We start from the raw sequence: 288358 nt of genomic DNA on the forward strand, positions 1-288358 counted from the left end.
TTATAACTCAAGGATCCTCAACTCCTCGCTGGCCCACAGGTGACCGATGTGGCGGCATGCACCATAGCACCAGTGACCACCTTCTGTGTCAGGCAAATCAGTATCTTCCCACCTTTTGACCCTTTTACAACACCAGCTGGCCTTGTACCAACCAAATGTGCTAGCAGTTGTCAAGGTTCCTCAAAAAAATAGCTTTGGAGGTGGTCCTCAGTTCTGAAAACGGTCTGGTCTTTGCCTCTCCAAGTAGCAGCGCCAATATTTTATGCTGTTGGCAGACTCTTGTCCTTTCTCCAGCCAGAAAATGGGAAAAATGGCTCGTCTGGCCTCTGCTCCTGGACTGCTCCACGCTGAAGTGAACCTGGTAAAGTCATAATTATCTCACACGTGGCCAAGCTGCTGGCACGCCACAGCGAGGGAGCAGCCCCAGAGGCAGACGCTGCCTCACCAGTCACCACCTAGAAGGGTGCTCAGCTGCTTGACAGAGAAATTAACTATGACAACAAAATTAATGTGAATTAAAATCAGCATGAATTGAAACAAATCTGAGCTAGGAGGGGAGGGATTCCTCTCTTGGCTCAGCACAGGAGCTCACAAAGGCCCAGGTACTTTGGTGTGGGGAAGTCAGCAAGAGCTGCATGTTGTCTATCAGTGTCCTGCACTGATTTATGATCACAATCATAAATAAAAGTGTTTTTCAAGAAAATACTTAGCTCTTGAAGAAAAAATATTTTCTGGTTTTGATGATTCTTTGTAATTGTTAATTTCTGGGTTGCCCAGAAAACCCTGAGAGGGGCCTTATTTACTTTCCATTGAAATATTTTCAAGATTTTTTCCTCAGCAAGAGGCAGGAAGCTCTTTTCCTCGTTGGTGAGTGGGGTGTCCAACCAAGAGGGGCAGCATTAAGAGCACAAGTGACCAACACTATGCCAAGAGGTTGCCTGCCCCAAATGTCCCTTCAGGGCTTGCACAAGGCTGCATTTGTTCCAATCTGCTGAAGATGAGGAGAGGTAAGTTTTGCCTCAATCCACAGCTGCAGAAAGGAATCAGGTTCTAAACATACCCAAAAGAAAGATTAAAACACAAACAAGGTTAAATGTTGGTATTCTAAGTGGTAATTCAAGTTTATTTTTTCATAAAAGAGGAGGGAAAGAGAGAAAATAGCAAGGTGGGAAAATGCCACAGGAGGCACAGGAAGGGGATTACCAGCACCATGGGCCCAGCATTGGCTCACAGAGTGCAGCAGGGAAGATCTGTGCTGGGTGTGATCCCAGGTAGCCAGAGCAGCAGGGTGAGGCAGGGCAGCAGCAGCACAGACAGCAAACACTCCAGCACTTTGTAGAGTTTGCAGCAGCCTCTGTGTCAGCTTGGGCACCTGTTTATGGAGGGTTTTGAGAGCGGAAACCTCACGTCCCCCTCACAGCAACAGCACATCAGTGGAGAAGTTCCTCGCTCCCTCAAAGTTCATTGGCTGCTCATTGGTATCCAGGCAAAGTTCACCTGATGTATCCAAGTGTTCCTTGTTTGTTTGCCTGAAGTATCAATTACAAGGCCTTTTAATGATCTCACACAGCCTCATTTCCTAAAATGAAGCAGTTCAAAGCTTTAACTTTCAAACCTCAATGTTCAAAGAGGCAATGGAGAAACACTGCTTGCTTTTTACTGGTTCACTACAGCACTTCTCCCTTTCCAGCACTTCCAAGGGTTGGGAAGCTCCTGACAAGGTCCCAGCAGACTCCATTGCTAAATCCAAACTGCCCTTCTGTGAACTGTGTGTTTTTCTGTCCATCCGTCCACCTGTGTGTTGCTCAGAGGTTTCTCCTCTTGTCTCACGTGTAAAACCTAAAAAAGGGAAGATATTGGTGAGATGCCTGGCTCACAGCTTAGTGCTGAAGGGGAGAACCCCAACTACACATTTTAATGTTTGCTTTAATAATATTTAATAATTGCTTCCCTCTTACTGGGCCTGTCACTGCAATACATTTCAATATACTAAACACTTCAGTTAAATCCTCTCTAACAGTTCCCTTATTAGGCTGAATAAAAGTCAGATTTCTTCAATATGTCCCACCAAGATCCCTAATCATCTCCATTGTTTTCCTCTTGGCTTCTTTAGTATTAACAGCATGCAGTTTAAACAGGAACTGCCAGCTTCCTCATCAACTTTAATAACAAGTGTTTAATAATTGCAGGTGTAATTATTCACAGCACTGACAAAATTTGCTATTCACCACTAATTTCTTCAAATTACTGAATGCATAAAGCAAAAATAGACTAGTTAGAAAGACATTCATTTTAAATCATTTTCATTATCGTTGTTTAATGAACAAAATCTGCAACTCAGCGTTCCAACAATATTTCAACACAATATAAAAAGAAAGCCAGCAGGATTCTGGGTTGCATTAACAAGGGCATCACCAACAAAGATAAATATGTCATTATCCCACTTGTCAAGCCACACCTGGAATACAATGTTCAGTTTTGGTCCCCACTACACAAAAATTATATGGACAGGCTGGAGAGGGTCCAGAGAAGGGTCAGAAAGGTGATCATAGAAGCCAGGCATAACAGAAAAGGCTGGGAGAACTGGGTTTGTACAGCCTTGGGAAAAGATGGCTTCGGTGAGACTTTATTGCCATGTCCCAGTATTTAAAGGGTGGCTACAAAGAAGATGGAGACTCCCTTTTTACAAAAAGTCACATGGAAAAGAGGGGAGGTAATAGGTACAAGTTACTCCTGGTGAGATTAGACAAAAGAGGAAATTTTTTTCACACAGAGAACAGTTAGTCATGGGGATAAACTCCCTAGACATGTGGGGTATCGCTGTTGAGGCAGGGACGGGAATGGAAATGACTCCAGGTTCAGAAGGCAAAGAATTATTTCTTTATTATAACTATACTATAATACATTAATATACTATTTAAAGGAGATATTAAAACTACATACCTACTTGCTCTAACTACCTCACAACTCGTGACCCTCTCCCTGAGTCCAGCCACAGGTGGATCGGGTTGGCCATCAGGCTCAAACAATCCTCACCAGAATCCAATCAAGCAATCAGCCCAGGTAAACAATTCTCCAAACACATTCCACATGGGAAAAACAAGGAGCAGAAATAGAAATTGAAAAATGAATATGAAAAATCCTGAAAGAGAGAAGAATGTGCCTGCCACAGTGGGGGACTCCCCAACACTTGACATTTTTAAGATTCAGCTGGACAGGGTGCTAGGCCATCTTATCTAGACTATAGCTGGCACTATACCATAAGAAGAATAAAGATAATGGTGACTTACATGCACATATGCTTTGGACTTGGCTAGAAACACTTATCCCAGACCTCTGTCAGGGTGTGTGCCCAGACCAAGATGGTGCAGTACCAGCCAACATTGTATTTCCTCACCTTGGTTTTATCCTATTTGTAAGTTTTGATTAATCCCACAACCAGAAATCAGGGAGACATGGCACAAAACCCCACACCAAGGACTGGCATAAACCCAGATCTCCCGTGCGCTGTCACTTCCGCCTGTCTCTGAGGTCAGTGCATCCCAGAGGACATTTCCCACATGTTCCCACCTGGCACAAAACCCTTTTCCAGAAGAAATCTGGCAGCAGGGGGCAGCTTTCCAAGTCACACCAGGCATGTCAGTGCTGGGTGGTCTCTCCCATGGGATCTTGGCTGCAGCACGAGATAGGAGCAACATAACTCAGTTTGGGGATGTGAGCTCCTGCCTGTCCAGGAACCAGCCAAAGCTGCACTGCCAAACACCACATGTGTCCCAGCAACAGCCTCAAACTCTTCCTGTGTGTTGAATCTAACCTAAATCAGACACAAAGTGTTTTCTATCCTAGTGAACTGCCTTGTGTCCTGGTCTGGCTTGCCATAATTTTGTCTGGGCATCACTGTGGCAGGGAATGGAGGACGAGGACACAAGCCCAGGACCACAAGGTATTTCCCAGCCTACAAACACAACACCTTACCCAAGGGATGTTTCAGATATTAAGGATCCAGCTTTGTGGATATTTGCAATTTCAGATGTGGAAGCCCAGAGGGATGACTGAGGAGGTTAGACTTAGTCTCACTCTTGTCCAGGATATCCAAGCATTGCAAGTCCAGCTGTAAAATCAGTGTGTAGGATAGATAAATACATAAACATTTGTTTTCAAAATAATGTCCAAAAAGCTTTTTCCAGGCATCCTAACAGATACAAAACAATACTAAAACCAATAAAATCCTATAAAATATCTAGGTAGCAATGTTGAGGTGTAACAAGAGTATATGCAGCTTTCCTGCCCATTTTTTATTGCAAACTCTTTCTACTTCCCTTGCATTTCCATGGAGCTGCTGTGCACACAACACAATTATTTCATTCATCTCTTCAGATGAGTAGGTACTGCCCTGCTGTGGCTCAGTGAAACCCCATTGCTGCCCAGGGAGTGGTAGGTTCACAGCAGATCCAGTCAACTGGGCAGCAGCCTTTTCCCTTGGCATCCCTGAACAGAGGGCAAACAACAGCCCTGCTTCCTCAGGGAAGGAGGGTCCACAATGAAGGCTCTGCCTGAATTCATGCCTGGAACCCTGGTGGCATTTATTAAATCCCCAGCCTCCAACACTGCTTGAATTGCTCATCTCTGCTTCCCTCTGAAAACAGCTTTGAGGGACAATTTGCAGCTCCCGCAGCTGGCTGTAGAAGTTTATGTAACTGGCTGATTTTTGCTGATCAAATAAAATTAATAATAAAAAATCAATTTTAGGGTCCAAGCACCTCCAGCTGGAAGTCCCCTTTCTTTCTGAATGATGTTGACAGTGGCTGAGCAGCACTTTGTTCCATGCAATGCTCTCTGCCTTCAGATATGAGAGGTGGGAGAAGACAAAAATAAAAGGAACGCCGATGGCAAGTCTAACAAACCGTCTCTACAGACAGAGAACCCTTGGAATGCCCAAAGCACTTCAAATATTTTTTAGGCAGAAGTGTCAGAAAATCAGCCTTTTGTGAGCATTTCTTCTAATTAGCTCTTTGCAATTCATGAGGCCTCGCGTTGAGCAGACAGCTCCTTCCCAGCGGAGTCCTGGCTGCTCCTGCAGCCCCGTGCTCAATTTGCTCAGCTAAGGGGAGTTAATGCTTCAATATGCAGCAGGCATTTTCTTAAATGTTGAAAGACTTAAACAAATTGTAGCCATCCTATAATTTGGCAGGGTAGAAAAGAAGCTTTTAAAGAGCCTTGTAAAACGAATGACTTAAACCTTCACCCCAGGCTATTTTTCAAATTCATTTGTCTGCACTCCAGCAAGAAGGAAGGCACAAATATATGCATGATCCATGTCTAAAATTTTGATTTCTGAATTAGTTAGAAATACACTTCAGTCTTTGTGGCAACTAATAAATTATTTGGGGAAATGGTGTTGTAATACTGATCATGGAAATAGCCACAGTTTCATACCTTTCCTCTGCTGAGCAAGGCTTGAAATTAGATTTGTGGAGGAATTTTTGGCAAAGGAAAGAAGCCATAGCACACCACCCCCTTTCAGCAGAGTTTTAATGACTAACTTTTGTGTTCCTTTCCACTGCAATATATGTGTTTTTAATCACACTAATTATGAATTGCCCACTTGTGATGATGCTGCAAATCAAGATACGCAAAAAGAGTTACGCAGAAGTTTACATTAAAAAAATAATGCTGCTCTATCTATCCCATCCCATGAGGCACTAAGTGGGATAAACTACTGCTAGAGAAAGCAGAGGCCCTTCTCTTTCCCCAGGAAGCAAGAAGAATCCTTTACTATGTATGAATACATTTGATTTACTCCCTGTGAAAAAAGTTCCCAAATAAAGAATTAGAATGTGTTTAAAATTGACATCTGCAAGTGCTCATATAGACACACGTCTATGACCATTAATACCTTGACCTCTGTAACCTCTGCATGAAATCAGTATCCCTTGACCTGTTGTTTTCCTGTGTAAGACTTTTAATGCTAATATATTCTTCATTAAATGTGAGAAACAGGATTAGAAATAAGCAGTTCTCCATTCCCATTTCTAATGTATCTGCTTTTAACTGCTTACCTAAAACCTCAAGGTAACATCTACTATGGAAAATAAAAAATATACAAAGACTGAATCTACAATCTGTGGGTAGCAGAGTTACTGAGAGGGGGAAGTAAGGTCTTCAGGTTTACATTGCTCGTGGGCTTTACTGAGTGAAAGATGTGGCAACCAATCAAAATATTTGTGGAGTGGTCTTTGAGACCTCCATCTCATTCCTAACAAAACCAGTACATATCACCTCTGCATTCATCCTGCACCACTGACATGGGTGGGACCCCTCTCTGAAGGGACACGTCAGACTCTTGGACTGCATTTGGGCACAGAACCAACGACTCCTTGAGACAGAGATGGAAATCCTCTCCTCTCCTCTGGTGTTGGGGGTTAGGTTTCTTTCCTTTTGTTCCTTTTTACTTATGGAATGTTTTCCCATAAATTGCTGGGAAACACTAACAACTGGGTACTTAAGAAAAACACAAGAAGTGGCCAAGCTCAGGGGAGGAGGGCATCTGGTTGCACTCCTCTTATTTGGAGTTTCTCTCCGAGGGGCAGCGATACCGTGAGGATAGGGCAGGTAAAAGACAGGGCTGGGGCAGCTGCTGGCTCGCTCTCTCTCCCTCGCTCTCTCGGCTTCGGAGGAGGACGGTCAGAGCTGCTGCCTGGGAAGGGAATTTGCTTCTGCTGCCCGAGCCCAGCCCGGAGCTGCTTCTTCTGCTGTGGGGTGAGCCTCTGCTCGTGAGAGCAGCCACTGAACTGGGGCCTCATTAACACCCACCCCACTGACAGAGGGACCCGTCCCCACCTGCTCGGGCGCCCGGGACCCTGAGCTCGCCTCTCTGCCCTGCTCAGGGCCGGGCCGCCGCTGTCCCGCCCCTGCTGTCTCTTCAGCACTGCTCCGAGCTTTTGCTGCGCACCCTGCCTGCTGAGGCGTCCTGCCAGCCCAGCTTGCTGCTCCCGAGAGTCCTGCGGGGGCACTGCCACCGGCTGCCCCGGGGTTTGTGGAGCAAAGCCTCTCTTCCCTCCCTTCCCCTCTCGGCCGAGCCGCCATTGCGCTCTCCGGGCCCGGGCCACAGCGCCCCCTGCAGGCGCGGGGGGATCAGCGCACCGGCCCTGCCCTGCCGGCCGTGCCCGGAACTGCGGCTGAAGGGCCCGGACTGGGCTCCTGGCTCGGCTTGGTGTTAATGCCAGAGCTGCTGTTCGTTTGCTTTGTTTTACATACTAGTAAATAACTTCTATTCCTATTTTCATGTCTTTGCCTGAGAGCCCCTTAATTTCAAAATTATAATAATTCAGAAGGAGGGGGTTTGCATTTTCCATTCCAAGGGAGGCTCTTGCCTTCCTTAGCAGACATCTATCTTTCAAACCAAGACAGATTTTGGTGCCCAACGTGAGGCATGAGGGCATCGAGAGAAAAAGGGTGAAAAAGGAATAGGTTCTTGCGTAACCTATTTTTTTGTGTGCTGGCTATAGAAACCTCGTTAGGTGGTGATGGCGGTGGCAGCAGTGGGAGGAAAGCCCCAGACCAGATATTCCTGTTTCTTTTACCTTCACAGAACTTTCAAAGATAAACTGTAGGAGGACTTAGGATTATACAAAGAATATGAAGCAGCTCTAAAGCATCTCATTGTTCACAGGCCCTAAGTCAACTGTAGAAACCACAATGAATTTGGTCTTTAGATGAAACACAAACAACCAAGCTGGATTTTACATCATCAGGCAATATTGACATAAAAAAAGATGAAGTATTTGGAGGTAAAACCATCCTCAGAAGCCCAAGTGCTCATCTGCATGCTCTTGACCCAGAGAACTGGATTTTCACAGAATATATGAAATTAGCATTCACTGCCAGTAAGTGTAGATCAGCCACTGGACCATGGTTCATACCCAGCTCCTCAGACCTGGTTTTCTATCTGGTTCATGTTTCATATCCACCCCTTCTGCTTTCCAAAACTGTGATACAAAATCAAACCCCAAGTGAGAACAGCTTTCTGCAGTTGCTGCATGCTTCATCCACCCAAAGTGCCAAATCTGGCTGCAAATCAGAGAGTAGATCCAATACTCCACCAGAAGCAGACCAAGGGCTTAACTGAAGCAGCAAGGACCCCCCATACCAACAGTCTCCTGTCCACACAGCCCTATGTTTAAAACATCTGACAGCTGTTGAACAGCAGATTATGTTATTGCATGATGGAGGTTGTCACTTTAATCCTGACTTGTAAAAAAAATCCACTATTACCAAATGTGGTGTAATAAGGCAAAGATAGTACAGCAGAAAGCAAAAAAGTTATAAGCTTATTTTAGGATAAAAGCAAAAGTGTAATGAAATAGCAAATTACTCACCAGCATTTGGAAAGGCAGCTACTCCATATGTGTACAATATAAAGAGTAAGAAAGAACAAAATACAATAAAAGCAACTAAGAGGCATAAGCCAAGACCTTCAGGAAACAGCATCTCTTTAGATTCTTTGGAGAAAAAGAATCAACTGAGCTTCATTGTGACTTCGAAACTACCCTGTGTCCAGTTCTCTCCTCAGCATTCCTCCTTGCCCTCTCTCCAGTGGCTGCTTCACATCCCGCAGGCAAAGGGACCCCCAGGGAGGTGGCCCAACACCTTCCCACCCTCTCCATTGATGCCTGGCACTGGCTACCAGGCTCCCCGCGCTCACAAGCCCACCTCTGCATCGCACCATTGCCCCTGCCCCAAGCAGGACTTCACCCTCACATCCCCACATCCCTCCTGCCCCAGGCAGTGCCTTTCTCCTTTGCCCCACACAACCCACACTGGTCCCAGCATCAGAAAAGTTTTGGCCTTCAGGATTATTTCCCCTCAGATAAATGACTCCAGCACAATGAAAAGAAGCACTTGTGATTGATCAATCCAATCATTTTATTTTCACCTGTTAAGAGAACCCTCTGCCTGCCAGCAGGGTTCAACATAGATGGGCAGACAGACTTGAATACAATTAAATACAGGAAAAATTGAAATATATACAACAAGACAGACATCTACTTAATATAAAGATTTTTTTCATTTTCTATGAGTTCTTGCCAATGTGAAATATTGCTGGAACTGAAATATATCAGACATTTTTTTCCCCCTTGAAGAAAAAAGCATGTAATGAATTTTCAATTTTTTTCCCATGTATTGAGACATATCCTTTTTGAGATGCACAAAATTTGTGGCACTTCACAGGGTACACAAAAGCTAAAAACTCTGTTATAGTTTATGATATCTAAATTTCAATTAGATCTATTTATTGAGACACTAACTCTAAAGTGGTATTTACATGGAGAAAGTTGTGCAAAATTACTTAGGCCATGGCTAATAGACTGTGAAAGATGCATGGTTAAGTGACTCACCCTCATCCTCAGCAGTAATCCCTTAAATCCTCTTCTGACTGTTCCTTTCACACAGCAGCCATCCCAGGAAAACCAGTCATAATTTTTTGTTTCTTTGTTAAGTTACCGGGACAAAGTAGCTTCCATGACCCCTGTGGGTCTCTACAGTTTTAAATGTTGGGCTGCTTCTCCTCACACAATTAATATTTTAAGCATTAACTCTCTGCTTCTGGGACACAACTGCAGCTATCACTGTCACCAGTGACAGCTGTAGTCCTTGCTTGTAGTTTATCTTACCCATGGGAGCGCACAGGAACCACCTGTAACTTTGTAGGAGTCACCCTATTGCCACAATACAGAAACTGCATATTCCTGCTAACAGCACTGAACCAAAGCCAGTCCAAACCAGGGTGGGGAAGGTACTGCATTTCTTCAGGCAGCCTTTATGTAACAAAACTCTCTATTACTATATACAGAAACATAGTAATTTAAAAAAAAAAGTCAACTTTGGGTTGCAAGGCAGCTTGAGACAGCTAATTTAGAAGAGCTTCTTTAATTAAAGGCTTCCTACAGATAAGGTCAGGTTTGCAAAGACACTTGTGATACCAACATTGACTAAACATACCCTTCAGTTGTGCTGCACCAGGGCACAGAATGGTTCTTATAATGGTTTCCATAAGCAACCAACTGCAGAGAGGTGGCCAAGTTTAATTCTGCAGTTTTTCATAGATGCACCTGCCACAGCTGTGGATCATAAACCACTGATTTCAATCATCTTGTCTACATCAACCTGTTTGTATCAGCTCACCCTGGATTCCAGATGAGCTTGGACATTTCAACTGTAAGTTTAAAACAGACATTTAGAACTTAGTCCTTCTAAGTGGAAAAAGTGACTGATAAGAGTGCATAAACTGGTGTATTCCTGCCTTCTCAGCTAGAGGAATTGTCTTTCCTAGGAGATACATCTGATTTCTTTTTTAAACTGCATAAAAAAAAACCAAACAACTGGACAACCCTCAGGGCAAAGGGGATTAAACTTTTCTCTAACTGGCTGTCAATATTGTTACTAAGCCCTTTTTAAAGCCTCCACTCCATAATGGCAGTACAGTTATTTAATTTTCAACCCTATTCACCAGGTTACATCCAGTTGGGTATCAGTGTAACAACTAGCAAGAACAGCAAAGAGAACATACTGAACTTAAAGCATTACACTGGGATCAGCTGATACAGAAAGAAGATCTGTAGGTAGTTTGGTATTCAGCATGCAGATGAATCTGCTTCTTGTTCTTCACTAGGAAGCCTAGAGAAGACTGTATTATTGACAGTTATTAGGAGAGAGTGTTACAGCACAAGTAAACTCAAGAGACCATCTCATCATGTGAGAAAATAAATTCAGTGTTGGGATTAAAATACAGGAATTCTTGGCAGCTGAAACAATCAGGAATTATTTTCACATTGTACATGCTGCAATGTGGCTGTGTACTTCGGATCTCATGGAGTTCATAAAAACATCTGCATGTTCAAATCTGCTCAAAACACTTGACTGCTGGTTAACAGCAGCTTACTTTATTGCATAACCTTTGTTGTCAATTTAAGACTGATTTATGAAAAAAACACCCTTCCGTACAGTACTCACTCTACTTGGGCAAAGATGATATGCAAGAAAGCAAGAGTCATGAGCTTCTTACAGGATGAAAAAAAGGCGTAATGAAATTGTGAACTGCTAATCTGTCTTCTGAAAGGAAACTATTTCATATCTGTATGTGAAGGTAGGAATAATTAATAGAGTAAGAAAAACCAAAATATTCATACTCCCTCATTTAAGCATTAAAAAAAAAGTAGAAGGAAATGGATTAACTGCTTCCTTCCTGGTCTAGGTTGCTGATCTAGTTTAGACACAGTCATCAATGTAGCATGATAACCAGGAACATAACAAGAAGCAACTTGGACCATAAAAAAAGCTGTCTAGATATGTTCAAGTTGGTCTCCAAAAAATCCAGTTTTATTTGGATTTGTGCACAACCTGCTGCTCTTTAAATCTTCAGAGCACTGAAAATATAACATTTCCTCCAAAATCCAGTTGAGTCTGTCCTGAGAAATAAAGGTACTCATATATAAATGGGATGATACTGTCTGTGAGTGAGTTTCTTCCTGCAGGTTGGGCAAGAGTTGGCATTCCTAAGGGAATCACGGAGGCATTGACTGCAGAAGACATGGCCACATTTTGTTGACACAATCAGTCGTCCACTTTGCACAATCTGGAAGAAAAAAAACCACAAAAGGTATTAGAAGTAAAGAATTCAACTTTGCTGGTCTACTGCCATCACACAAACAGGACTTAGAACATCTGGAATTGTCCTTTACTCTTAGAATAGTAAGGAACCTGAAGATCTTCCAGTGCCATCCTGCTACCCCCACCACCAAGAAGTGACTTAGACTGACAAGTTACATGAGCTTCAAAGCAAGCTCTGTGCTTCAAGCCAGCTCTCTGTAACATCCCACATCAGCCAAATGAGTTGTACACTCCCCCTCTGCCCCCTTCTTCCTCACACAGCATATAAATGATGACAACATGTGGATCCTTACCTCTGAGTAGACATCCATGCAAATTGGACAGCTAACAGTACCAGACGGCCTTGTGGTACAGAGAACAGAACAAGAAAGAACATGCAGCCATTAATTTCACTGCACATCAAGGGTTACCCACACACAAAATGTCACGTCATCATCTGAGTACACCATGAGGCATTTTTTTTCAAGGTTCCTGTGTACCTTTAACTCCTCAGTTTGTGGCGTGTAATAACAAGACTGGATCTCTCTGTCCTAAAGGAAAGGTTTTCCCTAGGGGGATGATGCACTCAGTCACCCAGGTCTAGCACAAGAACTCACAGCAGTCTCTTGTTCTGTTCAGCACTAATCTCCAACAGCTCATCAATGACAGCTCTGTAAAAAAAGCACCGAGCTGTGCCTTGGGAACAAGTCATTCTAGAAACGGAAGAGGCTGTCAGAAATTCCAAAATCCCCTGCTCTACATTAGCAACAGCCCAGTAACACAGGCAATCCAAGAACTCCTCCTTATAAAATGTAGGTCAGGAGCACATTAACACGAGGAAATACACAACCCCAAATTTCCAGTTCCAAGGCAGAAAGACCAACTCAGTGTCTGTTACCGAGCTGTGGTTACACACGAGCCTCTGCTGCCTTCAGCCTCCAGGACAGCAGTACTGCACACACACTTAGCAACAGACACAGCTCAGCTGCCTAGGGAACATGTCCCAGCCTAAGGGCTGAATAATATCAGCTAGCAGAAACAAAAAGAGCTTCCTGACACTTTTCTTTACAAACTGATCTCTAGTTTAAACCTTCAGAACTCTTTACCTAAACACTTGGCTTTCTTGGGTCACTGCCCATGCTGAACCACAGTTTGTAATTTATTAATCAAACAGCCAAAGAAAGCATGAGATGGCCTTTATCCCATTATCTTAAATTCAAGGAGGGAGCACTACTAACAACTACCCCTAGTTTCACCTACAGAATTTAACTCCACTAAATTCTCCCATTTTTACTCCTCAAATTCTTGAGGCACCAGCTATAACACTTCAGTAACAGATTTTAGTAACAATGATGACAATCTTAGAAGGATGAAGTGTCCAACACTACAGATGGCTCTGGCAATCCCCAGCACCAGGAAGGACTCTTTTGTCAATGTTAAACACTGCAGCACTGAGTTCTTTCAGCCTTACCTATACAGACCAGGAAGGTGCAATCTTTAACAGAGAAGGCTGAAGGAACAAACTATTACCTTTTTATATTATCCAATTAGTGGTATTTATTCTCTAAAGCACTTAACAACCAATATTTAAACATTTACAACTCCATTGGCAAAGCACATTATGGATTAGAATAACAATAGGACTTTTTGGTGTCATATTTATGACCTGGCACCAAAAGCTACATATACAAGTTCTCTCTTACACTGCTTTTCAGTAATCCAAAAGGCTCAAAGCACATCAGCTTCATTTAACCCTGTATTTCCCCTGCTCCTCACAAAAAAAATTAAAAGAAATTTATTCCACAATTCTTATGTCCTTCTGATGCCTTGGAGAGGCTACCTAGAGGAGAGGCTAGACAAAGTTGAAAGAACAAAGTAGGTATTTATTAAAAGGCCTTCAAAGGATATACCTTGGGCAGTACAAAGCCTCACAGAGGCCACACCCAAGATGGACAACAGTCACAAGTTTCTCAGCTGGATATAAGTTTGGTCTATTTGCATATCAGAGGTTAATTGTCCAATTATAGTTTCAGGTAATGAAGTCACATTCCCCTGGTTTGCTTCCCCCTGATTAATTTTTGTTTACACTTTTCGGGGCCCGAAGCAAATGGGGCAACCTTGGCTCCCAGGCCCAGAAGGATTGTTTAGTCTGACCAAAATGGGAAGAAAGCATTCTAACTAGCATTCTATATAGACTTCAAAGTTATACACTAATGCAGTACAGAATCTGAAAAATACAAAAGCTAAAAACTTAAGGCATCACTTCAACTTGCCTAGTCACATAGACACTGGATTTCCTCAGCCGAACACACTGAAGCAGGATTTACTCTTTCTCTGCAGTATGGGGTCTTTACTGATTCAAACAGCAAGATTCCCATCCCAGATGCAAACATATCAGGCCTCCATGACATCCATGGGAGAGAACAAGAATTGACCATAAGAGCATGACCTCCAGGATCACCTTGCAAGTATACCTTGGGAAGCACAGTGGCTTCTTTGAGAAAGGCAGCAATCAGCACAGTATGTAAAAAAAGCAGGGAAAGCATTAAGTGTTTTTACTGGAATTTGCCAGTCTGCTGCCTGCCAGTCTTGTGATACCAAACCTCATGGACACCAACAGAAGTATTTTATATCTAACATAACTACTGGAGCTTTGTAGGAAAATGAAATGCGACACATTATGAGCTCTGGCCTGTGACTAATTCCCACTTCCTTGCCATACCCCACACTCATCTTTAAGGCTGTATACAAAGCTGTAGATCTGTTTTGGGCTGGCTTTTCATCCTAAAGTGAAAATGGTATCATTTGACTATCATGTCACATGGGATGTCATACTCATTAAAAGAGGGAACTGAGAAAGTGAAGGCTTCAAAGGAAGTCAGGTGATAACATACAACTCAGTCCTGTCAGTCTCAAAAGAAGCACAACTCCATGTTTGGTAGCTCATGAGGCATACGTACTTTGAACTTGCAGTTTCCTCTTCCAGTGGTCCCAGCTCTCGAGATGCTTTGTCAGCCACATAGACATCATTATCTCTCGTTTCATCTTCATCATCACTACTCAGTACACAGCTGTCTGCCTGTCGCTGGCTTCTTAGTCTCAGATTTCTCCTTTGTCGTTGGTTCTCTGTAATTTAATTTTGTTAAGTTAGCTATACTATTATCTCTCTTCCTGGAACTATCATTGAAATGCAAGATTAGACCATATTCAGCTGGGTTAAAAGCAGTCTTAAACAAACTAGTTTCCAAATATTAAGGCTGAACATGTCCAGACACTGTGAATATTCTGCTACATACTGACACAAATAATTTGATCTCTTCACCCTACAAACAGCTGAAATTTAATCTTGAAGATCCTCAGTGTCACACTGAGGAATTCCATGTAATTACACTACCTGTGAATTAATCTCGCCTATAAAGGGAAGACACTTCTCCCAATCCTCACTGACAGAAACTGCTACGATCCTATGTTGAGGAACTGCAACAATTGCTGTGATTTGGAAGAGAGAGGACTGAACACAAGTTTATCTCTGCAACTCCAGTATCCACGTAGAAATAATCAAGCTACTAAACAATGACACGAAGTCACAAAATTGAAACCACTTCCTGCCTAAGTGTTCAGCTACAACTTTTATTGCAAGCATTTTTCACTTACTCTTTCTTCATTCAGAGCACAGAACAGATTACATTCTAGATAAGCAGCTGACAACATACAATACATCTCAATAATGCAATTAGAACTACATCTGAAAGATGTAAAAGATGAACTTCTTTAGACCTTGTAACTATTTTAACATCTAAAGTAGAAAAAGAAGTTAATATTTCTCACTGCAAAATTTGAGGCATGTAAGACTAGTGCATACCATGAGCACAAATCACTGTCTTTAGTTCCTTTACTGCAATACGGGTTAAACAAAACTTCTGACTTTTTTTTTCATTCACAACCAATATATTCCAGTGCTAATTAAAATTACCGTCAACTCGGGGCTTAAAGAAATTCTGTCTTTAGAAAATAAGAGAAAGTATTTAGAGCACCTTTTGATATATTTTATTTCAGATACTTTAAACAAGCTCTGATACTAACTAACAGAGACTGGATTCATTCTCCAAGGCACTGGCCAGATGCTTTAGCAATGTCCTTGGCCTTTTGCAGTTTCAATAAATGCTGCTCAAATTAACTGGAAAAGGCAGAAAAAAAATAATTATTACATTTAGGAGAATTCCGTTATCAATTTTAAAATGTCAACTCACCTTCAACAATCTTGCAGCAATACACATGGGAAGGGAGAGAAAAGAAAATACAATTAGACTTTGTTGTGCACCCCTGGTCTTACATACCAAGACCAGGTAGGCACAGCAGTTCCAACAAAACAAGCTAAGAATGACAGGCTATTACTCTTATTTTGATTATGACTATTAAAAGTAGTATATTAAATGCTTCACTGTAAACAACTATGTGGATGCTGATGGTTCTGCTCCCACAGCTCCAAAGGGGTAGCAATAGAAGCAACTTTTCAAACCACCTGAACCCACTCCTTCCTGCTCTCCCATTTCAGTTCCATGGTTTAGGGTTTCAGGTGATTCTTTCCCTCTTTCTCCTCAAACAGGCCAGTTCAGCACTGATATCCATAAACACTTCATATTACAGCAGCTGCTGAAGAAAAAGAAACCAAATCCCCGTTGCTTGTTTCTGTTTGGCACAGCAGCAGTGGCATCCCAAAACTGAGGGGATAAACAACACAGTCAGCTGGATCAAAGACTATTCTAGCTGTCAAAAGAGCAGAAAAAAAATAAGGTTTTTGTAAAGACTTCTGGGAGCATTAACCTGAACTTATCTTACTTACTCTTCTTTCCCTTGGCATTTTCTTTAAATCATTGGCCTATAGGAGTATTAGAAAAAAATCTTCACCAAGATTTGTCAAACACTGCAAGGGGCTGCCCAGGGCAGCCCAGTGGCATTGGCCTGAAATCACCCCTGGAGATATTTCTGAGACACGCAGATGTGGTGCTTATGGACGTGGCTTGGCTGTGGACTTGGTGGTGCTGGTGAATGGTTGGACTTGATCTTAGAGGTCCTTTCCAACCCAACAATTCTATGATTCTATCTTTGATATATCTAGAAAAGAGTCAACTATCAACTGCATCTCTATGTTACATTACTTATGACTAATCTATATAAACTCCAGATTCTGGAACAAAAACTCTATCACTAACTGCAAGTACACCTCCAGAGCAGCTTCTTTGTTAACTGTAACACAAGCCCTTCAGGCCCTGACAAGCCAAGTCTGAACTTAAAACTTACCCTTAAAGTCAGATTCTATCAGGCAATACATGAGAAAACTAATTTGACTTTATTTAGGCAAGTGTGCTATTCACTACTTACCACAATGGAATCATTGTGAGTTAGATCAACAACTACAGGATCAGAAGATTCACATGTGAGATCTACTACTTCTTCACCAGCTGAAAAACAAAGTTAGAATCGAGGTCAGAGATTGCAGAGGAGGAAAACTGCCTGCCACTGTGCAACAGCCTAAAATTCAACCATCTCCTGTCCATCTCTTCAGGAATGAGTCCAACATTTCACTCAAGCTTTGCCCTCAGCAATCCACAGAGAGCTTTACCAGCCCTGTCTTCAGCAAGCTGAAATGCAAAAGAGCAGCTAAGCTCCTCACACAGTTCTGTCAGATGACAACAGGAACAGACAATTCATCTGATGGGAGAATGTTTATCACACAGAAATATAGCATGAATCATATAGGATATAATAGTACTGTGCTGTGCATATTCCCTTGAGGGATTTGGCACAATTAATGATAAAAAGTTTTCCTTATCTTCTTTAAAACTGGGAGTTTCAAAATTTAGTTTGTCACTCTGCATAGCAGCAGCTGCTGTAACTCCCATCTCATCTGAATAGACATGCAGATGTTTGAGCAGCTCTTGAGGACTTTTTCTGTGCAACTGATCTATCACTAGTGGCAAATGCATTGTAGCTCAGTAACAAACCAAACCAGTTTTCAGTAGGCTTGTTGTTTAGCCATGCCATAGTGTGTGCCACTAGGCACTTCCTAAAATCATGTTTCCCTTCTTCTCCAGTAAACGGCCTAGAAACCGGCAAAAGCACATGTTCAGTTGGACCCAAACCCTCCAGAAGCACTTTCTGTTCTTATCACTTCAAAAGAAAGCTTACCACTTTCTTCAAGTTCTATTGGCTCTGCTTCTGAAGCCATTTCAGCAGTAGAAGCCATGAGCCTGCTTCTTTTTCGAGCTTGCCTAGAATTAACTGTTCCTCCACGGCGCTTCCGTTGAGTCTAAGAGAGAACAAAGACTTAGCATTTTCTGTGCAAGCAATATTAACATAGCCCTCAATTTTGCAACACCATTGAAAGCACACAAGGGTACAGAAAACACTCCTGTAATGGCTGTAGTAGTCATCAAAAGGTGGCATGGGTTATTCTTACCTGAATCAATTCCAGCAAAGGAAAAAACATCAGCTCAGATCCAGATCTCTTACCAGCTGCCTCACCAAGAAAAAGCCTATCATGATGGTTTGCAAATGAGAAACTAGTTCAGAGTTTATCAGGTTTTGCTGACCTGACATTGTAAGCATTTCTGTATTACTGCTAGCACCTAGAGTGATTAAAAATCTTTACTGAACTTACATGAAGATTCAATATACTTATGTTCCTGTGTATTAGCTACACAGGAATACTCTTATAACAGTTTGCAGAAATACAGTGGAAAATGTTTCAAGAATCAGGTTTGCACTGAGTAGCAAAATACTTACTGTGCTCATACTGTTTCTTGATCTAAAACCACTGAAAAAGAGGTACAAACACCAAAAAAGTAATGGCAAGGAAGCTACAGCTATAATTTCCTTAGATTCCTTTAAGCAGCTCACTGATAAAAACTCCAGGTTTCTGAAGATCAGAGGATGATGTTCTTCCAAATCTATCAAAGAGAAGAGAGAAGGTTACCTGTCTGCAGTGCCTGTACTCTCCAATACCCCCTGCTCCAAGATTCCCATTCCTGAGCCACCAGTTTCTGCCCAAAGCCAGAGGGGAGGGAAGTCTCCAAGTTGAGTATGTGAGCCTCAGACACCTGCAGCTGGGCCTGAAGCCTCAGTCATTCTCACCCATGAACTAAAAACCTGGAAAAGTGAGTTTGACAGCAAACTAGAATAATATTAAGGAATCCCAATGACAGTGAACTGAAAAGCAACTGAATGATACTCAAGGCAATGTCTGTGGGCAGGAATCAGTGGGAATTTTGTCATAAACAGCCATCTTCACAGAACCTAAACTCCAAATGAGTGGCTTTCTTCTGCAACCCATCTCCAGATTCCAACAGCTGGGAGCCAAACAGCTTGAGAGTAATTTAAAGCAAGTGAAGCAGACAAATTTCAGTTTCAAAATACTTGCTGACATGCAGGAGAATATGAGCTCCCTGTAGCTGCTCTGCTACCTGCACATGTGCACGCCCAGCTACCTCCAAGGAGGAAAGGTGAAAAGCATAAAGGCAGCTCTGAGTAACTGACAAGGTACTGAAGGTCCCATCTTGGAGCCTGCCTGTGGTACAGTTACCACCTGTCCAATGCACAGTGCGGAGCTGGGACTGGGCATGAGTGGACACAGTGGAGGGACCAGGAAAAGGACAGCTATGTCTTGAGGTGACTGCACACTCTGGTATCCCCTGTCATCTGCTCTATGCTCAGATATGAGTCCTGTAGCTTCAAGTTAGATCTGAGAGGTGGGGGGGAAGTAGTGGAATTATTTTGGCGCCCGTGTTCAAAAACACAGAGATAAGAGTCTTGGTTACTCCCAGCTCTCGGTTTTATTTCTCCAGAGACAGAGAGACAGAGGGAGAGATTTTCCTTGTTTTTTTAGCTAGCTTCTTGTTCCTTAGCTGAGGCAGTAAGCTTTTTCCTGGGTTCTTCTTCTGGAACTGTTCAGCTTTTCTCCTGTCCAAAACACTAGAACAACGCCCGAGGACCCCCAACTGCCGAGCCACACCTACAGAAAGGACTCTGAATCTACCATTTCTTCAGAGCAGCAAGAGGTTTTATTATTTAACATTATTCACTCATTTTTTCATGCCTGTGAGCTATCTGACTGTTAAATAAACAGGTTTTTTTCCCCCACTTTCTCCAAAAGAATTCCTTTTGAACCTGTGGGAACCTGTGGGGGAGGGGTTGCTAAAACCAGCCTTTTATTAGAGGAGACACCCTTTCAGGACGTTTCCTCCTAAATTTGTCCAAAACCAGGACACTGTGTTAAACAAGAACTGCTGAACTGTCTCCAGAGCTGACTGATTTTTGCCACAAAGATCAGCACACACTCTGTATCCTACTCCAGATGGGGAAGGAAACATGTGAACACACAGTGGGATGGAACAGCACTGGTAGTCAATCCTAGCCTTCAGTTAAAGGAAACCTGACTGATCTTTTTCTACTTCAACTTACTCCATTTCTTAAATCACTTTAAGAGACCCATTAACACTGAACTGTGACATTATTAAAACAAAACATGCTTGAGAAAAATGCTTACACTCAATTTGGTATTTATTACAAAGCCCAAAGGTATATTTATGTATAGTTTTAAGCAACACAACAGACCACTCATCAATTTTCTCACATTTTTTCACTTAAAAACCAGCACAAAAGCCAAAATGAAAGCCAATATGCCTTCCCCCCCCCCCCAGTTGAACTACATATGCCAGACTTAATGCTTAGTGAGCCCATGGGCACAACAGATCTCATTTTTGGAACTATTATGTGCAACACCCTCTCCCAAGTTTTTTTTAGAAATCTAAACTGACATGTTCAGCTTTTCTGGTAGATAAGAAATAGTCTTATGTTGTCACCTGGGATGTTGAAGACTCAGGCTACCAGAGAAGGCAGACTGACTTAGTCTCTTGTTTCCTCAATGCAGGACTCACCTATGCAATCATTTCCATAACATTTTGTGTCCAGGTAATGAGAATTCTCTTTTTAACACTTCATCCCAGTGTTCTTAAGGTCTAGATTTCATTTCACTTGTTAAGAAAGAAAGCTTCTCTGTGAGCCTTATCAACATTCTTGGGAAGATCCTATTTTACTCACTTTACTGAGTTTCTGGGATAGGAGACAAGAACTTTTAAAACCAGACCATAACTAATGCTGCAATTGTACAAAAACCCAACCAAAGAAAAATCAGAAGAACAGCAAGACTGTTCTGTGAACACATTTTCTAGGTGCTATACAAGTTCCTAGTTCCATATGACTATTATTCATGGATTTGGAGGTTTCAGGAGACCAGGGGAAGAGAGAGGGGAATGAGGAGACACAGCACAAGGGATGAGGGATGGAGGCAAGGGAGAGAACCATCCCTAAACCTTTCAATCTGCTCTTTCAAAAGAATTGCTTCAAGACAAGTTACCAACTTCATTAACCAGCTACAAATGAAATGAAAAATTACTTAGGTAAACCACCTTCCTGCACACAGCAAGAGGATGAACAAGAGTGAGCAACACATGAGGTATATTAAGAAGTTAGGCCATTAGATTATTTGTAAGTTTTATTTCATCAAGAAAGCCAATACATGTTTTCCTTGATTCTCCTCAGATATTGAACTGGAAAAAATACCTGGACATTAAAAAGCTGGGAAATGTTAGCCAGTGCACACACCTGAGAAATATAAAGAAATGAACTTTATATAAGCTTATTTTAAATTACAAGTTGTCAGAACTGTTTTTAAATAGAATCTTTCAGAACAACAACATTGACATATCTGCAGTGCTGAAAGACAGCAAAAAATAAGCATATTGTATTCATCAGGCAGCATGGGTTTGAATGTAAAATACCCAGAAAGTTTCACAAGACCTGTTGCTTTTCAGACTTAATACTGAATACAACCCAGTGCAATGATATAGTTAGAATTAAAAACCTTGTGGGGAACACTTGTGATGACTCCAAACAAAACTTGCACAGATTCTCTTTGGCTATGAGTGGCTTAAATGCCAAAGAAGAGCTGTAACAGAAGAAAAAATGAAGTCAACCAACCAACAAACTTAAATTTTAAAGTTATGGTGAAAATGGAAGTAACACACAATAGAAGACATGTTAAGGCCATCCTATCCACTTTAAATACTCAGACACTTCTTTATCCAGACACAAAAACCAGATTATTTACAGGATTACTGTAATGTTTGTGAACATAGGATTATTGTGAAATGTCTCAGAGGATCTTGTGTCAGCCCTCAATTGCAGTGGAGGACAGAACCACCTTTTGTCGTAAGTGACAGAGCACACTTGCTATTTAAATGGTTTAGTTTTCAGAATCTTAGAACACTGACAACTGGGTTTCTTTATAATTAATGCAGAGAGTACATAAAAGGCACAGATGTTCCAGCTGCCAATGGCTCAATGCCTCTTCAGAAGCTGCTTCTGAAGAAATAAGTTGAAAATAGACAGCCACAGGGAAGCTCATCACTGTAAAACTACCTCAAATCATCACCACCAGGTTCATCAATATCAACATAGCTCATGTCAGGAGAGTCCTGTTTACTAAGAAAATCAGACTGCTAGAATTTATTAAAACTATGGAAAGAGTCTTATGATCCAGTAACTTTTTTTTGTTGTTTTTTTAAGAATAAAGCTTTTCTGTGAGGATATAGATTTTCACATGTTATTGGCTTGGGAAACCTCACTGAACATCAACTGCCCAAACATTCTGAAAACAAAGCAGAATTCACTTTCTTAAATACACCATAGATCACATTTAGCACTGTACAGGAACAGGGTATACACATTGCACATTAAGAGATACACTCATCTGGAAGAATTCCTTAAAAAATCTTCAAAACTGCAAGACCACTTAATAACATTGTTACACAGGACTGGACAGCCCAAGTTAATGATAAAGCCTATAACACTCTTCTTTCAGCAGTCACTATGAAACCACCCAGCACCAAGACTCCCAGGAGCTGTTAATGCAAAGAATTACTGCAGCAACCTCCCCCCCTCAACCCATAGACATCCAGTGACCTCACTCACAGCTTTAGCTGCAGTTATCTGAGACTTCTGGCAAGATGCATGCAGACATCAATTTGATACTCTAAACTGATGACTTTTTAAGAAGTAAAAAGACTTTTCTTTGACTAAAAACTTAGCAAGCCAATAAATACTTTTAACTTTTACATACTTTCTACTGCTTCACTGCAGGACGGTACAGTACCAGAAAAGGCCACTCCCCTTCCTGTCCTATGCAGAGTTCTGCACATGCAGTTATTGTTCCTAAACAGTGCTGAACTCAGAACAAGCAACATTTCAAAGACTACAAGTACCAACTTTTCTCTGTACTTGAGAAAAAAAGGTCAAGCTATTTAAATTAAGAATGTTTACACTAGGAGTGATAACTGCTGCTATTCATCATTTAAGTCTCTTTTTTTAGCCTCTACAAAAAAGTCAACATTTTCACTGAGTTCAAGCTGAGCTAATTAAACATGTTGGAATTACCACTCAAAAACAATTCATTCTCTAGAATATTGAAAAAACTTTTCTTGCACCACTCTCAAAATGAAGTCTTGGTCTCCCACGTGAATGGAGGCAAATTCTCTGAAGCAAGAGATAGACATTTTCCCTGTCTCACTAACACAAACAAGACTTAAGTTCATATTTATCCGAAACATGACAAATACACTGAAGTAGCTACTTAAAGAAATCAATAATGCCAATCCAAACATTGGGAATGTGCAAGACACAGCTGACAACAGCATTGTATGTTGAATTTGTCAAAATGGGATATCTGAATGATGCCTTAAGTTTTAGTTTTATATTTTTCAGATCCCGTACTGGATTAGTATTTAACTCTGAACTTTCATATAGAATGTAAGCTCTCATCACAGTTTGGTCTGACAAAACAATCCTTCCAGGCCTGAAAACCAAGGTCACCATCACAGCCTCATGCCCAAAAAGTATAAACAGACGTCAACTGGGGGGAAGTAAACCGAGGGAATGTCACTTCATTACCTGAAGCTGTAATTGTACAATTAACCCCTGATATGCAAACAGACCAAACGTATATCTGCCCGAAAAACTCGGGACTGTTGTCCATCATGCTTGTAGCCTCTGCAAGGCTCCTGCACTGCCCAAGGTGTATCTGTTAAAAGCCTTTAATAAATACCCACTTTATTCTCTAACTCTGTCTAGCCTTTGCTCTAGGTAGCCAGTCCAAGGCATCACCATGCCTTTAAGACTTTGCTTCTCATTTCTACTCCAGATGTCCTTTTGTACCCCTAACAACAGGAAACACTGTATTAAAGATGCATCTGCATAATGACATTTTTGTCCTCAGAAAATACACATGCCAGGCACAAAGTGCTAGTCTCATTTTTTTTTTACCATGGAGAACACTAATTTTTCACTCTTTTAAACCTTCCTATCCTGTATTTCCAGTACTTTTAAAGATGCTCTCATTTTCTCAACCTTCAGTGAGTCTCTGTTACCCAAATTAGGTAAAACGTTCCCATGCTAAAAGACCTTGGTGAGAGGCACCAGAAAAAGAGTAAACATGAGAGATAACCAGCTTATAAACAGAAATACACCAGTCTGCCTGCTTTAAGCAGGCAGTTACACCTACAGACAAATATGACATATTCATGAATAACCTAAAAAACCCAAAACAGTTCCAAAAACAACCAAGAAATCCCCCAAACCCACCCACAGAACAAATCAACACACTGAACCTTTTCATCGGCCGTATGTCCTATTCCAGACACAGCAAAGAAAAATGGATACAGGCCAGAAGTAAAGCTCATTGCTCTTACTTGCACAAGTTTCTCCGAGAGACGCCACAACTCACTTTCAATCATCCCAAAAACAGAATAAAGCAAAAAAAAAAAAAAAAAAAAATTAGTTGAGTCTTTCCACATCCTGTAATGAAGTGCAGGTGCGGGCTGAGGTTGGCGAGGAACATTCCCCCCACTCCTACTGTCACACAAAATGGGAGGGCAGAGCGACAACTTCATGCAGCTACAGCCACCGAGCCCCGCTCGTTCCTCCGGAGAACAGACCCGTCTTCCCGGGAAGACGGGGCAGGACCGGCGATAGCCCGGCCGTGCCCGCACCTCGGCGCTGCGGCCGCCCGCCGGTCACGGCAGGGCAGGGCAGAAGCGGCGGGGCCGCCCCACGAACCGGGCGGCGGCGGAGCCGCCCCGGAGCACCCGGCCGGGCCGAGGAGGGCGGACCCGCCACGCGGCTCTCGGCAGGGGCTGCGGGGGAGCCCCTCGGACAGGGCCGCAGCCGGGGAAGGGGCTCGGGCACCGTCCTCAGGCCGGAGTGGGGCCGGCGCCGGCCCAGCCCCGCGCACCGGCAGGAACGGCCGCATCTCCTCCTCTCCCCGCACTGCGGCCGGGAACGGCTGCTTCCCCTTCCGCTTCCCCTTCCCCTCCCGTCCCCTCCCTCACCTGCCGCCCCGGACCGTCGGGCAAGCGGGAGGGACGGACCCAGTAGCGCCGCTCCCCCCCCCGGCCGAGCCCCCGGCCCGCCGCGCTCACCTCAGAGCCGGCCGGCAGCGGCCCACGGCAGCGCCCGCCCCCGCGCTCTTACCATTGGCTGAGCTGCGGCCTTGCGCTCGAGGAGTGGCCGACCCGTACGTCAATCAGACGGCGGTTAGACGGGCGGCCCCACCTCCTCTGCTGCCGCGGGGGGTGCTGGGAGCTGTAGTTCCGCGCGGGCGTGGGGCCTAAGCGGGGCTGTAGAGGCCCGCTGAGTTCTCTCGCCACCCCTCGGGAAAGGTCTCCTGGTCCTCGGGTTAGTTCGGCCCTGACAGACCCCGAAAGGGGAGGCCGAAGCTAGACCGGGCTTTTGCTGTGTTCTCCGGAGCTGTTATACCTGGAGGTGGAGTGTGTGTGAGCTTTGGGGTGGGGTTCCCTAACCCCCCCCCCTTCCCCCTCCTTTCCCTCTCCCCGTCTTCTGGAAACGTTTCGCAGAATCTCAGATTCGTGGAATCAGTTAGGTCGGGAAAGACCTTTGAGATCATCAAGTCCAACCGATGACTGAACACCACCATGTCACCGGAGTGTTATAAACTGCTCTTGTAGAAGGAACACTTAATGGAGCTGTGTGGTGGTTACTGCACCTTGTAACAAGCCAAGTCAGCCCAATCCAGTTCCTTCAGAAACATTGTGCAGCTTTTATACCAAGAGCAAAAATCAACACCATACGTGGCAGACCACCAGAGGTTCCTAAAGACCCTCAAGAGGCCCCTCTGAGGCTCACTGGGCAAACCCAGGCAACTTCATATCTAACACGTCTCTGATTAATATGTACACCACAATATAAGGAAGATATTAAACTAATAGAGGGCATCCAAAAGAGGGTGACAAATATGGTGAAGTGCCTTGAGGGGAAGCCATGTGAAGAACAGCTGAGGGCACTTGGTCTGTTCAGCCTGGAGAAGAGCAGCCTGCGAAGACAGAGACCTCATTGCAGTTACAACTTCCTCATGAGGGGAAGAAGAGGGACAGGCATTGATCTCTGCTCTTTGGTGAGTGACAGGACCCAAGGAATGGCCTGAAGTTCTGTCAGGGGTGGTTTAGGTTGAATATTAGAAAAAGGTTCTTCACCCAGGGGATGGTTGGCCAGTGGAACAGGCTTCCCAGGGAAGTGGTCATGGCACCAGCCTGACAGAGCTCAAGGAGTGTTTGGACAATGCTCTCAGGACAATCACATGATGTGATTCTTGGGGATGGTGCTGTGCAGGGCCAGGAAGTGGGCTCAATGATCCTTGTGCGTCCCTTCCAACTCAGCAGATTCTGTGATTCTGTGATCTCTGGCTAATAAACACACATATCATCTTCAGCCAGGTATGCACATTAGGCCAAGTTATCCCCTGTGCATCTGGTGTTGTACTAAAGTAATGCCTGCTTCTTAATACTGTATTGGTGTTAAGGAGTTTTAGTCTCGATTTTTGCTGACAAGACCATGGCCATGTCTAGTATTTCCTTAAACACAGTGGATGGTGACTCCACCACCTCCCTGGACAGTCCATTCCAATGTCAAATCACCCTTTCTGTGAAGAAATTATTTCTCTCAGTGTGTTTCCAAAAGACTGAGCAAAATTCATCAGAGCCATCAGTGTGGGAGATAGTTACCTCTTACCCATGGAATAATTACTCCAGAGCCAATGTCTAACTCATAAACACTTGCAGAGGTGTTTCAAGACCCTCACCTCACTATCAAAAAGGGTTTTTTCCAACAGTTTTACCTTAGCACAATAAGCACCTGTCCTTCTCTGGATTTACTGCCCTGTGCCTGGCAATTTGGCTGTTTATAGATGAACAAGCCACTAGCTTCCCCTAGTGACTTGTCTTCCCTTCTCCTCCTCTGGGAGAGGAGTACTGTAAATTTGTACTAGGTATTTTTTTTTCCCTGCCATCCCAACATAACCATCTCTGTGTCTTTAATTTCATTTAAATAATAAAACACCAATGTTCTCTAGGGCAGTTTGGATTACCTGGCATGGCAGTCACTGAGTGTGTGGAAGAGGGAGCCAAATGCCACCAGCAGTGACCATGTCACCTGAGTGGGGAGCGCCCCGTGTCCAGTGCCTGTCACATGGCAAAACCCCTTGGTCTTCCTCAGGTAATCTGGGCTTTGTTACACCTCCTTACACTGCAGTGGCATGTGAAGGCTTCTGTGGTCTGGCTGTTCGTGTTGAAATGAGAGATCTCTGAATGTGCAGCTTCCAGCACTACAAATGTTTCCTTATGAGTCTGTCACTACGATCAGACAGGTGCAACCTCTGATTTTGTTGCTCTGTTTTGATGGATGATTTCAGAGTCAGCCTTGTTCACTCAGGCTCCTCTTCTTGGCTGCGAATGGTGTTACAAATGTGTAAATGAATGAATCATGAATTATTCATCCACCTGTGCTTCCGTGAAGCAAGTGTAGAGGCATTGCTCCCTCAGTTATCTGTGTGTGGCTGCAGCAGGTGGTGGATGGACCCTGCCACAGGCACCAGATGAGGCAGCAAGTCTCAATGAGCTGAGTGCCTTCACAGCTCACCTGGCTCCAGTGCCATTGCAGCTGCTTTTGTAACACAAGGCTAACAAGTCCCACCAGACCTTTGATTGCTCTGCATTGCTCACCTCAGGTTTCCATGTACCACACAGGAATACTAGGGAATGTCCTCTAGAAGCCAAGGCAGAGTGGTTCTGGATAGGATCTGCTGTGTTCAGCATCAAGTTATAGACATTTGTCAGGAGCAAGGTGGTATTTTATGTTATTCTGTGTACTATGTTGCAAGACCTGCCATCACTGAAAAATCAATAGGCTATATTGATACAAAAATACCAATATAGGAATATATTGGTATTTTCTTCAAAACACATTGTTTTACATTCCTCAAAATGTTGATTCTGAAGATGACTTTATGCATCAGATCCCAAAGTATCAATAGGACTATTTGTGATCACTGAAGGCAAAAATTCCACAGCTGGATTATTGAGATTCCTCTATTCCTCAGTCCTTTCATTTGAGAGCAAAGAAAATATGGAGAAGGAAATAATTCTGAATCAGCTTGATTGCAATTCAATAAGAATTTTGAAAACTTGGTCCAAAATCACAGGGGAAGAAGCCTGCAGTGTGATGGGGATTTCCACAATCTCAGTATCTGCTTAATGATGCTTTTTCCATTTTTCTTTTTAAAATTCTTATGAAAAGGTTTGAGAACTGTTCAGCTGTGCAATATCCTAGACCATGAGTGTCAGCTGTTAATTGCTGGCTTCTGGAAAATCAAGGTGTTAAGAGTCACCAGTTAGCTTTGTTGCTCTGGAATGCAGTATAAAAGAATGCTGAACAACCACAAAGAAAGACAAACTCCCTGCCACCAAGGGTTTGTCATTTAAAGATATACAATACTGTACTAGACATAGTATCATAGTTCCCTTTTCTATGTAGTTCTACTTCTATGATTCCTTCTTTTCACTCTCCTGTGTTCCTTAATTCTTGCTCTGGAGCGTGAACCCTACCTGCATTGCCTTTCTGGACTATTAGAGCATTTACTTGGACTGAAAAATAAAGTATATTTAATCAGCTTGTGGGTTGTGGAAGTGATCTTCACAGCTAGATGGCAATAAAAGAATTCCATTAGACCTCCTTCAATAAAAAGTGAGAAATGCAATGTTGTGAGAGCATTAGAAGCAGTTGCCTGACTCTAATGTCAGTGACAGTCTCCTTCAATTTAAATATTTGCAATAGCCATAATTAAGCACTTTGTAACTGGCATTGAGTTAAAATAGAAATACATTACATAGTCTTACTGTTGGGCAGATTTTAATTTTGATTTATATCCTCCTTGGCTTTGTGCCTGGATAAGTTTTGTAATTTAAAGGCTGTTTTACACAGTATAGAAATTGTCAGAGGGCAAATTATCTTCTAGGTGAGTAACAGAATTTTTACTTCTTCTGGAAGCAGCTCCCTAAAGAGATCAATGTTATGTTCTCCTTGTACTGCTTAAAGACTGAAGAAATTTACATCTGCAAATAGAGAGATGGCCTGCCTGGGTCACTGAATCTAGACTCTGACTTCTGGATGCTTTCACATAATCTAAACCTTCTAAACAGTTTTCCCCTCATCCTCTAAAATAGTGTTGAAACTGGCAATCCTCTTACATAGTTACTGTCATGTAAGAAGGCATGTTAGGAACTTGGGCTGACCAACTTGGGCCTTCTGAAAAGTTTCATAATGTAAACGAATATGCCTTGGGGTTTGCCCTCATTTTTATTCTTTTGGAAAAATGAGTGTAGCAAACCATGGCATAGCATACAAAACCACAAATACAGGTCTCAACATTCTTACACAGATATTTGCTATTATGCTGTAGGACCTCTGATGATAAAGTTTCTTAAAGCTTTTGATTCTAGCAGAAAAAAATCATTATATAATTAATCATTTTATCATTATAAAAGAAAATTAAATTATATTAAAGCCCCCTGCACATTTTTATTCTACTGTGCCTGTAAGACCCACATTTTTCTAATCACACTGTAAAGGTGAAATAAAGAATACAATTCAACCTTTTTAGTAAATAGGTACACTGGGATATTTCCAGCAGGCCTGAATTTGTTCCAAATGTATCTTATTTCAGATCAGAGCGCAGTACACAGGCTTTGGCTCCACTTCTTGCTGCTGCAATGAGCTCCCTTTTCTGAGCTGCCTCTCTGTCCATGAAGCCATGCTGAAGGATTCTGAACTGTCTTTCCCGACTCTCTTCCAGTTCTTTCCAATGGTTCCATTGAAAAGAATCCTGCAGGAAAGACACAGAGATGATCAGACTGCAGGTGATACAGTGGCTCTCTTTAGTGAGTACACTAAACTTCTATTTGATAATCCTGCTGGCTGACAACACCGTTTGTTTGCTCACATGATTGGGAAACTTGTTAGCATCAAACTTGGCGTGATGAAGAGTCGGTTGCCCAGTTTGAGATGACTTAAACACTGCTGCAACTCTCCACAAAACCATGGGAATGATAAATTGAAACATGCCTTGGGTGGGAGAGGGGTGAGCATCCCAGTATGGTGTGATGGGATGTGTGTGATAGGAAGCTGGGAAAGACAAGAGTTGGAGATGGGGTAAGATGCTGTCTTGATGGGATGAGTGTGTGGTGGTAAGAGTGGGAAGGCAGGTGTTGAATGGATGAGTCCTGCTCTGTGACAGCAGAACGTGTGAAAAGAAGGTGAGGTCAAGGCCACGGCCGGAGAAATTGTGCCTAGGCAGGAGGCAGGGTGTTGTTATTGCCAGCCATGTATGGCACCATCTGCCTCTGCCCCCATGCCAGTGCTGGCAGGTGAGCAAAGGTCTGTGAACAGCAGGTCTATTACAGATCTTTTCTCCTTATGTAATAACCAGACCTTGCTTGACACGATTCTGGTTTTCTGGGGGCTAATCTTCAAGAGTCCTGCTTGCTTTTTACGCTCCATTGTTTTTTCTACAATCTTCTTCTGCAGGTTTAATATGCGTTCATCTTTCATGGGCCTTTCACCAGACTGGGACTTTTTCTTTTCTTCTTGCCTGAAAAGTCAAAAAGAAACAATGAGAAGGTAAAATATTATAATCCCACAGAATAAGTCCATCTGAGCACATATTACCTTGGTAATAATGAATTTGCTCTTGCTTCTGAAAACCAGATAGACTCAAAAGAGATTTAAATCATATAACTTGCATGTGGTACTCACAATTTGTCTCTTGTTGCTTACAAAACAACATTACTAAACCACATAGAATAATTTTTTCCCACAGGATGCCATGATGACGATATCTAGAGTATTTCAAGCCTGACATGACATTCTTTAGGAAAAAAACGTGCAAAACCTGGGATAATACTGCAGCTCTTTGCTTGTGTGAACTATGGAGTGTGCCTTATGTGATCATTAGTATTCATCTTGATTGCTGTATTCCTTGGCAAATAAAAGATATTTTTTTCTGTGTAATCCCAATGCCCAGATACAGAATCAATGGGATGATATTAAGTTAGTTGCTCTGTGTGAGCATAAATTGATAGCAGCATATGCACCCTGAAAGTAAGGCATACCAGAGACATTACTGAATAGTCTTCCTTTTCCCCCGTTCTGTTGTAGCCAATTTTCTGTCCCCTGGAATTTACATTTTACCTGGTTTTACATACTTTCACCCAGTTGGCCCAATTTACTCACAACTTCTCCATGTAGGTTATACCATGTTACAGAGTGACTCACTTAATATCCAACTTTCTCTTTTATTCAACATTGCCCTCAAATTTAGCTTAGTAAGATCAAATCATAGAGTTAATATTATGTCATGAGCAGCTGTGATTCTCTGGCTAAATTCAGAGCTAAAGGAAGTGTCAGATCTTCCAAGGAATGTATACAATTGTATAGCCATGTTAGATCTGCTAGGAGCAGCTGGCAAAGGACAGTTTTATAAAATGTCTTTTTATGTTGCAGTGGTGCAACATTATAATTGCTTTTACTGGAAACCCAATAAAGACTCCAAATGACCCAGAGCAGACTGCACCAGGGCACTGTCCACTAATTCTGTAGCTGTCATTCTGTCAGTGGCAGGACTAGTTTCACAGACAAGTTGCCTTTTGAAAAGCAATCTTTTACAATTGAACTCTTTTTTTATAGCTTGGGTGGTTTCAGTATAAGACACACTTCTCAAGAAGCTGGCAGATGGGGAAGAAGGAAGAAGCACTTTCTGATGCTAAACCCACCAATTTGCTTTTAAAAAGTGTCTGTATCAAGGATCCAAGGATCCAAACAGTTCTTTCATCGTGGGAGAGATGGCTTTTGCCTGCCTTGTTAGCTTTATCTCTTATAGGAAACTCTCTGTGATAACAAGTTTTCTTCAGTGCAGCCATTCCAGACTAGAGGTCCCCAAATCCTTAGGAACTGGATGAAGGGGAAATATGACCTGTGTCACATTCTGAAATGTGACTGTGAACTCTAAGTAAGGGACACAGTTAAGCTTGGCTTCTCATTTCCAGTTACCTTCCTGAGACACTCCCTGAACCCCTCTGCTCCGTGTGTCATGCTATCTGGTTAGGATAATGTTTCCTTATCCACTTTAAGACTGTGATATACTCTGCTACACTGAGATTAATTTTTAACACTATATTGTAATTCTAAAAATTGTCTAATATTACTTAACCTAATTGAGGACATGGTTTATTTCTATGTGCACTGTATGAAGGCATTGCATTCCAAAGGATATAGAAGAATATAACAGTACAGTTTTAAATAAATACTTGATGATTAAATCTTGTCCATGAGAATAAACAGCAAAATCTTTCCTTACATGCAAATCCAGATTCTTGTAAATACAATTAAAGGAAATATAGCAAGAGGTTTAAAATCAGGAAGCAGCAGCAGCTGCTTCTATATTAACATTGTAAATAATTGCTTATTTCCAGAGTAATATTCATTCCTCTTCTAAATGGAGTCTTGTGCCAGTCATCTACACTATTCCAAAAAGCTGCCAATCCCATAGATTTTCAGATGCCACACCATATCATAAGAGAAACTCCAGGAGAGGAAGGAATGAAAAAATAAATTTTAAAATTCTGGTTTTCTGTCATAATTTGAGAACTTTGAGGGCTCAGGATAGAAAAACCTCTTATGATCTCTGTCACCTCATATCACATATTTCCTAAGGAAGTAAGGTAACAGCCAGTCAGAATGGGCTAGTACACAGAAAAATCCTCTCCAGATCAATAGAAAATTATGTGATAATTTATGAAAATTCTTCTCAGCTATATTTAAAAAATGGGAAATTTGAAGATTTGCACAGAGGTTTCCTCCTATAATCTATATTTGGCTTTTCATTTACACTTTCAAACTCCAGCTTTGCATCAAAAGTATAAAGACATAGATGTATGTAAGAGCTGTAGTCAGCTCTTAACTGACTCAATACTTATAGGAGGTTGAGTAAAAATGACCACTTGACTATTCTAGGCACCAAAATATCAAGCAGCTAGGACTGTATTTATAAGCTCACATTACAAAATGGAGTCTTATGCAAAAACATAAATATTTTTTTAAAAGCAGAATTGCTTATAGGGCAAATAACGATATTTTTAAAAAATTCTCATAGCCTCAGTGAGTGGGGCTGTCTGTCTATACCTCCTAGTAGCTTGCCTTTTTCTGTCCTGCACCATAATTCTAAGTTACTGCAGTTAGCAAAGTAAATGTATCTAACTGTTAACAGTTCACTATTAAGGCAGTTACTATTTTGGCATTTAAGAACACTACACTATTAGACTGATTACTGTTTTGTACTAATATGAGTGATTTAAGCACTCAAAATCTGACTCTCTTCCAACAATTAATTTATTAAGCACCTAATTTTAGGTGGGGAAATGATTGTTATTCATAACAGTGTTTTCCTCATGTGAAGTAAAAATTTTGAAGTTGCATAATCAAAGTTCAGTCACTGAATCACAGAATGGCTGAGTCTAGAAGGAACCTCTGGGGGTCATCTTGACCACTCCGTCTGCTTAAGCAGAACCACCTTGAGCTGCGTGCCCTGGTCTGTGTCCAGATGAACACCTCCGAGGATGGAGACTCCACAGCCTCTCTGGAAAATCTGTGCCAATGCTTGGTCATCTTCACAGTAAAAAGTGTTTCCTGATACTCCTCTTGTCCCCTCAGTGGCCACCATTGAGAAAAAACTGGCTTTTTTTCACAGCTTCTCTTCACATCTTCATATTTCTGATCCATCATTACCGATAAATTTCCCCCTTTTGTTTCAATGATAATGAAGAACTCATTACCACCTCCTTCTCCTTCTCCTTCTCCTTCTCCTTCTCCTTCTCCTTCTCCTTCTCCTTCTCCTTCTCCTTCTCCTCCTTTTCCTGCTCTGGCTGCTTTGACACTATGCCCATCCTTCGCCACCTCAGGCCAAGAGAGCGGGGTTACCTTTCTCTCAGTGTGTGTGGTCAGTGCCCCTTGTCAGGGAGGGATTTGAGCACTGGCAGTGGCAGGGAGAGAAAGGATTGCTCTGCCATCTTGGCAAACACACCATCATTTGTAATGCAGTGCTGGAAGCCCAGTGTGCCACAGCATTACCACAGTGTGAAACGGGGATCTAGGGAACTTTTGACTTGGTGGGAGTCTGTACATCTTCCTCACATACAAGGAAGTCAGGGAGGATTAATGCTGCTCTCCTCTGACAGTTTTAAACCATGTGAATGGTGAGAGCTTGCAGTCCCAGGCTGAGTCCAACACAAAGTAACTCTCCCCCCAAACTGCAGATAATGTGGATGGAGGGAGCTTCAGACCAACTAGTTTGAACTGTTGTGTGATGCTCAGGACATTAGATTGCAGTAATACATGTCCCTCACTAGAATGAAAGGGAGTTGTATCTCAAGTACACAGGCATGTAACTTGAGTACATTAGCATGTATTCAAACACACACAAAGCTGCTGGTGCTTGACTTTGAAAGCTGAGAACAGAATTGCTTGTCCACTTCAAATGACAGTGCTGATTTTCAAACTGTGCGAAATTCTAGCAATTAAAGGGACGTCCAGCATATGTACCATCCTGCAAGCACTCACAAAGCCTCTGCTGTGATAGATGTCATGGCTTGCAGTCTATTAAAGGCCAATGTCTCTGTAATTTTTCATGTTCCATTTCCTACTTTGTTTAATATAGCTCATTATATACTTGCACAATGTGCTTCTCTTGTGTTGATGTATGACTGTGAATGTTATTGAAAGGAACCTGCTTGGTAGGGACCTGATTAAACTCCAGCTGTCACTAAAGCAGGTATTTAGCATAGTTTAGCTGCCATACTTTAGCTGATTAGTAGCAGCCTTCAACATAATGCAATTTTGGATGTAACACATAATTTTATATTGAGGCATAAAGCTAACTTATGAGGACCATTGGTAAGATTTGCTATTCTATCCCTATAATGATGAATCAATTCTGTAAACATAAAAATTAGCTTTTTACACCTTCTGTGCAACATATCAAGAATAGAACCCAAACAATTAATCACTCACACTGGTTTGAGAGGTATTTCAGGAATCAAGATCTAATAAGATTTAATACACAAAGATACAATAAGATTTAATACACAAAGCCCATAGTTTCTATAGAGAGAAATAAAAACTGCATGAAAGTGTCTAGCATTTGTAAATGCCATGGCCAGCACACCATATTTCTGTATTAACAAAAATAACACCAGAGATTTGGATTCTGTATGAAAATGCATGAAATACACTCCCAAAGAAAAACATTTTTTATATACTATGATGATGCCTTTTTATAGGAATTACTTCCAACATATACATAAATTGTATATATACATAAATTGCTTAGGAACCATGAAAGGAAAATGTCTTCTAAAATCTATAATGAAACATTGTATTTCTTTATTTAGAAAGCAGATAGGGCTTCATTAATATTACTGTATAACTTATCAAGAATCTGACCAGATTGACTGATTGAGTCAGATGCTTGAAATTTAGCGTATAGTTTAATTTGGATTCTACTATCTTTAGCATATTGGTCTGTTCTAAAAAGCATTTCAAATGACAGAACAAAAAGTGAATCAAAGCTTCTCATTCAAGCACAGCTTATTTCAGGATCAGAACAGTTTTAGTTCTGAATTAAGCCAAAGAGTCTAGTTTAAAGGAACCCAGCCCTATACAAAATTCACAGACTGCACATCTAGAAGAAAAGATGATTCTTTAAGCAGGTACCAGTGAAACAGGTTTTATGTAGTACACAAGTTCTTAATGCAAACTAATGCTTAGTTTGCATCTCTAGTGGAAAGCAGTGGCTTGAGTTATTCCCACAGGCTTTCACAATACTGAGTGTTTAGCAACGAGAGTATATTTGCAGCTCCAACTCCATTTCAGGTTCTTAAGTCTTAAAATCTTTTCTTGATACATGCCATAGAAAAGAAGGTCACTGCTGTGTGGAGTCAATCCACTGCAGCTGCAGTTATCGATTCATTAAATACATTAAACTATCTTCTCAATTACTAACATAGTAAAACCCCAGTCTTTGGAGATTGGTTATCAGCAACAAAACTAAATTAGAGCTGAGACAAGTGAAAACTAAAAGAATACATCAATACTGCCTTCTGTAACTGAGATGTAGAATTGGATGATAAATGATTAACATGAATTGAACTCTGAGAAGCTACCTTTGGCAATACACATGAATCTCAGACATGGCTAAAAACATGTGTTTGTTGCCTGATAGAATATGTCTTCTGAATGTCAGCCTGAACATCAGCTTGCAAAATAAATATGGCAAGACAAGGACTTATCTCTCAAAGCCACAAAAGGGAAATGAAAAAAGACAATTTGAAAGAAAAAAATGGCAAATATTTAAGATGCAGTAAAAATGGTATAAGATCAAGAGGTATGCCATGTTGTATACTTTTACACAGGCTTTCTTCCTGCTCAGCTTTATTTGTCAATAGCTTTAACTTCGATTTTAAAACCCTTGTGGAAGGGACCTGTCTTCTGCATATGTGAAGCGTCTGTGATGGTTATGTATCCTTTATGACAATGATTAATAAATTTGATAACAAATAATAAATATTAGTCATGAATGCAGAATTTGCTCAGCCTGTAAGCAAAGAACTTCCTTTTTGATCTAATGCTATAATGTATTTAATTTATAGCTCATTATTGCTATCACAAAATCTTCTTCCTAAAATATTTTTAACTTCTAGAATAAGACCTTCCTTTTAACATTACAGATGAAATTCAAGAAAGAAAACTACAGCTCTAATATTGGTTTAGATAAGAATGAGAAACGACTTTAAGTGTCAAGCTAGAATGATTCTAATAAAATCAAATTAGTTCTGATTAGCTGAAAAGGAATACAAGAGAGGCAAAACTTCTTTCTAAATTTGTATTAGGCTCTGAATCCTGGGGCAATACTGTCAACACGAGCTTATGGAGTGTCCTCAATCATAAATGATGAAAAAGATCTGTTAAATCTGATGAAAATTATTTTCAAGAATTAAAAGGAAATGTTGGCCCCAGTGTAATCCTTGAAAAAAGTCATACTGATTTACAGAAGGGCTGCATTTTGCTCTCTGCTTGTTCTTCTCCTCAAGGGTTGGCAAAATATTAACAAAGTTGCAATGTCTTAAATGTCACATGCTGTTGTATACTGACTTTAAAGCAGCTGCTCGTCCAAGTTCTGCTCTGAATTGGGAAATCTGGTCCAGTTTGTCTAGAATAAGTTGTTCCTTAGCTTGTTTTTCATGAATTATCTGATCTCTTTTCTCTTCCTCTGCTGCCTTCTGTTCTTCCTTGAGTAAGGCGAGGCGTTCACGTAGTTCCACTATTGACATTTCACCAAATAAACCATGGCCACCAGTCTAGAGAACACAAAATATAGGTTTAAATAACACTGTAAATACCAAGGGGAGAGTAAATGAGTAAGACCAGAATATTTTGATTGTGTTCCAATTCACGCTGAATATATTCTGATTTCTGAAATATAGGGATGGTCCTAAACTAACTGGTATTTAAAAACTGGTTTTAAAATCTAGAGCATATCTTTCACAAAACATTTAAAGAAAAAGCATTGAAAAATATATAGAAGATTAATCATAAATACAATATATTTGCTTTCAAAATATTCTACTTGACTTTTAGTTTTAATTAGACTTTTGAATTTTTGAAATATGTGAAACCAGAACAGACTTTACACTAAAAATATGCATTTTTTTATTTATCTATTTCCAAAATATGCATTTGATCTATAATGGTATCTACTGTTTTTATCTGAAATGATTAAGACTAAATAATGCTTTGTTCGCAGAAAATTCAGATAATAATGTCCAAATTTAAAATATTCAAACCTGAATGCTTAATGAAGGCTTTTTAATATCCATTTTGCAATGTGAATGATAATGAGATGCTATATTCTAGAGATTTCTGCACTTTAGTTTGCAAACAAAGATGGATCATTTCCAAACAGCTTTGTGAAGGCTTGAAATTTTAGGCCCCTGCTCTTATATATACTTTTCCTTTCTTTCAAATCCACCATTAAACTTGAAATGACCGTAGAGCTGTATTCACAGGAAGTGAAAGGGAAACGTTTTGCAAAAGGATATCTATATCTATAGATCTCTATACCTATATCTATATCTATATCTATATCTATCTATCTATCTATCTATCTATCTGTCTATCTCAGTGTTAGTGTTTGAGCATGACAAGCAGACATCAAACATGTCTAGGAAAGAGAATTTGCTCGAGGCATAGAGTGGTAGAAGCTGAATGTTTTTTGAGTGTCTGCATTTCAAAAATGCTCAGTGAAGCCAGTGAAGTAGTTCCTAAAAGAAGAAAAGTTCTACACTCATTCAGTAGATACTGCTGGTATTCAAGCAACTGAAGTACCATGAAGGGAAGAACTGGTACTTTAAAAATTAGGAGAATGAATGGGAATTTTATGGACAAATACTTAATTGCACTAAGCCTGAAAAAGCCTTTTGTAGAAAGAAAACCAGGGCAAGCTCTCACCAAGAGTGTGCCAATTCTACTAGAGTGCTACTGTAATAGTCATTATAATGGAACAGTGAAGTTGTGATATAAAGTCCCAGAACAATTTGAGTTGGAAAGGACCTTAAAGACCAGCTAGTCTAAATGCTCTGCCATGGCTGAGAGCATCCTCCTGACCAGGTTGCTTCAAGCCCCATCCACCCCAGCCTTGAACACTTCCAGGGATGGAGCATCCACAACTTCTGTGGGCAACCTGTGCCAGTGGTTCATCACACTCATTGTAAAAAATGTATTTCTTATGTCTAATTTACTAATCTTCTGATTAAGTTACCAAATAAAATAACAGATTTCTAGATGCTGCCTAAGTCTGGGCATTGCAGAGCCAATCACAGGCATGAGAGTTGTTGTGCATCAACAGCAAGTCCAAGAAGTTTGAGATACAGTTAATACAGTTACTATAAACTATAGACTTACACACACAAGTTATTTACACAGAATTGTAACAGCTCAGAAGGTTTTGGGTTCTCTTGACAATCTCTTTCATATACCTGAATGTTGACAGTTTTGAAAGCAAAGGAAATTAATCTTGCTAATTACCATGGCCATCAACACTGCAATATAACTAAGTATACATGAGTCCAAATTTGTGTTGATTCAGTTTTTACCCTGACTGACAAATCTTTGAATTTGTGAAGATGCACAGAACATCTTGTAATCACTGTCCAGACTCTTTTTGTAAGATATTGGCAAACCCAGATCCTATTGGCAAAATTCAAAGAAAGTTCAAGAGGATTAAGATTTCACTTGTCATCAGAATATTCTTCTTGATAAATTTTCATTTAATAGACTTTGTCAATGTTCCATTTCATATCTAACTTTTGTCATGCAATATGACAAAATACAACATGTATGGGGTCATTTTGTACTTCATCCATCCAGACTGTGATATATCTGCAGTACACAATCCCTCTGAATGTGTGAAACCAGTAGTTTTACCATTTATGTAAAACCAGTAGTTTTTCCTTTTGAGCTTACCTCTGTTAAATCAACAAACTTTTGTCTGATGCTAGGTGTAGACTCAATAGCTCGTATTTGTTGAATTAGTTCATATCTTTTCCTATTCTTCTCCTCCTTTTCTTCTAAAGCTTTCCGGAGAAGTTCTCCACTTTCTTCACAAACCCGCTGAACTGAAAGAAAAGAATTAATCTCAGTTAGCTGTTTGCCTATTTTAACAAGTAGTCCATCTGGAGGAAAATTCATATGCATTCATGAATAATGATAATAATACTGATCTAAAGGTACTTGAGGGAACAGTCTGGTATTGGTGGGAGGAATCATTAAAGAAACAAATGAGTACTTCCCACCTCCACCATCTATCCTTCTATTCAGCACACAAATGTACCATATACATACACAGACACTTTGAATTACTGCTTTGTAATTTCTATTCTCATTTGTACATACTGTTTCATTACTTAATAAAAGGATATTATAAAATAGAAAATATTCATAGTCTTCCAAGCTATGTATATCCTAGAAATGTCTGAATTGCAAAGGCTGGTAGGCTCTGCTAGTCCATTTTGGAGTGACTAATACTCTTTGCCTGCCTCAATCCTTATGAATACAAGTATGGAGATACACAAGCAGAGAAGCCTGCATTTGACCAAGAAGTAGAGTCATTATCATGTGCTACTTTTAGATGGAAGGGAAACTGGTTGCAGAACATTAATGATGTATTTCTCCTGTTTAAACTAAGAGTAATTCCCATGACCAGTAGCTTAGAATTTTTGATCTGCCCATTGCCAGCTGATTCCTGAATTCATATTCATACATTCATGGAAATGTATAGCCTGGATCTTTCCCTCAATTTCACTTTCCCTTCTGTAAAATTTGTAATTGGCCCACTAAAGAAAGATGAAGTAATTGGGGGATATTTAGCATCACCTTGCATTTTTCTGGCAATATATATACCTATCTGTTGTTTGTATTCCTGGATCTTTGCTTTCACTTGCTTTACATTCTTGTGTCCTTCCATGACCTGTTCCACCAGCTCTTTCATTTCTTTCTGTTCCTGTAGACGTTTCTCTGCATACAGGTGCATCAGCTCTGTTTTCTAAATCACAAATGAACATGTGAATACAACTCCTGATAAGTGGTGATCTGAGTGCCTCAAATCATTGAAACAGGATAAGGACAATTGGATTCAAACTATTACATCATCCACAAAAGTAGTAAAGGACAATGGCTGGGGACAAGAAAGAGTCCCAGATTTAAGCTCCCCCCTCTGTGTTTTATTTACATAAAGGTCATTCCCTGCATGACATTTGTACTGTTGTTTTCCATTATTCCCTCCTACATGTTTCCAAGAGCAGACAGAAAGAATCATTTTTGGATCTGGTTGTGAGATAGGAAGAAGTGTGCTAATCTAATATACTGCTAGTTGTGTGCCTGCAGGAACTTCTTGGGTCCAAGTCACAGCTCTGTAATGTCAAGTCCACTTTTGGGTACCATGTTCCTTTCTTTGTCAGAGGAAAGGAAGAAGAAGCAGGAAAATTGATTTTCTCAGATTAGATTCCTTGCTGCTCTTCCTGTTTTAGATGGAAGACCAGAGTTTTAAAAGAAGGAAGGGGATCAGCATAACAGCTGAACATTGGAGAATGTCTGGAGATGTGCATGTGGATGACATGCCCTGCTTGTTGATAAGCAAAGGGAGATATGTGGAATTGGTCGGGTTAGAGCAAGTCATCTTTGCACATCCCCAAATCCATTCATTTTGGGACATTTCTGCTAACAAATAAAACACATATGCTCTGAAGTTGAAGTGAATATAACAATTGGAATAATTTTGGAATGAGTATGAGCAATCATACTATGCTCAGTTGTACACACTGGGGTTCACTTTAAGTTCTTGCTATGGTCTTTCTAAACAAACATGAAGACTCAATGCCAAAAAAGATTGAAAGGTATTATAGGACAGAAAAGGAACTCTTTAAGCAAATTTTCATTTTGTAGCATGGTCTTTATGAAAATTTTGTACTTTTGTGGTCGCATTTTATGTTGCTGAGACATTGCACTGACATTTATGAGATGGTCAAGAGACACGTATTGGCCTACAGGACATAGCAACAAACTGGAGAAATAGAAAAGAATGTGATGGTGGCTGTGAAAAGTTTCAAATCTGTAGTATTTGGTGGTTCTTGATCACCTATTTAGTTTATAAGAAAAGCACTGGGAAAATGTAATGTGAGTTGTGAAAATAACAAAAAGATCTGGCAATGATTTTGAGAAACTGTGATTTGCCAGAATGAAAACAGTGTGAAAATATTTCCTGGCATAAATATGCAGTTTTCCATATAGATGGATCCGAAGAGGGTTGTCTGTCTGAATTTCCACCTAAGAGAAATCTAGGCATGTCAGATAGTATGAAGCAAATTGAATGATATCAGTTTAAGAAAACAAATACTTTCATATTTGTGGCTCTGATTTTAACAAGATAAAGAAATCAGTTATATATTGTTGATTTCAATGCTAATGGTGCTTAGTATCTCAGTATCTGTTCAAAAAGGATTTGCATAATGACAGAATATAGGGCAGCATTCTTTGATCTTCTGCTTTTATTCAATGTACTTCATAAGTGTTAATCAAATTTTAAAAAATTGTATAAAGTACTTTAATGTATAAGCATTGCTGTATCTGGAAGTTATAGCCCTCTTTTTCCTTTATTTGCAGACTCCAGTGAGTAAAGACACCACACAGAATTTTACACCTCTAATAGCAGGTATCATCTGTGCTATGATTTGCACAGATTGGAAATCAGCAAAATTTGAGCATCCCTGTATGTATTACCTCTTCTCTCAATAGATCAGCTTTCTTCTTGTTTTCTTGGATTACATTCTGATGGGCTAGAACTGCCTCTTCATAACTCAGTTTTCCTTGAAGCCTCCTACACTCTATTTCAGCCAGTTGTTCTTCCAAATCTTTTCCACGCATCTGTTTCTGCCATTCCAAGAATTCAGATGGGTCTCCAGCCCCTTGTTGCAAATTTTCAACTCTGCAAGAGAGAAAAAAAGAGTATACTATTTTAGGGATCTGGCTTCATAGCCCTTCCTTGGTTTGTAAAGCATTTCCAGTAGCCTTTGATAGAAAGTGTTTGGTCTCTGCCGAGGAAAAATGCACTCATCACAAAGTCGTTTGACAGATACATTTTAACTCCAATCTAAGAGGTGTTCCTACTATGTGTAGAGCCTGAGAAAGCCAGACTGGAAGAAAGTGCATGAGAGCATGGACCTGAAAGTTTTCAGTAAAACAAAGCCCCAAGAGAGGGCAAACTTTAGCTGTGTATGGATTCTTGTAAGGAGCAGAGAGAATCAGGTAAAGGGATGTACATTTTCTCAGAGGACTGCTTTGCTTAGAGGTAGAAAGAACAAACAACTTTTCTCTTTGACAGTCTTCTTGTCCACAGACTTTAACACAGAGAACAATAAACTTCTGCTTAACACTATTTCTGTTTTGTATTTTGTCAATTAAATAATATTGCTGAAATGAGGCAAAGAAGTATTCAGCTCTTAAGCAAAGCCACAATTTTTTGTGCTCAGCTGAGAGAGAAAAACATAGCAAAGCCCTGGGGCAGGCCCATGAAAGTCCTGCAGCAGAGAAGGGAATGAGCCAATAACTAGGGTAGAGACACAAACATGGAGTGAATTGCCTCTTACTGCTGCTCCCCAATGCATATACATATGATACATCAATCTCTCTTTCTCTCTCTCTCTCTATATATATTTATCTCTCTCTCTATATATATATATCTTTTTTGTGTTAAATGCAGCTGAAGATTAAAACTCATTAAGATAAAATAGTGTCAAGTTACAGGGAACTATTCCTTTGCTGAGTGGAACAAATTCTGCCAGCTAGAGTGAACAGTTGCATATGTAATATGGAAGAACCTCAATATATGTGAATAGCTGATAACAGAACCTGAATGATGTTTAATATCTACCTGCTAAAATCCTGATGCGTGAACCAAAACCTGTTAGGTCCAAAGATCAAATCCAAACTTACACAGTCTTCCCAGGACTTAAAATGCTATCAGTATTTAGTGCTTAGCCTGCTAAGACAGGATTAGAAGTAATACTAAAGCAGGATGACATGATATAAGTTTTATCTTTGTGAAGTTTTTTTGTGAAAATGTTATGTGATTCTAGCTGTAGAACACAACCTTCAGTAGCCACCCAGGAATCACCCTTTCCCTAGTGAACATCCTCTGAAAACCTGTGTTGCTGAATAAGGAAGAATCCTTATGTCAGGATTTCTTAGAGTGCTAAATGCACAACAGGACCTGCAACCTCTTATTAGCCCCCTTCCCCACCACCCTGGATTCAGTGCTTGTGTTCAAAGACAGCTCTGCTGCAGTGTGGCTGTCTAACACTGGATGGGACTGGAGTGAAAAGAAACATCTGAGGAAGAGCTATGAAAATCCTGGTTGGTGTGTGTGTAGTTTCTTCCCAGGAGACACATTTAAGCCCAGGTTAACAGCCTTGGTCCTTGCCTAAGCTACTCCATAGATCAGCCTGCAGCCAGCCTGGGGCCAAGTTGACTCTGCCTTCTTGACTTGGCTTCCTGGCTGGACCTTGGCCCAGACTCATCCCTTTGGACTCTCGTAGCACCCTTGGCTGACCCTGCTGTCTGTCCTTGAATCTGTCCTGCTGCTTGCCAGGGGGCCATGGAGCTGCTGTCAGTGAGGACACTGTCCCTACTTGTCCTCCTGTCACTCTCAGCTCTTGGCTTATCTTGCTTTAAAGAACAGCACATTCTTAGAGTGCTATATCTTACTGTGATAGAAATGGACAGGTATTTTTAAGTACATATAAACAAGTTCAAGTATCGAACTTGGCATGTAGTTGACCACAGCCATTGAAGAAAATGGAGATACATGAAATTATTTGGCTTAATATAGATGCATCTTGTACAAAGGACACAGAAATAGATGTGTATTCAGGTCATTATTTAGCCTGGAGAACTGGAATAAATATAAAAGTGATCCCTGTTGGACTTTGCAAGTGGACACTAGTCAGAGTGCTAAATCAGAACACAGTAACACTGTACAGCATCTACACAAAAAAATTACTTTACTGTAGACTTTTTCTTCAGTCCACTTCAATCCACTTCCCTCTTCCTTTGTCAATTGTTTTTATAGAATAGAATGCCCTACAACAGATCCATTAGTTTAGTTTACCTGGAATTTACTTAATTATTTTTGATGTGGTTCATATCCTGTATCCAGGGATGTGAAAAGCAATCTTAGGTGGATCGTGGTCCTACCTTTTGAGCTCCTCTTCCAATTTGCGCTGGTAGAGGGCGCCCTCCCTCAAAATAGCTGCTGTGTTTAATTTAATGGGTATATTGTCAATCTGTCAGGAAAGGGAATGTATATTCCATAGTTAGTAATGTAAACCATGAAACAGGGTATAAAAACATCTCAGTGGGTTAAATAAATTGACCCAAGACAGCATAAATTTTGCTTAAAGCATTCATCTAGCATTAATCTGACACTCACAATGAAATTGCATGCTGTTCATAAACCACTCAAACTGCTTAAGAAATCAGCAAAGTCCCCCAAGTGGATTATAAATTTGTAATCAGTTTTGGACCATGTCAAATCCCATAGAATGTCTTCACTTCCTTTCATATTTTCCAGTGCTCATATACACTGTGCAAAAGGATTTGATCTGTTTTAGACAAAGACAATAAACTGCCTCTCTGAAAGATGTTCAGTTAGCCAGAACAGTGAAGTAAAACAAAACTGGCACCTTTCATAGGAAGGTCTTGGAAGCATTTTATAAATAATCACTATTACAATGTAGAAGTATTTCCAAGAAAACTGGAATTACCCATTGCCATATCCATTTTCTAGATAGTAGAAATGAAGAACAGTTCTCAGTGACTTTCAGGCCTCAAGGTGTAACTTGGATCCTGTGGCTGCTTTGTTAACTCTTCAAAGTATGGTGTTAAGACTGACTCCCAGACAACTTCTAAATACTGAGGGAGAAAAGGATCAATTTCTCTGCCAGTTAAAATTGTTCCCTGCACAGGTAGGGTGTTCAGAGAAAATGGGTCACCTTTGCAGACACATGTAAGAGACTTAATCTGAACCAAGGCAAAGCAGTGCTGCTGAAATAAGAACTGGGATCATTCCTGAAGAAAACAAAGCTTAATCATAACACATTTGACTTAAATCCAGACAAGTTCTGTGTTCAGAATTCAAACTTGTATTTAAATTCCAAATGAAGAACTTAATGAGTAGCTGAGAAACACATGCACAGAATCACTCAAGCTACATACTGCAAATATTGTATGCAGAAATATGAACTAAAGTCTCCTGAAATACATAACTGGAAAAAGCATGTGTTATAAATTATATTAATTAGGTAGGTTGAGGATAGCAAACACATTCCATCACCTAGAATTCACTAATTATTCACCTAGAATTCACTAAAATTACTGTTTTTATGCAGATGGCATATTTTAATGCAAAAAAATTAATTACCTGTCAGTGTCTTGACAAAATGATGATAACTTGAAGAATTTAGGAAAAGAATCCAAACCAATGTATTTTATTTCTCTTGTTTGACTTACTATGACTTCTTAATGCACAATGATGTTCTACCTTTTGATCTGCATCTCAACACATCTCAAAGCCTTCTGCATTATATGAACAGTTTGTATTTTATGCCTGTACTGTGCATAAAATGTTTCCTTAGAAATTTTCTCTGACACATGTAGATGTTTCCATACTTTTGACAGTTTTCTGTGTATACAGATTTCATGTTCTGTATTTACCAACTACAATTTGGATAGAGAACTGAACTAAGAATTATTATGGCAATACCTTAAACTTCAGTTTCACAGTTTATTGACCAGAAATCTGACTGACAATGAAATAGAAATATGGCAATATAGTTAAAATAACTGGGACTTCCAAGACATGTGCAGGCAGGTATAAGTAAAATAACTGAATAAATTCTTCTATGTCATACAGTATCAAGGAAGTTATGAATTTTACTCATTCTCTTCCTGTCATGAGATATCTTCCCCTCTTTCAAGATGAGAAAATGGAAGCAAGTGGGAAAATTACAGAGCTCTAATTCTTGTGGGAAAATATCATATTCACTATTGCCACCTAATGAACATGCAACAACTCACCAAAAGAAATAAATATGTAAAGAGCAAATATGATATGAGCAAGAGGTAGACTGAGACAGAGTCATGATGCATTTGTACTGTCTCATTCTCCCAGTGAAAAGGATGAATAAATACTTTGGAACAACAAGAGAAATAATTGCTGCTGCCCATAATATATGTCTCTAAAAAAAAAAAAAAATCATATACTGTGGGTGTTCTAAAAAGAGGGAAGCAAAATAACATTATATAATTCCATTAATTTGAAGATAGATTAAAATTTTATATATATATCTTGGATAAGCTATCCTCTTAGGATTTGTCTACTCAGAGAGTGGCACAGGCAAGAAGGTGACAGGAATAAGAAAGTATTTTAAAAGTCAATAACAATATGCCTATCTCTGCTTGAAAGTTACAGCAGCATCTTGAATATCACCTAACCAACCTTAAGGCAAATGTGTTTAGACAAGATAAAACTGTTTATGCATCTAGAGGAGATACCAGCAAGTTTTAGAAGCGGCCCTAATCAATGCCAGAGGATGCCAGATCCATATTTTTCTTAATGTAATTTAGGCAGATGGCTTGACTCTTGTTAGTGTGCACTAAAGTTGTATTACTTTATATTATCAGAAAGGGCAATGGAATGTACAGAGTTTTGAACGGAGCCCATGTAATTACAGGTCACATGTGTTTGTTTTAACTATGGAAATTTTTCCTGGTTTGGGTTTTTTTTCTCTTTCTTTTTGTCCAAAATGAACTAGGGTCTTATTACCTTCCTGTAATTTAAATGCTGCTGGATTGTAAGCAAGAAGACTGAGTAGCTGATACTGTTACTAAAGATAACTTCAGTGTGTGATAAATGCCAGTCAGGCTTTAGAAATACTTGCCAGATGCCCAGTCCTCCAAGCAGAGAATCAATCTTTTCACAGTGTTTATGAGCTGTACCTAACTACGTAGTTTTAAAGAGCAGGCAGACCTGCTCACAAGATATTTGAGGCCACAATATGAGCACAGCTGAAATTATTCTGTATAAGAACTTGAAACAAATGAAAGGTGCCAGACTGAACAATATACGACTGAAGATAATCTGTAGTGCAGTTATTGCAGAAACAGCAATGTGAGTTTTCATGTGTTCCATTGTTAAGGCTGAACAGCTCTTTTCTCATGTTTACAATTCTCTGACCCTTGAAAATTCTACAAGAGAAGCAATCAGGATAGTGGATTTCATGACCTCAGTATGTGTCTGAAGGAAACAAGGCAAACATCCAACCTGATTGTATATTGTGTAGCAGAATGACTGCTCAGCATTCTTTAGGATCTCATTTTGAAGCAGTGATGTACTGATGCAAGATTCTTCTGTCCTTATGCCAAGTTCTTAAACCAAGGTTTCACAATTCTTTTTTTGCTGGGCACAATTCTAATTTCATACTATTTTACATAAAATCTTCTCCCTTTGTAACTGAAAACGCTGTTAAGGCAATATGGTTACATTGTGCAACTGCACACAATTTACCTCAGGGAATCAAAAGGTTTTGATGACCCTGACCAGTCTCACCCAGGACCTCCACTCACGCCATCTGCTCACTGGCCTGGGAGCCCCTGTTGGACTTAGAAATGGGTTTCAATTTCCATTATGCTGGGAATTCTTCTGCTCCTGGTTGTGTCTCCATTTCTGTCTCCTGCTGTCAGGGACCTCAGTTGCTTTTGCAGCTTTGTCTCCTGACTGGTCTTTTGGGTGGACCCCAGACCTGACTTGTTACCTTGTTTTTTCCAAGGGTGACTTGCTGTCAGCAGAACCCATCACTGCCACCAACCTCTTCACATTAAGATACTGTGTGCTGTTTGGTGAGGGCACTGCTTGTGCTTTCATCACCTTTGGCTCCTTATTTCTCTTCCATCATGGAGTAGCCCTGACCATGTCTTTGTGAATTATTAATGGTGCATAGGACAAAATCTATGAACCATAGACCCAACCCATCCCATGCTCCTGGCCAAAGATCTTAGTGTAAAAACATGAATTCAAGTCGAGTTTCCATCATTGGAAGATTTGCACGTGTCAGATTTTCAAGTACATTTGACAACAGTTCCTTAAAGGTTACTCACCTTGCTTTGGATCTTTTGAGCTTTGAACACTGGTTTACTCTCCATACTGTCATGTATGTTCTGCAGTTCAAAAATACATTATTTCATTTCAGAAACAAATTTTCAATTACTCAGCAGAAGATATTAGGTATTTACCAAAACTAACAGTTGAATATTAATCAAATATTTTTTGGAGAGTAACAAATTCCACATATTTTGGAATTGTAAGACACACAAAAACTTGCTATGTACACCCAACCTAGTGGGAATATGAACATACAAAGGTGGGTCCAAATATTGACTAAAATAATGCTAAGAAGTAACAGTGATTCTTTCTTTGACTATGAAATATTACTTACATATATATATTAATATATTCATCTTTCAAATGAAATAGATACTGAGAGGACAAAATAGGTTGTCAAACAGACTTCATGGAAGTACTAATTAGTGGTAGAATTCAACTGATGCTTATTAATTTAATGATGTTAGCTATAGATACTAATGTGAAACTGTCTGGTATCATGGGGATGAACCCAGTGAATAGAATATGCAGCACTGATGCTGAACTGAATATATTACATACATAGTTTGGTGACATAACTGTGAACTGGGAATCAACCAAAGCAAGGATTCTGTATGAACGGGACCATTATTCCCTCAGCTTGGCTGCTCTGTGGCATCAAAGTTAATGGGAAAATTATATGTGGATTTAGAGAAATATTGCCAGTTTGGAGATTTGTTGGAGCGGTTTCACAAAAAGGTTGCTTGTCTCAAAATTAGGAAAATAATAAAAGCAGCACCAGAAGTATAAGAAAAGGGGGTTGTGCATTATGCATACAAAGAGGCAAATGCTGGTTCAGGGATGTGAAATGACAGTATAGCTATAATTCATAGCACATAATTCTTAAGCCCAAATAAACATATTTTTAAAATACTCTAAGATATCTTTAAATACTCCAGTCATTTTTCATCTCCTTACTGGGGAATTTTTCAGCATGTATTTTGCACCATACCTCTCTCTTTTCAGGCTTGATGGTTGCACACCTGAACTGCTTAGTATTTGCTTCCAGGAGCAGATCCTAAAATTGAAACAATTATCTTAAAGAGTGTGTTACATTTAAATTCTCTAAGAATAATTTTATGTCTCAAAAAGTCTTGTAGCCCCAACCACTATATTCAGAGAATTATAGAATGGTTTGGGTTGGAAGGGACCTTAAAGATCATCTTGTTCCAAAGCCTCTGCCATAGACAGAGACACCTCCCACTAGACCAGGTTGCTCAGAGTTCCATTCCACCTGGCCTTAAACACTTTCAGGGATGGGGCATCCACATCTTTTCTAAGCGTCCTGTTTGAGTGCCTCACCATCCTCATAGTTAAGAATTTTTTCCTAATATCTAATCAAAACCTACCCTCCTTCAGTTTGAAGCCACCCCTCCTCTTCCTGTCACTCCCTGCTCTTGTAGAAAGTCTCCATCTTTCTTGTGGGCTCTCTTCTGGTACTGGAAGACCACAATTAGGTCAACCTGAAGCATTCTCTTGTCCAGGCTGAAGAATCCCAATTCTCTCAGCCTTTCCTCTTAGGAGAGGTGCTCCATCCCTCTTGGTGGCCTCCTCTGGACTTGCTCCAACAGGTCCATGTCCTTCCTGTGGTGGGGTCCCAGAGCTGAATGCAGTGCTGCAGGTGGGGTCTCACCTGAGTGGGGCAGAGGGGCAGAATCCCCTCCCTCACCTGCTGCCCACGGTGCTTTGGATGATCCCAGGACAGGGAGGTTTCTGGGCTGTGAGTGCCCATGGCTGGGTCATGTCCACAGCACCCCCAAGTCCTTCTCAGGGCTGCTCTGGATCTGTTCATCCCCAGCCTGTGTTGTCACTGGGAGCTGCCCTGGCCCAGGTGCAGCCCCAGCACTTGGTTTTGTTACAGCTCATGAGATTCCCATGGGCCACTTCTTGACCTGTCCAGGTCCCTGTGGATGGAGTCCTGTCCCTCATGTGTGTCAGCTGCACCACCCAGCTTGGTGTCACCTGCAGATGTGCTGAGGGTGCACTCAATCACTTTATCTGTGTCATTAATGAAGATGTGAAACAACACTGGTCCCAAGATGGATTCCAAAAGCTTGACTTCATATTTACATAATTTTTCACTCCTGATTAAAGACCTGAAGTAAATAAGTATTGATTTTCTACAGAGTTCTGCCTGGATGTATCCTTTGCACAGGACATCTGGCCTTTGATAGGCCTGCCCATATGAAACATGTTGCTTGTCCAGATATCAGCTTAAAAGTATCATAATTATCTGTGGCACATCAGTACCACTGGCAGTAACTGTTTCCAGACAGCTGACAAACAATGGCTTTGGTTTTGAGTTACATTAGAGAATGATCAGGAGATCACTCCACCAGTGATTCAATAGGCACACCCCTGGCACTAATGACCAAGTCATTATATAGGGAAATACAGGCAACCACATTTCTAGTGTTTTTGATAATTTTTTGGTTGTAAACCAAATCTCTAATCAAAGCTGTGAAATACAGACTAGATTTTCTAATAGCTTTCTGGGCAGCAGCTGATAACATCAGTGTTTCTATAACTGTGTGGCTTCCAGTGTTCTCATTCCTCACAGATGTGGTTCTTGCAGTTACAGCTACAGCTTCTCCAAAAATGCTATGAAACAAATGGCATTTTTCATACATATTTCTGCTAGGACCCATCATTTCAGCTCACTTAGCAAACAGTCTAGGGATTTGACCTTTGTGAATGCTTTGGATGCCTTTAATAGCATTCCAGAAGTGACAAAAACTGCTGTTATTGTAGCTATAATTTCTGTGGTAGTTCATCTTTGTTTCTTGTATTAATGCATTTTCTTTACTGAAGAATGTGGTTTGTTGTTAAGTGATTTTATAGTTGTCATAGATTTTTGATGGTATAAGCACTGTGATACTTGGCTTTTCTTTCCCAGTTTTTCTAGAAAGTTTTTAACATGCAAATAAGCACACAGACAAATAGATGTGCTTTCCTCACAATATGGAAACTATAAAATGATAAAAATAATGTATTGTTTTTTTAATGAAATATCAAGCATAGGTAATGTGACAGGCCAGCAAAAGGAATGCAAAGTTTCTCCCCTTAGAATCTGTCACACATTAAAGCTTTCACCATAGTTTAGGAACAGAATCCAATGTCCCTTTCACATGGACATGAGGACAGCTAGTAATGAATAGACTTGTACTGGCTACTAAAAACTAGAGTCAGGCATTTTCAGAATGGGGTGGGAGACTACTGATAAAAAGGAGCCACATGGCATACCTTTTATCAAGTTTATATTATTATTTAATTGGATATGGTGACTACAGTGTGGGAATGGAGAAATAAAGTGGAAATGGATGTTTAATTAATTCCTTTCCAAGGAGAAGACAACAACAATCTGCTTTAAATATGATCTACCTCCTTGAACAAGATTCATGTCAAAGTTTGGATCAAATAGCTAGACCTGTTTGCATTTTCCAGGCCCTCCCTTCTCCTACTGTCTTAACACACAGACCATGTACTCTGTTTCTTTACAAACCAGGAAGACTTCACACTCAGTCTGCTGAAGGGAATGTATGAAGAATATGTAAGAATATGAAGTCAGAATCTGCTGGTATTTTAAAACAGTGAATGAAATGTGGTTATTTTTCAGTTATTATAGAAAAAAACCTCAAAAATATTTAACTTATTTTGTAATTTGAAGCCTTAATAAATAAATGAATATCTTCTATATCCACATGTCCATGGGATTAGAAGAACCATTGTGAAGAAAAGAAAGTAATCGTGTTTCTGCTACTTTACATGGCTGCTTGCAAAATTTCATGTATGGTACTTTTATAGTGAGAAGAAGGTGGACCTTGTCCTGGACAATTAGTAATAAAATAAAGATGGTGGGAAAAGGGTGCTAAAAGAGAGCAGAGGATACAAACTCCATGACTCTAGAGAAAAAGCCATGAGCTATTTATTTGCAAAAGCAGATGTGTTTCAGATAAAGTTCTAAGATTTGTGAAGATAACACAATAAGGAAGAACCAGTTTAGAAGAAAGGAAAGGATAGAAGAACAAAATACACTTACTTTTGCTTTTTGAATATTTTTTGTTTTGATTTCCTCTAGTTGCTTTCTTTCCTTTGGAGGCTTATAGATGCTTGGAGGAACCTATATTAAAAGACAAATATCTCTAGAATATGGGATATAAAACATTCCAAGTGACACATTCTTGCAGGCAAAAAAAAAAAGCTCATCCACTTTTCCCGTAGAATAGCAGCAGTTAAGTTTTTAAAATATTGATTCTTTTCTATTAGTGCCACTCTAGAAGACAGGGACAGATTCCAATTAGTTGGAACTACCTAGCTTTTCAGTTCTGTTCAATATATCATAACCCCTGCTCAAAAGACCAGAAAGAAAGACAATATTGGAACTCGTACAAGAAAGGCTAAAGCAATAATAAATCCTATAGGCCCTATCAGAGGGAGAAAAATGTTTCCAGAATGGGAACAGTTCTGTTTGGCATTTCATAAGCTTGACTTTCACAGCAACAACAGCCAGATAGGGCAGCTGAATAAAGTTAAGCTGTGGCACCATGTGTGGTTGTAGGAACAAGTTACGGACTCCAAAGAAGTTCAGGGAAGAGAAATCCTTTGAAGTTTAATAAATACCCAGGACCTTCATTGTAACTGAGGAGGTCTTTGAGCTAAAATGGTGGGACCCGAAGAAGGAAGCTGGAGAAAAGCAGCAGATGTCCCATCCCTCTGATTTTCCCAGACTTCAGTGTTTAAGCACTGCTGGGAAAAATACACTGGGCAAAATGGGCCTTTGCTTTGGTTTACCATGGCTGTCCCAATGTCCTGGTAAGGGAAAACCATTGGAGGTGTGGATTAAATGTTTGGGAGGTAAAGGACTCAGAGAGTCCTTCTAGCATTAGTCAAAGACCTGGGAAAGCAATCACATGTCAGCTAAAATGACCAGGCCATGACTGGCTGTCAGTTGGATCGGCAGGACATTAGGGACTTCAGGTTGATTTCTGTATTTGCTTGAGCAATAAATTTATCCCAGAGTAAGCTCTGAAAAAAGATTGGATGTCTCCTTGAGAGGAGTGGGTGAGAGAGTCTGACAGTTTACTGGACATCTGCCTAAATATTTATCTTGCTAAAAATGTGCTAGATCAATTAGAAGTTACAGAATTAATGCAAGGATTAATGGGGAAAATATATATTCTATCTTGTACTGGAGGTCAGTTCAGGGAACATGGGAGTCCCATCTAGCTTTATTGGACTATATGATGAACTACACTTTCAAAAAATCATGAATCTGATGGACTTTACACTGTCTTTGCTATGTGACATCTTTATCTACAGGTAAAACACATGCACAAACACAAGAAGATAGCAATTAAATGAACTGGTGAGACTGCTCAAGTATTTTTGTGAGCTTTTAAAGTGAAGTAGCAGTGAAAGTATTTCCCAGAAGTATCTAAGAATTTTTATTATGCATTTATGGATTGAGAAATGAAAGCCCAGAAGATTTGCACAGGGTTCCACAGGCAGTGAGTATCAGTTTATTTCACTCTTCTTCCTACTCATGAGCTTTACCTGCAAACTGCATTCATCTGCCAGAGTAAGCTGAAAATGTCTCCTCAGAAACTGCTATGCTTATTCCAAGTAATTGAAGGAGGAGCCTTTTCCATCAGCTGTTTCAAAAACATTCTTTGCCTTGTGATTTAGCCCATAGGGATGAGTACAAGCAGATAGACAGACAGACAATACAGCAATTACCCAATTGTTGGAAGATGATAAAAAGTCACTATAAATAAATTGTAAATTACAGCAACAGAGAGATCAAAAAAGGCCAGACTGTACCTATTTAATCCAAATGTGAAAAAGGGGGTTAGGGATAAGAGACAGCAGCTTTGCTTTCCCTCCCCAGGCAGTGGTCAGCCTCACATAGCCTGTGTGACATCCCTTAACCAGAGGATTATTTAGGGAGTAGGTACCACAAGAAATTTAAGGAAGAAAAAATTGAATAATCACTTTGAACTTTGGTACTCATCACTCTTCTATTTTTTAAAGTTACTGTCATAAGATGGACAAGGGAAAGCTAATGCAATGCTATTGTATTATGTGTTTCTATTATTATAGATAAAATCACAAATATATTGGTGGGTTTGCATATTTGCAAACAAAATCCTCTGTGCTTGCTAAATGATTTCACCCATTTAATTATTTTAAACAAGCAGTAGCTTCACACATGAAGCACAGCTGAAATAATAGAAAAATATATTAAAAATGCATTAAATTTGGCTGAATGATGTTACAATAACATCCCAGTGCAGCCTTTTTTTTTTTAATATACAATTGGTTTACAGAAAATTTTAAAATAAAATAATTGCATAATCTTATCATTTTAGTGTAGTGCTGATATTAAAAGAATGGATTTTGTTACTCTAGGCCAAGATATCCAAGAAAGCTGAATGTGTCTAAATAATTTTGCATATTATCAGGTTTATGCACCTGTCTCCATTTGTTTCCTTTGCAAACCTCATTTTTCCTTGTAAAATTGTATTTATGAATGTGTGCATGCATATGGGCACTCTTGTGTCTGCATCCATGTGCATGTGTGCCAAGGCCAGTGGAGACATGAATTTATAACCTTTAGACCAAATATTTGGAGTGAATTGTTTTATTTTTAGATCTCAAAATTAAAATGTTTTTCCTTTTTACTTAGTGACCCCCATTTTTGATGAACATTTATGATGATGAATGATTATCCTAAGCTTCTAGGGCTATGTTACCCCAAGGCCAGTTACTTTCCAAGGCCAGTGGGGAATCCCATCTCATTATAGGACAACTGCCCTGCCCTCTGCAATAACCCACAGCCCAGCCCTCCCCTGGGAAGGGAGTGTGTGCTCAGCACACAGGATGGCAGTGCTATCCCAGCTCCTGACCCAGTGTACGTGACACATCTCATCTTACTCAGAAACAAATGCCTGGAATAAAATAATGCTAGAAAGCAATACTTAAAATAATAATCCTGTTAATCAGAATGAACTAATTGCAGCACAGGGATGCAATAACCTATTGCTCAAATTCCAGATGCCTCCATATAATTCTGTACAGCTGTTCCAATAGGGAGCAGTAACTGTGGGTCGTGGCTACAGTAGTCCCTGCTGATAAACCACGTGACAAGTTCTTTGACAGGTACATGAGAACCATGAGTAAAAAACTGATATCTCATAAAATGAACACTTTTGTGAGATAATGGATGAGAAAAGATTATGGGATGAAATGTGGAAGACCTTTTTTTCTTTGTGTTCCTCTGAATTACAGACAACCCTCCACCATACAGGAGCCACACTATGGCTCTCACCTTACTGACCCTCTCCTGCCATGTGAGCTGTGTTTTCAGTCTGTTCACTTCAGGATGTAAATTGGTGATACTGGCAACAATGTGGCAAAGTAAAGTGAAGCTTAATTTGCTGTGAGGTACAGAAATGAAGATATGTCACTACTACACTAATGGCTTTGGATTCACAAAAGCTTTAAATTTGCAAACCTGGCCAGAATGTAAACCAAATTTAGTATAATCCAAACAACACAAACGAACTTCACTAAATGCATCTGCATTAAAGCAAATTTATTCTAAGAGGGGCTGCACAGCATAAAGTTCTAAAATGACAGCAACATGACTAATTCCTATACTGATTAAGTAGTTATTAAATGCAGTTTTTCAGAGCCTGGTATTAAGCTGTTTCAATGTAAAATCCCATTAACTGTATAACACACTAACATTAAATTGCTCTGCCATCCTAAGATGTAAATGGTTTCTAAGGGCATTCAACACATGTATTATTTAAAACCTGAAGTGCTAATACAAGGTGGCAGATAATGCCCAAATCTATGATTTCTGAGCTCACTTCCCACTGCATTTAAATACAGATGATTTTGCAGGCTTTATTAAGTTAGTCATAGTAGCTTGATCCCAGATCCTGTTTGCTTTACCCCAGTGAGGTAACATCATCTGCGGGTCTCTGATTTGTACCAGTGTAACTAAATCACAATCTGAGACAATAAGTAAAATAACTTAGCATTTCAAAGACAAATCTAGTCTCATTTTTACATGAGCACTGAATTTAAACTGAAAGCCTTAATTTTAGAGATTCAGCATTAAGATAAAAATAAAATTCCACTTTCAAGGAGGAGCTGCAACCCTAGACTTCATCTCATTTCTAGTGAAACTGCTTCTCTATTTATTTTAATGAGAATTCATTTACAAAAAACCCTAAATTTAGATTATTAACTCCCCTACCAAGATTTTGTGCACAAGCATACATGAAATTTAGTGTCTTTCAAAAAATAAACCAACTTACAGGTTGTCTTTTTGGCAGTACTGGCAGAGATGCTGGTGTAGGTGGAGGAATGGCACGTGGCTTGGGTACAGTCAAATTAAATTCCTTTGGCCGAGTGACTCTCGAAGTCTTGACAGTGGTGGTACGATTACTTAATTTGTCTGTGAGTTTTTCAATCAGTTGCTGCACTTTCGGCTGCCACCTTCAAATAAACGCAGATTTTTCAATTTTATTTTGTTTGTCTCTTTCATACAGACCTACAAACAGTAGATGAGGTTGGCATTGGTGCAAATTCTATAATGCTTTCTGCCTCAATTTTAATAAAAATGACCTGTGAATATGTACTCAGGATTTAGCTACACTGTGTTATTTCACCTCTTGAGAGATGGTGTCCACCCAGATTACTAGTGGTGAAATAGCCACAGTTTTTATGGAATAAACAACTATCTGGCCAGTTGGTTTTGTGGCAGGACCAGATTAGGAGTCAGAAAAGCAGCTGTCACAGGCTAATTGCACACTTAACATACTTAGATGAAAAGACTATGAACAGTGGTCTGGGTGTTGCCACATGTACCAACAGAGCACATACAGATCAATCTTAAAGCACAGACAGTTCTAATAGAAAAAATAGAAAGATCCAAGGAGTTTGATGAATTATCAAATGAAGTCTTAGGGAGCCCGGTGGGCAGTCAAGAAGATTTTGGTTTCTGTAGCTTTGGGCTTTGTATCAAGGTTCAGACTTCTAAGGATTGACAGGAAAATGCAGATTAAAGGTAAAACACAAACGGTATCACAGTCTAATTACAGTGACAGCTTCAAGCCAGTTATTCTTCCTCTATATATGTTATATCCTTACATATTGCACATGCAATGGAGCTTCCCCAGGACTTGAAAAGCAGATGACAATGCAAACTTACTCTAAGTTGTTTATATGACTGTTATCTTAGGTAGTACTGTCATTACAGGGTAAGCCTTGCAAGTAACTTATGCAAGTAATGAAGCTCCATTAAAATAAATAAGACTCTTTATATTAACCTCATATTAATTTTCTATTTCTATTAATATTAGAAAGAGGAACACAAAGACACATTTAAAAGAATTTCAGCTACTGAACTGACTAAATTCATCGCTGCATCCTCAGACCCTTGAAGGATGTTTCAAACCAGTAACCAAATCTAGTCTTGAACATTCTTGTATAACTTACATTTGCCACTTCCAGGCAAAACATGGATTCATTACACTGAGTGTAACTGACTGTGAAGGACAGCTCCAATAAACTTGGTGCTAATGAAACAGTGGCCTAAGCCTCAGCCTGGATGAATGTGTATGTGCAAGAACCATGTGGGTATGGATATACATCTCAATATCTCTCTATCTGTATTTTTATACTATTCTAAGCTTTTGTTATAAATAGAATCACTACAATGGAATATTTTGAGTCAAATTCTGGCTTCAGATTTATCCCTGTGGTCCCTGTAGAACTCAGTGGAATTCAGAGTAGTGCAAGCCAAATCTATGTCATATATTTGCTAAAGTGCTATTAAACTACACAGTGTGAAAGGATTTTTCTAGGGACTTTGATATGACAGAACTGGATGCAAAACTCATTTTCAGCTGATATTGTTCATAGCATGTTTTTGTCTAACATTATTTGCCATCATCTGGGTTAATCTATATTGCCTTGAGAAGGATGTGTGACTACAGCCACACTGGTGTAATTTATCTGTTCTGGGTAAAAAATTAGAATAAAAAGTGACCCAGTAGGCTGCAGAGCTACTATTTCTCCACATGAAAATGGTCTCGTTTGGCAAGGGTACAGTTGCTACCATATCACCACCTAACCAATGAGTTGAAGCACCTCAGAGCCTTTAAGCTCTTAAATTGTGCTGCAACCGTGTAAATAAATAATAACTTTAAAAGACTTGCTTATATGCTTATCTGATTTGCTCAGAAGGGATTTTATGACCATCAGTATAAACAAGTCTGTGCATAAAGCCAAAATCAGGGAAGTCAAACATTTTTTCAAATACCTAATGTCATACAGATGTTGAAGTGAGTGATGAGGCATGACTCTAAGATAATTTGAACCTTCTGTTTTATTTTTCTCAGAGTACGATGTTTTATCTGTTCAGGGGCATCAGGAAGCAAATGAACAACAGCTGTGAAAGGACTTTTCTGAGAGAGAACCTTGCCTCTGGGGATTGCTAAAGACTTGTGTAGACAAGGAGGGTTCTGAGTGACTTCAATAGGAGAAACACTTTAGCAGAAATGTGAGCTTTCAGGGAAAGCTTTCCCCAGCTTTTAAACTTTGAGGTGGCCAGAGGCTACTTAAATACTACTTACCTTAGCAGTGGATCAATCCAGTTCTCTTTAACATACACTGAATCGTAGAAGTGACCCCATTCATCTTTTATCCATGTGTTCAGATACAAGTCATTGAAGAAGAACCTAAGAAACTAATAATAAGTGGCTTCTTTTAAATATGAATGTTGGAGACATGGTGTATATAAGACTACAAAAAGATAGCTGCTTTTACTACAAACACCACTGAAGAACTTGCTGGTATTTGACCTTGTAATTACAAACACAGATGCTTGGTGAAGATGAAGAGATATTTTTAGATTCTTATTAGCTGGTGGACAGTCTTATGTTTTTAGCTCTATTTTGTGAAACACTAATAGATACTAAATTTTTTTTTGTGGCAAAACAAAAAATAAATTACAGGCTACAACATAGAGATATGTTTATTCATCTTTAATTTGCTTCAAACATTGTGAAACAACGATTTCATTCAAAATTAATTACTACTGGAATACACTGATTTTAGTATAATTTTACAATAGAGTTTCAGAGTCTAGTATACCTAAGGTGGACTTCTGATTATCTATAACTGGAAGACCCATGAAGCCCAGAAATATGTCAGGCCAGACACTGCACTTGAGTGACTTAAATTCTTTTCAGCTCCCTGGGAACTGGGCAGAAGAGAATTGCTGAAAACTATTGTAAATGCTATACAATGTGGCTTTTTCTTTTATTGAAATATAATTAATTGGCATATTCCCATTAAAAGAAAAGATTGAAATTTGGCACACTTATGCATTGTAGGGGTCTACATGCTGGAGAAATAACAACTGACATTTGAACTTTTGTTTACCACTCCAGTTCACCAGAAGTCAAAAGCCTTTCCATTAAATCTTGAAGTATTCAAATGGCCTTTTGAAGCAATCTTGAAAAATGGCACTCAGATTCAGCCTGCATCATTTACAGCAATATAAATTCCAAACTTCAACCTTAGCTCTTCCATTAAAATTATTGGAAATGAAAGTACAAGTATGACACTGAAATAATCACAGTAAAAGCAAAAAGGTCCACTAAATAATTTTGACATTATGAGACATACTGAGAAGCAGTGCACTGCCACTTTGAGAAACTTCAAATGGAGACTTGCAGAGCTTATTAGATTAGACTTGGCATCAGCCCCACCTCAAGTTGTTTTATACATAGCCATAGAGTTCTTTGTATCGAGTTTTTAGTTCTGCAGAACTATGAGGGAGCTTCTTAATTCAAATGTGGTGTCAGGCCAAGGTGCCTCAGAATTTTGTGACTAATTCAGCTACAAACAACTGAGATTTGACTCAAGGTGTTTGCTGCAGATGTTCAACAGATCTAGAAAATCTGCTGCTTGAAATCCATAGTCTTGATGTGATCATTTCCAAGGAATTAACCTTTAAATTTAGCCATATTTTAATCTATTGTGCTTTTGGTGGTCAAAAGACTGATCAGTACTGCAGGACTAAATGAATATTACCCCTTTGGATTTCCATTCTTGTCTAGAAACTACTGCTGCTCCCTAAATTTGCAGGGGTAAGCTTAACAACATACCATCCAAAAGAAGTTCTTTCATCCCTAAAAACTTGATTATAAACTAAGTGTTGAATGTGAAGAAGTTGGGGGTTTTGATGCTTCCAGATTCCTAGGTGTTTAATAAGCATATGGTGAGGGATGCATTTAATCCCATAGTTCTAGAAAGTCATTCATTGTCCTTACAGAGGATGTTCCACTGTAGCATATTGGATTAAATTTGTCACCTAACACTGATTTGTACTTCTGCAATGTGTAAATACAATGTCAAAAGTCTAGACTGAATTCATACTTCCCACCAGAAAGGATGCACAGTGTAGACACGATTTCTACCAGTGATTGTAACAAAATTGTACACCCAGTTATCCCAGCAGTCGGTGAGATTACAGTGAACGTATCCCCTACCACAACACTGATCTTATGGGAAACCCTGACTATACATGAAGTTTATAAAAACCCATGTAGTCAAGTGTGTATACAGGGATTATAATACAGTATTGACCATGAGCTGATACACTTAAAATATGACAGACCCTGAGGTTTGAGCTGGTTTCAAATTTCTAGGTATTCAGAGAGCTCACAGAAATAGAAATACTGCAGGTGGTGATGTGTAAATATTCAATTTTTTTTTCACTAGCGTCCATTAACCTGAGCTTCTCCCTCTCTGTGTCCTCTTCTACAGCCTAGTCCATCCTCAAAGGCTTCAGTCAGTTGCCCACTACAGTGCCATGTGAAACTACACCTCTGGATTGCTGTTTCAGCTCTCACTGACTCTGTCACATTTGCTGTAACTATCTTTTACAAAGCAACTCAACTAATTCTTCAAGGCAGATTAAACTATAATAAAGTCACACAGTGATTTCTAGCTGCTGTATTTAACAGCTGGCTGTTACAGTTTGAGGCTTCCTGCAGCAGCACCAGTCCTGTACTGGTTACTAACATTTCCCCCTATATTAAAACAAATAGGTAATGACGTGATTGACAAATGCTATTATGTACTCCTGAGGTACAGAGAACTGTGTAATCAGATATCAACACTGTGATGTATATTTTTGTACTGTTTTAGTCACAGTCCCCAGAGAAATGCTACAGTAAGGATATGCCACAATATGCATCATACTAGAGAATTCTTGGAACACAGCCCTGGAATGGTCATTCAGGCACTGCAGGGATTGCAAATGGCAATGAAGGATGACTGGACATCATTTCTATCAGAGTGTGCCTGAACCAAAGTCCACAATCTTATGGATAATCCCTATCACAGATGGTGATAAGACAAAAGAAATTTTTCTGTTTTGTGAACTGAATTGTGAGGAAAAATTCCTGATATTTCTGTTTTGCCTTTTGCCACATATGACACAGGTGAAAAACCCAGTAACAGCAGTGATTGCTTTTACAGCAGCAGAATGAGGCTTCTCTCAGATTTCTGTTAGGATGTTACCAGACTCTGTCTCCTTAGCAAAGTCACTGGTAGCCATTTGGTAACAGCATTATTCTGCTTACTCCTCTGTCTTGAACATTCCAAAACTTTCACTACTCAGACAGCATGATAATGAAGAACCATTTCCCTTCTGGAAGTGATGGAATTACACCAACAATGAATTGTACCCATGTTTATATTTTAATGTATACTCTGGCAGTAGTAACACAAGTGTGTATAATTAAAGACTGTTTTGTAATGCACTTTTACAGGCGGGCTAAATTAATACCTTATTTTTGAGAATTTGAACTTAATATTCTCAACACACTTTTACACAGTGGGATCATACAGATTTCTAGAAAATAAATAAAAAATGGTAAATTTCCTCATCTAGTATTATCTTTACATCCATGGAGGCATTTGCAAAGCTGAAATGCTTACATTCAGAATATAAGATTTTGACTCTTGAATTAAGGAAGTAACTGCAGGAAACAGCATGTTCTGTTTCTCCATACTGATCAGCCACTGCCTGAAAACATTGACCCAGCTTGGACTGGTTTTACCCACCATCCACCATAAGTTTGATCATATCCTGCTATTCCTACCTCATCTTAAATTCTATTACAATGCCCAGTTCTTATGTAGTGATATTCCTTTGATTATCTCAGAAGTTCTGTAGAACTGCTGTTAGAAGCAATCAGAACATGAAGCAGAAAAAACAGGTTCTTAACTGCTAGAAAGAAAACAGTTTGTATTTTGTATATTTTACAAGACAATTCAGAAATTACAAAGCTGTTTACTTCAACTTTTTATTTCAATAGTGTATTTTCTCTAACACACAAACCTTTAAATTTTAAAATAAATGTAGAAGAATAGCATGTAGAATAATAGAATACAAAAATAGATTTGAGCCAGCAGTGCATGGATAATTTCTTAAAAGGATAATCACACTAAAGTTACAAGAATGGGTTTTATCCTATGGTTCTGTAATTATATCATCATAAAAAAAATTTACATGTATTCTTAATATTTCAGAATGAGAGCTTGTGATTTGCTGTTCAAGCAGATGAACATGTGTAAGTGAGGTAGCATTGTTATTCTGTCTAAATGAAAATATTTGAACATTCATCAAACATAGGGAAACATTGTGACTTTGAGTTGAATGGATTCCATCATACAGGTCTTTAAGAGAAACGTCTTAAATCTCCCATAGGTTGCCATCATTCACCTGAAGACTATTCATTTGAGTGAGGTTTATGTGCATGATGAAGAAAATTCCACTCATCCTGTGATGTGTGAATTTATTTTTTAATTGAAGTAAATCTGTCCTATGTAAATATATGTGAATATTTTTCAGTGTCTAAACTGAACTCGGACACAATACTCATCAGGCAAATTCTAGAGGTCAGCATCCTGAAGGAGGTTCCCAAATTTCTAATAACCTTTGTTGCTAAGGCTGCAGATCTGCCTTCTGCTCTTTTTTCTCTGTTGCTGGGGGGACAAAATGCTGCTTCTAAACCTTCTGCTGCAGGTGCATTAATTTCATCTAGCATCACTTTCGAGACAAAGAAACTGTTCTAAATACAAGAAAAGGAAATCTAGGTACCATGGTGATGAGGATCTGATAAGATACTTAAGCAAACCAAGTCACACCTGCTACAGTGATAGCAGGTGCACAACATTGGAATATGCAGTACTTCCCTATCAGACAAGAGTTATTCCAGAGAAGGAAGGAGGCATTATCTAAGCCAGAACATCAGGGCACTGATGCTTAAGCCACATAAAGCTAGATGAATGGAATCAACAGGAGATCATTGGCATGATGTGGGAAATTTGTGTTGCTAGCTGAATGAGCTCAAGATGCAACCAATCCAGTAGCTTGTGTCTAAGATGTTTACCAAAGAAGGGGCTGGGAGAGCATTTTAGACAGAGTGATTTGTCTGTCTACCAGATTATGATAATTCTTACAGCCACTCCTCTGTTCTTTCTAACTGTTAATGAAATATATAATTTTTGTCTCTGAATGGAATTAATAATAAGCATTCCATAGTAAGTCCATCTAAAACCAGACAACTTAACCTACTCTCTCCCTATTGCAAAGCAACTCTATTCATTAAAGAGACACTGGCATCCACATGAACATTCAAAGTAATCACTATAAGGATAAACCTTAGCCTTTTGAGTATTAATTATTAAAATTTGCCTATCTCTTTAATTCCATCTTTGTTATTCAAACAGCGTATTTGGACTATGCTTTGAAACATCTGGATAATCAAAGGTTACAGATGCTGTGTCACCAGTGATTTAATTTTTAGCCCATTTTCCTGAGAAAACAGGGCTTATGAGAAAGCACTGCTGCTCACTTTATCCCTCTGCTCGTCTGTACAACATAGCTTTTAAGATAATTAGCACTTTGATTTTGAAAGAGAAGAAGAAGATAATTATATTTCTACAGTTACAATGAAAAATAGCAAACAAATGGTGGAGCAACCCCCAAATTCATTACTTCAGAAAAGGACAGGGAAGCAGAATTTTGTTGTCCCACTTTTTATTCGGCAGCAGTGGTTTGGTCAGTTGCATGTTGTACTGGGACAATTGGTACATGCATAGGTCCCAGCCAGCCAGTGTTTTTGGGAAGGAGAAAAAGTGATGGAAGCACAATAGGTTTGATAATGAAAGTGGCAGTGGATTGTTCAGGAAAAGAAGAACACTAAACATCAGGAACTGCAAGTTTCAACAGGTTCATTGCATATGGAAAAAACATCTCCTGTCTAAAGTCAAAGAAACAATGTGAGCAGAGGCAAGAGTGGGTGTGCAACTTAAAGGGACAATTGTAAATGACATAAACTGTAAATTATGTGATTATCTGACCTTCTCAGATGATATAAAATATATTTAAATTGATCTCTGAATATAAGAATCATCCTCTAAGTAAAGAAATGGAAGGGGTTTTGGTAAAAAAATACTAATTAAATTTCTGAATTTAACCAGAAAATACCAGTAATTTCTCCATGTAATTTATTCTCAAAGTTCAGAAAAGTCATCTGATTAATCAAACACAATGAAAAGATACGTATTTTTTAAAATGTTTTGTACCTGTTGCATTTTTGCAGTGTCCAAGGATTTCACAATTCTACTGAAGTGCTGAAGACCAATCTCTTCTAGTTGAAAAGTAGCTAGATAACAGATAACTATCAAAAGATACATACATTTAAAATGCAGCAGGCAATTCTAATAAACTTATACTCAATATACTAAATAAACCTATACTCAATTCTAATAAACCTATACTATATCTAATAACCCTTTACTCAACATACTCTGTGATTTAGACTGTTACCTTAATTTTAAACAGTTTTGATAGTGAATTTTTCAATATACTCTGATTTTAATGTTTTGAGAGAGGATAGCTCTTACTCTTCTGTTACAAATTCATAGTTCATTATACATAACATTATAGACAACAAAAAAATCAAACATAAAATTTAATAGTTCCAGTATTTACTTTGCTTTTTTTCCTCAAGTGGCCATATTGCCTAAAATGTTGTAACCTTTGTTTTTATTCATTTTTTTTATTGAATTGGAATAAAATCAAGTTTTTAAATTGTGAAATTTCAAACCTGAATCTTGCACTCTCTATGGCAAGTACACCGTTCAATGATCTTAGAGGTCTTTTCCAACCTAAATGATTTATGATTCTATTCTATGATACAGGAAAAGGCACACTCAGTACTGTGAAATTTTAGTAGACCTGTAAAGTTCATGGGCTCCTGTATCAGCTTTCATTTGTCCTCACTCACATTGATCAATCAGGCTTCACTTACAGTGCAGTGTTTTAGCTGCCACCAAACTGTAATGTTAAAATCAGGAAATTCTGGCCAATGTGCTGCAGCCAACTCAGTGTATCTTTAGGCTTCAATCTCTTGTGCTTTAGTACAGCAACACATTTAATCAGTCTTAGCAGAATATACATTTATCTCCTACAAGCTTTATTAAATTCAAATCTGCTCACACATAGCAACAGCCTTTATAAGCAGCTTTGATCATTTAAGTGTCAATGCAGCTTGGCAAAGGGAATCACAAGCAGCTTAAAAAAATGTAAGCCAATGACCTTAGACTCTCAACTTGTTGATAAAGGAAAATTTTCTGTTCCTACCCTCTGCCTATGATTAATGGAAGCTTTTGAGTGGACCAGTCCTGACAATCCAATTATAGCATCACTCAGCTTAAAGGTATAATTTATGTGCCCTAGACAATGAAAAACATGGCTCTGGAGAAATGGAGACAATGAAGCATTACCATTTAGAAATAAACTCAATACACTAATAATTTCATCCTTGACAGTTTAGGCTCCCTTTTGTTTGTTGTTTGATTTATATTTCTGTACTTTCCCAGATTGTGACAGAAGCCACCAGAATTGTAATAAAAATTTACATTTAAACACATTTAATGTTTTTAAAACATTAAATGTAAATCTATTTATATTAGATAAGTTTCTTTGGAATTTTAAACCACTCTGAATTAAATGAACTTTTGAATATACTCACAAAGATTCAGAACGTAACTGACTTAGAGAACCAGTGACAGAGGTATTTGTGATTCCAACTTATTTAGGGACTTAACAGATCAACCTCAGCATGTGTGTATTAAATAAATAGCATAAAATATTTTTAAAATTAATTTTTTCATGTACTTCTCAATACTTGAAATAACTTTGGGAATAGTAACCACCCTAATTAACTGGGTAGATACTATCAGATATAGTTGTAGCAGAACTGATTCTAACCAAGTGACTAATAAAATTAAAATAATTGACCTCACTCCTGGAGATAGATACTATCTTACTCCTTAAGATAGTATCTTAAGTTACTTCTGTCATTGTGATGGTCAGTAATGAAGAAACCCACTCATGAATAAAGACAATTGTGTCTGTATACTGTGAGATGTGCTCTGGTCCTCAGCACACAGAGCTTTGTTACACATTTTTGTATCTGAATGGCAGAGGTACTGGGTTGCATAGAAGAGAATAAAGGAAAAACACTGAAGAACATTTTTTAAAGGGATGGTTAAACTTCCAAGATGCTTCTTCCAGCCACTGCTGCTATTTTCCAACTGCATCTTACCCTTCTTAGGTAAAATTCCTGTTAACACCTGAAAGATTTCAGACTAAATAACAATTTCAGATTTTGGACTTCACATTCATTATGACATTAGAAAAGGTCCTGTACTTCACACTACACTAGACACAATGACAGTGCTTCCAATGTAATACAATACCAAGACTTACACTAGTAAAATTATATTTTTTAAACTTTTGTGGTAAACACATTTGGTATTGTAAAGACAACTTACCTATATAAAGATTACGCTCAGAAATGGGGCAGTATCTCCCATCCTGAACATAAAAGGCATTGACCACCACATCCAATATGGATTTATATTCTGTGCATCCTGCTAGTGTATCCAGTACAAATTTTTCTTCTGTCACATTAAGAGTCTGTAGAGAAACAAATTTAATAATAATTAATGTATTCTGGAAAGAAAATTTTTGTGTACAAAAAGTACAATTATTTTGAAGTAACTGGAAAACATGAACAATGAACAGCAGTGCCTTTGGTAGGGCTGCTGCCCTTCTAATGCTATCAAATAAGGGCAGTCCTAGCAAACTAATGGCCCTTGTTAAGTAAAATGTAACTTTCTCCAGTGTTAAGTGTTCATTTTACCTGCTGACATAAGCATTGAGTTAAATGACCTTCATGTGTGAATGTCAGCAGTTGATGCAAAGAAAATCTGAAGTCTCTGAGCTATGAGCAATGATTAACTTAGTCAACAGTATAAGAAAGTTTCAGTACGATTTTGTTTTCCCTCAGGAAACCTCTTCTTTGTGGGTGAAGTCTGTGCTACTTAAGGAGACTAAACTGAGGGGAGAAGCCAGAGATTATGGAAAAGACTCTTAACTGCTACTGAAACCCAACATTGGAGAACGTGACTGATTTAAGCTAAACCAGTGAATGCCAGGATTCTCTTTAATGCAGACTGTTTCTTATCCAGCTAATGCTGCTGGTCACTTGTAATGTTCATGCAGTATCCCAACAGAAGAGGAGTGCAGGGCGCTCACTTCCTTCTGGATCCTACCCCATAATCCCTTTAAAAAGTCTGAACGCTCCTCAACTTCAAAGAGCGTTTCAATCACAATAACTAGCTATGCAATATCTGCTACCATATGAGATAAACTTCTAGGATGCACCACCTTTAAACATTGCAATAAAATCTGAGGCCCAGACCTTGTTATTACATGAATTGAAAATGGCCAGCTGAGCTATGACAAAATGACAAACAATAATGATCCTTTGATTTAAGGAGGTTAGGCAAGAAGCCAAGCAAAAAGGCTAAGTGCATCTTCTGAAAAACATGGACGTGTAGTCCATGTTTGATGTGTGATCTCTCCCAGAGCTCAGAGATGTGAGAGCAATGGAATGTATCAGATGAGAAGTTCACCCTGCCTGGTAGGCTGTCTGCTACCCTCTTGATTGCTTTGCTTCCTTAATGTGATTCATTTCTAGTTTATGGGTATTATTAGAGTCTGTTGAATGGAACTCTGTGAGTTTTCTCATGAGTGACACTATACAGAGCTTTGAGATCAAGCAAATATAAGGCAAAACTTTAAAATTACCATTCTAGTATTTAAATGTAAAAACTTATGCAGAAGAATTCAAAGTGTATTTTCTCAGGTTGCCATTCAGAGCAAGCATAATTTTTTTCACTACTCCTGTTCAAAACCCTGATTTCATTCCTTTTAATTTGTGCATCGTCACTGGGAAAAATGAGGAAAGAGACTGAAAAAAATCTTAAAATATAAAAAAAAAAAAAAAAAAAAATAAAAAGAAAACAAAAAGGAAAGTATGGACTCCATCTTGCTAAGCACTGAGGATTCTTGTGAGGCACACAGTTCATTCCAAATACACCTTTTATGGTTGAAGATTTATGTAAGTTCTTTCATGAAACTAACAAAGAAAACCGATAAATCTTACCCCCCGCTAAGTGATGAAATATATATATATACATACATATACACATATATATAATATTTGATATGACATCTCTAAGAATTTACTAAAAAAGGCAAAAGCAAACCTAAAAAACTGAATGGCAAAGTCAGAGAGGAGTAGTTCCAGTGAAAGCAGGATTGTGACATTTTGAATCTGAAACAATTGTTCCCTTGAGCAAATGGTGTTACTTATGAAGAAACTGCAAAAAATAGTAGCTCTGTTAATAAACAGAAAGTCCATCATAAAACTGGTCAAGCCTGTTGGAAACAAGCCCAGCAGAAACTCTCTCAACTATCTCTGCTAGAAAGCTAAAATTTCAGTTGTTTTCAAGATCTTTATTAGATTAGAATCTTTCCATTCATGTTCTGTGTAATTTGATATGAAGTGCTTTGGCAAACCTGTGCTTTTTAAATGTACTGTGCAGAGGTGGCCAAAAATAGACAAACAGGTTACAACAGGACACCACTTGTGCCCAACTCTCCTCCTATACAGTGGAGACTACAGCATAAAAATGCAATTGCCTGTCTACATTTACTCTACTTTACTGCTCTGAGTTAACAACTTAGTCAGTAGTATTAGGATGAACACAGAAGTTCTTACTCTTGCTAACACCTTGAGCAAGAATGTATAAAACCACTACATGGCCTTGAGACAAGCAACAGGGTGACAGGAGGTGCAGCCTGGGGACAGCTGTGCCCCACAACATCAGCACTGACTGGCAGTTCTGGGCACCACAGGACAAAACGTCGTCATGAAACACAATCAGCTGAATCTGCTTTCAGCCTCAGAAGGTACCACATGTTATGTTTCTACATGCAAAAATTGAGACTAGTTGAGCAGCCTGCAGCTGTGTCACCTAAGGAAGTGATCTCATCACTACTCAATCAACTAAACAAGACTGGGCAGGAGGAGTACTTGGATAGGAAATCCCAAAGGTGAGCCAGTTGTTGGTTAAGCCCTGCAGATAATCTAGTGAATCAAAATCTGAGCCAGTGCTTTAAACCAGTTAGGATGCTCCTTCAATAGAAAGTGCATTGTGTCCTCTACAAAGTTCATCCAGGATATTTACAGTTTATCTGTATATCTGAAATAATAATGGCTTTGGGAAAGTAATATGTTGGGTAGGCATAATTTCTAGCACTAATTCCTAAATGCATTCTTTCTGTGGGGCTTTGTGCTGTGCTTTATGTCAGTGGGATACATTTCAGAGAGGGCCAAGTGATCCTGAAATGGTACAGTATGACAGATTGTATGTTTATAGCACCTTTTGTATGAGGTTTTCAAAACACTTTACTAGCATTAATTGCATTTAATGAGATTGCCTTTGGCTAATATAATTTTGTACATGCAGGAACTATGGCACGGAGCAGGTAAGAGATTTGCCCCAAGCAGCACACTAAGTCATTGGTGCCAACAAGAATTAATAAACGCTAATTTGTGAGCATTTATTCTGCCCATCAGAGCAACTTTTTACCTTTTTAAGTACACTTTAATCACATATTTCTCTGAAACAATTAGCAGTTAGTTAAGTTTGGAACTATGTCTGAGCCCTTCAGCATAAGGAAGGCCAGATAATTTACAGGTGAAAGTAACACATGCAGTGATCATCTCCTGTTCATTGAATATTAAAAATATCAGAAGACAAAATAGATCTTGAACAGATACAAATATCTGATAGTATTCTCTCCATGGCATTGAATTCCAGCCTTTTCTGGTTACTAAGTGTTTAAGTTGCAAAAAAACCCTGATTCTGTCTGAATTTATCCTGAATGGTCCTGAGGAAAAAAAGTGATTCTTTTCTAATTATGTACTGATTGGTGTTACCTCCCCCTTTTGGGAAAACACTAATACCTGTAGCCTGCTTCCATGGATGTACTTTTCCTGCTTGTTGACACACAGCTGTAGCTGGCAATCAGTCAAGTTTCCTCAAGGAGAGAAGAGACTGGGTAAAAAGGGCTTTGAACACAAATAACTTCCAGCATGGGTTAATACAAGAAATAGCATGAATTAAATGGAGAAATATCTGCAAAAGGGAAGCTTCTCCACCATGGGTGTATCATAACAAGGCTGGTTACAGTGGGACTTGTTTGAAGGGGCCAGAGAGATCAGAAAAAGAGAGAAAGAAAAGCTCTTCTCTCTGGAGTGAAAAAGGGAAAGAAATATCAGCCATGCTCTGTTTGAGACTTTCAGGCTAAGGATATAATTTAGGTGAAACAAACATTTTAGAAAGAAGATAATATTTGATGAAAAGATAAAATAGCTTTCACCTCCTGAGAGAACTGTGCAATAGTATATAGTCTCTTCTTCTAGGAAGAACGTGCACATTTTGCAGATACAGTCTGATTAGTTTAGAGTGCTTCAGTTATCAGTGCTAGTCCTCTCCAAGGGTCTAATCAAAATGCTGTAAAAATGAAAGAAAATATTCCTACTGACGTCACCAGGGCTTGAATCAGTCACCAGAACCCCGTCTTCTTTCTCTCTGAAGTCAGTGGAAAAACCCCTGGGATCTTTGGATATAAGTAGGAAAATATCCTGCTTCTACTATTCACAATCTGTGTTGCAGTCACAAGCTAGTATTTTTCATCTAGAGCAGACAGTGCTGACCAATGCTGTATTAAAAGTACAGTGAACAGTATTTTCCCTTGTATTTAATATTAAATCCCAGAACACTGCAGAAAACTGATTCCATCATTTCCTTACAAAGATCCTAATCTGCATTTATGTAAGTAACTAAAAATACAAATTAGACTTCTATAATTTAGAAGGATTTTTTATTTCACCAAACCTATCATTCTTGCATTACTTTGTCTTCATATTTAAATCTATGACTTTTGACATTTGAGGATTTTACTCCCAATTGAGTAAAATCAGTTGAGTGGGCATGTGTGAGACACAGCTGAACCAGCACAAACGAGAACTATGAAGAATTGTGCCAAATCACACCATGTTCTTGTGAAATGGGAAGCTCATAAACATATCTTGCTATCAGCATGAGAGGGATAAAGGAGCAAAACAGTGAATTTGGGGTGGCAGTTCTGGTTTTACAGAAATAGGCTCTTCTGTAGCTGGGATGCATGTAGAAAGGTCAATATGATGGGTCTGGTCCTGCAACTCTGATTGAAGCAGATAATTCCACTGAAAATAAAGTGAGTTATGTGCATAGAGAAAGGCACAAACATTGCATGGTAACTCCTGTGTTAAAATCTGTCTCTTGTTATCATAGACAAAGCTTGATTCTGACAGTCACAAGGAGGAACAATACCTGGAACGCTTCAGTTAGGTACAAAATTTAATCTTTTTTCAAAATTAACAGATGCAGTCCATTCCTATAAAAGGCCAGATGAAATTATAGCCTTATGTACAACATGCACTAGATGAAAGATCACCTTTGGATATGGATCATTTTTGATAGATTTCAGTGAAGAATGCTTAATAAAAAGAAGGGGGTTTAGTACACAGGAATGAAATTCTTACCTGGATGGCATCAGTCTGATAAAAGGAGCATTAAAAAGCATTTAGGAAGATAAACAAGGAGAAGAAATCTGGCCATTCAAATGAAGAACAATGTAAACAGGAACGGATGTAAATTTGAATGTGAATATATAATAATTTAAAGATCTGAGATAGACTTAGAAATGATTTTAAGTTAATGTGTTATTCAGGATAATTCAAATTGAATTCTGTTTTAATAGCAACAAGGTCACAATATTGAAGCAAAAAGATTTAACTGGACTTATTTGTTTTAAGGAGGTTAGAGGGAATAATATGATTCTTCGTGACTGAAGGTGAGGTTTGTTTGTTGCAGTTAGGAATCATCCATCATATTGCTAATGAATTTGTGGTTTTATTGAAAATATTTGCAGTGAAAAACAAGTCCAATATTATGTCATAAACATTGTAAATTACAGTACAATAAACATGAAGACTGTGAATAACTAAATTACAACTCAAAGTTCCTGAAGAACATAAAGTCTGGTCACTCACTGAGAACAATAAACAGAAATTCCTTTTCTTATGTAAAGTTTACATGTAGCAGAAATAAAATATCTGGAGTTTCACACCTCTAGACTGATTTTGATCACAACAATCTAATTAGAGGAAACTGTGTTATTCATCTCCCATTACTCAATAATTTAAAATCCTTCCATATTTTATCTATTTTTCTCTAAAACAAGAGCCTAATAATCAGTGAGTTTTCCTAACTCCAATTTTATACAGAAGCCTGAACTAGGAGTTGGAAGATAGGAACTGAGATTTTGATGTATCTTTCTTGCTTCCTGAGTGGCCTTGTAGAGATCATGTTCTCTCTTCACACCCTTGGTTTTAAACACTGACAGCTCCCTGGCACTCAGCAGTTTGTTTATGCATTTCCATCACACCAAAAGAGCATTCTATCTTTATACATACAGTGGTTGAGTCAGACCTGAACTACTGTCCCAGTAATAGTTTACCTTTCTTTAACCTCACTTTCTTTTTTTTTTTTTTTGGCACTAATTTTCTGATTTCCTATTTGCATATTGAAACACTGTGTGGCTGCAAAGTGCAATGAGTGAAAAATGTATCCCAGCAGTTGTTTGATGTGGTATCTTCTTGATCTACCTCAATTACAAAAATGCAGGGAAAGATGGGTACTTTCTTCAAGCAGCATACAGGGATTAGGTGTGCAGCCATCGCTGCTGTAAATGGGCTGTGTAAAGCTAAATCCCACAGCTAGGAAAAAACCTCTGGAGAGCAGAATCTAATGCCATCATTTCCTACAAATAAACTACTTTTCTCATGTACACCAAGGTATGTACAGGGTAATGCTGCTAACTTTGGGCAGCCCCTCTGGAATATACTCAGAAGCAGACTGTGCAGCCAAATGTTTTCCCAAGGGATTTCTGTCTCAAAGCTTAAAATAAGATTTCCTGCACTGAGAGAATATGCTCAGGTGGAACAGCCATTTGAATAAAATTATAAAAATGCATTAAGAAGTTAAAATAATAATAATCAAGAGGTTGATTCTGCTTCTGCTGAAGTTAATGGATAATCTCCTGTGTTATTTGAGAGGAACAAGTGGAGAGCAGCTCACATGGCCTCATAAATGTAACTGAATTTTGACAGGAAGTTGTCAAATTTTCAGGTTTTTAGCTATTTGGAAATATTAGGTAGTTTCAAACCAAATGCAGGGAAACAGCTGGGGATGGATTTTCAAAGTGGCACACAGGGGTCAGCAGTGCCTTACAAATTTGGCCTTTTGGTTTTCTTATGGAAATCCATGCACATTTTGCCAAGTGAAAAATAGCCATTTGCATGTGTTTTGTGTGAATTTAAACTGTAGCAGTGAACTCCCCTGAGGACTGTGTGTGCCCTTACCATGCCCAGTCCAGGGCAAGCAGAGCTTTAACTACAATACAGGGTGAGCCTGGAACAAGCTCTGCTGGCTCAGTCTGGGAGCTCAAACTGATAGAAGAGATCCTGTCTCACCTATTTTCTCTGTGGCATCTGCCTCTTGTGGGCTTCAGTTTGAAAAGAGAGAGAGATTTCTCATTTGACTGAGGTACAGTAGAGATTTTTTGGAACTGAATGTGCAAGAACTTTGAGGTGAGCAGAACAATACCAAAGAGGTGAGCAGGACTTGCTGCACAGGGACAATAGTACTGGAACCAACCACTTGAAGAGATGGAACTGGACAGGTTAAATAAAGGGACCTCAGCAAGTAAACTTGAGGGCAAGAGAAAGGACAGGGATAGAAAAATGATGGAGCATAGAACAGAACTCAGTTTATCCATCTCTGCCATCCACTCAATATTTAGCTAGCAGAGTATTCCAAACCTCTACAGTACAGCCATTGTGCACTGTCAAAATATAAACATTTCTACACAGTTTTTATGAAAGACCAAAATATACTATTTCACATAATCATGTATTTTGACTTTTGTTTTAATTATTTACATAACCTTATGTGCATCTAGAAATTAAAAATAAAATCTTGCTGAAGATTGACTGTGCTTTGAACTGTTGTCACCTTTGCAGCAGCAGAGTGAAACAAAAAGAAACCTGTTGGATTTTGATCAGAATATTCAACAGTGACTGATTGTATACTTAGCAAAAGGTACAATATGAAAATCTATGAATTCCTTCTTACTATCATTTGCAAAGCAAGTATATTTTCAACCTGATGGCTTCAACCCAATTTATTTCTTGCCTCTTTCTTTTATATATTCATATTGTAAAGTCCTTAATTTTAAAATATAATTGTTTGCCCACTTTCACTTCTTTTCCTGTGCCTCAGTTCACCAGCTATTTTTATTGCTTTAATTATCAAGGATTCCCACAGGAATGGTCTCCTGCTGTTGGTAAATGGTTGACAGGGGTATTTGGATCAAGACAGATTGTGCCTTTCAGACTCCCTCCTGTAGCACTGCATCCAGCTTCCTTTCATAACATATTCCCATTTATCATATACACAAATAAGAACCCTAAACTTCAGTCTAGGATGCTAACCTCTGTCTGTGACATTTCCTTCTCATTTTTTAATTTTGACAGTGCAAAGACAAAGCTTCAGCACTCTCATGCTACTTCTTCCCTCAGTTATTGGTTCTATTTCCACCCTGCCTGTCAGTCAAACCCATAACTCCAGCGGTTATTTTTCATGCAAATTACTTCCCAGGATATCATCACCAGTTTATGTGCACATCTTCTTCACTCTTTTTGAACAGTCCATTTCAAATAGTATTTTCCTATCACTTCCTAGCTAAAAATCTAAGGTAGTGTCTCAGAATTTTCTGTTTTATTGAAATAAGTGTCTCTGTTGTGGGTTTAACCAACCCCATTTTAGTAAACCAGCCATCTGGAATGCTACTGCTAAGTTCATCCTGCTAGTCCATTGATTTGACCCACTTACTCCACCTACCATCTCACAGTTGATTCTAGCACATAAAACTAAAGCTGCCTGTCAAGATGCTTCACAACTCAGTTCCATTCTGCATTTCATTTCTTACTCTTTACTGATGTCTTCTCCATTTCTGATCAGCCAAGGATGCCCATCTCTTAATTTCCTCTATTAGATTTCCAAAGGAGTAATTTTGTTTAGTTTCAATCAGTTCTTACATATACTTACATTGCTCTTAAAATCTACTTTATTCTGACAGAGGTTTTGCTCTGCAAAATGTCCTTGGCTCCTGGCAGTTCAGGTGACTGTGTGGCTATCAGAGGTACTTATTTTGAGGAGCTGGCACTTGACAAGACTGGCATCACAGTTGCTCCTGCAGCCCCTGCCAGTGGGGTGCTGAACTCCTTGAACATGTTCTGGAATTACTTATGTGTACTGTGTTTTTATTTTGAGGGAAATAGTCTAGCCCAAAATTGTTGGTTTCACCAGGAACATCCCCAGACAGGCGAACAATACGTTAAACAGGATATTTTATGGAGGCCATCAACAAGTTATCAAAGAACTAAACAAGACACCTCAGATATCACATTAGAAGACATAAAGACTCTAAACCATCAAAATACAACAAAGATATACATCATGAATGAAACCTACAGTGTTAACTTCTGAATGCACTGTAAGGGAACGGAAAACTATTAAAGGAGTTTAAAAGAACAGAAGACTTGTAGAGAAGTCAAGTGTGATATACTGCACACCTAAGTCAGCAAATAAATAAATATAGAGCTGTGTCTTGTAATTACTTAGATTTGGTCTCTTGGAATCTAACTCTCCTGATTTTTTTCTGGTCAGTAGACAACCTGAGCCTTGCTATCTGTTATGCTGCTGGCATGAGACAAACAGGTATGAATCTAGTCTGTGATTTAGAGCCAGGCTATTAATCAGGACACAAACTGAAGGAAGTTTCTGCATGGATTACTTAATATTGGCTAATTGGTAAGTTACCAAGCCTGAAAATCATGTGCACAAAAATGCTACAATATGTTTAGGATTATCTGCCCCTTATGAAACAGAAAAGAAAGAATTAAGTGAATTTTTAATGATGAATTTTACTCACCCATTTGGTACTGAAACAAAGCTGAATTTTATATAAACACAGGTCTTACTTTTTACTTTCTTTGATAAATCCTATGAGACCTGAAACTAGCCCAGAGAAAGATTTTGGCCTTACCTTTGGCCTCAGCTATCCTCCCTGTCCTTCCCTTTCTGAAAGGGTTTATTACGAAACTTTAGATTCATATTTCACTAATGGAGTTACTCCTCCTTTTGTCTTTGTATCACCTTTCCTGGGTTGAGAAGAACAATGATCTGAAGACTTATTTTTATAAACATTTATTTTGGCAGTAGTGGTAACTGAATTTACCTGCTCTCTGCCCAGTGAAAAATGATTACTTTGAGACTGGATCAGTGCCCTGATGTAATTAGAATATGAATCACAAAGAGTTATGCCAGTACTACAAGGCAGTAGGGAAGGGTCAAAAAGAAGGGGCCTGAGTGGCAACTGTTGGAGAAGGGAGGCACCCAAGGGACGGGTGTGAAGCCACTGCTCAGCCCCTGGCTTTCTTATCACACCTCCACAGTTTTATATTCTTTTAGTTCATTTGTATTTATGCAAAATCAATGCAAAAGATGATCTGACTGGAATAGCAGTGGTTTATACCTTATTGTCAGAAGGGGAAATGAGCACTGGAGCCACATGGCAGTGTGGAATCAGGGCTCCAACAATGCCATTTGATAACACATGGCACACACAGACAATAGCAGTCTAAACAATATCACTGTCTTCCCTTAGTGATTTGCTAAAGCTGATTCACTCCACTAGCTGCCTCAGCACAAGTCAGGGTGACACTGAGGACAAAGAGATGGGAAGAGGTGACACACTATGGTGAGGAAAGGATGGGAACTGCTTCAGCCAGAACAGATACAAATGGGAAAATCATGGTCTGGTTACTTGCAGTATTAAATTAGAATCTGCCGGCTGATTTATTGTCACTGTCCTTCTGTCCCACTGTTCTGGTGGCCACTTATGTCCTCAAAGCAAGAATACCTGATCCTGTGACTCAGCTTCCGACCTGCATTTGTACATACAAATGGGTGGTGCTGTCAGAAACTTCTGCTTGGAAGGAAGAAAAGAATAAGAATCTTCAAAACAGCTTAGTCAGAAGTGGAACAGAAATTTTCCCTATGACTATCTCATCAATTTTAGAAGATTGTTGCTTTTTATTTTGTTTTCCCATCCTCTTGTTGCTATCCAAGCAGTTTTTCAACCCCTCTGATCTTTACTGCCTTGTTTTCTGGTGATAACCATAAGAAATTTGGACTTTACTAATGAATGAAAAATGTCACCGTAAGAGAAATCAATGAAAGTTACAACAACATTAGAAAACAGATACCTTTGCATTTAAAATCACACAGTAACATAGTAAACTGTGTAAGATCAACCAAAACTTAATATACCTGCAATATCATAGCTGATTCACTCAAGAAATCCTCCACGCTCTGACTTTCAGGGTTAAATTTGTTAAGCTGTTGCACAATTAGTGCAATAAGTTCTCTGTGGCTGACCATCTTCACCATGGAGAATCCTATAAATACAGAAAATCATTATTTTTTCGTGCCTCCTTCAGTTGTGGCATAATGCACGGTGATAGGCTCATACAGAAGTTACCCTGCAGTAATGTAGAAGAGAACATTTAGGTCAAACTTTCAAAATCACAGTTACTCAGAACAGCTGACAGGAGAAATGAAAATACAGTACAAACATCAAGAAAATAGAAGACAAAATGACATACTGTAAATATCTCAAAATATCTTAAGGATAAATGCTACTGCACCAGGTTATTTGACAAAATATAATTAAAGATAATATAGAAAAAAGCATGGATTTTTGCCTGTGTGCATACAGGTCCTACTTAACACACTGCTCTTCCCAGTGAGATGCATCAGGAAGCAAAATTCTAGTCTTAAATTTCATCACATATTGCTGTAAACAGCCTGTTTTTCAAAAGCAACAAAAGAACAGGAACAGAGAGGAATTATAAGGAAGCAGTGACTGTTGGTCAGCAGGCTGGGCCATGATCACAGCATTTCAGTGGTCTGGGCCACTGCCAAGGTTTCTGAAGGCACAGCAGTTGAGTATTTATGTTTGATGCTTTGCTTGTGAAATGACTGGATTTTGTCCATCTCAAATGAAGCCTTACCCATATGTCTGAGAATGTGTAGGACTTGTTACCTCGATTTTAATGTTCAGACGACAAGAACTATAATGCATTTTTTCCTCCACACACATGTTGTTGTGTATGAAAGACCAATCACAGCAATTATCAGGCCTGAAAGTCATTAAGCTGATTTAGCAATGGGAAAAAATGAGAACAAAAGCAACTTTCCATGGTGAAAATAAAAATGTAATTTTGAAAATAGTTCTTGTATTTTATATATCATAATATTTTGACGTCAGAAAAGAATGCCTGATCCAGATGATTCATTCCCAGTGTGGTAAACATAATTCATTTCTTGCTTTTAAATATTATGATAACATTTCCAGACACAGTGGTATTGTACTCTGCCTTTCAGCACCATCTTACTCAGTAATTGCCTAAATAGCATTTTTCATTACTAATCTCAAAGAACTGAAAAAAGGAGTTTGTCGGTGATTATGTTCAATATAGCCATTTAGGTACCTGTTATGATAAGACAAAATGTCCAAATAAAAAAAAAAAAAAGTCCAGCAAAACAGGGCTGGATCATGACAAGGATGGCAAATACAGAAAGAGGCACCACTGTGCAAGGGAATCACTGTTACTCCACTCCTCTGAGAATCATTTTTTTCTCAGGTAAGAACCTGCCAAGGTTCTTACACTCACAAGGGATTTTGGATAAGCAAGGGAGAAATATCTCTGTACTTCAGAGTGAATCATAATTCAGGCTCCAACAGCTCTGCCAGTAATAAATGCCTTTTGTTCTGGCATACCAGTAAGAAATTTGAGCTCTCATGCTCTGATATCCACACCTCCCCCCAAATAACAATCATTAAACCCCGAAACTGGAATGTGAAAACTAAAATGCCTTCAGATCTCTGAACATACAGGGGTTCTTAATAGAAAGGACCCCACTTCTAATTAAAGAAGCTGCTATTATTATTGTCAATGTTTACCTTGATATATACATCAGGAATAAAATGCTTTTTGTATGATATGCACCCTTATTTCCACACAATCGATTAGAAAACTACTCCAATTATTATGTATAAAAAGGATATAAATTTATACTGTGTATAAAATGGCAGAAATTTTCTTCCATTATCAGCTGTAGATTTCAGTTAAAGGAGGTGAGAACCTGACTTAACCTTATTTTATGGTGCCGCTTGGAGATATTTTGAAAGCAATTACAGAGGATAAGAGTGGCCACAATTGTAGGAATTGGTTTCAGTGACCTGAAAGGTTCTTTCAGATTTTACATCTGCCCCCAACGTTCCTGGCCTAGAAAGACTGTGATTGCATTTCCTCTAATGAAAGCTGTTCTTAAAAAGAGCTGAACTAAGCCTCCCTGCAAAATTCAGACAGATCAGATGGAAAAATGTTCACTTTGAGAATCTTAATTTTAATTTTTATGTATTTCAATGTTTTGCATACCTACTGCAAGTGTTTTCCTTAACATGACATGGTATTCTTTATCTCTTATCTTGTACAGCTTTACAAATCAATACTTATTGTACAAAACCTTCTGCAAATAAGTCGTACTGTGTTTATGAGGGGGATTAGCAAATGGACACCAAGGCTGGCTACTTGCCCAAAATTTCAGGGAGCAAAGCCCAGCAAACCTGTCCACAGTGTAACACACTTGTAAGATCCCTTGATGCTTTCTATTGTACTTAGAAGCACCTAATAAATAAGAACACTGAAAGAGAGCAGGTTTAGGTTAGATATTAAGGAGGAATTCTTCCCTGGGAGGGTGGTGAGGCTCTGGCCCAGGTTGCCCCGTCCCTGGCAGTGTTCCAGGCCCGGCTGGACGGGGCTTGGAGCAACCGGCTCCAGAGGGAGGTGTCCCTGCCCAGGGCGGGGGCGTTGGGAACGGATGAACTTTAAGGTTCCTTCCTACCCAACCCATTCTGTGATTCGAGGATTGTATGAAAATAAAGGAACGAAGGAGCCACGAGCCTGCCCGGGGCACGCGCCACTTTCACGGATCGGGAATTGCACCCGGCTCTTTCCGGACGTGTCACGTACGGCCACATCTGCCTTGCACCGCCGCTGCCGGTCCCGTCCCCGGCTGTCCCCGCCGCTCCCGCTCCCGTCCCTGGCTGTTCCCGGCGCTCCCCATCCCGTTCCCAGCGGTGCCGCCGGGCGCGGTGCCTCCAGGAGCAGGGACCCCGCGCGCGCCGTTGTCAAGGAGCGCGAGGGCTGCAGGGAGCTGTAGTCCTGCCGCGAGCCCGCCTCAGTGCTGCGAAACGGCGCGACCGGGGACCCGGAACTACACGAGCAGGGAAACAAGATGGCGGCGGTTGTTTGCTGCCGTTGCCACGGAGCTAATGCCTTGCCCCCCCCCGGGTGTTTCCGCTCATGGGCAGCCAGCGGTCGGTGACGCGCCGGTTGCCGGGGCACGGAGAGCGCTGGCGGGCGCAGCTAGAGCCTGCGATTCCCGAGCGGACGCGCGCAGAGCGGCCCGCGGAAAACTACAACTCCCGGCAGCCACTGCAACAAGGCGGTCGCCGGGGCGCGGCCTGCGCGGCACGCAGCCTCCCCACCCCCTTCACGTGTTATGCAAATGAGCAGTCTGGTGGGCGGGGCGACTGCGCGGGCCCGCCCCGGGCCGCCACCCGATTGGGTGGGGAGGGGAGGGCGCGGGGGCGGTGTCGCGCACGCGCGGTGGGGCGGCGCTGCCGCCGGCCGCGCAATGTTTTGGGGGCGGTCGGGGCGGCGCGGAGCCGCCGGACGGTCCCTGCGCTGACGGGAGCGCCCGGCCGCCGCTCCGCGGGAAGAGGCGGCGGAGCAGGAGGAGAACGCGACCCGGCGGAGCCTCCCAGCGCGGGGCACGGCTCGCCTCGGTCCTCTGAGCGGCGCGGGCGTGGAGCCGGCAGCTCCCGTGGCGGCGGCGGCGGCAGCGGGGTGTCAGCGGCCGCGGTGATGATGAACAGGTTCAGAAAGTGGCTGTACAAACCCAAGGCAAGTTGCGAGGAGCCGCCGCTGCCCGGGGTCACCGTCACCCCGCGGGTGGAAGTCGGGACGCGCTTCCCGGCGGTTCCCGGCGGATGCCGGCGCGCGGCCGGGAGGCGCCGTGCGGGGCGAGCGGAGCCCGCGGGCGCTCGCGCGGGTCCCGGCGGCCGCGGCCGGAGCGCGTCGCCCGCTGCGGCGGGGGATGACAAAGCAGAGCGGGAGCCGCGGGGCCGCTCCGGCCCGGGGCGGGCTCGGGGCTCTGCCGGCACCGCGGAGAGGCTGCGGAGCTGGCGGCGGCCGAGCAGCGCTCCCGGGCGGGCTGCGCCGAGCCCGGACCCGGGAGATGTTCGGGCGCTCCTGTTGTGCCACTAACGCTGCGTGTGTACACCTGGAAACTTCGTAAGTTAGGAGATTTATTGGAAGGTGCTCTGTAGATGAGTGTTTTGTGCCCTTCTCGCTTGGAAATTCTTGGAAGGAATCCAGGAATCGCAGTTTGCTTTGCAACGAAATTATCATCTTCTGGCTCGAGTTAAGTAACAACTGTCTGGAGAGTGATCTTGTCTGGCATGTGATGTTCGGCTCGTAAATCAAGGACATTACTGGTTTTGAAGATCTATAGCATCTTTTTTCTTGTCCAGCCGTTACAGCAGTCAGTGTAGTCATTCACTTTCTGAAGTATTTGATTTAATTTTGGTTTCTGTTGGTCACTATCAGTCGTTTTTTTTCTATGCTTTGCTATCACTGTTGGGTCTCAGTTCGTAAACCTTCCATGTACTCAGTTGTTTCGGCTGAATTATGGCCAGTGTGTTGCAGTGGAAAAAAAAAAAAAGCCGAGGTGATCCTGCAAAATAAAAGTTCATATTATGCTTGCTTTATGGATTTTACATGTAGTACTAACTCTTGAGTACTGCTGAAGAGCAACTAAATGTCAGCTATTGCTGCTAATAACTGCAAGGGAGATAATAGAGAGATTTAGTAACCAAAATACAGTAACAAGTTATAGATAACTTTAAGTGGATTTTCTTATTTTTATATGTTTTATACAAGGGAAGAATAGTTAATGAACAAAAAGGAAAACTCTTAAATGTGGAGGAAATCTTTGTGAATACAGCGTTTGTCACTGTGTTTTAAACAAAACTCACTAGACTTCACGTTGTTTTACTTTCTAATGGCAATTTTATCTTTTTGTGATAAAACTTGGTTTTTAATATACTATCCCTTTGTTGTAAGGTATGTGTTTGCCATTCAGGGTCTGTATCAAACAATGTATACTTAAAGTTCTGTGGGACTTCTCTGGGGTGAAGGAACTTTTCAAGCCTGTTGCATGACACTGGGCCTCATAAATCAGGAACACGTATTGATGTTGGTTTAGAACCAGCACCACTGCTTTTTGATGTGCATTTATACCTTCTTTGCCAACAGTTTTTCTTAGTTTCAGTAGCTCACAGCATCATTTTTGTTCTGGTATTCAGAATGGGTTGCTGGCGAATTGTAAGAGCTTCAGAAAAAGGCATTTTTCCTGGTGTGCCTGTTGAGTGGGCGTGGATCGTGTCATTAAATACACAGAGGTTTGAATAGCACTTCTTTTATAGAAGGTGAGGCAGAGGATCTCATATGTAGAGACTGTACCTTTCCTGGTTGTATTGCTTGCTTTTCTATTTAAAGGAATTTGCAAGGATTCCTTCCCACAATATCAGTGGGTTCCAGAGTCTGTTTTGTAGAGGACTTTGGTGAATACTCTGGTGGGGGGATCTCAGGATTTATGTTACTTGTGGTACTGTGGGTTCCAGGTGCATTTTATCTGTTAGATTTTGCTGCTCCCAGTGATGGGGAATACTTCTGAAGTATTCCAGGTCCTACTGCCATATAATAGGACTTCTGTATGGCAGCAGATTTTGATACCACTGGATGTTTGGCCCAGAGCTTTGGCTGTTCAGAGGTATGTTTGAAGGCGAGGAGTGGGATGACATCAGAGTGCAGCAAATTCATAGTACAGCCTGCTCAGAAACCCGAGTATATGATTTAGCTTAATCCTAGGGGAACTATTTCATCATTCATCCCTGAAAAAACACAGCCCCAAAATATGTAAATTAATTCAGCTTAATCTTTTTAAATGGTGGAGACAAGGAAATGAAATAGAGCAGAGTGCATAACAAGGTGGAATTGCAAAAGTCTTGGGGTAATCATGAGTTACTGCAAGATGCAGGATGTGCATCGAGGCAAGGATATTTACTTGGTAACTGCTGCATCTGTTTGAATATACCAAGAATGGGAGAGAAAATGTGGGTGTAGGAAGTGGAAAGTCTTGACTAATGTTGCGAGCCTGTCACGAGAACAGCACGGCTTCCCTAGATCCTTGTTCAGTGAGTGCTCTTCCTGCCCAGCTCTGTTCCTCAGGTATGCTGATATGCCAGATTCTGATAAACTGCATCAAATGCCAGTGGTAGAGGTAACCAGAGGATGACATAAATAGCAGTGACGTGATCTGTAGAGCTGCCGGGAGGCAGATTTTAACTGATATATTGGAGACAGAGCAGAGACAAGATTTTGTTTCCAGCCTCCTGTGCCACATCGATTGTTGTTTAATTTTTAAAATGCTGTCTGTAATATGTGTTTTGCTTTTGGGGACTGTGGATTCAATGCATTTTTAAGTGTTTGGAGGGAGGATGGTGTTTGCTTCTGAACACTTTTGCAGAGGGGTGATTTGAAGCAGTAGTGTTCTTGAATTGCGGCATATCTGTGGAGCAACAGGTACTCTGTTTGACCTCCTCAGGACACTGCAGGCTTCCCAGGCATCACCACCTTTCTGAGACAGAGGAATGATCCTGTCTAAATCAAGATATTTGTCTGTGTGCACAGATATAATAGAAATGTTCCCTGCCACTTCTGGGAATTTCTTATCTTGTACCTGCTGGAGCATTCCACAGGTGTCCAGTCAGAACCTGCTCCCAGGCAGATCTGAATGTCCAGCAAAAATACAAAACTGGGCTGGTTTTGCAGAGATCTGAAATGCATTTGATGTCCAAAGAATTCAGAATAATTTCTGTGAATGCTGCTGCTTAAATCTGGAGACTAGCTTGAAAAATGCATGGGTAACTAGCTCGTAGGGGTACCTGCTTTGAATTGAGCTCATATTTATTGATATTTTGAAAGAGCTGTTTTGTGTATGATGGGGCGAAAAAGTAGTCTGTCTCTAACAACAACTTGAATGTGTTTTTTAATCTGTTTAGCATAACAGACTGAAACATCTTCAGTGTATGTTTATTTTGCATGTTTTTATTGTAAAAATATTGCTTATTTGGTGTTTATATCTCTGAATTGTTTTGCTCCTAGTTTCTTTCACATAGTAAATGTGAACTTCTAGCAGTTATGTTCCTGTAATTCAGTCAAAATTTGTAGTCGTTGGTAGTAAAGCTACTGCTTTGTGAATGCCTGACCCCAGTGAAGGGATGCTCACAAAATATGCATGAAGTCTGGAGGTTTTGTCGGTGTGTTTTGTAACACCCCCTTCTCTAAGACTGACCGAGGTGCAGCTGTGCCCTCAGCATCTGTTTTAAATCAAAGGCTGGCTGACTCCCATGGGGCTGTGAAGGTGGGTTCAGGGAAATGGCCCCACCTCGTAGCTAGGAGTGAACACTTACTGGCAAGTGGGTACTCAGCGCAGCTCTTTCACACCCTTCAGAGGCTGAGCGTCTTCTCCCCCTGGAGTGCTTGAGATGCTGAGAATTGTAGTTACTTTCTTCCCCTGTGTTTGTTCTGAAATACTGTTCATGGGTTTCTTAAATCTGATAATTACTTTCTACAGCTGGATTAGCAGATAAATCTTCAAGAGGTTCTTGTTAATTTGTGTCTGCAGTGGTGCTCTGTGATCAGAAATAGCATTTAGGGATAAGTGGAATGGCAGTACTTGGAGAAGGTTTGTTTCTATGTCTGTGCATAGTGCCTTTTTAGTACCTTTTTAAAGGATCTTAGCTATGGCTTACTTTTATAGAAATATAGCTAGTAATAATTGTTGCTACTTACAGTTGATAAAGGACTTGGAACAGCAGATAGGTATGCTAATTAAAAAAAAAAAGGCTTAATAGATAGTAAAAGGGTATCTTGGAACAAGCAAATAAGATGAAGAGAGTATGCCTAGTGAATCTAGAGCAATCACTTAAAGTAGAAAAGTGAGAGCCAGTGGCAAAACTCAAAAATAGCCAAGTAACCTCTAGGAGGTTCTGTATTACTTAGAGAACTGCTCCAAAAAAACCAAAAAAAAACCAAAAAAAAAAAAACCAACCAAACAAAAAAAACCACAAAACACCAAAACAAGTCCTAGGTGAATGTTGAACACCAAAAACTTCACAAAGAGTAATCTTTCTCAGCAGCCTTGTAACCTGACTCCAAAAAGTAAAAGATGGGAAATACAAGAAATACAATAGGAAATAGCTGATTGGATTTTTTTAACGGTATGAGAAGAAACATGTTTGCAGGAATTTTTTTTGTAGGAAAAGATTGTAAGTAGAAAAAGGGATTTTAAATATGAATAGAAGTTTATTAGAAGAATGGAAGGCAGTAAAAAAGTAGACAGTTAACTGTGCTTAATATAATGCAAAAAGCATTTTTAAAATTGGATCAGTAGATTCAGATGCAGGAAGAGAGAGAATTATTTTAAGTAGCATCTAAATGGATGGAAATGGTCAGAAATTAAAAAGGACAAAGCTGCTGGAATAGCCAAACAACTATTGATACTAGTTTTGGGGGGAGTGAATAAAAAAAGAAGGATGATTTCCCAGTGATAGTTGGAAAGCAGCTAGCATCTTATTTTAGCTGTGATTTCCAAATCTTAAAAGTGAAAGGTTTGCTATTCACAGAAGAGAATTAGAGCGAGTTTATTCTTGGGAGAAATGTCTTAAAATGAACAGTGAAAGAACAGGTAAATGCTATTTATAACTTACTTTCGTTTGACTGGTGCCATACAGTATTCAAAACCTTTGGGCACAGCAGTTTGTGAACAAAATTTATTATTTAGTATAATATTTATATTAGCAACTAATGACTTTCCAAGACAGAAGATTGAGGAGTTTTTCTTACTTGAGAAAACAGCTGTTACTGGCTTTTTGAAAAGTCACTGTTTTAATGATTAGCTCTTTGATCTCACTTAACTGTGTAATTATTCTTGTTGCCCCTCTCTGATCAGTCTGCAGCTATTTAGCTACATTAATCAGTGTTATTGATAACAATCCTGAGGAAGGCAACTTATAAATCATCATGCATTATTCAGTTTTGCATATTGAATTGCTTCATTTTAGAAGCACCATCTAGTGGTTTGAACACAAGTGTGGGAGCTAATAATTCTTTGCTGATGTATTGTAGCACTGCAGCTAAATCAAGACAATTACTTGCAGTCATATTGTTTCTTAGCCTTAGTTTACCTGTAGCTGAAAAAGGGGAGGAGGCCTCTATTGCAATTGTCTAAGAGAATTGCTTGTTTAATTACTCTGATATGAAATGTATTTATACCTTGTGAAATTATTTTTTGATGTGGGTTGTGGTGAGCAGAATCATAATATATCAGATCCAGGGTCCATCTAGCCTGATGTGATGTCTGGTGGTTATCTCCTTCTCTGTCCTGCAGAAATTGCCTAGGGACAAAGAGATGAATGGAAACCGCTGTTTCCTCTGGGCTCTTTAAAAAAAAATGGTAGTCTGCAGCATAGGAGTTTGTTGAGCTACAGATTGTGCTCTTAAAATTCAACAGCTCATGAAGTTGTTTTTTTTTTAAATGACTAATAATTTTTCAATTCATTCATATTTCGGGTCTCCATAATAACTGCTGACTTCTTAGTGCTTAAAGCTGAGTTTGATTCCAGTGGAGTAAACATTTTCTTTAGAAGCTTTTTCAAACAGCCAGGGGTGTTACCTAATGTGTCCCTTGTCCTGCAGACTCATCTTCTGCTGTTTCTCCAGGAAACCTGATTTGGATGTTTAGATTCTGTTGTTCTCCTCCCACAATGTGATGGTACTTAACAGAATTTAGAAAATAATTACTCCTTAAAAATCACAATGAATTTGTCCTAGGTTATTTTAGAGAAATGACAAAAAAAAAAAGCTCCCACTAAGAATATCCTCAGCACTGGACCACAGTAGAACATTTTCTTACTGAACTAACTGAAAAATAAACAGTGCAAATGCTGTTGATATGCTGCATTAAACTGCTTTAATAGTTATGATGATCTACTTTCCTGGCAGTTGTGCTGGCAATATTGACTTAAATTAATTCAGTAAAACTATTTTTAAATAATGGTGTTAAAAATAAATTGATTGAAGGCTGTGTATGTTTATTTGGCTCATGTTTGAAGACTGACCCACCTTCATAGTGCATGTGAAAGAGCAAGTTTCTCCAGCTTGGTTGTTTTACTGGAGGATGATGCTAAATTTGAGTCTGTCTTACCTGTTCTCAGCTGAGTCTTTGTTTTCATCTTGAATGTACTCAATATTCCAACTATTCATTGTGTCTCAAATGACAAGCTGGGATCACTGGTGTAATGGCCATGTGCCCCCTGCTGCATTCAGGAAGTGAGCTGCTGCATTCCATGCTAGCTGAGGCTCCTGAATCCTATAAACTCGAGCTGCCCCTAAGTCAGCTAAAGCAAAGCACTCAGCCTGGCTCTGGTGGACAGCTCAGTGTAACAGGATATGGTTTTCCTTTGGGGCAGTGTCAGCTGCCTGCTACTTGAAAACAGGTGAGTGACAGAAGTTGTAATGAATTTTCTAGAAGTCTAGATTTAGGGTGGAGCAAAGAATGAGATTTTTTGGGAGATAGAATATTCAGACAACTTAAATATAAAACATTCCTGGCTCACTATACCTTGCTGGTGTGACTGTAAGGTCTTGCTCTTATTTATTTTGATGATGAGGGTCAGACTTATAACATCCTGTTTGTCTGTTCTACCCTGCAGCCTGTAGGGTTTTCCTGTTTGTCACTCCAGTAGTCAGTGGCTTTTTTGCATTACTATTTAGACCTCTAGCTTGACAATTCCTCTTGACCTTCCTGATCCCATAGATGATGGTTCTTCCTCTGATCCTTCTACATGCACATCCCTCTCCATTGCTGTTACTGCTTTTGATACTGTTCAGGAATAAGATGCCCTGAAAAGCTGATAAACAGGAGCTGAGTTGTGTCTCTACTTGGCTTAGTCTTGGTAGGCCATAAGCTTGTTTTTCTTCTCTTGTAGGGTCTTTATTCATACTTGATAGTCATTCAGAATGAATAATGTAAGAGTGGGCATCACATCAGTACTGGGTGAATGAATGAAAGGGAAGCAAATGGGGGAAAAGAAACTGGAGGAGACGGGTGAAGAAGATGGGGTTAAAGAAAAGACTTGGCATAGAAATGTTAGAAAAATAGTTTGAGAGAGGAAAAAGGGAGGATGACTCTTCTACTCTTTCAAAATGCCTGTTCTTTATTTTGAAATGGAACACAGGTTAATTTAAATCAGGGTGATGTTTATGCTGGAATGTGTTAATTCCTGTCATCAAGTGGCACTTTGATCTCTGAGAATCGTAGGTGGCTGAGGCTAAACTAACCGGATGCTCAGGGTGTTCTGCATTTCTGCTTTGCATTCTTCTAATTCTCACCTTCCTTTGTAGCCTTTAAATGTAGGAAACATTTCCTGACATTCTGAAGTTCATCAGATGTTCAAAACCACAGTTTTTTCAGGCTATTGTTTCCTGCCAAGAAATGACCTGAGCTTGAAAGGGGTCTTGAGTGTTTGTCTAGAAATGACTTTTGGATGTTTGTCATCTAATAAACTTTTTTATGAATGGTGTGGGCTCTCATAGTAATGTCTCTTTGTCTAATTCTCCTTCTCAAAGCACCAATCTCCAGGCAGAAATTTTACCTTTCTGTGTTGGTCCAGTTGTTGAAGTCTGTGTGCTCTTAGCATGCAAATGAGAACATACCAGCATTCTGCCTGTAAAACCCTCCAAATCCTCTCAAAGCACTGTCTGCTTTTTACTTTATTTTCAAGATGCCTGTATAGGGAGTGGATGTCTGCATTGCTAAATATTTAATGTTTTTTTCTAAGTATTTTTTGTAAAGCTGGACCAGTACATCTGGTCTTGTCAACAGCCTTACAAAAATGTCTTGATGGAATTGATGTCATTTTATGGTGCAAGATGGATGGAAGCCCTTACAGAATAAGCAAGAGTTAGTATGATGCAAGGAACAGGCAAAAGTGCAGAGGCCCTTCAAATCTCATCTGGAACCCATGATTTATTTTGCTGTGTATTTTAAGGAATCTTGCAGGTCCTCACCAAGGTGTAAGAGATGAAGTGGGAATGGCAGCTAGCTTTTTCTGTGTCCCTTGGTGATGAGTGGTGGTTACATGAGGTGCTGTAAGGACATGTGGTGCCATGGGTGCTTATTGCAAGTGTACAACACAGGTCTTGTTTGTGTGGCTGTAATTTTGATTGCAGTGATTTTTCTTTAAGTCTGTTTCTCTTTGACATGAATGTTCATGGTGGAGAGTTTGGCTGTATTTAAAGGTTTGTTTTCAAGACCATAGGTAGCAGTGTGTTCTTTTGAGGAATGATCTTCCTGTGCACTGCACAGCTATCTTTTTTTTGTAAAAAGTTGAGCATAAGGAAGTTATGTCATGATCAGGAGGAAATAATTGGAAGAGGCCTGATGTTGAAAAGTGCTTATTGTGCACTGACAGGTGCTCACTGGTGTTAATTGTTAATTTGGCTAATATTTTCTTTATATTGAAGTGGTTGAGAACTGATGTGTTCATGTAGGAGAGTCTGGTTTCAGCTATCGTGGTGGTGTTCTGGAGTTACTTTATGGAAGAGTATCTTCAGTAGTTTTATTGTATTTTGATAATTCCTTTGTTAATGGTTTTGTTGAAGCAGCTGACTAAGTATATTTGAAGAGACTATTATATGCACAGCAAGTATTCTCATTTTCAGTAAGACTGGTTTTTGTGGATGTTTTTTTGTTTGCTTTGCTGTTATTTGGGTTTTTTAAATTTTTTGTTGGTTTAAATTTTTTCCCCTAGGTTATATCATACCCTTGTATCCAAAAGTTTTGTTTACTGCTTGCAATGTCTTCTGTTTCCCTAACATTACTTCCACGTAGATTTTTTTGGTGGGGTTTTGTGCATAATTGCAAACCTGCTATGAATTTCTTTCCTTCTTGATTTCAGTCAGGGTACGTGACAAATACTAAACCTGATAGTAGTGGTGACAGTAGGAAGACAGGGACTGAAGTAGAAAGGCAGTAGGCTTTTTTCTCTTCACTTCTCTCACTAGAAGAGACAAGGAAGCAAGGCTTCTTATTGAGCATTTAAGCATTTATCTTTATTTTAGAGTCTGTATTCTGTTGACAATTTTTTTGTCCAGTGATTTTTAAAGTTATATTTTCTCAATTAATATGCCACACTATTTCCTTTGACAGTTAGTTTATTTCAGGAAGCCTTTGTCTTAGGTTGTAATTGTTTTTCAGTTTACTTCTTTTTCTCTTGAAAGTTGAGAGTTACTGTTTGGCAGTTTCATAGTAGACAGTCCTGTGTATAATTGATACAATAAACCAATAAGTTAATGTTAAAATAACTCTTCTGAATTTTAAAGTATTTTTAGATCTGGAACTAGGATGCATTTTTTTTTTAAATGAATGAATCTTTGAAAAAATGACATGCTTTTCAGAATGAAAACATTAAAACCATGTTGTGCTCTGCATTAGAAATGTTCTGTTAATTTCTTGGTGTAATATATGTACATCTGTCCTCATGGATATATAATCTACTGTTCTGATGTTAACAATGTGGTGTTGGTGAATTGTAGGTGCCTCATTGTGTTTATTTCCTGTGTGAAATAAAGAGGTTGTCTGTTGTATCATGTCATCTGACTTGTTCAGTGCATTTGATTAGCTTTTGGGTTAATTTAGAAAAGAAATGTCTAGTAGAAATTTGTACTTCATGAGAAATCATATGCTGTGTAAGATGATAATTCATGAGTAATCCTGAAGAGTTAAGAGGTGACAACCTTTCTCCTGGAAACATTAGTTTTACTGTAAGCACAATTTTGCTTAAGCCCAGAGTCATTTGTTATCAGTCAGGTCAAGCAGTGAAATATTGTGAGGTTGGTTCCAGCTCTTCTTACAGTTGTTTCTCAGTCTATATATATTCACATGTGCCTGCATGTTGTGTGTGATCCAAAGTTGTGTATCATCTGTGCACCTTTCAAATACAAATAGTCATGCTTCCTGTCTCTAAAATGGGGGATTGAGGCATGAAGGTGATAAGAGATTATTTGGTGCCCTAAATGTAGGTCAATAGCCAAACTAGCCAGAAAAGCTTAATTTGGGGGTTTCTCAACCATTTTATTCCTTATTTGCCACTTCTTTCTATCCAATGCTTTTTATGAGATGATTTTTCCTTTTAGGTTACCCTGCAATATCATTTTACAGCTGAAGCAATAAACCAGATTGTATGTACTTTGCTATTCAAAGATTGGAGTGCAACTTACTGCTGCCATATGTTTAGATTTAGTGTCCAACTCCTTCTTACAAATGAGAACATATGGGAGATAGGTAATGGTGATTTTCAACTGTTAATTAGTCATGGTTAAAACGATGCCTCACTAACCATCTCTCCAGTTAGTTCTTTCTCATCTCCCCCTCGTGGTAGCATCTCTGGTGTATGTGGACTTGCAAAACTTCTGAGGGGGAAAAAAAAAAGTTTCCTTCCACTAAAATGCTTCTGTAATTTGAAGGGTGTGAGTCCTCGACTGAGGTGGGGCCTTTTACTTCCAGATTTTATGTTTTGCTTGCTTTTTGTGAAATCAAATTGCTGATGTAATGCTGCATAGTAAAATAGGAATTAGATGCTAAATGCTGGTACCTGTAATGTAAACAGGCTTTATAGTGTTGGATAAAAGTTTTATGACTTTTTTTTAATGATAAAAGTAATGACTAATCTTAACCTTTGAGCCTGTTCATTGCAAACTCATGGTAGGATGTGGATTTTACTTACTCGGTCGCAGTCTGGTTACTTGAACCCTGTTACTACACACTGTTACTCCCTTCTTTTACTGCTTATTAGGCAACTTTTCTATTGCAATGACTGAAATGTTGTATAAAATAACATATGGTCAAATGTATTAGTGCAGTAGTGATTGCTTCAGAGCAGAGAGATACATATTTGCCTGTCTCCAGTGTCCAGGATACCTGACTCTCATAAAGAATTTTTGTGCACTCCCTTTGTGAATTTTAAGTCAATCAGGACAGTAATGAAAATGTAAAAATGCTGCTGGTGCTCAGCTGGTTTTTCAACTTGCAGCCATGTGCTCCTGTCTTACCTCCCTGATGTTGATGTTGGAAATTTTGTAGCTGTGTCTTGCATTGGATAATCTTTCCAGCCCAGGTGGAAACTTCCTTGCTTTGTTTATGTAGTTTTACAGGCTCAGTTACCAGCTTAACTGGGGAGAGGGGCAGCAGGAACCTCCTTTGGTGGCAGGATGGTCTTTATATTGCCTTGTACCAGCTATGGAGTTGCACCTTCAGTGTCTTTAGGGCTTGTGTTTTATGTTCTACTTGTAATATAAATACTGGTAAAATGAAACCCCAACCCAAGTTGCACAATTCTATTGCTCTGTGTTTTGTATGGAAGGTGTTAATTTCTGTAACACAGAGGCCAGTCTGAAACCCGGGTGAAGTCATGTGGGACTGAGAGATGGGGCTTCTGATTCAATTCTTCAGCATAAAATAAGCTCACCCAAAGTTATTTTTAGGTGACATTAAGGTGCAGACCTTGTATAAAATGTTATTGCAAGTAATCTTGCATTGTTAGAGGCACAGATAGCAGTGTTGGAAGCAAACCTCTGCAGGAGTAGCGAGGCAAGGCAGTGAGCTGTGCAAAGGACAGGGTTCTCATTCTTGAACTGCATGGTGCTTTGAGCTAGCTGTTCTTACCAAAAGAGCTGTGAAGGTATTTGGGGAATGCTTTATGGTGAGTTTGGCATATCTGTTCTCATTTTCAAGTTCCATATATGAATTGTCAAACCAGAAACTTGTTAATTTTGGGCTTGGAACCAGTAGAATAAAAGATCAGCTAATTACACTATTTAAACATTTAAAAAAATTTAAATGCTTTAAAAGCGTTTCCTCTATTTAATTTTCATCAGCTGGGTCAGAATTAATATATTGAAATGACACTATTGTCAGATACTGTAATATTTTTCACTGTGTGCTTACTGTAATGAGATTTAGAAAACTGTAGGAGGAGAATACAAATCCTTGTTAATTTTAACCAAAAGCAGTTGGTTTTTTCTTTTTTTTTTCCTTGCACTTTGTGTTTTGAAAACTAGCAAATAAAACTTCTGCACAGCTAAATAGAAAAGTAAGATCTGGGTTACACAAGTAGAGGTACTCTTACTTTGTACATTCCTGCCCCCACCTCTCCAGTAAAGCAAGCAGTACCTGCACAAGGCACTGCATTCTGCACTGAGTGGCACTGCACCACTTCACAGTGGCCCTGAGTGCTCACAAAAAGAGCTGAAAGTTTTGCTGTTCTTGAGGACCGACTCTTAAAGCAACAGAAGCTGCTTCTAGGGAGGTTATTTGCTTAAGCAACTTAAAAGCAATATGGAGGATGATATTACATAATGTGTTTCCATGTCTGTGTGCCTGCTTTCCCTGGTCCCCAGTCCATGAGATCCATGTGGAGAAATAGGTGCAGGAAAAAGGCGATGTGATGGAGAAGGGCTGCATTCCTGATGTTATTTCCACTGATAACACCTTATGTTGGTGCGGGGGAGGAGAATTTCTTTTGTGATTCATATCACTTCTCTCTCTGGATAAAACAAGGTGTTAAGGGAAGTCTATTCTTAACCAGCCTTCAGAATTATTTCCAAATCCTAATTGTTTCAGTGAGGGATTTGCTGAGGAATATGGGGATTGAATAGAAACTGTCTATTAAGTGGTGTTGGAGCACCCTCTGCAGCCTCATAATAATATTTAAATGAGCTTTGTACATTTCTGGTGATAGATTAATGGAATGAATATTCAAAGAGAAAAATTAAGTATCTAGGTGCTTTTTGCTGCTCTCTAGGCCAATCAAAGTATGATAGTAGATCTGTAGGGAAAAGAATTAGCATGTTGTTGACCTTTTGTGTCTGTTATCCTACTGCACCTCTCCTGAAAAGAAAACTCTCAGCAGTTCCTGTAGGTTTACTGAAGTTCAGACTGAAAAGTAAAATGTGCAGTAGGAATAGTGTGAGAATTGGATCTGTGTGACAGGCAAGTTATAATGCTATTTAACAAATTGAGGAGAAAAGCTTAAGTGTTGCCTTTTGAACTGCCAGCTTGCTGACTTGTGATCTCAAGTTTCCAGGATTTGGTAACCTATGAGTCACATCACAGCTCCATGTTCAGCAACAGGCTAATTGCTGGTGTCATGCTGGGGTATTGGTTTGGGTCAGGTTGGGAAAGCATGTGACTGAATGTATTTCCAGTGCTGTGGCCTTTTTGCAAATATTTGGGTTTCTTCTAATTTGCTGTTGAGCAGTCTGACCCTCCTTAGTGTGAGCTGCTGTAGTTTGCACAAGAGTGTAGCAAGGCATGAGACTACACAGCTGAGCCATGAACATGTAAGTTGTTTTATAGGTGAATACTCTTCTTAATTTACAACAGTAATTTAATTTTTGTCTATAATTTTTTACTATCTCAATCATAGTATTTATAGCAGGATCATGTCCAGCCTTCTTTGTGTTCCTTCAGTGTGTTTAAAGGAGTCGTTTGCAAATTCAGGATATTGTAATGATAGCTGAGTTGTAATGATAACTGGAGCATATAGGAAGAAGAATTGTCTGTGAAGAATTACCTGGCTTTGGGTGATACTATCATAGCTTTTTGTACACAATAGATGATTTGTAGCTATGATAATCACAGAACCAGGCAGAGGGTGAGGTTGGAACGGATCTGTTAAAATTGTCTAGTCCATGCCCCTTGGCTTCTCAGGACCAGATCTAGTCAGGTTTCAAACGCCTCTAAAGATGGAGACTCCACAACCTCTCTGAGCAGCCTGTGACAATGCTCAGTCACCTTTAGAGTAAAAATCATTTCCTGGTGTTTGGATGAAATTTCTCATATTTCAGTTTGTATCTACTGCCTCTTTTTCTCTCACTAGGTATCACCACAAGTGTGTATGTGTATTCTTTCCATCATCCCATCAGATATTTATATGCACTGATAAGATCCACTCTGAGCTTTCTCCAGGCTGAACTGTTCTACTTCTGTCCTAGCATGACAGATGTTTCTAGGCCAAAATCATCAGCCTTAGATAAACTACCTCCAGTATGTCCATGCTGTTTCTTTACTGGGAGGTCCAGAGCTGGACCCAGCACTCCAGCTGCCTCCCTAGTCCTGACTGGAAAGGCAGGCTTACCTCCCTCCCTCTCCTTGCCAGCAGTGCTCAGGATGCACTGTTGCCCCTGTGGTACAAGGGCCTGTTGCTGACCTATTCTTCAAATTTGGCAGAAGTAGTTTTCACCATCGCTTTGGACAACCTATTGCTCTGCCTTCATAACTGGTTCCCTTCCCACTCCCAATGCCAATCTAAATCAGCCTGACAGCACTGTGACCATTTCTGGCCTCGTTCCCAGTGCTCCTCCAGTTTTGGCTGTGGCATTTGTTTGAGCTCCTGTGAGCTGACTGAGCCTAGAAGAAAGCAGTTTGGACATGTGTAAGGAGAACTGAACTCTTTCCTAGTCCTCTTTTTGCCCCTTGGAAAGCTTCTCCCGCCACATTTGCTGATTAAATCAGTTTGACAGTGAAGGGCCAGATGAGCTGTAGTCATCCAGGGACTGAGTGCTAGGTAGCCAGGTGTGCAGGGCTGGGGGTGGTGGGATTACTCTTGGTGACAGCAACTCAGTAAAGTTCATCTGTGAAATTGAATCTTTTGTAATATTGGGGAAATGAACATATCCAAGCCTGTGGATTCATGAACTTCTTACAAAGTGCAGTTAAAAACCTCACATTCTTCCATATTGAATGAGATTGCCTTAGGTCAAAAGAAGAACATCAGCAAAGATCTGAGAGAGACCCTAAATGCACATGATGTGACTAAAGCTATTGAAAGAGGCAGTGAAGTTAATATATTTTCTTTTTACTTTAAAAAAAAGTCAGAAAATAAAAAGACTGATTGTCTTTTTTTTTTTTTTTCCTGCAAACCTTTTTTGAGGAAGGACAGGCTTTGACAGTTAACTTTTCATGTTCAGTGACTGATACTTATTTATTGGACCATACACCTTGAAAAAGTGTTTATTCTGTTTCATTCTAAGTCTTCTTGGCAGGTTTACGTGTGGGTGTTTTTTTTTTTTTATGATGAGCATAAGGAATCTTCAGTTTTGGTGGGGAAACTTCATCTGGGAAAATAACTTTTACATAGAAGCTTTGACTCTGGATACTTGGAAGATAGCTGCATTTGCTGATTTGGGTTTTGTTCTGCTTTGGCTTCTAAAATGCTATTTTGAGGTATCCTGAAAGGTTTCCTTTTCATGAGAGGTTGGGTAGGCTTTAAGCTGTTTTTAGAGAAGTCTCTAAAGAAGGTTTTCTCTGAAGAGACAGTTATGGCTTCTTCTCTATAATGAAAGTAACTGAAATCCAGAGTGGAGCTGTTTATCCTTGCACATTATTGTGACAGAGGTTTCCAGAAGGTACCTGTGAGTTGGTGAAAGAATGAAGACTCGAGTAATTTTACAGGTGGTTCCTTTGGAGATGGTGGCACATGAGGAGAGCCTGGGCCAGGGCTGCTGCTGCCTCTGCCAGTCTCTTGTTCAATGTTGTGTGCTGCTGTCCTTGAACACCTCATTTTGAGGTGAACACCTTGAACAGCCTCATTTTCCAAAACCATAAAGCTTTAGAATAAAGCTACATTGACTTTTTCTGTCTTCTCCCTTTGCAAATAGAGTACTTGCAGTTATGTAGGCTTACAAGAGTTGCAGAGAGGGAGGAGCACTCCTCTGTTTTCTAAGGGAAGAGGTACTGCCAAGCTATTCAAAGGCTAACTTTAGCCTGGTGAGGCTTGTCTGCTTCCCACATCGAGGAAGTGAAAGACGCTTCTTCGGGAGACAGTCTGGAGCATCTGTAGCTAGATTTCAGTGTGACTTTTCTCCTAGAAGAGCTTGCCTCTTATTCTTTCTGCTGACTGCTAAGCATGGCAAGTCACATTCCTGCAAGTTTTGCTTCTGTGGATGCTCCTCTTGGAATTCCTGAAGTGAGCTGGCAAATCTGCATTCAGCAGTTGTAGTAGTATTTTCTCTGGAAGAGGTACTTTTGTGTTTTGCACAAAAAAAAAAAAAAATTTTTTTGGAGCTATCAGAGAATGGAAATGTCATAGCTATCAGTTAAGAGTTTGTGTAGGCTACATAGGATTCCTCCAGTTTCTGACCTTTCCTGAAGTCTCATTCTTCTGCAAGAAAAAAAATTTAAGTAAGCCTGACACTAGAGAATGTTCACAATAACAATTATGTTGTTTTAGTCTGTTTTCTCTTCTTTGTCCTTTTGCCTCATGAGAACAACATCAGGTATCCTGAATTGTTGTTTTAAAGGTATAATGGCTTCTGAGACTAACAAGAAGAGGTTTGCTAGAAGAGCTTTTTAGTGAGATTGACCAAAACTTCGTTTGAGTGCTTTCATACCATTTTTTAATAGTGGTATTCTTGTTGGTGCCAGAATGCTTTAATGGCAGCAACTGCCTCAAGGTGAAATCCAGTTCCTGTTTCAGAGAATTCACACTTTGGCTGATTTCTTTGTTTAGGGACTAGAAAATATTGTGTCTATTTTAAGGTAACTTTTTGGTTTAGTTGGGATGGCTGAAAGAAAATAATCTTCCATGACTACAATACTTTAATATTGTATTTTATAATTTTAATAATACTTAATTGTAAAATTAAATGCCAAGTTATATTATATTAGTAGGTATAATTTTCTTGTTAATTTTGCCATGTCTGCAGAGAAAATTTGAGAGAGGATTATTATAGTTGTTTTCGGTCTTAAGCATTTTTTTCCTTACCTGAACTACAGAACCACAGGATGGCTGAGGTTGAAAGAGATCTCTGGAGGTCAGCTGGGCAAACTGTTCCAGTGCTCAGTCACCCTCAGTAAAAAAGTGTTTCCAGATATTCAGAGGGAGCCTCCTGTGTTTCAGTTTGTGCCCATTGCCTCTGGTGCTGACCCTGGGAGCCTCTGGAAAAGCCTGTCTCCATCCTTTGTGCCCCCTCTCTTTACATATTTACAGATGTTGATGAGACCTTGTTCTCTTCTTCAGGACGAGCAGTCCCAGCTCTCTCAGGCTTTTCTCATAGGAGCGGTGCTCTAGTCCCTTCATCATTTTAAATTAAATTAAAAATGTTTGTGACAGATTCTTCCTAATACCAGAACTAGCCAAAATAGCGTTTTTGAGAAAGATAGTTAGGGTTGTCAGGCCACATTTATCATGTTCTTATTTGTTATCCCCCAGCAGAGGAAAGGGGTTGCTCTACTAGGGCTTATATTATAGCATGAATATTGAGTTGCTGAGGATTAAGAGAGTTACCAGGATTTTGTTGGGCATCTCCTGGGGTTCCTTGTGCTCAGTATCTTGATTTCCATTGCCTGTGGTGGTTTGGCTAAAGGTAACAAGATTGTGTTGCACTGACCTTTCTGATAGTTGTCTGGATAGATGAATGTCACATAAAAGGCACTTTTAGAAATGTCCAGGTCAAGACTCCTGCACAATTGAGATCTTTTCCTAAAAACAGAGTGACCTGAAATTGTATTGATTTCAATATTTTATGGTTCTCTGCATTCATGTATTTAATGTGTAAACCTTGAGGGTAAAATAACCACCCTGGGGAATAATGCACATTATGCAAAAAGGCTGGATTAGCCCCTCTTGTATCCTACTGTCTCACTCTTCTGGGCATCACCAATGTTTGAGTTCTAACTGATATTTCTAGCAGCTTTTTCTAAAGAATTGTTAAATTTGAGCAAAATATCTTGTGAGAATGGGACACTAAAATTGAGTTGCAGCTTGAAGTAACAATATGGTAAAGCAGAGCCCTCAGTCGTGGAAGCCCTTCCTCAGTCATATGGAAGATGCAGAAGTTTGCTTCTTACATAGGAATTAATTTGATTATAGAGTAATCATCCTAAATTTAATACCTATGAGTGCTGCTTACTTATGCTTTTCCCTTCAACAAATTCAGTGGAAATGTAGTGCTATATATACTTTGGGAATGTCTTTTATCTACCTTGTTCATGAGTTCAGTTTTCTACTGATCTGCTTTAAAGCGATCAGATCAGCCCTTCTTAATGAACTGAGTTTCTTGGGAGTCACAGCCTATTCTTTTCTTCCAGCAAGACTTGATTTGCCCTAATTTAGCACTAGATTAACATTAAATTGTGCTAAACAATTGAAAAAATATGCATTTATTTAGAGTGATAGCCTAATCCTCTTCAAAGTCAAAGGGAGCTTTTGTCATTCACTTCACTTGAAGGTAAAATTTCATACCCAGCTTTTGGAAGGTACTTGGGCTAAGGCTTTGAGGCTAAGCTTGCCTAGTTAATGTTTTATTTATTTAAAAAATAAAAAATTGTGTCATCTACCTGGCCTTCAACTGAGCTTTTGGTAACTTTTCTGTCCCTGTGGTATCCCTGATGCAGCTCATAGAAGATTTGGTGCAGCCAGTTGAAGTATTTTGCAATTTATCAATTTCATAGCATCAGGTAGAGTTGCTGTGGTGTGCAGAAACTGATTCTTCAGACCATGGCAGTGAGATTGAGCAGCTTCAGTTATTCTCAAAGGCGTTTTCTAATAATTGGACGTGTAAATCCCTGTAGGTAATTAGTAATTATAAAATAGATTCAGTAATTAATTCATAAAATCACTTAGTACAAAAACTGAATGCACATCTTAAGTGGAGGTGACTCTGTGTTGACAACTGAACGTGAAATATGTCTGAGCTAGTTCAGCAAGTAGCAATACTTTTAATCAAATATTCTTGTTTTCTTACTATCTGTACTATGCAGTTTGAGCTGAAAAGCACTGTTGCCCATCACCAGTTGTCTGAATAAATTTCACTGTAAAGAAACTCTCATAACTTGTAAAACTGGAACATTTGAATGTCTAAAAACTGTTTGCTTCCGTAATTTGCATGTTCTGTTTGTTGACATATAAATTGCAAAACTGCTTTCTAGTTGCAACATGTCAGCTTTAACATGGATTTTTAGTTGTTAGTTTTATAGAAAGTAATTATATGTCTTCAGACATGCACTCATGCAAGGAAACCAGGCAACTTTTAGAAAGAGCTGAAAATGTAATCTTGAATCACTTTATCACTTTTTTCAGGTCTTACAATTTAGCATTTTAAGTGCAGATTTTAGTAGGCTTTAGGGATGTGTTTTAAAACAAGTATAATGCATCAGGTAGAAAGAAACCTGAATGTCTCATTTGTATTTTAATACCACAAGTCCCTTATTAGGCATTATAAATCAACATAGTGTTTTAAAACAATAACCTCACTGAAAATCAGTCAGATGTATTGGGGGGGGGTTGCTTTTTATTGGTTTTGTTATATTTGAAGTGTTTCCAGCAACTCCATAAGTGAATCTTTGCTTGAAATTGTTTTTGCTTGTGATTGGTACATGTAGCAAAGAGTGCAGGGAATTGGGTACAGGTTTCTTCTGTTTCCTTTGAAATTTTAACAGGTTTGTTATAGTTCTTGGTATACATTTTAATACTATTCATTTCTAGGTAAACAGATTATTATGGGTAAGATCTGAATACACAGCATAATCTAGCAAATTTTAATCTGTGTACTGCCTTGCTTAAACAGTGTACAATAGAATTGGGTAATTTAAGGTTTGTAAATGTATAGACTTCCCATTAAACTGATTTCTACTAGTTTCTCTTGGAATTCTTCATTCTTAGCTGAGCAGCAGATGGAGATAAAGAGTACTCATAAATTGTGTCTTTTCTAGGTTTTTTTCTGTCTGTTTCAATAAGCAGCACGTATTGTTATAGCTGGCTAGGATCATAGTCTTGATACATGGGTGGTGTTAAAGGCCACCTGTTGATAAGGTCAGTCGATGGCAAATGTATATCTGTGCTACTTTCTCATCTTGCCTGATGACTTCTGTAATTAAATTACAGAAACCAAAACATCAACACACCACTGCCCATAATCCTTTAGTTGCAATCCATTTTCTTCCTCACTGTTTTATTTGAAGAAATAAATTTGAAGTTTGTTGGTACCTCCTGAGTCTTCAAACCAAGATCTTCAAAGCTTCATTATAGGTCTGACTTGGCCTCCAAGCCCAAAAAAATTTGCCACTACAGGTAGATATGCAAGACGTCAAAGCACTGAAATACTCCTTATTTTCTCATGTTTCAGGAGCAGTATGCCTGGGAATTTTTAAGCACACAGACACCGTGGAACTTGGAGCAAATGTGATGATAGGTGATAATCTAGAGGAGGTGACTTGGTCACAGTGAGGTTCATCATGTCAAGTACATGGAGCATGCAAAACCTCTAATACTTGATTCTATCCACTGAATGACCATGCTTTTTGCTGGAAAAATCATTCTCTTGTGTTACTTAGAACATCTACTGTTGAAATGTGCATTGTTTTGTGCTACTTACTGAACTTGCTATTGGTAACCTACCTGTGGGCAATCCACCTGAAAACTACCTGAAACAACATGGCTTTTCTGTGTAAAATGTGACTATTAGAGTCACCATGTAAGCTTACAATAATGTAGTTATGGATTGAAAGGATTTGTAGCTTCTTTTTAAAGGTACAGTATGTTCTTCAACATGAAGTCTTTTGTGCTCTTTTGTTTTCTTTAACAAAGAACCAAAGCTGGTGTTAGGCAGGGTTTAAAACTAAACTTTTACACAGGTCCAGAAGCCAGAAGTTCTTGAACATTGGTGTTTGGTTTCATAACGGATTTTGCTTTTTGTAGGCAAGTCACATAAAATCACTAACTAGTGTATGGGGTGATGATCAGGCACTTTTGAAGGTAGGTTCCTAAAGCCTCAATCAGGGTGAGTTGTTTGGACTTATCTTCTAAAAATCTCTGGTCAGTGTAACCCCAGAAGTTACGATCTACCTTTCCAAAGTAGGTACTAGTGAATAGAGGGAAATCCTACCTCTGAGTAAACTGATATAAACATTTTTCATAGAATAGATTTCAACAGAAAAAAGTAAGTATGAGCTTTGTTGTGATGTGAGCACATTTGATTGTTCTTTATGCTTTTTGGCTTTGTTCTTTTTGGTATTCTCTGTCCTTTATGGACAGTACTAGTGCTAACTTTCAGCTGTCATCAGTGATACACTGCAATAATGTAAATGAATGATTAGACCCAAGCCTTGCAGGAAGACACAATCATTCATTTGCAATAACTATTACCTGCCATTTTCATGTTGTGAAGAGAATCTTTAAGTTTGTGCAGCAGTGGCTTTAGGGCTTGGTTTGGGTTTGCATGGCACAGTTCTGGTAGCAGTGGGGCTATAGGTTTGTCTTCTGTGAGAAGCTGCCAGAAGCTTCCTTGCTATCTGGCAGAACCAATATATATAAATTATATATTTAAATATATATTTAAATTCTCACAGCATTCAGTGAGAATTTAAATATATACCTAAAAAATTATAAATTAATAGTACAGCATAGTTCTGCAGAGAGTTTTCTGATACGGAGTAACTTTTGCAGAAGTGTGGTAGTGGCAAAATTTTTCATGTGGAATTTTTAATCCATAATATGCTATCTATCTGTAGTTTATTTAAATCAGAACTGAAAAAGCCATGTGTACAAGTATCAGGTTCTGATGGAGCCAGGTCTGCCCCTTGCAGAGCTTATCTCTGGTTCTTTAGCAGATACTGTTACAGCTGTTAGTTAGCAACCTCTCAGATTTCTGCTTGTGTTCCAAGGACCTTGAGTTCAGTGCTGTGCATGACAGGTCGCTGTAGAGGAGCAGAGGTGACATTACTGCGTTGCTGCACTGCAAAGAGGAGTGCCTGTCTCGCTGAGCCCAGCCAGTTGCTGGCTCACATCAGCCCAGCCAGTTGCCCCTTGGTTTACCTGTGTCCCAGTGGAAGGAAGCTGAACCCTTCTGTCAGCAAGTTCCAGCTTAGCATGTTTCATTGGCTGATGCTCATGTGATTGTTCAGGATAGTAGCATGAGTTGGGCTTTCTGCTATGTGGAAAAGTGTTGGAGGTTTTTTTTTCAGACATATTAAGAATTTCTGTTACTAAGGCAGTTTGGAGTCCTAAGTTATTCACATCTATTTAACCTTGTATTTTCATCTTCCCTGCACCTTGCATCTGTTGCAATTGCACTGTGCTGAAACTGAAATTGCAGAACAAAAAGAGGAGGGTGAGGGTTGAGGAAGAAACTAAGCAAGAAAAGAGTGAGCAGGAATGTTCCTTAACCTGTTACTGATTTTGAAATTATGAATTTGTATTAGAGAAGCATGTTAGCTATCTCAGCTAGCTTTCACCTGTACTCCAGGTATAATAAGAGACTGTAGTGTTTGCTTAAGTCTTAGTTAAAACAAACAAAAGACCCAAGCAGAACCCTATTCCATGGCTAGAAATGTGGGAGTTTCCTTATAAAATTTTGTGCAGTCAACAAGTTTTTGAATACCTACATTTGCTGCCATTCACAGCAAATTTTATATATATATATTCATAGTTTGTTATTTTTGATGGAATTACTTTTGCAGAACTGATGGTGTGCTTTATTCACAAGGTGCTAATACTGTCAGAGCTTAGCTCTGATCTGTGTTTGTTCTTGCTGTTCTGGCTAAATTGCAATAGAAACTTGGAGGTGAAAAACTATTACTTGACCAAAAAGTCACGTTTTCACATTATACTTGTGAATTACAAATATAATTATTGATGATAGTTTACAAGGCTGTATTTCATCACATACAATATTGCATTCTTGGAAAAGCAATATTTTCCATAGCCTAAAATTTCGCATGGCATTCATGATGGCCTTACCAGAAATCATGTGAAAACAGCTGAGAAATGTAATTGCTTCCTTTTCAAAGTAGACTAAGTAGAAACAAGAATAAAGCTGCATTTACAGTGTGAAGCACTGTCAGTATTTATCTGAGATGATCCAAGGTACATTAATAACGTTTTTAGCTTTTGCTTCAGTGATAAAAGCCAAGACCTTTCAAGATTGGGATCTTGGGAATCATGACAGGAATAGTGACCTTCCACCAATTGGACATATTCCTCTTAAAGAAGGAAAATGATGAAAATGTGGTAGTACATCTTTTTGATGGAATGGTTGTACTGCTATGAATACTTCTAAAATGATTCCTGGTGGTGAATAAATTCAGATAGTTGTAAGGACCTCACTAGTTCTCGGTCATTGCTTGTAGAGGTGTTCTTTGTGGATACTGGCAAAGACAACAGAAAACATGGCAAAAGACAACAAAAATAGTTCCCTAGGAAATTCCTTTGTTTTTTGTTGAGATTTACTTCTTCCAGTGGGGCAGTCATCTCATGCTGCATCACCCAATTCTGAGGATTTGGGGCGATCCCTGGCGTTGTGTGCTTTCCACTGGCAGGGCTGTTTCAGTTCATCTGGGCATCCTTTCACTTAATTTGGGTTATTTCTGAAAAATAATTGCCTTTCTCTTGTGACTTCCTTGGGTGTATTTGCTTGTAGACATACATGTGCATCTATATAGGTGTGCACATTTATCTATACCCATATGTTGACTAGATCATTAGAGTTTTGTAATAATAAAGTGGTACTCAGGAGTTGCAATGTATGCTTGAGGTGGGATATCTACTTGGGAGGTTTTTCTACACCTAACTGGGCTATTGCAGCAGTGGCTTCTTATTGCTGGGCTCTTTGTGGCTCAAACCTGCAGCATTTGTTGCCTGGGCTGAAGGAGGTGTCTGGCTGGACACTCACAGCCCTCATCTGCAGGTGTGTGCAGCTCATGCGGGCTGGGTGTGCAAGTGCTTGAGTAAGAGCTTTCTATGGATGAAGCTGTCACCAGCCAGGACAGAATGACCATTTCCTCAGCAAGAATAATTTTCAGATTTTTTTCCTCTTCAAATAATAGGGTTTCTTGTCTTATTTTTCAGGGCCAAGTAATATCAACAAGTTATTGCACATCAAAAAAATGTCTAGCAGTTCTTGTAACAGTGAAGTTATTTAGCTTATCTGTCTTATATTGAGTGAATCCTCACCTCTGATGGCCTGGCTCGTGGCAAAGAGTGTACACTAAACTTTCAAGCCCTCTCTTCCCCTCCACCCTCTTCTGTTACAGATTACGGAACCACACTGCAAATCTACTGTAAAGGGTCTGGAAAAGAAATGAACAAAAATACAACATTAACGTTTCACTGCTGATTGTGTTTTTCCAGCCTTTTTAGAAAAAGCTTTAAAAATAACAGGTCTGGCAAACAATGAGTTAAAGGAGATTTATATATTGTTAAGAAGTTTTCATTTCTGCTTGTGGAGCTCATATTCTCTTGACTGTCAGAGTTTCAATTTGCTGTTGGAAACCAAGGATGGTTCATTAGAAGCAAGACAGAAGAAACCACTTTAGGGTTTATTCGTGACTTAAAAGAATGTGTCTTGTGGTGGTGTGTTGGAGGCTTTGAAGTGGTGACTCATATTGTGCAGCATCAGTATCAGGAAAGAGTGCTTTATATAACGTTGATTTTTTGTATCTTGGTGAAAAGTTTCAGACAAGTAGACTACATTTAGAAGCAGTGAATGTGATGCTTGAAGAAATACCAAGCTGGAAGTTTGAATGATGCACGAGTAACTTGAATAAGCAGCCTTGCAGCAGGGCGACTGGGAATTTCATGTATTTATTCCAGCTGTAGCTGTTATAAGCAATTTGTACTTCTGTGATTATTATAATTTTGGAATGGTTTAAGTACAAAATGGTGTTCTGTGATATTCTTTATGTCAGGCTCTGTGTTAGCTTTATCATGACTGATACAGTGATCACATTTTCCTTAGCTTACTGAATAGCATGAATAACATAAAACTTGATCAGCTGGAGCTGTTTTGGAAATAACATGATTTGTATATCATCAATATACAGCATCATCACAAGGGTTCTTTTTCATTCATTCTCCCTGAAACTATTTGTGTACTTTCTTTTTATTATTTATAGACAATATAACTGTGACAAAATAAATCCAAAGTACCCAGCCTCAATAAAAACCCTGGAAAATTTTGGGAGGTCATCTAAAATTTTCATGTTGTAAGAAAGGCACAACACAACAGCGTAAATAAAATCAACACTTTGTAGAGTTCTGAAGCTGTCTGTTGGACGTGTTCAGGAAGTTCATAAAGAAAATTTTGTCTGGTTTTAAGGAGATGTAGGATGACAGGGCGGGTTTTATGGCCTGAGTGGCAATTTATGTATGGTGGTATAATGTTTATACCTGTACTTTTCCTAACTTGCACTCATCTACAGTTAACATGATTAACTGTACATGATGTACACTCGTCTACAGGAACAGGATTAACATGTTAATAAGGACTCATAGGAGAAATTTCTAAAATAAATATGGACTTCATTATAGATGTAATATGATTTAAATCTGTTTGAAGAAGTCAGATACTTTGATTATTTCCTGTGGTTTGTTCAAGTATTTTTCTGACTTTCCACCTTTATTCTTAGGAGCATTTGAACTCTGATGTTTGGGAGCAGCTCATGCTGCTCATGCTTTTCTTTACATTTTAGGTTTCAGGAAAGTGAGGTGTGGTTCAGTGCCATTTATACCTTCTGTGTCTAGTTCTGCTTTTGGCTTCTATATCACCACTTGAAGCCTTGTGCTGCCTTAGGATTCAGAGGATTAAAAACTTATTATTCATATAAACTGCTTATAAATGTAATTTTTTTAAAGGAAAATTTCTTTTTCCAGAGAAATTAATATATAAACCCTCTCATTTTAAAAGATGAGTCTGCAACAGAAATAAGGAGGAATACAAAATACCTGAAGTTGAATGATCTTTTTCAGTACTGATGCTAGCCTGCTGTTTTTATTGTTTTTGTGCAAGCTTCAAAAAGGAATTAAATAGTTTTTTATTCTTTACTTTCCTTAGGGGTCTGATTTAGTAGGCTCTGCTTGTTAGGTAGGAGAGCAGTCTGCAATCTTTTTGGAAAATCCTATTTTGTGTATTGAGACTTGAGTTTGGAGTAAAAATGTATGCAATTAGATTTGAAGAACTGAATCTCCTTTTCTTGTGCTTTCTTGATGTACTTCAGAGAAATCAAGTTTTGAATTCCATCTTATTGCTTAAAACTGATACAGTATCTCCTTTGAAAGGCTTTCACTTCCATAGGTGAAGATGGACCTAATCTCCAGTGGAAAACTGAAATGGAGGATATAGGGCTTGCTGAGGCTGAGCTGAGATTGTAACCTGCATCCTTTAACTCAGCCTGACACAGAAGCTGCTCTTCTACCTTGACTGCAATCTCGCCTCCTCTGTGGGATGGCTGATGAAAGAACTTTCTTCAGCTAAAATCTTGTGTGTTGCTTGATAAGAAAAAGCTCTTTGATAAGAAAAGCTGTTTTTCTTGGAATTTCTTGTTCAAATCTCACGGTGAGTGCTGTGAGGAACATTAGGCTTTTTGTAGAACATACTCTTTGGAATTAGGAATAGAAATCTCTTTGCAACAATATTATACCATATGATCATTTACATTACACCTGAGACCATTTTTATGGTTACCTTTTTAATGCAGTGTTTTGAGTATTGAGTAAGAGATTAATACCAAACATTGACCCTCCTTTTAGGAAAAAGTGTGGTAAAAGTTAGCAGACTCAATGTGTGTTTTTAAGGCCTTGACATTTCTATAACAGTAGGAATAAAGGCAAATAGAATTATGGTTCCATTGCAAGTATTCAATTAAATAGCATTTTGGATGATTCTGAGACAATATACAGAATGGTTTGAAAGTACTTTTTCTCCCCTTGTTTTCTTGAAAACTGTAGTGGTCACTTCTATGAGGAAATGTGAAGATTCCTGGATGCTTGCTTTTAACTTTGCTTTTGTTTATAAGTAACTGTGAGAGGATCTGAAAACTTTTGGTCCAGTGAATAGGCGAGGAGATTAAAAAGGATTGTGAAAATCCAGGTATATTGATGTTGCATGTCTGACTTTCCCTTAAAGATCATATTCTCTAATGTAATGTATAATCTTGATATGAAATAAGGCCTTTTTAAAGATGTCAGACATTAATTGTAAGTAGTAAAGGTTTCCTGAGTTCTCTTCTGAGGACCTTTGCTTGATGTGTTCAGGCTTACGCTTTCATTTATTTTATCAATCAGATGTAGTTCTCTAAAGTACTGAGGAATTAGTTCTAATTCTGATATATGCTGATTTTTTTTTTTTTATTTTGTGACAAAAACCTTCTGCTAGTTATTGTTTAAAGGGTTTAAATTTCATAGATACATCTGTAAGAAAACTGAAATGCTTAACAGAAAAAATACCCTAAAAGTGAACCTTGAAATATGGTGGGTTTGGTAAAGTCCAAATGCTAGGCAGGCTTTTTCTTGCAGGTGCAGCGTGACCATGAAAGTTCCAGAATATTGTAGATGTTATTGTGAATATTACAGCTTTACAGTAGCTTTTGTACTTTTTAAAAGTACACAGTTGCAGTAAGTTGTCATAAAATCATCATAGCCAGCAATAAGATCGGGGTGTTTATGGAGCAATTTGCTTGTCTCTTGGCTTTCCCAGAGGTAGATATTAACATGCCAAACTTGATCTTTCACAGTTCAGAATTATGACTGACTAGAACTGCTTGTAATTGTTTTACATTTCAAGATTTTTCTTTGTGAGAAAAGGTTATTTTTTTTCCTCACTTGCTTTAACATAACTTTAGTTTAAACCTTTTCTTTTGGAGGGGTGAGAAATTTTGTTTACGTGAGTGATAGACTTTGAAAAATATTGATTTGTAAGCTTGCTGTGGAGAGTTGTGATAAATAGAAAACATCAGTATTCTAATAGAAATATTCCTGAAATTCCCTTAGTGCTGGCAGATAGTGTGGTAGGGTCTCTGTAGTGTAAGGCAGTGTTAGTCTTTTTGAACAGTGCAATTTTTCTAATGATAAAATGATTTTGTGTCTTCTGTATTTTTCTGTATGTGGCTCCTGAGAGTACACAGCTTCTTGTATCCACCTTTAAGGGAACTAGTGGTATTCTTATCTGCAAAGCTCTATTTTCTGCAGTTTAGCCCTGAAGGCATTTTAAAAATAAACTTGGCACACTACACCCAGCTATAAAGAGGAAATTTCACTGTATTATAAAACCTTGCCTGTCTTACAGCTTTTTTTTTGTTCTACTCTTCTATTTGTTTAACAGTTCAAGTCACTGAAACGATGCAGTTAAAAGTTGTTTGATATTTAAATGTGGGTGAAATGCTGGAGAGAGCCTGTTTTGCAGGGGAGTGTGGTGCTGACACAGCTGCCCTGAGCCCTGCACTGCTGGGAGAGGCATCAGAGGAGGCCCCTTCCCATGCCAGAGCAGGGAGGATGCAGGATTTGCTGCTAGCTTTGGCAGGTGAGAGCCCCATTGACAAAGAGGTGACAGGCAGCTGTGCCACCTTCAGAGAGATCTAGAGCTCAGATTTGGGAGATGTCTCCAAGTGTAGCTGCAGCACGATGACACCGTGCTGGATGGGAATGCTGGGGGTGACCTAGACAGGAAGATCCTGCCCTTTCTTTGGTTGGTTGTTCCCTGTAGCTTTCTCTGTCCTGGGTAGAGGATGAGTGCATAAACTCACTCCTCTAAAAAACCTTCTTGAGCATTTCAGTTCAGGTTTAACATGTGTCCAGTACCTCCCAGTGTTTTTCCACCTTAGTAGAAGAGTTCTTGCCTGCCATGTTTCTTGATCTTTCTTTGGATAGTCTGACCATCCATCCTGATTTTCCCCCAATTCCCTTGGCTGTGCTATTTCAGACTCTGCACGGACTTTGCCTCTAATCTGTGTGTCCTTTTTTCCAAATGCTTTTGCCTTAGGATCAGTATGATACAGTGTTCCTGTACACGTTGAGCAGACTGCTGCCATATTTGTGTCTTAATTCATTCATCATTAACTTCATTGACTTCTTCAAATATTTTTTTTTTTTTTTATTTTTCATTTAGATTCATGTGGTCACTCTAAGTACCTGGATTGGTTACTGTGACCATGGATACTTAAATGGAGCTGCTTTCCACTGTCTCCCTCTTCCCTAATATAGCAGATGCATAAATTATTTCTTTTGTTTTCTTTGTTTTCGTGCCTGACCCATGTACCTCACCTAATTCCAGCATATGTAGGAGGTTTTGTTTAATATTGAAAGGTCAGCTCTGCAGTTGGACAGTAATACCCAGCTTGTGTTCTTTGCTTTCCTCCCTGCAGGTCCCTGACAAGAACTCCGTGTTAGTTTTTTTTCTCCTGCAGTGTAATCATAAAAAACTTGGCTGTAGCTAAACTGCTTCTGGGATTAATTAGCATGCTAGGCATATCTTGTTCCCTAGTTTATATGTGAAAATCCTAAAGCTCTTTCTCTCTCCAAATATTCAGAAAGTTCAGATCAGTGCACAACAGTGTTGAGGTGGATGGTAAGGTGGGAGAGAAAAGGACATCCTGGAGAGGTGAGAGATGAGAACACTGTAGTGTTGGCTGGGAAAGGGAATTTATTCCATGTTTTCATAACCAGAGTTATGAAACATCACCTGGGTAAAGCTCAGGGCAAAGGGAATTCTGCAGCTGCTGGCAGATCTTTGGAGAAAGAGGAGCCTTGCTTATTTTGCTTATTTCCTTTTCCTTAAACAAATAAACACAAAACACTTGTGGAGCCCAGGTGTCTGAGTAGGTACTTTATCTTAGCACTTTTCATCTCCCCTAGGCTAGCTACAAATATTTATGAAGTTTTGTGTTTGTGGGTTTTTTCCCTTTGAAACAGTAAGATTCTGTAGCATCTTGAATCATACTGGTAATACTGGTTTTCAGATACCACCATAATGGAGTTTGTAGAAGCCACACTCTTTTCCAAGTCCAAGTAATTTTGTTTAATGCTGTTTCAAAAGAACCAGACAGCCTGCTTTGTAGTTCTTCTAATATGTTTATTTGTACCAAGTTTTGGAGGCTCAAGATGATAATAGATGGTGATAATTAATCATCATATTTCATGCATGGACAAGAGTTTAGGTCTTCTGATGGATAAATACACAAGTCATAAGTTCCCATCAGCATTTTACTCTGAAAGCCTAAACTTAAAGGTAGCAAAGCACAGCAGCTGAGTGTGAGCTCTTTGTGTCCATTGCAGACCATTGGTCCCAGGTGTCCTTAAAAAACCTGTGTTTTCACATGAGAAATACCTTCCAAATTTTTCTTTGTGGTTTCTGTTTACTCACTCAGCCACTCCTTCTACCAGCACCTGAAAATCTAATACAGAATTTCTAAAACCAGCAGCATGATGGGCTGGAGAAAGAGTCCCCTTTTCTAATCTTGGGTAAGTTATTATTTGTGAAATTTACTAGTTTTGTGGAGTTTCATGTTCCAGTTATGTTTCTTCAGTAAAGGTGTTTGAATAGTCTAATTGCAACTTTCTAAAGCAACCTATAAAATTATTGTAATTTAGTTAGGGCTAAATGAAAAAAAAAAGTCATAACTTGTACATTGTATGTGCAGTTGGAGTATCACATGATATGTGGCTGTCATTGGAAGAAAATGTGTCATTTAAATCTTACTTTACCAAAGAAGCTTCTGGTATAAATTCTGGGATTTTTTTTCAAGAGCATTTAGCTTCTGTTTTCTCTGAGCAGGATTGAAGACTGCCTGTTGTGACTTCAGTTCTTTCTCAGTATTGGTATAGGCCTGGTTCCTAGAGCAACTGAAGTTAAAAAATAGATTAAGTGCAAACCTGTGAAGAATAATGGAAAAAAATTAGTTTGTCAATATCTGCTATATTAGAGGGAAAGCTGTGGATGTTATTATTATTTTCCCCATGGTGCTTCAAGGCTGTATTGTTTCCCATGGCACTCTAAGATAAATAATTTGACTTGAAGGTGAATGATGTTCAGAGAGTTATTCTCCAGGACATCATTACATGGCAGCCACAAGTTAAATTAGATGATTCTTATATTTAATGTAAAATCACTCCTGTGTCCTTCTGATTATCTAGTAATTGTGCTTTTCTTCAAGCTGTCAGTAAGCTTGTGCAAGCCTCTTCTTTCATATTTTAAATGGTATAAGTAAAATATAGGTAGTTTTCATTTACTCAAATACCCAGACAAGAGTGTGTACGAAATTTTCAATCACAAACTTTCATGATGAAAGTAAAACCAAGGAAGTATATTCAGAGCAATAATGGTGCAGCCTTTTAAGTATCACATAATCTTAAACAAAAGGTAACAATAACAGAAAAGAGCAACAGAAGTTGGTGGGCTTGTATGATTTTTGAAGGATGATGCTTGACTTGTTTTAGACTGATGGAGAAGGTAATTACTGCATACAGGTTCCTTCTGAGCATGCTGCCTGTCACTAAGCATTTGCATTTTGGAAGCACCAGTTTGAAAACCTCACTTCACCCTATTACTGCAGCATGGACAGGTAATGGGACAGGGCTCTGTCAGTGCTTGGAAAGCACCAGGAAGTAAATAGGAAGTCAGGATGTGTGTCTGAAAGGTACTTTATTATATGGTTCTGGTAATTAAAGTTGTCAGACCTGTTCACTGCACCTGCCAACAGCCCAGCCTCGCAGGGGTCTCCTTCAGTTCCTCCCTCTGCTCTTCCCAGAGTGAGATTCTTCCACAGACTCTGCAGGCTTCCCATGTCCTGCACGTTGAACATCAGGGTCGCTCACGTGGCTTCTGCTCTGCACTCCTGTTTGCCTGGGCTGTGGGAGCTGTTCTGGCTGAGCCTGTGTGGTGCCAGCTGTGCCTGGCTCGCCAGGAATCCCCGTGGCCCTGGGCCTTTCCTTGTGAGGTGGCAGAGTGCCGCGACCTTGCCAGAGGCGCGTCTTTGAAAAGAGGTCCTGGGAGCACGGGCACGTCTCGCTCTCGCCGGGGGATTGCAGCTCTTTGGTGGCTTCGGCCACGAGCAACGCAGAAGGAAGGGATGGAGCCTTCAGATGGGGTTCCATGGAGGGTCTTTATTGAGCTCCTACCCAAAGGCTTCCAGGGATGAAGAACTAACTCTCCCAGGCAGAGAGAGCAGGGGTTTTCATAGGGCTAGCGAGGGGCAGAATGAATGAGATGGGGGCACAGGGGTGGAACAAAGGGGAAGGTCCAGTGGGGTACATAGAATCAATACATGACAACTGTGCATTCTAGGGGAAGACTTTTTTCCTCACCATGACCCCTGAGGTTGTTGCTTAAGGGTTGTCCCTCCAGGGGAGTGTGGTAAGCTTCTCCCCAGCTGGTTTACCTGTGCAGCATCCCTTGACTGTCATGCAACCTAATAGATCATACCATGCATAAAATCAGAAGGCACTTGAAGGTTGTGTGACTTATTATTTTTGCTTAACTTCAATCCTACATGATTTGGAAGCCTTCTGGAAGAAGGCAGAAAAAGGAAAAATGTAGGAAAATCTATTTTACAGAAGACAAAGATGAACACTTTTGAGTGACTCAAAACATGGGACTGCATGTGTTTAGGTGAAATTTTGCTTCTTTTGTAGCTGAAGAATTCATGCTTTAAGTTTTTTTTTAATGCACCATGTTCAAACCCATGTTACTTGTTTCTTATTGCTAGAAAAAGCCTTTTGAGTTTTCTTTTTTGATCTTGAAAGAATTGATCCTTTTATTCTCTTCTTGAAACATTCTGGCATTCTTTTAAGTAATAAAACAGACTGGTTTTCTTGTTTGTTCATTTTTACCTTTCTGTATTCACCTGGAGTTAAGCATCTTTTAGAATTTCCTTTTAGAATTCCACTTTCAGAATTACCAATTACATTTCTTTCACCTCTTTGGACTTCTGCTTATCTCCATTTGACTTTATAAGCCCTTTTCACTCTGTTTTGTAGTTTTCATTGTTACTTTTTAATTGTTAATTGTTAATTTTTATCCTTGTTTCCTTAAGAGCAAAATAAACCCCCAAAAACAGTTGAAATCTATGGGAAGGCTCAGGACATAAAGCTGATGAACAGAAGCATCCTAAGTCTAATTTGTAGTGTTCTTTCTTCTTCTTCTGTTCTGCTCCCTCTATTTTCTCCTGTGAATTTGCATAGTAAAGTCCTCAGAGGGGGATTTGTTTAGTTTTGCAAAGCAATGAAGCCTTCCCTGTACTTTAAACCTAATGTAATTTTAAAAGACACAAACAACTTCATCAGTAAAATAATAATAAGCTGTAATAAGTTGCTATGGGCGAGTTAAGCTGTGCCTCTCTTTCTTTGGTTAACTTCAAGGAACAACTGCTGCATGCTTATCACAAGCTTTGATTTCTTTGATTTAATGTTAAAAGCAGTTCTTGCTTTGCAGCTGTTCAAGACTGCCTGATTTTGCTGGGCTGGAACTTTGGGGAGTGCTTGGCTTCCTGCCTGGTTTTCAGCAGCTTGTCAGGGACAGATGTTGTGCTGTCTCCTTCTGAGTATTTTAAAGCCGCTCAAGTGAATTCTTCAGACAGCACTTATAAATCCACATGGAGGCTTTTGCAGGCCAATAATTTAAACTGTAAGGCTAAAAATTTAAAAGCTCAAATGGCATATTTGACATGCTATTCAGTGAAACATGCACCAAAAAATCAGTGCCAGCATTTGCAAGTTTAAAAGTACATTTAGAAAAAAAAAAGAATTCTATTAAACTCTGGTAATTATGTAAGAATATGAAACAGGAGAATATTTAACCTTGCAGTAAGGAACATGTATCTTACAGACATCTCAAAGTAGAGGAACAACACTGAATAGTCTTCTTTTGAACCTGCAAGTGATTGTCAGAGAATTCTGCATGCATAGTTCATATAATTCCAGATTCGTGTACGTACTTGAATAAGTAAAATGATTTGCATGTCCATAACCACTAGGAGATTTTTGGAATATAAATCAAGTCTGACAGTGATGTCAGTCATAAAAATTGTCAGTGTTTCATGTAATTATAACTTTGGAAATACAAGCCTAGAGTATATTTGTTTTAAAATTGCTCAAATCTGCTGTTTTGTACCATACTGGCACAAGGATAATTTCAAATAGGTAGTAACTCTGGTTATTACAGCATTAAGGGACATTCCAAGTAGGACAGCATGTTTTGGGGTTTTTTTTAAATTTTGTATCAAATTTTTTTTCAGGACACTAAGGATACTAAATTTCTTCTTAACTTTTTGTATTTTGCTCATCTAGAGAAACTGTTGTGTGAGAAAAGGGATAAGATGTGTAAGGAGGAATTCAAAACAGTTGGTGACTTAAAGAATGGAAGATTTCACTTGAAAAATTTAGTACCAGAATTAGCTAGAAATATTCACCTGTTTTATCTCTCATCCTTCTGTTTTACTTTAATGATATTTACCATCCTGATACCTCTCCTTTATTCTGGGGTGTTTTGTGGAGTGTCGGCCACTAAAGCAAGTCTCTTGTCAAGACTGAAAAAGGACCAGAGCATTTGAGTGAATATAAGTTCAGAGGCTTCAAGAGAACAGAAAATATTTTCATCAGAAGTTAGTTTGGTGTTTTCTTCCTTCTGTATGCTTCCTGAATACATCATGTTTTCTTCAGTTATCCTTTTATCTTATATTTTTTTCTCTGAAAAGAGGTAAAGGGATTTTGTGTAAATGTGCTTTGTGTTCTTTAGTGTCTACTGAGGCCGTAAGAAAAGAATACAGAAGAGATCTCAATCATTCTTTACTTTGGCCTTTTCTTGTGAATAGGCATGAAGGATGATCCTGAAGTTGAACTAAACTGAGTAACACAAATTTGTGTTGTCTGTGGTCTCTTTAAAGGGGATTTAAAGGTGTTTGGGCTTTTTAAAATGCATTTTTCCTCACATCAGTTTTCTTAGTGGGCTTTTATTGCCACTGTTGTCCATGAAGAACTGATTTATAAAGCAGCACAGTATTTTTACTTGCCTCATTGTGAGTTCTGGCACAGTGCATTGAAATGCAAGGTTAAACTTACTAAAGGGTGATCTGGAAGTTCAGCAGCAACTTAAAGCAGAGGCCACAGGATACAGTAGCCTGCAAAAAAAATACGGTATTAATCACATACTTGCACTGAGATAGCCTCTTTCTGTATCACCATACTTTGTTATTTATTCCTGTTTCAAAATTGAATACTTGATACCTTGAAAATGAGCTGCAGATAATTTTGTAATTGAAGTATGGTAATAATGGTATTGATGCATGAGGGGAAAGAAAATCTTGCTTCCTAAATACTAGCTATTCTAAAATCTATGGTAACATGAATAAATTTATTCAATTAACATGTTCCTCGTCGATATGCTCAGGAATTTATACATGCAGCTGAGGAGGGAGATGTGAAATCTTTCATCCTTTTGTGTTTGCTAGATTTACTATTATTTTATGAGTTTTTTTTTTTTTTTTTTTTTTTTTGTTGGTTTTATTCTGTTGTTCTTTTGGGTTTGTGTTTTGTTTTGTTCTTAATGCATATGATGTTCTTGTGGGAGACCCAGGATGCTCAGTGGATGTGAAGGGGAGCTTGGCACTGCCCCTATCCCAGAGCTGGGTGAAGCAGGATGGGGGTGCATGGCCTCCTATGGTTGCAGTATGGCAGAATGTGCAATAGATCTATTTTCTTTCACTTCTTACTACGTTTTTTTGTTTTCTCTGTAGAACCATATGGAATTTATATAGCTCTTATCTTTGTATATACAGACTCAGCTCTGGGGCTTTGCTCTCACTTCTGTGAAGATTTGTCTCTTCTACTGTAACCTTTATAGTACCTTTGGAGTTTGTAAACATACAGTGCTAGGATGATGACCAGTTGTTACAGACTGGTCATCTACATGTGTAGTCTTCATTTCTTCCAGATGTTTAAACATACAACAGAAATTTGAATTGTGTATTTTAATTTATACATAAAAAGAAAGTTACAAATCTGAGTTCATCAGTTTGAGTCATCCTTCAGTCATTTCCTGATTTCCCTAAAGAAATCCCTTTCCCTTATGTACTTCTTTCTGCCTTCAGACTTGCACAATTGGAAAGGATGTCTTGCACAGTGAGATGTATCAATGCAGCAGTACATTTTCCTTTCCATGTGTATTCCATGTCAAATGATGAAAAGCACAGGCTGATCTCATTTGTGATAGATGTAGTGTTAGCAAGAGATCATTTCTTCTCCTGTCCTTGATGAAAATTAGGTTGTCAAAGATACTAGCTGTCCATGTGTTAGCAGATGGGTTTCCTTGGTGCTAAATGTCACCAAGTTTTATTATGGTAATGGCTCAGGGAAGAAATGGTGGGGAATAGGTTGTCATTAGCTAAGCAGAATTTAACAAAGAAAAAGTGTCCTGACAAACTTGATTTAGAATGATGTCCTATCATCTTATAGTTTGTCTTCTTTGGGGTTTCACAGTTCTGTGGAAGAAAACAAAAGATGCAAAGGTGCACTATAAAAAAGCAGGAGCCTACGCTTGTTCATCATCTTTAGTGACCATCATAATAAACCTGCCTAAAGTCGGTTGGTTTATGTAAGAGATAATTGTCAGTTTGGATTGAAGAATTCTTTTCCAAATCCACTTTAATTAAAATCCTGGGAATTAGCTGCATGGCAGCTGATTGCAAAATCTTGAATGTAAATGTTGTGGTTTAAATTGAATACTAGTAATAGACAGTGTGATTCATTTGAAATTTGAGTCTCTCCCAGATTTGTAGCAAAGTGTGTATTAATACTGATCTTAGATGGTGCCTAAAGTCCTCCAAGTTTTGTTTTTAATTTGTTTGTATTAACTTATGGAGACAGTCACAACAAAGTGACTCTTTAAAATAAATGCAAAACTCTGAATTTCAATATTACAGATGGTTGTTTCTCTGCATTCCTTCTCTCATGAAGCAACCATTAACACGTGGCTTTAGTGCTGAACACAAGTTTGGAATATCTGCTATTCAACAGGTCCTTAGAGATAGTAACTGCATTTGGGGTAGTTGAATGTGAATAACAAAATGGTTTTGAGTAACCTGTGTTTAACCAAGTAAGACTGACTGTATGTCAGACTGTCAAATATTTACCTCCTCCAGCCAAGAAGTGCTTTTGCAAACTGTTGTCAGCATTTTGAGTGCAGCACCAATGAGCACCAGGGCAACCAGATTGATACACATTTGGGGTACCTTTGCTGCCCAAAGAAACAGCATAAAGATTAAACAAAAAAGGAAAATAGAATAAAGGCACGTGTTCCTCTTCTGCTTTCTGCCTAGTAATACTTATGTACCTTGTGATGAACTTGCTGTATGTTTCTTTTTTAAGCTAACCAAGCAACAACTCCTCCAACAAAACAAACCCTACATGTTGCAAGTCATAACTTGCTCCTGTGAGCCTTTTTGTGTCATGCCTACCTCTGCCATTCATGGTCCTCTGGTGGTGGGCAGGACATGAAGTGACTTCAAGAATCTGTCACTGAGTTCTAGCTAAGAAAGTTATACACAATGAGCACGTTAAGTGTCTGAAAATGCCTGTAAAGATGTGGAGACCCTTTTAAAGGTCCCCATCCTGTTCTTTTGTTTTTCAGGATAGTAATGGGAAGTAATTTTGTAGCCAGGATCCTGGGACTGAAGAAAAAGGTCTTACAGTTGGAATCTCAGAGAAATCTAGTAATAACTCTGTGCTGGGTCTGGCTGGGGGGGTATTATGAAGTTTTCTGTCTGCAGGGCAGTTGTGGGGCTGTGTCTCACACTGGTGGCTAAAGCAGTGCTGGCCACGAGGTTGTGAGGAGACACAGCCAGGGCAGCTGATCTCAGCTGACCAAAGGGGTGTTATATGCCATGCCATATGATGCTGTGCTCACTAGTGAAAACTCAGGGAAAAGAGGAACAAGGGAGAGGAAGTTTCTGGCTATGATACTTGTCTTCACAGCCCTGTGTTAGCTGTGCTGAGGCTCCTCTTCCCAGGAAGCTGCTGGACATCTCTTCAGAGTACGGAATTAATTCCTTTATGCTGTTATTAAACTGTCAGCATCTTGATCCGTGGGTCTTTTTACCTTCCTTCTCTCTTTTGCTTCATCCCAAGGGAGAGGGTAGTGGGTTAGTGCCAGGTGGGTGTTCAGCAGCTGTCTGGAATCAATTCACTTCAAACTCCCTCACTGGATAACTTGCACTGAATAGGCTCAAAAAGCAAATTGAGGATGAATATGAGGCCAGACCTGTTCTGTGAAGTAAGGTGATGTAGCCTGCTGCTTAGAGGCAGGGATTTACCAGCAGAGGTGCAAGATAAAGGTCATTTAAGCATGCTTAAAGGGGGTTGGTTGTAGCTGGTTAGGATGCATGGGATAGAAACCAGTATGGGTGATCACTTGTTTTGTGCTCCCCAGCCCTAGCCCTGATCAGGTGGTGGTGTTGAAGGTGTAGGATAGGCTGTTAAACTAAGTTCTCTGGAAAGAAAACAGCAAAATGAGGCTTGTTGGTTTGGTTTCAGTTTGTTTTGGTTTCTTCAGAGGAAGTTGATGCTAGTGGTATCTGCTGTTGCTTTTTGAAAGGGTTTATGTAGTGAGCAGATGTCACTTGGTGACTGTCAGACTGTTTTGTATTCAGCTGAATGAGTAAACAAACTATTGGAGAGACTGTGCTTGAGGATTTGGAGTTAGTTTCTTTAGAATGCTGTGTCTTTGTAATCTGTATTTACAGAGTGAGAGTTACAGAATGGAAGATTGCTGTATTGACTTGTCAGTGTAGGGAATTATTAATTACAGACTATGTCTTGTGAGCAAATTGATATAATCTGACTGTGGAGTTTTTTTTCTGCATGGGTAAGCAAATGCATTAAGCTATAAACAGATGTATCAGACCTTTTACTTCAAGATGGGAAAAATTAAAAGTTAAAGTTGGTGAGCAAGTTCAATAGTAAATAAAATTACTAGGTCATCAGATGAATGTTTAATAGAGGAAGCAGTTCATTCAGTGTCTTAACACCTGAGATAAATAGGGTACTTGATGCATTTTAGTGTTCTGTTCAAATACCGTGTAAAATTAACCAGATGCAGTTTCATCAGTTTTTACTTGGGAGGCTTGTATCATATTGCTACCTATCAGCATAATTAGAGATATTCAGTGATGTTAAAATTGTATGTTTACTAGGTGAAAATCCAGTTCTATAGCCATGAAGTCCAGGAATTAAATAGCTGAATTAATCTGGCAGAAGTAAAGTCAAGAGAAGTTACTGAAAGTGAGAAAAGGAAGTCTGAAATGAACTTGTTTGGTTTAGTTTTATACTGTTACTGGTTGGCAAACAGGGCAGTTACAAGGCTCTAATGAGCTGTGGGAAGGGCTGAGAGTCACACAGAGCTGACCTGCTCATCAAATGAGTCCATAATAAATCATAAACATTTTTCATCTGTTTCACCTGTTTACTATCAATACCTTTTACATATTGATTAAAAATTCACTTCTCAATCTCTGGCAAATTTATTAATGCTTAATTTTTTTTCAAGTTGTGTGTAATGAGAGCACCTTAGGATGCTGAGAAGAATATTAATAAGCAGCCCTGAAAAATGGTGTAGATTGTCCCACCTGCTCTTTGTCTTTCTCTTTCAAAATGGTATTTATGGCATCAGTCAGCATTAATTCTCCCTCTCTCTAAGAGTTCTGCCTGAGACTCCATGGTGACCTGCTTTGAGAGGCTGTATCTTCAGATTTGTACTTCAGTTCAGAATGAGTTTTACAAAATGTCATGTCAGTGGATTTGGGTGTTGTACTCTAAGTTGAAAGCCTTTGAAATGCACAGTAAATACCTAAACTCTATTTGACACCTTAGGAAGATACTAGCAGCAAGTCAGGAAGTGATATAAAGAAGCTTTAGTTTGCTCATGTAATTATAGTGGGATAAAAATCTTAGGTGTAAGAATTAAGGTAATGTGTGAATAAGCAGTTGCAAAGCATATGAAAAAGATTAGATTTAAGAACACAGTTCATCCAAAAAATGTTAAGGAAATCTTTATATTTAATGAGACATCAATAAATGTGGCCTCTTCTCTCAAAATGCAGCAGTCTTGGTTTTCATCTTGGCTTTATTTCTTCCTCTCTCAAGTATTATTTCAGCTTATTGGGAAAAAAGTGTTTCTCCAAACTGCATGAGTTGATTTTAAAAATACTTTTATTAGTTTGTGGTTTATTATAGACAGGTCAAAATAATAAGATGCTTTTTGTTGCATATTTTTAGCTTGAAAGGTTTTAACTTCTGAAGTTATTAATGGGTTGCATATTGCAGCTTGGCTCATTTAGTGTGTTCCCAAGGAAAAAAAGGGAATTGCTGCTCCTGTGTTCAGCTGTAGTGGAGCGTGCATTAAACTCTGCCTCACCCCCTGTGCTATTCTGAGCTTCTGCATGCAGACAAGCACCGAGTTCAGCCAGGTACACCAGCAAAGCCTTGATGTCCTGGGGATGTTGTCTGTGATGGAATGAATTCACACACCTTATGCTTTTAACAAATATCAGAAAAAAAAAAAAACCATTATAAAAAGTTTGGGGAGGTTTTCAAGGAAAGAGTGGAGCTGGTGCAGTGTATGGCCTTCAGTTTGGCTCACACAAACAGAGCAAAGAACATATCTTGCTAATATGACGAACTTTTATTGCAGAAATTGGCAAAGGCTGGAATATAAGTTCTGTGTTAGAACTGCAGTTTGTAAATCCCTTCTGACTCCACTTCCAGCCTAGAGCTCCCCTGGCAGTTGTTCAGCCAGAGCTGAGGAACTTTCTTGTAGCAGGGCTGTAGTGGCTGTGGTTGAGCTGTGCCCTTGGATTGCCCAAGTTCCACAGCAAATGAGTAAGATGTGTTCAGGAAAGCTCGCTCCTGAGGTGGTTCAATGAGTTGATTTGAATCTGGGAATAGGAGTTTCTTTCCCAGGTATTCTGGAATACTTCTATGGTGGTTGTGTGTTTCTGTTACTTTTCATATGAGGTTTTATGTTTAGTAGCATTTTGCTAATTTTTGTTAGACAGGAGCTGGTTTTGATTGCTGAGTGTTACTTGTATGAGCTTTTAGAAGGAGGATTTACCTGCTGCAAAAATACCCCATGCAAGTATTGAATTACAAGGTTTGATTTTTTTTTTTTTTATGGTCAAATGCCTATTAGCCTGAAGTCAGGTAATTACATTGTGTTTTCCAGTATTCCATGTACCTGGCAGTGAGTATGTCATATTTATAGGTAAAAGCAAACTAGTGATGAGTCATGTGATAGGAGGTAAATATGTGAATTACCACAGTTGGTTCTATTATAAAAATATTTTGTTATTTAACATCTAACATACTTAATTTTGTAGTCAGTTTTTATAGAGGTTGTTTTACCTAGAGGCTAGTATTTTGTATATGGTTTAACTGTTGCACTTGAATGTGGAAACTTGAGTTTAAGACTGCTTGAGAGGCAGAATTAGTTAAATAAAGTTAAACAGTGAGTTGGTCAATCCAGTGAAATATTTTTAGGAAGTCTGGTGTTTTTCTGAAAAGTACAATGAGAGACTATATGACAATGTTTGAAAACCATACCTGTCTGGCAGAAGGACTAACACTGAATAAATGCAATACCCATGTAGATGCTTCCTGGGGTACATAATCATGAAGTGATACCCAGTGAAAAATGAGAGAGGAGCTTTACTGCAACAGGGAATAAAACCTCCCTGATTAGTTGAGGCCGTAGCACTGAAATCTGTAATTTCTTTCCTGTGGGTGTGTTGTAGGGAAATGCTCTCGGGCGACTTGCTGGCAGCAGTTGGAGTGTGCTGGGATTGTGTCATGTTTCCCACAAAAGCTTTGCTGTGCAGCCACATGACTGCGGCATCCCAAAATAATCACATAATCTCGCTGCTAGAGGGCCTGCCTCACAGTCGCAGCAGAACTCTGCTTGGAGCATAACTGATCTTTTTTTTTTTTTTAAGCAGAAGATGAAGGAAACTTTACAAATGCTCCCTTATATTACTTGTCTGGTTTTTATCTGCCAGATGTTGTAGGAAGTGAGTTGTATATTTAAAAATACTTGAAGTTGTCCAAATATTTAATATATTTTTTCCAATGGAGTTTTGCTTTAGAGAGTGGGTCTTAAAATTAAAGATATTTCCAGGTTATTGCTTGTGAAAAATAATGTCTGGGAATAGCTGCAGATAATTGAATTTCTATTTTGTTCCTAAGGTTGTGATTTTTACTTCTGCTGGCATTTCTGAAAATCTCAGTAATTCTCTTATGCAACCACTGGCAGCAATAATATGCTCTGAAAAAGCATGAGAGACCCAGTCAAGGCTAGGAGATAATTTAATGCTTAAAATAGGGAAATCTATTGAGCAACCAGATCCAGTGAAAGATGCCCCTGCCCACGACAGGGGGTTGGACCAGATGTCCTTTAAAGATCCCTTCCAACCCAGCTTGTTTTGTGATTCTGTCAAGTGTTAATATGTTCAAATTGTACATCTTTTGAAACAATTGCTGTTTTTTACTACTTGTCTTTCCTATTTAGATGGCAAAGGGAGGGAGATAATATTTGTAAGATCTGCTAGGTTTTTAAGTGAAGTGCTTTTTTTGTTAGCTTGTTTGTTTTCTGTGGTTTGTGTTTTTTTGTTTTTTTTTTTGCAGGCAGAATGTGATGTTATGTAATTGTAAAAGACATATATGGGTTTGGTTGGGGTTTTTTTTGTTCTGTATTCAGTACAGCAGCTTACTTTCCCTGCTGTATGCAACATTTAGAAGACTGTTGAGAAGGGATGCTGTAGCTTTTTTCAGGGTAGCTTTCTCTTGCCAATAGAGATTATAAAGACAGACATATCTCCTGTTTTGCCTAACCAGAAAAGAAAGGGGGGAGCCTGTCTGCCCAAAACTTGGCTGTGTAAAAGCTGAAGGTTGTTCTGCAAATTTTGGATGTTCAATAGGAGAGGAAAAAAAAAAAGGCTGGTTAGAACTGCCACAGTTTTGTGGTGAGATCTTACCAGCTGACTGATGTAAATCATTATCGTCTGTCTTGGGTGAATTTTCTGATTTTTGGCATCTAGATTGCCCTTGTCAAACATGGATTTATGAACACTTGCCACTGTTGAAGGATGCTTCATAACCAGGTATCCAGTAGAGTTACCTAAATGTGACACATGGAGCCATTACTTCCTAGGTACCCTGATGTTTACAAGTCATTGCTCTGGCTTTGAGCTGCTGCTCCTCTCCTGTGAGAGGTGCCACCCTGGAGTGCTGTGTGCAGCTCTGGGGCCCCCAGCACAGAGGGGACAGGAGCCTGTTGGAGCGAGTCCAGAGGAGGCCACAAAGCTGCTCAGAGGGCTGGAGCATCCTTGGATGTGGGGACAGGCTGAGCGAGCTGGGGTTGTTCAGCCTGGGGAAGAGAAGGCTCCAGGGACACCTCATGGCAGCTTTTCAGTACAGAAGGGAGGCCTAAGGAATGATGGGGACAGACTTTCTAACAGGGCCTGTTGGGACAGGACAAGGGGTAATGGCTTTAAGCTAAAAGAGCTTTGATTTAGGTTGTATATAAGGAATAGATGCTGTGAGGGTGGTGGAACAGCAGAGCAGGTTATCCAGGGGAGCTGTGGATGCCCCCATCCCTGGAAATGCTGTAGGCCAGGTTGGATGGGGTCTGAGCAATCTGATCTAGCTGAAGATATCCCCCCCCCATTGCAAAGGGATTGGGCTAGATGACCTTCAAGGTCTCTTCCAACCCAGACCTCTGTAATTCTAGTGAAAGTGTGCAACATCAACTTCCCCATTCACTTTCAGTTGCCTGTGAGGTCTTCAGTGAACTGATTCTGAAGTTGCTTTTTTTCCAGACATCTTTCGATGATTAAAGCAAATAAGGGATAACTTTTGATGCTTCCAAATTATGCAACAGCTGGTGTGTGTAACTTTTATTTTTATGGTTATTGCTGTCCTCCCCGTGTTCAGTAATGCCAAGAGTCTCTTTTTAGAGCTGTGTCTTTTTAGGACAAAACATAATATGCATATGAGTAGCTGTGGAATAAATTGTTGATGTCAGTGCCACCTTAAAACCTTTCTACTTTCAGTGTAGAGACCATTACAATGTGTATGTAGATTTTCAGATGTAGTGGGCTTTATGAGGTGAAATATAGCTCTTCTGTTGTATGAAATGGTTGCTGTATACATGAAAAATATTTCAGCAAAGCTTTCTGGGCTTATTTAACTTATTTAACACAAGTAATAAAAGTGCCAGATCATAAGAAAAATCTTGTGAACAGGTGCTCACAATTTTTTTTATTTGAATGTCTCAGTAACTTACTGTTTATTTATGGTATTTTTCCTGTAGATATTTATTGTTTGAAATAATAAAAAAGTAATGGTAGCAATACATTTTAAGCTCAATGGAGGGTTACCATGTTGATTCCTCATCTAACTGAGGCTGAAAGCTTCGGATTTAGTATGTTTCCGTTCTTAGTTACGTGAAAGAGCTGAATTTCCTTATCTGCAAGAGTTTCAGATTTGTAACTTCAGGCAGGGTTAAACTTCGGAATTAGCTTAGATTCTGTCTGTGCAGGAGCATTGTAGCAGTGGTGCTGTGTGTGGGGGCGGGAGTTCTGTTAGGGAAAGGTGCAAAAAGCCTCCCACTAGTTTGGAGTAATTTAATTTTTAATTATAATATCTTTTATCCAAGAATCTCCAAGTGCTTTACAAACACTTACAGCTTTATTCTCAAAACGTTCTTCTGTATTGCACTGCTTTGCAATAAGGAGTGCTGTGAGAGTGAAATGTTACCTTAATTTTCCACATACGAGATGAGCATGTTATGTGTCTAGTGCGACAAATGTTCATTGATGACACGAGAATGTGAGCCACAGTATAGACCACAGTTTTATTAAACTTAATCATACTGTTGCAGGTGAAAATTAAAGGCTGTAATCATTTTGTTAAAGTCCTTGAACTGTTCCACAGTCACAGATGGATTCAGTGTTAATGCTGGTAGCAGACATTGGTACAGCAGTTGCCAGGCCCAAAGCTGATAGTTTTCTCACTGTTCACCAGACATGAAAGTTAAAATAGGATTAAAATCAGAGATATCCATTCCTTATTTAATCCATTTGTTGGCTCATTCTGCTTCTTCATCTTATTTTTTAATACTATTTTGTACAGCCTCTGAGTAATGAAAAAGTTTGTAAAATGGCTTTTGAAGAGCTGCAGTGTTTAATCACTTGAATACAAGTTAGAAACCTAAAAGATATAGAATAAGAGAAGACAAAGTAATTGAATGATACTGCAAATCTCAACTACAAGAGTTAAGAGGATGCAAGTTCTGCTGTTTCCTTGGGAGCCTCCTCATTTGTTTCCTTTTTTCCCTCTTGTCTTATTTAATCAATATAATAAATATATATAATCAATATAGTTTTCAGCTTACTGCTTCTTTATATCATGGTTCTTTACCACAATGTCACCAGCCTAGCAGTCTTCAGGTTACAATCTATATCACATCAGCTGCCTAAAACTGTAGCTGGGGTTACTGGTTTTTGCTCCACCTACCCAATATGGCCATCCAATAATGTGTTTGTAAAAAGCTGAGAACTTATCATTTGCAATGTTTTCATGATGCATTTTCCCCCAAAACTGGGCAAGCTTTGGTGGAATAACAATTTTATTTCAATGAGAAATCAGTAGAGCAAGTTTCCTGTAGGCATGGTTGCAGCAAAGGGGAGGTCTTGTGTAAAAAGCTGGGAACTGTGAAACACAGATGTTTATAACCAAGCTTTTATGAAAGGAGTAAAGAATAAGAAAGCTCCCATGAAATATTCTTGATTGAAAGGATCTGCTTTTCCTTAGAGGCCTGTGAACACCTCTGTATAAACAGGGAAAGCCAATACAGGTATGAAGGCTTCTTGTTTGGATATCTTATTTGTTCTGTTGGTTGTGTTTTCTCTAATCCTCATGCTGCATCAACAGTTGTGTATCTGTGAACATCTGTAAAATTGACTCTAGTGAAAAATTCAAGAGAAAAACATGGCAATGCTGCAGAACATAAAAAAAAAAAAGAGGTTCCATGGTTTCTTAGCCTGGATTATTTGTTTGTTTTTTACAAAGAGGAAAAAGTTATTTGTGAAGCTTGAATTATTTCAATTACTTATATTGTTGGCCTACCATTTTCTTCTTCTTTACTTTTATGAGTAAATAATGAGGAAAGTTGTATGTAACATTGTAAAGATGAATTGTGAATTTGATTGGTTGCATGCTTCCACTTTGGCTGGATAATGACACCTTTAGATAAAGCTGAAAATAAGTTTGACTTCCCATTTTCAGGTTTGGATTTTGGCTCCTTTTCTGTCCTGAAACCTTATTTTCCAGTGTATATGAAGACTCCTCTCACTGTTTTGCCCAAAATATTTCCTCTTTTTTAATTCCTACTGCATAGTCACATTCCACAGAATAAGTCCACATTTTTTTCTGTTTTCACCTACAGTGAGGAAAATGGGATTTTCTAGTTCTGCAATTTAGTGGCAATTCTGAATTTCATTGGTTTCTGTGCTAAAAATGCAAATTTCTTAGAATATTTGTTGTCTTGAACGTTCATTTTAATTCAAATATATGATCATGAACTAAGATTATTGTGCATTAAATTACCACACATTTACTGTGAAGGCCTGCTTCTTACCTCATTTTCCCAAGTCATGATTTTTCTTTTGTGCTTTCAAGCATGTAACAAATGCTACTGCAAAACACTTGGTATGATTGCTGCTAAACTGTGTAAGTGCTACTCAGCTCCAGGGGTGAAAAAACCAAGGTGTCAGGCTCACAGTGGTGCTTTCTGCTGGTTCATGCAGGCTTTGCCTGGGTCTTTCTATGGGGTAACAGTTCACCTCTGACCGCTCGGAGGCCTCCAGGGATGTTGGGCTGAAAGGGCATCATCTCTCTGGGAAGTCGCGGGTTAGACTTCTCCCTGCTTCAACACGATTTGTGCCTTTGGTTTATTTCTGATTTGGTGTGTGATGATTCTTTAAAGCAAAAGACCTAATGGGTTCCTTACTTTGTATGCTACAAAGTAGCATATTGTCTTGATTCCTTGGGTTTTTTCATTCAATTTCTAGTCTGCAAATAAAAACCTGTCTTAAGTTCCAGTATGTATTAAATTTTTTTTTTATTTATGTTGCCTCTGATATAAACAATATGCAGCAGCATCCTTTCAATACCCTTTTAGCAGAGGATGCCAATAAAGATTGGTTTACTAGAACAGACACTTAGTTTTGTTAATTTTCTTCATTATTTGCTGGTGGGAGCCAAGTGTTAAGCACACAGGACTCGAGGTGAGGCCGGCCCAGCCCAGAGCAGAGCGGGACAATCCCTCCCTTGCCGGGCTGGCCATGCTGTGCCTGCTGCCCCCAGGACAGGGATGTCCCTCCTGGCTGCCAGGGCACTGCTGGCTCAGGTTCAACTTTGCACTGACCAGGAGCCCCAGGTCCCTTTCCCTGGCACTGCTCTCCAGCCCCTCATTCTCCAGTCTGTCCGTACATCCAGGATTGCTCCATCCCAGGTGCAGAATCCGGCACTTGCCCTGTTTGAACCTCACATGGTTGGTGACTGCCGAGCTCTCACATTTGTGAAGGTCTCTCTGCAGGACCTCTCTGCCCTCAAGGGAGTCAACAGCTCCTCCCAGTGTTGTATCATATGTGATCTTGCTCAGGGTCCCTTCCAGTTCTGCATCCAGGTCATTAATGAAGATGTCCATCACATGATGTTTTTACCAGCTGTTTGTTGGACATTTTATCCAGAAGGATACTGGGAGACAGCACTTGAAAGCTTTATGTCACTTCACTTCCCCGATCAACTAGGTGGGTTACCTTGTCTAAGGGTGGCACTGCTTTATAAATTGGAAAAATGCTGGTTGCTGTCTGATTAAAGAAAATGGGGAATAGCTTGTGTTGTCTTCCTGTGTTCTGTAACTTACTCATCATCATTGAACCTATAAATCTGATACCAAGCATGTGCTAAATGATACTGGAATACGATTTTGTAATTTTTTTTGTTTGTTTTCTGGAGAAGTTTGGGTAAAAGCAGAGGTGACCACTCTAGGTTGTTTTTTCTGGCTTGTTCTTCTTCATTGTTGAATATTCAAATAGTAACATGTCCATAGTCACTTGACAGACAAATCTAAGTAACTGTTGCTCTGCAACAAATTGTTGTGAAGGCTGTACCTACAGAAGGCAGAAGGTGCAGAAGGCAGCTTCTGAAAGCAAAATGTCTTGCTAGGTTTGATAGTATGTTCTTAGACTTCACATTTACATGTCATACAGAAAAAAAGCACAACTGAACACCTAACAATAGACAAGGAATTCACCCAGTGTTGCAGAAGGGCAAGGGAGTAAGGGCAGTGTGGAGCTGGTGGCCTGGCTGCTGAGGCAGTCTGATTCTTGCCTTCTCTTTGTTGGGGCTCTTCCTTCTGGCTTTTTCTTTAACACTTGCTGTGAAGTTGAAAGCTTGAAACTGGAGATGATTTCTCAGAATGATTTGGGAGCACTGAAGCATAGCCAGATCACGATGAAGCCTACAGTAATATAAATATTATATTAAGGTTGGTATTAAACTGTAGAAAAGGACACAGCAGTATTTTGAAAACTCTAATTACATAGGTTATTGCCAAGCTGGAATGAAATTCATTATTTTGCCAGTAGCCAAAAGATGGAAGATAAGAGTTACGAGCAGTGTCATAAATCCTGGGAATGCCCACTTTTTTGGTATTAAGGCTTTGTTGTCATGTTCCCCTGAAATGTGTTCAGGATTGTTTTTATATCTACTCTTTCAAGGTGCCACTGAAAAAGTAAATGTTGCAAAAAAACCAGATTTGTGTATGTTAGATACATAGAATAAGTAAAGAGTTAAGAAGTTTTATTTCAGCTTTGTAACAGACATTCTGTTTTATTAGTTCATTATCAGAAATCAGTTCAATCTGTCAGTTTGATGCTTTATGTGAACTTTTCCAATGGCAACCAGAAAATTTTTTTCCCCTTTTATATAAATCAGAAAATCTGTCAAAGTCTGCCTTCAGCCTGGCTGTTCATCCATATGCTGCAGGATGCTGAAAGAACAGGAATGCAGCTATTTCTTAGATAGAACTAGTTTACTGTGTTCTGCAATGCTGGATGTGGAAGCTAATTAGCATTTTTTTGAAATTTCTTTGTAGTTTGTTATTACTCTGTGCAAAATTTCACCTGGGTTTATGCAAATGATTTAATATTTATCTTGGTAGGGTGGTACGATGTCTGAATGGCAATGGCTTACAATAAGAAACAGGATTCATTTTCTAGCATCTTACAAAACAGTCTCTCTAAGCAATTTAACCTTTTCTGTGTGAAGCAGTCACTGGGGAACCTTATGTATAATGCTACATTATAATAGGCTCTTGCACATAAACCAGCTTTAAACATTTTTTCCTCAGTATGCTGCAGAGGTTCAGTAGTTTGTTTTTAAACTGAGCTAAAATAACCATAACAGCTTTTTGTGGGTTTAGAAACCAGATGTCAAGATTCTCAGAAATGTTTCGCTGCCGTAGTGCTGTATTTGAATTTCTGCTGGTGCAGATGTGAACTGTGATGGGCTAGTGGGTCATCTGATTCTCTAAAATTATTTTGCAGCCATCATATCAGAAATGTATATAATAAAATAATTCAGCTTTTTATGGTGATGTACATACTAATGAGAATCTACTAGATGTTGATTTTAAGGAGAAAAATTTCAAACTACCAAGAGAATAAATGTGAATGTATGTAAAAACTTTCTTTCCTCTTAGAAAACTTTTATTTCTCTTTTCTTCTCAGTCCTCCTTTGCTGCACTGTAAGTTTTGCCATCAGGTCCAGTAGACTCAGTGATTTCAAGGCATTAGGAAAAATAAATCCACCAATGTACACTCAAATGAATGCATCCTGCAATATGTTACTGCTAAAACTACTTACACCAAGAGCAACTAATTAAATTCCACTGATGAGATTACTTTTTCTTCTCAGAATGGGAAGTGTCCTTTTCACTTTTCTGTCTTTCTTATAATCAAAACAACGTATGTTGTAATTGCTGGTTTCTTGATGAATTCACAGTAATAATCATGAACTGTTGGTTTTGGCTTGACGCAAGAACATTGTTGTCTTGAATGAGGTATTGCCAATATACAAGTAAGGATTAGGTTTTTTTGGAATGTGTTTAGTATATTCAGTGAAGCTGTATTACAGGCAGAACATGGCTTTAATCCAAGGCTTTTCCATCAGTTATTGGGGAAAAAATTGACAGAAACTTTCCCCAGTAGTAGATGTAGTTTTGGGTAGATTCTTCTCTCCATCTCTGCCATTTCTCTCTGTATCACTGTCCCAACAGTGTTTTAATCTTGACTGGTTTGATCTCAGTTTGTAGACTTCTCTCTTGGTGCAAAGATTTCAGGGCAAGCTTATTGCAGTGGCGAACCAAACCAGTTCATCTTCTCTCCCCTAGCACATGACTACTGTTTTTTCCTAAAATTAGCCTTGTTTCTGGACATTTTACCTGTTTTCCTGTGTGAGTTTGTTTGTTGTTTTGGGGCTTTTTTGTTTTGTTTTGTTGGTTGTGGTTTTTTTTTTTTTTTGGTTTGGTTTTTTTTTTTTTTGTTTTGTGTGTGTGTTTTTTTTTTTTTTTTTTTTTTTTTTGTTTTTCTTTTTTTTTTTTGGGGGGGGTTGTTCTTTTTCTTTTTTGATAAGCCAAGGCTGCTAATCCATGTGTCATTTTGGAGCCATCAGGTATGATGTCAGCTTTTCCCCTTCAGTCTGTTAATATTTTTCTGAGGAGAAATAACATGTTGGCAGAGGGCTGCCTCAGCAGCCTGATCCTATAGGACAAATGGGAATATCAAGTAACAAGAGCTTCCATGAATGAATACATCTTGTACTTCACAAGTATTTTGGCATAGCTGAGCCATCTGCTGCATAGAACTGAAAAGTCCTGAAGGCAGTGTCTGCAGAATGTTGGTTCCAGGCAATGCTTTGTCTTTGCAGGATTTGGTCTTTTTACTTTGCCTTCATGGTCTCATGTGGGGTCTTTCTCCTGCACAGGGGTGGACTCATTAAAACTGGACCAGATTCTTAATGCCCAGTTTTCAGGGAATGGGCTGTGATTTGACTATACCAAACTTTGGTTTTCCTCTGGACTCTTTGGCATTATGCTTTTTTTCCTCTCTTTTTCTGGGGTGCTGTGGCTGCTTATGCCTAAGTGACATTTTTCTTGGCACAAGCTGACAGACAAACCTGAGAAATAGTCTGAAAAACTGCTGCTCTTGACTCTTTTCCCAGCTAGGAACTGTGCTGATTTTATGAATGGGAAAATAATCCTCAGAGCATGTTATTCCAGTCTAGATGGAGTTTCTGCTTAGGCTGGGTAAGAGTTTAGAAACCTCTGAAAGGACTCAGTAAGTCATGTGGGAATGTGAATCTATGAACTACTACCTTAGGAAACTCAGACATTTAATTTCTTACTAAGAATGTGTCTTCATATGTCTTCCAAGTATATAAAAGAATATTAGTGACTGAGGTCCACCTGAAATGTGTTCAGAATTGTTTTTATTGCCACACTTTCAAGATGCCACTGAAAAAGTAGATGTTGAAGAAAACCTGTTCTGTATGAGATACATAGAATAAGTAAAGAGTTAAGAATTTTTATTTCAGCTTTGTAACAGGCATTCTGTTTTATTAGTTCATTATCAGAAATCAGTTCAATCTGTCAGTTTGGTGCTTTATGTGAACTTTTCCAATGGCAACCAGCAAAATTTTTTCACCTTCTATAACTCAGTGAATATGTCTTGTGGCAGCATGAAAGAGACTTTGAGGATGTTGCAGAGAAAAAGTGAAAAACTTGTTTATGTAATTTCAAGTGGCTTGCTCTAGTTGTTGTTAACAGTTTTTGTGATAATATTTTGTTACCGTGGGTTTTTTAGGAGGTTGACATGATTGAGTGGGTTAGTTTATAAGGGCAGTGTCAGTTTTCAAATTGCAGTCTCCTGTACTGAGCAATGCTTGTGGTGAGGTACTAAGGCATGGCTTTATTGGAGTGTCATCCATTGCAAGTTGGAATAAATTCCTCAGCATGTAAAATGAAATGTATGAGAGTCATGTTGTCCTCTACAATTGATTGATGAAGTGTATAACACTGCTCTGCTGGGGAGTTTTCCCATCTGTTGCAGAGGACAATATGTACAGAGGAATTCTGAATCAATGCTGGCCTGAGCAGAATGAAGAGAAAAGGAACTTTTCTCTTTGAATTCTAATTTTTGGGAGTTTTCATTTTTTTTTTTCCTGTAGTATATCTTGCTCTAAGTGCTGTATATGTTTTTATGCAGCTATTTGTTCAGGGAGAAATTAAGTGTGTAAGAGAAATGTCTCCCTTTTGTTCTCTTTTGGGAATCACAAGGCTCTGTTGGGCCACCTGGCATCCTGGGCTGAGTGCAGGTCCAGCTGGGCAGGAACAGAGTCACTCATGTGCTGCACAGAGGAACAAACGGCATCCTGATGATGGTGGGCTCTGGGGTGGCACACCACAGCCTCACTAAACTCCTTTGCAGAAATTTGGGGTGTTTGGGAGGTTCCCTATGTATGTGCTTCACAAGTGCAATCAACTCTGTGGTAAGAAACATTATATATAATCATTTAGGAAGTCTAGCAGTCTCCTGGTTTTTCATATTTTGCATAATGAAATTATTTCATGGGAACTAAAGATGTTTGTAATAGCTCTTCTGGTAATTTAGCAAGTCTCACTTCACAGGTAATTCAGTTTTTCCTTTATGGAATAAAATAACTAGCATAGCTTTCTTGAAATTTTCCTTTACTATTACAATTTTATATATACAAGAGCTATTAATATAATTTTCACAGTTCAAATTATTACATTTTAAGAATCACAGAATAGTTTAGGGTTGGAAGGGATCTTTGGAGATGATCCAGTCCAACATCCCTGCCAAGGCAGGGGCACCTGGAGAAGGTTACATAGGAATGTGTTCAGGTGGATTTTTAATGTCTCAAGAGGAGACTCCACAACCTCTGTGGGCAGTCTGTTCCCGGGCCCTGCCACCCTCAATGTAAACTCCTAACTCCTGTTGATGGAAACTTGTTGTGTTTTATTTTATCACCATTACTGCTTATTCTGTGCCTGGGTACCACTGAAAAGGTCTGGCACTCTAGGATTGGTCTTGTCAGGAGCCCTGCATTTGTCAGCTTGAGAATTTAGCTTTGGGTTTTGATGCTCAGAAGTTACCAGTGAGAAGGTCTGGGTTTACTATGGAACTTCAAGATGCTTTTCAAAGAGGAAAGTTTGTGTTGGGTTTATAGATCCATCTTTTCAGTTTATATATTGGTTTCCTATATTTGCTCTGTTCTCAACACTAGTACTGAGTTTGGCTTTGTCTTAATGCTTCTGGTTGTTCTTTTTTTGTATCTCGTACCTCGGATTTTTATTGCCTTCCTCATTGCAGCACTTCCAGCATTCAGTGACAATGTTAAGCAGTGATCACTATATTTCACACGTGGGTTTTGTGTAATTTAAATGTGGAGCTGCCTGTCTCAAACTGGTCTTTCTGAAACAATCTACATTGATACACCTGGGAATTTTTGCCATAAATTTTTGACAGATTATTTTGCTGAATGTGGAATTAATATATAAATACATGTCCCTGTAATGAGTCATTGTGTTGTAATCAGTTAGTACTTTTACCATCTTACTGTAATTAGACCCATCCACCCACCCCCCTGTAGGTAATGCCCATTTTTGTCTTGGGTTGTGTTGGGTCCTCAGTAGTCCTTAGGCTGGTATAGGCAGTAACACAAACAACCAAGCAGTAGCTGCTTGGAGAGTAGAAATACACTGCCAACTTGATTTACATTTCTATTTTCAGTCCATTTCAAAATCATAATTATGTTTTGCTGAATATAAATAATCTTCAATGGCCCTTGAAAATACATGCATATCCCCAGACTTCATGAGTTCCAAGTTATATTCTTTTGCCTGTCATTTCCAGTTGATAAATTCTGGACTTCCTTTTTTTATCTCAAATAAATAAACAAAAAAGCAAATGAATAAAATTTTTCCCAACACATACTTTGATTATGGATATTAGTCATGGTTTTGAGTGGTGTTTGTGTTCACAGCACAATTTTGGGATGTGATAACATCATCTCTGAAGTTAATGTATCTTCCTGAACAGAAACTTTAATTGAATGTGCTCTCTTTTAGCCTGTCTTGTAATGATTTTCTATGTATATCATTAATAATTACAAATAAAGTAAAAAAATATCAAGGAAAACAAATAGCGAAAAAATCTGAGTTATGGTGTACTGGTATGAATATATGCAGTTAAAAAAAAAAACTCCCTGTCAGTCTTCACTCCATTTTCTTTGAAAAGAAATGCTGTGTTTCACTTATAACTTGGTAAGGAAAAGCAATATAGCATTAGAAATTGTAAAATATTCAGTACATGAGGAAGCTGTTGCCTGACTAGATGAGGTAACTGCTTGGAGTAATAACCAAAAACGTTTTACTGTAAGACTTTTCAGTTAATTGATTTGACTGTGTTTGCAGGATGCAACAAAAGTGTAAAATACAGGTCTCCTTTAAATATATTTCCACAGTTTCTTAGGTCATGTGTATTAAAAGCAAGAGGTTTGTGTTTAATAATGCATTGAGATTTTTTTTAGATCATCATTGGTAGTCCCTGAAGCTCTGCAGACATTTTCAGTCTGCAGGCTTGCCTGTGTCATACACACTGGATTTTGGAAAGCAGAGCTGTGGCTCAGGTGTGATGTGACCAATGCTGGAGGAAGCAAAACAGAAAAAGCTGGAGCTAAATTCAGATGCAAGGCAGTTTGTCTCTAAGGTAGCAAGAAAGGGCAAAAAAGAGATTTTTATTTCAGTAAGCTTTAGCTGGTGTCTCCTGCCTTCAGAAGGAAATTGAACCATTATGCTCCTGGCAGATCTAGAGGGATCTGGAGATCTCATCTTTGAACCTTGGAATGGAGCAACAAAATACTGATTGGGCTGGAGATATTTGTGTCTGGTGTAGGCAAGAGCACTGTGGGAAAGTACTTCCAGGTTCTGACCTTCACTTTGCATTTGTTACACAAAACAGAAAGGCTAGAGCATGGAAAAAATGAGGAATAGGAGAATGCCTGTGGTTGTTCTTGCCTCTTCTAGAGCAAATTGACATGGTTTAGATAAAGAATGTGATCGTGTGACTGTAGGTTAGAAAGATGTGGAAGTCAGGCTGGATGCAACTGTTACTGACTGTTTTCAGAGCAGTCTCAAAATTAATGGCAATAATTAAGAACTTGGATTTCAGAAATGTCAGGAAACCTTTGGCACTTGGATTTTATGTTGTGTAGGGGAAAAATATCCACTGTTTTGCAGCTGAAAAGAAATGAATAGCTTTGATCCAAGACTGCATTTATGCTGAACCTTGTGTCAAATGCAGTATTCACAGTGAAACCAATGGAACAGTTTAACCTGTTATGTGATTGAAATAAAAGCTAAAGCTACTCCAGCAGGTGTCCTTCCTTAAGGCTTTGGAAGCAGTGGAATTCTTTGCCCCATTACATGTGAGGTGTCTTGAGTCTTTGTGTGATTTTGGTCTGGTTCCTAGTTAGTGTTCATTTCTAGAGCCTGACTGGGGTGTAGAGCCTGCATAGTGCAGGGATGGTGGAGAAGATATTCAGCTGTGCTGGAAGATAAATGTTTCTACTGTCTGCTGATAAAGGTCTGCAGTAGTTGTTTACATTGAAATAGAAGTGAATTCTTACTTATGAGCTAGTATTTTTGCATTACTTAAGCTAGCTTTGTTTTTAAAACATCACATTTCTCCTTTATGTGGTGTCTCCAATGTAATGTCATTTTTCAATACTATTATCAAATATAGTAAAGGAAAACTAGTTGGAATCATATTCTTTCCAAGGCATTGTAAATATTACAGTAAGCACTACTGGTAATGAATTTCCTTTTAGCATCAGTTCTGCAATTAATGCCTTTGTCTCTTTTGCCATTTAGCATTCTATAGAAATATCTGGCCACCAGAAGTTTGCAGAATGCATTTGGGGACAACCAACAGTTATGTGAAAGTGATAGTGCTGGTCCATAAAGGATAATAGGCAATACAGTCTATGTGTAATAGCTTCTCTGAAAGCTGTTGTTGAGAATGTGGGGAAAATGTCTATTCATTAAATAGGTAGTGCCATAATTATGTTGGCTTTTTATAAGTACCTGAACAGGCAGCAGCCAGGTCAGAGGAGCTTGATCTTTCCAGAAGAAACAATATGTGATTTTCAAATCCTTGTATGAATCACTTATACATGTTGACTAGAGCGTTTGGGGGTTTTGTGTTTTGTTTGGATTTTTTGTTTTATTGTTCCTCTCAATAAATGGATATAGAACTGTTCATGTTAAGAGACTATAAGCCTGAAAAGCATTGGTTGCATTTAACTTCTGTGTAATTTTTGTGCATTCTCTGTCTTGACTTAAAAGGAGCTGTTTGGGATGGAGAATAGCTGAAGACAGATAGAGCTTATCGAACATGCATGCTGATAAGTGGTCAAACTCAAACTGTATGCTGAGCTAGCACAGAAAACAGCAATAGCTGTACAAACCCATTTGTCTTCCAGGAGAGGTTTTCTGCGTGACCAGGAGACCAAGGATATTGTCTGAAAAGACCTTGAGGATATTGTCTGAAAAGACCTGTGAATGCCTAATTGAGCAAAAAAAATATTCAATTCAGCAGGGAGTGGGAGCAGGGATGCATGGGAGCCTTCTGCCATGCACTATCATCCAGTCAGTTTCCTGTCTCCAGCAAATACATGCTTTTTGTGTACTTGAATATATTTTATTGTTGTTGGACTGCTTCAAAAGTTTTAAGTATGGTTTAAAGTCCTGCTGTTGGTCCGTCTGTCTGTCCTCTCCCTTTCTTTTTGCTCATGTTCTGGTAGTTTTCAAAGCCACTATTCATGCTCAAGTGTGCTTGGAAAAAGGATACTAATCACAGTATCAAGTCGTTAAAAGCAATGAAATTCCTAAAAGATCCCTAAAACTTTAGGTAGGCTCTGCCTACATGGAAGTGGGGACTTTCTGCAGAGAGAGATGGTGTTAAATCCTTGAGATTGAGGACTGTGTCTGGAGTGTTTTCCTGGTTAGACATGGGTGAATCTCCACCGATGGCTGCTGTCCTAAACATGGGACAAACAACCACTGAAGCTTGCTGTTACCTGTAAACCTGAGTAGGAAACAGTGTGGCTGATGATGGCACTTGGAAAGCTACTTGCTTATATGATTTAGCTGAAATAGTGGAAATAAGATCAAAAGATTTACTTATGCAAACATTCATTTGAAGTTATTGTCAGAAGGCAGAAGCTGGGAAAAGTTTCTGTGCTGAGGCTGTATGAGCAGTTTCTTTCATCACCAGGTTTGAACAGATGCACTTGGAAACAAAGTTTTGATGAACTCTTTTTGTTGCAATGATTGTGCTACTGATATAATGCCAAGGTAGTTAAATCCCAAACATCTGTCAAGGTGTTCAGCTTGAGTTTATTGAAAGTCTCCTACAAGGCAAATGAGATTATGTATGAGCAGCTTTACGTAGAGTATGGTGCTTTTATTAAAATATGGTATGGAACACCTCAGACTTATCCTAAGTTTGCTGAGCCAAAGAAAAATAAAGATGTGCTTTGAACATGAAAAAACTAAGGAATGTGCTATGCCTGTTAATGCCTGAGAAGGACTGTGGAGCAATCAGCAGACTTCAACTCGCTGGGTCAGTTTTCCCTCTTGTTGGAGATTTGTCTATGCCCTGATTAAGATACTCTTTTTATGATCTAGAAGTAAAAAACAGTATATGGCATATTGTTCAAAATGAGTTAGTTCTGAACAGCAAAGCAAAATTTGTATTTTATCAGGTTTGCTAAGCATGACCAAAACACTGAAACTATAGACCTGGGAGGGGAAAAAATAATTGAGGAATGTGTATGCTAAAAGGTGACAGCCAAAAAGAGTCTTCAAAACAGTCCTTTAACTGCATTAAGTGGTTGCTTGAAGTTGTTAGGTTTTTTTGTTTATTGGGTTTTTTCATTTATTTGGTTTAGTTGATTTTTTTTTTTTTTTTTTACAATAAAAGTCTGGTTCTGAAAGGAAAAAAAGGTTATAGCAACATAATAACTTGAGAGAAATTAACACATTAGGCATGTCTAAGAAGAGGTCATTGTTTGTCCAAATATTTAGGAGTTGTTATAAATATTTAGACACATCCATTAGACATGGTATAACATAACTAGAGTGGGTTGAAAGTCCTCTAATGCGGGAAGTTGTGAATTCATAGTGTGGCAGGATGGTTTGCATTGCTGCAGGACAAATTGCTGGGTGCCACTTCCAAATGCCACACCATTCCTCTGTGCAAGGTGGGGGCTGTATATCTGAAATTGAATGTAATCGATCAACAAGCCCAGGGAGCTAAATTGGCTATTTTCCTCTTGATAGGTAAGAAATCACTAAAAGTACTGCAGAATCAATTTTGTTTGAAGAGATGCTTAGTGTAATGTTTAAATACAAAAATCTAGACAAATCTGAAGCAAACTGCATAAAAGCATTTAGGAAAAAAAAAAGTAAGAGTGATTTGTATATTTCAATATGTATCCTGACAAGCTGAATTTGTTTCTAAGTAAATATTTGTTCTTTAAACTTGATTGTTCTTGCAACAGCTGAGAATGAAATCTGATTAGCTAAGGTCAGACTCTTGAGACATTAGCTGCTGGGGGAGGCTTTAGAAGTGTTTTACAAATTCAGAGGAGTGGGTTGACCTTGTCTGGCTGCTGGGTGCCCACCCAGCCATTCTCTCATTCCTGTGCACAACAGACCAGGGGAAGAAAATAGGATGAAAAAGCTCGTGGGCTGGGATAAAGACAGGGGAATCACTCACCAGTTGCCATCATGAGCAGAACAGATGCAACATGGGCAAGGGAACTTTGAAGGTTACCCACTCTTCACTTGGTAGAGGTGGCTGCTCCATCACTTCCCCACAGCAAAACCCCATTCTCTTCTGGGGTCCATGTTCTTTCCTAGGAATCGAGGCTGTGGCTCAGCTGCAGAGCACTCCTGTTCTGCAGAATAGATGTCCGAAAGGTTCAGTAATTTGTATTCAGCGTGTGCTTATGTGCTTCCCCCAGAAAATATGGATTTGAGCACATGCTTTTCCAGATTAGTATGATGAGCACTCAAAAATAGAAACTATGTACACTGACTTAATCTATCATGAGTGAAAACCTACAGCATGGCAGTCTCAGATGTTTGGTACTCTAGCTTAGCATAACCATTATAAGATTTTCCTTTTTGGGGGGTTGAAATTGCACCCAATATATTATCCATGTGATTTTTGTTGTCCTATGAATCATTATCTTACTGGGGTTGTTTGTTTTGTTTGTCTTTTTGCTTAAGGTACTGCTAGCATTTTATTGTGTTAACAAGCTGTTCACCTGTCTTTCTTGCTTGTGTAATGATATTCTATAGATAAACACAGAGCAGCTGGCAAAGCTTTAACCAGGCTGTAGCTTCTTTCACAGTGCTTTTTTTTATATATCCTCGTGACCAAATACCAATTGTTGTCTTCATCTCTGAATCCTTTTTCTTTTTATGCATGTGCAACACTAAGACTTCATGACATTGTACAAAATATGACTGTTGAGGGAATTTTTTCCTTTTATTCTTTAACAGATATCACTTCAGATAGTAGATTAAAAGGAAAATACCACAAAGTATTAAGTAAAAACACAGAACCAAACAACCCCCCCTCTGCATACAACTATATACTTGCAACAGCAGTTCCTATTTCATTTTGTATGAAGAAAAATTTTTGCTGCTAAACCTTCTGATAGTTAAATGCCAGAATTTTTTACTCACCTACTTGTTAGAGAATTATTTCTTGCTGTTTATCAGCATTTGGAAATTAATGACAAATTCAAAGTGCCTGTCCAAAGAAAGGATGTGAACACACTTGCTTACATCTGAGGTGAAAAATAAGCAGATGTAACAACTTGCTGATATCTCTTTTTGAAGAAGTACCTTCAGTCTTTGGAATTTGTTGTCTGCCAGTTAAATGTACACTGCAACTGTGACTGGTGTAAAAAGTTGTCAATTGACTTAGTTTCTGTTGCTGCAAGTACATTACATTTTCATAATGGGGATAAGTACACTTTAGACTTTGTGCCTAATTCATGTCACTTTTGAACAAAATTTTTTTTCCTTATAATGTTATGGAAGTCTTAGTTAAATTTAATTAGCTTCAAACTGGTTATATGCAACATCACTTGTAAGTTTTGAAAATACTGAATTGGCTCATCAGTGCCTTTATTTGAATTTTTAGGGCCTAATTCTGCCTTTTGCACAGACCATGTTGCCAGCTGGTACCAGGAGTTGTTTTCCAATACAGAGACATTATTTTCTGTATGCTGCAGGTAGAAGCACATTTCTAACTTAACAGCTTTCATGAATTTTTATCCTAAAGGGAATGTGTTTCACTTGGGAAGTCCCTTTTTTAAAATTTCTGTGCTATGCAATAATTGTTCATATTTGAGACTGTCTGATAATGGCAGTACTTATTTTGAGGATTGAACAGTTTGAGGTTGATCCTGTGCCTCTTTCCTTTCCCTGAAAATATAGTAGGCAACAGATTTAGACTGGGAACAGCTGAACCCTCCTTATTAGAGATGCATTACTATTATGACCTGCCTCTGAGGCAGGCTGAGATTCCTGTTAATAAAGTCCTTGGGCTGAATTACAGTGAAAAGTCATTGAGTGACCTGTGTATTTATGAGGCAGATTTATTTTAAAACAATCCAATTGCAGTGGAAAGTATGTGGGCATTTTGTTTCTCTTCTATAAAAGTATAAAAATATCACAAAATACATAAGGAAAAGAAAGAAGGAAAGGATAAGAGTAGATAGGTGAGAGGAAAGGTGTCACCATCTGTGGATCCAGTGATGAGGCTTGATCACTCTTTTGCTAGTGGTCACAGACATGATCCTTTGGGAATGGGGGCCCATGAAACAAAAAGTTTGTCAGGTTATGTACATTCCAGCTGACATGGAAATGCCTGGATCCCTTCCCGGGTGGGGATTCTCCACGTCTCATGCAACACTATGGGCTATGTACAGTGTTCTGATGGAGAATTCCCAAAAAGGCTGAGGGGGTACTTCTGGGTCCTGGGTAGTCTTGAGCCCTCTCTCTTGGTCCTGTCCACTCCTTGACCACACTTCCATGCTTCTCCACTTTATTTTGTGCACTCACCATGGACCTGAACGGGAAAATTAGCTCCAGAAAGGTGATGTCCCTAAGTCTGTACAACCCCATTTCCAGGTACATCCTGTTCTTTCTCTCTTGAGCGTGAAGTTGCGGCATAGCAATGCATTAACTCCTTACTGTCCAGGCTTCCAAAACAACCCTTTCCCTTACCACAAGGGAAATAAAGAAAGCTGTGAAGATGCAAGATGGCTCCGCTGGTATGAATGTGATGGCCTCTCTCTAAAACTTCTCACTTCAGCTGTTAGAGCTGTAGCAGAATAGGAGTGGTTGAGCAGGCGGTTCATGTTTAACCTTCCTGGTTAAGGAAGGGTTGTGTCATTTGGACCCTGCAGCAGTTAAAAGTATTGCACATGGTCTGTCACCAAATATTGTCCCGTGATTGTGAAGGCGTTTTACACAATGTGTAATAAAATACATGTATTTGTGTAAAATATACCTTTTACAAGTGCTCTTTGAAAAGTTACCCCAATGGATGCAGGTTTAGTTTGTTCCCATGTCAAAAGGCAGTCTGGATTTACCATCAGCAAAGGCGTATAATTATTGCTTTTCTGTATAGTTTTGTTCCATAGGGATCAAGTCAGGGTTCCTGAGTGTGTGGCAGAAAAACAAATGCTTAGTGCTGGAAGAGTGCCAGTGAACAATGGGAGATCTGGACCTTTTCAAGTCCATGGAATTTATTTTAAGCAAAGTTGGATTTTAGCTGTTGTTCTGAAGACTTTAGATCAGCAATTCAAAAACTATGGGTATTATTTTCCAAAGGACAGCTGGCAGGCTTCAGAAGACAGTGCTATCACTAGCTGGGATCTTGCTCATTTGCATGATTCCCTTGTCTCTGTCTGTTCTTTGGCTTATTTGGGATCATCATGTCTTCTTGTGGTGGTGGTTGGGGTGGTGGCTGCATTCCTGTTGCGATCTCAGCAGAAGAAAAAGCCTGAACAAAATCTGTACTTCCCTACAAAGGATCACAGAAACCTGGGGGAAAACATTCCCTTTAATGTTCAAATTATGGGCTGCTGTCAGGTCTAAGATGACACATGTTTTATGTTACTCAAAGGTGGTATTGACACTTGAAAGCTGCTGTTAAAAATCATGCAAAAAGTGCTTGCAATTTTCTTTCAAAAAGGGGATGTGTCCCTGAGAACCACCCTTGTGTCTGTAAATGTGATTTTCAAAGTGATTCTTAGATTCAAGAGTTACAGTGTGGTTTGAGATTGGTCTCTTGGCACCCTGGCTTCTTGTTGGTAGTTTATTTTTTGGTCTCTGTCCCATGTTAGGAAGTCTGTGCTAGAATTTTTCTTCTCTGTTAGTTGTCACTATTGTTTAGGGACAGTTTCTGGTTTTGGTCTACCAGCTTGTTTACAAGAGATGAGAATAGCATCTTTTCCTTTGATAACATGCAATAAATAATTCTACAGACCTGTTATTAATCTAATAACCTGTAACTAGCTAACAGGTCTCTTAAATTAAGATGTTGTTAACATTCTCTTATAGTCCATTTAAATCCTGTTTGAAAAAATCAGAGTAGAATTAATTATGCAATAAACTGAACTAACCTAATCCTGGTGACAGTTCATTGGTTGGACTTGATGGGTAAAGCCAGAATGTAACCAGTTCAATAGTTTATACAACGTTTTCATACGGACACTTTTATACTGACTTTGTGGGTGACAGGCAGGCATCTTCTGATTTTTGGTATCTGACCCGTTGAGTGGAGTTTATTAAAAAGTAAGAATCATTAAAATAAATATTCAGTGAGTGATCTTTCATAAAATAAAAGAATGGTGTTATTATTATATAACATGGCTAAATGTGTGTTATTTTGTTTGGTTGGAGGTTTTTTTTTTGTTGTTTTTTTGTTTGTGGTTTTTTTTTGTTGTTGTTTTTTGGGTATTGTTTTTTTTTTTTAATTTGAGGTGTGCTGATTCCTGTCTTGGTACTGGCTGGAATGATGGTTTGTGTATAGCATACAAATGGGGATAGCAAGTTTTGATCCATATAGTGATGGTTTCAAATCTGACGTTGTGCTGTCAGTAAAGACACTGGGGGTAACCTGGGCCATTTGTTGGGCTGAATATGTGGAATCTAACCCTAAATTAGGCAGAAGGAATGCAAGGTGTACTTGCAGAATGAGATTCCTGCCCGGAGAGCTCATACTGGGGAGGGTGTTGGGAGGATAACAGCAAAATCACCGCATAAAAAACTTCCTGTGCAACCAAACAAAACTTCTCCCCAGAAATCCCAACCCCATGAGTGCATCCCACAGTGGTGCTATGGTTAAAGGGGTTACTGCAGTCAGTGAAAACAGAAATAGGCAAATAGAACTAATGCTGAATAAGGCAAAATGAGCAGTGCTGGTGAAGTCCAGCAAATCAAAAGAACTTGGATGCATTAATTTGTTGTTAAATGGGTTGATTTCCTGAAACAAACTACCAGGGTAAGTGGTAGGTCCTCCATGAGATGTTTTGAAATTAAGTCTTTCTATTAATTTTAGTACCTAAGGATGGGAATTGCTAATTCTTATTCTGTCAAAAAATAGGAAGGAATTTGGATTAAATTATTTAAACCGTATTTTGCATAAACTGAAAATAAAAATTGGCATTGAACATGGCACTATCCCTAATTTTCTGTTACCTAGTGCAGCAAATTGAATTTGTAAACTTTTGCTTTATTTGCTTTAAGTGGCCCCCTGTGAAGAGATTTAGTTTTATGCAGTTTCAGCTTGCCAGGGACCACATATGATTGACACAATTAATCAAAGATCACACTACTAATCCACACCAAACATAACACAGTTGAGAGAACTCAATTAAAACTTCTGTTCCTCCAGTTGAAAAATTCAGCCACGTGGGAACTAAGTGTCCCAAGCATACTTGTTTAGCTTGAGACCAGTCTTTTAAAATTGCCTTATTTTGCTTCTGCAATGCAATTTAGATGCTTAAAAATCAGCAGTCATGCTTTGTCACAATTCCATACACAGACTCCTGAATCTTTGTTTATTAACTTTGTCTAGATGGTTTTAATGGATAAATGCTGAAGAAAAACGTAAAAATCAGAAATAATAAAATCATTGGGTAGAGAATGCTTAAAGAAATGCTTTTCTAAGCTTGACTATAAATACAGAAATTGACATAAGCAACATAAAATTTAGTAGTAGAGTAATTACATGTTCTCCCTCTTATTACCATTCATTTTGAATTTTGTTTGTTTCCCTGACCATATATCACAAGCTTTATTCTTCTCCCTGGGCACCTTTATATCAGGGCTATAGTGAAGACATTATTCAAGAGTATAGATTTTTGACAGCTTACAATTAAGACGTTGGAACCAGAACTCCTAGTTGTTAATGCTTAAAAAAATCTTTTTATGGTGTAAAGCTTTACTATTAATATTTCTCAGTGTTTTGAGGTGTCATTCCTTCATTTGTTTGGTCTTTTTATTTATATTTGCTGCTTTGTTTTAATGTGGCCAAAATCAGTTGTGATGATTCTGTTCTTTGCCACCACTGTGATGTAATTTTCTCTCTGTAATGCCTTGTTTGGTGATACTATTATGTGTTGTGAAGTGTTTGCATCTGTTTGGCCCTGGCAGATTCAGTACCTTTCTCTTCTGTGGTTTCATTCTTGTGATGCTCGAAGGGAGGATTCTGACCAGACCATGCTGCAAAGGTTACCATGGTGCTTGATAGATTATTCCATTGCTTGATAGGTTTTGGGGGTATAGTTTGTTTGTTTTAACTTTGAAAGCAACTTTGTCTTGTTCTGCCTAGAGCTGAAGTCTGCTTCTGTTTAATAAACAAACCTTCTGATTCAGTTGTTGGCTCCTCCAGATAATTATGCCACAAGAAGTGAGAGTGCCAGGGTGGTTTTGGAGATAATGGTAGCTGAGTAATGTCTCAGATTTATTATGTGAGATGTTTTTTGAGAGTTTTTTTTTTTCTTCAAAGTAGAAAAAAATGTTGAGTGTGTGTAAATCTCAATATCATTCTTGTCTGTGCTGCCATACTGCTTATCTGGCTTATATGTTCAAAAAAATCACAGTAAATACAACTAGCTGAAGTTGTTTTAATTTTTGGGATTAATTTGGGGTTTTTTTGCAATAGTAATGTCATATTGTCCATGTCTCCAATACAGAGAACAGACCCACAGCTCCTTGCTCAGTTCTACTATGCTGATGAGGAACTAAATCAAGTAGCAGCTGAACTGGACAGTTTGGATGGAAGAAAAGACCCACAGAGATGTACACTGCTGGTCAACCAGTTTCGCTCCTGTCAGGTAATCAAAGTGGCAACTTCCTGACTTCACTGGGATTTTTATGTACATTTAATGTAGTCCATTAATTTTTTTTTGTATTGGTTAGTTTTTATCATCAGAGATTTTTAACATGAACTTTTGTTAGATACATGCCTTTCCTTACTTCAAAGGGTATATTCTTGAAAATACTATCCATAAATTAATTTTCCTGCATCTCATTTAAGAGTGTTGATGCTTTCCCCAAATAAGAATGCACATTATAAACTTTGTTTCCTTTATATAAAATAAGCATAGAGAGCTTAGAGAGGACATGAGAAATGTTTCAAAATTTCAAGCAGCAAAATATAGTCATGTCATTTGTAGCTTCTCAGCTTTCTTGCCTCATGAATCTGAGTTTTTTATTAGTAAATGAACTACATTCAGAGGGTTATGTGGTGTTTAGGTAATTCAGATTTTTAGAGGTAGAAAGAATCTACAGTTTTGTACCCTTCATATTTACATGAATTCTTTGATATTTCCTCTCCCAGTCACACCCAAGAAATATAATTTAAACTGAAGTAGGTTCATGATGCTCAGGTGGTATGAGGATTTCTGTATTAAAAGTAAATGTTTGCTGTCACCTCAGGACAATTTTAAGTGGAATTACCATAGTAATAAATACACATTTACATCTCCACCAAGTAAAATATGGTGCAGTTAAGTGTCAAGAATGTATTTTGATTCACCCTTGCTAAAATTTCTTCCTGTTACTCCTAATAAAATGTACTAAACTTCATTATGTGGAAAAATTTCATCACTAATCATGTTATGATGAGATTCAAGAAAAGTGCCCTGATCATTGCAGGAAGTGTTCGCATCAGGTTAGCTGAGTCTGTTGAAAAGAAAAACAGTCAAGTGCTCTGTGTTTGCTTGCAAGAAAATTAAATTTTAGAAGTGCAGCTTTTTGAAGAGTGCTTACAGAGAGAGAGTAGACAGTGAATGTGGTGTTCTGTCAGAAACAATTTTAATACTTCTGTCGACTTCAAATAGCTTCAAAATTTCCAACTGTATTGTTCCTACAGAAAAAGGTGAGTTTAAGGGATTGCCAAACTGGAAGCTGCAAGTTTATTAACAATTAAAAATGCTGTGACTTGGAGTGATAAAAAATAGATTTGAAAGTTGCCATCAGAGGAAGACTTCAGTCTTCTGTGTGACAGAGCAGCGGTACCTAAACCACACTTCACAAATATTTATCTGACTTCTAGAAAACCTCCAGTAGTGGATGTTCCACAAACTTCCTAGTCAAATTCTTTCCAGACTGGCAAGAAAGGTTTTCTGGTATTAAGGGTGGGTTAACACTATCATTGTGCAAGACAAATCTCCTTGGTTGTTTTATCCCTGGCAATGACAATTTATTCCCTGTTTCCCTGCAGGCACACAGGCTTTCTCATGTGTTTCCCGTAGTATAGGCAGACCTGAAGAACTGTTCTATTCAAAAAGTAGCTTCTCTGAATGTTTCACCTGTAGGAGTGCAGGAAATGCAGACTCTGACTGCTCCTTGGTCAGTTTGCTTGGCTTGTTCTGTAGTGATTCACTACCTTGTGACTCTTAATATCTTCTGATGTCTGGTAATTTCATTTGTCAGACAGATTGCTGTTACTAAAACAATCTGTTGCTAGAACAAAAAAAAAAAAAGATGGAGGGTTTTTTTAATGTAGCTATTTTTGTAATTTGTAGTTTTAAAAGTTCTGTAGAATAGGTCAGATCATTGTCAAATGTCATGTCAAAAACGGCTTTGCTTAATTAGATCTTAGATTATTTTGTAGTACTTTGTGTAAATGCAGTGGTTTTTGGTTTCTTTTAAGAATTTGTCCTGTAATTTCGAAACAAGAGAAGGAACAGTGTTTTAGTAAGGACTCAAAATGTAAATGTTTGCTGACCAAGTATCACATAGTAGGAGGAAAAATTGGTTTTAGCCTAAGGTGTGGTGGGGTTTGAGAATGATGGAGAACCAGCAGCCAGCCCTGGGCTCAGAATGTTGTGGAGGAAGGTTGTGCATGTAAAAGGAGGGTAACACCTGCACTGTGCAATACCTCAGGTATCTGCAAAAACAGTCATGCAATTCTGAGACCTTTTCTTTAGAAATGTGCATTGACTCTCCAAGCAATGCTTTTGAAAAGTATTTTGTGACCACAGAGCATAGTTGACCACACTCCCAGTCTTTGCATTAATTTTTTTTCCTATTTTGTGCTAGTTTTTCCATGGAAGCCTTAGTTTTAAGATTTCCAGATTATTCCCAATTTTTATCTCCATGAAATTTAGAGGCATAGCATTTCTACAGATTTTAGTGCTTTTTAGTGACAAAGATTTCTAAAATTCTATGTCCCTCTATCTTGGCATCTGTTTTTTAAATTAATTCATTGTTCCTGGGTTGCTTATTTTCATGTCTGCCTGATGAACAGATTATGCTTTTGAATTTTTTTTTTATCAGAGACTGGAAATGCCTTTAAATTAGTGTGATTTTTTTTTTTAAATGCTAAAAAGTCTTACAAACTGTGATTCTTCTTGGAGAGAGGTTGGGTGTTATGTTGGATCTTAACCATATCTGAAGAGCCAAGCTTTAAATCTTTGTGTCTGCTTTGAACTTCTGATAGTTTTGTTAAAGATCTCCAAGTTTACTGTAGTGTGTGAACAGACTCAGACAGACCAGAAGGTCTCTGCCTAAAGGATGTGATATTTTATAGTGGACATACTGAAAGTTTTCTATCTTAACAAAACTGGCAGTATTAGTCAAGGCAGGTTGAAAGTAAGGTGCATTGTGGTGTTCCTGTGGATGTGCAGAGAACTGCAGTCTTCAAGACTGTTGATGCTTCCTTACTAAAGAACTGCATCTCTGAGTGTTGTCTTCTGCTTTGTCATAATACTATCTGCTGATAAGAATCACGCTTTTTACAGGAAATTAACTTTTCAAGGTTTCTGAACATCCTGCGGCTTGGTTTTCAAATGCTGTGGGTTGACTGTACAGCAGGATGCTTGAGTAGCATAATCCATGAGTAAGAGTGGTAAGATGAGTAAGATAATGGTTTTCAAAGCTTTTCATTTTCACAATAATGTGATGTAACACTGTTTTCCAGTTATGGTAGCCTATTATAAAAATGCCATCCCTCATTTTGCTTTGCTGCTTGCATGTCAGTGGTAAAATATTGTGAAATCATAACATATCTATCAATACAATATCTTGCACTTATTGTGTGATTAATACCTATTCAACAGAATAAAACACTTCTCTACTGGTTTCTGTTAAGATTAACAATACCTAAAGTGTGCTGAGAAAAGCTGTGTAAGGTTTTTCTTAAATGAACCGAAAGGTAGGTAGAATATCAAACTTTGGTTTATTGAGGGAAAACTCTCTTTTTTTCCTTAAGAAAAACATCTCTGCAGTAGTGAGTCTTCAGTAATATGCAGTGCTTGTTCATTTGAGGTTTTTTCCCTGCAACACAAATCATTGCAGTATTTTTATATTAATGGTATAACAAGGTGTCCTTTCCTATGCTTTTCACAACATCATGCAGTATTGAATTTTACAAGAAGTGATGGTTAACTCATGCACATTTTTGAGTTATTCACTCATGCATTCACTATCATTCTCTAAATTAATTTGCTTTGATCCTTGCTGTTTTCACATTGATTAATATTTTGTTAGTTGACTTGGTAAACTGGTTTAAAACATTTTATTGGCTATTTAAATGGAGTTGGGTTTATTGTTAAATACAACAAAAGTTCATTTGTTTTGTTTAAGAGTAAAGAGTAAAAAAAAAAAAAATCTTTGTTTCTAAAGCAGAGCTTTGTTAGGACTTCACCGGTAACAAACCTGTGCATAACAGGTGAGAATGTTTTTAGGATCATAGTCATTGCTTGCTGTTTCAGTACACTGAGAATTATTTCTCTGTGTACAGTAGTGAGGTCTCAGAATAGCACATGAGTCAGCTCCAGCAGGGTTTTATCAGCATTATTCCTGCAGATTGTATCTCAGCAGTGTGTCGCTTGATCTGCTGAAGTGCACGAGGAAGGAATTTGCCCCATCAAGGCTCTGACCTGAAGCAAACCATAGACTCTTCTGGCTGTGCTGTCCATTTGCACTGTTCCACAGCATAGTAAAATGGGGAATTTATAATATTTGTGAGACATGACTGTTTCTGGCTCACTGGTAGCAGTGATGGACACTGCCTTGACTGGCAGTACATTACACTGGTTCTTCACTCCTTTCCTGCCATTTGCCTTCTTGGGAAGCACCTCCTGAATTACTGCAATTGGCAGCCCAGTGTTTCCAATTCACCTTTAGCAGTTCTAGTTTGCTGTAACATGAGGCTTTAAAATGTAGTCTTTAGTGGACAGCCTCCTGTATAGGTCATTCTTTTATATAGTGCTGAGAAGGAGGCACCTGTGAACCTGAACTTCATTATCCTCTGTAGCCTAAGTAAAAGTTGCTGAGGAGTTGGAGCCCTTAGAGAAAGCTAATCATATTTCAGTGTTGTGTTTTATCACTTGTCTGTCTCAGTTTCTGTAGCAATACAAAATATGTGGTGAATTTTATCAGAAATGCTGTATTTCAACCACACTTATCTCCATATTTCTTCAAGCTCGATTTAACAACTGAAAGCATCACTATGAAATGAGTTGAGATACAAGAGTCAGTGGAAACAAAGCTTTACCCTCATCATAAGGGAATACGTATTCCAGCTGAAGGGGCTGACTGTGGGGTGTGAAAGATGGTATAAATTGAATATGGCAAACAAGGAGTAAAGGAACAGTGCTGCTGGGAGCATACTTGGGGAATCTGCTTTGTCACATGCTAAAATCACACTCACAGGATAGTTTGGGTTGGAAGAAACCTTAAATATCACCCAGTTCCAGCCCCCTGCTATGGGTGGGGACACCTTTCACTAGATTTCCCCAGCATGGGGCACGACCTTGCACTTGGCCTTGTTGAATTAAAACTTCTAACACAAAAAGAAAATATATGCTCTTTATCTTTGAAATATGTTTTTTGTGTATCTTAAGAGCTTAGGAATGTTATTTGCTTGCTGAAGAGGGAGATGGATGGATAAGACAAGCCTAGGAGTGGGGAAGCTTTGTCTGATGCTGTGCTGTGTCTGACCAAAGCAGTGGTCATGTTTGATAATGGGTCACTCCAGGAGGTGGTTACCAGTTTCAGCCTGACATGGGGATAGCAGTCCAGCTGTCTTTCACATCAGCTTACGCCATGGATATTGGCAGATTTCTGTATTGGTTTTTTATTTAATTAAGAAAACCCCACAAGACACCAACAACAGTAACACAAACCCAAACAAAACAAAAACCCACAAACAATTGAAACAAAACCAAACAAATTAAAACAACAGATCAGCAAAAATGTTACTCCAAACAAACAAAACTTTCAACACAACACCATCACACAGAACTGTGAAGCTGTTGCAGGGTTTGCAAATTGCTTAGTAACATTTCCAGAGTGGAAGAGAAACATGACTGACCTGAGTGAATTGTCATAGAGCATGTGTTGATTTCTCTGTAGTGGGAAATGGAAAAGCTCTTCAGTGTGTGACATTTGAGTTTCCTTATTATATATATTTAAAAATAAATAAAAGTTGACGTAGCATGAAATGACAACACAGGTGGTAATCAATAATGCACAAGGGTGAAACTGAATCTGGATTGACAAGTTGCTAAATAATGAAAAGAGAACTTATCTTTGTGTACAAAACACAATTAATTTTTTATCAGTGAAAAAGGGATGTGATTATATGATGTTAAATGGTGCATGCTGGGGTAGCCATAGGTTTTTGCTAGAGACTGTAATGCAAGGTTATACTGTACCATCTGCTCATGATGGCCACAATCATGGCATGCAAACTGTGGAAAACCACTGGCTTTGGTGGAGGAGGCAGTCATCCATATAAAACATGAGGTGCTAACAGGAGAGCAAATGAATATTTTATCTATCCTTCAATTAGAACAGTTTCTTCTTTTGGTCACAAGTTTTATTCAAATTTAAAAATACATTGTCTTCTTTGTGAAAGAAAACCCTGTTATAGAAAGCTCTTAATTTGAGGTATTGGAATCTTCTAACAGTCAGCTTCAAAAGATAAAATGATTTTTCATTTCTTAATGTAAGATTATTTGCCCTTGATCATAGTTTTTATATTGCTAACAATTGGCACATTGATACCTTGAATGAGTATTGACAGTGGACCTAAGACACAGTGGTATAATTCCCAGAGCATTTGAAGGCTAAATGAGGACAATGGAGCCAGATCATTTTAAGCCTGACTTTTCTAAGCATTTGTGAAGTAAGATACTATATCAGATCCAGTTCTGTAGGAATTAATGTAAAGTGACATGTCTGACTATCAGGGGCTTTATAGTTCTTCCACACTCTTCAGCAGTGCCATCAGAGGATTGCTGTCAGCTCTGCTATAGTGTGATTGGCCAAATTTTAATTATTTTTTTTTACTGTTGCAAAGAAGGATAGATTCTAGTATCAACCACTGAATTTTTTATGTAGTCTGAATTGTTTGTCTCATGACTTAAATATGCTGCAATTTTCCTTCTTTTCTCCATATGGACATGGTAACCCCACTTTAGCAAGATTAACAATACATGCAAATTACTTATTTTGTGGTGTTTTTGTACTTGGGGATTAAGTCTGTTTTCTTCTGCTAGAAGCCTTTTCACTTAATCATATAGAAGAATCCCTCTCATTTGTTTGTTTTTTCCTTTAATACTGGGGAAGTATGATAAGAAAGACAAGAAGGCAAGTTAGTAATTTTTTCAAGTCAGTTCTTAGCAGTGGAATTTAATTTTCATTGTGATCTTAACATACTTGAAAGTTAAAGCCTGTTTTTTAATAAGAAATATTTCATTTCATAATAATGGATTATTATGAAGAATATTTTGTGGAATATTGTGCAATCTGGTTTTCTCATGTGTCAGGTTGTTATAAGTCAGTTTTCATTAAACAAAATCCTTGAATGGAACATCCTGAGTTGGAAGGGACCCACAAAGCTCATCCAGTCCAACTCCTGGCCCCACACTGCACCATCCATAAGAGTCACACCGCATCCCTGAGAGCATTGTCCAAACTCTCCTTGAACTCCATCAGGCTGGTGCTGTGACCCTGGGGAGCCTGTTCAGTGCCCAGCCACCCTCTGGGGGCAGAACCTTTTTCTAATATCCAGCACAAACCTCCCTTGACACAACTTCAGGCCATTCCTTGGCTCCTGTCACTCACCACAGAGCAGAGATCAGTGCCTGCCACTCTCTTCCCCTCATGAGGAATTTGTAACTGCACTGAGGTCTCCCCTCATTTTCCTCCTCCTGGGACAACATCCCCAATTCATTTGTTTGTCCCTCGGTCCTTAGCCAGAGGTTCTCAGCTGTGCCATTGCCAGCTACAAGCCCTGTGGCATTCCACACAGGGCCAGCCTGCCCCACCTGCCCTGCCCGTGCTCCTGGAGAGCCTGGCACCCTCCAGCAGGGCACTCCAGTCACACAACTCATCCCACCAGGTTGTGCTCATGCCCATGATGCCAAATCTCTGCAACTCGGCCAAGGCTTTGAGCTCCTCCTGCTCGATCCTCATGCTGCATCTTGAGATGAAAGCCTTTAGGTGTTAAATATATATCTATGTATGCTAAATATTGGACACAACAAGGAGTTCTACATATTGGAAAGAGGGATTACAAAAGATTTTGGAGTTCGAGAGAACAGATTAATTTCAGACTGCCCTTTCCTTACTATTACTGTATAATTTAACAATAAACTACTAATTGAATGGCTGGACTTCTAAGGTGATGGGAAGGAAGTCAATTGTTAGCCATCAGGGTGGCTTGTTCAGTCATTGTAACTTTGTAATTAGCAAGACAGAATGAAAAGCTTAAATAGTTCACTCATAACTCCAAGTTCCCTTTGGAGTAAAGATGCACTGATTGTCTTCTGCCTCCAGCTTATGCTTTTGAAAGAATTTGTGTTGACTCATTGCTGCACAGTGTTCTTGGTGAAAAAAATGCAGAGTTTAAGACAATAATTTTAAAAATGATTAATTTTTGAAAGTATTGCATGTATTAGCAAGCTAGTGTTGCTTTGAAAAAGTTTGAAATGATTGCTCTGAAAACAGCTTGTGATAAGGATGAATTTGCTGTTGGAGAGCAGGCTTCAGATAGTAGGCTTTGTTCCTGCATGCTTTTGCACTGCTTGCACTCATAACAATTTCCTGTTTTAAAGGCTCTGGGAAATCTGTACTTGTGTAAAATTAATTATGCAGAAAATGTGCTCTTGGTTAGGGAAGCTTACCTTTTTTGCTTACACCACCTACTCTCTCCTGCTGGATTTCCATTTTTTTAGAGTAGTGCTATTTTTTCAACACTTCTCAAAGTGGTGTTGAGATGAACAGCAGCAGCATTACCCCATGTACAGGGTTCTTCCCACTGTGAAGAGATAAAGCTAGATACTTCTCACCTGTTTATGCTGCTCCTTGCTCCACAGCTCTGAGCAAAGCCCAGAATTTAATTCAGAAAATGTAGTGCTCTTGATACTAACTTATGATGTACACAATATAAAATCTTACGTTTGCCCTGAGAATACATTTTCAGTTCTCTAGAGGTCTCAAGGTTCCTGTGCCTGAAGATTACTTACACACATATACCAAGCAACAGATATTTGTATTCCTTGGTTTCTCACTTGCCCTGCAGTGTCTGTAACTGCTGCTGAAATTGTTGCTATTCCACATACACAGGGCTCATAATCAAACAGTGTAATAGTTCATGTAGAGGTGTTAAAGATGATCCTCTTGAGGCTGCAAAGCTTGTAGAATTGATTTGTGCAACTGAGGCACTGAGCTAAGCTGCCTTTGTGATGTAAGCTCTGGTAATTTTTGCTTTGGAATTGTTCGAATACTGTGAAAAAGTATTTTTTTGGTGTATTTTTTGTTTGCTTTTTTTTGTTTGGGTTTGATGCAGACATAAATAATCAGAGATTAATTCTAGCAGGCTTTCAGAGTCATGTTTACTTTTGACTTACCTGGTAACTGGTATGAAAAATTATTTTTCATTTTCATACAGTTGTACAAACCTCTGGCCTCAGTGCCAGCCTTGTTTATTATTTGTAGAATTGTCCTCCATAGGGATTTTGCAAATTTGACTGTAAAATATTTTAACCCTGTAGCTGGAATGTGATGGGTTTTCTCAGTAGATTTAATTAAAATATTTGTGGTTGTCTGGCTTATTCTGAAATGCAAATATCATAATTTATAATTGAGAAAAGAAAATTATGAGGGGATTCCTCAACCAGGAAAGCAGCATTATCTTGATGTAAATTTTTAGGAGAACTTTAAGTCACTCAAAATACACAGACTGTAGAAATTATTTGAAGCTTGAACACTCTTAGAATGAAAGTCTCTAAAGTTTTGGGCTCCTTGGTTTTCAGCTGAACTGTTGTAGGATATAACTCTGTATTTGTGGTGTAATTTCACATTGGCCTTTCTTTGTCTTTTGTCTACAGCTGCACAATTTCAGCATAACTCAATTAATTCTCCATTCAGTGAAATCAGATTTTTCATTGATTTTTAATGCTAAGTGTGTTCTTTCTTTCCTAGCAGGTAAAGGGTTTTAAATTGACCAGTGCTGTGGGTCACCAGTGAGCTTTATAACTGTATTACTGGAAAGGCATAGAGTGATTTCAGAAGGAAATATTTCTGTAAATTTGAGTGGTTTTGGTCAGAGGTCTGTGATAGCTTTAGCAGCTGTGCATGTTGGCTGCCCAGTCTTTGATTCAAGCAAGCCCTTGGGCACTTGGTAGAAATGTTATAAACATTTTAGTTTCGGTAAATATCTTAACTTTATTGCTTGGCTATGTAGTTGAGCATGAGCAAACAAGAGAAATGAACTTTGATTTTATATAAAAACAACCCTGTTCCAATGTGTATTTCTGTGTTATCACACACAGGTCCTTAGGCATTATTCCATGGTCCATTGGCAACGTCAGTTCAAAAGTTTTCCATTCCAAATTTGCACTATTCTTGTTCCTATTCCCACGCTTAAGCATGGCACCCCTCAAAACACAGCTTTGAAGTTTTAGATCTTATCCAAGGCTAGGTTAAATACGCTGTCGTCAGCTTTACACTTGGAAACACTTGCTCAGCTGTACTGATGCATGTATTTGTAGAGTCTGTCTGTGAACTTGAGCAGTGAAATGACTTGGGTTACTCTGGATCTGTGCACTGAAACCCTTCACAGGTGCCCCCAGTACAAGAGCACTGAGTGCTGGTGACACATGGGGACAGGGACTGCAGGGAAGGTGAGATGGGGAGATAAGGGGCTGGGTTCTCCAGCTGGCCTGGCTGCCAAAGGCTGACACTGCAAAATGGCCTGACGCCAGTCTGAAATGAAAAGTGGCTTTCTGTTTCAGGTGCAAAAAAACCTTATCTGAAGGTCTGCTACCTGATAAGTTTAAGTGGTATGAGAATGAGGAATCTCTAGGGGGGAAGATATATACTCTTTCATTTTATGCTTTATCGGAATTGTGTCCATGCTGAAGAGAAGCAATTTCTGCAAAGGAAGTCAGCATCAATGAGCATCCCTTGATGGGGAAGGTACCTGTGAAGAGCTGTTAAAAAACTCAGAGGACAGTGCTGTAGTGGACTGGCAGTAAATTATCTATGAAATACTAATTGTATCATTAGCATTCTTGACAGGCGCAAACTGGGAGTATGTACCATGATCACTGTGAACAGTGAGACAGTTCAGAGGTTTGATGTTTTCGTGTTTGATTGCATCTGTCCATTGAAGAACATTTTCTTGTAGAATTAGGTAGAAATAGATCTCATTAAAGGAGACAAATTAGCCAAAAGTGAAAGAAACTCCCTGCTGGGTTCTGAAACCTAATGATTGGTTAGAAGTTGGCAAGAATCTATTCCTGATGTTATTTTGTTAATTGATACAGAGGTTAAACAGTGTGGATTGAACCAGGAGTGCTTTTAGCTAAAGTAATGACCAGGTCTTTTTTTGCCTGCTTGATTTGCAACCCTGGAGACATTAGTTATGATAGTAGAGGTCAGTGAAGGACAGCAGGGTAATTACTGAGATCAAGGGAGGAAGTTGACTGAAAGAAACCTTCATGTTCACAAAGTTTAGAAACTGTAGCAGACAAAGATACCTTTTAACAGGCATCTTTGAACAGAGGGAAGAAGTAAGAACCGAAAGCAGGCGCTGTCCAACCCTCTGGGTGTTCCTCATTGATATGTGGTGAGGAAGGAATTGTGGTCATTTTATGAATGGTGTCTGTGTTTGAGGCTTTTTCTGAACTGGAATAGAGCTGGTGGACTCTAGAACAAAGTTGTCATAAGGTTTGTATTTAAGAGACTTGATGCAGTGGTAGAAAAGTCAGAAATTTGTGCCAGGATTAGGCTGTTTGTCATGAGAGTGAGCTAAGACTTATTCAGGGAAAATTATTTTCTTTTATACAATGTCTTCCAATTTAATTTTGGTGGGTACAGTGCCAGTCTAGAAAAAAAACCCTGAGAATAGCCATTTTAAATTGATGATGTTAAGATTTAAGCTTAAATCTGAGACAATGCATATATTTACTTTTTTCCTGTCATAATAGAGCTTGTAAATTTGGGTGGTTTTCCTTTAGAGTTTCATTTCCAGTTCAGTTGTTCTATAACTGGTGGCAACATTTGGCATTTCATTACTTCTAGTAGTGATGACTTGTGTGAGTTGCATTGCTCTAACAGATGTCTTCTCTGTGCTGCCTGACATCTTCAAACAGTTGGTGTCAGGTACCTGCTTGCTATTTGGGTTTGCCATTGAGTGAAAGCTCTTAACTCTTAATTTATTTTGCAAACAGGCACACTTGTCAGCCCTTTCATTTGTTTTCACTGTATTTCACTGCAAATGAACTTGAATATGGTTATTCTAAATATACTAAGGAAATTATAAGTATCAGAAAAGTTGGGGGTTTTTGTCTGTTGGCTTTGGTTCACAGATTTTAAATTTGCCTTTTTCCCCAGTAATGCCAGGTGATCAGTGGAATGTGTAGTTGGGTAAAAAACAAATTTGCAGAGTCAAACATTCATCAAACATTTTTAAGTGTTGGTTTTTAACAGCTTTTCTTAATTTTTGGGAAACTTCTGGTCACTACAGAAAAATTAGCAAATGGCTGTAAAATATAAAATGCTTGACTGTAACTCGGGGCCATCAGTACGACTCCAACTAAAAGGAATTTTGTTTTCTTTCTACATTTCATATTTGATCTAATATATGGAGGGAGTGGTTAATATTTAAATATATTTTTTCTTTAAAAAAAGGATTCTAATAATGTTTAGTACTGTAGTCTTAAATTGTAGTTTCTCATGTTAACAAGTTTTTTTATGTGTTTCCACTTGCTCACATGGATCAGATAGGTCATTGTGAGAAACTCCTGTTATCTAAGACTGTGGACAGAGTGGAATGAAAATGCTGTGCGCTGCAGGTCAGGGAATTAATTTGCAGCAGAGAACCATAGGGAAGAAAGCTGGATCCAGGCCAACTCAGCAATGAATGTGGTGGGGGTGCAGGATGCTTTCACTGCAGCAGGAGAAGGCAAAGTGAAGATGGCAGTAATTCATGATGACATCTCCTTCATTCTGCCCTCTGTGAATGGGGATTCCTCTTTTATTTATTGAGAGTTGTTGTTGCTAGGCTGGGGCAATACAGAATTTAAATTGCTACATATCCAAGTTGCCTTTTCATGGTGAATTTTGGTATTACTCTCCAGTGGGAGGGGTTAAACTAGGAGCTGCTCTCCAAAGTTCATACATAGAAAAATTCTGTTACTTTTAGAAAGTGGAGTCTCATGAGTTGCACCCTCAATTTGTGGATGACACCAAGTTGGGTTGAGTTGGGAAGAGTTGATCTCTTTGACAGCAGGAAGGCTCCACAGAGGGATCTGGACAGGCTGGATCAGTGAGCCCAAGGGTCTGAGGTTCACCAAGGCCAAGTGCCAGGTCCTGCCCCTGGGTCACAATAACCCCTGCAGTGCCACAGGCTGGGGCAGAGTGGCTGGGAAGGGCCCCGTGGAAAAGGACCTGGGGGTGCTGGTTGACAGTGGCTGAACACGAGCCAGGTGTGCCCAGGTGGCCAAGAAGGCCAATGGCACCTGGCCTGGATCAGCAGTGGTGTGGCCAAGCACAAGTTTGAGTGGCTGAGGCAGCTGGAGATGTTTAGCCTGGAGAAAAGGAGGTTCAGGGAAGACCTTAATGTTCTCTACAACTACCTGAGGTTGTAGCCAGGTGGGGTTCAGGCTCCTCTCCCCAATAACAATTGATAAGACAAGAGGAAAAGGCCAAGGGGATGTTTAGATGGGATATTGGGAAAACTTCCTGCATGAAAAGGGTTGTCAAGAATTGGAACAGGCTGCCCAGGGCAGTGGCTGAGTCACCATCACTGGAGGTAATGAAAAGATTTGTGGATGTGGTACTTGGGCACATGGTTTAGCAGTGAACTTGGCAGTGCTGGGTTAGTGGTTGGACTTGAGGATCTGAAAGGTCTTTTCCAACCCAAAAAAATTCCATTGTGCTACATTGCCAGTGGGAAATAATCAGTTAGCTGATGAGGTAAAAAGAGTCTGAAAGCACAGCCTTTGGGATCTGTGCAAGATGGACTGGAGGGAAAACCATAGAGATGCTTTGGATCTGTAATGTGAAATAGCTCTCTGGTTTCTGAAGCCAGGACTTTTGTGTGTACATTGAAAACCTGTTTGTTCCATCACAGAGTACACCACCTTGTTACTGAATTCTTCACTTAAAGTAGCCTGTAAAACCCTAAATACATGCCAGTTGCTTTAATTACAGTAAAATCTTCCTTTCTTTTTGGCTTCTGGTTGCCATAATGCGATGTTGAAGGAGTTCTGGAACTTAACATCAAGCTAGAAAAGCTAACAAAAAATGTCATGGACTTCTTAAACGAAGAGGCTAAAATATCATCTATTAAGCTCACGGTGATATCATCATAGACCATATTGCCTTAGGTAGATTTTGCTGGTAATTCAAAACATGGCTATTAAAGAGGTACTGAACAGCACAGGAATTTACCTTCCTTTGAAGAAGTCTTGCAAAAGACCTCAGAAAGGTCGTATTAAATTCAATGTTGTAGAAGAGCAGTATAAATTTTATCAATGGCATGTACAAAAGGGTAGATAAGTTTGCCTTTTGTTGCTCTAAACATATGTTTCATAGTACAAGGAAGATTAATTTCTTGGCATTTTTTTTGGTACCTATTCTGGAAGTTAATGCAGCAGTTGATGTTAGCTTTATGTTCTAATTATTTAATATATGGCTAATTAATGATGGGCCAAAAATAAACCAACTTTTTGTCCTCTGCTGTGGCTACCTACATACATCGTTTCACTACCACTCATTATCTACCCCATCAAAATGAAATATAAGTGCTGCCTGTTATGTGAAACTCTGAGCTGTGTTTTCCAGGAAATGAGGAATTTGGAGTAAATTCCAAAGCAGAATCTCTGCAGTGTCTGCCTGTGCTGCTGTAAAGCCTCAACAGAGCACCTGAAACATAACTCTGTGCATTCCAGTAACAGATAAACCAAAAGATAACAGATAAAGCCACCAAAAGAGGCATTAAAATCCAGAGGCTTTTATGTAGAAAGATGGATCAAGTGAAAGATTTACTACTTCAATTCCAACTAATTGATTTCTGTTGCTTAAATTAGAGCAAAATTTCAGTGCTACCATGTATCCAAACCCATTCGTTATTAGCTTACAAAGCAGAATGCTGTAATTAAATAAATTGAATGTTTCTTGAAGCTCTTCTAAAGAAAAGGCTAATTTGCTTACAATGCATTGGATAGTCTGTCTAAATTGGCTGGCATCCTTCCAGTTTTAAAGCATCTGAGATCTGAAATTATTATGGGAGCAAATATTCCAGATTTTTTATGTAAGTTACTCTGCTCTGGGTGTCATAAGAAAAATAGAAGGGGGAAGGGAAGTGATGGAGAATTGTTGGTTTGTTTTGGTGGTTTTTTTTTCTTCTGTAGGATGATAAAATAAACCCTGTAGAACAACAAAGAATTTGGGAAATTGCACATCTTGAAACAGCAAAAGAAGTTTACCTTGTAGAAATCTTTTAGTACATTATATATCAAAGTTCCATCAACTGTTCTTTCCTAATCTTCCTGTGTCCCTGCTAGACTAGGCAGGAGAAGATGGCCATATTTTTAATTGGCTTTTTCACTGAGATCTCTGACAGAATAACCAGCTGCCTGTGTGAAGCCAGGTATACAGACAAGTGCTACTGGAGATGGAGCTAGTGTGATTTATCTCCATTGGGATGTGTATGTGAAAATTATAATTACCTGTCGTTTAACTTAGTAGTACTGCACATATTAAAAAAAATACCTGACTCAAAGTTTGGCATACATGGAGATGTGTTGGTAGATCTTGGGTGCTCTGGAGCAGAAGCATCTAGAGATTATAGGAGTTGAAGAAATGAGGAAGAATATTAAGTGTCTTTTAAGTGGGAAACAAATAAATTATCTACTTAAACATTAGTATATTGTAAAAAGTTGAATTATCTTCATTATATCATCGTGCCTTTAGCTGCAATATTTAAGTGCATTAAGGCATAAAATTTCATGATGCTTGTAATAATTATCTCCTGATATTATTTAGATAGAATCTTAGACTTTTTTACAGGTATAATGATTAGAAAAAAACAGAGCAAACCCATGGAACAGTTGCTTGCCAGCTGTGAGTCCTCTCTCTTTATTCTGTTTGTGTAAAATATTCTTTGATACATCAGGAATTTTGAATATGTATACAGGGGATTATGTAAGGGAAATTCAATCTGTCTTGTAGCTGCTGTCAAATAAGATTGCATTTAAAAAATAATCCTTTGAAGTAAAATAAAATTTAGGGAGAAAAGTTTTTTTTAATATTACTTTTCCTCTTATTATGTGTAGCATTTTAGGGAAAAAAAAGTAAGAGAAAAATTGCATTTCCCCATATTAAAGTTGGGTGGCAAGTAAAATAAATTGGAATATCATGTCCTAAAATAAAATGTAATTGGATTATTACTTAGAGTGTGATATAACCAGATCTGAATAGTGTTCTTCTCAGAGTTTTGTGCCTTAATATTTCTCTGCATTTTGTGAAACTTTTGTAAAAATTTAACTGGTAAGATTGCTTTTTACCACTATATCTCTCCAATGCAAAAAGGCCTTTGCAAACTTGGATTAATTCTCTGAAAACAGGAATCTGGCCTTTTCATCCTAATGATAAAGACCAGCTTGTATTGCTCTAGTGATAAAGTGAGAGCTACAGGCAGAGCACCTGGTCTCAAAATAGATCAGTAATAACAGATTTGAAACACTTCATGAGTGACTCAGGCCTTTCTACAGTGTAAATGTTTCCATCCTCAGTTTCAGTCTTGGCTCTGTAACTTTGGGTAGGAGCTGGGTAGTTTAGGAATAGTTTTTCTTACGAGACCTACTTTCAAAATACTTTGGTTCCCAGGTAGATTAAGCTAAATATTGGTGAGAGAAGTATACTCAATGCCATGAATTAAAAAGTGGAAGGAGAATAGGAAACTTGCTATTATTCTGTTTTTTCTGACCCTAAAGTATCATGCCATTTTGGATGTGGTTGCTTGTCTAACTCCTGTCTGGAGAGAGAGGTGGTGAGTGTTCTTCAGCCAGTGGTTCAGGATGGTGCTGCTGCAGCAGGGTCTGGGCGTCTTTGCTCTGCTCATTTCCAGGATTTGAACTTCAGTTCTCCTTGCAATGACCCTAGGGAGTATTTAAGGTTGGTTTTTCCCTCAGTTCCTACAAGGGGCATCTCTGGATTCTAAGGGATCCTAGTGCCCCACTGATCCTGGCAGTACAATAGTCCCAGCAGAGTGAGGGGGAGAGTTCATCTCTCAAATCAGGTGTTTTGTATTGGTGATTTTAATTATCTTTTCTCTTATACCTGCTGGCCATGGTCTGTGTTGTGATGCCCTGGAGGAGCTACAGGGCATTTGATTTTCAGTCTTATATCTAGAGAAGATGGTTGATTGTTACATTTGCTCATGTGTTTTAACTGTGTGAGGTGGGGGTTTTTGTTTGTTTTTAAAAACTTTATTGAAATGAAATGTATTATCTCATGACAGCCTTGCAAAAAATACTTTGTTGTGATAGTGTTTTAATCATTAACACATCAAGTACCTTATACCAGTGTGTAATAAATATTGCTGATTGTTAATTTATTCATTTATTTTGGATGAAGACAACTGTAATTACAGCCTTAATGTTAAGATTATTTTATGGCAACAGCAGGTGCAGCATTCTGTGGAGAAATTGCAGAAAATGTGGAACATTCTTTGTAGCTAAAGTGGGTTTTGTCTTTTTTGATGGGGAACATATTAAAGGGGTAGGTTTCTTCAAAATTCGTGTCTTCTGTTGTTTTTTAAATGCAGGTGAAAATAAAACAAAGTGTAGATTTAAAGGAGTTCTGTCTGTTAACAATTTTGTACAGACAGATTTGGTGGTATTTGTTTGAGAAATACTTTAAATAGAATGTGAATTCTTTAAGTAGTGGAAGCAGCATAAGACAAAACATCTTTATGAAAGCACTCAGCCTTTTTCATGCTCTCAATCTACCTTTATTATGTTAATTAAATTCTGTACAGTTCCCAGCAGGGAATGTGAAAATTACCTTTTCAAATAAATGAATACAGATTATTTACTGCATATCAAGAAACTGCTTGTAGGTCTTTGATCATTGTCCTGGTGCAGAGGTAGATCAGAGCAGTTATTAAAGCTCTAATTTGTGTGGTGTCCCCTTATCCTACTGCTGTCTGGGGAATGAGGTTGTTGGTGAGAATGCCAGCCCTTGCCCACTTGGGATTCAGGTGTGTAAGCTGCTTTAGATTACCAGGATGAGCTTAAATGGTCCCAATATAGCTAAGTTCCTAACAACTGCAAGGTACCCTGTCAGGTGCTCTTGTTGGGAATAAGGGAGTGTGTCTTGTTGGGGCTGGTGAGAGGAAATGGAAGAAGTATAATTAACTTGTGCTTCTAGTTTATTTACTGATAGGTACAGATAGCTGGAGGTAACGAGATCTTTGTCATGCCTCCTCATCAGAAGTCCCATGAAAGTAGTCAAAGTTAAGTGCAAATAATCTGAGAAACAGTTTCTAAGAAAACTACAAAGAGTAAAGTTTGCTGCTCTTGTTTCTGTGCAGTATTCTCCTCTGTTTTCACTGTGTGTATGAAGACCATGAGAGTTAAATACTGCATTTTCTATCTTAATTGGTTGATACCTCACTAATAAAGTCTATTTTAGAAGAAAAACATGTTTTCTGTGCAAATAGTATATATGATATCCTGTGTTTTGCTTCAGGATAATGTTTTGAACATCATAAACCAAATCATGGATGAATGCATTCCACATGAACGGGCCAACCGAGACTTTTGTGTTAAGTTTCCAGAGGAAATACGCCACGACAACCTTGCAGGACAGCTTTGGTTTGGAGCAGAGGTAGGTCTGTCATACTTCTGTTGTTTGGGATTAATAGACACATTTTTTGTTGTATAAAGCCACAGGTACCTTTTCAGGCTTTTCTGAAAGAGGTACAAAAAAGATTACAGAGCAAAGTAAACAAGAGAACTCACTCTGGGTGCTCAGAGAAATGGGGTTCTTTACCTGTGGTTTTGGTTGGGCTAACAGCATACCAGGTTATTTCCATAACTGTGTGGTGTCAGTATTCTATAGCGAAAAACTATTCTTTTGTGGGTTGGCATCTGAGTGATTTTTTTTTTTTTTTCTGATCAACCATCTTGTCTTTTGAAGATCTTAGTAACAAAAGTGTATTAGGGAGTTTATCAGGATAAAAGTTAATCTCTAGCAAATAGAAGTGCATGCTGTCACTTTAATGGCTATTCATGCTATAACTCATCCTAAATATACAACCTCAGGCTGTAATATGTTGCACATAACTTCCTGGTTTCGTGTGTATGCCAAAAATATAATAGTTCCTGTGCAGAACACTGAAGTCCATTTTCTTCTTTTACCTGGTTTCTCTCAAAGACTTGCTTCTAGAGCAACCTGTAGGAACAAGAAATTTTTGTAGTGAATAAGCTTCTGTTATTTTAACCAAAAGAAGCCTGAAGTGTCAGAAAAAAAGGATGTGATATGCAAAATATTATTAGTACTGATGTCTTTGGCTAAAAAAAAATCATTTTTGGTGGCATTTTTCATATTGTGGCATCTTTAGTGATAAACTTCATTTTACTGGCCTGAATGTAACTTAAGGTGGCACCATGAATTCGTTGAGACTTGAGGGGGGATTAGTCCAGACATCCCACCACACAACAGCATGTTGTGGTCTCATTTTCAGTGTTGCCTCTCCTGTATTTGAAGCAATTTTTGGCCTCCTGTTAATATCCATTTTTTTTTTCCTCTACCAGTTTCTCCTTTCTTTTTCAAGTGCACGTTCTCCATGAAGATTTCTCATCTTGTTCAGTCCAATATGCCTCCATGTATTCTGTTTCTGAAACTTGCTTTGACAGTTGTTAATTGTAGGCTCCTCTGAGTCAGAGAAGTCTCAGATAGATAGAATTTACAAAATTAATTTGGTATGTCAATGCTTTGTAATCCTGTCCTAAGTCTTGTTTTATTCACTGCTGTGTTATATAAGCTAAACCTGTTTCCAAATCAAACTTTCACTGTGTAACCCTCAGGCTGGAGAGACCTGTTGGTCTCAGTAACACGTGCAGTGATGATATAATGCCAGCTCCTACTGCTGCAGGCACTGTCCTCCTGTAAATTCATGGAGCAAGAAGGTTGTGTGAGCTTTAGGAGTACACACTTCTGTCCTTGTCAGAGCAATCACTGAGTTATCAGACTGAGAATACCTATCAGCAGGTAACACTTACTCTATCCACACTTCCCACAAACACTGCTTTGGCTGATAAGAAGTAAGAACATGATCTTCTCTGAGTGCCCTCAAATCAATGCATCAGACTGCTGAGAAAGGATCCCTTCTGGGATTGCAGGTCCCTTATACTGAGTTGCAGGTGTGGCTCCCATCCACAGGATGCCAGGGAGAGGGGGATGACACAGCTGCAAATGGAGATTTTAAAAAAGGGGGAAAAAACCCTGATCTTTGAGAGCAACCTTGTATTTTCTCAGTTAATAGAAGTATTTCTGTTAATGCAGCAGGTGTGATTTATATTGGTGCTCATTGTTTTCCAAATGTAACCATAAAAGAGAAAAGCCAGCAGTTGTGGTTAGTGGCAAGATTTTTAAAAAGTTTTATTAATGTGTTACAGTAAAAATCTACTGTTAATGTCTTTGTCAGCTGGTCAGAGAGAGTCCGTGTATAATGCCTGGGGCAAGGTGTCTTAAATAGTTGCTTTCCAGACACTGAAGGGAAGAATCACTCAGTGACCTGATTTTTGTATGTAATCATGATTTCTGTGGGAAGCAGGATACTGGCCTAACCGGATCCCTGTGTGATAGCCAGTGTGAGCAGATGTGCTATAAAAGACATCACAGTTGCAGAACTTGTTCTTTTTATAAGGAACAGATTTATTTTACAATAAAATAAAAAATTCAAATCAAACCCCAAATCAAAACAGTGCATGGACTGTAGTTTTGCTGGATTCCCATCTCTTTTATGCAAGGAGTCTGTGTGTGCATAGAGGATCTATCCTACTAATGCTTATTGTCCAACTGGTGGGAGAATAACTTCAGTTCTTCTGTCAGCACTGTGGTCACCCTAAGACATTCTTGTACTTCAACCTTTTCCTCTTCTCATGTCTCCCTGGCTGAACTGCTCCCTAACCTTCTCTGTGAAAGCTTTTGACTCTTGACATACCAGCCTTAAATCCTTCACTTGTTTAATAATTTGCAGCCAACTGGGGCTAAGTACTGCCCTTGTTCAAAAGCACATCTTACTAAATAGCACATCATGTGCTTTGTTTTAAAGTATAGAAGTATTTTTACTTTGTCAAAACTAATATTTTATCTCTTCATATCCTTCATAGTGTTTGGCTGCTGGTTCAATTATTATGAATCGTGAAATTGAGAGTATGGCTATGAGGCCCTTGGCCAAGGATCTGACCCGAAGCCTAGAGGAAGTCAGAAATATCATTCGTGACCAGGCCTTAAGGGATTTGAACCTCTACACAGAAAAAATGAAAGATTCCCTCAAGCATTTTGATGTCCTTTTTGCTGAGTTCGAATTAAGGTAAAAGATACGAAGTAAATGTGTTGTGAGCCATGTCTTGGTGACTGCAGCTGTTTCTTGGCTTGCTGGTTTTTGGAAATTGAGCTGTTTAACTCTGTATTCCTTGAGTGGGAAAAGGATGTAAATTTTTTTATCTTTGTATTTGAATTCTTTACTAATTTGTGTATTGTTAGATTTTTCTTTCCAGTGTAGCAATAATGAAAACTAAATAGCTTTTTAGCAATCAACATTTGCTCTCTCCAACTAAACTATAATCCCCCATTTGCATACTGGCATATGGCATCTGAGGGAGAATTTCCAATACACAAAATGAAACCATAAATCTCTTCTCTTAATGTTTTCTTTGTCAGAGAAAAGGCAACAAATAGATGTTTAAAAAGAAAAGAACGATAACAAATATTCTAGAGACTGAGATTTTGTTCTCTTGTGCTTAGTGGTACAAGCAAGAGGTACACAGTGAATTTAAGAAGGCAAATTGAATTCTGATGGAGGAAGTGCTTTTACAAGAGCCATAATTAATCACAGGAAATCACTGATTTGAAAACTTGTGATTGAAAAATTACTTCGAGGTTTAATGCTTAAGTAAAAATAACTGCTTTTTGGGGTGATGCTTTTTTGCATCAAGGGTCACATTGACCAGTCTTGCATTGTGCTTCAGAGTGTAGCCACGACCTGCCTGTGTGTTAGATGTTTGTGGTGCTGACCACAGACAAGATAATGGGCCGGATTATCTATGGATCTAATGTGATACAACCACTGCTGCCCTTAGCAGAACATGTTCCTTAGAATGGGGTAATCTTTTAATATTTCTTGGGAATAACCTATAGACTATCATGTCCCACATTACTGCTTGCCTTTTCTCAAAGTTGTTATTCTCTTGTGTTCTTTTACTCAGGTAAGCAAGTTTTTTCTGATTAGAAAATGCATCATTATTGTGTTACATTGAAAACACTTTAATTGAAAACATCTAAAAACATATTTTTAAGTGTGGGTTTGAGTGCAGACACCAATGACATCAGTAACTGGTTCTTGTCAGTGTCTGTGCAGTTTTTGGCCTGTCAATACCAACTCCCTGTGTGCAGCATTTTTCTTCACCATTGTTTTGCAAACAACTTCTTCCCTTTCTGTGTTACTTGTATTCTGCCAAATGAGCAATTAAGTAATACAGTGACAGAAAACCATTAAACTACTACCAGTGATTCTTACCTTGTTGAATTTGTGCTTTTGCTAGTAATTCCACATAGAAATGAGGCCAAATTTTAAGTGTCATAAACTGTCTCATCTGGGTAACTGAATTTCACTAATCTAATTTCAGGTAAAACCTTTATAGGTAAAATGTTTGGTTTAAGTCAGATTTTTTTTTTTTATTGAGGAAATGCAGAGTAAACTATTCTGTCTTTAAGATGGGGCAGTAAAGATCCTTTGAAGGCACTGCGCCACACAGTGAAGGGTTCTGATAGCTAAATGTGCTACCATAATTATATCATTGTATCATAAATGTGCTATATAATCATAATATTTCTAAATTACTACTGACTTCCGCTGCCTCAATTCCACTTCAATAAGTAATTTGGCTGTGTTTCTCACAGACTGTTACACAGTACAGTTTTCATAGTAAGTGCTGTTGAAATAAATACAAATTGGTACAGAAAATCATCTTAGGTTTCTAAGATGATTTATCCTAGGTTTGGTTTTATTTATAATCTTAATTGTCAAAGCATGTGAAACAGTGGTATGTTATTTTATCATTTTTGTAGTTATGTGTCAGCCATGGTACCTGTGAAGTCTCCAAAAGAATACTATGTACAGCAAGAGGTTATTGTACTGTTCTGTGAAACTGTGGAGAGGTAAGTTAAAGACTAGATCTTAATTTTTTGTGTTCACTTTCTTTCTGAGGTTTTACTGAAGTACATTAGCTATTAATATTGAAGAACTGTTGTAAAATACCAGGTATTTTACTTTTCTAGTAAGTATCCAAATTCAAAGTTCAGAGGTATTAAGCATGCTTGGCAGGCACAAGCCTATGGGTTTTTGTTTTCTACATTAAAAAAATACAAAACAAAACACAAGAGTTAATAATCCAACAATAACTGTATTGTTGATGTGCCTAGTTACAGATGTGTACATGAAGACTCAGCATTTAGCTTAGTCTGTTCAAGGCATCAAGACTTCATGATATTTCATGCAAGAATACATGGGAAGATGATTTAAATAATCTGTGAACCTCCAGTGATTTTCATAAAGACCTCATAAAAGCTCTTTAAAATCTCAAAGGACTGCTCTTTGGCTCTGTATGTGTGAAGGGTTGATGATGAAAGAAATCAATTCAGCAATCCATAAGTTCTTCTAGAAGTGTAAGGTGCAAAGAAAAGTGTGAACTTGTAATGTACTGTGTTGAACAACTTTTTTTTCTTCCCCCTTGTGACAGATTAACTAGCCTGCAGATGGGCAGTAGAGGGGAGCAGCATGTGAAATACTCAGTCTAAGTGAGGTTTCGAGCAGTGCAGCACTGTTCTTAAAAGAAAATTAGTGAATCATGTTCTGTGTAGAATTATTAGATACCAGTTCACTGTAAAGGCCCTTAGAATAAGTGTTGGTTTCACTCTCATGTTAGGAAAACTTGTGAAGTAGGACCCTGGGTCTGGTGCAGTCCATCCTTTCATCGAGGAATGGAGGAGTACAGAGCACACTGCCACAATCTGCACGTGACACCAAGAGCAGAGGTGTTTCAGGCATTTTGGGAGACAGGATTGCAACTCTAAAAAGGTCACAACAAGTAGGAGGAATTACCTTGCATGAGTCAGAGAGCTCTACCACACATACACACGCTCACCTATGGCATACACGCGTCCAGCAGAGGCCACAAAGATGAAGAAGGGTCTGGAGTATCTCTCTTAGGAGGAGAGGCTGGGGGAGCTGGGCCTGTTTAGAGGAGACAAGACTGAGGGGATCTGATCAATGCACACAGATATCTCTAAGGTGTGTGTCAAGAGCATGGTGCCAGGCTCTCTTCCATGGTGCCCAGGGACAGGACAAGGAGTAACAGCCATAAATTACAACAAGACAAGTTCACACCAGCATGGGGAAGAATTTCCCTACTTTGAGGTGCCAGAACAGTTGCCCATGGGCTCTCCCTCTCTGGAGACATTCCAAACCCACCTGGATCTGTTCCTGTGTCACCTGCTCTAGATGACCCTGCCTGGCTGGGGGTTGGACTGGGTGATCTCCAGAGGTCCACTCCAGCCTTGACAATTCTGGGATTCTGTATTGGCCCAGTAGGAGGAAAAAGATGGTTTCTTACTTATAGCTTTAGAAAATCTGTCTGGACTGTAGGAAGGAGCAGGGAGTGAGGATGGGCCACACAGCAGTGTGTCCATCCACTCTTGGCACCAACCAGGGTTCACTTTGAGGTTGTGTCCCGTCCACCACCAGCAGTACTGGCTGGGCAAATGCTGCCAAGGAATAAGAAAAAGTTATTTCCATTCTTTTGGGACCAAAAGCAGGACTCATGTACAGCTTTCATCGCAATCTTAAACACTACTATGAACAAGTCAGAGAAGAAATTTGAGGACGTTATGAAACATATGGTGAAATCTGAAAATTTTGAAGAAACCTGGAAAATACAGCAAAGTAACAAATCCAAGTAAAATGGGGTTTAATTTAAAAGGGGCATAAGACATTTGAGAATTTATTTGAGGACAATGAAGTCTCCCCCAAATACTAAATCCTTAGACTTCAGTAAGAGTTATTGTGAAGAACTGGGCTGTTCTTGGGTGGGTTTTTTTAGGTTTTTTGTTAGTTAAGGGGGAGATTGAACTTAATAATTGGAGCAATTTGTATTTGAAAATGAAACTAAGTACTTTCTGCTATTACTTAAAAAATGTTCTTTTATTTGAAAGATTGTCAGGACCAGTGGTTTTCAGTATCAATCTGCAGCTTGACATGAAATAGTAAATAGAGAAAATTTCATAAAACTGAATTAGGTTTTGGATGACTATAAAAGCTTTAAGTGCTTAAAGGGATTTTTTTCTTGCATTTATGTTTTTATTATACTATTTTTTTAAAGCAGAGACTTAAGCAATCAGTTATATATAGAGTGGTTTAGACTGTACAAAACCAGTGCATGAGTTAAGTACTATCAGTTTGGTTTGGCTTATAACAATTTTTTCAAATTTTTCCTTAGTGAAATATGTTCTTCAAGACTTTGATGTCTTGTTAAATAATTTTGTTCTTCTGCTTAGAGCCTTAAGGCTTGGATACCTCACTCAAGATATGATAGATGACTATGAGCCAGCTTTAATGTTTACAATTCCAAGATTAGCCATTGTATGGTAAGTAATTTTTAACTACTCTCTGCTCTGCCTCATTTAAAGGCTTATTGAAAATTTGAAAAGCTGTGTTTAGAATTTTGATGGACTGTCTTTTACCTGAGTTTGCTTTAACATTCTTTAAAAAAATTAAAGAGGAGGATTGTTTTGCTCTAAATCATTACCACTTTAATGTAGAATATCAAGACAAAAAAAAAAAGAAAGATGGTAGATCTCTAACTAGAGCAGGCAGGAACAATTGATCAGGCATCCTCCAGCAAAATTTAAAAATTAGGAACATCAGTCTTTGTAATGTCATGTTGTCAGAAATATTTTTTGAAAGCACATATTTTGTGACACTCAAAAATGGGCTGACATAAGGATATAAGTCTTGAAAACTACAGATTTTCAGTTAAATCTGTGTGTTTTTCTCAATGATTCTAGGTTTAGAAGGAATTATCCTGGCAAACTGCATTGTAACTGTTGAGTTAGGCTTAATTCTCTCGAAGGAAAGTGTTAATATGTGTAACTTTTGTGTAGATTTGTGCCCTGTATTGACCACTCAAGGCAACTAAATTGACAGTGGTTTTGCTTCATGCAGTTTTTGCAATATTGAACAAATCACAGATGCCTTTTTCCTAATGAGTCTTCATGACTTACTAAAGCAGCAGTTTCTCTGGAGTAAAGCCAGCATATTTTTAATATTTTACCATTGTGAACGTTTTACAGTTAGCTAATATAAGTAAGATAATTGAGGGAAATAAAACCCCTCAAATCCTGAGTGTAATACACTTCTTCTCAGGAAATCCCTGTGGCCTGTTGTTCCTGTTAAATTATATATTGTCTCTAACTGTCATTCTAAAAATAATAACAGTAATAATCTGATTATTGGAAGACAACAGGAATGTGAGAACTCAGTTTGAAGTTGTTGGAAGACATAGTGAAGGAGAACACATCATGACTAACTGGAAAACCAGGGCTTTCTGGCAAATAGATCATGTCTACCCCAAATTACAAAGAAGGACAGAGAAGAAGAGAAGGTTTGAGTGCTCCTAATTATCCAGTGATAAGAAAAGAAATCACTGACGTGAAGTTCCTCAGAGCTCTTTCAAATGTTACACATATATACAGAAGCCACTTCATAATTTTTTTTTCTGTAGTGCTCTAGCCCACTTTTTTTTTTTTTTATTAAATTTATTCCAAGAGTTAAATTCTGTGGCAAGCAAACTGCCTGAAAGCCCAAGGAACAGTGACTTGCATCAGGTAGAAGTTTGAGGAGAGTAGCCTTGGGCTTTCACTGAGCAAAGTAGTAACATTTGCTTATGCAGAATATAGGACATGAGTCAGCAATAAGTGCTTCACTTTGTGGCAGTGTGCTTGTTGAAGCTTGGCAAGCATAGAGAAAAAGTTATGTATAGAGAAAATTATGTATCCCTGGCAAAAAGATAATTTGTCTTAAGCCACAAAAAAAAAAGCGACTTGCAAAGGAAGCAACTTTTTCTCTCTCATCTCTTATTCCCTGCTCCTGCCCTCAAAACCCTAATCCCCCGGTCTTTTTTTTTTTTTTTTTTTCATACTTCAGAGGAATCCATATAGCTTGTGACATCAGCTTTGCTGCTGTGTCTCAGAGAGTCTTTGGTCACACAGGTGCTTGCTAGGGAGGAGCTGGTGGCCAAAAGACTTTGACAGTCCTGTTGGGCAAGGGTCGATGTCACTCTGGGTGATTTGGATGCTGGATAGCTCTCTGGAGCAATATGTAATTTGAGTTTAAGTAAAGAAACATGACTTTGAAATATCTTGGGTAACAAAGCACTGACACTATGGACAGGAAGGGGAAAATAGCCTTGGAAAAAGAAAAGTGATGTAATCTCAGCTGTGAGAATTGGGAAACATACATTGATTTTGCAGTGGGCAGAGGATTAAATAGTTTTAAGCAGAGTGGTGCCACTCTCAGACCCAGTATTGGTGTGGCACAGCAGATCTGAAGGTGAATTTTGTTTAGTCTGTGACACACAAACAGGTTTGGGCAGTGGTGATTTGGTCAGGAGGAGTTATTGAGTTATCTACAGTGAAGTACCTGGAGGCTCTCAGGATTGTGGATTTACCTCTTTCCAGGGAAATTTGTACAAGTGCTGAGTTGATTTAAAAGCATGGTTTCTTCAAAATATGTTTTATGTGATTAAGGACATTTGTTTCCTTTCTTTACCATATGTCAATACCACATTATATTTATTTTAGAGGTAGAAAATTAGGAGCTCAGGAGTCAGCTACCTTACCTGGAAATTATAGACTGGAAAGGAAAAGCCATCTGCAATATCTCAAATCAGTGGACCTCCCCCAATATACTTGATAATAGATTTCCTTTGTGGGGTTGTGGTTTTTTTTTAATTCAGCTGCAGCAGTGAAATAAATGTGTTCTTCCCTTTGTGCTTCCATTGCTTTTTTCTGCCATGTTTGAGAAAGGGCAACAGAGAGGAGAGGATCTTTTTCCTGTTACTTTAAATAGCATCTAATTCTAGCTGTGGGTGAATAAGACAAAAACAAGATAATGAGATGTAGTTAAATGTCGTTCTAATGTTTATGTACAGTTGTTTTTCTGACTATTCAGTGGTTGCTCTGTGTAATAAAATTTTCATTTTTGTGTGTTCATGCATGTGTTTGAATTACAGTGGCCTTGTTGTCTACTCTGAGGGACCATTAAACTTGGACCATAAACCAGAAGATATGTCTGAACTCTTCAGACCCTTTCACACTTTGCTAAGAAAAATAAGGCAAGTAATAAATGAGAGTTGTAATTGCTTCTCTTCTGAAGTGAAAATCAGAGTCCTGAAAACTCATAAATGCTTAAAAAAGTGTTTCTGTTTGCTATGTTGACCATAAACTGCATTTTCCTCTCATCAGCCTGGTATACCCGTGAAATAACTAAATGTAGTTTTTCATTTCATTATAGTTTTCTGAACTTTTAATCTCTGTGATAGTTGTTTTGTTGGTTTTTTTTTTTTTTTTTGACTATCATTTTATAGCATTTCACATTTTCCTTCTGGTTAGATGATGCCTGAAATACTAAAGTTAGAGTTTATTTTTGGGAGATTCTGTTTCTAATTAGCATCAATGTTTCTGCTTAACTAGGCTTATTACATTTTCTTGTTATGCTATGATGCAATACTCAGATAATTCTTAACCTAATAGAACTGACTATCAGTTTTTCATATTGTAAATTTGGTTTTTACAGGATGAATCACTTTATACTTCTTTCTGTAATGCTTCAGTGTTGGTTACCATTGGAGATGTGGGCTTTGGCTCAAGTATAAAGAACATTAAAATATTTTTTTCTTAGCTGAGGATTTTAGAGGACTAATCTTTTACTTTGAAGGAATTGAGCTGTATCTTTAAAGGATCTTTATGTTCACTCTTGAGGTATTTTGTCTGGGTGTTAAAAATTTTTCTTAATCCATAAGCCCTGTTATTTTCTTAGAATTCAGACTTATATACCAACCACAACTTTTGTTCCTAGAAATCTCTAGAGATAATTTGAAAGGTTTGGGGTTTTTTCCTGTGTCCAATTTTCAGCAGTTTATTGCCTTCCCTGGATGTCATGGTGACAGTCTGATGCAAGAATGGTTTTTACTTAGTTTATCCAGATTGATCTCTCATCCCTTAGAGGTGAGGCATCTCCTGAGGGACAATGTGAGTTCTGTCAGGGGTGGTTCAGAGGGGAGCTATTTCTGAAGTTAGCCTTTATAAATATCTAGACCACATCCTCATGTCCCTTGAAAGCTTCCTAGTATTTTTGTCTAGAAGTCTTATTTTTAGATATTGACAAATCAACATGTTTGGGTTGTTGGGGTTTTCTGAGTAATTATGGTATTATAAAACACTGGGTTAAGAATAACAACATGAACTGAGGGGCAAAACTGAAGTTAGAAGGAGGAAAAAGCTTTATTGGTACTGCAACTTGAAAAGTCCATGAAGTTTACATTAAAATACTTTATTCCCAATATGTGGCTATTGCAGATATTTTCCCCAGCATTCCACTTGCTGTCTAAAGCCAAAAAGATATTTAAAAGCTAATATTCTTCTCATAATCTGTATTTTCTGCTTTATTATCCTTATATTTCACAATGTGGAAAATGAAAATCAATGAAGTCAGTGTATTGCTCAACCCATTTAATTTACATTTAATTTTCATTTTTTTACTGTGAACATAGCTCTGGGGTTGAAAATAAATTTATAAAATGCTTGTTTGTTCAATAACTACAGTTTTCAATGCAAACCTTAAAAAATAGAAATCTTTCATATTCAATTTTGGAAAAGTTCTGATATACTGTAAGACTTGTATTTATTCTGTAAAGGAAAGGGAGCATTAAAAATGTGCCTCAGTTGTCTGGGAGGCAAAGTTGGCAAAGTGTTCTTACTGAGATAACATCTATCAGAGCAAAAATTCAAGCAAGAAGTAATATGAAATTCCATATCTGGCAGTCTTTGAATTGAAGGAACTCAAATACTGGCAAGAACCGAGTGCAGAAAGATCCTTTAGTAATAGTCTTGAATGAAAATAACAATGAGATGCAAATAAGTGTGCTGTTCATACAGAGTAATTGAATTACTTTTAAAAATACCTAAGCTGTCTAGGTTTTTTTTTTTTTTTAACTCATCAGGCTGCAATCTATACTATGTGAGAAGGTTCATAGAAACCTGTGAAAATGATGGAATATTTGATACCAATACTTCTGCTCCCCAACAAAGGAAGAGTGTTTTTCCCTGGAGTCTTTCTCCAGTCTCCAGCACCAATAGTTAAGGCATGAAAATAGATTCAGAAGTCTTCTGTTAAAAACAGCTGCATTTTGTATTCCAGTTGTGTGCCTGTTGTAAGAATATAGAACATCTCACTGCAGAATGTGATCACATCCCAGTAAATTTCTCTGTAAATTTCTATAACTTTTTAGCCAACTAAGTATTTTAGCTCATGGAGTAACATCATATACGGAGCTGATTATTTTGTAGGATTACACGTAATTAATTTTTAAACTGTATTATCCTAAAATATCCATAAGGCAAAGATGAGCACTGTATTTAATTATGTTTATCCACATAATTAAATCAGAACTAGCAGAGAAGATAAATATCTATTAGGTATGAAAATTTTTGGTGTCCTACTGGTGGCTGACAACTTTGAAAACAATAGAGATTGTTGAGACTCTGAAAAAAAGCAGTAAGGGTTCTTGCTGAGTTTTTGGAAAGGTTGAGCAGCAAATTATGGCTTTGAATATTTTAATTAATATCTAAGCCAGGTGCTTGTGTTGACTTTTATTTTGTGTGTAAAACATTAGCATTACATCTACCAAAGCGTAATTATATAGTAGTGTTATCTCTGTGCCTTTGAAACGACGGTGTTTGAACCATTTCTGCCAAACTGCTGCAATCTGCTTAGGAAATACACAGATCACATCATCTGCTCTGTGCACAGAAATGTCACTTAGGGGCCTGTCACACTGAACATTCTCGTGTTAAAATGCTGCCTATACTATATATGCATTTGAGGCTGCAGTACAGGGATTCTCAAAAGTCAGCAAACTTGGGATTTTGCAGTACTCTTTAATTCTGCCCTGTTTCAGAGCTCTTTGCTTTCCTGGTGCTTGTTTCTAGATCATTCCAAGTGATAGCAGGGTCCCTATGGATTTTGGTGGTGCAGAATCAAGGAGGTGCACATCAAGTGGTGCAGAATCAGAGGATCATACCATTTTAAATACACTGAAATCTTTCTGTGTCATTGACTAGAAATTAAATGCAGTATACATACTCTCTGTGTTTTAAAGAATTGGGTGGGGCAGTGTGAAATTTGTTTTCTTTTAAGTGTGCACAATGGTTGGGGAAAAACTGGATTCATTTTTCTGAGGTGGCTGTGTTCAAAACTTAGAGTTGATTCCAAACTGTGGCAGTAAAGGAGTGTCAGTGCAGTTTCTTACATATCTCAGTGTTGGTTTCTCAGTGTGGGTGTGCCAGGTAGATCTGTGGACTTTGGTGAGCAGAGCAGGGCACAGCAGGAGCAGGAGGATGCACATGGCATCCCTGTACCTGCACCAGGCTCCTACAGTGGCAGCTCCATTGAGGCAGCTGGTTGTGCTCCCTTTGGAGCATGAACTGAAGCACAGGCTGGCAATAACAATGAAGCTATTTCCTGACAACAAGGCAGTTTAAAATTCCAGTCAGAATAGGAGCAAAGTTAATGGAGGAGGCTTGAGGAATGTGCAGGATTAGAGGGTTTGTAGCCCTGACCTCTGTTAAGCCAAACTTGTCTTTAAAGACATCTGGTCTCATGTCTTTGAAGTTTTTTTGTCATTTCTGTACCCTGGATATTGGCAGTAGAGTAAAATATGTTCATTGGTTTTGCAGTAGGCAGAGCAAATCTCTGCTACTGCTTGTAACAGGCAGAGCACATCTGAAGAACTTGCTTTGTTTTTTTGACAGTAGCTGTAACCACTGAAAGAAAAATGTTCCTTGTATTTTGAAAGCTCGATTGCCTTTCTGTGATAAAATGCCAAAAAGAGTAAAAAAGCGGGTGAAACCTCAACATGCACTTTTTAAAATTCAGTATTTTCTGAAGCCCCTCTGAGAAGAAAGCACACTGCTGCTCATCAGGGTGGATTGCAGAAGCTGACTTTACAGAAGTGTGGCTTCTGAATAATGTAAGCAGAGGGAGAAATCCTTTTTGTCCATATGAGCACAATGAGTTAAAGGTTCTTCAGCAGAAAGGAAATGAACCACTGAAGTAGCTACAGTTTAATTAAAGCTTAAGGTTTACTGATGATGCCTGATGTTCAGTTTTGTAGTAGTGAAATGTCACATTTCTTTCCATATATTGGTTAACATTTATTTTCAGTGTCTTCAGTCATTTTACAACATGGCAGATTGGCAGTGAGTCCTGTATAATCTAATGTACAGTGTATCTAAAAGGTAACTGCTGTTCAAACATTTGTCATCTTTAAAAATGACTGGTCAATCTAGGGAATTTTTAACTAGAGAAGTGAAGATAATTACTTGAACCTCTTTTAGAATGAGCTGTATTTGTTAATAGCGAAATTTCCAGTGTTTGGATTAGGAAAATGAGCATATTCCCTTTGAATTTAAAGCACGATTATTTCTCTACTGAAATTATAGGGCTGGTAGTGTAATTCAACTGGTTATGTTATTCTTCCAAGGCTGCATTGATCTGACTCACCTAAAAAGACATGAGGATTGTCAGCTGATTTTTATTTTTTTTTTAAATCAGGCTTTTTTTACTATCCTCAAAACTACATACAATTGCAGTTACTGCATACAATTGCTCTTAATTTTTGAGGTGTTATTGGCAGAAATAGAATTTATTACTCAAGTCCGTGGAGCTAGCCAGTATAAAGTAAATATGTGTTTCCAGCACTGAATTGACAATGAATGTGTGAAACCTGTATTGGATAGGTCTGAGCAGCCTCTGAGCCTTTGGAAAGGAATCAGAGTAGCTCTGGACACCCAGACATCAGTAATCCTGGGTGCTGCCATGTGGTGTTCTGTTCTGAATAAAACCCCAGAATAGATGCTGGAAGTCTGAAGATTCAATCTTAGATTTTCCCTGGGTCCAGTGTATTGTTCTCAGTCATGCTGATGGGCTTGGATGGAAAGCAAATTCCTTTGAATGTTGCTGGTGTTAGTCTCTGTTAGTAGAAGTTGCTCATTCTTGTTTTGAGAAGTGTGACTGGTGTATGGAGAAGCGTAGCTGATGTTCAAGCACTTTGCTGTTGGTCAGTTCCTGACACACAGTTTTTAATCTGTGCAAGAACAGCTCACTGAGGATTGTGGAGCACAGGGATGCTGCCTTGGTTCAGATTCCTGGCTGCTGGCAGCCAATAGGATGCACTCACAGGGATCACTGTGGGTCTGTCCTGTGCTTTTGCTCTTCCTTAGGACCCCTGAGGAGCCAGGATTCTCTACGTGATGGACCCTGGCCCAACCCAGAAGTTTCCTATGTCTTTAATATCTTTGAATATGTGAGGGACAAGCTTAAACCCTCCACTGTTATATTTGTGTGCTTACTGTTGGTTGTTGTGGATTTTTAAAATGAAGCCCCAACTGTTTTTAAAATCTCACATTACTTTGTTTATGCTTATAAAATTCCACATCAGTGTTTCTTCACTAACAAAATGGAAATTCATAATACAAAGCCTCGTGGCAGCAATCATATTATTCTATGTTTTTTTTCATCCTACTGGTATAGTTATTACCAAAATAACTGATGACAATGCTACTGTTTTTATGTTGACCTTAAAACTTAAGCCACTCTCAGCTTGTTTTTTAGGTGATGTTCAAGTCCTTCATCTCTTACAGACACTGGTTAAATACAAGATCTGAGTAATAATAAGGTGGTACCATTACATACTGTGTAGACAAAAGAAAGGAATGTATAGGTATTTGAAATGTTTTAGTGTGCCAAATAGCAGTACTGGTTTGTAGCTTATTAGGCAGGTGGGTCTGACAAAGATTGCCCATTTTCCTTTCTTACTTATGACTGAAAAAAATGGTCAAACTTTAGATTTGAAGATGCATATAGAATGATTCTAGGAAATTCTGACTTCTCTGTTACAGATTGTGAAAAGGGAGGATACAATAGTGCAATTGTTCTTTTTAAGTGGTGCTTCTGGAGGCATAGAACTTTTTTTTTCAGGGTCATATTACTCATATAAAGCAAGATTTTTTTTTTAAAGAAATAAAATGTTAATTGTGTGGAATGTACATAGGCATATTTTTTCAGACTTAAGAATGTTTATCTAAACCGTTAGCTTTTTCAAACTGTAGGTAGCTGATATGCAGGTCAGACACTAGTGATGTATTTTTTGAGCTAATTGAAAAACTGGTAGTACTTGCAAAAATATTTGGTTTTTGAGTTAGCAAGTTATGAATGTAAACCATTTACTGGAAATCAAGATGTGAGATGTATTGAATGTTTCTTTGGTGGTTTTTGGCCTCTTTTAGATACTAAAGTTACTCCTTTAAGGGAATTCTTTTAATATATGCTTATTATTATTATTATTATTATTATTATTATTCCAGCTGTATGTCACCTCTTACAAATTATTCCTAAACACATGAGGAATAATGGACTCCTAACCTCTGTTGAACAGGTCTTGCTTTTCCCATCCATTCTTTTATGCTAAAATGCACTTACTGATCTTTGAAAATGGTGGCAGCAGTTCTTGACAGAGGATATTTGTGTGACTTTGAATTGAGAAGGATAGTGTAAATCAAATAAGACCTAAAATTACATGCTGCTATGTCTTCAGATTTGTTTTTAAGTTATCAAGTACTTAATAACACTTTGTTTTCAGGTGCCTGTAGTCCTAAACTGCAGTACTGAGGACACTTGGTAACACTGGAGAATGCTGCATGTCTGTAGAAAACACAGTTTGCTAAATTGCTCAGTGTTTGCTTCTAGACCTGCCTTGTTCTTAACATCATGCAGGAGCTTTACTCCTCTATGACTCGGTGTTGTGGCTTAACCCCAGCTGACAGCTCAGCCCCATGCAGCCAACTTGCTCACCCCTCCAATGGGTTTGGAGAGAGAAGCAGAAGAGTAGAAGGAAAAAAAGTCATAGGTTGAGATAAAGACAGTTTAATGGATAAAGCAAAAGCCCCAAAGAAGCAAAGAAGAGCAAGGAATAAATTCAGCACTTCCCCAGGCAGGTGTTCAGCCATGCCCAGGACAGCCGGGCTCCATCACACGTAACGGTGACTTGGGAAGACAAATGCCACCACTCTGACTGACCCCCCTTCCTCCTCCTTCCCCCAGCTTTATATACTGAGCCTGATGCCATATATATGGTATGGAATATCCTTGTGTCATTTGGGGTCAGCTGCCCCAGCTGTGTCCCCTCCCAACTCCTTGTGCACCCCCAGGCTCCTCACTGCTGGGGCGGGGTGAGGAGCAGGAGAGGCCTTGGCTGTGTGTGAGTCCTGGGCAGCAATAACAAAAACACCCCTGGGTTAACAGCACTGCTCCCAGCACAAATCCAAAACACAGCCCCATAGTAGCCACTGTGAAGAAAATTAAGTTTATGCCAGACAAAGCCAGAAGATTGAGTTCAGTGTTTGAGGCAGGAAAGAGCCAAATTCCAATCCCTGTTTCAGTGATCTGACTTCCAGATACCAGTGTTGCATAAGCAATATTACTATTTTATTGAATTCTTTTATCTGACAGTGTAATGTTGCGAGACTTCTGCAGTACTCTTTTGCAGAATAATTTTCTGAATCAACTTGAAGGATGAAAAATTGGTTTGCTAATCAAGTCAAATTTGTGAATTAAAAAAGTAAAATGATGAAATAAATCTAATTGTGGGTGACATTTTCACTATAAGTGATGGGGAGGGGAAATGTTCCATTTTTGTGTGTGTTTTGGTTTATTTTGAGGCTTCACTGCAAGCATGTATATAATTTTATGCCCTCTATTTGCATGAGTAATCTCAAATTCAGGCATCAGTAGTCACATACTCTGGATATGAATGCCAAATGCACTGAAATACACAGTCAAAAGTATTCTGTGCTCTCAAGTTCTGGATTTCTGCACTAACAGTAAAAGTTTTTTTTAAATCTGGAACATCAATGCCTCATGATTCTAAATGACAAGTGCTGTGTGTATTTCTTTATTTTCAGGGATCTCCTTCAGACACTGACCGAGGATGAGCTGCACACACTGGAACGTAACCTGTGCATCTCTCAAGATGTAGATTTTCCCGTCAGAGCAGATCCCGAAGTACCCTCTGTCATTGCACCAGGCATAACTGCGACTTTGCCTCCCAAGGAACTTTCAGCAAAAGCTGAGAACACAGAGGCTGAGCTGGCTTGTTCCATGCAGTATGATGAGCAGGAGCTGGAGCAGCTGAACAGGATGGTACACAGAGTCGGTGATGAAATGTCTTCTCTGCTTTCCCCTCCAAGCATCTGTCAGTCTCCAGCTCACAGACCTAGCCTAAGAAATAGTTCTAGCACAGAAGCTTCACCAACAAGACATCATCTTGACAACTTAACTGATGAAGAGGACAGAGTGTTTTTTATGGATGACCTAGATGGAGCAGGAGAAGCTCTGGCTGGGTTGGATTCAGTAAGTGATACTTTTGCTTGGGTGAATAACCCTTGCCACGATTCAAAACAGAATCTGCAATATAGAGATGCTTTGCTTTACGAGAATGGCCATCAGATAGAGGAAACTTTGCTTTTAAAAGATGCTGAAAGTGACTTAAGCAATAATAACAATGTTGAAGATGGAAAACAGATGTCTGGCATTTCAGTTCCAAATTCATGCAGCTGTCTAGAAGGTCCAGACTCACAGTTATACCTCAATGGCTGGGATGCGTATGCCGATGACGCAGAAACGGCGGAAGTGATAGCGCACAGGACGGGGGGAATGAAAATATCTGCTACTGTAATATTCAATCCTAAATCTCCTTCGAGCTCAGAATCCCCAGTAACAACCCCAGAAGCAGCTATTAGTTGTATTCCTGGATCTGCTAATCCATTAACAAATGAGGAGGAGGATGAATCCCATAAACTCAGTATAGCTGCCACAAACTGTCTAATTAATTCCTGTGTGTGTTGTGGCAGCTGTGAAGACAGCAGGGAGGACGGTGTTGAAGGTTTAAAGACTAAACATTCTGCAGGAGGTGTTGTAAATGCTTCATACACATTAGTAAAGTCTAAGGAAATGGACCACGTAGATAACTTGGACAATTCAGTCCCTGAGCAGGAAACATTAAAACCTGAAACTTCTGCTTTGTTAGCAGAAAGAGACTTTGGCAGTGAAGAGCAAAAACTGCCAATCTCCTCTAAGTGCCTGGCACATTCCTCAGGTTCACAGGTAGGGATAGAAAGTGACTCCCAAGGAGAAGCAGAAAGCATCTCAAATCAGCAGAAGTGGGAGAAGAGGAAACAACTGTGTGATAAAAAAATGGACTACAATGAAGATGCTAGTAGCGAAAGGACAGCAAAGGAAGATGTAAAGTCAAGATCTAGTTCAAGGTAAGAGCAACGTGATATCTTGGTAGTAATTTACATGTGCATAAATTCCTGTATCCGTGTACTGCAGTGATTGGTGTATCATTAATGTTGATTTTAAGCACGATAGAGTGTTGCAGGTTTAAGGAATTTATCCATATATCTTTTTTTTTTATGCAGATAGCATTTTATTGGATGTCAGCTTTTCTGCAAAAGATTTGGAGATCTGAATTTTAATCAGCTAGTGTCTCTGTATCATTGAAATCAATGTTACATTACCTGCCTAATGTATCCAAGAGGGCATTGCTGCTCAACAGTACCTGGGTCATTACTTCCATTGTCCTCTGCTGTTTTATAGAAGTGTCTGGCAAATACTAAAAACTTAACTTTTGCATCAGTGCATGGGATTAAATCATCTAAACAAAGACATTTTACCTTGGCTTCATTTGAGAGAAGGGAGTTGATGTGACCACATTGCCTGTGGGCACAGGTGTATCTGTGAATGTGTGCTGAAGGAGCCTCACAAAGTGCAGAAGTGGCTCTTAAGCCTGTTGGACCATTTCAGCCAAAGCTGATAGAAGAGTAGAGGTCATGGATTAAGGTTCTGCCAATTTAATGGCAATAAGGAACTCACTTGATAACGGGGAGATAACATCATAATACTTGTAATAAAGAAAATGCCACGCTTCAGCTCAACTTCGATTAGACACAAGGGATCTTACACAGATCAGGAGGAAACCTGACTTTGTTTTGGTTCACTGTTTAGAAGATAACCTGTTTTGTAGTGAGTCCTCATTTTCTCTGAAGTATTAATATCATGAAGCAGAATCAAGACATTAGAGATAAGTTACCTTTGTTTTCTGTATTTCTGTGACAGCTGGCCTTCTATGTGTGTGTGATGCATGCTCTCTCATTTCATTATGTTCATAGAGTTCAGGATAACACAGTGGAGGTAGCTTGAACCACAAAGCATAACCACAATATAAAAGCTACAGAAATAAGTGTACAATTGAATTATGGAATATTTTACTGGTAGTGGAAATAGAATCATGAGTTCTTTGGTGTGGACCTAACTGCTTTTACAGGTTAAATACAACTTAACATACACAAAACTCGACTTATCTTTCTCATTATTCTGACTATTTGCTATCTTAGGCTTGCAAGTATGATCATATTCAAAGCCCTACAACAGGGTTTCTAAGTGGACTTCATTTTAAGATATAATTCAAAAATTCCTTTGACATTCCACAATTTTGCAACACTTCAATTGGAATACTATGGAAAAATGTGTTTAATCAATTTACTCATAAATTATACAAAATTCAGGCTATTTGTCTACCAGTTTTTGCCTTGGGTAGGATATTAAGTGAATTTTTGAGAACAGGTCTGAAAAATATAATAAAATTTTATATATCTGTAAGCTGCTATTTCAGCTTCCCATGTTTTTTGAATGTAGTAACTTCTCCACTGTCTTGTCCAGCCTCCGCTAGTATTCTTTTAAAACTTTATCTGAGAATTGTCCTTTTACAAAGAATTCTGTAAGTCTGTCTTCCTGTTTGCTTTATTTTGCTCCTGATTCCTGTCTGGCTTCTCCTGCCTGTTGTAATTTTATAGACCTAAGTCACATTTTGTCAATGCCGTTACTTTTTCAGATTGGAAAAGTCAGGGCCTACTTGATCAGAAGTTGTCCACAAATTGTCCATGATACGAGCAGACTGTGGATGTGCACAGTGGCATAATTGTTTTCAGTTGTTTTTCAATGGTTTTCAGTATTTGACTTGCAATTCTTACTAAGTGGTGTGCTGAGGTTCTTTTTGAAGTTGTCAGCTAAAGCCCCACAATGTTGCTTGTGGTCTCAGAGGCTGTCGTTCTGTATGTGATGTGAAATTGTTCTACGTGTTAAGACCTGTTAAGTCTTGCCATTTTATTACCTGTTACTCAGACTTTAAGATCCTGGGCAGTTGTGTAGTCTGTTCTGGGTGTTACCCTGAATAATTTTGCTTTGGTAGTAAAATGTCAGAGCTCATTGCTCTCCCTGTTTTTGCAGATCATACACAAAAACAAAGCTCCCAGGGTGCTGAAGAACCTCAGAAACCTTTCTGAGAAGTAATTGTTTAACAGCTTCTCCCAATTCGTGATTAAGAATTATCTGTGCTTTTTGGGCCCCTCCCTCTTATGCTGTAGCTCCTTAGTTTTCTTAAAAGCCTTTAGTGAGGTATTTTGACAGAACCTGTTTGGAAATCCAGAGGCTTGACAGATGAATCACCATTCTTGACAAGCTTCTTGACCCCTTCACAGAGCTCCCAAGAGGTTCCCTCTGCAGAGGTCACCTTCTTCCCAGGCAGACCTTCATATTGCTGTCTACTTATTTTAGCTTTGGATACATTTTAACTTGCTGGGTGTGATCATCAGGCTCGCAGAGCTAGAGCTGTTTGAATCCCTGTGGAGCCTTTTTTTTTTTTCTTTTTTTTTTTAAGGGATGCCTAGCTTTAAACTCCAGGCATCATCAAGGAAGTTTTAAAAGAGAGCTTCATAATTAATCTTACTCATTCTTGAGTTCAAAAACTCTTGAGTGAATGTTTTTGAATATTTTGTTAAAAAGTTAGTTGTATTTGTCTATTTTCACCATAGCCTTTTACACAGATAGCTTGTTGATTACTTCTAATTAGCTGTATTCATTTTTGAGACTACAGTACATCTGTTATTAGTTGTCAAGTATTCCACCTTTGCAGCAGTAGAGCAGTAGGGATGGGAGGTATTTTGTAACTAGATTGTTGCTAGTTTATTTGGAAGCATTCTAATAGCAACTCCTTAGGTATATTCTGTGAAAGATTAAGATGCTGGGGTTCTACTGAGAACTAGATTTAAAAGTTATATATGGATAGATCCTGTTTTTCCTTAAAGGTGTCTATATAAGATTTGGGTCTTGCCTCTGAATCACTAGTCATGTTATCAGGAAAAGAGATAATTCAGTTGCAAAACAGAACTTTTTAGACCTTTCCTTACTCATGCTGCCTGGGCAATGACTAATCACTGCTTTTTGATGGTATTTTTAAATTGGCAGATCACATTAGGCTTCTGTGACTGCTCCCTATTACATGCTTGTGAATGCCAACTTAACCATAGGGGAAATGTTGGAGACAGTAGATTATTTTCAGAATGATGGACCCATTAGCTAGAACAATAAGCAATCTCATGCACATGGAATAGCTGCAGGATAGGCTCATTTATCAAGTTGATAAATGTATTTACTTTCTAGTTACTGTAAGTCACCAAGTAGAAGAAAATTTTCTTTCCCTTTTCTGAATAAAGCAGTTCTCAAATGTGTATGTTGTGATACAAACTGTTTGTTTTAGCAAGTCTAAACTATTTTACTACACAATATGACATTATAGGTATAATATCTGTGATCCAGATGGGTTTACCATAATAATACTTGTATCTGAAATAGCTGGTATTTCAGGCTTCTCTGTCTAGCCTCAAAATTCAGTGGAGTTTAAAATACAGATTAAACACTTTTTTAGTAAAGATTTAATAGAATCATAGAATGGTTTGGGTTGGAAGGGACCTTAAAGATCATCTTGTTCCATGGGCAGAGACACCTCCCACTAGACCAGATTGCTCAAAGCCCTATCCAGACTGTCCTTGGACACTTCCAGGAATGGGACCTTCCGGGAATGGGCAACCTGTGCCAGGGCCTCACCACTTTCACAGTAAAGAATTTCTTTCTATCTAATCAAAACCTACCCTCCTTCAGCTTGAAGCCACCCCTCCTCTTCCTGTCACTCCCTGCTCTTGTAGAAAGTCTCCATCCTTCTTGTGGGCTCTCTTCTGGTACTGGAAGACCACAATTAGGTCACCCTGAAGCATTCTCTTGTCCAGGCTGAAGAATCCCAATTCTCTCAGCCTTTCCTCTTAGGAGAGGTGCTCCATCCCTCTTGGTGGCCTCCTCTGGACTTGCTCCAACAGGTCCATGTCCTTCCTGTGGTGGGGTCCCAGAGCTGAATGCAGTGCTGCAGGTGGGGTCTCACCTGAGTGGGGCAGAGGGGCAGAATCCCCTCCCTCACCTGCTGCCCACGGTGCTTTGGATGATCCCAGGACAGGGAGGTTTCTGGGCTGTGAGTGCCCATGGCTGGGTCATGTCCACAGCACCCCCAAGTCCTTCTCAGGGCTGCTCTGGATCTGTTCATCCCCAGCCTGTGTTGTCACTGAGAGCTGCCCTGGCCCAGGTGCAGCCCCAGCACTTGGTTTTGTTACAGCTCATGAGATTCCCATGGGCCACTTCTCGACCTGTCCAGGTCCCTGTGGATGGAGTCCTGTCCCTCATGTGTGTCAGCTGCACCACCCAGCTTGGTGTCACCTGCAGATGTGCTGAGGGTGCACCCAATCACTTTATCTGTGTCATTAATGAAGATATTAAGTAATTCTGGTCCCAGTAGGCACCCTGGAGGGACACCACTTGCCACTGATGTCCAGAGCCATTGCCCACTGCCCTCTGGATCTGACCATCCAGCCAATTTCTTATCCATGTAACAGTCCATGCACTGAGTCCATCTCTGTCCAATTTACACACAAGGATGTTCTGGGGACTGTGTCAAAGGCTTTAGAGAAGTGCAGCTACATGACATCCCATAGCCCTTCCCTTGTCTGCTGATGGAGTCACACTGTCACAGACCATCACTGGCTATTGACAGGTCTCTACTCCTTGGCTTTTTAAGTCTCAGCTGATGTTACGTCTTTCTTTGTTACTTGCTTGTATCTAAAAGATATAAAACACCAACAGCTCACAAGTCTTGTGCAGCAGTGCTAATGAGATGCAAATATGACAAAAGCACTAGCAAAGATGCAGTGTCTGACTTGCTGAAGGGACAAGGTGATAAATAAAGGCTGTCATGTAGCAGAACAAACAGTTGGAGGAAAACCATGTAAGAATAGAACATAAGATGATAAAACTAGAAAAAAAAAACAGCATTTGGTATTTTGGGGTACAAAAGAACATAAGTTAACCCCAAAACCAAGCTTTAAATCTCTACCTAGTATTCCTTGTTTTCTCAGTTGGAAGCAAACTTATACAGATTTTTTTTTTAATGTTCATTTAAACTTAAAATTCTTTCTGCTCTTTAACAGAAGAAAGAAAACTACAAAGACAGAAGATAATTTTTTTGTGTGTTTTGTAAATATTTGTCTTTCTGTTCTTTCTGGAGCTGAGGAGTTCACGTAAACCTGCTCATGTTTTATGAAGTTTGGCAACTTGTTTGATATTGTCATACAACGCTGGTGTTTTCATGCTATAGTCTTAAATACCTGGTTTTGTTGCATATTTGTTTATCTACATACTGACCTCAAAACAGTTCTGATATAAAAAAAGGGATTATTAAGTGTAGCTTGTCGCTTTTCCACTGCGGGTCTATTTAAAATGTCTACCTTAAGTTTTACAACTTTTTTGCATTTTCCTTGATCTGTTTGAATGTATTCTTGATGAAGCCTTTTGCAGTGCACCTGACAGTTGGCAAAAGGAGCTGCAGTTGGTAGAGAGGAGAATTTCTTACCTTCACCCTTCCTGCAAACTCTAGCTGTGTCCATCAGCTGTTGGATGCTGGCAGTGTTTGCATTTACTTGTGGGGGCTAAAAATTAGAATATTTTGCCATATGCTTGTGCAGTGTAAGGAGGAAGAATGAGACATACTTGGAAAAGCATGTTTTGCTATTTGTTGATCTATAGTGCAACTCTAGAATAAGAGGAATAATTTATTCTTGAGCTTGGTATTCATGCTGTCTCTTTTCTTAGTCTTTCAATTCTTTAATCCTAAATTGTATATATTGTACGATATTTATATATTACAATAATCTGTATTGAAATATTAAAAATTTTACTTCCTCAGCATATTAGAATAACTTTGTAAAAAAATGAACACCGGTTTCAGACAGTTGGTTTCTAATTTTGATTTTTTTTGGCCTGTACTTTATTTTGTTCACTCCTTAGCAACATGTGACGTGCTCATTTTCAGTACAGCAACTTTAAGATAAGTCATTCCACCTTAATAAATGCATGGAAAACAGCCATTCAGCCATTTGTATTTAGGGGATGGCTATTATTTGCTAAAAAACCCAAAACCAAGTTCACACAAAGTACCTTTCTAGCTTCTCTGAGTTTCCAGCTTTTCTACAAGTATTCCTTTATCAAAACGAAACTAATTAATATGTAAATGCAAATTAACTTGATTAAATGTCTTAAATTCATACTTCTCTACAATATTCCCTTCACAGTAAGATTTAAGAAAATTGTGCATATTTTTACATGAAAATGTTGCCTTTTCCATTAAACATTAATGGACAGCTGTGCAAGTTCACGTAAACAAAAATTTGTCTATTTGTTGTCTTGTACTGATTAGTCTTTTAACTAGCTGTCCAGGAGAAAGAAAAATTCTCATTAGCAAAAAGCAAATAGTACTTGATTGGGAATCAAACATCAGCCTTTTAACTGCAAAACTTCCCTTAAGCAATTCTTTATCTGGCTGTTGATTGAAGTTCTTTGTTCCCCTTCTAGTATTCTGTTTATTGCCTTTGTGCAGCTAGCCAAATTCAGATTCGGTATAAATTTAATTTTTTCAGTCCCTCCTCCCCTTCTTTTTAATAACAGGTCTCAAATTTGAAATGGCAGTGTTTTGCCTTGCTTGTTGAACACTGATTTTGTGCAGTATCCTATAAAACAACTGCTGTTATGAAGCTTTGGTGTCACTATTTTGTACCAGCTTGCCTTTTACTAGGTCCAAATATCAATTGAAGCAGGGAACCATATTAGCCCTCAGTGTAAGGATTCCAGAAATAACAGGTTAAAAAGCTTTAAAAGATAATTTTTGAGTGGATTTGGTGTGACACATGAGGCTTTAGTCAGCCCTTGTGTAGTGAGCCAGTCAAACAATACTTGTGCCAATTAACTATTGTAATATGAAATGTAATTGTATTCAATCAGTAGCATTCATGAAGAAACTGTCCCCTGGAACAGAGGTTTAATTAAGAGGCTAGAAACACATTCCAGTAGAAAAAAGCATGGATGAAATAAAGGTGGCTTTCAGTTTGTTTTTTCTTTTTAGAATAGTTACAAAAAATGGCCAACAGCTTTCAGTGCATTCCATGAAAAGAGGCAGCCATATCACCCCATGTCACTTTGCTCCCTGTCCTCAAATCTTTATTCTGGAATTTTATCAGAAGTGCTGAAGAAGTATGTTTTGGTGAACATGGATAGTGGTTTTATCCAGTGCTGGAATGTAATTTTTAAAACAACACTGTAGGCATTTAAGACCTACAAATGCAAGAAACTTTTGCACATTCCCCAGTTTAAGCAGTCCTATGAATCCCAATCCGAAACAACATTATTGCATATGAGCATGGCATAGTGAAGCTCAGGTCACCTGTGGGCTGATGTGGGAAGGAAGGGTTAGCAGCTCTCAGCTGCAGACGTGGCTTTATGCATGGATTTTCTCTTATAATTGTGCTAATGAATGTGTGTGCTGAGCTATCATCAGCTGATAATGGGAATCTTGAGATGGGAAAACCAGGTCAATTCACCTCAGGATCTACCAGCACCTTAGAAAAGCAGAGAGGATCTTCAGGCAGACATTAATAAGAAGAAAACTCTACAGTTACCCTGAGACTGTGTACTGAGAGGGAAAATAGTGATTATTAAAGGTTTTTTTAAAAAGCTAGTTAGTATAACACTTAGAAAGTATAAAATAGAGTTACCATTATTGGATTCCCATTTCTTGGTACTAAGCAAACACAGAACTTCTTATGTGAAGTGTTAACAGCCTGAATATTAATCAGTAATAAACACTGTTAATCATAAATATTGTTTCCAATACAATGATTAAATCCGTATGGGTACAGAGGAATGAGAAAAATGTTTTCATGTTGTAATTGCCTAAACTACACATAGTTTATTACAACAAACAAATGTCTGTGAGTGTGGTTTGTGTCAAGCGTGTTCAAGCAGTTTGCATTGCCAAATGATGACTGACTGGATGGATATCTGATCCTGAAGTCAGCAGATTGTTCAGCATGGTCAGGTTTGTGCCCCAAGAGAAAAATGGAGAAGTGGGAAATGAAGGAATTTATAAAGCAGTTTAGAATGGCAAACTGGGTTTAGACAAGGCTTAAAAAACAGTGAGATGGTGGAGCTGGTGAGAAGGAGTTGTGCTGATAGGAACTGGTATGGAGTGAGAGCAGATTGAAATGAGAGGCAAAGAAGTATGGAGAAGAGATGAGGTGAGGCTTATAGCCTGTTCAGAAGGCATCTGTGAAGATGAAAGTAAAGAGAGCATTGAGGAAGTTGATAATGCCAGCTGGTTGTGGGCATTATGTTCATGATGCTCACTGGGTTTACTTATCATGGAGGTGCTTTGTTTTGCCCCCTTTCTCAGAATGTCCATTCCACATAGGTAGGTAGCTGATAATAGAAAGGGATTTCATGTCTTGGGACAATGTTGGCAATAAATAATATCTGCTCTTAGCTCTTTAGTTTGTTTTAGCCTAGAGCATTTAACGTCCCAAAAACGTTTGTGAACTTTTGAGTTCTTGGGAAAAATGTAAGCCCTTTGAGCTCTGTGTACGAACTTAAATTCTTTAAAACAAAACAAAAAAGTAGAAAACTAGAACCTAAGAAAATTGAATTTAAATGCTTAAATACTTAAGATATTTTGATTGGACTGCAAATAGAGCAGGCAGAGCTTCACAGAAAGCACTGAAGGACAGCAAACCTGGCATCTTTCAGAAAAATTACTACCCAAATCAGCTGGCAGGATTTTTACACTGGAAAAATCTGGAAATGGTGAAGAGGTGGGATAGCATAAAAGAAGATGCTGAGTTTCCTGGTTCTGCTATTCAAAGATTAGTTTATTTAGAACAAAAGAGTGATGTGCTTCACTTGCAAGAGAGAAGCAGTGATGTATTTGCTGTAAGACAAAGAGTTAAAATTCCATGGTAAGGGTAAGAGCAGTTTAACAAGGTTCAATGACAAGGTGCACTTCAGTATTTAGTGCATGGAGGACAGGATCAAACAAAGCTGCCAGGGAGACCCTTTCACTGAGTTTTGAGGTTCAGAGAGGAGTGTGGCTGCAGCTGGACCCAGACTTAGTCCTAGACCTGATGAATGGTTTATGTCTAAAGGATTATTTATGTATGTGCAGTCAATCTTTTTGTCACTTAGCTAATATTTCAACATTTCAGCATGCTTATTCCCAATTTCACTTACTCAGTATCTGGTGTGATAAGGATCACTCAGCCTTGAGGAATAATCATGAGAGGCATCCCTACAGGGGAGATCCTGGCATGCCAGCCTGCTGCCACACAGGAGAGCTCAACGAGCCCTGGACTGCCCACTATTTTTGGGCTGAGTGACTTATAGTCATATTTGCCTACCCATTGTACTTTGGCTGGTGTGTGCTCAAGTAGTCCTCAGCTGCTGTGCAAGATTTATGGCCCTTGGCTCCTGTGTGTTACCTGTCTCCCCAGAGCCCAATTTGGGTACAGTCATTCAGACTGCCATTTCTTGCTTTTGTTTAAAAAGAAAAGGGGGGATGAGCCCACCACCACACCTGCCTAATCATGGTGTGAAATTGTGTGCTAATGGTTTTTTTAATATCATTCAGCTGCTGTAAAACAGACAGTAAAATTACATTTTAGTAGCATGACCATATTGTAAGATTGGATGGTTAAAGGTGATGAGCTATAAAAGAGTAAGCCTTTGTTTAAATGCATATATCTCTTCATAATGAGCAGAATTAGCAAGGGAAATTACATAAAACGAATGAAAGTTAAATAGATTTTTGTTCAAGTCTGATAAAATTATTTTTCAGTTGTGAAGTCTCTCCTTTCAACTAAAGCATGGTACACTTGGGATTTATTGGCAGTCAGAAATGAGAAACATGAAGGGGTACATTTTCCAAGTGATTAGTGGGAGGTATGCAAACAAATCCTATTATTTCTTAGTGAGATTAGAGCACATACCTTCCATACACTGCTTTGAAGAATTCCCCTTAAGCATTCTTCCAGAATTCTAGCTGAAAAAATAGCTGTAATAGTAAATTTGATGGAAAAAAAAAGGATTTGAAACATAACTGGCTTGCATATATCTAAAAAGCAAAAGAACATTTAAAAATCTACTCATAATTGTGGAGAAGTAAGGTGAAATAAAATAACCCAGACTATATATATGTGTGTGTATATATATATAAAAAAATAAAACTACCTCTCTTTTGACTGGAAATGTTTCTTAGGTTTCTCTTTGTATTGTCCAAAGATTTGTTGACTGAATATTTGAGTTCAGCTGGCTTGAGTGAATCTTCTGCACTGCCTAGAGCCAATACAACTTTGATATCTCTGTTCAAGATTACTTACTTTCTTATCTCATATAATTTAATTTTTTCTCAGCTTGTGGAATTTCCAGTAGCTGAGCAGTAAATTGTTAGTCAAACAAGAAATTGCTCTTTACAAGATAGTTTTATAAGTGCTTATGATCTAATCCTAGTTTATGTTGATAATATGATGTAAGATCTGAAATGGTGTGTTATTTAGAGGCTTTTCATTAGTCCAGGGATGCCAGAGACAAGTTGTTTACCATTCATTTAAATTAGTAATATCCTTTTACTTAGTAGCTAGTGGATTTCTGCTAGCAAAGTGCCAATGCTTTGCCATGGGACTGCCCCTTCCTGGATATCTATTGGCTCAAAGCACAAAATTTGAGGCACATATATGGCACTTAGAGGGACTGAGCAAACTTAGGAGTGGGTGTATTCATCTCCATCACCCAAGCATCAACGTTCTGTTTTCTAAGAAACCTTTTCCTTCCAATGGGGAGCCAATGTAGGTCAGACTTGTCACAATATTCAGAAGTTTTTGAAGCATATGGATTACTGTGCCTTGGCCTGACACCCAAGATGACTTCATGAACTTTCAGTTTTGTTATGTCTTCAGTTTAAAGTTATACCACACTTAGCAGCATGGGCAAGCCATTCCCTCTTTCTCCAATAAAAATGTAGAACTCGCAGTTATTTCCTGAATATTTTAACTGTATGGCATGAATTAAATTGAAGATTATTGTAAGATGTGTGCCCACTGACTTTGCTGAATTGCCTGTCCTTTTGGGAAGAAAACAGAATAGGTTTGTATGATCTTCTGAAGAGCGAAAAAATGCAACTGCCAGTTTATTCTTATTTCTGAATAACCCATGACAAGCCATGACTTATCGCAATGCTGTTTTCGCCTTTGCTCGCTTCAGCAGTTCATTTTGTTTCCGTATGTTTTTCCAGTTCTCAGGATGGCTTACGTGATTCCCCCCTCAGCTCCATCTCCAGCAGTGACTATGAGAGTGTTTCTGTCACTACATGTAGTCTCTCCAGCATATACGCTCTGAGGTAATAACATCACTTTGCAGTCAGATTTGACGAGTGGTATTGAGTTATGCTTGGTTAAAAATTTTCATTGAATTAATCAAGTGACAGCAACACTTCTGAGTATTCTTCCTTTTGAACAACAGGTGCTTTTTGTGTTTGTTTTTTTTTTTTTTTAACCTGCCAGCTTTCTTCAGTGCTGTTACAAATGAGGCAACTATTTATGCAAAAGTTTTTAATGCATGCAGGAATCACTTACATATGTCCATGATCTCGCTTTTATTTATCCATATAGCAGTTCTTAGAAGACACTTCAGATTGTAGCTTGACAAGTTACAAATGTTTTTCTTAGCCCGCCCTTAGCTTTCTAAAAAACATGTCTTTTCCATTTTGTTTTGCCTTGTAAAATAAAAGATGTTCCAGTTAACAGTTTAACTTACACCCTGTTGCTAGCCAACACTGGTAAGAATACAGTGAAGAACTGCTTCTGACTTCACAGAATATTCTGGGTTGGAAGGGCCCCACAGACGTCGTGGAGCTCAGTTTGTAAGTGAATGGCCAACACAGGGATTGAAATCATGACCTTGGTGTTACTAGCAATACTGCTTTGTGTTCTCATCTTCTGAAACTGTATGGGAGTTTTAACTTTAGTTTTACTGAAAACACTTAATGAGAGTGATAATGGAATTAAGGTTAGGGCAGAAAAATGTAACTAAAACATAAAAATGAGATATTTTCATTTTTCACTGTTTGCATAACATACTGCATACACTGTATGCAATAACACTTTTGCTCTGGTACAGACAGATTGAAATACCACTACTTCAGCTGGTGTAGATCATCCTTCACTGCTTGTCCTCTCTTTTTCATCTGTTTTTCTCTCCCCAGAACTTCATTTGAACTTCAGGATTTTCATCTAGGTTTGGGGATAAAAAGAGGAGATGAGATGACTTTTCTAACAGATGCAATACTACAAATAACAATTGGAGGTTTTTTTGGATATATCTGTCTTCAAGTTCAATTTTTGAGAGTTTTGTATTTTTAAAATAAGGGCAGAAAGATGCCACAAAAATTGTTCTTCATTGTTTTAATTTTGAAATACATTTAATTTTGACTGTTCTTCAGACAAAACCCAATTTACCTGCATGCAGCAGTTGCCCTGTTCCAAGTACTGTATGCATTGAAGACTGTTTCACACAGGGCTGTCTGAATGGATGGCAGATGTAGCCTCAGTGACTCTTCAGGAATTACTGGAGCCGTGAGAATAGTTCTTGATTAGATGCACCACCTCTTTGGAAGGCCTTACTGGACTGCCTTTGTGCATTAGTGTTGCAGTTGCCACATTAGTAGGTGAAAGAAAGTTTGATTTTTAAGGCAGTATTTGTACATGTGCCTTTGTGCTCTTGTCCAGTGAAAAACAGCATTGCATCATTCCTGGGTGACTTGATGAAATCTAAGTTGTCTATTTTTCTGCAATCAGATGGATATTACCAGACATGTAGCTATTGTAGTTTGTGGTCCAGTAAAACAAACCAGTGAAGTGCCTGCTTGACTATAATGACAGGAGTTTCCCCTTCTGAAAGACTTAGTTTAAAAACAGCTAAAATTTATTTTAATGACTCATTTTAATGAAATAAAAGAAAAAAAAGCAACTCAAGTCTTAACTGCTTCACAGTAGTATGTTTCTAGATCTTTGTGCATAGAAATGGAGTATTCAGTGCATCTATTTGTATAATTTTTTAGGATATGTTATTTTTAGGTGCTCCTCTGCTCTCTCTTTAGAGAGTTTTATTTGGCCATTAAACAGCTTCTCTAGAGTTGCATTATTTGTTTACTGCAACAAACATGTTTCTTGCAAAGACAATCTCTAAAATGTTCTTTTCTGAAATAACAAAGTTTTCCATTATGCCATATGCATATCCAAAATAATACCTAATTTGGGAGTTTGTTTCTTTTTCATCTGAAATATGCAATTTTAATGGATCTAATTTCTTGATGTTTTCACTTAACAACAATTAGACATTAAATGTAACATTTGCAATTTTATCTGAGAAATAATCGGCTAAAGATAGAATTCTCGAATTCTTGAAGCAGGTTTATGTGCTCTTTCATCCTCCTTTGAAACATAAACAATTCCTTTGTGCTATTAAATAATCAGTACTGAGACTGACTGTCGTGTTGTCAGATTGCAGCATGTTTTGGGAATATCTTCAGAAAATTTAGCTATGATAGCAAAACCAGTTTAACTGCAGTAGTAAAGTTGAACTAATAATGTATTAAATAGCACAGATGGAATTGATTTGAAACAATGAAGCATTGAATATATGGAATTCTATATAAATGTACATTTATTGTTTTCCAAATGGAGAACCAGGGAGAATATTCCAACTCTTTGAATCCCAAAGCACTATTCAAACCAGTGGTTTGGGTTCTCAGATAGTTTTGCTAAGGAAAGTTTGATTTCATTGGTACCTGACCTATGTAAAACATTCCTCTTTCTGGTCTCAGAGGTCTGGTGTTCAAGAAGTTAAATGTTCAGCCCAGTTCAGAAGATAATTTTTTGCAAAATGTTCATTAAGCAGTGTCCAGACTTGAGATGCCCATACCAGTAGTAGTCAGCTTTCTCAGCAAAGAATAATAGGATATGCTCAAAGTTTGGACCTAAGCTCTCTGAAAGACTGGAGCTAGAAAATGCAAGAAAAATGTTGATTTGGGAATGATAAGGAAAAATAAGTGAGACAACAGAAGAACAGGGTAGTTAAAATTAGTTGATTTCAAGTCTCATTGGAGTTTTTGTTGTAAGAGTGCCAGGGAGAAAGAAATACTGATGAATCTGTATTTGAGTGTTTGTCTGCCTAGAGTAAACTTCACATGGTAAACTCTACTTCTTTATTTTAAGGTTATAAAGAGCCAATAAATGAGAACTTTAAATATAAGTAATAACTCTTAAAACTAACCTTAGTGTTACACTTGATGCTTTCCCTAGTCAACAGGTTGAGGATTTTGTTAGATATATCATTGCAGCCTAACTACTGGTGGTTTCTGGTATATTTTTCTACTATTTTAGGCATTTACAAAAATTGGTGGTGAAGTTTTAGCACATTGTTTACAGTCTGTGAAAGGCAGTATCTGCAATGAATTGTGACTCAAGTTTATGCCAAAACAGCAAGGCTCTGCCAGCAATTAGAATGGGATATATATATCTGGCTGTTTCAGTTAGAATATCTGTATTTGTGTATATGTGGGCAGACATTGATCCTTCCTAGTGTAAAATATTTATTATATCAAGATGAAACCTCCCCTGGTACAACTTGTCCTCTCCATGTGGCTCCTTGTGGAGAGTCAGCCTCCGTGCTCTTTACAGCCCCTCTTTTATGTGCAGTGATGAGGTCCCCTGGAGCCTTCTTCAGGGAATTAAATACTGAGTTCCTTCAGTCTCTCCTCCTAGGACTGGTTCTCCATCATCTTCATGGCCCTCCTTTGGATGCTCTCCATTCCATCTGTTCCTTTTCTCAAACTGTGGAGACCACAGCTGGACACAGGAATACTCCAGATGTGTCCTGACAAGCTCTTGGTAGTTTGGGAAGGTCACATCTCTCATCTCTGCTAGTGGTGCCCCTGTGGGTGATGCCAGCATCTGGTTTGCTTTCATTGCTGCAGCAGCTTCACTGCTGACCCCTATTCAGCTCTCGTTGTGCACCAGGACCCCCAGGTCCCCCCCAGCCAAGGATCCCAGCCTGTGCCAGGCTCTTTGGTGTCATCACTGCTGCAGGACCTTGCACTTGTCTCTGTTAAACTCCACACTCCTCCTGCCAGCTCCCCATTCCAGCCTGTCCTGGTCTGTGAGATGGCTTTCCCTGCTGACACGGCCACCTCACCACCCAGTGTGGTGTCACCAGCAAACCTGACAGTGGTGCTCACAATCTTGTCATCCAGATTGTTTTGGTGATGCTGAACAAGTGAGGCCCAATGTCCATCCCTTGGGATTCCCACTCGTGGCAGGCTGCCAGCCCAAGTACAGACCATTGAGCAGCACTCTGTGTGAGCTCTGAACCAGTTTCTTGCCCATATCTCAGACCACGCAAAATTCATGTGGGTGGACAGTTTCTTACAGAAGCAGGTTTTATACAATGCTTTCTCCTCAGTAGAACTCAGTGCCTTGAAAAGGATTAAAGAAGGAAAAAGAACTTGGTTTTTCTCCAGGACTGTGAATTATAGTAGGAGAATTAAGTTCTTTCATCTCATGGTCTAGAACTTAAGCTATCAAAGCTACAGCACAAATTACATGCTAGCAGGTTTTAACAGAGACCACAGCTACTCTGGGGATCTTGTAGATTATAACATGTAGTACAAAAAATACATTAACAATCTGTTTTAACTGACTGACCAGTCTACCTGATCAGCTCTCTCTCCATTTCTTCTGTCTTGCACTTTTACCTTTGTTAACATGGTCAGGTTACATTGAAGCTATGCAAAACGACAGATTCATTCTGCATTAATGTTTGGTACTGTCATTTTTGGTCTGATCAGTGCATTAGTGTAGATTTTCTGTCTCCTTTTTTTCTGTAGAGATGCTCTTTATTAAGAGATTGCTCACAACCAGAAAAAGGCTGTTAGTAATGGCTTTACATGTACTGTACTGGAGTCCTGGAAATAAAGAGCTGGGTGAGCAGAGTTCTGGGACGAGAAAGGGGTTTTATACCTTGAGCAAATCTGAATCACTTCCACTATAGATGCTATTCCTGCCTAATGATTTTGAGCAGCAAAGTGTTTGTGTGTCTCTTAGGCAGTGAGAGTCTGTGCTGTTTTGCACAGCTCTGTCACTCAAGCAGTGTGAGGGCAGTATTAATGCAGTCATAAATAGGTTGCTGCATAGAGTCTTTTTGTTCAGCTGCTAAATCCCTTGCCCCAACAACCAGCTGAGCAATACCAGCAAAACAAAAAGTCAGCGTTGATGAGGTCTGTCAGCTTTTGCTTCTGAATTTAGTCGGTGAGACATATGTGACTGAAGCAGATGTCTCTGGGTTTTCACCGCCAGGATTCTTCTTGATGTGTTTCATGCCTATCTTGTTCTTCACCCTGCAAGACAAAAAAAATTAAATCTCCAGACGGTGCAGCATTTTCGAAGTTATAGTGTTCCTTTCTAGGACATTCTGCAGGGTATTTTATATTTTATGCATGTCTTTGTCTTTAGTAACAAGTAACTGGATGCAGATTTTATTTTTTTCCAGGGAATAACCCAGGCAGCTAATGTTAACAAGTGCTTGTTACAGTGGGAAGGTGAAAATTCAGTTGTTGGAAATTTTTGGTCTTTCCCTATTAAAATTATAAACTTCATATTTTAGAGCTGTTAAAATGTTCAATGTGGTGGAAGTAAATATAGAATATATTGCTCTCTGTGTAAATCAAGTAAAATAGGACAGTGTTTTAGGCTGGCTAGCATCAGTGGCAGAGGCAATAAGACTGTTCTGGCAGAATTGGTAGGCACTCCAAATTTGCCATTTGGGGGCTGTATTCCAAGTGGCATATCCAACATACCATATGGCTGGAGACTGACACAAAGTGATCATAATGGGCTTGTGTTCTTATTTCTACATAGCTCAGTTGCAATTTTAATTTTTAGTAATTTGGCCACAATTATAATCATTTTCATTTTAGTGATGTGTCAAAAATCTGCTGTTGAATGTCACTTGGTGTTCCCTGTGATAGTAATAGAAGAAAATTACTAGCTTTCAGAAATTAGGTTTTATTTTACAGATTAGGGTTTTTTTTTCCCCCAGTAAAACCCTCAGAATGGCATGTTTGGGAGTTTTCAGATTATGTGTAATTAAAATCACTATAGTAACTGCAGTTTTTGCAGAGTTTTTGTCCATGTCTAAAGATACATTGTAAAACCACAATTAGATTGGAGGAAAAAAGAGAGGATTTCCTCATACTTACAGCTGTATTGAAGGTGAAAAATAAAGAGAAAGCTATCTTTTTCCTAATACTTTCATTAGCTTTTCTCAGCTTTGACTACCACACCTGGATACGGAATTTCTGTGGGATTCTCCTGGACCCTAGGATGCATTAATGTTTCTGCTGCTCGTTTTTGTATTCTTTTTGAGGGAACTGATGGAAGCAATGTGAAAATGTTGTGCTGACAAGTTTCCATATCCCTGAGCTCCTTGTACTGGGGAGTGGTTTTGAAGCTGCGTCTCCATCTGCATTTCTGCCACACACAGGAGCTGCGGATCTGCAGGATGTGGATGCTGAATGAATTAATTCACTTGTGATGCCATGCAGAACTGTGGCTTGCCTATGGCAGAGGACATTGCTAACAAGCTGTATAAAATTACTCTTGAAATTATTTATATCAGGTATCCAAGTTAGATCTGTCCTTTATAATTCTGCATAAAGTGTAAAAGCTGGGACTGATATATCGCTGTTCCTGTCTTGGATACCAGAGCTGGTTTTACAAACCATTTCATCATAACCCCTATACTATTTATGATGTTCACTTTCAGTTTTTCTGGTTCAATACATATTTTTAAAGTTTAAATATTTCTGTTCTCTAATCGCATTTTATTTATCCTTTTGAAGTGTAAGTGAATGATTGAGAGCTTTAAATTCAAGTTTGAATACAAGAAAGTGGTGGAAAAAATGTCATGGTGGAATTGAAAAAAGTCATAGAAGAACCCAAATAATATTCTACCTTCTTGGTTTTTCCATTCTGTTTTTTCTTGAATTTTGACATAACTTTATCTTGCAGGTTTTATCCCTTTTTGGTTTAATTTAGGAAAAGCAGTAAGTGTGGTGCCTTGCAAGTATCTGACATTAAATTTGATGGTTAGAAAGCACCACTGTTGATTGCTAATGCTCTTTAGTTATTTTTTCACATGCACACTTATAGAAGTTTTATCTATAATCATCAAAAAAGCTGTTTAGGAGAGAGCACTGTTAAAGTTGATAAATTCTGCACTGGTAGTGTTGTTTATTTTAATTTCCATTTGAAATACTGCTTCTTTGCATTCATCTGAAAACCCAGTCCAGAGTGTTAATGAGTTTGAGTAAGCCGTAAGTTCTCCTAGGCTGAGTTTCTTACAGTGGATCTGTTTAGAAAGGTGTTGCTTTAACAGCTGTGGATTTTGCAAAGTCCAAGTGAGGATGCTCTGCAGATCTGAACAGCTGAGGAAAGATTCAAGATGTTCTTCCAGCAGAGTGGGGAGCTACAGAAGCTGCTGGGGTCTGGAGCAGAAGTTCTTGCTGTTGATTTCAAATTCAATAGAGTTCCATGCTCAGGACTTTTTCCTGACTGGAGATACCACCTAGGCCACAGGGATAATCTTGTTAGCCAAATTCCTTATTTTACTGAGCCAACCTGAGATTGCCCACCTCTACAGGGGCAAGAGAAGCTAAGGACAGGCTTCTGCAAGTCTTGCAGCATAGGAAAAGTAATTCCCCCCACTGAGGAATTCGGAAGGTTGACAGCAGCTGGGGTTTCTAGCACATGTCCTGTGAATGGAGCTGGGCACTGTTCATACATGTGGTAATACTGTTGTCTGGTCAAGTCCAGGTCTTTTGGTGATTTATAGCTAGAGAGATTTCCATGCAGTTACATTATTTGTTTCTCAAGACAAAGTTCTGAAGCTTTGGTGTGCTTTAAGGGTGGGTGGGTTGATTAGTGGGTTTTTTATACCCTCTTGACCTGTTTCTCTTAAAAGAGAGAGGAAATAGCTAAGGGGTTATATTTGGTTATATTTTAAAACCCTCTTGACTTAAAAAATATTAGTGTTTAAAAGACAAGAAATAAAGTCTTGCATTAAAGCTTTTCTTAGTTTCCTTTAAATGTGGCTTCTGGGGTCATTCCTTAAAGCATAGTCCTTAGCTAAAAAACTCTATGCTATTACCTAAATAATAGTATATAATGTTCTGGCTTGGGTTTAAGTGAGTCTAAAATTGAGTGTGTAGCTACCCACTTCACTTAATTGCAGGAAGCCATGTTTCTCACAGTTTCTCTTCCAACCATATCAAAACTAGCACATGTTAGAAATCTACAGCTTTTAGCCTACTGTTTATTGTGTTTCTTGTGAGAGTATCCAAAAAGAAACACTAGAGGTACTGCAAAAAGCAGGATGGGAAGTAGGTTGGGGTTTTTGTATTACTGATACAGGAATTACATATCTCTTACCTAAACCCCTGTCATTTTCCTCTTGTCATTTCTCATGGATGCAACCTTTGTCTTCCCTGGACTATTGTGTTTGAACTTTTACATGGCCATTGGAGTTGCTGTTTCTTCTTTTTAGCTTTCTGAAGTAGAAGAGTAAGAGTAATAGCTTGGCTGACAGGTTAGTGCTGAGATTTCCAGTTACAGCCTACACAAATATCAGTGGAGCAACGTACCAACTTGCTGCAGTTGTTTTAGAAATTTTATGCAATCAGTAACATAGATTTGCCTGCAAACATTTTGGTTTGGGTTTTTTTCATTTACCATAAGGATGAAAAAATTCAAATAGGCGAGCATCTTAAATATTGTAGATTTGATTAAAAATATATGTTATTGATACTGTACACAGAGCATAAGGTGGCCATTATGCTAAACTCTGGATGAGCAAAAAATGAAAGTTGGGGAGTTCATGGTAATGTGTTTTGAGAAATATTGTAAGAACTAGAATATTCTAAATGTATTTCTGTATATGGGGAAATTCACATACATGAGACACCTACACATGTATGTATCTTTAGTTATTCAATACATGTGGTATTAAATAATGGACATGAGAGATTTGTTAAGGCCATCTAGTGCAAATGAATTGATATCATTTAAGTCCAAAGAATTGCACTGCTTTATAATTTGTAGACAGTCTCTCATAAATTTTTAAATTAATACTAATTTATATTTAAGAATTGGGCTGCTGACCCTTTGTGAAGACTTCCAACATGGTTTATAACTGTCATATCCTTCTGTGTAGAACATTAGGAATGTGTGAAATCACAGAAAACTTTCTGCAAAGTTTTCACATTTCACTACTGTCAAGAGTCTCACCTGCTCCTGTACATCACTTACCAAACTTTCCTTGAGAGCACCTTGGTCTTAAAATGCATCTTTGGGTGAACCTCTGCATCAGAATGGTACCATGTAATGGATTGAATTCTTGCATGGCTTTTGAATTCACTGTGAAGTGGATTCACCAACTATAAATTCCTACTACAGCAGGAAGGTGTTACCTCTTGTTGCAGAGAGTTACATTCTACTTCTGCCTATGCTTGTGTAGTTTGCTGGAGATTCTCAGAGAAAGTGAATGGGGATCCCTGATGTCACAGGTGTTTGGATAACATAAATGGTAAGGCTAATCACTTAATTATGTATTAACAATTTTCAAGTAAACATTTGTAATACTGTTACAGAGTTTTATTCTTAGACTTAGTTGGGATGAGTTTGTGTGGCTGAAACTTGAGCCCTATCTGTTTACAGGCACCACTGACAATCTACTGAGATATTTTCCTGAAAATCAGTTGTCATTCAAGACCTTGCCTGAAATGAGAGACTTAAAGGGTGGTCTTAATTTCCTTTTAAATTTGGTGTCACAATTGCATCACACATTTATGTTGGAGCTGGATAATTTTCAAGCTATCTTCCAACCCTAACCATTCTCTGATTCTGTGATATAGAGTACAATGGGTCTGTTGGGCTTCCTCCTTGGCAAGGGGTGATCCACTATTGCTTTTGATTTAAGATTTCAAAAGATAAAGAAACAAAACCAAACCATGCATTTTTAAAAGTTTTTTGTGATTAATTTGAAAACATGAAAATTCAGTTGATTTTTTGTACTCATTGTATTTGAAACATAGAGCTTTTAAATTCTTTTTGTCTGTCACTGCTGTATATTTAATGCATTTTTAAGATACTCTGGGGGTTGGTTTGTGAATAATGAGAAATTCTTTCAGAGAATCTCATACATTCTGCATTCAGGTTTAAAGAACCAAACATTTCCAGACAAATTTGAAAGGAGATATCTGTGAGTGGACGCAGATTTTTACAGCTATTGTTATGTTTTGAGCACAAACATAAAATATTTAAATTTGGACCAATGTTGAATCAGTTGACTTTGGTTGTTTGGTTTCAGACTTTGCTGCTTTCACTGGTTTTGAATGAGTGTCAATGGCCAACAAACCCAGCCCAAAGCCAACAGTATCACAGATGGTTACCTAAAATGTCTGTCCACTTCTGAAAATGCCTGTCATAACCTTCTTGTTCCACAGTCCTGTTTTCCATTATGTATGAGTACTGCTACTTAAACTGGCTCAGAAATGTCCTTTGAAACACAAAATCTATCAAGCAGATTGCATCTTGGTGAAAGAGTTTATTGTGTACAATTACATTATTGGCTTTTGTTTGCTTGTACATATTTGGCTAAATTTCACAGTAAAGCCTTGAGATCAGGCAGCCATTCTAGAGATATGCCTTGAAAATGTTGGAAGAGTCTCACAACTCTTCTCATGTAATAAATAAAGTGTAATTTTAAAATGGGTGGCTGCAGCCAAGTTAAACAAAAAGCTAATTCATTTTATCTGCCACAGGGTATCTGTTCCTTTATAAGGTATAAGCAGATTTACTGTTTGGAATCAACCTTTGACATAACATCTTACTACTTTATATTCACCTTCATGTGTTAGCTTTGCAATGTTTTTACAGTCTGAAAAATTGATGCATGATAAGCATTGTGTATATGATAAATGTTTCACAAGGGGAGTTCCATGTGTATTTTGGTGTTACCTCTTTGTAACTTAATTCATTGGGTTATTCAGGGTTCCTTTCAACCAAATAGTTGAGAAAATGAGGACCTGTCTCCAGCAGTAGTATGGCTGTTTGTGTTGTGCAATGAGACATGATTCTGTAGATCCTGCCTGTGAAACATTCCAGATCCAAGTGTAGTCTGACATTAATGAAATACTTCCTAAACATCTGGTATTGGCTGAAAATGTTGATCCAAATTATCCACGTTAGATAAGCCAAGTAGCAAAGATATTCTTTATAGGAAGAAAAAAAAAAAAAAGGCAAGCTTCACCCCATAGATCACATTTCAGGTTTGTTTTCTATAATATCAGTTTATAAAATCATGAGAATCTGTTTGCATGGATGCAGTCACTGCTGTTTGGGATACTCTAATATTAAAAAAAAAAGCTGTCTCTTGCTGTTTATCTGAAACATTTGCAATGTTTCTGTTCTTACAGTATTTCTTACTGTCTCTACAATTTTGTATTTTTGGCTACATTCTTTAACAGTATACTTTAAAGTAAAGAACTGATGCTTGTTGGATGTTCTTTGAGAATCATTTTTGTCTTAGTTGGACTTGGTTGTGTTGGTAAAGGCAGAGTAATTGTTTCTGACTCTGTAGCAATTCTTAGGTCCAGTTTTAAATTTTTCTGGAGTATTCATTTTTTTTTGCTTTGTAGTAGCACAAGCAATCCCAAGTACAAAATATCCTCTTTTCTGAACCTCCTGTATGTGGATACTGCAGTTTACATGGGAGTGTGCATATGAAAATATGTCAAATGTGAGTGTGCAGACATGCTGACCTTCCATCCCACAGTGCTGGAACAATTCACATGTGCTCTCTGCTGGGGATTTTGAGGAGAAAAGAGTCCCAGCCAATCTTGTGGTGACATGGCCAGTCTTAATGACACACCACAAAATCTAACAGAATAGTCTGCAACAGAAGTAGGTCAAATGACATTGCTGAATGAAGTAGGTAAAACTGCATTCCTCCCAGCTGGAGGAGGCTCAGAAAGGCAACCATTATTATTACAGTTGGTCAGGATTGTGGAATGAGCTGTTCTTCCTTTCTGCAAAACAGCAAAGGACCAAGGAGTTTCTATTCAGGAAAAGCACTCTTCACAGCTCTCTGCCCACTTAACACCTTCCTTTGAAATATTTCTTCAGCTGTGATTTGGAGGGAAAAGTCATCCTTGATTCAGTGGCCCTGTTTTCCCCTGCACTAAAGTTTCTGTGTATTGGGAGTTTTGAAGAGACCCTTGTATTGGGGTTATATAATTACACAGACAGCATGTGGCTTTGTCAGGAGGTCCATGCTTGCCTTGGTGAGCAATTTATGGTGCATATGTGTCTATCACTGAGAAAGTCCTTATGTAAAAAAAAAAAAAGTAGAGCCTGTTTGGCCGTGTTGCAAGGCAGAGTCCTTTATCTGTGTGTGAGAGGGTTTGTGTGAACAGGCATCCTCTGACTGCACACCCTTGTGAGTCAGGAATCGCTTCCTGGCTCTTGCTGCCTTTCAGTTTATTCTTTTGTAAGCCACATTTGTACATGACCTTTTCATTGTCTTGAACACAGGCCTTTCCATGCTGACAGGCTTGCTCTTATAATATCTACTATACCCCCTACGGAAAGGCAAAGGAAAATTGAAAGAGAATTCTCACTTCATTCTCAGAGTCTTTGATAAGCCCAGTCAGTCATGGTGCTGCTGGAACTGTAAACATAGAAATAACATCTCCTTACAAGAATTTTCTTTTGTTAGCAATAGATAACATGAATAAAATGAGTCTCCTGCAAGCCTAGTCTTTACTGTGTGCTTGAAAGAACGGAGGGCCAATTAAAGTACTCATGCTACATCTTCCATTGACATTTCTATAACTAATCTCCAGTACTTGTTTATTTTCAGTGTGTTTTTCCTAGGGCTTTTAAGATGGGCTGGCATAATTATTTCTCTTTTATATTTCAAAGGATTACCTGTGGAGCCTACAGGTAGAATTTGAAAACTATATCCTATAAAATCTTGTTATAAATAATAATGTTACCTATGTGTCTTTCCCCAAAATAACTGTTCTGCATACTGCCATAAGGATTGGATCTGCAAGATGATGAATGTTTCTGCACTTGATAAAAGCAGATTGAACTCAAAATGTGTTAGAAATTACATTTTTGTTATACATGCTACTTATACATGCAGTTAGTAACTCTTTTAACACGGCAGTTGTCTGTAAAGTGAAGAGTGTTGACGATTTGGACAGCAAAAGTATGATTTTAAGTAAAATAGTCTATTTTTTTGTAATAATTGGCAATATTCTTTCCAATATGTGCAGAAGAATGATTTTGTGTTCCCTCTGACTTGAATGTAGTGGAGTAAGAAGGCTCCTGCCTTTGGTTGACACAGTGAATCCTTAGGACTTCAATGTAATTACATCCTCTGCTCTGGACCCATTTAAGGGATTTTAGGGGCAAAGTGCTGCTTTCCCCCTAAATACTTCCTGTTTTAAATGTCTTGATTTACAAATATTTAAGGTAATTCCTGATACTTGAAGATTCTCTCCAAGGCTTCCCTGCTGTCTCAGGTTGTTTCAAGCTTCTTCTCTGTAAGAGAAAAGCGATAGGGGTGGTGAAAGTGTGGGAATGTCTGGCATCTGGATTTTAACAAAAAATTTAATGTTTGAGTAGACATTTGGTGGCACATTTGAATCTCTTTAGAGTTGATGAGCCATTCTTCACAATAGTTTGACATTTCAGCTATTTCTAATGTTACATTTATAAGGGAATTAACCTACCTCTACTGTGTAAATCATATTTTATTGCTGCTCTTTCCATTTTTTTTTGTGAAGCTATATTTAGATTCTGTTCTTGCTATATTAAGGTAACATAATTCAGAATTTCTTTTTTTTTTTTTTTTTTTTTTAGATAATTTCCATGTTCGTAAATTTCTAAGTTGACTTCAGAACTGACCTTCACATTTTTAGGTTGATATTCCCCTTCAGGATTTTTGGTGGAGTTATGGTCTCAGGACTGAGCTTTTAGAAGTTAATGTGAAAAATGGCACAGCACTTAGTAACAGCTAAGGAAAAATGCAGTAAAATACAGACAAGTGATTTTCTGCTTCCAAGTTTTTTTGCAGCTGTCACAGAGTGAAAATCAAATGTGATGGTGATTGGTTGTGTGCTGATTAACTTCAACAAGAATTTACAGCAATTAGTTCTGGTACTATAGAGTCTTGCCTGAGTCATAAATCCTTTAGGATTTGCTGAACATCCTGAACAACTGAGTGAAGATTTACATTACTTTCCTTTACATTATTTTTTTCTCTGACAGCAGTTTAATGACAAGTTCTTGTTCATCTGATGACATTGATCAGGAAGAAATCCAGCTGGCTTTGCAGGCTGCCAAAATTGCCACACGAGAGAAGATCAGATCAAGATTTCATGGCAGTAATGATCTTATTCACCGCCTTTTTGTCTGTATCTCAGGTATGAGAATCACTGAATTCTTAAACTATTTTTCGGGGGGGGGGGTTGGTTTATTTTTTTGGGGGTTTTGCACATCAAATTGTGGTAGAAAGGACTAGAGATGAAGTTTCAGGAAAACTCTGGTTTTGGGTCTAAGTTGCAGTCTGGTTTAGAAGGACCTATTACCTGTTTGGAACTTTCAGAATCAGAAATGCTGACATCTTAGACCTGTAGTGTTGAAGAATTTGGACTTGTATCAGGTTTGATTTTTCCTTGGTGATGCCCTGTTGTGTTCAAGGAAGGAAATTTGACTTAGCAGTTCTGTTTTCGTGCAAAATTATCTCTCAGTATTTCCTGCCAAAGGATATGAAATATGTATTGGCTTGCAGGTAGCCTAGAAACCAGAATGTAACTTGGCCATTAAGCATAATTAGTTTAATCAGATATTCAATTTTTATTCCTAACGTGAGCAAGTGATCCCCTAAAAATAAGTGAAGGCATTACTGGTACTAACAAGCAGATTTAAATACTTTTTTAAAGGATGGTGTAACAGTCTAGAATTGATTTACCCATTTTCTGAAACTCTAAGGTGTTGCTGATCAGCTGCAGACAAACTATGCTAGTGATCTGAGAAGTATCTTAAAGACCTTGTTTGAAGTCATGGCAACCAAACCTGAAACAGAAGACAAGGAAAAGCAGAAGAAAGGTAAAAGATCTAAACATTTGTTTTCTATAATGAATTTCTGCTGGTAGCAGAATTCCCAGTGGGAATCCATAAACTATTTGACACAAATTCCCTTAACATATTGTTATCTTTTTGACAGGATTCACTGCACAGTGATTTCACCTCAGTTTAAAGGAGTCATGGAAACAGACTGTAAACAGGATGAAGTCACTGTATATAACACAGGAGTTTGTCTTAAGGCAAATACTAAAGAGTTAAAGTCTTTAGAGTTCATCTGCTGTTTTCATATTCCTGTATTTAACAGCAACACAGTGTTTATAGCCCATATAGCTTATAGCCCATGAGTTATGCAGGGTTTGGACTTTGTAGATTCTTTCCCCCTCCCCCCCACCATTTGTTTCCCACTTGGGACATTTTAAGTTACCAAAGAACAGACTGTAAGATGGGAATGCTCAGTAAGATGCTGAAATCTGTCCTGTCTTGAAGAAATTGTAGAATTTGGCTTCAAGATAGAAAAATACCACATTTCACTTCTAGATAATTAAAGTAATGGAACCAGAACTAGATCATGAACCAACAAAATATTTTTTTTTTCCTCTGTGACCATTTTTATTGGGTTTTTTTTCTAAATGGCAAGTCTGCTAACTTATCTAAGACTAACAGTGTCATCCCAGCAAGGTTGCAATTACCTTTGTCCTTTGTTATCATTAGAACTACCAGCATCTGAAAGTGAACAGAGCTCTTTTTTTTTCCTACTTCCTTTACTCCAGATTGAAAACTTTTTATTTCTCCCAGCTTCATTTAAAAGCATTGAGCTTTTTATGTGGAACACTTAGTTAAAAAGTTGGATCAAGTCAGCAGAAAAAACCTACACTCTAGTCCCAATTCTGCAGTAGGATAATGTACAACATGCATTACAGTCTTCTGTTACTTTTAGTTGAAACTTCCACAACAGTTTTATGGTGGCACATATCATGATGGGAAAATAGACTGGGTTTTTTTTATTGTTAAAAAAATAAATAAATGGGGTTAGACAGAATTGCTAGAAAGAGAACACAAGAGCTTCTGAACTTTCAAATAAGAGTAATAAAAAATTGGAGCTGTAAAGAGCTATCACTGAGAAATATATATTAATCAATAGTACTTGGATGGATGTAATTTCTAATGGATGAACTCTTGCATTAAGAAAGATGGTATTGACAAAAGTAAGCATAAACAAAATGAGTGAAAAAAGGGAAGTTTTGGGGTAAAGTTTCTCTTAGATATGTGTGATTTGTTGTGTGTGATTCACCTTGGGAATCTCTCATTATTCTCAAAATCTACTTGTATTAAAGGATCCAAGTTAAGAATTGGGAAATAAAATGTAGATGCAGCTAAATGAGCAGAAGTAAAAAGACTGCATGTCCTGTAATAACAGCATCTTTCATTTCTGTTGTTATCCCAAAGAAGAACAGGAGACTTGTAAATCACTGTTTGTGTTAGGGTAGAGAAAAAGCAAGAAGTCCAAGAAGGTGCTACTGTGGTCTAATCCTAGAAGTTCTAACATGAATCTTTTAAGTGAAAATTGGAAAAATACAAGTATTTTTTTTGAATTATTTTACAGTTAATCATGGTTTAAGGAATGCAGCATTGGAAGACTGTGCTTTATGTCAAGAAAGTATATCATCCTCAGAACTTGCAGCAAAAGCCAGAGATGGGGACTTTGAAGGTATTTTCTTTTTTCTAAGAACTAAAACGAGACAACACTGATGTATAAAAAAAGTGATCATTACAAAGAAAAGTCTTTTAATGTTTGGCTCTGGAAAGTAAGTAAAAAATGTTGTCATGCTGTTTTGGAGAGAAAGCCAGAAGGTAAACCAAGCATATTTTTTTCAGGTTTTTTCAAACAGCCTCGGGAAACTCTTATCCAAAAATTGTCATATTCAGTATGAATTCCTCTGTATCAGTGCAGGAAGGGTTTGTATAGTAAAGGCTTTAATACAGTGCATGATGTTACATCCGATGAGTTTCTGAGGGCTATGTGAGATGCAAAGCTCTAAGTAAGGTCTTCTCAGCCAAATGCTGAGAGGGTTTTTGTATAATTTGCTGCATGTGGATGTGCTGCTTTATCCCAAGGTAGAAGTACCTTTCATATTTTCTTTACTTTGGTCTTTGATCAAGATATTTTGGCTAATATTTTCACATTCTTCACCATATTATTTCAAAGAAAATGATAGTTTTAGATAAGTCTGCTGAGGTTGCTCAAATCTCATTGAGTACATGGTAAGAATAAAAAATGCACATAAGTATCAAAGTTTTGGTTGAGGTTCAAGTATTCGGAAAGCTCATGAGTTGTTTCTCTTTTATTAATCTGAGCTTCTTCAGAGTTAGTTATGGGCTGAAGTCCTATTATGGCAAACTCAGTATAAAAAATGGATTAAAAGATATCACAACACTTGCTTGTCAAAGAATAAGAAAGAAGATATATGAGATGGAGCAAACAAGAAAGCAATCAGCTTTGATCTTCAAGGCTAAGTGGTGGTTTCAGCACACCAGGAGCCCAATTACCAGAGCCATAATATTGTCTGTGGTCAAGTGAGACGTACAAGACAGCCATCAGCTATGAAATTGTCTCTGAGCTTCCCAGAAACTCAAGTGTGCAGTAATTTCCTTGTGCTTTAAAACTTTGATGTATTCTTATGTATTTGTCCATGTACACTACTGTCCTTCCAGTGAGAGGTTTGGAATGCAGGATGACAGAGCTGGGTGATGAAGCAGTGTGTGCCTCTGCTTGTATGTGAAGGGTGGTGACCAACAGAAAAGAAATACTGGTTCATGTCATTTATAATAAAGATCACAAATCACTGAGGCAAAAAAATGAACTCTTAAAGATTAGATTCTAGAGTAAAACTACATATTTATAACTTATTTTGTGCTTATATAAAACCCATGGTTTGCTTGCTTACCCTTCTTCTGAAGCTGCAGGCTAAAGGATCTAATCTATTTAAAACAGCAGGGCTACTTCATGTATAATGCACTGTAGAAATATTATCTCTTCTGGAGGAAGATGATTTGGAGGCAGATAAAGAACTATTCAGTAGTCATTTTAATTGATTTTTCTATTGTGCTGTAATTCAGAATGTCACAGAAGGTGCAGGAAGGAACAAATCTTTAAGCAAAATCCTTACCATGTATAGGCTATATTGCAAAAGAGTGCAGGATTATTCCTTCTCTACCACTTCAATTCATTGTCTTTTGTTTTGGATCGATGCTGATGCTGTTGGTGAATTTGACTTACAGAACTTGAAAGCCAGTTATTCTGAACTGCAGGATGCTACATAACTCTCTCACAGTGACTGTACATTTTGTCACAGCAAAGTCGTTTTTCTTCCCTGGCACGTTGCTCAGCTTCTAAAGTTCTTCAGCCTTTCAGGATAGCTGCTATTGGCATGGGGAATGTTTCATGTTTGGAGAAGTGAGTTGGGATGTTATTTACTGAAGAGGACCACAGGTACTTAAGTGATGTTATGGCCAACGCAGTCAAGGGGAATCTTTGGAGGTACAAAAGGCCCTGCAACACCCAGGCAGCATGAATCAGTCATGTCCCTACCCTAAGTGAATGGTAAAACCAGATATGTACTATTTATAACATATGCAGATAATTTCAACAAAAACAAGCCCCTGCCTGCACCTTTGTTCCAGAATAGCAGGTGTTTTATGTGTGCCTGCATGGCAGAAAGCAGATCTTTGTGGGATAAGCAAGGCCCTTATTCATAAGTAGATGTGGATGCCAGGATGAGCTTGGCTGCCTTGGCCCAGTGTTGTCCCATGCTAACATATCCTCTAAACCGAGCCAATTAGCAGGTGTCCTGCAGGTGCTCTGCTTTTGGTGCTCACACAGGCTCACTGGGAGGCTTGGCCATATCTGCACCAGTCTCCTTGCAGGCTTTCTCTTTCGCTTGGCTTATGTGTTAAGTGGTTATGCTGTAAATGTCTACTCGTACAAACCAGTGCTGCTCTTCTGACTGTGAAAACTGAAGAGTGTAGTCTGCTGTAACTTGGCTCCAGGCCTGATGGGCAGGAATTTTATGTATCCCAAAGAGACAAAGGATGCTGAGGAGTATGGAGATGAGCTTCACCTTCCAAAACACAAGAAATCACAGAAAGTCTACTAAAAAGGGCATCTGAGGTGGGTCAGTTTGCTGAATTTATGGGAACTTTAGAAACACCCCTCACCTCCAATACATGCCAAATCCCTGTCCCTTCAGGTCACAAGTTGTCATTGCTGGCAGCACTGTACAGACATTTTTCTGCTGAGGCATGCAGGGACTGCTAATGGCATACATGGTTTTGCCATCCCTAAGGCATCCAGGATGAGGCATAAACTTCCACCAAGATTTTAACCTCAGCAGCCATGTGCCTTTTCCCCCTTACAACACCTCCATGTATCTTGTTTTTGCTGGCCACTGTGGAAGGAACAGGCCCTGACTTTGGGTGATGTTTGGGTGCAGGTGGAACATGTCTGGTGGATAAGGCAACTTTTGCTGCTGGAACACTGTTCCCTATTTCTTGCAGCAAGCCTGGTGGGTTTGTCCTTCAGACCAAATCTGGGCCACGGGCCATCAACAGGAGTACAGGAATACACCACAGTTATCACTGTAAATAGATTCAGTGCAAAGACTGAGAGCATTGCATCAAAGTTAATTCCTTTTTTGTACGTCAATTCTATACCTCAGGTCACTCAATTATTCCTCCTGAAAGTGAAAACAATTTAAAGCAAAGAAGCACATCATAGCTCTTCCCTTCTGCCATTGTGGCAGAGTATGTATCAAATTGAGAAGGTCCTGCCAGAAAAGCTCTTCCCTATTATCAAATAAATCCCTCTAACCAAATGTAGCAAATGTTTTAGATTATATTCAGTCAATGGTATTAAAAAAAAAAAAAAAATGGAAACCAAGCCCAGCAACCTGAACAAATAAATGGCCTTAAGATTGTACTGAAGGTTTTAGCCTCTACTCACATTATGAAGATGAATCACTTGTTTTTGTCAGATTTCTCATTCTTATTGTATATAAAACCCACCAGCTGGTCTGGGTCATAAAACAAATATGAATGTTTATTATGAGCCAACTGACATTGGCAAGGGTTTAAGAGTTAAATCCTGTGACCTTCTGAAGGTTGAAATACAATAAACTACAGATTAATTGGCATTCCAAAACAAAAGCATGAGCCTGTGGACTGTATGTTAATCTTTGTTGTCCTAATGCTCTTAAGATTATTGTCAAGGAAGTATATACATTTATACTTCATAGAGTATTAAAAAATTATATATATTTATAGGGAGAGAGTGTAAAAATTTTATTTTCCTATGGTAGAATATTAATTTGTGCAATATTCAATAAGTAATTTTTAAATATAATAAAATTTCTTGTCGTAGTTGTATGATGGAAGCGAGGGCCAGTGGGGTGCAAAGTTCTGTGTATAAACTCAAAGCAAATTGCAGTGACAGGCTACAGCTGGGCAGAAAGGTTGGGCTTTTGGCTGCCAGTGCTGCTTGCTCTGAATTGCAGTAACAGCAGACAGGGCCTGTGTGCTGGGAACTTCCATGGGACTGCCTTTCTCCCTGCACCCTGGTGAGCTACAAACCAGCACAGGAAGAACCTTATTGGGAAGCTCCTGAGTTCTCAGTCAGCTCCCATCCAAGATGTCATCCAAGACTGGACAAACCACTGTTGGATGAGAGTGGGCAGCTTGGGTCACACACAAGGTAAAGGAAACCTCTGCATTTGAAAATGTAAGAAAATTGCTCCTATTAATGCAGTGTAAATGCATCCCTGATCAGGACAGAGCTGTGTCATTCTTAATATCCAGTACAGCTGTAGAAACACCAAAAACTGGGGAAGTAGAAGTTTGGTGTCTTTCTGCTATTTATGCATCTGGCATCATATTTCTAACAGAAAACAGAAAACTTGCTTTGTATTTGCTAGCAGATTGCTATGTATGTACATAGGTGTGCACACACATAGAGAATAACTTAACTTTTTTGACTTCAAAATTATTGCCTTTTTATGATTTCATTTATTCATTTGTTAATGGGATAAAGCATAAGTGTGACCCTGCTCACCATATTTGGGAGCATTACATTTACCTTGTGAGCTTGATGATTTTAATACTAAAGTTTGGCAAATCTGAGTTTTACTGTACATGTATTTTGGCATAGCTACTTACTCAGGAGGACTGATCTGTTACAACTGAGGGAAATGTGAATATTTTAAATTATCCATTTAATGAAGTTAAAGGCAGGCAATGAAAGTGAGTTACACGTCTTGTCCTAGAATAAGCATGAGATACCTAGAAATATGAAGATTTTTCTCAAGGAAACCAGCAAGCATTATGAAGCTGTTGGTGCTCCATGAAAGTATTGGCTGTAGCATCTCAGCTGTCTCTGCAGCCATACATGCATTTTCACTCCTTATCCCTCTAGCATCTGTACAGAACTGCCTTCCTTGCTACCACCTACTTAAAACTGCAGACATAATGGATTTGCTGTGGCTGCCAGTACAAATACCTGTTTGTGCCAAGTAGTGTTAGCATCTGTTTGCTTCACAGCACACACTCTTTCTCCCTGATCCCTTGCCATCCCACCCTCTCCTGTTTAGTCACAGGCCCTGACTGCTCTCTAACCAGCAGTACAAGCACAACTCAGAAGTTCACAGTCCCAGGCTCAGGCTCTTGTTCTTGTTGCATTTAGAAGTCACTGGGTCAGAAAAACCCACCCATTCTCCTGTATGTGCAGAATCTAATCACCATGGCTCTAGAGATAGCTGTCAGCCCCAGCTGAAAGCTTCAGTTTTTCTTTTGTCCTCTACGAGCCTATGGTTACTCTGTTATTTATGATGACCAGCAACACCTTGTAGATAGATGAAAGAAATTAAACTGTTGAACACTTCAGTGGCCAAACATGTTCTGTCCACATAACTTCTCACTTTTTCATTTTTCAGCAGCTCTGCTTACACTGTGTGAGAGAGGAATCTAGCATAAAATTTCCATATGGAGGCAATGTCTTATAATCAACTAAACATATTTAATCACGCATGTAGAATTACGGGATTCTTACAAATTTTCAGTTGTAGTGCAATAATTCTATCTGATTTAGATTTTAAGAACTTGCTCAAAGCCTTTTCCTTCTCAAAGACTATCCCTCTTTGTTGGCACTATGTGGAACTTGTTGAGACTTCTGTGCAGTACTAAATACTGTAAAGAACAGGCTTATTCAATTCTGTAACATCATAACTGGGATTTTGATTAGGTTTTGTCTAATAAATGCATGTTTTAAGTGTTCTGGTATGTTTTATGTAGATCTACATTATCAACTTTTTTATATTATAAAGATTGATAAGAGAATATTCCTACTTCCTACTTCTTCCATCAGTGGTTAGATGGAAGACCCAGGTCTCTGCTCCATCTGATTTAAAGTAAAGATTTGGCCCATATCTCAATGGAAACCAGTGTTTTCTATGAGAGTTGCTCCATTTTATATAAATAATTAATTTGCCCAAAGAATGAGTTGCTGATCATGTACCTGGACAGAATGGACACTGGATGACATCATTCAAGGTGATGCTCAAGCAGAGGCTTGAGCCCAAGTTTGCAAAGCTCTATGTCTTGGTGAAAGTTTTCCAGATTTGCACAGAAATTCCATCCTAAGAAAGCTATTTGACCAGAGCTGCAGCTAAGAAATCTGTATCTCTTTTCTCCCTTAGCCCCAAAATTTTCATCAAATTATATAATGCATAAAAATTTATTTTTTGAAAAATGTCAAGATGGCTGCAATCAGCACTGAATCTTCTGAGCAAGGACAAAAATTACTTTGGTACAATTGCCTGTTAGAAATCTTACATCAAAGTCAGAGATTGCCCAGAACAACATGTGGAAAATCAGGTGTGATGAGGGACAAAAAAGGTTCATTTTACTGTGGCAGTTGAAGTGAGGGATAAAGTCAAGTCACCTTAGTTTTCAACTTTCTGTGCTTAAAACTGTGAGAATTTACAGTCCTGCTTTGATCAGAAGAGCTCCAGCAAGCCCATCTGACTCTTTTTTCAGCTGTGAGGGTAATGCTGTGCTGGCTGCAGAGTGTCAGTTCCACAGGCTGCTGTAGGAGCAGCCCTCTGCAGGTCAGTTTGGTGGAAGTGTAATCAGGGTTATTTGCATGATGTGCTCTGAAATCTAACACACATCAATGCAGGAGGAACTTTCAGTTGGAGTTCTGCATTAGGAATAATTGATAATAACAAAAGATGCAGAAAGGGTTCTTTTCTCTGAATTGTTACCTAGCTGTAACAAAAACACCACCACAAGCTTAGGGGTTAGCAGCTGCTCTTTAGCAGGGAGTTGTGTGTGGTGTGGATGCTTCTGATTTGTTTCCTGCCAGAGAACAGATTTGCTGGGCTAGGCCTTCTGCAAGCTCTGACAACTTTTGGGAGTTGCATCAGTCTCTTGTGTCTCAGCACCACAGAAACAACTTCAGCTTTCTGGGCTAATGTTTGAGTCATCACAGTTCATAGACCCATGTTCTCTTCCTATTGTGTTCTGAGACAGAGAGATGATTTTCTTGGTTTTCTAAGATTAGGTGGGACTGCAGTAGGTTTAATGCACATATTTAATGCCAAATTAATTAATGTGTTCTTTTTGACAGTTTACAGTGTCTGTGATTTTTTTTTTTTTTTTTTTTGTCCGTGATTATGGCTTTCTTAAAGCTTCAGCATCTTGGAGCATCTGACCTTTAACTTTAGGAGCAGAAAATGTTTTTAGCTAATGAGATAGCATAGACAAGTAAAGGTGAATGCTAAAAGCTACAGAATTAATAAAAAGACTGTAAAATGTCATGATTTATGAGAAATTGTCATGCAAGGTGTTTGAATAGTTAAAAGCCTTTTCCAGTCTTAACACTATTTAATTTTATCTTGTGCTTTCTCCTTTCTCTAAACTTGTTTCTTATTCATTTAAATACTTGTTTCTCTTCATTTCTCTGCCTTTTCTCTGTGCATGGTTTTAATGTTTTCTTCTAAAATTTATATCTGTAGTCTGTCTCATTAATCCCTTCCTTCCCTTCCTCCTCCTCTTTGATGTTTGTGCTGTGGACTTCATCCATTTCCCAGCAGACTTCTCCAAACTCTCATTGCATGATAAAGCACTGGGCCAATTAGCCCAGGAACAAGGTTTTCCCTCCCTTCCTTGTCCAAATCCCCGAAGCACAGGCAGATAATGCTTTAGAGACTGGATGTTGCTATTTGCTGCAGCATGCAGAGCTAATGGAGCAGCATAGCCGGGAGAAGGAGTGTAACATAAAAAGCCTGTGGGTGCCGTGCTGCTGCCCTGCTTCCAGCACATCTCCAGGCTCCTGCTCGGGATTTAACGCACTCTCCATCTCACATGGAAGCTTTATCCCCTCATGAGAGAGCTCTTCAGAGAGTATTTCAATAGCCTGGTCTATAAAAAGCCCAGTGACTCAATCGTTGATGTGTGTAAGTCAGAGGCCACTCCCAAGGTTGAGTGAGACCAGGCTGGGGAAGGGAACCAAGGGGTGGGAGGATCCACCGGGGCTCCTGTGGGCTCCGAGAGACGCAGTCATCAGGACTTCATCCTTCCTGCAGGGTGAGCACTGCAGCTCCACTCCCACTGCATTTTATTTCTAAGTGCATAGTCTCACAGCTCTGTGGTTGTAGTCAGTGTAAGGCCGTTTTCAGTCAGCTGGAAGGAAAGACATTGGGGTAGTGGCCCAAAGTTCCCTATTTCAAATGTTACTTCAGTGCTGCACCACTTTGATTTTGTGCAAGACATCCCTCTCCTGGTTTCTCCCCACACACTGACTGTAGCTGGGTGATGAGGATTAAAGCAATTACATTTGTACAGCATTTTGAATGTTAAAAGCTGTTACATAACCAAGTGTTACTATTTGGGGGTGTGCTGCAGTGCAGCAGATCTGGGTGTGAGCAGTTGGGGGGGCACAAAACCCCTGAGGCATCGGGGCACGGGACTGGCTGTGCACCCCTGCTGATGAGTCACTGTCTGGGGGAAATGTGCCCTTTAGCCACCCTAGTGACACTTACATTTAGTGAATCAGCTGGCATGACACCAGTGTGGAGGCAGAGAGAGTCCCTGTGCTGTGGGAGAGTGTTCTGTGGAGAGGGTTGTACAGTTTCTGTGCATTGCCAATAAGTTGTGAATTATTTTTTATGAAAACGAAGTTACAAAACCAAAGTTTTCAGATTAATTCATCTGTCAGTCAAGTGATTCTGTAACTGTGAATTATGGATTATATGATTATTATTAGTTTAAGGTCATTATTTATCAAAATTTGCTGAGGTTTTTTTTGGTTTTGTTTGTTTGGTTTTGTTTCTTTGTTTTTTGGAGAGTTGGATTTGGTTTTTTTCGTTTGGTTTTTTTTTTTTTTAGTTATTATTTCTCTTTAGCATGGAGGCAAATCTATGCAAGATCAATTAAAAATAACTTTTTAAGCATTGCACTTCAAGGGTAACAACATAAAAATATAATGGGAGGGGGAGAAATAAAATAACTGTCTTTCACCCACAAAAGACAAAGCAAACAAAAAAGCCCCTCAAAGAAACCCAAACCAAAAACTAAGCAGCTGATAAGAAAGCTGTTTTCTGTTGATGAGTTCCAGAGTCTTTGGGGTGGGCTTGTCTTGGCTTATAATGTGTGTGACCTACCTGTGATCTGAGGGAAGGAGTGATGATGGCTCCAGCTGCTGCAGAAGTGGCACATCACATTGGGATGCTGCAGGGGGTACAGAAAGGGCTGGTGCTTTGTGGCTTTTCTGTGAATATTAAAATCAATAACTATGTGAACCTGGTAGCCAACACTGCAATGCAGTTTATAAAGCATCAGTATCAAATTGAGCATCTTACCAAGCCTGCTTCCACCAGATCTGCAGAGGGAGGCCTGGTGGCACAGAGCTTGAATAACTTCCGAAATGTTGCTGTCTTCAAAATGAGTGAGAATCGGTGGATAGTTAAATCCCTGAAAACATAATCTATGTAGGGACAAGTTTTAAACGGGGACATTGTTACTGGTTCATGTTTTTGGTTTTTGTTTTGGATATATATGATAACCCAAGGGGCCTCCTGGATGGAGAACATGGGGATTCTCCATCAGGCTTGCCATGGTTTCAGATCAGAGAAAGTGACAAAGTTTTCAAAATCTACATCATAAACTGATACTACGAGTAAGTTTCACTGGGCAAGATTCCTATAGTGTCTAGGGAGATTGCAGAAAAGTAAAAGAAGTGGAAAGAAAAATCTTTTGGCTCCACTGTTATTAATGCTTGACTTAAGCTGGCAGTCCTGTATCTCCCTGCTGCTGAAGGAAAACCTTGCCTTTAACCAGGAATTTGTAGCCTTGTGTCCCCACAGAACATTTTCTGGTGAACTGTTCTCAGGGTTGAGGTGAACTCTTCTATATTCAATCTCCTTTTTTTCTACCACATCAGTCATTTCTCTGCACATCAGCTTCTGGGTTTGGTTACTGGCCCTGTAGGTGTAACCTTTATCAGACTGATGTGCTCATTAAGTGAAGGATCGCTTCCTTAAGCTAATTCAACCTCTAGAATAGTTTAGAGAAGCCTGTAAAAGCTGAGTCAAAGTCTAAGTTCTCTTTGTTTTTACTAATCTGCTTTTTGAACAATTTCTTGTTCAAGAAGAATGCTATATCCTTTGTACTTTTAATTTGACAAATGTTTCAATGTGACAAACACATGAAAACTGGTCATAGTTATGTTGGAACAAAACAGTGGATTTTTCATTTAATTGTCTTTCTGCCTGTAGCTATACCCCTCTTAACCTTTTCATTAACTGCACCATATATTTTGTTGTTTGATAGTATGCTCCCTAAGGCAGGGATCTTGCTTGTCAGGTTTATAAATCAGCAATTGCATGGCTTGCAAACTGTAAATAATACTCAGAAAGAAGCTGCACACAGGGAACTTGGATAAATACACCCAGCAGTTCATGTTCACCCTGTCCATGGATTCCTTCTGGATAGAACTTGCTTTGCACTCATTAGATTTTTACCAGCTTAATTAAGCAGTCAGCTTCATAATTTCTCCACTTGTAACTCCAGGCTCTTTGAGGTCATGTCAGCCTGTCGTGAGCAGAAACAGCTCAGCAGAAGGGAGCCCGATACCCTCTGCCTTGCCAAAACCAAATCATTTCCCTGCTTGTCTTTTATGGGAGGTTGGAGAGCTCAGGAGACATAAACAACTGAAACATGCTGTCTGTGATAATGGGCAAGTTCTTTCTCTGCTAAGCCATGTGCACTTGATTTTGTGGTTTTGCTGTAGTTACTGGTGACTTCCAGTAAGAGTCCTAATAATTTAACAGATGGTAATCAGGCTTCAGGTTTATTACCTGTACAGTTGCTTGCCTAATTGCAGAAAAGCAGTTGGCCTTTCTGGAGGGAAGGCTGAAGAGGCTGGGAATGATCTCAGCCTAAGCTTGTTTTGATGGTGGATGGCACTGACAAAAACACTTGTGATCCACCTCTGCTTTAAAAATCTCTCATCTTCTTTCTTTATTTTGCTTATCTCCTTTTCCCTACCACTTGCATTTTACTAAGATAGATTTTATTTTGAGTCCAAAGCTATGATGGGCCATTTTAATGCCTGATCTGCTGTGCCCAAAGGTGGGTGCCTGGCAGAGAAGAGGGGAGTTGAGCCCTCCTGGGCATCCTGAACTCACTCAGCTGTTTGCAAAGCACACAGAGAAATGCAGATGAAAGCAGCTATTATTAGATTTTATTCTCCCTAATTCCTTGTAGATCTGGTAATCACATGTTTGGTTTTATTCCCTTTTGATTTATGTTCCCTTTTGTTTCTGTGTTTCTGACAGATCCTCCTGACTGGGTTCCAGATGAAGTTTGCAGCTACTGCACTGCATGCAAGGCTCCTTTCACAGTCATTCGCAGGAAGCACCACTGTCGGAGCTGTGGCAAGGTAATGACACAGTCAGACCTGTGAGAACTCCCACCAAAGACAGCAGCAAATTCATGTGCACCACAGAAACCTGGCTGCAGAGCAAAATGTGCCCCAGGGGTCTCAATTCACAGGTGCTTCTGTGCCTGGGCTGCCAGCTCTCAGCTTATGTTTACAAAGGGTTGGGGAGGGGTTTGACTTTTATACAGCAATAAGCTGTATAAAGCCAAAGGCAGAATTCCCTATTGGGATCCTAGAACACTCCCCACTCCAACAGAGTCACTCTGGACTACTGCTGTAAGCTCTAATGAGCCAGGGCAGCCTTTGCTGCCAGGAGTGATGCACACACAGCTCAGCTGCAGGGACAGGGTGTCCCTTTGCTTTCTTTCCAAACCTTTGGAGGGTCACTCTGGTGTGTAGGGCTTCTGCTTTGCAAGTTTGTGGGGGTGGAAGAGGGAGCAAGGGAGAAAAAAGCAGTCATGTACCACAGGAAGCCAGAAATCTGCAATCCCATTTCACTTGCTGGCTGGTGTACAAGTTAGAAAGGAAGAAGCTGCTTTCTTTAACCATGTAGAGGACTTGCAGGAGTATGAAATTCAGATATATTCACACATATTCCTCTAGTCTTTCTTTAAAACCAAGGGAGAGATGCTTCTTTGCACCTGTGATGGAGCTGCTTTCCCCTGTGAGTAGCAGAGGAGGGAGAACAGGCCAGCCTTGGCTACTGTCGGTGCTGGGCACCCTCACTGGAGGGACTGAGCCTGGCCAGATAAACTGGGTGGGGATTGCCTGCTGGGGCCCTTTGCTGTGCTGAGGATGGTGCTGGTGCCAGCTCATACAATCTTCTCTCCCCTCCCTTGAAATCAATTTTGTCCCATCCTGTTCTTCAGAGGAACTGAATTTTCCCTCTTGTTTTTCAGATCTTCTGTTCCCGCTGTTCCTCCCACTCTGCTCCATTACCTCGTTATGGCCAGATGAAGCCTGTCCGTGTTTGCACACACTGTTACGTGTTCCATGTCACTCCTTTCTATAGTGACAGAGCTGGTATCTGACATATTAAACTACTGGTGTGTCTTCTGGAGTCTTACATGGACTGATATATTTGACCTAAGCCAAGAATTAACTTGAAAGAGGGACCCAGTGAGGGCACGTAGGCTTTGACATCCATTATTATCAATTTTGTACAGACAGTTTTTATTGCATTTTACTAAGCTGCTAAAGGGAACTTCGAGGCGTCTGTAGCTCTAAGGCTACAGTACAGTCTTCCATAAATTTCTAACATTAATGTTACGATGCCATATGCAGAACAAATGCACTGTGTGGAAGGAAATAGGGCTCAGAGTATTGAACAGGCATTGCTGCTTATCTTACATGCTAGGCACAGAGTAGCCAGTTAATTAGTCCATCCCCAGTGGATCAGTCCCAAAGCTCAGACACTCCTGTGCCCACTGGAATCCCAGCATGGCTGTGGGCATCAGCACTTTCCCACCTGCTGCCGTTTAACTTCCCCATGTCTAGATTTTTGCTACTTATGCTAGGATTAATAAAAGCTAATCTATTTCAGATCTGTATTCAATATTTACAAAGGCAAATTTTTCAGTGAATCCCATAGGAAGCCCTGAAGGCCCTAAAACAGTATATTTCTGTTGCCTCTTATTTACCAAGCAGAGCAATAACTCCAAGTTGTCTTCTAAAATTTTTTCCAACTTCCAGTTCCATAGTTTGGAGTTTTGGAAGTATTTATAATCTGAATAATTTATACTAAATCTTGTTAATAAAAGTCTGACAGAGAAGTTTGGTTTCTATATCAGCATTTTAAATGGAACAAACTTCAGAGGAAGTGGTTACCAAATAAATGAATTCATATTCAAACAGATATTTTTGACATTTTGGCAGCAAAATTTAGGAGACAAATTATTTCTCTCATACTGAGGTTTTTTAAAAGGCAAATATATAATGAGATATCCAAAAGGTCTTACAGAATGGTCAGCCAGAGAAGGGTACTTGTTGTCCACATTTGGCAGAGTAACCATGTAAAATAGTGCATACTGGTACTTCACTCATGCTAACTACTCAGAAGACATTTGTATTTATTTGAAACACCAGGGAATAATTGTTATCTCCACTCAGAGAGGAAAGAAGTAAGATTCACTCTGATTCATGCTATGATCTTGCACGAACTGTTTGCAGTAAGAGCTCCCTGAGCACTGAGGTTTCAAAGGCATTTGGACCTGCTTTGAGTTGGCCACATGAAAAGCAAGGCAGTGTGCGCTGTGGTTACAGAGGAAACGAGATCAAGAGCTCTTTGCTGTGCCCCCTTTCCTGACTCGTGGCATTACACACTGTGTTTCAAAGTGAAAAATACAAAAATGGGTGAGGAAGTTGTTTGCAGTATCACGCTTGAGAAAGGTCATCACTCAAAATGATAAGGCAAAACTGGCCAGTGTTAATTTTTTTTTAATTTTATTTATTTGGGGACATTCCCTTTGCTCAGTGGTTTACTGTTCAGTGTTAATGAGCCATATAAGGGTGCTGCAGTTTGGCACTACTATCATTTTGATTCAGATGAAACAGCTTCACTTAGTTTATGTGTAATGCACAAGCCTTATGATGCTGTTTGTAGACAATGTCAGCTCTAATGTGTTATCCTCACTTATTTATATTTTTTATTATTATTACATCCCTGAAATCCTTCTCATGAAATCCTTGGGTTGGAGTGTCTGCATTCACCAGAGTTTGGAAAGGCATGGGGTTGGGTAATTGGTGGGAGATGGGTAATGTGGTGCGAGCAATGATACTTATTCAGGCTTAAATCTCAGGCTTCACATTGCAATGATTATTGCAGTTTTATTTTTAGGAAAAAAAAAAACCAGAAAAACACATAAGAAATTTAATGCTTCTTTTATAGGACAAAAAAATTGCAAGAAACTTCAATTGTGAAATAAATATGCACAAAAAGTTGCTTCTGTGGAAAAAAAATCTTATTTAATGCACTGAATATTTATTTAAGCTTGTTTTTATTTTGTAAATGCTGTAATTCAAAATCATTTCCATAAATATGATATTTAAAGATCTCAGACACTATAGTTTCTTATGTAAATACAGACTCCTATTTCTCTTACTGAAAAGCACAATGACTATATCAATACTAATATACATTTGCCTCAAGAAAGACTTTCATCTTGTAATCTCTTCAGATAATTAAAGTGTCAGGACTTTCTACTTCCATGTGCTGGATTGCTCTTTCATTTTGGGGTTTGTTTACATGGAGTGACAGCTGCCATCCTGTCAAACAAACTGGCCTTAACTCTTTTATCACTTTGCAAATAACATGAAAGAAATTAGTTTAAATTTGAAAATGGAAGTCACCCATACAGTGAAGGGGTGGTAAATCAAAGCTGGAATACCAGCCTGTCACTTAGCATCGCCTCGTGCTATCTCTTGCCACCAGCTGAAAATCTCCTTTCCCAAAATATCTTGTGTCAATGGCCACTTCAGTCACCAGGCATGTTTGATCTGCCTGTGTCACATCTGAATAATCTTTCCTGTGGGGGATACAAATCTGCAATGAAAACAGTGCTCCTTACATCTCCGTGCACAGTTATCCTTGGGTTATCATAAATGCTCAGTGCTGCTTTGTTCTGCCCCCTGTATGAGATACAGCTGTTAAAGGTTTTATGGGAATTAATTTTCATTTCCAGGGGACCTAATGCTGCATGGCTCTGGGATGCCATTTCACTGAACAGAAAACATGCTACAGCTCCATTACATTGGAGTCTCGGCTTCAGGGGTGCAACAATGGGGAAACTTGATGGGAAACCTGCACACAAATGTAAGATTGTATTTGAATTAACATGCATAATGTTTATGGGCAAATAATGCTGCCTTCAGATGTGTATGAATAACTGAACAGTATAAATTTATCCTAAAGGGACTTTTTAATCAGAAAGGGGGTTTCTCCAGAATACAACATGTTTCACAGCAGTTTTCCTGTTGGGGATATCACAATGGGAGTGAAGAGGATGATAAGGTAAGAGCAGCTTTGCCAAAGGCAGCAATAATTCACCTGGTGCTGGACTCTCCTGTATGGCAGTTCCCTTCTGAATCACGCCTGTTTCAAGGGGGGAAAAAGTAATTACAGTGAACTCTGGAATGGTCCTTTCTAGGTCTGTATAAATCGTTTCCAGCTCTCTCTGGGTTTGTAAAAGCAGGTGGATTTCAAGGCTTCCTTTGCAGTGAAAGGAACTTAATACCTCTGCTTTCAGAAAATATCCCTGTCCAGAACATTCAGACAGACTGAGTAGCTGTCACACAGCATCTCAGTGAGAGGCAACCTGGGTGGAAGTGATGGGTGAGGAGTGACCTTTTTGTGCATTGTCTGAGCTGAAAGGAAGGAGGAGGGAAACAGCCTATGTATGGTTGTGCCTGTACTCAGGTGGGGAGATGGGAAAGGTGGGCTGTGGGAGCAGGAGATTGACTGTAGGAAAGCCTCAAACACAGCCCCATCACAGTCCTGCCTGGAGCTGGAGGAACCAGCTCTCAGAGCTTCGCTGAACTCTCAGTTCATGCAAAGTCAAAGCTGCTGGGGCTGCACCCGCTGGTTTCCGTGGCAACCCCCGATAGCATCTCTCTGCCAGTGCCAGGACTGCAGCACTCTGTTCCTGCATATGCAGGCATGGAGACTCCTGCTTTCTGCTTTGTCAGAGGGATTGTGATGGCTCAAATATCTTCATTTGTAACCAAGGTTTGTACTGCAGTCAAAAGCTTACTGTGAGCTCTATTTTCTAATGACAGCATTTCACTGTATTATGCTTTATGTTGCTTGTCTGGAAGAAATCATCTCTGTAGGCATCTTTTTGACTTCTTTAGCTCCTTTTCCTTCTCCTCTTTCACCCTTTACCTCACCCCATCACTCAGCTTTGTTTCTGCTGTGTATAAACTAGACTTACTTTGTGGCCTCCATGAATATCTTACCCATAGTGAAATACTAAGACAACTCAAGAAGCTTTCATCTTTATTGTTTCCTGAGCTTACCCTTCAAGTTCCCAGGAACAGGTTTGTTTCAAACCACTTGGTATCCTTGTACCTGCAGTAGCATCCTGCCACACAGGTCCTTCCTGGCTGCCTGAGATGCCATGGGTCTTGCACCAAGGTGTTTAAAGTTCTGCAGTATTCCTTTACTTTGTGGTGAGAAAGGATAGATCCTAATTCTCAGTGTTATTAGTAAATTATAGATATTGCCATTTGGCTCTTTTTTCCTTTGCTCTTAAACGAAAAAATGGTAAAATAATAGGCCAGAAGGATGAAGAGGAGAAGACTTGTTAAAGCAGCTCTGGAAGTGTGAAGATGATGTTTTAATGAAGTAATTGGTCTCTTTGAAAACAAGCTAGGAATGCATGTGCTAGGAATGCTGGGGCTCATGCATAAAACAAACTGGGCAATTAGTCTTTCATGAACTCATTTCATTTCTTGTTTTCACTAAACATGAAGGTTCTGAAGTGTAAAGAACTATTTTCCCTCATGTTTCACTCTAAGGTATGAAGCTGATTGTTCTTCTCACTTTTTCTCTGCAAACAACCACCAGCCTGCTAGGGCTCTGACTGAACTTGACTGCAAAAGGGAAAATCCTGTGTCCAAAGCAGCCAACAGTGGGACCCTCTCAGCCTCCCACCCCTGGGGAGCAGTGAGAGGTGCCTGTGGGCACAAGTGACTGCAGAGGGGCTGTTGCTCATGCCCAGCTGCTGAGTGATGCTCCCATCTGCTCTTTCTCAGGAGCATGAGGTGTCTTACACAGCCCAGAATTTGGGGGACCACTGTGCTGGGAATGGCAGAGCCAGCAAGCACTGAGCTGTAACTACCTCGTATAATACAGAGATTTTATTTTCTGAAAATAACCCCAGGCCAGGCACTTACACCACTTAAGCAAGCACTTTTAAACTCTCGTCTTACTCTAGAAAGTCTTATTTATGTATTTCTGCACTTTTACATAGTTCTTCACAGGGCAATATAATGTTGGTGTTACTGCCATGACTTTTTACTCACTGAGTTAATAAAAATGATCTAAAAGAGCAGCAGGGAGGGTGTTTGAGGTGACTGCTTTCCATAGAGTATGTCAGCAATGGCCAGCTTTCAGGTTTTTAGCTGGAATTAGGCTGTGGTTCCAATGGGCTTCTCAGTAACAGAGGAAGATGATGGTAAGAACTAGTCCTGAATGGCATTTGTACTGGTAGCCTCTCTGCTGATGTCCTGTAAAACATGTTTAAAATATCTGTCTTTCTTAAGAGGTGTGTCTGAAAATGATGTGCAAGTGCCTCAGCCTTTTTGGACAATTTGAAGAAAGTTGTCCCTCAGCATTCCAGGGCTGGGACAATGGTTCTGCATGGATTGTCCCAGTCAGATCCTTGGTCATGAGAAGGCACTGTCTGGTATGTAAAGAGCAGTGAGATTATCCTGGCTTTGTTACCAAAGGACCTGTACCATGCCATCTTCCTCTGTTTGGGGAGCCTCTGAGATCAAATTTTGAAGCACTTGGTAATTATTTTTTCTGGTCAAGATCATTTGTGATTGCTGCTTCACTAGCAGCTTTTCTGTTTATTATGCAGCAGTAAAGCCTGCTGTTTTCGGGTTGTTTTGGCTTTTAAAATTGATTTCACTTTCTCTGGCTTATCTGCAGAAAGCTGGAGATTAATAATTGAAGGTATAAACAGAAAAATAATCACTTCAAGTTCATAAATATATTTAAAAGAAACTACTCCATGATGCTCTCAAATACTGAAAAATTATACAGTAAAAACTGAACCCCAAGTAGTCCAGAAAGTCCTGGGTGTCCATCTCTGAACCACCTGCTTTTGTCTAGGAGGACTTGTAGCTGCTGGAAAGCTACAAGTTTTGAGGACCAAAACTTACAGGTTTGAGCCAGTGATTTTAACTTCTTTGTCTAGAAATAACTCTTCCTTATTTAAAAAAATTAATGAAGGAAATTGCTATACTTCCCATGTAAAGAACCTCCATTCAAAGAAGAAAATTCAACTTGGTCCAAGTTGAATTTGTCTTGGAACAAAATATAAAGCTACCACTAATGAATTCAGTGGCCTCTTTTATACCCTCTCATTGCCTTGTCTTTTAGAGTTTCTTTTAGGACAGAACATCAGCCTTGCTTGGAGAACAAAGCAGGAAAACCTTGCCCACCTGTACACCTGACAGGTGTTCTTCTCTGTCATGTTTGTTCCTCACATTCTGCTTTCTGCCCTTTCTCTTGCTTTTTTCTCTTAAAAGGAATGATATTGGAGTTAGAGTCTAAACTGAGTCTCAGGGAAAATGTTTCCATATTTCTTTCCTGTAGGGAGCATTTGAAATATGGCTGTGTCTAGTGTCTGTCTCAAAAGGTGCTTTGTGAAAACCTGAGGATGCAGACTTGCATCCAGATGCTGCCTCCATGCAACTTCAACTTACACTGGAACAAGAACAAAGTAAAGACTCCAAAGTTAAGCAGCAGTAAAGAATCCAAAATTTAGGCTGGTGTAAAGTATGAAAGCTTAAGGGTATCTTGAGTGCTTACTGAAAATACCCAACACAAGTGCCAGCCTCTGCCACTGCCAGGCACGAGGCCGCAGGTGCTGCAGCCCTGAGCTGGGGACCTGGGACCTGTCCAGACTGGAGGGACAAAGAAGCCAAGGAGCTGACAGCCCAAGGGCCACTGCCCAAAGGGTTTTTTACACAGGCTGTTTTGCTAAAAGCAACTCCCAAGAGAAATGCAAGATGTTGTCTTATCTACTGCATTAAGGGTATTTCCAGTGAGCTTGGAGAAAAACCCGTTGGGAGTGCTACTTGTCTATTCCCACCCAGTGTTAAAGAAACACTGTTTTGTGGCAGGTGGAGGGGACAGAGAGGCTGTTGTCTTTTTGCTTGTTGATTATATTTTTACATGTATTTTCTGCTTGCTTGCTGCAGTAAGAAATGAAAAATAGGTGTTCACTTCTTGAAAATCTCAAATTCCCATTCATGCAACAAATAATTCTCATAGTGTGTTCTAATTGCAGAGTGCAAATAGCTACCAATCATGAATTAATATGAGCTTGTTTTTAAACAGAAAAATCATTAACCCCAAATCAAGCAATTATGAAAGCACTTCCTCTGAGAACAAACAGCTCAGAAGCTGCTGAGAACACCAGCACCATGTGATAAAACCCTCTGCCCCATGTGCTGCTTCTGGAGCCTTTCCAGTGCCTTCCCAAGGTTCAGATGTTGTCACAGCATTAGCTGCCAGAGGAAGTCTGTTCCTGCCAAATCGTATCTTCTTGGCTGCTCTGTGCTCTTGTGCTGCTGGTGTTCAGCTCCGTCAGCCTCTGCAGGGTTGCATTTATTTGTGGTATTTATAAAACGGATAAAGCACCTGGCACAAAGGAGGATGGAACTGAATGCGGGAAGGTGTTGAGCAAGAGTCCTGCTAGAAATGTTCCTGGTGTGTTTTGCTGTGAGGGAAAAGCCCACAGAGTTGCAATCTATTGAATGTATCAAAGAGATAGGGTTGCAGACACCATCAGTAAATGCCTACACTGGGTGCACGGGTCTGGGAGGACGAGCTCCTCCTGGCAAGGGTCTAATGGGAACCAGTGGCCAGAAGTTGAGTCAACTTGAACAAACGCAGGTGAGAAGAGGTTAAATCTCCTGTGCATAACCAGCTGTTGAACACTGAGCTGATTGTTGTGGTGAATTCTATACCTATGAGCACAAGTATTTCTAACAAACAACATCAGGTGCTTCTTACAGGCACGGTGGTGTGGCCACCCATGCTGGGACTAAGGCAGAAATAAGCACTCAGTGGGGCTATCCCGTGACAGAGGTCAGGGTCCTGGTGGCCTCAGTTTATAAATTGGTCCAGGAAGTTACCAAGACTCTGTGGGCTGATGTGCAGGAGGGATGCAGCAGCACAGGCAAAGCCACCCAATGCTCTCCATCTTCCTGTTTCACCCCACAGCTAATCCTGCATGAGGGCTGGAGTCACACTGGCATTGGGCTGTTAAAAGCAGCAGGAAAAGAAAGGTAATAGATCAAACACAAGGAAGAGAGATGCAGGGAGGAATGTGCTCCCATTTAGGAGCCCAGTATCTAAAGAAGGGGAAGGGAAATCCCTGACCACAGCAATCTCCCTGTGTGCAATTCCTAATCAGCTACAGGAATGACTTCCCAGTTTGCCAAGAACAGTTCTCCTATCCTTGTGAGCTGGCTGTGATTTCCTGCAGTGCTCATTAATACTGGTGTCATGCTGAACACATCGCTCCTGCACAGGCCAGGCTGGGCTCTGTGTACCATCAATGTGCCACGTGTGGGAGCTGAGCATGGCTGTGTAGGATCACTGCTTCTACACGCCCTGCCTGTAGCTAGAGAAGAAATGATCCTTCTGCTTTGTTTTCCTTCACAAATACTGGACATGGAACAGCAGGTTTGCCTGAGGAACCAGGCATGGAACCACAGTGGCCAGCCCTGCACAGACCTCACACTGAGGTACAACAGGAGATGGAAGTAAACTTTTATTTACACAACAGAGACTATTCATATGCTCACCCAGCTGTGAAGGACTGGAGGGGGGAGCCATGTCTTTCTTCTGCCTGAGCATGAGAAGTGGCTTCTGCCCACTCACCACTTCTGCTGAGCCCTTCTCCCAGTCCATCCTTTCAGAGAGGCTCAGGATGAAGGGGCTGTTGTGAGCATTTGTTTGGGCCTCCCCACAGCAGAGATGTTGCAACACTGTACCGCAGTAGAGTCTGTAGGATTTTGTATTGTAATTCCTTCCTCAATTTAACCTTGTACAATGCACAGTGCTCCTGATCTTCCCCTGCCAACCACGGTACCAGCATTGGTTACTGTGCCCTCACACTGCTGTAGGTATGTTATCTCCATCCTACAGAAGAGCTTATTAAAATACTCAGGAACATCGGCTCATCCTGTCCTGCTATCTCAAGCATCCATGAATAATCCCTTTCATAAATCACTTGTATCTCATCACAGAGGTAAGTGCAGCTCTTTTTACTGTACTCAGACCTTAATCTTCTCAGTAGACCAAGGGGTTTAGAGATGCTGAAGTCTCCAGACCCTGATGTTTTAGTGGTCCTTTGAAGCTTAACCTTGGATCTCAGAGACAGTCATCCCTGTTCCTCCTGCATGCCAGAGGACCTTTTGCTCCCTGCCTGTCACCTGGAGCCTTATTTAGAGATGTGTCTAGTGGGAAGAAGAGAGCTTGTAGGAAATGTCTATGCTGTTGTAAAGAAGGGTGTTGTGCCATGTAAACTGAGGATGGCTCTGAGGCTGGGGTGGCTCTGGGCTTCAGCTTGAAAACTATATCTTCTCCTGATCCTCTGAAAGTGATCAGTACCCTATAGGTTCCCTTTCCCTTTGGCAGTCTGCTCTTGTCTAGAAGCGGTCTCTGGCCTTCATTTCGCTTGTTAAAACCTGCTGGATGCATCAAGCACAGGCACCTCAAGGTGGACCATAAAGGCTAAACTCTGCTCTCATGTCCATTACTCCCACTTGGGCTTACAGCTCCACCTCAGCAGGTGTTTGTAACACCGTGGGGCAGCTCAGCTCATGAGGGTGCTGAGTGCTGGCTCACTGGTGTGTGTCAGCACACCTGAGATAGTGTGGGGTATCTAAAATCTGCTTCCAGGCATTGTGGGCAGTGGAGTCAGTGTCAGGCTGGGGGCTGTGGGCCATGCACGCAGTCTGCAGCACAGTGTTTGTATCTTGGTATCAGTCTCTCCTTTTGGTAAATGCAGCAGAGATTGATGGGTTTGTTTTGCTTAGGTGGTAATGAAGCAGTTAATTGCACTCAGTAATGGCTGTCTCTGCCCAGCTGCTCAGGGAAACATCTTAGAGGTTTGCCCCACGGATCCTGGTCTTCGTAAGCACATTCCAAGCCATCACCCGAATCCCTGGCCGCTCAGCTTTCCCAGCTGCCTTGTTGATTGTTTTGCTCTTTCCAAACACGTATTTTATCTGCCTGTTTCACCAGCCCTCTGTGCTAAATGTTGTGTGCAGCGGTTGGCAGCAGCAGCGGTGCCGGCGTGCGCTCCTCCCGGCGCAGCACGGCGCTCGGGTGGCCCCGCACCCGCGGGACCAGGAGGTTGTGCTGCTGCCCAGCCAGCGCATTCCTGCCGTGCTGGGACATTCCCACCGCGGCCCCTCGCTGTCCCCGGCTGTTTCGGCTGTGCGGAGGCTCTGCTCTGCCGTCACTGATCTGCACAAGCCCTTCCAAGTTTGCCACGTGCTGAAACATTTCCCTTCCTTCCCGCCTTCACCGACAGTCCCCTGTCCCCCTGCTCTGATGGAGCATGACCCGCTGCTCCTGCATGGCATCCATTGCATCCAACACCCACAAGGTTGGGTTATTTTTCTCCATTGGGACTTTTAAGTATTTTTAAGGCCCATCCTAGCATCCTAAAGTCACCTTCCACCAAAACAAACATCTCATATTTAAAATGCAGCAAAGCTGTTCTTTCCAGTTCTTCTTGCCAAGTAACAATTTTCCCACCTTCAATGTCCCAGCCGCGCGGGACAGGGAGCGGGGCAGCGCTGTCACAAGCCAGGCTGCTCTACCTGCTGTCACAGCACCGGGCTCTGGCTGTGCCGTGTCATTAGACTTTTAGGTCAAGTGTTTGAGCTGCGTGGAAGCCGACTGTGTTTGGGGGGGTGAGTACCGAGTCCTTTCATCCTCTGCTCCGCTGTCACGCAGGAGCGTTAAAGCCAACCTAGAGCACAATATTTGGGTCAAATGTAAGCGGTTCAAGTGCTGGCACAGTGGCAGGGATCACGCTGTCCTCTGGGGCCCCTGTCCCCAGTGGGTGCTGGCAGCTGGCACCCGGTGTTGGGGTCCGGCACCAGCGCCTCGGAGCCTCCGATCCCCCGCGATGGCACCGAGGGAGGCCGCAGCGCTCCTGCCTCACGTGAGAAATAAGATTTCCAATGCTCCGTGAGCCCACAGGAGACCGCGACTCGCGGGGAGCGAGCAGCTTTCCCGGCTGGGGCAAGAGCAGTAATTCGTGTGTTCATGCCCAAGCCCTCTGGACAGAAGGCAGCGGCGCTTGTCCCCTGTGCCAGGCACGGCTCCCGGGGCGGATGGTGAGTCCCCGGAGCGGATGGTTTGTCCCCAGAGCAGCGCTGGTCGCGCCTGCGGGCCGGGGCGGCGGGCGCGGCGCAGTCTCGGTGTGACCCCGTGCGGCCGCCGGGCGCAGTGCGGGCCGGGCAGCGCGGCCTGCGGGCCCGGGGGCCGCACGGGGACACGGTCCCGGAACGCTGCGGCCCCGTTAATCGCCAGCACCACTTAAAAAAAAAAAAAAAAAAAAAAAAAAAAAAAACCAAACAAAGACCACAAAAGCCCAGCTGGCTCAACACCGGGCTGCCAGTGCTGACAGAGCTCATCCCTCGCCTGGTCCCCTCAAAGCCCCTCAACCCAGGCATTCACCACCGGCTGCTCTTCCAGTGGTGTTTGCCAAGTAAGATGGGAATGCCAGCAAGCCCGTTAAGTAGACAGGGCTCCAGATCCCCTTGGAATTGCAGCTGGATGTGAGAGGCCATTTAAGTGTTTTCCTATTCTCAAGACATCTAGAAATTGAATGGGCAGTTGGGGCTGTTCAGGCAAGACTGGGTGCCCAAAGCAGCTGCTCTTCAGTTTCCATGGCCTGGCTGGGCCCAGAGCCAGCCCTGTGTGTGGCTGCCTCATCCCTTTGCTGGCTCTGTAAGGGCGAGGGCAGGAGCTTTGCAGTTCACAGTCTCAGAGATGACCACCCTGCCCACCTCGGCTGATGTGGGAGTCTGCTGGAGACTTCAGGCTGAAAAATTCACTCAGCCACTGGAAGGACCAGAGCGGCTTGTGAACATTTACAGCAGCACATCCAAGGCAAGTTTTGGAAGTGTGGGGAGCAGAACAGCCTGGGCTGGTGTTGCTCTTGCAGTGCTGTGACAGCTGAGAACAGAAACCAGCTCCGAATGATTTGCAGTTTAGTCCTCTGATTTAGAGTCTGGAGAGTGCAAGAGTGTGTCTGCTGTGCTGTCGTTGCCAAGGCTCTGTTTAATGTCCTATCCTGGGGTGGGAAGCAGGAAGGAGCTCTGCTTTTCTGCTGCTCTGTCACAAATCATTGGTCTAGGGCTGTTTCTCCTTACAGTTTCCCACTTGTTTCTCTTCCTGCACTTGTCAGGGGTCTGCCCCATGGTTTTTGGTTCATAGGTTCAGGGAGCAGTAAGGGCAAGAGATTCCTCTTGGAGGGCATCCCCAGCCCAGGGAGGAGCAGTAGCCCTGCAGAATTGGCCATCCCGGTGTGTGATACCTGTGATCATCTTTGTGTGGCTTCTACTGAAACTCAGCATGACATTTTACACCCACCCCATGAAAAGATCACTTCATGGCTGGGTGATACCAGGAGAAACAGCCAGGATGAAACTTCTCGGAAGAATGACATTTCAAGACCTCCTAAGGCTTGTTTGTTAATTTATGCTGACAAGTATTTACAAAAATTTCCATGCATCCAGCCCAGAACGTCCTGCTGTTTCTGAATGTGCCATACGGCACAGGGCTCAGCTTCTGCTCAGAAGCATCTGTGCCGCTGGGCACGGCACGTGGGACCAAGGCGCTGACCATGAAAACCTGGTGAGCAGCTGACATGGCAGAGTGGGGCCAGGCTGCCCTGCAGGGCTCCTGCAGCCACTGATTAAATGCCTCAGCTCTTCCTTCCCCTCCACTTGGAAATCTCACTGTTAACTTAAAGCCTCCCTGTGGGTTTGCAAACTTGTAGAATTTTTTTTTTTCTATGAGATGAGTTCTCCTCGCCAAGAAGGTTTTAATAACTCACCATGAAATTTATAGAGTTTAAATTTAAACCACACGTGGGAAAGTGGAGCTGTAACAGTTTAATCCAATTTAACCTTGAGCAATCCGTTCCACAGCGCTCAGGCAGACAGTTCACACCACAAGCAAAACTCCTCTGTGGGGTGGCAGACAGCAGCTCTCCCATCATGTGAGTGTCCTTTCCAAAGCACAGAGGACCAGACTGGGCCATCTATGTCCCTGTTTCATTCTCCTGAAAGTCCCCCCTTGGAAACAGCAGGAATCTGATGCAGCTTGGAGTTGGGCACCCCTAGGCAGATTAAGTCTTGTTCTAGCTGGCATGAATATCCTTTTTATGCCACCTCCTTTCCCTGTCCCATCACGAGAAGAAGGCACATTTCATGAGTGACCATATAAATGCATCAGGTTGGGGAAACAATCTGCTGAGTCTTGGTACTTTCCAAGAAGAGGAGGTGGGAAAGTTTCATTGCCAAGTCAGCTAGATGATGAAAAGTTTTATTTCCATTGACCTGCTTTGTCTTTTGTAGCAAAGTCAGTTTTATATCACCACTGTTCCAGTGTGGAGACCTGAAAGACCAAACGTACATTCCTAGCACAAGTCAGATACAGGACTGGCAAAAGCCTGTTGACTGGGGACGTAAAATACCCAAACCCTGGGAGGATGCAGTGACTGCATTCAGAGGTGTGTTGGTGGCTTAAACCTGGAAGGACTCTCCCATGGTGTCCAGCTAAGGTTAGGAGATTCAACAGCAAGCACCTAAGGTGCCTTTATGTATCATATGCACCCACAGCAGTTGTGGCTGTTCTAGTAACAAGAATACACTGATTAACTCTCTGTTGCAGTCCGTAGCAGGCTGTGCCTGTTGGAAATGGGCAGACATGATGATTTTCTGGGGTGGCCAGGTGGAGACCAGAAATCCAGGCTAGAGCTGTCATGGTTGACTTAAAGCTTCAAAGAACCATTGTGTGAATGGCAGTGCTGTTTCTGATCCATCTGTGTTTGCTGTGTTTCTGAACAACTACTTTTGGTGCTGCCCTTCTTGGTGATATATTAGCCAAAAAAAGGTATCAGCAAATTCTACTTTTCAGACTTTTATTTTTTTCCCATGGGCTTGTGCATTTAACAGAAGGTCATCCAATAATTTGCTTTGGTGAGATTTGCTTGTTTGCTCTGTTTCTGGAGAGAGGGATACTTATCAGATAAATATTTTTTATTGGTATTAGATATGACATGGTGAGACCAGAAATGAGTTTCATGCCATGTTCCCAGCTGGGTAGTTTCTCAGGGAGGTTGTCTCCTGCCTGTGCAGCTCAGGTTGGAAACTTTGGGGTGGCAGAAAAAGGAAATATTCCCGAAACTGGATTCTCTTGTAGCTTGCCAGGCTGACTCACCAAGGCGGAGGTTTCCAGAACGACTAATGACTGGGCAGGCATTGATTTTTTTGCCTGTCTAATGGGACACATCTTACAAAGTCTCCAGTTTCCAGACTGGGTGGAGTGCTTGCCCTTTGAAAATCAGATCCATGTATTGTGTATCGAGTAGACTGTACCAAAAAAAAAACCACAACCTTGAGACCGGGTAAGTGTGTCCATGGTTGGCTCCAGGCTGCCAACAGCACGGTGCCGAGGCAGCTACTAAAGTTGCCCTCATGTGCTCCCATGCTTCATTGCTGGCATGAGCAGGGCCTCAGTTACAGACTAGACTTCTCAAAGCCTTCTGTCCTCATCTAAAGGGTTAATACACTCTCTAAAAGGGAGTTTCCTTCCTTTTTTTCCCCTCATCAGTGTAATATTTGTTCTCCTGTTGTCATCTTTCTGCTCTTGATGAGCACGTCAAGTTCTACATGCATAGGCCTGGCTGCTCAGTGATGCTTGAAGTTGCTCTTGACCAGGAGCTCCAGGTCAGCTCCACAGGAGACAGGGCAGACCCTGAGGTGATTGTGAGAACAAAAGCTTTGTAACATGATATGTTATTTCTCATCATGGCTGTGACTCCTGAATCCCTGTCACAGAAGAAATACAGAAGTTAATCAGGCTTACTCTGACACTCTCTGTTGAGCACCCAGATGACAATGGCTTCACAGTTTCCAGGCTGAGGTATTCAGCTGCGGGAGTGGGGAAAGCCCAGCTCTGCCTCGTAAATCTGCCAAGCAAATCTACTGCCCTACACAATTATGTCCCCTAAAGAGCACCCACTAGGTGTGAGGAGACCAGGGTTTCAGTTCTCTTTGGCCTTTCTCGTGCTCTGTTTCATTAGGCTCTGGAACTCTGTGGCACCATGTGTGTGTACTCTCCCTGCTCTTTGGTGACAGCACCAGCACAGGTTCAGCACTTCATCCCTGCTCCCTGTTCCTTCCAAGGGCACAGCAGAGCTGGGCTGCCATGGACCTGCTCAATGCCCTCCTGGGAGATGTGCCAGAAGGTTTTCCAGCCCCATCTGGAAAATGTCCCACTTGTGAGGCAGGTCTGTGGGGCCAGGTGCTGCTCCTAGTTTAACGCTCTCTGGGATAAAACTGCTTCACTTCGCCCCCCCCCCTCGCCCCCCCTCCCCAGGACAGCTTTGTGGCTCCAAAACACAGGATTGTCTCCCTGTGGAGAAGAAATGGGAGCTGCTGCTATAGCCCAAGGAAGGGTCTTTCTACTCCTCCTTTGGACTCATGGTCACCTCTGAAACTGGATGTGTGTTTATGGTGTTTTAAAGCCGATTTTTCCTGAGTTAGGGCAGCAGGGAGAGTTGGGCACAGTCACAGTGGACTGGTGATATCAAGAGCTTCCAAGTAGCCTTGGCAAATATGACTGTGATCAAACCAAGCAGTGTTTTGTGGTCTGTGCATTGCACCAGCAGCTCATCAAACTCACCTTTTCCTGGGAATAAAAGTCTAGTCTCAGGCAATGAAGGAGCAAGAGAGCATTAGGCTTTTAAGAAGCAGACTTCAGAGACTGCATCCTCAATTTTTCTGCCATTTAAAATGTTTCCCTAAGGTTTTGCTGCATGTAAATGAAATGATAATTACAATATTTTAATCCAATTAGCTCCCTTCATGATCTGGCAGGTGCAAATTGGAGATGGATCAAACTTCTTCTTACTGTGGATTCTGCCTGGAGCCTCCTTAAAGCTGGTCTGGCCCTGTGTGTACACATTGTACAGTGCGTGTTACGGGGGACTGCAGTGAGGTCCTAAATTATGTATGGCGTATGAATTATTGCTGAAATGCATCACTAAGACTTCACTCATTGAACATTTCCAGCTCCATGTGAGCAGCATGGGAAAAGCCAAGTATTTGCCCGTGGCATGGGCAAGGTTTTTGTTTGCGTGGATTTAAACAGCATGTGTCACTGACAGAGTCACAGGTCACCTGGAGTTAACTTAATGCATTCCCCTACATCTTGAGGGAAATATATTTTGCAAGCTTTCATCTGATTAGCATGGAAATTACACTGGGATTTCTTGTGAAGATGAGGCCAGAGATGAAAAAAAAGAAGTATCTTGATGAGTTATTTAAAACAAGAGAAATACTTTGAAGGCCAGTGCAGCTGCCCTTTCTCAAGCACATCTCCTAGCTCATGTCAGGGACAGCATCCCCTGTTCCTCCTGCTTATCAAAACCAAGAGCACGGAGCCCACCCTCTGCAAGGCAAAGGAGAGGGATGTCTGCAGTGAGGGCTCTGAGCATGGCCTACGCTGGCAGCAACCTCTGGAGGACAGTTTCACAGAGTCTCCTAACACCTGTGGATATGACTAAGCTAAAAATAGTGGAAAACTGCCTCTTAAAAACCCCATTCCAGACAGTAGGATTTTTATCCCAAGGTTCTGTCCTGATGTGGCCCTATCACCCCAGGGACCCCAAAGGCATTGAAAGGATGAAGGAATTGCTTCTCGACAAAACCCTGTGCAGTTGTTCTGGCAGTATTACAGCATTCCAGAAATAAAATGACAACTTTTCTTTGATATTTTATTTTATTTTACTAAGTTGACTGTATTTGCTGAGGAATGACTGAACCTCGAGATCGGCCAAGTTAAATGACACAACTGTCCCTTGAACATACTGGGCTGCACTGGTTGGGCACCCACCTTTACTGCATGGATGAGATGAAGGATAAATTCCTTATCTTTGGCCTACTTTGGGTGGAGAAATGTTATTTATTTTGCCATTTATGTTCTGTTTTCCCCTTGGAAATGTGCTGCCAGTCTGTGCTGAATGAAAGCCCTTACGGGACAGAAAAATCTTCATTCCTTTTAAAAGAAGGACTCAGTAAACATATTTCAGAATAAGGTTTCTTTTGATACTTGCTTTTCAAATCCCTGAGTGTTTTCATACCTCCACGATCTTCCATCTTCAGAGAGGTAGAAAGGGAATTTAAAACTGCCTTTCCTTCAGCACCAAGACCCAACTGCAAAGACAGTGCTTGTCAGTGATGGGAGAGCATCCACGCCCAGGGAGATGTTGGAGCAAGCCACAAATTACATTAAATAATAATTAAAAAGAAAATAAAACAAAAGGCACTGAATGTTTTCAAACAAACTGGAGAAAATGAGTTTTGTACATTGACAGTCTGTGAACATAAGGGGGTAAAATCCTGCTGGCAGCAGTTTGCTGTTGGCTGTGTGGATGCTCTGTGGTGCAGTACAGTTGTACCTTTCCTTTCCAGGGAGTGGGGAATGCTGGCACCTTGAGCTGAGACTGAGATGGGGGAGGCTTTTAGACCTTGTGGTTTGTTGTCCTCCACTTCAGCTGAAGTTCCCCAATGTCAGACTGACTCCTTCCCTGACTCTCCTCAGATGAGGTACAAATTGGGGATGCAAGAAGCAATTTTGCCTGAGAAGGTCTTTGCTTCTGTGGGAGGAGATGTGGGGGTAAATATTCAAATAAGATTTGGGTTTAGAGTCCTTAACTGCCCCACAATTTTCATTGGTTTGAGTTCAGCTCTTGATCTCCACAATAATTTTTCAGCATGAAAACACAGAGCACAAGAAGCAGAAGCCTTGGAAAACTGATGACACCCAGCCTGGGAGGGAGAGAGAAATGTCACAGGGTTTGAGAAACCAGAGCCAACAGAAAATTAGGAGTAAAGGCAAGGGGTGGGGGCAACAAAAGGTAAGATTTTCTCTGGGTAAGGCAAGTAAAAGAGGTTTGAGACCCTAACCAGTTTAGTGAATTCACTTGATGTCTGCCTATAAATTAATGTCCTTAATAATTTATATTGAAAAATGAAAATGAAACAGGTTTGGATAAAGGCCTTTTTTGTTTGGGTTTGGGTTTTTCTTGTTTTATTTTGTTTTTGTGAGTTTTTGGTTGGTTGGTTTGGTTTTTCTTTGTTTTTGCTAACATAATAGGGGTCTACCCCAGGCATCCTGCTGGGAGGGCTTTAGGAAGAGATGGGTTAAAACAGCCTTTCCTCTGGGAATGGGTCCCTGTGGAGTCATGCTAACTGTGAGGTTTGAGGAAAACTCATCAGTATTTTGGGGGTGGAGGAATAAGTCTTCTCTTTAGGCAAAGAAGTGGCCACTCATTTGCTTGCCAGGTGATGGCTTGCTGCACCTCTGCTCGTTTGAAGCATCTCCTTATAGCCAGTGCCCAAAATGTCACCCACGGGGTAAGGCACAGCCCAAAATGTGTGATGGTATCAGGCTCTGTCTTCCCATATTGCACATGAAACAAAAATGGATGCCAGAATGGTGATGTTTGCATGGACCCTAGAACTCCCACAGTCACACTGGCCTTTTCCCTACATCAGTTATTTAGGAAAAAGAAAACCCCTCAGAGCTGCATTTCTCTGAGAACAGCCTTTGCTGGAGGCAGCTGCTCAGGTGCATCTCCCAGTGATGCCCTGGAATGGCAGAGGTTGATGGTGACTTTCTAATGAGACATGAATGTTTGAAGGGTTTCTCATTCCTGTCACAGACCTCTTCTGTTCTCCTGGGAGGCTCCTTCCTTTCCTTCCCCCTTCTTTACTGCTGCTGAACTGCACTTCCAGGTGTTGCCAAAGGGCCAGGACACAACTGTGGTCACAAAGGTGGAGAAAACACCTTGGCCAGCACACCAGGTGAGATGACAGGATCAGCAAGCACTACCACAACTCCTTTCCACCTCCTTGCTCGGCTGCTTTGCTGCCCAGAATGTCATACAAAAAACAACAACAACAACCCACCACCACCCCCCAAAAAAACAACCAACCAAAAAAAAAAAAAAAAAAACCAAACAAACCCCCAAAAAAAACCACCAAAAAAACAAACCAAACCAAAAAACAACCCAAAAAACTGCTCTGGGCAAGGCAAAACTACTCATTCCCCAGCCTGGGCAGGAGAGGGGGAGTGGGCTGAAGGTGATTATATACTGACAGGGCAAATTTCTGGGTACTTGGTTGCATTTTTGTTTCTTCCTTGCCCCTGACTTCTCAAGAGATCTGCAGAAGTTTGATGTCTTTGAAGCTGTTTCCTCTTGCTCAAACCGCCTGACGTTGGCTGGTGGGGGCTCTGACGCAGCATCGTGGTGCCACAAGCCCTGTCGCAACCCTGTGAGCTCCTGCTCATCTTCTGGGAACCTGGCACTGCCTCTGCAAGGCTCCTGTTGGAAAAGAAAACAGTCTGGTACTGACCAGAGAGAATCAAGGAGGGCTGAGGGGGTTGTGAATGCCTGAGGTAACTGGGGAAGATGGAAGTGCTTTTAGGTCCTTGTTTATTTATGTTTTACGTCAAAGGGGAGGTGGGAGTTTGGGTCCTGCCTGAACATGGGCCTTGGAGAGAAAACCCCTGAGAGTGCTGTGGCTGAGTTTAGGAGCAAATAACCACTGTGCTTCCTGATTAAATCCTTAACCCCAGAGAGGCCTCTAGCATTAGAGCCTCTGCTTAACTGTGGTGCCAAAATTGACGTCTCCCAGCTGCAAAACGTGGCTGCATAAATGTCCCGCGGGAGCAGTCAGACATCTCTGGAGCTGCAGTCACCTCTCACAGACACTTCCCTCTCTCCACTGACTATGTAGGAAAACTGGGGTGCCTCCAGGTGGCAGCCCTGTCCACTCTAAACAGGGGTTTGTTTTTCCCTTCAGATTATAAGGGAACATCGGTAGTGGAATTAATTTGAGATTCAATCCACCTTAGCAGCACGGTGGTAGGACAATGCTGGATATGCTAGTAGTGATGCTCTTGCTTTCATACAAGGATCCAGCACCTGCAGAAGTCATCCAAAACAAGAAGATGTGGGCTCCGCGCTCTGCCAGCCTATGGACAGAGTGAAGGATTGCAGGATTGATGCTGCAGCCTCCACAGCAGCCTTGGTCCTGCCCAGGACCAGGCTGGCAAGAATCACAGGGGCAGAAAGATGAGCACAGGTCTTAAGTGATTGCAGCACTCAGTTGACTGGTTACAGGTCAGAGCCTGGAAATACAACACAAAAATGTAATTAGATAAACGACCTCTCCCACCAAGAAGTGCAGGCTTGATCCTGCAATGAAGTGACTGCTACTGGCAACAAAAAGCAGCCTTATGGCACTGCTTTGGTAAAGTCCCCATAAACCTGTTCTTGTGCTTGAGAACACCCAACAGCTACTGGGAAGAGAGAGGTGGAAAGCTCGGGCCGCAGACAGCTCTGCTCCATCAGCATTTATGTGGTCAGGCACCCACAAAGAAGTCAGAAATCTGTGGGTAGTGACTGAGAGGCTCCTTGCAAAATTTGAGCTTGATCCCATTGTGGATCAAATCAACAATACCTTGAAGGGCTTCTTAAAGGGTTTTAAATAGCACTAAAACATTTACAAGTTGACAGCAGTAATGAAACTTGGGTGTTCCCAAACTCTGCAGCTCAGTTTCTATTCCCAAAAGAAGGATCAAAATCTAAATGTTTTGAGGATTTAGCTAGCTTATTGCTCACAGGTGCCTTATGGTATTCAGGAAAATGCCCTGCTTTCTGACCCGAAGTTAGACTTGTAGACTGAGCATGCAGAATTTGAATTTTTCTTTAATGCAGTGAAAAAGCAGCACAAAGCTGCTGTCTGAATTTGAGTTAGTCTAAGAATAGAAACTCCTTTTATTTATACTTTTAATTAAGGATGAGTTTTTGTTTCTGTCACAATGCACAGAATTATTTCTAAATCATATTTGAGACTTCCAGCAGAAGAGGTTAACTAATACTGTGAACTCATCCACCCAGGGGAGCTCTGCATTAATGTGGTATTTAAGTGGGGAGATCAAAGCTTTGATACCAAATGAAATGCTTTTAACAGTTTTGCACAAGCAAAAACCTTCAAGAAATTTCAGTGCAAGATGTTGGCACTGAGGAATGACTGTAGATTGGAAAAAAAGGTGGCTCCATCCCAGTTCTGCAAGTATTTGGTGGTCAAAGCAAGGGCTGACAGTAGCAAATTGCTCTCTGATAGTTGTGGATGTTTTGGCCATGGTCAAGGCTGTAATGACCACTCTGAGAAGCCGCAGGGCAGAGGCAGCTCTCTGCTAACCTGCACCATCTACTTCCAGCTTCACTGATGAAGACAAATGTTGAGGTGTCTTGCTGTAGTCTGATGTTTCAGCTTCCCAGCTTGCACAATGAGCCTCCTGATTCTTTGCTCACATTGTATGCCACTAAGTAGTTCAGGCAGTTACCCAGTGACTTTTCCCCCCTCTTTTTAACCAGAAAGCAGCCCAATTCCTAGTGTTCCCATCCAGACATGATTTCAGTTGTTGGTAGGAGAAGTCAAATTCTTTGACTAAACCAGGATTTGGTTGTCTTCCTTTCATCTCTTGTTGTTTTACTAAAGAAACAAAACATACACCCCCCCAAAAAAACCCAAACTCACACCAATTAAAAAAAAACAAAAAACAAAAAACATGAAAACAACAACAACAAAAAAAAAACCACCCTAAAAATTGAAAAAGTATTGAAGAGAGAGACTATAATTTTTCAAAGTCTGCATATCTATCTTACAGCAATATTATCCTAATTCCACAATTGCGACCAAGTCAACAACTTATATGAGTGAGGTTAGACCACTAATTAAGCAAGAACTGTAGAAAATATTTAAGTGGGATCTACAGCATTGACCTGTCCTTTTTCAAATGCCAAGTTTACATACGTGACTGTGCATTTCAAATGGGTCAAGAGAGCTTGGTTGTAAGTACCCAACACATTGCTGTGAATTAATATTTAATCAAATGTACAACATAGGGCTGAATGTTAAAGCTTACCTTTGATTTTGACTTCCGTGATTTTCTTGGGTTTCTAAACCCCTCTGAAAACACTTCAGTATTTCATAATAGTATTACTCATACGATACATTTCTTAGCTGTAATTAAAGCTAGTGAGGATGTAAATCTACAAAGGGAAATCTAAGCAAGACCTCATCAGCATAAAGTATGTGGGAGATGAATTTAGTTACATCCCTATTAGTAATGACAAATCAAATTGTTCCTCTTTTTAAATCACTAATATAGCAAGGTTTTGCAACTTGGCACATAGCATGCACAATAAATCAGTTCAATCTGTACACAAACACTGAAGGCTGCCTTAAATCTGTGTTGATTTCTTATTCCAAACTCCTCCAGTGCAGTTCAGGTGAACCACCCTGGTTCCCTTAATACCTGGAAAGACAAAAAAAAAAAAAAAAAAAAAGAGTTAATCTCTACCCCATGTGCTGTATATCAAGCACTCAACATTTATAACCCTGCAGCTGATTGCTTAGCAACTGTCTTTGGGAGGAACGACTCACCTGATGTGCCATTGGGAGCTCTTGTGTTGCAGGGAAGAGGCCGGATGAAATGAGGTCAGGCAGCGTAAGCTTACCCTGTGCTGAGTGGCACTCGCTCCACTCTGTAATGAAATTAATCAAGGTCACTAATTTGATCCTTTTTTATTGTTACAGTTTGAAACTGTAATTTGAGGTGGCTCAGAAAGGCACAAGCATATCTGTAATTATACCTTTATAATTACATATATGTTTTAAGGTAAACGTTTTCGTGTATTGCTGTAAATAAACTGTGTATGCTAGAGAATATCATCACGACAGCAAATGTGGACTGTAAATGGGATGGGAGGGATATGAAAACCCACCAGTTGTGTGCTGTTTAATTTGAGTTTAGGTGTTTCATGTATCTTAACATCTTAAGGTTAAGACTGAGCTTAAACCCCTATACAGGCCCAAAACCAAAGGCTAATTGAAAGAGATACAGAAGAATTGCTGTTTAGTCACACTGACCTTTAAAAATTGCAGAGCCAAGGCATGAAGATTGTCCTCATCTGACAAAGCTTGAGGAGTTCATGGTGGCTGAGGAAGCACATGCCAGAGTCACCTCCAGACTGATGGCTGTGACAGTGACCAACGAGAGTCCCGCTGCCAATCCTGCAGGTGATGGTCAGGAAAAATTGCATTGCTTGTTCTGTGTTTAACATCTCACTGGGTGAGACCACGGTGGGGGTATGAGAGCACCTTTTGTCTGCACAGCCAATTTGGCTGCCTCTGTTCCCCCCGGGCTCTGCTCACCGGCTGTCTCTGTGGCATGCATATGAGCTCCCTCCTGTCTCTGCTCCAGAGCAAACCAACTGGTTTCTCTCAAGGAGAAACCTCAACACAACTGACCGAGCTTTTTTTCAGGGTTGCACAGAGAAGCCTAGCATGAGTTGGACCAGACTCTACCCTGGAGGTCCTCCAGCCATCCCAGGAGATCTCATGCCCACTGTTCTCCATACAGTGCTGTAGAACCCAAAATACCTTCAGATCCTGCTGAAAACCGTCATGCTGGCAGGCTGCCACCCAGTCCTTTCACCACTTAGAGAATTTCAAATGTAAAAAAAGTTCCCAATGGGCTCTGCAGGCAGCTCAGAGGAGACCCAGGCCAAGGGCTGCACAGCGTGAAGGAAACCACTGCCCTTCAGAGAGAGCTGGTCCTTAGTGGTGTGGACAGAAGCCAGCCCGTACCAATGAGCAATGGTTAATGGTGCCTCCCAGGCATTTTCCACAACGGCAGCAGACGCGCAGCCTTTGCCAAGTAGCCAACACTCAGCATTTCCTTTCTTCTCCTGAAGACTATTTCTGGACCTTATAAACTTCTTCTTCCCCATGGCTCAATGCTCTGGCAGCAAAGTGGTGAGGACTCCCTGGGGTGGCAGAAGTGGGTGACACACAAATGTGTGATGCACTAGGTCTGTGAGATCTCCAGAAGCAGGATGAGGACACCAAGTGTGGGGAGCCCAGAATGAGGGAATCACTGAGCCTGTGAAGGAATAAGAAAAATAGAGATATTTCTGGGAGAAAGCCCAGAAATTAATACCAACTCTACTCCACTTTGGAAGGAATGTCCTGAAGCATAAAAGAAATCTGGCAATTTACATTAAATAGTTGAAAAGAAAAAGTTGAGATTTTTTTATTGTAGTAAAACCTGAATTCACACATTTAGTGAGAAAGGGGGAGTGAAAGGGTCCTCAGTTCTTTACTCAATAATTATCTCGGTGCAGTTATCACCAATACCTTGCATATCTGTCCTCCTCGGCAATCCAGTGGCAAAACTAGGAGCTTAACTCTTAAGGGCATTGCCCCTGGTTGTCTGGCTCATCGCTCAGCAAATAAACATTTTCCATTTCTCATTTATATTTATCTCATAGTACCTATATAATGTTTGTAACCAGACATCTGTCTATACTTGGCTTGTTCCCTTCTCAATTTAAAAACACACCTGAGAAGAATCATGAAGCCAATTGCCCATCTCCAGCGGCAAAAGCATTTATAGAAAAACATTCCAGTACACCTCTGCAGAATGAATATGTGAACGTAGATTTATAAAAGATGAATGACAAAGGACCTGGCAGGCACTGCATGAATAAGCCATACAGAACCTCAAGACCTAGCTGTCAGGTCAGTGTGCTTTATTTTAGCTTGCCACAATTTTTAGAAATGATGTGGTATTTTTGCAACCTTCATTTCCCAGTTTTTCTGGAATTTTTGAGTGGTTTTATACAAGACCACTGCTGTGACAATGCTTGCGCACCTCCAGATAAAAAAAACCCCAAAACATTAGCTTCCTAAATGTTTTCAATTTCAGTAACCAAACCCAATAGTCCTTCCTGAAAATTTTGGCTGTGGAAACTGTATCAGGGCTGGGAGAGAGGGGCCATAAAACACTGTGCTCTTCATGCAAGTACTTATTCCAGCAGGAGACCAATAAGGAGCTGGTTTCTCAAGTAGGGCAGCAGATTTTTTTTAAGCAATCCAGGAATACTCTGTTAAATTCAGCAAGTGTGATTAAGATGGGTACAAGTTCACTTTGACCACTTTGTTCTTCTTCATTTGCTGTGTTGTCTCAGGATCCTTTGGAGAAGGCAGTCCCCCTCCAAAGAATTTTGTAAATTTATATAGCCAAGTGACAGAGAGCTGGACTCGATCAGGTGAAGCTGGAAAGGCTGGACATGCTTTTTATGTCTTGTTTCATACAATTTTGGGTTGACTGGGATGATATCAGTGGCTTTGCTGGCATGATCTCCAAAACTAAACTCCAGGAGTGATTCCTGGTCACACTTATACTTCTTTGGCATCTGTAGCAGAAACTCATCAGCTGCAACCTTGGCTGGTTGAACAGAAGTCTCCCCTGTGCAGGCTGTTATTAAATTCTCTTATGTCTTTATTAGATATTAGATGTGATGAAAGAAGGTGACATCTCCAGGGAAATCTTGCTTGAGGTGTGGAGATGGGATGTTAATGGACTGGGGAAGACAGAAAGTCTACAAGTGTAATGATCCTGCAATGTCTCCATGTGAATATGAACATCCAGATATCTTTTTTTCTTTTTTAGTCCACAAACAAAAAGCACTTGAGACTTATATAAACAAGGTACTTAGCTCTTCCCTACTCAATACGTCTTGCTTCTGTTTTAAAGATGGTCTTGATGTCTTTTTGTTTTTATTATTATTTTTTCTGTTCTGCAATCTGCATCCTTTTTATCTCACACATTAGTACAACAGATGAGTTCTCCTTTCTGTGTGAGAGTTTCATTTCAGAGAAAAATGGAAAAATCCCTGCAGAATAAGCATTTTACAAACTTGTTGATCAAATAGGAGAGGGAAGGATGGATGCAGATTGCAGGACTAAACCCTGAGAAGCCAGTGTGCAGGTGCCAGGAACACTCTGGAGGCCTGTCTGAGGTAGGATTGAAAAGAACATGGTTTGAATTATTTAAAAGCAGGTGGGTGCTTAAAAGTCCCCATGCTTCCTAATGTGCTCTGCATGTGTGCACATGTCGTGCTCCTTCCTCCTTGCCAACAGGTATCTTGTGAGGATCTGCAGACATATTTATGATACCAGCAGTATTCATAAAGGTCAGTTTTGTTACCAAAACCCCTCCTTTGTTTCACTGTGGTTGCAGGCTCCATCCATGCCAATGGAGATCCTGTGAAGCTCCCACCAGGTAGCTCCTGCCCTCCCACCCCTCTGCTCTGGATCCCAGGAACACCATGGCCACACTGCTTGGGCAAAGCAGCCATAAACAGAAGGGCTGTTGATGTAGCCTTCTCCTTAATGGATCCTTGCAGTTTGCATTATGGCCTGAAAGGTACCATTGGGATGAACATTAGGCAACAGCCCTTATTCTTAGAAGTCTGGGACGTATTTGAGAATGAAAGTGAATTAAAACACCCTGGAAGTTTAACACCGGTTTTTCTTTTATTAAATTTCAAGAGGACCAGAGGAGGTTAAAAAAGAAATATTAAAGACATCTTTAAAGTAATTTTTAGCTATTAATTGGAAGTTTGTGGCTATTTCTAATCAGGAATGCATTCTGCCATGCAAATGCTGCAGCCTTATGCTCTGTCTTCTGATAGGAAAAAGGATCTTTCCTACCAGTGGAAACCAAAGTTGCATGGGATGAGAACAACTGGTTCTGCAAGAGAAACTCATGTGCTCCTGGATCCCAGCTTGCACCATCTTGTCACAGTTTCAGGTCTGGCTCCAGTTTGCTCTTTGTAACAGGTTTCTCTTGTATCTCTCTGTCTGGGTGGACACAGTTGGACACCACACACCTCCCCGCTTTTTTGGGAAAGCAAACTGAAGGGCAGTGTGCTCCCAGGATGTATCTGCATTGCAGCTGCATTATTAGCTGGCGCTCGGGCTCCTCTGAGCTCAGGGGTCAGATGCAGCTGCACAAAAACCTGCGTCTTTACGAGGAAGGTGTGTTGTTGTTGGCCAGCTGGGCTGTGTTTCTTGGATTGCCTCAAAAATAGTTTTCCGCTTTAATAGACCTGAGTGGCTGATGATCTTAACATTTGCTCTAATTGCTATCTAACCTCAGAGCTAGTTGAATGCATGTAGCCATAGTAGTCACAAAGAAAATACCAGAATCTAAATAAATAAATAATTAAAAAAAAACAAACAAAACCAAAAAAAAAAAACCAAAACCAAACCAAAGCCTTTATGTGTACAAGGAGAGATTTCTGTATGTTCAGAGATTTTTAGGCTCTGGCTTTAAAACAGTATAGAAACAACAAAACTGGCCATCAGAGTAAGAGAGGTGGTGTCCTGCAAACCAGAATCACAAAGTGGTTTGGGTTGGAAGCCACCTTAAAGATCATCTGCCATAGGACGGGATGCCACCCACTAGCCTGAGTTGATCAAAGCCTCATCCAACCTAGCCTTGAACACTTCCAAGGATGGGGCATCCAGAGCTTCTCTAGGATAGAAAGCAAGCAGACTACAAATTACTTTCTAATGGACTTCTTCAGATGTTGCAGGAGACCTGTTTGTTAATCTCAGATAAATCTTAGTTCAATTTTGTATTGTTATGGTTTATGATGATGATAAGGAACTGATGTAGGACTTCTGGAAACAGATACTACTAGACCCTATAACATTTTATCTATTTTGTCCCAGAAAGGAAAGTGAGCAGCTCTGATGAAGTGGCTGCTGTTATAACCTAGCAGATATGAAGACATGTTTTCATGGGCTGTCCAGGTTACAGGTAAGATGATGACCAAAATCTAGGTAATATGTAACTGGAAATTTAAGATTTTACCTTAAGGAAACCTGTTTGCCCAGAAGATTTTCTGGGGAACCAAAGAAACCCAACTACAAAAAAAAAATCATAGATGCTCCACAGTGACATAATTGTGTGACTTAGCAACAGGGTTCCCATAGGCAATAAGGAATGCATCCAAGTGAACCCGTGATTTATTGCTGTAAACCCTGGCATGGACAGAGAGAGACCTGTGCTTCTGCAAACAGCCCTTTAGCACAGGCAGCTAATCTTCTTGTCTTCTAGGAAATCACTCTTGTGTTACATCAAAACCCATTCCTTACTCCCCACAAGGAGTAAGGAGACCAGAGGGTGAACAGGGCATTGCTATCCATCAGAGCAGAGTCTGTGCCTGCTGGGACTGAGCTGATCCTGCCCTTTGGGGAAGCAGAGGAGTTCAGGTTGATCTCAGCCTGGCTTACATGCTTATGCAATACAACATATGTGTATTCAAATCCCTTGCCCTCACTCTCACAGTAAAGAATTTCTTCCTGATATCTAATCTAAACCTACCCCTTTTCTTGTCACTACATGTTCCTTTCTAGCATTCCTGTAGGCCCCCTTTGACAGACTTTTTAATATCTTGGGATATGTATCATTATTTACAAATTATTTTCACTGAGAAATGACTGAGGACCTCTGGATACAGTTAATCTCTAAAATCAATGACACTTTTGAATCATCACCACCTCCATCCCAATTGTAACTCAGCTGTCCTGCAGTGGCTAAATACAAACAGGAATTAAAATACTGGGATTGGGGTTTTTTTGTGTATTTTGGCTTATTTTTAGTTGTTTGGGCTTTTTTTAAAATTCCCACTGTGAAGCTTTATGACTTTCTGTCTTTGAGTTTAAACTAATGCTAAGGGATTCATTCGGTGAATGGTGCTAAATATTTGTTCAGGATGGGAACCTCTGGCCTTACTTCAGCTGAAAGATTTTCTTCTGTGCACTCCTGACTGGCAGAATTTTTCTGTCCCTTTGTAAAAAGCAGATTTTCATGCTGTTGTTTCAAGGAGGCTTGAAGATTTTACACCCCTGGGGCCATTGTGTAGCTGCTGGAGCTTTGCTCCTCTGGCCAACTTTCTTTGCTTAGAAGTTATTAATACTTTCTTCATTAGTAATTTAGCATTGCAAAGTGAAAACTGCTTATGTCAGCCACAGACTAACTGGAGATAAGTTAGTGAATGTAAAACATGATTATGTCATGATGATGAGCAGGTAGCAAGTGCCTGCTCTCTGCTCTCCCACAAGAAGTTGTAGGCTGTCCAGAATTTTATCAGTCTGTTTTATAAAGTATAAGCCCCAAAAGTCCTTCATCATTGCATCTAAAATCCTTTTTCAGGTGTTTCTTCCCTTTTTCTTTGTCATCCAACAGCTTCCCCTGATCTGTGTGAGTCTGTGAAAGTGTTAATAAGGTGACAGGTATCATGGTGTCCATAACTTTAGAGAACTATTTTCCCATCCTTAAGATGCCAGCCTCATCCTGGGGTAAAACTGCCTTTTTTCAGCTTCCTCTGGTCTTCATTTACCCTTCACAGGCTCACCAAAACCCATTAGCAGGAACCAACAGGGATGGGCCCATACCCACAGCCCTTCATCTGGCAGAGCCTCTGGCAAATCTACGGTACAACAGGCCACTGTGAGCAAGGGTTTGCAGTCCACCCCTTGTGCTTCTCTTGTTCTGGTAGATTTCATTCAGTGCAGTGTCTGCAACATCAGAGTAAGCATCCACACCTTTCACCAGAGGTGCCTCATTAAACCTAAGAACACTAATTGCTTAGGCTGAGCTGAGAGGATGAAGCACCCTTTTCCTTGGGAATCATAGTAATGTTGCACTCTAGGGCTGTGCAAGCTGAGAACTGTGTAAACAGAACAGATAAATTATCCCCCAAGTTACAAACGGACTCAGAAGTAAAGTTACAGCCAACCTTTGCATTAGCTGGGAACAGCTGCATACAGCATAGCCTCCAAATTTCCATAGAAACTTGGATCAGCCATAGATTATCTTCATTTTGTAAATGTTTTAATTATTGTACTATAATGCTGTTCTGTGGGGATTGCAATACTAAAAAAGCTAAGGCTACATGGAAGCCACATTTTAAAAGCAGTTTCCCTAGACCATATTTTAAGAAAAACAAAGCTAGGTTAGAATTAAGACTTATGGTTTCTGATAGATTTGATTTTTTTTCCATGCTACTGCACGCACTCTTTTAAACAAATAAACTCCCACCAAGCTTGCTACTCCAGTGGGACTGGATTGAACTTCCCAGGCATGCATGAATTATAAAGTCAGATATATGTTCCTGTGGAGAGAAGAATTACTAGCAGAAACCATCTCCCGATGCACGTAGTCTGCACTGGTCACTTGAAAAATGAAACCCCGGGGCGTGCGGTGGATGGAGCCGGGGCCGCGCCCCGACGGGAACCGGCCTCGCATTGCCCCACGCGGACGTGGCGCTCCCTGTGTGTCGCAACCTCTGTGCTGTGGCCAAAGAGGAGATGGCCCTGCAGATTGCACAAGGGGATGACAGGATGTGGCTTCTGCGTGCGCCGGCGCCGATGTTTACAAGAGCAGGTACCCAAGTGGAAGCGGAGTCCGGCAGGCGGCCCTGGGAGATGTGGTCAGATCAAAGGCTTTCCCACGGCCACGGTTCTCCATGTGGCGGCAGTGTGCCTCGCATGGCAGCGCTGAGCTTGTCACCGTCTGTGCCATCCCTCTGTGCGTGGAGAGCTTTCCTTGGCTCAGCTGTGGGAAAGCAGCCTGAGGATCCGTGCTGCGGGAGCGGCTGATGCCGGTTGCCGCAGGTGTATATAGATTGTCCCAGCGTGTGGACAAGGGTGTGAAGCTGCCCCATGCAGCTCAGAGCCTGCCTACAGCTGCGGAGAGGGGCCCAGCACCATGGGTCCAGCAGCGCCACCAGCACTGCGCTGCCAATGCTCTGCCCCTGCCAGGCTCCTCTTCCTGCCCTCTTTCCCTGCCTGTCTCCCTGAGATGCAAGGCCTTAAGAACCAAACCTACCCATGTGCTCAGTGAAATGTCCCTTAAATAACAAATCTCCTAGGACAGAGTTTGTCAAGTCACTCAGATGGGATGAAGCTTCTTTTCCTGTGGCAGTGAAGGGTTTGCTTGCCTTCCTATGTGGGGAAGTTAGGCAGAAGAGGAGTTGAGCACCAAACCTGTTGCTTCTTACAGGTTTTGGGCCAGCCATGTGTTTTATGTATTTTTTTCTGTAAGAATGCTGTGTTTTGCTGTCCTGTACCAAAAGGAACAGAAATGCCAGTGGGTGGGGGATGGTGCAGCCCAGAGCTCGCACAACGTTCTCACAAGGCTTAAGTCAACGGAAGGTATTTGCCCAAGCCCAGCAAACTGTGAACAGAAAACAGCTCCTAACAAAACAGAAATCCTCCTTGCTCATGCTTTGCTAGTCATTGATCGAGGCAGAGTGATTAAATACTCAGCCCTTCTCAACCTGATAAGTGCTTTATTTTTATACTACTTTTAGCATCCCCTCAGCAGCTGGTCCTTTAGGCTGGGCTATCGTGTTTGGCTCCTGATACAGACCCTGCTGTTGGTGTGTGCTGGACTGTCACCAAGCCCTTCCAGCTCTTAATTTACACTCCAGGACAAATGTCACTGCAAAACATTTGCTTTGTTGTGCCTTCATCTCCTTCTCACCTTCTGCTGCCATGCTACATCATACCCTGACTGTTTGCACGAAGGGTTTTCTGGTCAGCTCAGCAAAATACATCCTATGTCTTCACGTTTCTCCAATTCCTTCCAGCAAACTGAATATTTTAGGGCACTTCAGGGTAATTTGTTGAGACAAGAAAATGCCTGTCAGGGTGCTGTTGTGTGCAGAGGCAGCCGCCTCTGTTGTGTGCGGTGCCCTCCGGCTCTGCCTGTGGTGACAGAAACCAGCTGGCCACGTGTGCCTGGCTGACAAGGCTCTGGAGGAATGCTTGGGTGTCTGCTCTGGGTATCCCAGGAGATCCCAGCATGTCCAGGGCTCACATCAGCACATGGGGACTGTTCCTCAAAGCTGTTTCCAGCACAAGCCGCCTTCTCCAGCTTCAAAAGTTTTAGGGGTTTTTGAGCAGAGGTGCAAGAACAACACCAGGGATGGGAAACAGGACCAGTGTTTTTTTCTGCTTGGAAATGCTGATGTGTTGGGAAAAGAATTTTCTTGAAGAAATGCTTTAAATTGGACAAAACTTAAATAAACTCAAATTGCTTCAGATTTTTCTATATTTTGGAATGTTTTGGTTCAATGTCTTTCAGTTTTATAGAAAAAGGTAATTTATGATTTTTAAAGACCTACACCAAATTTCATAGACACCAAACACTTTGATCTACCTCATGTGAAGCAATTTTGAAATTGCAATCCATGACAAATTTATTACCTGCTTCGAAGTAGAAAACAAATTCCAAAATTGCAGATTTTTTTCCCATAAAACAAAAACCCCCACCCATATCCCTCACCAGCTCACCCACTCACTCATTCTGAGTGAAATATGTAGCTCAGTTCCCTGCAGAAACACAGAGTTGTATTTATGACCCAAGTGATCCCTTTTGCCCTATGTCTCAGCCTGCTGGGTTTTCAGGTGGGATTTCTTAGAGGCGTCAGGTTGACTGACCATGTGCTGGGCAGATGGTTTGCACCAGGGCAATAAATCAGAGGGCTTTGGGACTCAGCAGATTTCCTGTGTCTGCTCTTGGTGCAGCCTGTATCCACCTCCTGGCATTCCCTGATTGCATGGCAATCCCTGTTCATTTACTGCTTCTTGATTTCTGCTGATGTTTAATGGTGTTTTGTGGTCTGTGCCAGCCTCTGGAATTCCCTAAGCAGCAGAAAAGGACCTCAAATCCACCCAGACAAACTTTCCCAATAGAAACTAAGGAATTTCTCTGGAGTGATACCTTAAAAGTGTTTAGTCACAGCATCTTCATTAAGCACAGGTGACCAGAGCAACTCCACCTTGTAAAGTACTCCGGTTTTCTCCCAGGAGCTTTTTCCTCTTCCTCTGCTACAGCTGGCCTTCCTCCACCCTCTCCTTTGCTGGTAATTAGATGTCAGACTACAAAGCTGCTGGCAGTCGGGCTCTCAGCTACCTCGCTGCATACCGCGCACACTGGGAATTGTGCTTCTTCTTCTTCTTCCTGTTGCATCTAGAGGGCTTAGACATTGTGGCAGGCATTTTGCAGACGTGTCAGAAAATGTAAATTTTCCCCCCATGGATGTGCAATCAAAACCAAGTTTCAACAAGCAAGAGGTAAAATTAGAAGGAAGGGCTGGCGTTAGGGATAGGCAGCCAAGCTGACCACCACTGGCTGCCCTTTGAAGCATAGGATAAGGCTGATAAGTGCAAACATCTCCATAAAAAAAGTAGTTAAGTATTTGAAAATCCTAGGCTGGTTACAACCTTTATTTATGTTTTTCAGCTGCTATTTTGAAAGGCTTTGAAGTCCTTGTTTGCTGAAGTCACTTGGACAACCAAAGTCCCAGTGACTCTCCTGGAGATGGGAACTCCTGGATTCTTCTTCATCTAAAGATTCCTGAATACAGTGTCTGGGGTCAAATGTTTTTGAGGTAAGATATGCAAGGGAGGAAGAGAGTGAGGGTGATGCATCTAAAAGCACCCAGAAAACTTAATCTCAAAATGTCAATTTATCTGGCATTTGTGACTTTTTTCAAAGATGATGCTGCTAAGTACTTTTTGCCAGTAAAATGTGAGTTTATGTGACTCATTTAATGATTTTGTTGCTTCGGATGTGTTAACATTTCAGCTTGGACAGGCCTATTCTCAGTTTGTGTCTTTAAAGATATTTGGGGGAAAGATAGCCAGGTTTAGCTGTTTGTGAATGTCTAAGGACAATGTTCATTAACACAGCATCTGCAATCAGTCACCCTGTTGTGTGTCTGTGATTCTGCAATGCCAGTGTGCCAGAAATACCTGTCAGTGTCCTGGAAGGATGACCAGGAATGGGTACCCCACACAAGGCTGCAACTGAACAAGAACAAAAGTACTTCCTAAACATGAGCTGTACTTTCTTACAGAGATCAAAGTTAATGTGTGGACAGGCAAAAAATAAAAACAAAAACCCAAAGAACAAAAAAACAAACAAGAACAAAAATATCTTTGGAAAAATCAGCATTCAGGGTCCAATCACCATTGGATTTTCATTGTCCTTTTTTGATGAGGGTAACTCTTTGTGCATGTCCTCTTCAAGCACTGGTGCCTGAGACCTTACAGTCAAAGATGCAATGCTGTAAAACCACAGAAAATTGAAAGAAGTTCATCTCAGTAGCTGGGTATTTTTCAGGTGAATAAAAGTATGGCATGAGTGCTTTGTAGAACTGTAATTCTAAAAAAGCTAAACAGCTTTCATTCAGACGTAGCAAATAAGAATTTTTTACTTAGCTTTTTTCACCAGTAAAGGGCTGGTGTGCCCCAAGGACAGCGAGCCAAGGGACCAGGAGCAGAGGGAGGAGCACTTGAAAATTTGGCTTCAGTAAACTGTTCCTTAAATTCAATGAGTCATGATTTCTTTTTTGGTGCATGTGGCTCTCTGTGTATAAACTCCAGCCCAGCCAGAAAAATATCCCTCGGCCATTCGTGAGAGCTAGTAATGGTTTCCTAAGGATTAATTCCTCCTAAAAGATACCGTCTGCATTCCTTTGGAAGATGCCCTCCCACAGGCCCTCTTACAGCGCTCCTCTAAAAATAGTGCTCAGAGCTTCGTTGCGACAGCTCTGTGTTGCAATTTTTATGGTTAGGTAGGTGAAGTCTCTTTAATTCAGCCAGCTCAATTCACTTAAATTTGCATGATAATGTGGTTAATTATCCGTGTATTTCAAATGAATAATGATTTCACAAAAAGATAAGAACAGGGTCCTGTTTTTCTTTCCCTGTGTTTTAAAAATGCGCATAGAGTTTGCATAATTAAAATGTATTTTCTCTGGAGTAGAAATTCATATCTATTGTAGGTTGAAGTGCAAGCTGCTCTGCATGCTGGGATGACATCCTCTAGTGGGATCCATGTGCAGGGATGGCACCTTCCAGCCAATCTATGTGCTAGGATGGAGTCATTCAGGCACTCACTCAGCAGACCTGACTCACCAGGGCCAACCCATGACACATGGTTTGCTGCTATGTCAGTGCTGACCAAAGGAAGTTGCTGGGAATGTGACTCCAGCCTGGTTAATAATCACTGTAAAAGGCAGTGCAGAACGAGCTGCCACCTAGCTCCTCAATGGCTTTGCTGTGGGATGGCCGCAGTGCTTGGCAAAGCAGCAGTCTGCCCAGAGAGCAGCCCCTTCCTCTTTATCTCTTAGATAAAGTGGCTGGTGGCAAAGGGCACTTCCTCATAGGCTGCTGCCGTCAGGAAACTTGGTTGGTCTTGCTGACAGTTTTAGTCCCTGACCTTTCCCTGTGATCTGTGCAGCTGCACATGTCAGGGCAGGCTGGAGTTCCTGGATGGAAGTGAGTGCCTGTGATGGGGATGAGGTGGGCAGCACCAGGTCACTGTGGATGTTCAGCTCTTGCATAACCACACACCCCTGGAGCAGGGCACTGCCCTGGAGAGGCCCAGAATCTTTACTGGCCAAGGAACAATAAACACTGGGGATATTTTTCCACCCACTTTACTCTACAGCTCTTTTTTCATTAATTAACTCACTTTTTCAGAAAGTGTAAGGTACTCTGTCTCTTCTGGGTGAGAAAAGAAGCATTTTCTTTCCATTTAAAAAAAGACCTCGAATAAATGGGGTTGTGCCCCTGCTTTTCTGTTACCTGGCTTGGTTTGAAGCCCTCTCCTTTTTCCAAAATACAGACAAGGTGGCCAAGGGCTGGGAAGCATTCGCTATGCCTGTGTGGGAGGAGGGGGGTGCCTAGTTCAGATGCCAAGTAGTTGGTTAATGAAATGAATGACATTGGGGAACTGAAACTACAGCCTTTGAAAGGGAAAGGATCATCTCTGCTGCTCCCTTTACACTGTTGACTTGGTTTGCTCTTGCATGAATGGTCACTCGGCTGGCGTGTGGTCGGGTAAAAAATATTTATTGGCCCTTTGAGAGGAGGAATCTCAACACAGTGATAGAAGGAGATTGTGAGGGAGGTCAAGATGCATCCCTTCCCGGCAGAGGGAAAGGATGCTCCCACTGGGACCTGAGCAGTGCACAGCACCCCCAACGTATCTGAGACATGTGAATCTCCAAGTCTGCTAGTGTTTGAACCAATGTTAATTAAAGTATTTTAATGAGGATGTTTTGAGAACTGTGAGTTAGTCTGTGCATGCCCTTCGTGAAATATTAAACATCTCTGCCCTTTCAGCAGCGTCCTCCTCCCCAGAAGGTCTTCCTGCAAATGGATTTTGACACTCCTGATAATTTTGGAGCTAAGAAACCCAGAGAAATAACCTTGTACAAAAATCTTAATGTGATCTTTGATGTAGCAGTCCAAGGAGCACATGCCAGAAAATATTTTGCTCGTTTCAGTTCATCCTCTGGTTATTTGTTGTTGTCAGTTCATCTTCTGCTTGTTTGTTATTTATATTTAAGGCGCGACAACAAGCAGCTGATTAACTCATTAAGCACGAGCATCAAAGCACAGGGTGAGAGCACAGAATCTGCTCCTGTATCCTCCAGCCACTCCCCACAGCTTGGAGGGTTCTGCAGGGCCTGACTGAGGTACAAAAGCTATCTCAGTTACTTGTGGGCAGCAGTGTGCCCTGTCTTTCTCAAGCCCTGTGTTTCTCAAGCTGTCCCCACACAGAGGGACTGTGGCTGTGCCAGAGCATCTCAGGCTCTGCCCAAGGGGACAGCCCAAGCTTCAGATTATGTGTTCATCATCCAGCAGGTAGAGGTAGCCCGACAGTGGGGAAAGTCCCTTGTGAACCACAGTCATGGGACAGTGAATCAAAGTGCTGCGTGGTGCTGCTCCAGGCTGAACGGCCACTTGGTGGACAGGTGATACAGAGAGCACACATGCAGATTTTGAAGGTTGCTCCTAACTATCAAATTCACCAGAGTTGCAGGAGCAACTGAAACTGATAATGCTGACTTTCTCTTGCAGGTTTAGCTCAGGTGGAATTATGCTCAAGGCAGTAGTTTGCACCTGGGTGCTGCTGCCTTGGGTTGAAGGCTTACCAAGGTGTTTTCTCCCCTGACTGATGCCCTCTGCAGCAGTGTGGCTGTCACCCAGCCTTGAAAAGACCAGCGATGCCCCAGATCTCGCTGGTGGAGGGTAAGGTGATCTGTCTGTTATCTGTGTACACCTGCAGCCCATCAGAAGCAGAAGATTAGCAAATTGGTTGTTGCAGTCATTCTTAAATCTTGCAGATCCAGCTACCTGTCTATGCAAGCCCTACAGATATGGCACAGGAGCACAGCAAGGCCATGGCCTCCCAGGAGCCTCCCAGGAACCTTCCTGTACAGGAGACATCCAAAAGATCATCAGTAGCTCCCTATCAGGTACCCATTGTATCTTTTCTTTCACACCTCTTTTCACTCCTACCCTGAGATCATGGCCTCTGGCTCACCCTCCACTTCCAAACACATCTCTGTTTTCACCCCACCAGTTTCTGACTCCTCCTTCTTTGTACCCCTTGACCAAATGCTTTGGCCCCAGGTGTGTGAAGTAAATGGACCAAGCTGGCTATGCCCATGGGCTTCACCAAATCTTATTCTGGCTTTAAAGCCTCCTAAAACTTCTGTCACCCTTTAGGTGTTCAGTACCCCACCCACAACAACTGTGGTTCTCCTGACCACCTTGACCTCCTCCTCTAAGGGAGTCACCACAGTCCCATGAGGCTTGAATGCAGTCCAACACTGTCTTGCAGCTACACACACAGGAGGAGAACAGTCAGTATTTATTGGCAATACTGAGTTCCGGTCCATTATGCATGGCACTGCCCCACAGGAAAAAATCAGATTTTGCACCTGCAGAGCTAAGAAAAGGGCTCATAGATTAGGTCTTTGTTCTTCTACAGCACAAACTTTGCAAGGAGACTGCTCACACTGGCAGCATTGCAGGATCAAAGCTGATTCTGGGAAACTATTTAGAAAGTGATGGGTCTGTAACATAACCAATGGCAAAATGAAGGAGAGGAGCCTGGCAGGATTAAAGTATTTTTACATGGCTCAATCTCCAGAATCCCAGCCCTGGCAGTGGTGCCATTACTGTTCTCCAGGGATCTTCTCTCTCCTGCAGCCCAACCAGACTGTGATTCATTTTGCACTGAGCAAAAAAAAAATCAAAATCCGAAGCCCTCTGTTTTGCACATTTGCCACACAAACACTGTTTGCAAAGACCAGTGGGCACTTGCACACCCACCATGGGCTCTGTTAGCACCTGAAACCATCTCCTAACAGGATGCTCCAGGGAAGGAGGGGTAAGGAGACATAATCCCAAAATGAAGTCATGCAAGGAAATGGTTATGTTTTTTTTCCTTTTACATAAGGAGCTGCTGCAGTGCTGCTGAGAAATAGATATCCAACAGCCAGCCGCAGGCAGTGTGAGATGACAGATACATGTTTAAATAATGTCTTTATTCCAGTTCAGCTGAAAAAATAATTATTGAATTTGGGTCTTAAGCCAAGAAGTACCTTTGTATCTGAGAGCTCATTGATTAAAACAACTTGTGCTTTCAGCTGGGTTCTAAGAGAGATACTACATTACTCCTCACACAGAGTATTAAAATAATATCTGTACTTGGGAGGACAGAGGAATTTAGAGAGTGCTCTCAGTGTTTCTTTAGATTTGAAGAATTTCACCCAGCCTAGAGAAGCTTCTACTTTTAAACTCAGGGATTTCTGCTAGAACAGGAAGTCTCTCTTGCATTGTTACCCAGCAAAACGAGCTCTGGATTATATTTAGCTCCATTCATTCAGCACAATGAAAAGTAAGACTCCAGCCAATTTCCTTAAGCAAGTTTATTAATAAGCACTAGTTATTTGGTGGCTGGTCATTTCTAGGTGGCTGGGGGACATGACATGCAACAAAACTTCCCTCCCTCCTCTGAACAAGGTTCCTAGTGGAGTAGACAACTTGAAGCACTTTATAACCTGTGCTGAGTACCTGTGCAAGCCTGACAGCCTGAACATTGTCCTAGGTACACCTTCCAGCCCTGCCCTGGTCACTCTTGCTTGGCTCATGCTTCACATCAAAGCCAGTTGAGCAGCTTTTAAGCTTGAGCTAAATAACCTTTCAGGGGCTCCTGACTACAGGCTTGAGGCAGCTGTGTGTGAGACCACCGACCACCATGGCTGCAGCTGCTGAGCTGGAGGAAGCCACGCTCACTGCAGGTACAGCAATCACAACAAAGACTCCCAGCACAGGGGAGCACGTGCTGCAGTCACACACAAGTTGGCAGCCAGTGGCCTGCCCATAAATTTGGGTTTCATACATTGCTTTCTGTGCATCTAAACACATTTTGCTAGGGGTGTGTCCCTGCTGAGGGCTAGAAAACAACTTGAAGTGTTTTAAAACTTGACAAACTTCATGACCTTAAACTTTTCATCTGTATTGTTTGCTCTCACTTGATCTCAAAGTATCTGTCGTGTGATTAGGGTGGGCTGAGCTCAAATTATCTCCTGCCTGTTCTCAATTTAGGTGATGTGACTTGAAGTTCGGGCTTGCCCTAAAGGAGTGAGGTCCTTACCATCCCACCTCCATTTGCAATCATCAGGGGAGAGGTTTGGAGCTGAGTGTACCTGTAACACTTCCAGTAGTGGGATATACTTCCCTTGAGGTCTCAAGCAAAATTCAGGCTACATAGTGCCTTAGCTTTGCTTGGTCAGGAAAAACTAGTTGCTTTCCTCCTACTGTGGGTGCTGGTGGAGGAATGGGTGGAGGTGATCTCTGTGCTTCTGCAAAAGCAAAATACAGCAATCTGCGGCTGTCTCCTCCAGGTCTAGAGCCATGGTAGGATGCATTCACAGGCTATGGGTGAAAGGGATGAGAAGACCCAGGAAGCATCATGTGTTAACCACAAACCATCACTGTTGGGGGGCAAATATAAAGGAAGGAGCATTGCTAGTCTAACTATTCCCTGCTGACTAGAGATATCCATGTACAAGAAAACAATTCTCTGCTACTCTGGAACTCAAATACCAGTCCTGGGAGGGTGGTGGTCAGCATGGTCATGGGTCCTTTACTGGAACAGCTGAGCCAGTTGTTCCCTCAGTGCTCACCTTGCCTCTCTCAGTGCCCATCATGTCAGCAGTCATGGCACTGAGACTTCCCAAAGCTCAGCAGTTTGCACCTTTTTGCCTGCAAACTCTGGCATCACTGCAAAGCATGTGTTTCAGCCCAATCTGAAAGATTTCAGCCAAAAGGACTTAATTTTTTCCTAAGAACAGTCAAGACTTTGTGCCATCAGAGCATGGCACCTTCAAAACAGGTACAAAGGAGGTAGGTAAGGCCACCTAAGCCAGCTAAACCTATATTAGCAAGTTATAAAAGTAATAAAATGTTAAACCACAGAATTTCTTCAAATTCTAGCCATTTTTATGTGTATGGTTGGCAGCGCTGTGTTATTCCTGCCAAGCACTCAATTAGCACTTGAGTTAATAAGATGTTTTAATGGCTGTTAAATTAATCTCTGACATTAAACAGAAATCTCTGAAATTAAACTCTGACACTGCTTTCCAGTGTTTCCCAAGGAAAGATATTCTTTCAAACCAGTTCCTATGTTATCGTTGCCACTAATTATTTGTGTTTATTCTCTTTACTACGCTTATTTGATTTCATTTGAAATTAGACGCAGTGATAAGGGGATGTGATTTGGTGTTTTTCTCCAATGGCCTGAATAGATGAGGATTAGAGCTCCAGAGCTCTGAGAAAATGAGTCTTCATAAGCATTTGTTCAAATAGAAATACAGAGCCTTTTTTAGGACCATCACAGCCCCTTTGATTTGCTCTTGCAAGTTTGTTCACAGAAAGCTTTGCCAAAAAATTCAATATTGCTAAGAGAGATGAAAACATGTACTAGCCCAGGAATACCTATAAAAATTTTTGGGTTGACCTGTGCCATGACTGTTTTTTTGTTTTTTTGGGTTTTTTTTTTGTGTGGTCTGACAGTGATGCAGGCACGAAAACACACAATATTTTGGGGGTTAGCTTATCCGCCACTTAAAACAGCTAATGTACTATAAATAGAAGGACAACATCAAGTGAAAGCAATAGGCAGTATATCCCAAAAACCCAGAGACTTAGAATTGTTTCATCCTGAAAAATTAAAAGAACAAAAGAAAACACAATCATAGGCAGTTGACAGCTCTGCTCTGGCTGGAGCACTGAGAATGATGTTCTTCCAACCCAGCTGGGAGTGGGATTGCTACATGGTTGGGTTTCGTAGGTCTTAGTCTGTGATATCTCCCTGGCTTCATTCAAACTGATGCTTCTGCTGTGAGTGGAATAGCCTAGGGCTGGAGCTGTGCTGAGAGAAATGAAAAGCTTTCAAAAATTATGTCATGTGCTGAATGTGCCAGCCTGTCGTGTAATAATAGCTAAAACTTTCTGTAATTAAAACAAGTAGCTAGTTATGGTGTCTGACTATGATCAAAGCTCTTTTGTCTGCTTTGGCAGTTGGCACATGTGAAAGATTTTGGCCTACATGGAAAATACTGTTGTGGCTTTTCTCTTAGTTTTAAATGGCAAGACGCATACATCTTGGATTATCCCTAAACTGAAAGAAAACAGTAACGGGAAACACCAGAGTGTGCATGACGTAAAATGTCTACGATTTCTGGCAGAAGCAGCTCCTGCACCCAGCCATGGTGCCTTTGGAATGCTTGACCCATTGCTGTGATGTAAATGGTCAAAAAATGTAATTTTACGTTTCTGCAGAGATGGGAACAGAGCTCTTGAGAACATTCCCAAATATTCTGCACTACCTTTTGAAATAGGAGTTGCTTTTGCATAACAAATATTTGTCTGAATTGTGACAAACCAGTTGTCTCCCATTCAAGGTTTTTTGTTTTCATTACTCGATTGTAGTTGTTTTGAGACATTTTACGGATAAAAGGTACCTTTCAGTTCACAAGAGAAACCATCATTATTTTTCCATATTCATATCTGGTATCTTTATTATAAAAAATGGCCTTAATGAGTAAATCAAGTAAACTGGTTTTGCTCTCAAATTCCTCTTCATCTTGAAAAAAAAAAGCCCAACCAAACTAGAATTCTTTTTACAGAATTCCAGAATTCCTTTTGAATCTCTAAAAATATCTACTACTGCTTAGAAAGTCTCTGGGAGGATAAATATGAAGTAGTTTTACAAAAAAGAACACAGATGTGAACTGATTGGTTGAAGAACGTCAGCCAATAATAGACTGTTTTAAACATTATATTAAGCAACAAAACATCATCTGAGGGATGGGTAAAGCAGAGTATTTCTGAGTATCTGGATTTTTTAAATATCTTCTCCTGAAGTTCTGAGGTAGGTTTGGTGAAGATTTGCTTTTCCCACATCATGCGGGTGATTCCTGTAGTTTCAAATTATGTCCTGTGAATGCAGTGGGCCAAAGATGAATATTTCCCTAAATTCAGCTGTGTTTGATGTGGATTGTCTTCTTATCTTGGTCATGGCTGAATGAATTGGTTTTACCTCCAAGTGTGACTCTGCAAGCAAGTGTGTCCAAACCCTGCTGCTGGCTGACCTGTGATTTTTCCACCTTTGCTGCTTTTCAGAGGTGACAGGAAATCATCATTACTTCTTATTTGGGTATTTGGCCAATAAACTGATTTTCAGTCATCTTGCACCACCTCTGCTTCAGAGGGCAGGACTTCGCTGTGAAGGCTCACAGTCCACCTCTTCAGGCTGTGTGGTCCTTGGAGCAGCTCACACTCCATGGCTGGTGCTTTTGGACTAGACTGCAGAGCATGCAGGACCCACTAGTCCCTGCTGCCAAATCCTGCTGGCCTCTGTGAGGATCTCCAGCAGTTTGTATCTCGGTGGTGCCCCACATCAGACTGCACCTTCTCTGCTTGTAATCTTGTACTATCTACAGAATGACCCATTTTCATCTCCTCTTGGGTGTGTGACAATTGCTCTTCTGGTATATGAGGAGGACATGCTTCACAAGCACAGGGAGTCACCCAGGATGCTCATGTGGGCATTTCAGTAGCACAAGATCTGTGGTCAGTACAGAAACAAACCTTCAGCTCAAACATGCTGAACCGCAGCACCGTGCAGGCTGCAGGCAAAGGTGTCATTAACATATCCAGGGATGTTGCCTCCAGGTGACTACGGACAGTATTACCATCATGTGCAATCACAGGCAATGTGCTGTGACATTCCCTCATCCCTGACTGGAAGCTGTTGACCTATGGAGCTTTCCTATTAGATTAATTTATTCACAGCTCACCTTCAGTGAATGCTTTTAATTGACAACCTGACTGATATACCTCTCACGGAAGATGAACACTGACCATCTTGTAGACTGGTTTTGTTTTTGAACTGCAGACATTTAGAAAGAAACATATTTACTGCAGATGTCAATGCAGAAGATTGGAGCCTGCTGTCCTCAAAAAGGACATGTCAAAGGCTATTGCCAGACCTGTTTTTGCTCCCTTGCTTGGTCTGATTGCCTGAATGTGGCCACCTTGGTCCTATTACCAGGATTTCTGTCCCTGTTTGTAAGAGCTCTGTGGAATGCCACCTCCTTTTGTTGCTTTTCCTGTGCAGAGCTCCAGATCCAGGCTCATCCCCAGCTCTCATGCCAGCCAGCTCTCACTGTTAGGACATGCTTATTCTGTTCTGCAAAGGAACTTTTCACCAAGAGCAGGGAGCAACAAGAAACATCTACCTGGCCCTATGCACTTGACTTCTAGTTGGGGATCTCACATGCTAAGGGTGAAAGGCTTTGATCTCTGCTGTAGCTCAGTCAGGGTCCATGTGCAGCCTCAAATGGATGGAGCATTGGTATTTTGACATTCCTCCACCTGAGATCTCATAAATGGTGATGGATATTATCCCTTTGTCTCTATTACAGGCAAGAAGGAAGGCTCCCTCACGAAAATTCCCATCATACTGGGTGTTTGTCTACTCATTGTGTGAATGTGCATGTTGAATATTCACATTATCTCTAACCTTGTTTACCATAACCAGCCTCTTTTTGCATACATCAGGCTTCTGTGGAGTTCTCTTGAGTCCTCAGGGATTCATTCCACTTAATGATAAAACAAAAGATCTGCATTACTGCTATTGTAGCTTCAAGTGTTTCTCAATACTGCATTGTCTCACACCAGGGCACGGTTAAGTAGGATGGGAACTGTATTTCAAAATGGGCATGAGAAAACTAGATTTAATTTGCATGGCTTCACAAGGTACAGGAATCCACTGTGTAGTCTGTCACTTTCTCAAGCTGAGAAACTCCAGAAGATAAAAGTTCCCAGAAAACCAAAAGCTAAAACAATGTTGCTATTTTACACAATTTAAATTCTTTATATAGAGTCAGGGTTACTCAGTTCTAGAGGGCAGGACTAGGGAGATGGTCTCTTTGTGATAGTAACTGGATTTTTCCAGATACTACTTTCTATATTGATTCTTATTTTTCTTGCTGGAGTGCAGTGTGTATGCTTTTTTCATTGGTGTTTGCATGTGTATAAATGTAGCCATACATGAGTACATACATGTGTGTTTGTATGTACATACACACACAAGGCCTGGGAGACTTGCCTATGTCTGCACAAATTCTATTTGAATTCTAAAGACTTCTTCTATTAACTTTAACTTTCAGGGCTGATTAATGACTGTTTCACAGCAGAGGAATTATCTCAGCTTTAACTCAAGGCATCAAGGACCATCAACACTGTCCTTAGAGTTCTTGGGGTTTCACACAACATTTCTACTTCAAAAGAAAAGAACAGAAACCTCCAAAACTGAAAGACATAAAGAGACAAGATCCTACTGCAAGAAGGCACAGACACCACTCCAAAACTGAAAAAAACTCTTTCCAGAACCAGAAGATTGTCTGGAGATGGGTGGGCCAGAGCTATGTGCTGTTTCTTGAAGGACATGATCCAAACATCAAAGGACTCAACAAGCACTAAGGGCTCACAGAAAGGGTGTGACATTCAGGTATTTATTGTCTTTCAGAGGTGTTTTTATTATTTTCTGGACTTTCAGAGTATAAAACATAGGTGGCTTTAGGATGTTGCTCTGCAAAACCTTCGTGTACATTGATCTACCCCATGAGCTCCCAGGAGGGCGAAACTGGAAGAATCCTGATCTTGGAAAAGACATTGGCTCAGCTAGAGCTGCTGGTAACATCCACAGCCTGAGTTTAGATGGACCAGCAGTAAAGGACCCAGAAAACAAAGGATTTCTGAAACGAGTTTAAACAAAACCAGATGTACAACATTAGAGGAATATATATTTAAATAAAAGCTTAATCTTTAAACCTCAAGAGCATACTCCTCTGGCAGTCAGTGAACTGAATGCAATATAAAACCCCCAGGTAATTCAAGGAACATGAGCAACTCCTGCAGGGAGGGATCCTGAGATGTTTTGCAAGTAAATGGATATAGAGAAGACTAATAATTATCAGTTTGCAGTGAACTGGGGTCTCATCCTCTGGAAATCCCTGCAGAGAAGAATGAAGTAGGTTTCCCAGATGAACATGAAGTACTGCTGGTTTGATATTCCCTTCCTCTGGGCATTAGTAGTTTGGGAGTCTTCTACCAGCTTTTTCAGTAAATCCTTCCTCTACTCCTCATGTAATTCAATCTCTCCCCCTCCTTAGCTGAGCATGGTCCTACTTGCCTGCAAAATCACTAAGTCCTCAGGGTGGCTCAGCAGGCATTAGTTATACTTCAGGGATTTCTCTTTTAAAATTTTTGATCAAAATAATATACTTTTCTCAGATAATGGACAAATGATGGGTCAGTGGCACAAGGACCTGTAATGAATGTGGTGGCAAATGCTAGGCAGGTGCTGTGATCTGTGTTAGCTCCTTACAGAAAAAGCAGAGTAAGGAGGACTGGCCGTGTCCTTCCACCTCTGCCTTCCACAGCAGCTGCACTGTGGCGTCTCTCCAGCTTCTGGCAAAACAACTCCCACCCGGACAATTGTGAATGTTTCATGTGGTCGGAGAGCACTGCAGAGACAGGCCAGAAATTCAGCCTGTTAAGCTAAACCCAACAAATAGGAAATTATCTGCATATAAATATAGTTTATGCTTTTCCACTTGAAAGGAAATCCCCTTATCAGCTCAGTCTCAGTTGAAAACAACTATGGCACTATGGGCTGAGCCAAGAGCCCTTGCTGAGAGGAATGGGTGGCCTGCCCTGGCAACTGAATTCAGCCCTTTGGGGAAGGAGTTTTCCCATATTTTGTAAAATAAGTTGCCAGAGAGAGCTGTTGAAGGGGAAAGTGGAGAATGGAAATAGCACGTGGCTGTTCTGCTCAACCTGATACTGGAAACTGATGCAAAAATAAGGGAAGGAGATGTGGAACTGGTACAGATTTTTTTGGTTAAATGCCATTTTCTTTTCCCTTTTAAGTAGACTGCCATCCTGCTGCCACTGAAATCAATGAAAATGTTGCTATTAAATTTCAAGAAAGTAAGAATCATTACAAACTTCCTTGTCTGAATCTTCAAATCTTAGTCCTTCCTCTGTTCTTCCTTTCAATGTATTTTTGTCTTAAAATGCTCTTCAAGTTCATGAAGTCCTATATATCTGAAGACTATGTACAGGTGGGATAAAACATTTTATTTATTAAAAAACCCAAACCGAACAAAACCAAACTGAAGTTCCCCGATGCAATAGTACAAAGCTATCTTAAAATGAAAACAAACTAGCAACAAAACCTCTGAAACCACCCCAAGGAGTACAGGATAGCATGAAGCCCTGGTTCAGTGCTCAGAAATTCATCACAACCACATACAGAAGTAGTTCTCCATGTATTCATCAGGAACACAGCAACCCCTGAAATTTATCCTAAGTTACTGCCAGGGAACAAACATTTCTCCATGTTATCTGGTGGCCAGAAAAGTGTTTTTTTTTACCCCAGAAGTGCAGTGATGTGGCTGATAACAGATAATTTGGCAACACACACTAGTGGTCTCTATGCGTATCTCATACATGGTTTGAAATGTAAATTTTCTCTGCAGCCAGCCTGATCCAAGACATGGGAACAGCAAGTGGCACCTTTCACTCCTGGAGCTGTTCCACACTGCTGAGCCACCTCCTCCCTGCAGGCTGCGCAGGCAAAGGGCAGGATTTGCTGCTCACAGAGTGCCCACCAGCCCTGTCTGGGCTGGTTTTACGAGCAGCTGTGGTGAGTCCCTCTGTTTTTCTGGGATGACTCTTACTCTTCATAGTGATACCAAAGACCCCACACTGGAGAAGTGCAGGAGGGAAGGAGCAGCGATAGAATGGGACTGGAAGGAAAAATGAGCTGACAGCACGTTCAAAATTCCTTTCAGCCTATGGTGGAGTTACGAGCTGGTTCTCAGCTTCCATTGGGGAGCCATGGCCCAAGAGCATCACTTGCCTCAGGCAAGGATCTGCCTCCTGGTAAGAACAAGGTTTGCATGGCATTCTCAGCATCCCTGGTCCCTTTCAAATCCTCTGGTCTGGGAAAAGCATTGCTTTTCCATCCCTATCCTGCCCCAACAATCAGAATTTGTTTTTCCCAGTTGAAGCAGGGAGCATCCCACCGCATGAGCTCAAAGAAACAATTTTTATATGTCTGTTTTCCACTGAGACAGCATCATCTTCCTGATGGCGTGGGGTCAGTTAAAGTTCTCAAGCTGTGCTGTGGAGGTTTTCTCCACAAAAGCGGGGGTGTTAACCATGGTGGCATGGCACAGCTCCAGCACCGCTCGGCTCTCCCGCTGCTCTGGCAGCCGGGGCAGCGCACCCCGCACTGTTTAAACAGCTGCCTCGTTTCATCTGGGAGGTGGCTGCCCTTCAGTCCTGGGAGAAGAGCTCATCTTCTGGATAGTTTGCATAACAATTAACATTTGTCAGCTGAGATCTGCCTGGTGAAAGATCACTATTTACAAGTAGGCGGTGAGTCTTTGGAGGCTGCAATACTTCTTGAACCACAAAAAACTAAGCTGAGAGTGGGGAGCCTGAAGGTGGGCTGATTTCACACGGCAGGTTTAAGGAAGAGTTCCTTTTGCATTCAGCTCAGAGGTAGAAAAGCAGAGCTGCCATGAAAGGGGGGATTCTTTAGCTCTTACAGATTTCATTCAGTTCCAATGAAATAAATACATCCGCCTTAAACAATTGAAAGAGGTATTTACTGCCTGTGGTTTAACAACTGTACTAAGTCAAAGGGACCAGTCAACTAGAGCCTTATAATTCTTTTCTAAAGAGAGGATGAGAGAAAAGAATGAGACGACAATGCAGTATTTATAATAAAGATGAAATGAGTGGAACTCAATGGCGCCAGCAACCCTGGAGCTCCTGCTGCTTGGGCTAATGCATTTTGCATTAGCACGTCTGGATATCTGGCACTGGAAGGTCCTGCACATGCTTTTACAAAATAGCAGCATTCTTACAGCAGCAGCATTTCTTCCAAGCATCACCACTTGCTGATGGGTGCAGCTGGTATGGGCAGCCCCTGCAGCTGGGTGAATCAGCAGGAAGTTTTCAGGTGGCTGAGACCTGTTTTCCACTTGCCTCCCTGCAGCCAAGTTGCTTTTTTACCTGCTCACTTCTGCACGTAGCCAAGTGGTTGCACTGTGACTCCCTGATGGAGCACTCTCTTGAGCAGGGGTGGATGTAAGGGCAGCTGTCCCTGCCTGGGAGCTGGGGGCTTACAAAGGCAGGATTCCTGACTTCTCAAGTTATACTGGGGGGCTACTGGGCACATAGACATCATGTTGAACATACAGAATTACATCTGTAAGTAGGTTTGCTCTGCATAAGCTAAATAAATAACATCTGTGTTACAAGAACCCCCATGTGATCTCTATCCCATACTACTCCGTTACTCCATCAGCTAATCTTGTATTTGCCTTGGAAGAAATACAAAATCCTCAAAGGAATTAATAGCCAGCAACTGCAGATTACCCAAGCAATTTATTTTTCATTCTTTCCCCCAACAGACTGGAGAGATACGTGTCTCTCTTCTTCCTGAAACCTGTATTTGAAAAGATCTGTGTTACCTCATCTTCTCATAGCCTTGCAGAACAACAGCATTAGCAGTAATGAGCAAAGCACAGCAGCACCTCAGGACAAACTCTGGGACAAATGGAAAGACCACCTGGGTGTAATGTTGTAAGAAGCAGATAGCAAATGGTACCTTCTTTTACAAGTCTTACATTAGAAAGGATAAATTCAGCACTTCAGGGTTTTCTCTAGGTTTTTGAGATATACAAATAATTTCTTGTTCTAAGAAATAAGTGATAACAGAATGTATTCAATAACACTTAAAATATGGACCTTGGCTGTTTGTTTTTCTTTCTGTCTAAGCCTCTCTTACATGAGCTTACCTCTGCACAGAAGCAGCACAGAAGTCTGTGGGGAAAAGAAAACTTGTGCTAGAGGCTGCCAAAAAGTGTGGGAACAAGTCAATGATGAGTGAAGAAGGCAGAAGGAAATGAATTTATGAAGCTGTTGTCCTGATTTCTCTATGCTTGAATTCATCTAAGAGCAGGACTTCTTTCAAAAAATACAGCAACTCTCAGCCTTTGACCCCCAAATGCTGGAGCAGCAGGTCTGCGGTAGCAGCTATGAGCCCTGGCACCTTGATCCCAGCATTAAACCTTGTGTTCATGGACAAATTACTTTTGCCTTAAATTTTCAGCAACATCTTTTGTTTTCAGTAGCATGTTTTGGTGTTAAACTCTACAAAATCTGCTCTTACTATCTTGACCTCCTATATGGAAAATATTTCTGAGAGCCATGGGATGTTTTTCAGTTACCATAGCACAATGCCCAGAACTTCTCTGGCAGTGGTAAGTCCAAGCCAAGCTGCTTTTCACTGCCAACCTGCTCATACATCATGGTGACTTCACCCAAACTGGAGGGTGAAAAGAAACCCACACCTACCTTTGTTTTAAGACAATCCTGGTTAGACTGTCTTGCAATGAGTTACCTAAACCAAGGCAGGCAGAGACTTTTGGAGAGAAGGATGGGACCCCAACAGAAGCTGGAGCTGTGGAAGGCAGTTAGGAAAAAGGCCTTTAAATACCACAGGTGGGCAATAGCTCATCACCAGGAATACAGAGCCAAAGGGTTGGTCTCCAGAGCAGGCAGAGGCCCCAGGTTGTGACTCCCCACATTTAGGCTGTTGAGTCTGGTCAGAATACGGCTTGGATCTGGAGGTGAGGTCTGGACTGAGGTTTTGACTTGACTTGTTGCTATTCAGAAGAGTTCCTGGAGGCAAATGTTTTGTGCTGAGTAACCTCCTCAGGTTTCGAGTGTCTGAATTGGTCTCCATGAGGAATGTGAAGTATTTAGCAGCTCAGTCATTAGCTGCTTCCAGGAGGATGTGCTGCTGGCCTGGCTCCACAAGTTCCCTGGGGATGGGCTGAGCTTTAACTTTGCAAAGTGTTTTAGAGAAACATTGGACACCCTGGGGCTGCAGAAAGCACACACTGGGGCAGAGTTCTGCACTTCCTCATACAGAAAAACCAAAATGTGAAATTGGTGCTAAAGGAAGAAGCTCTTGGAGCCAATTCTGGGTTCCCAGGAAACAGGAAAGCCCCTCATGTTCCTGCCCTAACACATCCTCAGCACTACTTTCTAAAGGGATACATTTCAACATTTTTTTCAGGCATCAGTGCTTTTTTTACCATCTCCTGCATTATTACATCTTTTCCTTCTTTCCAGTGTAACCACTGTCTCTGGGAGTTTGAACTGCTGCTCAGCCAGGACTGGAGAAATGGCCACAGAGACATACAGTTTGTGACAGGTAATTCTGATTTATGCCACTTGGTGCTATCACACAGGACTTTGAAAACAATGTGTCCCAATGCAGCCACATGTATTTTCCTGTCTGCTGCTCTGTGAAGCCTGGAACAGCTTAAGGCTTTGTATGTATCCTACTCTGCCTGGAGCAGAGTATCCTGCTAACGCTAAAAGGCATTTTGACAACCTGTATTCAGTATTCTCCTTCCTGCAGGGGATCTCAGTAGCAAAATTGTCAGAGTCACTGGTCCAGGCTGAGTAGATATGGCTACAGACTGTGCTGAGGGAGTTGCGTTTTCCCACCTCTGGTTTACTGGGGGAGAAGGGGCAGTTGGTTTTCCTTTCAGGTGGTGCCTGGAGCAGAAGCAACTGACCTGGGAGTGAAAGGCCTAAGGTGTCACTTGCTGTTCCCTCAGCTTGAAGAACAGTAACTCATTGCTTTAGTAAAGAACCAGTCCCAAATAATGCCCTGGCCTCATGATGGGAGAGCAGGAATCCCAGTAGTGTGATGGATCTGGCACTGCCCCCAGAAATGGTCCACGTGGATCCCACCAGGGAACAGACATTGTGCAGGAAGGGAAGTCTCAGAAATACAGCTCCCTGGGAGATTAGAGAATCACCCAAGACAGCATTTTGAAGTTAGCCTGGAAGAGCAAGAATGACCAAGATCCTGGGAATGGAGCAAAAAGAGGGGAAAGGATGGGTGCAAGATGACTCCTGCAAGGAGACCCAGAGTGAAGCTTCTGCATCCCCTGCTTGCTGTACAACATGGCTGTGAGCAGCTGTACCTCAGCTGTGAGCATGGCAGGGGAGTGCCATGCTGACTCCAGGCACTGCTGTGCTCTTTGGGTGCTGCCCACATGAAGTGGCTTTGGCAAGGCAGCAGATGCTAGGTTCTCAATCCTGAGTGCAGAGGCAGGGACTCTGCCCTCCTGAGCACGCTGCACATGATGGCATCCAACCATCAGGGCACACATTCAGCTGTGGATAGGTGCCAGCTGTGAGGGCAGCCCCAGGAGGGAGGCTCCCTACTTTAGGGTAGGTCACCATGTTACCTGACTTGTCTCTTTCTGTGGTTTTGATAGTTTTGCACATATTTCCATTGTGCTGTGCTTTGCTTTTGCAGTCACGTGCCAAGAACAGTCAGGATACATAAAAACAGGAAAGATATTTAATCTTAGGGTCATGAGAATGACACTTGACTTAGCAAAGCTACTCATCTAGTTGCTTTTCTTCTAATATACTTGCTTTCTTTTTTCAGTACTGACAGTGTTTCAATCATCTGGATTTCAGCCACAGCTCCTGATACGGAGTTTTAGACAAGTGATGGGTCAATGTACATCTTGAGGGGACTATGGTAAACTAACAAATTATACCATCTCAGAAAAGCTCAGGACTTGCTCTTGATATCTTTCCATCAATTTTGTCTTTTGTCTTGAAATACATTCTAGAGTCTCTTAAGCAAACTGGTGTGTTTTTGTTCATCGCACAATTTTTTTCAGCTAGTGAATATTAATTCTCCTATTGGATCAAATAATTAGAATAATGCAAATAGACCCAAATAACAGTTGCAAATTAAATTATGCCTAAGTACTTTACAATAAACAGATCAAGAAAAATACATTCATTTTAACATCTGAATTCTTTGTATAAGCAGAATCAAGAGGCAAAAGACCAGAAGGAATGTTAAAAGTTGCAATAACCCTAAATCCTGGGTCGTGGAATTTGAGCTCTGCCACTGGAAAACTATTGCATGTCGCACACACTGTGCTTTAAAAATGGAAGTTCAGTCCAATCCTAGGCTGAACTTTGCAGTGATGCCTCTCCTCTAGAAATGCTTTCACTATCATTTACAGGGGGATCACCCTTGCACAGCTCTCCCCACTTTGGCAGCGGACCAAAATGCCAGCTTGCATTTGGCATGAACAGGCCCTGTCCCACTGAAATCTGAAAATGCCACTTGGCATCATCAGACCACATGGAGCTTTCCCAAAGCTGCTTTGCAGGTGAGGAGCAGAAACCCCTTGTTTCAAACTCCTGCATTATCAGAAAACTTCTAGAGTTTCTCTGGCATTCATCACACCCCCACAATCTGTCCAGCTGAGTGAGAGCGCCCTGCAGCGGGATCAGGTTTTATCCGGCACCAGGTACACTGATAACCCTCCCTAATCTGTCGCTGATCTCTGCCCGGTGAAAGCACTGCCTGTGGTATTTCTGCTGAAGCTATTTTTAAATGACAGTGTGATATTTTGTTTTCTTTCACTCATTTGTCAATGAAGAACTGGTTGTGCTGTGCGTCTGCTCTGACAAGAAACTTCCAGTTATTTTTCAGCCCATTCCAGCTGGGATGGAGGCTGGGCTGGAGAAAGTGCTGTCTGCAGGCAGGGTGAGCCCTCCAGGGAACCCCTCTGCCTGTTGGAGTCCCCTGGGTCCAGCTGTGGGAAAAGCCTTCTAGGTTTCTTCTAACTCTGGTCCTGATTGCTGCTTTAGGCTGGCTTTCACAATTAGAGTTATTTTATGTTTAGCTGAGTTGCTACTTGCATGAATGTAAATACTTACCTCCACAGCCCTCTGGAGTTACAAGGCTAGCCCAGATCTGAGAGAGTTTTTGGGGGAAATATTACAGGGTTAAAGCAAAAGATTCCAAAAGAGGTTCTAACCCCTGATATAGTCCAAGACATTTATTCCATAGGAGGAAGAGGGAAAGAGGGAAAGAGGGGGAAAGAGGGGGAAAGAGAGCAAACAATGGAAGAGCACGGCCTTTTCTACCCTCCTGTTCAGGAAAAGACAATTGGCTCCCAGCCAATTGGGTCCAGAAAGGAAGGAAGGGTTAGACTAACACAGTTACAGCTACAGGGGTCTCTGGGAGAGGAAAAACCATTCCCCAGAGCAATGCAACACATGAATGTTGGGGTTTTGTTTAGTTTGGTTTTGTTTTTTCTGTCACTTTAATTGCACTAGGTTTTCAAGGAATTATGTTTTTAGGTTTAGGTTCTGAATGGCCTCAGAACATGAGCACCTAAAAATTGAAAATTAAAACCTGCCATGTCCAAATGGCATCCCTGCATGGACAATTCACATTTCATCTCATCAAATGGCTTTCCCAAATGGAGATGTAACAAGTTCCACCTCTTCACTCAATCACCTGGACATCACTGCATGTTTCACAAAGGCCTGAATGTTTCACACATCATTTCTCTCAAAAATGCATTATAGATTGGCATTAGCCACTTTCCATCCCTTTGGTTTCTTCTGGATGAAGGAAATATAAAATTCCTGCTGGAATTTTGCTGATTCCCAAGCTCTCCATCCTTAAGCACTGCTGGATGGCAGTTGTGCCACAGCTGTATACCAAGGTTTTCTAACCCATAAAATTCAGACACAAATGGCTCACAGAAGATAAAACCTTACTGAGAAATACAGGTTGTCTATGAGTGTGTGGCTATCAGATAAAAACATGCCTAAATAAGTTCTAGAAAATTACATTCGCTGGTTTTGAGTCCTCTGTTTATACCTGGGCCCAAGACTTCTGTTTTATCCCAGGAATTCATAAGGATTCATTCCATCATCTTCCCTTACTTATAACATGTTCAACACTGGTTCCCTACAGAGCTAATCCCACAGACTTCATCAAGATTACTGCTCAGGCAATTCATTCCAATCTAAGAAAAGGATTTTTGACCCAGTAGAGACAAAGTTTTCGGAGGGGACCCAGTCCCTAGGATCAGTCCTCGGAGCAGAACTACATCTTTACTAAAGTTTGCTGCCCTGATCCAGCAGATTTAGCAGCTGGGGCAAGAGGGAGAATTCCATCCCTTCTTAACCTGGGCTATGCCAATTCCCACCAGCTACTGAAACTGGTTTTTACATTGCAGAGTCCAGTAGAACTGGATTGAAACCAGTATGCTTTTGTTTTTCCCATTGAGAATCTAACTGATACTCTAAAATCTCCTGAATTTTCTAGTTTGTAATACAGAAGCTATTGGGAAGGCCAGATATGTCCTGATGGTTAGATTTTAAAGATATTTGGACCCTAATAATTTCTGCTGCTTTTAGTTAAGATCCCTGAGGCAACAATAATGGAAGCTGTAAAAATATGTCCCTTATTCATCATGGCTTTACGTCAGAGGTTTACTGCTCTAATCATTAACTAGCCTGCTGCATTATCTATGAAAATTGCTTGGTAATATTTATGAAATGTGACCTTTGTTAATTCAATGTTACGAAGTGTTGGATTCATTCTGTTTGCAAGTGGAACAGATTTCCAAATCACTCTGCAATTAGTACAGTTTGATCTAACCAGCCTATCTCTGCATGGGGTAGGCTTCTACTGAAACAGCAGGATCGCTGTCAGAAATGAAATGTGTTTTCCGTACGGCTGAAAGTACGGCTGTGACACCTGCTTGCACTACATCATCTTTGGCAAAGGTAAGTGCTGAATGAATATTCACAATAAGGGAAAACAGTAACCAGACTTAGAAAGATTTTTGTTGTGAGAAATAACTCAATTGACAAAAATAAAAATGTTTGTGGCCAAAAATGATTGCTATGTATATTAGTGTAAGGGGAAACAAAAGGAAAATGGGACAATGTTAGGCTGAAATGGGCATGATTACCCATTCCACAATGGATACAGATAAAAGAATTGCAAGAAACAACAGGAAAATTCAGGAGCCCCATGGAGTCAAGATGCTTTGCTGCATGATTCTCTAATCCACTCCCAAGACACAGACAGTAAGTCCTTCCCTACCTAAAAAGTCCATATTCCTGATCCACCCAATGCTACCATGAATTCTGATTCTCACAGTCATACAAAACAACCTGCAGTGCCTCAGCCTATGGGGTGTTTTGAAGGAACCAAGTTTCACTGGAGCAACAAATGTGCCGGACAAGCACCACGCAGTGAAGCCATGTGGCACCATTCAGCAGCAGATCGCTAGGAATGTGTAATATCTGCAGCACTAATATCATATTCTTCCATTTCCCGAGCTCCACATGGTCAGTGTCCATTTTCAATACTTTCAATGCTTACTCCAGCTGGGACTGTCTCATGTGACGACCACACTGGGAACAAACTGAGCATCTCCCTGTCTCTGCATTTGTCCCCTTGTCCACTAGTGATGTACAAAATTAGGGCTTTGTTTGATAAGCTAAGTTAAGCTCTGATGAAATCTCTATGCAGATGTGTAAAATGTACCAGTCTGGCTGTGTGTTTTATTTTCCTCTAGCATGACAGCTGACTGTGCTTTCCTTTGTAGGAAACAAGCGTCCTCTTGGTTAAAGTGGGAGCTGGAGAGCCACAGAAACACCACCCTCATGTTCTGCTCCCAGTGTGGAAACAGAAAGGGAGGTTGGGACAGATCTGGGACGGGACAGGCAGCAGGTCCTCATCCATGACAAGGTGGTGCAGCTGTCCTGCAGACAGCATGGCTCTACCACGCCAAGGCTTCTTCTCAGGAAGAAGGTGCTCAGGTCCTCACAACAGTCCTGCCTTTCAAACTGGTGTTTTAACACATCTTTTCCTATATATAAACTGGTAACCATATTAACCTATTGGACCTGAGTAATTTGATGTCAAAGCAGCAGCACAGGTTGCAGAAAACCCTGCCCATGTCCTGCTCCAGTCAGTCCTCCAAGCCTGCATGCTGCCTGCAAGCCTGGCCAGCAGTGCTTGATGAACCTACCCTCTTCCTTTGCCCTTGACAATGTGCCAGAGAACAGAAGAGCTGCTAAGGAAACAAATGTTGCCTGTGAATGACATGGGCTTCTTGGCATCTGGCTGACAATTGTGGCACTCATTGCCAGAACTCACCAGAATCAGGGATTCCTCCTTCTTCCATGTCACTCTGCTGTTTCCCAAGGAAAAAGAATACAGACATTTGAACAGGGAAATAGCAAGCAAGAAGCTAGAGACCTGTACAGGCTGTTATGATCTGGGAACTGGGGGAAAAAGGGCTCTGTAAGCACTGGTACCATGAGCTGCAGCATTCCCTGCTAGCAGCAGTGGGCTCTGACAGGCTCCATTCACCACCAACCCACCTACCCTGCAGGTTCAGCTCTTTGGATGCCCTTCCCATTTCCCAGAATTGTTACTGAATGTGGGAAAATTTGGAAAGGGTTAAATCATGTGGTCTGAAGCAACTGGCAAGAAGGAAAGATTTGAGAGTGAACATGTGAAACCAGGGAGAAGGGGAACAAGCAGCTGTACTGATGGGATGAACTCAGCCTCTCCAGGTGTCCCAGGAACACAAACGCGACAGCCAAAGGACAGGCAGTGACTGTGGCACTCAGAAATGAGGGAGCAACAGCACAGGCATAGCTGCTCTCTGGCTTCTTGCTGGGGCTCCATTGCACGCACTTATTGCAGTTGCATGTGCCCACGGTGCAGAATGAATGAAGTCCTGGTTATCCCACAGCTCTGAGGCAGGCACAGATCCAAGGAAAGAGGGACGCTGGGAGAGAAGTGATCTGGCCAAAAACATCCCCAGGGTCCTGCTGGAGAGCAGTGCTAGAGCCAGGTTCCTCCCCACTGAGCTGAGCAAGTTCCTCTCTGCAACAATCAACGCAATGTTTTCTCTTCTCAGAATCATGGATTGCTCCATCAGACAAAAGATTTTCCTCCTGCTGGGTCCTTCCTCAAATATGGGGCTCTCTTTACCATCCACTGCTGTTCTGTTTCAGCAAAAACATGTGAGTGTTCTGTGAGCACACCCCTCATCTTTGTAATGTTTATGACATCCCAGTGTGAAATCCCCATTTGGTTTCAGGTCTCCTCTTTGCCTGTTTTTTCCAACCACTTCAGCATTTTTGAGCTTCTGAAAGTTTAGGAGTTTCTATGTTTTTGCATAATTTGCACATGAAAGATGTGGTTTATCTACTTGTTTCCTGTGAAACACAAAGGGCTGAGAGACTGGGGGAGTGTGTGGGTTGGGGTGGGGTGTGTAGATAAGACTCCTAGAGAGTACAAGAGTGAATGTGCAGTATGAGGAGAGATTTTCTGCTGGGCCCACTGGCATAAAGTGAGGACTGCAGCCACATTTGTCTGTGGAAATGGACTTCTTGTCCATGAAAATGACTTCTGGGAAGTACCCCTCACTTCCAATGTGATCTGCTGCAGTTTGTTGTCACTGCAGCTCTCAGGCTGCAGAGCAGTGGCCATGGTAGTCCTCCTTTCTTGCCAAGGGGCACTGCAGTGCTGGCCAAGCACTCTCTCCTCCAACACGTCACCAACATCAGAGACATTTTCTGCTGTGCAAATTCTTTCCCACTTTGCAATGTTTGCCACAGAAGGGTTTTGTTGACTAGGAGGTGCTTTGAACAGCTGGACAAGGAAGGGGCACAGCATGTGAGGGATGGTCTGTCCATGAAGGTATGGGCAGCACTGATGGAGAATTTGGTGCTCCCCATCCAAACTGCCCTTTCCCATCCAGTGTCAGCCCTGACGTGGGTTGGGACTGCTGGGCTGGGGGAATAGCTCAGGGAGAGCAGAAGGAAGGCATGTTGTGATTCAGCAGTGCTCATTTTTACAACCAGCTTTCCATCTTCCAGAACAAGGCAAATTTCCTGTATGAAAATGTTTTCAGTTGAATATAACATAAAAAGTAATAATAGATATTTCAAGATGTAAACAGTAGCTCTTTTCCTCTAACAACAAAAAAAAGGGGCAATTACAGCCTTTGCATGTTGTGTAGCTGTTTACTAACATGTAACATAACTCTAGGGATCAAAAGTGGGGGAAAGAAACTGGATTAAAGGAAATACGGGTTTTTTTTTAACTGAAAGTGTTCTCCATAAAACTATTATGCTGAGAGGATGACTAATGTAACCAGTGTGTGTTTTGAAGCGTGTCATTAACACTTTTTATGCTTTCTGAACACACAAAGAGAAACCCCAGGAGAGAATTAATTTACAAATCTGATTAAGCATAGTGCCTAAGTGGCAAAAAGCATCATACAATAAATAGTAGATGCCACAGGTAAGCAAAGCTTTAAAAAATGAAACAAACACACTCTACAAAGAGCCCAGATTTTGGATAGTTTAATGTGTGTTTGATTAGATGTCAAAGATACAGACAATGAAAACAGAGGTCATACTGAGGTAATGGTACTGACCTCTTTTTCCTTAAGCCATCATGCTACCTGTCTAGTGAAAAACATGTATCTGACTTTGGGAAGCAAAGGCAAGGATGCAAACAGAAGAATGAGACCAAAGATAAGTATTTTCTACCTGCTGTCAAAAAAGATTTATAGATACTTTTTGTGTGGTTGTGTCAGCCTTTACTCATGCACAGTATAGTGTGGTATGTGTCAGTGTTTCAGAACTGAGCAGTACTATTGCTCAGCAATCAGAGGTTACCTCTCTTCAGGAACTTTCTGAGTTCACAGAAGTTGAGATGCTAATTCAAATACTTTGTAGCTGTAGATCAGGGGTGTCTTCAAACTCCAGACAGATGGTTATTAGAAATTAAAGCTTTAAGTCTCATCAGTACACCTCTGAATGAATATTGCACCTATCTTTTTAAATAGAAGAAAATACTACTAGTGATCTTCTCACCTCCTGGGTAACTGCCAATATACTTAGCACTTTTAAACAACCCTCAATATTTCATTCAAAAACAGAGAGGTGACAGAGTGACTTGGTGTAAGTCAGACTTTCCCATATGAGGGAGTGAGTGGTGAAATGTCCTGTCCCAGTACTGCTGTGCAGTTGTCTGGTACAGGTCCTACCATGCTCAGCGCATTTGAAAGGGTGAAAAAGGTAAAAATCCATCCCTGTGTTACCCTGGGCTCAGTGAACAGGAGCACTATCTTGTGATGAAAGCCCTGAACTGGATGAGAGATATCCAAATTACTACAGGTATCTCATTCCTCCAGTAATGAGATCCAGGGATTTTTCTGTGTTTCTACTTCCCTCTGCATAGGGAGGTTGTTATATTCATAACAACTTTCTCATACCTTTATCTTTTTTCTCTGTGTTGACTGCAGGGTCTTCAGATTAAGCAAAGCTCTCTTGCTGTGTGTAGATCATCTAGAGCAGTCTCCTGTAGATGCCAAGAGACCAGCAACAATGAAGAAGAGGTGAAAGAGCTGCAGTGTCCTGAGAAGGTAGAAAAAGGAGAATCCATTAAGTAATACCCTGAAACTTCTTTTCTGTGGGCTGATAAAACACACATTCACTTACACAATGCAGATGCTGTCAGAGAAGTAGGAAGTCATGTCCCTGGTGTTGAGACTGTGCTGTAACTGCAGGGAGTCCAACACCTTGGACGGGGCTCAGGCAGACAATCTGTGTCACACAAAAGGAGAGGAATGGAAACAGCGTGAAACCATCGGCAACAAAGGAAGGCGAACAAAAACAGGACAGAAGGGATCAGAGACATAGAGCCAAGTACAAGGTAAAAAAATACACCTGTGGAAAGCTGGGAGGAAAACAAATAAACCAAGTAAGTTAAATTCTCCATCCTGCCCCCCATTTTCTTCCATCTCACTAGCACCTTGTTACTGAAATTTTCTCTCAATCAACAAAAAGAGCATGGCACTCTACATGACACTAGAAGGGTAAACATCTGCCTGAGATTAAATCATAGAATCGTAAAATATCCTGAGTTGAGAGGGGCCCACAAGGATCATCAAAGTCCAACTCCTGGGCCTACAAAGGACACTCCGAGAGTTACACCATGGGCCTGAGAGTGTTGTCCAAATGCTTGTTGAGCTCTGTCAGGCTTGGTGCTGTGACCACTTCCGTAGTGAGCCTGTTCCAGTACCCAACCACCCTCTGGGTAGAGAACATTTCCCTAATATCCAACCTAAACTTCCCCTGACAAAACGTCAGGCCATTCTCTCAGGTCCTGTCACTGTCACTACAGAAAAGAGGTCAGTGTCTGCCCCTCCTCTTCCCCTCACAAGGAATTTGTTACTTCAGTGAGGTCTCTCCTCAGCCTCCTCCAGGCTGAACAGACCAAGTGCCCTCAGCCTCTCCTCACACAGCTTCCCCCTGAGGCCCTTCACCATCTTTGTTGCCCTCCTTTGGATGCTCTGTAGTAGCTTTATATCCTGCTTATATTGTGGCACCCAAAACTGCCCCCAGGACTCGAGGTGAGGCCGCCCTAGAGCAGAGCCGAGCGGGACAATCCCCTCCCTGTCCCCAATGGCAGTGCTGGGCCTGATGCCCCCCAGGACACAGTTGGCCCTCCTGGCTGCCAGGGCACTGCTGGCTCATGAATGTTTGCATTTTGCATATATCACATTTTACAGACACAGTGCTGTATGGGTCCTGTAAGGCTGGGTCATGACCACTCCATGCTACAGCATGTTAGATTCTGGTCCACAAACACACAGTACAGTTTAAGTGGTGCTTTTTTTGGCATGCAAGATTGCTTTCAGCAAGTTGTATCTTTTGTGGAGGCCATTTCTTTTCCCCTCCGTGATGTCAAAGAAGTTTTTTGGGATCGTTGAGCAGAGATCTTCCCTTTGCTGAGATTCAGTGCCTCATGCAATGCCCCAAATCCAACACTCAGCTTGAAGATTTAGCTGGGAAATATTACAGGGAAACTGCACACAGGATCAGTTGGCCAGACCTATGCAGCCTTCCACCTGTGATTCCTAAAGAAAGTGATCACTAGATCAGTCCTATCCACAAAGCTATAGTTGGAGTCTGACAACATTTAGATACTTACTAGCATTATTGATTTCCCATTATCTAATTAATTGCAAATTTCACGTTTTCACATTTCCTGCTTTGCCATGTGTCAAATAGAGCAAATGGCCTGTCACCACAAAGTGATGGCACTGAATTTGTCTCTGTCCTGTACCTGGCATTTTTTCCCCAAATTGTGGCAGAACTCCAAGCAGACACTGGCAGCAGTGGCCCAGGAAGTCTTTGGGTGCTCCATCCCCTGACTGGGGCTGGAGCCAAGCTGGAGGTGCCAAAGGCTCCCCAAGTATCCCATCTCACTGTCCTCACCAACAGAACATTTTGCTGATATCCAACCTCCTTGTTGCAATTCAAATGCATTGCTTCTTCCTCTCTTGGATGCTGAAAGCCGATGATTTCCTGCTTGCAGCAGCTTTTTTTTGTTGCATAAGGAAGGGAGCTTGTTACAGTCATTCCACTTGACTCTTCACTCAGTTTACATATTCATACCAATAAAAGAGTGGGAAATTGTCCTCGTTTTAGGTGGAATAAGAGACTATAAGACAGTGTGAAATCAAGCCCATAATTTTTTATTCTAAACCATACGGTACAGATATAGTTCCTACAGTGTGCTCATCTAACATTCAGCTTCATTTCTCCATAGGAGTAATTAGCTGGAAATGAGAAAAATCATTTGATTAGGCCCACAACTGATTAGAGGTTAGTGCATAACCTATTGAAATAAAGGAGAATATATAAATTGATTTCAACATGTCTGGGGAGAGCCCCAATCTTCCAAAGCAAATAGAGAGATAAGACAGCATCTGCTGAGTATTCACCTGCCAAGTCTTTGTGCTG

At 40.1% G+C, this 288358-nt stretch overlaps 3 protein-coding genes and 1 long non-coding RNA gene across 8 annotated transcripts; 2 read left to right on the forward strand and 2 right to left on the reverse strand.

The window, feature by feature from the left end:
• Nucleotides 1–8894: 8894 nt before the first annotated feature.
• On the reverse strand, nucleotides 8895–18520 carry RNF4 (ring finger protein 4). The gene is made up of 8 exons (XM_053940355.1): nucleotides 18436–18520; nucleotides 18110–18185; nucleotides 17839–17959; nucleotides 17032–17111; nucleotides 15900–15909; nucleotides 14610–14775; nucleotides 11964–12012; nucleotides 8895–11635 (listed from the first exon to the last, which is right to left on the reverse strand). The coding sequence occupies exons 2-8, from the start codon at nucleotides 18137–18139 to the stop codon at nucleotides 11486–11488; spliced, it is 606 nt and encodes a 201-aa protein (XP_053796330.1). The 5' UTR covers nucleotides 18140–18185; nucleotides 18436–18520; the 3' UTR covers nucleotides 8895–11485.
• Nucleotides 18521–29008: 10488 nt separating this feature from the next.
• CFAP99 (cilia and flagella associated protein 99) lies at nucleotides 29009–82013 on the reverse strand. The gene is made up of 16 exons (XM_053941462.1): nucleotides 81760–82013; nucleotides 78992–79119; nucleotides 67907–68051; nucleotides 65651–65745; nucleotides 59617–59729; nucleotides 57295–57475; nucleotides 53007–53087; nucleotides 49920–49985; nucleotides 48925–48984; nucleotides 44965–45053; nucleotides 42493–42697; nucleotides 40618–40759; nucleotides 39682–39833; nucleotides 37312–37517; nucleotides 30541–30700; nucleotides 29009–29935 (listed from the first exon to the last, which is right to left on the reverse strand). Exons 1-16 carry the CDS (start codon nucleotides 81851–81853, stop codon nucleotides 29768–29770), a joined length of 2085 nt encoding a protein of 694 aa, XP_053797437.1. The 5' UTR covers nucleotides 81854–82013; the 3' UTR covers nucleotides 29009–29767.
• Nucleotides 82014–82526: 513 nt separating this feature from the next.
• Nucleotides 82527–228403, forward strand: ZFYVE28 (zinc finger FYVE-type containing 28). 5 transcript variants are annotated; one of them, XM_053941196.1, is made up of 14 exons: nucleotides 82527–82695; nucleotides 148224–148364; nucleotides 166753–166890; nucleotides 169401–169603; nucleotides 171361–171450; nucleotides 173845–173934; nucleotides 176580–176681; nucleotides 184588–185949; nucleotides 197232–197336; nucleotides 211390–211544; nucleotides 212113–212229; nucleotides 213812–213916; nucleotides 225093–225196; nucleotides 226096–228403. In XM_053941196.1, the coding sequence occupies exons 1-14, from the start codon at nucleotides 82657–82659 to the stop codon at nucleotides 226225–226227; spliced, it is 2883 nt and encodes a 960-aa protein (XP_053797171.1). In that variant the 5' UTR covers nucleotides 82527–82656; the 3' UTR covers nucleotides 226228–228403. The 5 variants fall into 5 exon arrangements, with proteins under 5 accessions (XP_053797171.1, XP_053797173.1, XP_053797174.1 ...); XM_053941198.1 differs by having other exon boundaries at nucleotides 211393–211544; XM_053941199.1 differs by lacking the exon at nucleotides 197232–197336.
• A 14361-nt stretch (nucleotides 228404–242764) lies between these two features.
• LOC128787581 (uncharacterized) lies at nucleotides 242765–250305 on the forward strand. Its single transcript, XR_008430746.1, has 3 exons — nucleotides 242765–244107; nucleotides 249212–249346; nucleotides 249593–250305. It is a non-coding gene; the product is annotated as an uncharacterized LOC128787581 (long non-coding RNA).
• Nucleotides 250306–288358: the final 38053 nt, after the last annotated feature.

This window comes from Vidua chalybeata, chromosome 4 (genome assembly GCF_026979565.1).
Source record: "Vidua chalybeata isolate OUT-0048 chromosome 4, bVidCha1 merged haplotype, whole genome shotgun sequence".
Lineage (NCBI taxonomy): Eukaryota > Metazoa > Chordata > Aves > Passeriformes > Viduidae > Vidua > Vidua chalybeata.

Excerpts from the sequence above, each read along its gene's own strand:
- RNF4 (XM_053940355.1), bottom strand. The coding sequence starts at position 18,139 with ATGTTTTTTCCTTTGCTGGAATTGATTCAG. Across the intron at positions 17,112-17,838 it reads AATAGAACTTGAAGAAAGTG|CTGGTGAAGAAGTAGTAGAT; the intron begins GTAAGCTTTCTT and ends TTTGTTTTTCAG. Across the intron at positions 12,013-14,609 it reads GAGGAAACTGCAAGTTCAAA|GCCGTCTGGTACTGTTAGCT; the intron begins GTACGTATGCCT and ends CTGTACCACAAG.
- ZFYVE28 (XM_053941196.1), top strand. The coding sequence starts at position 82,657 with ATGATGAACAGGTTCAGAAAGTGGCTGTACAAACCCAAG. Across the intron at positions 213,917-225,092 it reads CAGAGATGGGGACTTTGAAG|ATCCTCCTGACTGGGTTCCA; the intron begins GTATTTTCTTTT and ends TGTTTCTGACAG. Across the intron at positions 225,197-226,095 it reads ACTGTCGGAGCTGTGGCAAG|ATCTTCTGTTCCCGCTGTTC; the intron begins GTAATGACACAG and ends CTTGTTTTTCAG.
- CFAP99 (XM_053941462.1), bottom strand. The coding sequence starts at position 81,853 with ATGGGGAGCGCCGGGAACAGCCAGGGACGGGAGCGGGAGCGGCGGGGA. Across the intron at positions 65,746-67,906 it reads TGAGCGTAATCTTTATATAG|TTATCTGTTATCTAGCTACT; the intron begins GTAAGTTGTCTT and ends ATCTTTTGATAG. Across the intron at positions 59,730-65,650 it reads ACACTGCAAAAATGCAACAG|TTTCTTAGGTTCTTCTTCAA; the intron begins GTACAAAACATT and ends ACTTATTATTAG.